Source organism: Amblyraja radiata, chromosome 6 (genome assembly GCF_010909765.2).
Source record: "Amblyraja radiata isolate CabotCenter1 chromosome 6, sAmbRad1.1.pri, whole genome shotgun sequence".
NCBI lineage: Eukaryota > Metazoa > Chordata > Chondrichthyes > Rajiformes > Rajidae > Amblyraja > Amblyraja radiata.
The window spans coordinates 45,878,304-46,166,661 of NC_045961.1; the positions used below are offsets into that span (position 1 = coordinate 45,878,304).

General features: G+C 44.2%; 1 protein-coding gene across 1 annotated transcript; it reads right to left on the reverse strand.

Moving 5' to 3' along the window:
• Positions 1–79,723: 79,723 nt before the first annotated feature.
• Positions 79,724–240,815, reverse strand: gucy1a2 (guanylate cyclase 1 soluble subunit alpha 2). Its single transcript, XM_033022678.1, has 8 exons — positions 240,364–240,815; positions 206,310–206,371; positions 172,324–172,436; positions 162,745–163,463; positions 123,178–123,663; positions 120,068–120,211; positions 88,741–88,895; positions 79,724–80,700 (listed from the first exon to the last, which is right to left on the reverse strand). Exons 1-8 carry the CDS (start codon positions 240,559–240,561, stop codon positions 80,493–80,495), a joined length of 2,085 nt encoding a protein of 694 aa, XP_032878569.1. The 5' UTR covers positions 240,562–240,815; the 3' UTR covers positions 79,724–80,492.
• Between the last annotated feature and the right edge of the window lie 47,543 nt (positions 240,816–288,358).

Below are 288,358 nucleotides of genomic sequence, written 5' to 3' on the forward strand. Positions count from 1 at the left end.
TTAATTATGGAAATTACCTGGTAATTAGTATTACCTTAAAGGACGAGAGGGCATAAGTGTGATAGAAATTTCTATATAGTTGAAAATCTTTAAATACTATAGCTTAAAGATTGCACGGCTAGTGATATAACCCTGGTAGGATTTTTCATTATTATTTATGGGAGGAAATGCGTGCAACCCATAATGTAGAACTTACGAGGGGCGGCACAGTGGCACAGCAAGAGGGCTGCTGCCTTACAGTGCCAGAAATTAAAGCACATTCTGCACATTTGGTAGTCACAGAACAGCTTTAAGATAGAAACAGAAAACACTGGAAATATTCAGCAACTGAAGATGCATCTGTGGAGAGAGAGGGAAGGGTTAACATTTAATCACAATTGCTTTACAATCAGCATTATTTACAAGTTTTGATTTGCCAGACAACATCTCTGAATTTGCAGTGCGTCATCACTGAGATACAATTTAATCAATAATTCTGGTTTATTTGGTGCTTTCCACGTAAAGTACAACTTGTAGAAAAATAACACAGCCCTCTTAACATGGAGACAAGAAATCTAAAGAAGATAAGAGTTAGGATGGCACAGTGGCAGAGTTGCAGTGGTGGAGTTGTTGCCTTACAGCACCACAGACCCAGGGTCAACCCTGACTACAGGTGCTGTCTGTATGGAGTTTATACATTCTCCCCTTGACCAGGTAGGTTTTCTCCAGGAGCTCTGGTTTCCTCCCACACTCCAAAGATGTACATGTTTGTAGATTAATTGGCTTTAATAAAGATTGTACATTGTCCCTAGTGTGTAGGATAGTGTTAGTGTACTGGGATTGTTGATCAGTGGGACTTGGTGGGCCGAAGGGCCCGTTTCCACGCTGTATCTCTTAACTAAACTAAAGAATCCTGATCCGAATTGCTGCCTGGCTATTTCCTCCCCAGATGCTGCCAGACCCACTGAGTTCCTCCAGCACCATGTGTTTTATTCCTGTTAATATTCCACAACTAACCCATCAAATGAAGCAAACCAGTTTGATAAGCTGGTAGTTGAGTTTCACTTGATTGTATTTACTGTTGATTGTGTTTATCTGATCTGTATGAAGAGCATGCAAAGCTTTTCATTATACCTTGGTACATCTGACAATAATAACCCTAGCTGAAGTTGTAATCTAACTCTCCTACTGAAATACGAGTTGATCAGATCAGCAATTCATTTTTTCCCGCAGTAGCGTTGTATTAAAAAACGTTGTTTTAAGAATGAAAGACAGATTCCCGCTGGGTGGCGAGATATTTTGTAAGTCTCAGCAGACAATTTCTCACTTCCTCTGGGTTTTCTTGGAGGAGAAATTTGAAGGCAGCATGGAAACATATTCCACACACGGGCACTGCTGTCAACTCCTATGAACCAGGAATCATCTGATTCCTACTTAACATTTATTGATCCGTGTCAGTGTCATTGACCGTCAGTTGTACAGCTGCAGACATGCCCTGTAGGAGTCAGTGTTCAAACCATGCTTGATGTCTCACTGATAAAATGGTAAGTGACTCCTTCAAGTGCATTGTGATGGGCGCAGTAATAGTAAGAGCCGAATGCACTAACATCGCCTGTCATTGACTATTTCTTATAGGACACAAAATTAATCCCGTATACGAATAAACCATCATATCATAATAGTATTATTTCTGATCATTCACCATTGACTGATACTTAAAATTGAGGGAATGCCGGGTATAAAACCTTTTTGGAGATTCAACGCACACATATTAAATAACGCGCAGGGCTATGAGTATACAAAAGAACAAACAAAAAAATTTTTCGAAATAAATGACACGCCGGGTATTTCTGCACCGCTATTATGGGAAACCTTCAAGGCATATATTCGCGGCGTCATAATCTCTTACCAAAGTTTTCAAAATAAGGAAAATAAAAGAGAACTTCAGCGGATAGAACAGGAAATAAAATTACTAGAACTGGACAATGTAACTGACCCAACCATAGATAAACATAATAAGATAACTTTATTGAAATATAAAATCAATAGAATACTATCGGCAAGAGTAATAAGATTATTCCAAATTATAAAACAAGCACACTTCGAATTTGGGGATAAGCCACATAAATTACTTGCGAGGCAACTGAAGCAACAAGAAAAGGAAAAAACTATCACTAAAATTAAATCGGATAAGGGTGAGTTTCTAACACTGCCAAAGGATATTAATAAGAGGTATGCCCAATTTTATCATAATTTATATACATCTAAAATAAATACAGATGTTAGTAAAATTACAAATTTTTTAGATAATTATAATCTCCCAAAATTGGATAGTTTAGAACAAGAGCAATTAGGAGCACGGATTACTAGTGAAGAAATAAAACAAATAATAAACTCACTGAAAAATGGGAAGACCCCAGGACTAGATGGTTTTAGTAATGAATTTTATAAAAGATTTCAGGAGTCAATTGTACCAAGATTATTCAATTTATACATGCAGGCTTATACCGAAAATAAACTACCAGAAACCCTAGCAGAAGCAACAATAACGCATATACCAAAAAAAGATAAAGATTTAGATGAACCGGGTTCTTATAGAGCTATTTCACTACTAAATACGGATCAGAAAATTTTAGCAAAGATTCTAGTTAGAAGACTAAATAATTATATTAACAATTTAATAAATACGGATCAAACGGGATTTATACCCAAAAGACAATCATTTAATAATTTGAGAAGTCTTTTCAATATAATGTACTCTCACAATAAGGACAATGAAGATATTTCAGTTGTTACGCTGGATGCAGAGAAGGCATTTGATCAGGTAGAATGGCAGTATTTATACAAGGTACTCCAAAAATTTAATACGGGAGAGAATTTTATTAGACGGGTTAAACTACTTTACAATAGACCTACGCCAAGAATATTAACTAACAATATGATATCTCCAAAATGTTACTTATCAAGGGGTAATAGGCAAGGGTGTGCCTCATCACCATTGCTATTTGCCCTTATGATAGAACCGCAGGCCGAAAAGAATAGAAATCACCCAAATATTCACGGATATAACACTAAGGACTCAAAGAATAAAATTTCATTATACGCTGATGATATCCTTTTATATATTACTAATACACAAACGTATACCCACATTATTAACATTAATTGAGGAATTCGGCTCTTTTTCAGGATATAGAATAAATTGGAATAAAAGCGAAATTATGTCTTTAAAACCACAGGATTCGAGACACTTACTAAAATTCCCCTTCAAAATTGCAACAGAAAAATTCAAGTATCTGGGTATTCAAATTACGATAAGACACAAATCATTATTTAGTGCCAATTTTATGCCACTATTAAATACACTGAATGATATGATTAAATTTTGGAAAACGCTCCCGCTCTCATTGATAGGTAGAATTAACGCTATAAAAATGACTTTCTTACCACAATTAATATATTTGTTTCAAGCGATCCCAATATATATTCCAAAATACTTTTTCAAAAAACTAGATTCTACTATCACTAATTTTATATGGGATTATAGAGCACACAGAATTCAACGAAAGCATTTGTGTTAACCTAAATAAGTTGGGGGTTTATCATTACCTAACTTTATGTATTACTACTGGGCAGTGCATATTAAGAACATAATGTACTGGTTGGATAGTTCCACTCAGCAGTTGGAGTGGATAAGAATGGAGAAAGAGGAGTGCTATCCGCACGATATAGGAACGATCTTGCTCTCACCGATAAAATTGAATAGTATAATATATAAGAAGAACCCAATTATTCACAATACAATAAGAATTTGGAAACAAATAAAAGTATCCTTGAAACTAAATAATCTATCAGTACTAACCCCACTATTGAACAACCCCGCATTCAAACCATCTCTCATCGACAAAACATATCAACAATGGGATAGACTGGGGATTAGGAAAGTAGGGGATATGTATGAATTGGGCAAACTGTTATCATTTCAACATTTTAAATTAAAATTTAAACTGAAGGATAATCAATATTTTAAATATATACAGATATGTGACTTTATGAAGAAATATATACATAGATTTCAAACTATATTTTTAGACCCTTTAGAAGAAGCAATGAATATTAAGGCTGATTCACAAAAACTAATATCATACTTTTATAATAATATATTAAATAGAGAATTACCCTCAACAGAAGCACTAAGAGAAGATTGGGAACATGAGCTAATGATAAAGATCTCGGATAGATGGGAAAAGTATCTGATGAACACACAATAGAACACACATAATTGTTCTATTAATGCAATACATAGTTTAATTCAATTCAAATTATTACATAGACTATATTATTCAAAAGCTAATATAACACATTCATTTGTAGGATGTACAAAGTTGAATAAATTTTGGAGCGATATATTTGATATATTTACAAAGCTTTTTAAGTCCACAATAGAACCTAAAACGGAATGGATTATATTTGGAATAATAGTAGAAGATATCAATTTAAATAAAGACCAAAACGTTTTTTTTAATTATGGGTTAATAATTGGAAAGAAATTGATACTTAAATTTTGGAAAAATACAACCATACCAACTGTTAAAATGTGGATTAGGAATATGATGGACAAAGCACTCCTTAAAGAAATGAGACTCCGACTAATAGATAAATATGACCAATTCTTAAGGAGTTGGTCTCCTTTCATCGACTTTTTGGAATCATGTGATGCAGCGGTATCGTAAAGATTGCTGATTTCAGTTCATGCGCGGATAGATCTACATCTCCGAATATAGATTTGAAAATTTCTCTTTTAAGGGGCCTTCTCTCCTATTTCTACTTTCCACTTTTTCTTTTTTTTATATACACACTTCACGTTTTTCTATTCTCTACCATCTATTTTTCCTCTTTTTCCCCTTTCTATTGTTTTCTTTTTCTTGTCTTACTTCCCTTCTCAAAACATAAAAGTAGAGGTTGTACATAGAATGGATCACGGTATGACATAGTTGGCACCTAAAATTAGGTTCCACTGTACTGTTTTGTACTGTATTAACTTCTAATAAAATAAACAAAACGTAAAAAAAAACAAAAAAACATCGCAGAACATATATGCTATTTAGCCCTTGTTCAAAATAATCAAATCGACCATGCACTCGAGCAATCTTATTTTAAGCTCACATCTTTCACCTTCATTACAGCAACACAACAAACTAATATTAATATTTTCTTTGGAGAGAGAGAGAAACAGAACTGCCGATGTTGAAATCTTGCGTAGAACATAAAGTGCTGGAGGAATTAAAAGGTCAGGCCTTTGGAGGACATGGATAGGCAGCATTTCGGGTTGGGACCCTTCATCATTTCACCTTACGTCCTGCCATTATCCACCACCTTTTCCGAAGAAGGAAGAGCTAATTTAATTTTTTCATGGGAATACCACCGCAAATCACAGCATGGTTTGGGAACAGCTCCTTCCAAGACCACAAGAAATTGCAGAAGATGGTGGACCTTCCCAAAAACCAACTTCCCTTTCCTTGACTCCATTCACACTTCACACTGCCTAGGCAAGGCCACCAGCATAATCAAGGACGAGTCTCACCCCGGTCACTCCCTCTTCACTCCTCTCCCATCAGGCAAGAGGTCCAGAAGTGTGAAAACGCACAGCTCCAGATTCAGGGGCAGTTTCTCCCCAGCTATTAACAGGCAACTGAACCGTTTTATCAACAACTAGAGAGCAGTCCTGAACTACTAACTACCTCATTGGAGACCCTCAGACTATCTTTAATCAGATAAAGTAATTTAAAGTTCATTATACCTGAGTACACCTCACAATAATACATTTATTTAGTATTTTTATCTTGCACTTTATCTTGCACTAAACATTATTCCCTTTATCATGTATCTGTACACAGTGGATGGATTGATTGTAATCATGTAATGTCTTTCCGATGACTGGTTAGCATGCAACAAAAGTTTTTCACTGTACCTCAGTACATGTGACAATATACTAAAACTAAAATAAACTAAACAATGATAACTTGAATTGATCATTAATTAATTAATTTTCGACCGCTCCTGAATTTAAAAACCTTCTTTCAAATCCGCCTTATGGATTTTCCCATGGATATGATAAAGGCTATCAATTTAAGTTGTCCATTTTAGTCCTTTTCCACACTACAAATGTTACTGAAAACATTGGTTTTGACAGGAAATTCAGACGTGAGTACATATGACCAAAGCTAACTACTTCATGAGACTCAGTGTCTGATTGATTAAGACAGATTTTCCTGGATTAGCCTACTCAACCTCCTTCTCCTGCCCTTGGCCTGTAACCTTTGATACCCCCCTACCGATCAAGTATGCAAATCATCTATACTAGTTTCAGAATTCCCCATCCAGGGGAACAAAAAGACTGAGCATCCACCATATCTCTACAACCCTTGATTTTATTATATACATCAAAGGTCACACCTCAGCCTTCTTTGCTCCCCAAAAAAAGGGTCAAATTATTAAATTTAGATCAATGATGCATGTGGGTGAAAAGTGTAATCATGCATGTTTTCCCGTAATACTGCACTTTGCAAATTTTTCTTGCTGATTCTAACTCATCAACCTTAGTCAAGAGAGATCTGACATGAAAATACAGCATAAAGGGCATGAATACAGCAGCTGTGGCCCCACTGGGGGCTGCTTACACGTTTGTGTGTCAGCCGAAGTGTCGGAGCATTGACAACTCCATTGACGTGCACCTTCCTGAACCTACAGTGTTTGAAGCTATCCTTTGACATAATGTCGAGGATAAATATATTATAGCCACAAAAAGGGAATACCTGTACAGCATTTCGGAGAAATTTAGTCACACGGGGAATGCAAGACAATGGGATGACTACAATTATGAACAAAGAAATAGATCTCAACGAGCACCTTGCAGGAGGTAAGTGAAGCAAAGAGATGGAGAAATACCCTGGGGCAGTGGGGCAGATAACCCATATTGTCCAGAGTGGAAGCCCGATTTTTCTGCTCACATTTACTTTGCCTTAGAGGCAAGCACAGAAATACAAGATTCAGCAGAGGTTCCATTTGAGCTTTTTGATTATATTAAACGATGCACAACAAAACAAAGGCAGGTGCTATTGCAATGTTTAAGAAACATTTAGACAGGTACATGGATAGGATAGGTTTAGAGGGATATGGGCCACATGCAGGCAGGTGGGGCTAATGTAGATGGAGCACGTTGGTCGGTGTGGGGAAGTTGGGCTGTAGGGACTGTTTCCACGCTGCATGACTATGACTCTATTTGGTGTGAGCTAAATACATTATGCAATCATCATTTGACATAAACTCTTCAATAATGGAGGAAAGTTTTTGCAAAAAAAATGTCTTGGCAAAAATAATTTACCAAGAAACGGTTCTTTTATCTCTTAGCTGACCTGAGTAGTCAGTCCTTCAAGATTGATGAAACCGGAGGGACTTTAATGATTATAATAATAACACAGGGACAAGTTGCCCTTCCATAAGATGTCAGTAACATTTTCTAAAAATGAATGATTCAAGAAAAACAGCATAAGTATTTGCATAAGTGTCCATGTTATTTACGAGATATTAATCGTGTATTAGTAGAAGAAATTTGTTCTTTGCGATTGAAGATTTGGATCCATTCCAAGGACTTTACGAGTGAAGATTCAAATCCAAGGACATTAGCAAATAACTTACATTGGCCGGAGACCAAATTAAAATTTCTGGGCTTTTAGTTTAGTTTAGTTTAGAGACACTGCATGGAAACAGACCCTTCAGCCCATCAAGTCAGTGCTGACCAATGATCACAATGATCACCCATACACTAGACGTATGTTATCCCACGATCGCATCCTACACACTAGGGACAATTTACAAAACTCAAACAACCTACAAAGCTGCACATCTTTAGAATGTGTGGAGGAAACCGGAGCACCCATATAAAAAAAACACAGTCGCAGGGAGAATGTACGAACTCTGAACAGACAGCACCCAGAATCAAGATCAAACCTGGGTCTCTGGCACTATGAGGCAGCAGCTACTGCACTACTGCACTACTGTGCCACCCTAAAGTACATTCTATTGGCACAGCTTTGCCTGCCAGATGGACTTGAAGAATCCCATGGAAGAGGGAGACATCACTGCCAATTTTTATTCTATGATGAGAATGATTAAATTTGATTACCTGGTCACCTTTTTTATTGCTATTTTGGAAACTAGCTGATTTATTTCTCACGTACAACAGTGTCTGAAAAGGACAACATAATTGCAATTGTTTTTTTCCTGTGAAAAAGTGTTTTATCTGAATTAATATATGCTACTGCTATAGTTACTAAGCCAGAGTTGATGGACTATTATCGAGATCCAAAGTACTTGGATAATAATAATCTATCTTCAGTTTTTTTTTATCCCGTATCATGAAGACATTTTAATTAGAATGTTTCTTTGTCTTCAAGGGTCCAGTAGAAAATCAGAATGGACTGGTGTTTGGGATGGATTTCAATTGTGTTCATCAGTTAAAGGTCACATCCCATTCTCTGCCTGTTAAACAAAGCTTGCAATCATCGTGAACTTAATTTACATTTTCCAACAACAACAGGTTTGGACATTCACTGCATATGAATGACCAGGAACTTCAGAGTTTAGTGATAAAAGAATGATGGTGTAATTCTGTATAACTGTATATGGCATGATTTTAAGTGAAAATGCATGGAATAATAATGTCTCTAGTTTAAAATTAATCTCCACCTTATGGTTGCTGCATTGCGGCAGGCAAGCTGTGACATTAACACTGGATCAACAATGGAACCATGTAGAAACAAAGAACTGCAGATGCTGGTTTATACCAAAGACAGGCATAAAGTGCTGGAATAACTTAGTGGGTCAGGCAGCATCTCTGGAGATGCAGGATGGGTGACTTTCGGAGTCTGAAGAAGGGTCTCGACCCGAAATATCACCTATCCTTTTTCTCCAAAGATTCTGCCTGAGCCACAGAATGTACCTTTTTGTGTTTTGTGTTTTGTGTCAATAGACAATAGACAATTTGGCCCTTCGAGCCAGCACCGCCATTCGATGTGATCATGGCTGATCATCCCCAATCAGTACCCCATTCCTGCCTTCTCCCCATATCCCCTGACTCCGCTATCTTTAAGAGCCCTATCTAGCTCTCTCTTGAAAGCATCCAGAGATAGCATCCAGAGATAACAATAGAACCATTCTCCATGAAGATCAGTGTCGATAAAGGCTGTAACACTTCTCGGCCTTGCTTGACGCACTGTTGCATCTGATCTCCAACAGGTATCGTGCAGTAGTGGTAATTCTTGGAATTAATTGGAGGCTGTTCAAATGCAGTAATTGCACTCCATGGCCAAGGTAACCAAGCCTGGGTAGATGAGCTGTAGTAAGCAAATGATAATTGTGTTCACTCAAGTTCAGAGGCCGAGGGCCGAGCCATCCTCGATGCCTTCAACAAAGCATACGAGAGGATGGGTCTTTCACTCAGCATTCACAATGCAAACAATCACGAGCGATCGATGGTCAGCTCTGTAAGCTGAAGGGCCTGTTTCATGCTGTATCTCTAAACTAAACCTTTGCTGCATCAAACATAGACACAAAATACTGGAGTAACAGTGGGTCAGGCAGCAACTCTGAAAAAAAGGAATAGTGACGTTTCAGGTCGAGACCCTTTTTCAGATTGCGAGTCTGGGGAAAGGGAAATTGGAGGTATGAAAAGTTACAAAGAACAAATAAATGAAAGGTATGAAAATTGTTATCTGACAATAAAGGTACAAGCGAAACCCTTGCTACAGTTTGGAATCCATCTCTCAGCAGAGAGAGAGAACATTGTTGAGGTTTACAACCACTTCGATTGAAATGTGTTGGAAAATCAAAACCTCAGACCTATCAAACTATGACCAACTGGGCAGTAGAGAGCGCGGCACTACTCCATGTTTTGACACCAGCACCACCCACAATGGGCACCTTAAGGCGCTGAAATGATACAAAAGTCGTTACAGACTTCATAAAGAAATGTGTGGAGGACTGCATCCCTACAAAAACCTTCCGAGTGTTTCCCAATCAGAAACCTTGGATGAACTTTGAGATCCGCACTCTCCTGAAGTCCAGACACAGGGCATTCGCCTCCAATGATAAAGTGGCATACATGAAGACCAGATACGACCTTGGTAAGGCCATCAAAAAGGCCAAAAGGGACTTCTGCTCCAAACTGGAGGATGAGACAGATGTTCGGCAGCTGTGGCGGGGCCTGAATGCAATCACCTCCTACAAGGCAAAACCAGGAGGCAGCTCAAATGTCGGTGTAACATCACTCCCTGACGAGCTCAATGCGTTTTACGCACGCTTTGACAGGGAGAATACTGATGTGCCTTCCTGATCCCCCATTCGCTGTGATGGCATTTCAGTCTCAGTCACAGAGGCTGATGTCAGGAAATCCTTCAGAGGGGTGAACCCCCGAAAAGCACCTGGTCCTTTCAGGTGATGGTATACCCGGTCGTGTTCTAAAAACCTGTGCGGACCAACTGGCGGGAGTTTTTACGGACATTTTCAACCTCTCACTTCTGAGGTCTGAGGTCCCCACCTGCTTTAAAAGGGCATCAATTATACCGGTGCCCAAGAAGAGTAAGGTGACGTGCCTCAATGACTATCGACCAGTGGCACTAACGCCGGTGGTGATGAAGTGCTTTGAGAGGTTGATCATGGAGCAAATCAACTCCTACCTCGACAAAAACCTGGACCCACTGCAGTTCGTTTACCACCACAACAGATCAACGGTGAATGCGATCTCGCTGGCCCTCCACTCCGCACTGGACCACTTGGACAACAAAAACTCATATGTCAGGCTGTTATTCATTTATTACAGCTCGGCATTTAACACATCATCCCCTCCAAACTGGTTACCAAACTCGCAGAACTGGGTCTCTGCGCATCCCTCTGCAACTGGATCCTCGACTTCCTCATCCACAGACCACAGTCTGTTCTTATTGGTGGAAATGTGTCAGCCTCGATAACAATCAGCACGGGAGCACCTCAAGGCTGCGTGCTCAGCCCCCTGCTGTACTCACTGTATACCCATGACTGCGTAGCGAACCACAGTGCGAACTCCATCATCACTGACGACACCACTATTGTGGGGCGTATCACTGATGGGGATGATTCAGAATACAGAAGAGAGATCGAGCAACTGTCCATATGGTGCCAGCGCAATAACCTGGCTCTCAACACCAGCAAAACCAAGGAACTGATTGTGGACTTTGGAAGGAGTAGGAGGGGGACCCACAGCCCCATTTATATCAACGGGTCGATGGTTGAAAGGGTCAAGAACTTCAAATTCCTGGGCGTGCACAGCTCTCAAGATCTTTCCTGGTCCGAGAACACTAACGCAATTATCAAAAAAGCTCATCAGCGCTTCTACTTCCTGAGAAGATTACGGAGAGTCGGATTGTCAAGGAAGACTCTCTCTACCTTCTACAGGTGCACAGTCGAGAGCATACTGACCGGTTGCATCGTGGCTTGGTTCGGCAATTTGAGCGCCCTGGAGAGGAAAAGATTACAAAAAGTAGTAAACACTGCCCAGTCCATCATCGGCTCTGACCTTCCTTCCATCGAGGGGATTTATCGCAGTTGCTGCCTCAAAAAGGCTGGCAGTATCATCAAAGACCCACACCATCCTGGCCACACACTCATCTCCCTGCTACCTTCAGGTAGAAGGTACAGGAGCCTGAAGACTGCAACAACCAGGTTCAGGAATAGCTACTTCCCCACAGCCATCAGGCTATTAAACCTGGCTCGGACAAAACTCTGATTATTAATAACCACTTTCTGTTATTTGCACTTTACCAGTTTATTTATTCATGTGTGTATATATTTATATCATGGTATATGGACACATTTATCTGTTTTGTAGTAAATGCCTACTATTTTCTGTGTGCTTAAGCATAGCAAGAATTTAATTGTCCTATACAGGGACACATGACAATAAACTCACTTGAACTTGAACACTTGAAATGATGCCATCCTTGCCATATTTTCCAAATTTATAGACAGGTTTGCTTCTCCTTCCAATGTCCTCTCCCACACTTACATTCCCAATATTAAGGTCCGTGTTACACACTTTATCTACATTGGGCAGGTCATGTGCTCCCGATGACCGGCACTAGCTTTCCAGTTCTCAAAGCAGCCACGCCCATTTATGGAAGAGTCTGTAACTCACACTGGCTTCATAAAGCGACCTTAACCCATAAAGTCAGATTGAAAGCAAGCCATTGCTCATCCCATAAACCTGCTTATGAAGAAAGGCTGTGTAGGAAGGAACAGCAGATGCTGGTTTACAACCAAAGATAGACACAACATGCTGGAGTAACTCAGTGGGTCAAGCAGCATCTCTGGAGAAAAAGGATGGGTGAGGTTTCAGGTCGGAGCTGAAGTCTGAAGAAGGGTTTCATTTTTTCTCTCCAGGGATGCTGTCAGACCCGCTGAGTTATTCCAGCACTTTGTGTCTATGACAATAGGCTCACTGACAATTTAAAAAGAGTATCGGAACAAACTGATAAGAAAGATGCTACTTTTTTGTCACACTCCAAAACCAGTCTGAAGAAAGGTCTCGAACCAAAACCTCATCTATCCATGTTCTCCAGAGATGCTGCTTGACCTGCTGAGTTACTCCAGCACTTTGTGTCAGTCTGGTTGCTAGTTGTTGTTGGTCCAAATTGGCGCTGAGGTTTCAAGATTCCATATAGATTTCAACATTCACCTGCAGCATACAATACAAAAAGGGAGTTTCAGTATTAAATGCCACTTTTGTTTGCTCAAATGAATGCAACTCAACCATGCATCGAGAAAGAATGTCAAAGTCTGCAGGTTGTTACAGCATCGAACCACTGAGTGCCGCTGTGGAATAGCTGGCTGCCTTTTAATAAGTTTAAACATAAAAAAGGGGGGAAAAGGGGGGAATTGTAGGGATTTGTTTTTTTATTCTTACTCCCTGTGACTACAGTCTGCCACCGCAACTCCTAATGCTCCTGTCCCCCTTAGGAAACCTGAACAGAAACCTCTGGAGACTTTTTGCCCCACCCAAGGTTTCCGTGCGGTTCCCGGAGGTTGCAGGTGGTTGCTGGAGGTTACAGGTAGTGGAAGCAGGCAGGGAGACTGACAAAAACCTCCGGGAACCTCCGGGAACCGCACGGAAACCTTGGGTGGGGCGCAAAGGCTCCAGAGGTTTCTGTTCAGGTTTCCTAAGTGGGACAGGGGCTTTAAGCAAAGATAGACACAAAAATGTGGAGTAACTCAGCGGGACAGCAGCATCTCTAGAGAGAAGGAATGGGTGATGTTTCAGGTTGAGACCCTTCCTTTGCACTCCTAAAGCAGATGGCTTTGTAACCATGGGCTCAGGTCAAAGTTGAATCATGAAGCATTGGGACTTCACTTTGTAGGAGTCACTTGTGTGCACGCCCTTATCAGTTTCAACAGTGCACAGTGCCAGCTTCCAGTGTAGATCACAATTATCATCTCCCAATAATCAGTGGCACATAACTGTGCCACTGTGATTCATGTGCAGGCAGATGAGATTAGTTTAACTTGGCATCATGTTTGGACTATAGAACCCATTTCTGTGCTGTCCCATGTCCTTTGCCCTACGTGAAGAATGCTCCCGACACAAAATGTCGCCTATCCATTCCCTGCACAGATACTGTCTCACTCGCCGAGTTACTCCAGCACTTTGTGTTCGGCCACTAAGGACGAGTCTCACCCAAGCCACTCCCTCTTCCCCCTCATCCTTCAGGCAAAAGGTGTACACACTTCTAAGAGGACAGAGAATCTAGGGAGACAGTGGAATTGAAAGAACTTTGCATTAGGTGAGAAATAGTATTGGGTAGACTGATGGGACTGAAGGCTGATAAATCCCCAGGACCTGATGGTCTGCATCCCAACATACTCAAGGAGGTAGCTTTAGAAATTGTGGACGCATTGGTGATCATTTTCCAATGTTCTATAAATTCAGGATCAGTTCCTGTGAATTGGAGGGTAGAAAGGAGCGAGAGATAAAACCGGGAATTATAGACCAGTTAGCCTGACATCGGTGGTGGGGAAGATGCAGGATTCAATTATTAAAGACGCGCATTTGGATAGCAGTAAAAGGATTGGTACAGGTCAGCATGGATTTATGAAGAGGAAATCCTGCTTGACTAATCTTCTGGAATTTTTTGAGGATGTGACAAATAAAATGGATGAAGGAGAGCCAGTGGACGTAGTGTATGTGGACTTTCAGAAAGACTTTGATAAGGTCCCACACAGGAGGTTAGTGGGCAACAATAGAGCACATGGTATTGGGGGTAGGGTATTGACATGGATAGAGAATTGGTTGGCAGACAGGAAACAAAGAGTAGGAATAAACGGGTCCCTTTCAGAATGCAGGCAGTGGCGAGTGGAGTGCCGCAAGGCTCGGCGCTCGGGCCGAAACTATTTACAATATATATTAATGATTTAGATGATGGAATTAAAAGTAACACGAGCACATTTGCAGATGACACAAAGCTGGGTGGCAGTGTGAACTACGAAGAGGATGCTAGGAGGTTGCAGGGTGACTTGGACAGGTTGAGTGAGTGGGCAGATGCAGTATAATGTAGATAAATGTGAGGTTATCCACTTTGGTGGCAAGAACAAGGAGGCAGATTATTATCTCAATTATGTCAGATTAGGAAAAAGGGAAGTGCAACGAGACCTGGGTGTCCTTCTACAACAATCATGCAGGTACAGCAGGCAGTGAAGAAAGCTAATGGCATGTTGGCCTTCATAACAAGAGGATTTGAGTATAGGAGTAAAGAGTTCCTTCTGCAGTTGTACAGGGCCCTGGTGAGACCACATCTGGAGTATTGTGTGCAGTTTTGGTCACCTAATTTGAGGAAGGACATCCTTGCTCTTGAGGGAGTGCAGCGTAGGTTCACGAGGTTAATCCCCACCCGGGATGGCGGGACTGTCATATGAGGAATGATTGGAAAGACTGGGCTTGTATTCACTGGAATTTAGAAGGATGAGATGGGATCTTATAGAAACATATAAAATTATAAAAGGACTGATCAAGCTAGATGCAGGAAAAATGTTCCCAATGTTGGGGGAGTCCAGAACCAGGGGCCAAAGTCCAAGAATAAGGGGTAGGCCATTTAAAACTGAGATGAGAAAAAACTTTTTCACCCAGAGAGTTGTGAATTTGTGGAATTCTCTGCCACATAAGGCAGTGGGGGGCAATTCACTGGATGAGTTATGTAAATGAGTGATCAAACACACTTGTACTTTACACTAGACTTTAATGAGAACACAGGGTTAAACACATATCAGCAGGCACTGTCTCCAGTCTGCTACTGTACAGCGCAGAAGGAGAAGAAGGCGTTATTATAATTGGTAACTAAGGCGTGGTTAGTGGTATTGAGGTAGCTATATTATTGGTTGCATGCATAAACCATCTACATCCTTCCCCTTAGAAAACCAAGCATGGCACGGAACCATGGCAACAGAGTTAAACAAAATTAAACAAAATCGCCGTAACGAACAGGCGGCTTAACAACCCGACCCGAGCGCGTACGGACCATGCCTTCCCCCCCTTCACCGGAAAGAACAGAGGAATTAGCGGGAGCTGGAGACGGCGAGGCCGCAGGGGAGACCAAGAACGGTAGGGGGGACCGACATGCAGGAGGTGTTAAAACACCGTCGGCACAGGGCGACCCAGGCGGAGGAGATCGCAGCACGCGAGGGGTCTGGGGCATGCAGGGGTCAGCAACCGGGACGGTTTTTGGTGGCTGGAACAGCAGCAGTGGAGCGTATGGACCCTCAGGCGGCGGTCTCGGCTCGTTCACGGCAAGCAGATGCTGACGGCTTCTGCGATAAACAGTTCCTTCAAAGTCAACCAGGTAGGAGCGGGGAGACTCAGCCACGCCAACCACTGTTGCGAGACGGGAATAGCCGCTGGCAGTCTGCAGCCGAACGACCTGTCCTGGCAGCAAAGTCTTAAGAGGTTTGCACGACCTGTCGTGGGATCGCCGTTGGACGTCATGTCTTTCCTGTATGCGCCTCTGGACGGAGGCAGGCTCCAACACTTGAGGCAGCAGCTTGTGTTGAGCAATCGGGATCGGTGGCCTGGTTGTCCTGGACATCAGGCGCTGGGCAGGTGAACCCATGGTCGGGTCTCTGGAGATATTTCTGAGGTTCAGGAGGTCTAGGTAAAAATCGGAGTTCGTCAGGCGCGATTGCTCCATTAAAAGTTTTGCACTTCAGACCGCCCGCTCCGCAAGACCGTTGCTCTGTAGGTACTCCGGGCTACTGGTGAAATGGTGGAAGTTCCATTTGCTGGCGAATGCCTTGAACTCGTTGCTTGTGAACTGCCTGCCGTTATCGGTCTGCAAATGGACCGGGGAGCCGAAAGTAGAGAAATGTCTTCGCAGCTTGCGGATAACCACCTCGGACGTGAGGGAAGTAAGAAGGTCCACCTCGAACCAGTTCGAGTATGAGTCGGCCAGGACGAGATAATGCTTGCCACGCCATTCGAAGATGTCAGCAGCCAGCGAAGTCCAAGCCATGGCAGGCGCCGGTTGCTGTAAAAGTGGCTGACATTGCTGGTGGGGCACAAGGTTGTTGCAGGTAGAGCAGGACGAGATGCGGTCTCGGATGTACTTGGCCATGCCAGGCCTGTAGAATTGGCACTGAGCGTGGGCAATCGTCGCATCAGCTCCAGGGTGCCCACTGTGGGCCACGTTGAAATACTGGTCATACAGGGAGGAAGGGACCACGACTTTGTAGCCCTTAACTATGATGCCGTCCTGGATCACCAGCTCGTCGCGGACCAGGAAGAAGGGTTAAGCCTCAGCCGGTGCACTGGCGCGCTTGCTTGGCCAGCCACGTTTGATCACGGAAGAAAGTCGCTGCAGAGCGGGATCAACAGCGGTGTGCTCCGCCAGGCACTGGAGCTGCTTAGTGGGGACAAAGTTAACGCCGAGCACAAGTAGATCCTCTTGTTCGTAGGGGTGGCGGTCGCAGGAAGCCCGTGGGGCACGAGAGAGAGTGTCGGCAACGTGCATCTCCGTGCCCTTCTTGTAGACCAGTTTAAAGTCAAAGCGCTGTAGCTGCAACATCATCCGCTGCAGCCTGGCAGGAGCAACATGGATCGGCTTGTTTAAAATGGTCACCAGCAGCTGGTGGTCAGACTCGACCGTAAAACGGCTGCCAAAAAGGAAGTCCTTAAATTTAGAGCAGGCGAACACAACCGCGAGCAGCTCTTTCTCGATCTGAGCATACCGTTGTTCGGTGTCGGTCATGTAGCGGGAGGCGTACGAGACAGGATACAGTGATCCATCATCAGAGGACTGTAGGCAGGCCGCACCGAGCCCGGTCCTGGAGGCGTCGCAGGTGACAGTGATCGGGCGCCGTAGGTCGAAAAACCTTAGTGTCGGGGTGCTGATCAACTTGGACTTCAGACAGTCGAACGCCTGCTGGTGTTGCTGGAACCAGGACCAAACGGTGTCCTTTCTGGTCAGTTGCCGCAGGGACGAGCTCAGCTCGCTGAGATTGGGTATAAACTTCCCTAGGTAGTTCACCATACCCAGGAACCGTTGCAGACCGAGCACGTCGGTGGGGGCCGGTATCTCGGTGATTGCGGCAGCCTTCAATGGGTCGTGCTTTAGTCCTTCCTAAGTGAAGACATGCCTGACGTACGTGACTTCCGAGACCCGGAACCTGCACTTTTTATAGTTCAGCTTCAGGTTGATTTGCCGAGCCCGATCCAGGACGTGGCGGAGGTTCATGTCGTGCTCAGCAACGTCCTTTCCGTAAACCAGGATGTCATCCACGATGATAGCGAACAACTGTTCCATCGCCCTCTGGAACACCTCGCTCGCAGAATTGATGCCGAATGGCATCCGCCGAAACTTAAATCTGCCAAACGGTGTCGAGAACGTCGTCAGGTCGGAGGAGCCCTTGTCCAGTGGTATTTGCCAAAAGGAACTCTTCACGTCGAGGACTGAGAAGACAGTGGCCTGTCTGACTTGGCTGCAACGTCCTCCACGGTCCTCATGGGGTAGAGGGGGCGCCTGATTGCGAGGTTTAAATCCTTCGGGTTGATGCACACCCGTATTTTGTTTCTGTCCTTTTTCAGGGTGGCAACCATGGTGGAGACCCACTCGGTGGGCTCGCTGACCGCCTCCAGCACTCCCATGGCGACCATGTCGTTCAACATCGACTCAACTTTGTCTTTCATGGCGTGGGACACTCTATGCGGTGCGCGGACCATGGCCGCCACCTTCGGGTCAATGGCAATTCTGTAGGTGATGGGCAGCTTGCCCAGCTCATCGTTAAACAGGTCAGGGTATTCCGATATCGGATCCAGCAAAATCAGCACTTTGTGGACCGTTCGGTCGAATGACACCAGTCCCAGGTCCTGGCATGCCTGGTTGCCCAACAGAGTCACACAGTCAGAGTTCAGGACATAAAACGTAAGGGGCCGCGATGTTTTTTTCAGCACGCAATTGAAGGTGGCCTTTCCCATCGGTCTCAGCACCTCGCCCCCGTAAGCGTGCAGAGTGGAGCGGTCTGCAGTTAGGAGCTCATTATTTCTAATCTTCTTGAACAGGCTTGTTGACATTACGTTGACCTTGGCACCCGTGTCGAGCTTAGCATGGAAACTGCAATTGTTGACAGTAACCAGGACAGTCGGATCGGGTAGTCGGCCAGGTGCGTGGAGGAGTGAGAACACACTCGCCTCCCCTTGAGAATTAATTGGATCAGAATCGTGGGCCGTGTCTAGCGAGGACTGGGAACCATACTGGTTATCAATTTGCATCAGCATGTTTAAGTTAGGTCTAGAAGCCTGTGGAACTTTCCCACGTGAGCGGCAAGCTGCAGAGAAATGATTTAACTTCTTACAAAAGTTGCAGGATTTGCCGTAAGCTGGGCACGGCGACTGCTTTTGATGCATGTAGTTGCAATTGGGGCACTTAGTGGGGGGCACCCCGCCGGGACCGTAGCTGGCCCGTGGCACAAATTTTGCATTATCCATCCGAGGACGCGGTCTGTTAAAACCCGGTCAGATTGATCGATTTCGTGTCCGACCCCCGCTGACCGACCTGCGGGTCAACGACCTCAGCCATTCTGCAGGCGCGCATGGCTTCGCTCAAAGTCAGATCTGGTTTCCTGAGGAGCTCCGATCTTAACCTCTGATCGAGCATCCCCGTCACTAAAATGTCCCTGGTAAGCTGGTCTGTCATTGCACTGAAACGGCACCGTTGGGCTAGGTATCGCAGGTCAGCAATGAAACATTCAACAGGTTCCTCCGGCAGCTGCTTTCTGGTGAAAAAACACGCCCTCTCTAAAATACGGTTCGAGGGCAGGTCGCAAATCTCCCTGAACTTGCGCAGCAGGCACACCAGGTCGTCAGCAGTCTCTAGAGGTATCTGTACCTGATCATCGGGACCCAAGACCGGCGGGTCGTAGGTGAAGGTTCTTGCTCTCCTCATGGCATCGGGGCCGGCAAAGTTGAGAAGTAGAGAGGCTTTGACCGCATCGGGCTCGTTCCGATGTGCGATGTTGATGTAGTGGCTGAAGTCCAACACGAAGGTAGCCCAGCGCTCTGCGATGTCAGAATCAAAGATGAGGGGCGCGGGCTTTCGACACGAGGATGCCATGGTCAGTGAAAGCAAAACTCAGAGAAAGAAATAAAACTCAGAAAAAGAAATAAAACCCGGGAAACAGGAGACGCGAGTCTTTTCCGACTGACACCATGTAAATGAGTGATCAAACACACTTGTACTTTACACTAGTCTTTAATGAGAACACAGGGTTAAACACACATCAGCAGTCACTGTCTCCAGTCTGCTACTGTACTGCGCAGAAGGAGAAGAAGGCGTTATTATAATTGGTAACTAAGGCGTGGTTAGTGGTATTGAGGTAGCTATATTATTGGTTGCATGCATAAACCATCTACAAGTTAGATAGAGCTTTTGGGGCTAGCGGAATCAAAGGGTATGGGGAGAAGGCAGGCACGGGTTGCTGATTGTGGATGATCAGCCATGATCACAATGAATGGTGGTGCTGGCTCAAAGGACCAAATGGCCTCCTCCCGCACCTATTTTCTATGTTTCTATGAGAAAACACACACCTCCAGATTCTGGGACAGTTTCTTCCCAGCTGTTATCAGGCAACTGAACCATCCTATCACCAACTGGAGCGCAGTCCTGAGCTACTATCTACCTCATTGGAGACCTTTGGACTATCTTTGAGTCTACTCCACCATTTAATAACGGCTGATCCATCATTCCCTCTCAACCTAATCTCCTCATAACCCTTGACAACCTTACTAATCAAGAATCTGTCAATCTCCACCTTAAAACTACCGAATGACGGCCTCCACAGCCGCCTGTGGCAATAAATTACATAGATTCAACACCCTCTGACTAAAGGAATTCCTCCTCAATTTCCTACCTACATCTTACAGCTACATTTTAACCTTTTACAAATGAAACACAGATCATTCTGCATCTCAGAGCCCTGCATTCATGTCAATTTGGATAATGGGCAATTTCATTCCCCCTCCCTCTTCACATTATATTCCATTTTCCTGCCCTTGATCGCTTCAATCAACCTACGTAGATTCTTATGTAAGCAGCCTCTTACTATCCTCCACACTATTTACTTTCATGCTATCAATTATTTTGGCAACCATGCCAAATTATAAATTATGAAAAAGCTGATGCTTCATCTGCATTCCCCGTGGCAACCACTTATCAACTAGAAAAGGACCCATGCAAATATGTTACCTCAAATATCATTCATTTTTATTTTCTGTAATAAACTTTGATGTGCTACCATTTGCAAAGATTTCCAATAAATTGGTCAAATATGAATTTCTTTTCACAAAACAATGTTTATTTTGTCTGATAAATACAGTTTTTTCCCCCCTTGAGCTCTATCTCATCATTAATATAGGTCCCAACATTTTCATGATGATTTTAAGCAAACCGGCTTTCATCTCCTGCATCCTTCCCTTGTCTCTAGAAAAGTACGTTTAATTCCTTTATTCACGATCTAATCGTACCTCTCACAAGTCTAGGGAACTTTGTTAAATTACAATCAATACATCAGCCATCTGGCCAGCCATTCCTTTTAAGATGCCAGGATAAAGTCCACCAGTGCCCAGAGACTTGTCAACAACATATTGCCTCACAGCATCAGAGACCCTGGTTCAAACCTGACCTCGGATGCTGTTTGTGTGGAGTTTGCACGTTCTCACTGTGACCGCGGGGTTTCTTCCTGGTCACAGAACACAGAAACAGGCCCTTATGCCCAACATGCCCATACCGACCAAGTGCCCCATCTATGCTAGTGCCCCAACTACCTGTGTATGTACCTGTTCAAGCAGCGTTTAATTGTTGTTATACAACCCAACAGTCTGTCTCATCCTTTTCTTTTGTTGTTGTTTTTAGTCTGTTGTTAAATGCATATTTTAGCGGACCTCTAGTTTTGTGTTATGTGGGGGGGGCGGGGGAAACTTTTTTATCTCTTTCCTCGACGGAGATGCGACTTTTCCGTATCGTATCTTCGTCGACCTTGGCCCAACATCGTGGAGCTGGCGGGCCCTTTGCAGCGGATTGACTTCAGGAGCTCCAACCGCGTGAGCCTGCGGACTTAACATTGTGGAGCTCGCGGTCCCTTGGTTAGGGATCAACTTTGGGAGCTCCAACCGCAGGAGCTTCGACCACACCGATTGCGGAAGCTTCGATCGCCCCGACGCGGGAGCTTCGATCGCCGGCTGTGGGAGTTTCGATCGGCCCAACTGCAGATGGTTCGACTGCCCCGACCGCGGGAGAAAAGGAAGAAGATAATACGTGACTGGCTTCCATCACAGTATACGTGACTGGCTTCCATCACAGTGCGCTGGGAGTGGTTGTTTATGTTAATTGTTATCTAGTTGTGTGTCTTGTTGCTTTATTCGGTATGACTGTATGGCAAATCAAATTCTTTGTAATTTTTATATACTTGGCTAATAAATTAATTACAGTACAATTACAATACAATACAATAATAACTACCTTTTTCTGGCAGCTCATTTCATATTGGGAAGATTCAAACAAGGGGACATGACTTGAGAATTAAGGGACAGAAGTTTAGGGGGAACATGAGGGGGAACTTCTTTACTCAGAGAGTGGTGGCTGTGTGGAATGAGCTTCCAGTGAAGGTGGTGGAGGCAGGTTCGTTTTCATCATTTAAAAATAAATTGGATAGTTATATGGACGGGAAAGGAATGGAGGGTTATGGTCTGAGCGCAGGTAAATGGGACTAGGGGAGAATACGTGTTCGGCACGGACTACAAGGGTCGAGATGGCCTGTTTCCGTGCTGTAATTGTTATATGGTTATATGGTTAGATGGTTATATACACACTACCCTCTGTATGAATTCAAAGGGTGTTGAGTATATCAGTCGCAGCACATCTTTGGGTGCTCCAGTTTCCCCCACATCCAAAGATGTGCAGGTTTGTACATTAATTGGCCTCTGTAAATTGCTCCCTGTGTGTAGGGAGTGGGTGGGAAAGTGGGGCAGCACATGAAACTAGTGTTTAATGGGTGATCGATGGTTGGTGTGGAATCAGCGGCCCGAAGGCCCCATTTCCATGCTCTAAAGTAAACGGCTTCAATGATTTACTCACTTCCTAAAGGCAAGTCGTGAGTCATAACACTGACCAGTCAAGATAATGACAACAATGACCAGGAATCAAAGGTGTTCTGAAAAAGTGTAGACTTTTATATGTACTTCCATCCAAGTCCAGATACTGCCAGTCCAGGAGCATCCAATCATCAGATAATTCTGCATTGCGAGGGGCAACTTTGGAATGTTACCCTGGTTCCGACCTATCTTTTGCTGATGGTACAACACAAGTAAAAGTTTAAACAAGTAGGAAGGTAATGGGCGGATGTTGACAAACCCTACATTGTTAATGTTCTGTGTTTGAGGTTTGTGGAGATTACAACTACATCCAGGAGGACACAAAGTGCTGGAGTAACTCAGCAGGTCAGGCAGCATTCTTGGAGAACATGGAAAGGTGATGTTTTTGGTCGGGACCCTTCTTCTTCCTGGGACGTCATGACGTCATCGCATCCAGGCCTTTTCCCATGGTTAGGGATCCTCACCTCCCAGTGACGACCCCTTCTCCTGTCGCTAAGTTTCCTCAAGACTACAACTATGTTGCCCAGGTCAGAGGGTGCCAGGGAGGTCCTTGTAAAGGCATGAGTGCAGTCTAGGACAGTCTGCACCAAGAGCAAGGCTGTAATACAGGTAAATACTATGCCTGCCCTTCCCGGTGGGAAGGAATAGTGAATGAAGTCACCTCTCTGAGTGTGGAGCACAAATGCTATTGTTGCAGCATGAACAGCAATCTGTAGGATACGGTGGAGATAAGTGGCAGCTTGGACTATTCAGTGGGAGAGTGACTTTGACCTTCACAGTCATAGCACTCAAGGTAAGTACTATATTTACGAGCGCACTGGTCTTCAAACAAAGCCTGCACTGTTTGAAGGCCTTTAAGCACAACTTCGAGAGAAATGGGGGGGGAAAACCCAATTACTCTGCACATATTTTCATTTTCAATCATAGAAACATAGACATAGAAACATAGAAAGTAGGTGCGAGAGTAGACCACCAGGTCCGTCGAGCCCGCACCGCCATTCGCTCATGGCTGAACACTAAACAGACACACTTACCCACAAACAGTAGACACAAGACACAGAACACAAGACACTACCCTCCCCTTTATACCGCTATCACCCCTCTCCACCCCAAGAACCTCGTGATCTCCTGGGGGAGGCAAAAAACCGGATAAAAACCCAGGTCCAATTCGGGAAAAAAATCCGGGAAATTCCTCTCCGACCCCAATCCAGGCGATCGACACTTGTCCAGGAGATCACTCAGGTCTTACTATACTAACCATACCTAGGTCCATATCCCTGCCCTCTCCCCGTAGCCCCTTATCCCCTTGGCAGCTAAAAAACCATCTATTTTAGACTTAAATATATTTAACGCTTCTGCTTCCACTGCTCCCTGGGGCAGTGAATTCCATAAATTAACCACCCTCTGGGTGAAGAAGTTCTTCCTCATCTCAGTTTTAAAAGAGCCCCCCCTTATTCTGCAACTATGTCCCCTAGTTCTAGTCTCCCCGATCATTGGGAACATCCTCGGTGCATCCACCCTATCAAGGCCCCTCACGATCTTATATGTTTCAATGAGATCGCCTCTCATTCTTCTAAACTCCAAAGAGTAGAGTTCCAGCCTACTTAACCTTTCCTCATATGTCAATCCCCTCATTGCAGGAATTAATCTTGTAAACCTTCGCTGCACTGCCTCCAGGGCTAGTACATCCTTTCTTAAGTATGGACCCCAGAACTGTACACAGTATTCCAAATGTGGTCTCACTAATACTGTGTACAGCTGCAGCAAGACCTCCGTGTTTTTATACTCAATCCCCCTAGCAATAAAGGCCAAAACTCCATTGGCCTTCCTGATTGCTTGCTGCACCTGCATACTAACTTTTAGTGATTCATGTACTAATACCCCTAGATCCCTTTGCGTTGCATTACAACGCAGCTCCTCCTCATTTAGAAAATAACTTGCCCTATCATTTTTTTTCCCAAAGTGAATGACTTCACATTTATTAGTATTAAATTTCATCTGCCAAGTTGTTGCCCACTCACCTAGCTTATCTATATCCTTTTGCAGACTCTTCCTATCCTCCTCATCCCCTACTTTTCCTCCCATTTTTGTATCGTCCGCAAATTTTGATATATTACACTTGGTTCCCTCCTCCAAATCATTTATATAAATTGTGAACAACTGGGGTCCCAGCACCGACCCTTGCGGAACCCCGCTAGTTACCGGTTGCCATCCCGAGTATGAACCATTTATCCCCACTCTCTGCTTCCTATTTGTTAGCCAATCCTCTACCCATGCTAATATATTACCCCCAATCCCATAATTTTTTATTTTTAGCAATAGTCTCTTATGTGGCACCTTGTCAAAAGCCTTTTGGAAGTCCAAGTATACCACATCCACCGGTTCCCCTTTATCCACCCGGGTTGTTACTTCCTCAAAGAATTCGAGCAGATTCGTTAAACAGGACTTCCCCTTCACAAAACCATGCTGGTTCTGTCCGATGAAGTCATGTTTATCCAAGTGCCCCGTTAGTGTTTCTTTAATAATTGTCTCTAACATTTTACCCACCACCGATGTTAGACTAACCGGTCTATAGTTACCCGCCTTCTGTTTACTTCCTTTTTTAAATATAGGTGTTACATTGGCCATTTTCCAATCCACTGGGACCGTTCCTGCCTCCAGGGAGTTTTGGAAAATTATCACCAATGCATCCACAATCCCCACCGCTATCTCCCTCAAGACCCTTGGATGTAATCCATCAGGCCCAGGGGATTTATCCTCCTTCAGTCTCATTAATTTCCCTAATACCACCTCCTTGGTGATCTTAATAGTATTTAGCTCCTCCATTCCTACCGCCCCCTGTTTATCCAGCGTTGGAATATTTTTTGTGTCTTCTATGGTGAAGACTGATACAAAATACTCGTTTAATGCCTTTGCCATTTCCATGTTCCCCACCAACAACTCTCCAGTCTCACCCTCCAATGGACCAACGTTCACCTTAGCCACCCTTTTTCTTTTTATATAGCTATAAAAACTCTTACTATTAGTTTTTATGTTGTTCGCTAAATTCCTTTCATAGTCTATTTTCCCCGTCTTAATTAATCTCTTAGTTATTTTTTCCTGACCTTTAAATGCTTCCCAATCCTCTACCCTCCCACTATCTCTGGCTACCTTATATGCCCTTGCCTTCAGCCGAATACTATCCTTTATAGTTTTACTGAGCCATGGCTGACTGTTCTTACCCTTACCCCTTTTTTTCTTCATAGGAATAAATTTTTCTTGAAGGTTATACAGTAGATCCTTAAACGTACACCACTGCTCATGTACCGTCTTATTCTTGAGTCTGCTATCCCAGTCAACTTTGATCAGCTCAGTCCTCATACCTTCATAATCCCCCTTATTTAGACTAAGCACCCTAGCCTGAGTTTCAACCTGCTCCCCTTCTATTTGAATATGGAATTCGACCATATTGTGGTCACTTGTTCCCAACGAGTCCCTAACTATGACATTTTTAATTAATCCTGCTTCATTACACAGGACCAGATCCAAGATTGCCTCCCCCCTTGTCGGTTCTGTGACATACTGTTCTAGGAACCCGTCTCTAATACATTCTATAAACTCTTCCTCTAGTCTACCCTGCCCAGTTTGGTTTGCCCAATTAATATGAAAATTGAAGTCCCCCATGATTACAGCAGTTCCCTTTTTACATGCGTCAACTATTTGCAGATTTATGTTCTGACTAACAGCGTCACAGCTATTTGGAGGTCTATAAATTACACCCACTAGTGTTTTTTTCCCCTTGTTATTCTCTATCTGTACCCAAGCTGTTTCACTATCCTGATCCTAATCAATCAATCAATCAACCTTTATTGTCATCTTGCAAGCAACAGTTGTACAGTGCAAAATGAAAAGACGTTTCCCAGGGAATAGCGGAGCATCGCACATGAAATTTAAAACATTTCACACATAATAACACTAAAAACAATCCAGTCCCTGATGGAACAGTATAAATAGTTAAAAGCAGGTAAAACAACAACGTTAAAATACAATAAACCAATCATAAAATGTCCGGGGCAGCTGATTTGAGTGGCCACTGCCAGTTATTAAAGTGTCCGTGCCAAGCCGCAGAATCAAGTGACTGTGAGTACAGAGTACAGAGTACAAACCGGAAACCCTGGATGAACAAAGAGGTTCAGGATCTACTAAGGGCACGCAACAATGCCTTTAAATCCAGGGACACTTCTGCTTACAGTGCGGCCAGGTCGAACCTGAACAGAGGCATAAAAAAGGCCAAAGTCATCCACAGGCAAAGGGTAGAAGACCACTTCAATACCGCGGACACCAGAAGCATGTGGCAGGGTGTCAGGGACATCACTGACTACAAGAGCAGCCCCGCCTGCCCCCACGGTGATATCACACTGGCCAACGAACTAAACACCTTCTTTGCCCGGTTCAATACTGGCAACACCACCAGGGGTGGAATAACCCCGGCCATAGCGGAGGGACAGGCCTTAACACTGAGCACTCAGGAGGTACAGTGCGCTCTGCGTAGGATCAATCCACGCAAGGCTGCAGGCCCGGATGGTGTACAGGGAAGAGTATTAAAGGACTGTGCTGGACAGCTGGCGGAGGTATTCACGAGAATCTTCAATCTATCTCTATCTCTGGCAACGGTCCCCAAGTGCCTGAAAACAGCCACCATAGCGCCGGTGCCGAAAAAGTCCAAAATCACCAACCTCAACGACTACCGGCCGGTTGCCCTGACTCCAATCCCCATGAAGTGCTTCGAAAGGCTGGTCCTCTCCCATATTAAATCCAGCATCCCTGCCTCACTGGACTCCCATCAATTTGCATACAGGGCAAATAGATCGACAGAGGATGCCATCTCTCTGGCCCTTCACACTGTCCTGACTCACCTGGACAGACAGGGCACGTATGTGAGGATGCTCTTCATTGACTATAGCTCTGCATTCAATACGGTCATCCCCACCAAGCTCACCGCCAAACTCCACCAGCTAGGCCTCAGCTCACCGATATGCGCTTGGATCCTGAACTTTCTCACGGAACGACCGCAGGCAGTGAGACTGGGCCCGCACCTGTCCTCCACCATCACCCTGAGCACCGGCACACCACAGGGTTGTGTACTAAGCCCCATGCTCTACTCCCTCTTCACTCACGACTGTGTCCCTGCATTCGACACCAACACCATCGTGAAGTTTGCAGACGACACAACAGTGATTGGGCTGATCACCAACGGTGATGAAACAAACTACAGAGCGGAGGTGCAGAACCTGGCAGACTGGTGCGCCAATAACAACTTGGCACTAAATACCTCCAAGACCAAGGATCTGATTATTGACTTCAGGAGGTCCCATTCTGGAGAATACGCCCCAATCTCCATTTACGGGGAAAGTGTGGAGAGAGTGTCCAGCTTTAAGTTTCTGGGCACTCACATTTCAGAAGACCTCACATGGTCCACAAACACCGCCGCGCTGGTCAAGAAGGCACAGCAACGACTGTTCTTCCTGAGGACATTAAAAAAGACTGGTCTGCCCCAACAGCTGCTGACAACGTTCTACCGCTGCACCACAGAGAGCATACTAACGTATGGCATCTCTGTGTGGTATCTCAGCTGCACGGAGGCGGAGAGGAGAGCTCTTCAGCGCGTCGTCAACAGAGCGCAGTGGATCAACGGGACAGAGCTACCAGCCTTGGAGGGCATCTACCACACGCGGTGCCTCAGGAAGGCCCTCAGCATCCATAAGGACTCATCACACCCCTGCCACGGTCTGTTTCAACTACTTCCCTCCGGCAGACGTTACAAGGCCTTCTACGCCCGAACCTCTAGACTCAGGAACAGTTTTATCCCAAGAGCTATAGCGGCTCTGAACCGGCCCTAATGAGTGCCCCCCCACCCACCCCCTTTGGACAGTCTCCCTCAGATGGTCACGTCAATCAATTCAGCTTGTTTATTTATGTATTGTATTTATTTACCTTTCTTGTACATCAGTGGAGCTGCACACTAAATCTCGTTGCACTGACGTGCAATGACAATAAAAGATATATTATTATTATTATTATATTATTTAGCAGCCTCACAGCCTGTGGTAGGAAGCTGTTTCGCAGTCTTGTAGTCCGGGCTTTGATGCTTCGATATCTCTTGCCTGATGGCAGGAGATCCAGGTGTATGTGGAGGGGGTGCAGTTTGTCCTTAGCAATTCTCTGAGCTTTTTTCAGACAGCGGCTCTGGAACAGTTCTTGTACCGAGGGTAGGGAGGCGCCAATGATCCTCTCTGCTCCCCTCACTACCCTCTGCAGAGCCTTCCTGTCCGAGCAGTTGCAGGTGGAGTACCACGTATTTATGCAGTACGTGAGTATAGACTCCACCGTACCCCTGTGGAAAGTCCTGAGGATGTTGGTGGGGAGTGAGGCCTGTTTTAGTTTCCTCAGGAAGTGCGGTCGCTGATGGGCCCGTTTGACGGTCCCAGTGGTGTTCCTGGACCAGGTGAGGCTGTCTGTAATTTGCACACCGAGGAACTTTATGCTCTCCACTCTCTCCACTGTGGTGCCACTGATGTTGAGGGGTGTATGCTTTGGCTGCGCCCTCCTGAAGTCGACAACCATCTCCTTCGTTTTGTCGACATTTAATTCTAGATTATTTTTGCCGCACCAGTCCACTAGTTGTTTTACTTCCTCCCTGTACATTGATTCGTCATCTCCGCTGATGAGTCCCACCACTGTTGTGTCATCCGCAAATTTTATGATCTTATTCTCCCTGAATCTGGCAGCACAGTCATGTGAGCATGAACAACAGCGGGCTGAGCACACAGCCTTGAGGGGAGCCGGTGCTCAGCGTGATCGAGCCTGAAGTGTTCTTGCCAACACGGACTGACTGCGGTCTCTCTGTCAGAAAGTCCAAGATCCAGTGACACAGCGTGTTTAATTTAGAGATACAGTGTTGAAACAGGCCCTTCAGCCCACTGAATCCACACCTACTAATGATCACATAGTTCTAGTTCTATGTTATCCCAGTTTTGCATCCTACACACTTGGGGCAATTTACAGAGACCAATTAACCTACAAGCCTGCACGTCCTTGTGACGTTAGAGGAAACTGGAGCACCCGGAGAAAACCAATGTGGCCACAGGGAGGACGTACAAACCTTGTACTGACAGCACCCATGGTCAGGATCGAACCCAGGTGTCTGGTGCTGTAAGGCAGCAACTATACCGCTGCGCCTTTACTACCAGGGAGGTGGAAAAAATACTCTTTTTGCTGCCACTCGTGTTCTACTGTGTCAAGGTATCAGCCTCTTTTCACAATCTACAGTAAGACACAGAACAGTCTACATAATTCCCTATGCCAATTCTTAGCTGCACAGCACCATTTTTGGAATGCTGCAAATAAATTTCTAGAAAATAGATACAAAATGCTGGAGTAACTCAGCGGGTCAGGCAGCATCTCTGGAGAAAGCAATAGGTGACGTCTCGGGTCAAGACCCTTCCTGAAAGTCTGAGGAAGGGTCTAGACCCGAAATATCACCCATTCCTTTTCTCCAGAGATGCTGCCTGACCCGCTGAGTTACTCCAGCATTTTGTGTTTATATCTTCGGCGTAAACCAGCGTCTGCAGTTCTTTACTATACAAGGAATTTCGAGAGCAAGGTCCAGAAATGGAAAGAGACATATGGAGGTAAATTAAATGGGAATCACAGTCTTTTCTTTCTTCCACTTGTTTTACGTTGATCTTGTTGAGTCTTAACAGCTGATGTTGTTTTATTAAAATAAAAATGCATGTTACATGCTGCCAAAGAGCAAATCAGAGCAGCAGTAACATCCTTGAATCCAAACTATAGTTAGTCTCATTAGCAGCCTGCAGTTTGGCCTCTATGTTGATGATCATTGGTCAGAATGGATACATCTTTAAATGAAGGAAGGTTTTAAAATTTAGGCCATACAAGTGATGAAAACTATTGTGTTTTGCAAATGCTGCCTCCTAGCCCTTTCTCCCATTAACATTCAAGGTTTTCCACCTTCCCAACTATTAAGCCACCACTTGTTTCAGCCTGCTATCATTATGTAATGAATGTCACTTTCAGTTCAAAGAAGTAAACTAAACAAATGGTGAATAAATATAGTATTGTCGTTATGTTTGTCTTAACCTTAGATTAATATAGAAACTTACAGTGAAATTAATATAAAAGAGTGGTACTGTTAAAAAAAAAAAGAATTGTATATAGGATACTCAAAGTAGAAAATTATGTTATTTCAAGATCTTTCTTGTGGCGGCACGGTGACGCAGCGGTAGAGTTGCTGCCGCGTTCGATCCCGACTACAGATGCTGTCTGTATGGAGTTTGTACATTCTCCCCGTGACTGCATAGGTTTTCTTCAAGATCTTCGGTTTCCTCCCATACTCCAAAGACGTACAGGTTTGTAGGTAAATTGGCTTGGTAAATGTAAAAATTGTCCCTAGTGTGTGGAGGATAGTGTTAATATATAGGGATCGTTGGTTGGCGCAGACCCGGTGGGCCGAAGGGCCTGTTTCCACACTGTGTCTCTAAATCAAACTAAATCTTTCTGATAAATCATTAACAATAAGACAACTATGCTAACTTTAGGTTTGTTCTGCAAATTCCATTTCTTTTACTATTGATAGATACATTCAAAGTGCCCCTGGTTTTGTTAGGTTTTTCCAATGGTTCCATACTGAACAGCCAGCATTTGTCAGCATAGTTACTGTGCAAATCCCCAAACTTATTAGCAGAGCGCTATCAGTAATTGCTTACTACTTGGCCAAACTGTACTTAAATAAGGCTGATTGAATCTCATTTATTACAACACATTTCTGACCTTTTACAAGAAAAAACACATAAGATCAATTGCGAATTTGATCACATAAAGCAGCGAGCCAGTCAAGTTAATGACAAATTAATATTGAATTCAAGCAATGTTACAATTGCTATGCAATTCAGATAATACGTTGAATACTTTTCTTAATTAATATGACCGAAATATATACAGTGGTCCAAATAGTGTTCTACCAATCCCCTATATCGTGGATAAATACATTGAATTTCCCTTCATGTAATTGGAGGCCTACCTTAATTCCACTACTGAGTATGAAGGAACTGCAGATGCTGGTTTAAACCAAAGATAGACACACAATGCTGGAGCAACTCAGCGGGACAGGCAGCATCTCAGGAGAGAAGGAATGGGTGACGTTTGGGCTCCAGACCCTTCTTCCGACTGTCGTCATGGGGGAGGGAGATAGATAAGGAAGTGTGAAGGTGTGAAAACAGGGCAGAGAGAATGGAGATCAAGGAGAAAGTAGAATAGATCATTGTTATCTGGGAGAAGGTCAAAACAAAGCAAACGGAGATAAAATGTAGTCAGAGACAGTAAGACTGGTCGGAGAACTGGGCAGGGGGAGGGATGGAGAGAGAGGGAAAGCAAGGGTTACTTGAAGTTAGAGAAGTCAATATTCATAGTGCTGGGGTGTAAGCTGCCCAAGCAAAATATGAGGGGCTGTTCCTTCAATTAGCACTGGGCCCTACTGTTGGGATTAACAACTCAAAGTTATTCATCTTTGTTTGTAAATCAGTAATGGCTGATATCATCATTCATCTTCTTAAATCTGACATGAGCTACACTATAGCCATTGGTCATTGGTAGCCACACAAATAAAACTGGCAAGTAACGGAGTTAAAACTGGCATGTAACAGAGTTAAAACTGGCATGTAACAAAGGTAATGCCACTGAGGTGATGGGGGATTTCAATATGCAGGTAGACTGGGAAAATCAGGTTGGTTCAGGACCCCAAGAAAGAGAGTTTGTAGAATGCCTCCGAGATGGATTCTTAGAGCAGCTTGTAATGGAGCCGACCAGAGAAAAGGCAATTCTGGATTTAGTGTTGTCCAATGAACCAGATATGATAAGAGAACTCGAAGTAAAGGAACCGCTTGGAGGTAGTGATCATAATATGATTAGTTTTAATCTGCAATTTGAGAAGGAGAACGTTAAATCGGAAGTGTCAGTGATGCAGTTGAACAAAGGGGACTATGAAGGCATGAGAGGGGAGCTGGCCAAGGTAGACTGGAAAGGGATCCTAGCCGGAATTATGGTGGAACAACAATGGCAGGAATTTATCGGCATAATCCGGAAGACGCAGGATCATTTCATTCCAAAAAGGAAGAAAGATTCTAAGGGGAGTAGGAGGCAACCGTGGCTGACAAGAGAAGTTAGGGATAGAATAAAACTAAAAGAAAAGATGTATAACACAGCAAAGAGTAGCCGGAAGCCAGAGGATTGGGAAACTTTCATAGGACAACAGAAGGAAACAAACGGGCAATACGGGCTGAAAAGATGAAGTACGAAGGGAAGCTGGCCAGGAATATAAAGAAGGACAGTAAAAGCCTCTTTAGATATGTTAAGGGAAAAAGAGTAGCAAAGTCAAATGTGGGTCCCTTGAAGGCAGACACGGGTGAAATTATTATGGGCAACAAGGAAATGGCAGAAGAGTTGAATAGGTACTTCGGATCTGTCTTCACTAAGGAAGACACAAACAATCTCCAAGATGTACTGGAGGACAGAGGATCTAAGAGGATAGAGGAACTGAAATAAATTTTCATTAGGCGAGAAATAGTTTTGGGTAGGTTAATGGGACTGAAGGATGATAAATCCCCTGGGCCTGATGGTCTGCATCCCATGGTCCTCAGGGAGGTGGCTCTAGAAATAGTGGACGCATTGGTGATCATTTTCCAATGTTCAATAGATTCAGGATCAGTTCCTGTGGATTGGAGGATAGCTAATGTTATCCCACTTTTCAAGAAAGGAGCGAGAGAGAAAACAGGGAATTAAAGACCAGTTAGCCTGACTTCGGTGGTGGGAAAGATGCTGGAGTCAATTATTAAAGAGGTAATAATGGGGCATTTGGATAGCAGTAAAAGGATTAGTCCAAGTCAACATGGATTTATGAAAGGGAAATCATGCTTGACTTGAATTTTTTGAGGATGTGACAAGTAAAATGGATGAAGGGGTTCCAGTGGATGTAGTGTATCTAGACTTTCAGAAAGCCTTTGATAAGGTCCCGCACGGGAGACTGGTGACTAAAATTAGAGCACATGGTATCGGGGGTAGGATGTTGACATGGATAGAAAATTGGTTGGCAGACCGGAAGCAAAGAGTAGGATTGAACGGGTCCTTTTCAGAATGGCAGGCAGTGGCGAGTGGAGTGCCGCAAGGCTCGGTGTTGGGGCCGCAACTGTCTACCATATATATTAATGATTTGGAAGAGGGAATTACGAGCAACACTAGCAAGTTTGCGGATGACACAAAGCTGGGTGGCAGTGTGAACTGTGAAGAGGATGTTAGGAGGTTGCAGGGTGTCCTGGACAGGTTGAGTGAGTGGGCAGATGCGTGGCAGATGCAGTATAATATAGATAAATGTGAGGTTATCCACTTTGGCGGCAAAAACAACTACTTTCAATTTGAATAAGGGTCTGGCCCTAAATGTCACCCATCCTTTTTCTCCAGAGATGCTGCCTGACCCATTGAGTTACTCCAGCACTTTGTGTCTATCTTCAGTATAAATCAGCATCTACAGTTCCTTTCCACACAAAACTGAACTATTAGTTTTGTTATTCTCTCCACAGTAGCTGACAGTCCCGTTGATCAATTAAGCATTGTTTTTAGGCTTCAGTTTTCATACTATTTTGCTTTCCAAATAATTAAATATATTTCATTGTAGGAAGAGGTTCATTGCTTTTTGTAAAGACATTTGGAGAGGTACATGGATAGGAGAGGATTAGAGGGACATGGGTCAAACACAGGCAGGTAGGACAAGTGTAGATGGAACATCTTGGTCGGCATGGGCAAGTTGGGCCGAATGGCCTGTTTCCGGGCTGTATGACTAAATATGAAAAAAAATGGGATTGATAGAGACATCAGTAACGATAATTATTTTGGAACAGTGGAAGACCAGTGCCTAATGATACATGACTGACACCAGCAACATTAACACATTATGATGTTAAGCAGACCACACTTTCTCAATTCCCCCAGCAAGTTTTGATGAATTTAAATCCTAATCCTTATGGGAGAAAACAAAACTCTATCTAATTGACAGTCACATTTCCGCAGGGATCTGTAAAATAGTTTGCTCTGGTCTTTTAACAGAATTCATTCCTTTTGATTTGTTTCAATTCACAAAATGTCTTTGATAGCCAGAAACGCTTGCTTCCAAAGAAATGATATAAAATATGCTGCTTTTATATGTAGACTAATAGAGCAGTGTCCAACGTAATTAAGACTGAACATTCTTGCCTATAAACTGAACTCTGTGGGTTTTATTCGAGTAAAACGGAGAACCGTTCCCCGATCATGAACATTCAATATCTATGGGGCCTCCGGCCAAGGTGTTTATTTCCCAGAGTTAAAAAAAATCCAGAGAAAAAAAATATTGGAGCGCTATCAGCGTTTCCACTATGACGGAAATTACCCGAAGTTCTGGTTCCGGCCCGCTGGAAGTTTTGCGGAAAAAAATTGCGACCACCTGCACCTGCGCAGTTGGGGGAGCCGGTGACGCAAAATGATGCTGTCTCTCCGCGTGTGTGCAGTGGGCCCGAGGGGGTTCAGATCTCCATTTGCACTCCACACAATCAACTCGATGCCTCGTGTCTACCAAAGATCCTAGGTGTCTACTCCAGGTAAGTAGTGGAATCTTGCGTTGCGGGAGTGCCCGTTTCTCCGGGCCGGGATGGGGGAGGCAGACTGCGGTGTCTGCGGCGCAGAGTCAGAGCCTCGCTGCGTGGGAGGGAGAGAGAGAGGGAGGGAGGGAGGGAGAGGGGGGATGTGAGAGGGGGAAAGGGGGGTTGAGACAGAGGGGGGAGAGAGAGGGAGGGGAGGGGGAGACAGAGAGGAGAGAGAGGGAAGGGGGGAGGGGAGGAGGGGGGAGAGAGAGATGGGGAGAGAGAGATGGAGGGAGAGGGAGGGGGAAGAAGGAGGGAGGAGAGGGAAAGGGAGATTATCTTTCGTGACATTGCAAAATTAAGGTAGGTTTTAGAGCAATTATATTTTCTCCTCCATATGAATAATATCAAACAATTGGAACTGCTTTATTTTCCTTGATAACAATACTGAAAAATATGTATTTCATAATTTGCGACTTTCATTTTGCATCATATTTTTAATGTGCACACACTAACACAGTCGAACAGTAACAGGCAATCAAATCAACACACAAATCATTTTCTAAAAAAAGGTTTTATTTACTGCAAAAACTTACATTATTTTATTTGCAGTGTTTGCATGCTCCTTTATAACATTTTACATAACATTTTACAGTACAACTTGATTATTAAAACAAGGACAGCTTCAATTCTTGATTTTAAATAATGTATACAATAATTATCCCAATCATCCCATTCCAACCACTCATTACTCTTGACACAACCAAAATTATTTCTGAAATATTGGTCTTAAATTTGGTGCAAAAATGCTCCAAAATAAGGCTCAGAATGTACCAGAGAACATCTAAAACCCTAGCTTCCAGGGCCCTTAAGTGGGCCCTGGACACCGGCCGCAAGGGTCTTTGAGCTTCACGCTTGTGATATGCATTGCTTGCACATATTTCACATAAAATTTTTGTAATCATTCCATGCCACCCCACTTTTTGAAAAGCTTCGTACGGGCCTGGTGTATAATATTTTTGGCACTGTCATAGGCCTTTCTTACATATGCTGTCACAATGCACTGTAGTCTCTAAACAACACTTCAGTAATATTCCTTGCCCTCCATTTCAGAATAATAGTGTTTTAAGCCGATAACTCGACACTAGCACTGGCAATAAATAAAAAGCGCAGCTTTCCAGACCTTATCTCATTGGCCACGCTCAGCTGCACATCTGTGTCAATCTGGTAGACTCTTCCATCTTCCTCTCATCGTGGGGGTGGGGGATTGGGAGGGGCCACACAAGTGGGCCCCTCTTTATCTAAATCCGGCCCTGAATGGGCTACTTACAAACTTTTGTTTCTAACTCCCAATGAAAGGAGCAAACTTTGCAGGGAACTGCGGATTATCGGGTGCTGGCCAGGATTGTTGAATGTTGCTCTCTAGTCCTGACTGCCGGTGTTATGTTGAGTTGAGTTTATTGTCACGTGTACCGAGATATAGTGATCATTGGTCGGTGCAGACTCAGTGGGCCGAAGGGCCTGTTTCCACACTATATCTCTAAAGGCTAAAGTAAGTCTACTTTACATCCTCTGAATTTACGGGACACTTTCCTAATGTACACCCTTGATTTCTCATATTTCCAGGCTCAAGTTGACCATGTCATTGGAAAAAAGGTGTATGTTATTTGCAAATGAGCACAGAGGGAGAGGTGAGCGAGGCGCTTAAGATAGATGCTGGAGAAATTCATCGGATCAGGCAGCATCTCTGGAGAAAAGGAATAGGTGACGTTTTGGGTCGAGACTGAGAGGCACTTGTTACATATCAGTGATGACTCACGGATACAAAGCAAATGATGGTGACTGATTGTATCTGTGTGTGTTTATTGATTCTTCGTTGTTCAAAGTCCCAGAGGAAGGAAAGAAAGAAACTTAACTGCTTATCTGAAATGAAAAGCTACGTAATTAAGCAATGTTCAATCACTGGACCTCATTAAACCATCTTAATTACATGTCAGAATATGAAGAGAAATGCAAATAGTAGTTAATTACAGAACAAAATCTCAAGAATTTAAATATAATGAATAGAGCCAGGATTTTGCCATAAATGCCATGTGTCTTTTCATGCCTTTTTTGATGATATCAGGAAGATAATGCCTTTTTCACGATTGAGTGGCTAAATCAGCCTTTTTTGCCATTTTAACGTTACAAGAAAATTTACAGCACCAGGGCAAAGCCCGGCTGTAAATGGGTGTTAATAGACAATAGATAATAGACAATAGGTGCAGGAGTAGGCCATTTGGCCCTTCGAGCCAGCACCGCCATTCAATGTGATCATGGCTGATCATCCCCAATCAGTACCCCATTCCTGCCTTCTCCCCATATCCCCTGACTCCGCTATCATTAAGAGCCCTAGCTAGCTCTGTCTTGAAAGCATCCAGAGAACCTGCCTCCACCATGGAGGCAGAGAATTCCACAGACTCACCACTCTCTGTGAGAAAAAGTGTTTCCTCGTCTCCTCAACTTCTCAGAGTACCTTTCCTTGGCAGCTCTGATTCCTCTTCTCAGCTTGTACTTGGCTTGCCTGTAGAGTTCTGCATCCCCGCTCCTGTAGGATCTACCCCTACAAGCTTCAAAATGCCTAAAGTCAAGTCATCACCTTGTATAAAACGGAACGATTTGGTGAGAGTGTACGGGAGTGATATATTCTCTACAGACAACTGTGGCTGTTTTGCAAAGCATGTGAGAAAGCAGTGAATGATGTGCAAAGCAATAGTTGATGCTGGAATTCCACTGTGGAAATTGGTAAACAAATCTCACAGAGTTTTTTTAGGGAAATACACAAAGGAACCTATACCGAGCGAGTTATCATTACAGAAAAATGATGTTGAGAGCAGCTTCAACATTGTTGTGCAGAAATTTAGAGATAAAGTTGCATTCATCAAAATATGGATCTGAATAGACGAGACAGCCAATGCTGTGGGGAGATATGTTGCCAATGTGATAATTGGTAAACTGGCAGGCCAATCATCAAATAGGTATGTTACAATACTTACCTTCAGCGGCGCTGCAATTCTGCCACTGGCCCTGTGCGCAATTTTGGCACGTTTGACGGGGGGGGGGGGGGGGGGGGCGGGGTTAAACGTGGTTTTTTTCCTACCTGGTCCTGTATTATATTTTGTTGGAGTGCAAGATTTTGCCGAAGAATTGTTCCGACGGGCGTTCTGTGTGGTTTTTTTTTAAATTCGCCCGACAACTTAATCGCTGGAGTGATTTTAAAATCAGCTTCTGAAGCCGTCAATACCGACAACGGGGCCGGATTTTATGTAGGGGACAGGTAAAAGAAAGTAGTTTATTTTTATGTATAAAAGTGTTTCTTAAGATGCATTTAATTCACATTTTAAGTTGTGAAACGGTGATTTAGTCCCCGAATGAACCGGCAGTGTATTTGCTGCAGATATGGGGACTAAAATCACCGCAACCGCAACGTTCCAAATGGTCGCGTTCCATAAAATCCCACTCGCAAGTTGATTTAAATGGCCATTAATTTACAGGTATTAAACATTAAATTCCTTCCATTTGGCCTATAAACCCATGACAATGAGATCTAAAAATTATGTTATATTGTGAATTCTTGTGTGAATGTTATTTGGACACTTAGGCTATTTAAAAATGTTAATCTATTCTTAAGAAATGGATAGATGTTTAGATCTAGTAATTGAATTTTGTAATTAGCTACAATTAGGTAGGTAACTAATTATATGCTTTAATTTCAAGTCATCTAAGTAAGATTGTTTCATATTTGTTTCAGAATGCTTCAACCTATAATAACTGAAAATGTCTTTCAGTTCTCTTAATTTTAAGAAAGTTATGGACTTTTGACTATTCTCGATCACAGCTTTTGTGTTGTCAATGAAAAAGCAATAGGGAACAAGATGCTAATTTCCGAGTATGAAAATGGCCATAACTATTTTAATACTGAAGATATGAAAGTGAATTAGGTGTCAAATTAAACTTCTTTTTATGCTTTATCTGATGGGATAAATTACAGACTTGATTTTTTAAATCTAATAATTTTGTAACATTGCTACATCAAAGGAGTATTTCTTGACATTGGAAGTATTGGAGAAGTCAAAAAGCACAACTATTGCTCAGTTGTTTACATCTTCACTTGCTGTACTCTGTACTTAAAGTTCCTGGCGATTTAGGTAAAGACATACAAGGTAAATGTGAGAAGGGGATTTTAGCTAACAAAGATCTTGAAGAAGTACACAACATAACTAAATTTCTCAAAGGTATTTGTAATGCACAAGATATCAACATGAATGTAGAGTTTGTAGCTTGTTTCAGGTATGTACCAGTGACCTCAGCTGGGGTAGAAAGAAGTTTTTCACAACTGAAGCATATTCTGTCTGACAGACGGCATAGTTTAACACCAGATAATTTGAAACGAATGCTGGTAGTTATGTACAACCAGGCAATAATGTAATATATCTTTATAATAATCATTTTAAATCATATTTTGGTGGCGAAAATACATGCCTTTTTATGCCTTTTTTGTCAATAAATGCTTTTTTCGTGCCTTTTTTGTAATTTTATTTTGCCTTTTTGCCTGCCTATTTCAGAGATTTTTAGCACCTAAACATCCTGGGTCTAATAATGAAGCTCACTTTCTAAATCAATCACGTAACAGTACAACAGGGGACCAGAGTAGGTACACAAGGGGACCAGAGGGGGTAGTACAACAGGGGACCAGGGTGGGTAGTACACAAGGGGACCAGAGGGGGCATAACAACAGGGGACCAGAGGGGGCAGTACAACAGGGGACCAGGGAGGTCAGTACAACAGGGGACCAGAGGGGGCAGTACAACAGGGGACTAGAGGGGGCAGTACAACAGGGGACCAGAGGGGGCAGTACAACAGGGGACTAGAGGGGGTAGTACAACAGGGGACCAGGGGAGTCAGTACAACAGGGGTCCAGAGGGGGCAGTACAACAGGGGACTAGAGGGGGCAGTACAACAGGGGACCAGAAGGGGCAGTACAACAGGGGACTAGAGGGGGCAGTACAACAGGGGACCAGAGGGGACAGTACAACAGGGGACCAGAGGGGGCAGTACAACAGGGGACCAGGGTGGGTAGTACACAAGTGGACCAGAGGGGGCAGTACAACAGGGGACCAGGGTGGGTAGTACACAAGGGAACTGGAGTGATCAATGCAATAGCAAGAGTGAAGAGACAATTTTGGGAGCGAGCATTGACGTGTCATTCAGTGTTGGGAAACAAGTAAGTGAGACTGGCAATTAGTAGGCAGGAAACCCAATGTACCACTGTGCCACCAAACCGATCTTAGGTCTTGTCAGTGTATACGTTGCTCCCCACCACATTATCATTTTAACCAGATGCATCACAGCTTGGTATGGCAACTGTTCTCCCAAGACCAAAGAAATGGTAGTGAGTTGTGAAGGGAGGGCTGGGAGAGCTGGGAGGGGGAGAGGAGAACAAATGATATGTCGGTATGTCAGTGATGGTGGAGACCAGGGTTATTCAGAGGAGCAGTCACTTCCAGTGCAGTTATTAGATGACTGAGGACTGAGGGAAAGAAAAGTTCCCATTCTCGAACTGTGAGGTACATAAAACAGCTGTGGCTGGAAATCTAAAACGAAAGTGAAGACTGGAAATAGGCAGCTTCTGAGGAGAGAGAAAACACAATTAATATGACAAGAAACCTTTTTATCAGAACTGGAGACATAAGGAACTGCAGGTGCTGCTGGACAAAGTGCTGGAGTAACTCAGTGGGTCAGGCAGCATCTCTGGAGAACATGAATAGGTAATGTTTCTGGTCATGATCCAGTCTGAAGATGGCTCCCAACCAGAAACGTCACCTATCCATGTTCTTCAGAGGTGCTGCCTGACCTGTTGAGTTACCCCAGAACTTTGTGCCTTTTGTAACATTCACAATGTTGTGCCATATAGCACCAAGGACCCGGGTTCGATCCTGATTACGGGTGCTGTCTGTACGGAGTTTGTATGTTTTCTCTGTGAGGTGGGTTTTCCCCAAGTTTCCTCCCACATTCAAATGATGTACAAATTTGTACGTTAATTGGCTATGGTTAAAAAAAATGGTCCCTTCTGTGTAGGATAGTGCTATTGTATGGGGATTGCTGGTCAGTATGGACTCAGTGAGCCAAAGGGCATATTTCCATGCTGATAAAGTAAATATGTTTACACATGAACATTCTGGAGGCTGGATCACTGGAGGCATTTAAAGAGAAGGTAGATTATAAATTTAATTGAGTTTAGTTTAGTTTAGTTTAGTTTAGTTTAGTTTAGTTTAGTTTAGTTTAGTTTAGTTTAGTTTAGTTTAGTTTAGTTTAGAGATACAGCGTGGGAACAGGTCGTGCAGCTCACCGGGTCCATGCCGACCACGGTCTTCCATACACTAGTTCCATCCTACACACTGGGGACAATTTACAGAAGCCAATTAACCTACAAACCTGCGCGTCATGGGAACGGTGGAGAAAACCGGAGCACTCTGAGAAAATCCACGCGGTCACAGGGAGAACGAACAAACTCCATACAGATAGCACCCATAGTCAGCGTCAAACCAGGGGCTCTTGCACTGTAAAGCAGCAATTCTACTGCTGCACCACTGTGATGCCCTATTTTTATTGATAGACCAGAGAAATGCAGACATATATCTGGATAAGCAAGTGGGACTATCCCAATATGCCAATTTGGTTTTGCATGGACAAGGTGGGTCGAACGGTCTGTTTTCATGCTGTACAGCTTCATGATTCTCTGACTCTCATTGCGAGCTGTGGGAATCCTGCACCAAAGACAGTTTGAGCCTGGGGCAGATTAGCCATGATCACATTGAATGCTGGAGCAGGCATGAGGAACCACTCCTGCCCCAATTTTCTTGTGTACCTGTGTTTCCTTGGTCAGGCTAGGAAGAACGAGGGTTGGGGGAGCAGTAATCTGGGACACAGCAAACACCTCCAGATTCAGGCAGTTTCTTCCCAGCTGTTATCAGGCAACTGAACCATCCTACCAACAACTAGGGAGCAGTCCTGAAATACTATCTACCTCATTGGAGACCCTTGGACTGTGTTTGATCGGACTTTATCTTGCACTAAACATTATTCAAGTCATTGTCTTAATCATGTATCTGTCTGTGCACTGTGGGCAGTTTGATTGTAATCATGTATCGTCTTTCCACTAACCGGTTAGCATTCAAAAAAAGCTTTTCACTGTATCTTGGTACTCGTGACAATAAACTAAACACAACTCAACTCAACTCAGAGGAGACAAGGTTAAGAGCTTGTCAGACAGAAAGTCTACTTATACACTTGATCTGACAGTAATACTTCTGGCAATATGTTTTGCTGCTAGCCTCAACGTCAGCAGAAAAATGACGAAATGGAGGATGGACAGCATAAAGAAGGCACATTACAGCCTACACTGTCAGTAAAGACAAAGTCACTGTGAGAAACTGCCATTAACATTGCCGTTGTAATAACTGCGATTAGATAATTCCCAAGTCTTGGAGAAGGAGACAGCCTAAGCAATCAGTAATTGTTTGTAACGCTGAGCCTGCATACGTGCATCTGTTTCACCTTGCTTCCAAACGCCACACATGTGCTCCACTATTAAGTCATCTGGTTTGTACAATGGGAGGAATTGTACAGCAGCTGTAATTATTGAACCACTTCAGGAATCAGGTCCAAGAGAAACAGAGAATGTTCCAACCGTCCTTTTATCTTGTCTGGTCGTGCATTTTGCACTTCTAGTCAGCAGTTAGGGAGTGAGAGAGAGAGAGAACGATCCTTCTTTCAACATTTCAAACTGCTACTGATTCAGAATAAAGACGTCAACAGCTGTGGCAGTGGAGTGGAGGCACTCAGCACACTTACAATGCATCTCAGGGGAGTATTGCTCACTGCAAAGGCAAAATAGAGCAGATGCTGTAAATTTAATTTATAGTTTAGTTTAGTTTAGTTTAGAGATACAGTGCGGAAACAGGCCCTTCAGCCTACCTAGTGCACGGCGAGCAGCGATCCCATACATTTACACTATCCGACACACGAGGGCAATTTATAATTTTACCAAGCTAATTAATCTACAAACCTGTATGTCTTTGGTGTTTGGGAAGAAACCAGAGAACCCAAAGAAAATCCACGAAGGTTACAGACAGCACCCGTAGTCAGGATCAAACCTGGGTCTTTGGCGCTGTAACGCAACTACTACTGCTGCACCATCGCCCCTGAAATACAAAGTGAAAACACTGGCAATACTCAGAGAACAAGCAAAGTGGATCTGAACCTGTGGTGATCAATGCCCTGTGAGAGTGGCTCAGACCAGCGAGAGTGGTGGGTTCCTGGGAGGGTATAACTATAGATTGAGAGTGATTGCTGGTCCTGGGGATGTGGTTTGGCCACGGCAGGAGGTGGAGAGACACAAGGAGGTCTTGGCACTGATATCCCTGACTGTCATGGTCAATGAATTCTGGAGTAGGCCAAATAGTGTCATAGAGTGATACTATGTGGAAACAGTGCCCTTCGGCCCAACTTACCCACACCGACCAAGATGTCCCATCTACACTAATCCCACCTGCTGCATTTGGATAGGGTTCTATTCCCTGGAGTGCAGGAGAATGAGGGGTGATCTTATGAAGATGTACAACATTCTGAAGGGAACAGATCGGGTAAATGCATGTTGGGGAATTAAGAACCAGAGGATATAGGTTAAAGTTAAGGGGGAAAAGATTTAATAGAAATCTGAAGGGTAATCTTTTTACACAGTGATGGGTGTATGGAACGAGCTGCCAGGGGAAGTAATTGAAGTAGGTACTATCACAATATTTAAGAAATATTTACACAGGTACATTGATAAGATAGGTTTAGAGGGATATGGGCCAAATGCAGACTAGGTGGGACATGCGGTGTGGGCAAGAATGACTCTATGACCATCTAGTTATCTTACACTCAATGCTCCGACCTACTGTATGAGAGCAAGCATACCATATGCATTATTTACCACTCGATCTACTTGTGTTGCAGGGAACTATGGACTTGGACCCCAAGATCCCCCTGACATCAATGCTATTAAACGTCATGCCATTAATTGTGTATTTCCCCTTATATTCTAAATTACCCCCATGGTACGATTTCTGACAACAGGCGTATAGCATGGTTTGCAGTAACAAATATATTATCAGACTCCAAGAAATTTTTTTTGGATGTAGCTAAAGAAATCTAAGTAAAACAGCCAGCACCATATGGTGCATTATATTAATGTGAAGGAGACAGTTTACAATGATTACCCTACACGTCTTCCACAATGTGCTTGCAATTCATGACAGCATCATCGTCACTGCTTTTAATGAACATTTTAAAGCCAATTATTCGCTGTGAATTATCAGGTACAACATTCAGCCGATGTGCTCCCTCTGACGTTTTAATCATATTTAAAAAAAATGAGTGCTCCTAGGAATCAGTATTATCCTTACAAATATCCTCAGTGTTTTGCATAGAAATAGCCTACAGGGATTCTAAACTATTTCTCTGCTGAATAAATTCTGACTCGTTTGTATCCTCTTCATATAAATAAAATCCCATTGCACATAAGATTTTTTTTTGTGGATATAACTGCGTACATAAGAAGTGGCTATGATGTCTATTCCCTGCTGAGCTTCATATTTTGCCATTTCCCTCAAAGAATATATGCTATCCAAGTACGTGAATGAATTAATACGTTATTGTAACATGTAACAAGTCACAGTGAAATTCTTTGCTTGCACGCCCAAGGTATGCAAATAGTCGCCACATGCGGCACTTACAGTTACAAAGTACCCCAGCGGCAGATCCCCCTTTGTTCTCCCTCCCTCCCCCTCCCTCACGACGGTCCCCTCATGACGGGTCCCGATTGTCCATTGTTCTTCCTCCCCCCCTCCTCCCTCACCCAGTCCCCCCACTTACTTTGTGGGAAGTGGATTATATTAATGTTGGCCCAACACAAGTATATGTGTGTGCATGCACTTGCACACGTGTGCATGTAAATATGCATGTGATCATATTCATGCATGTGAGTGTTAGTGTGTTTCTATATTTGGGGGTATAACAATAATACCTTCTTAATACCTTCAATAATACCTTTAATAACACTTTCAATAATACCTTCATAGGAACAAAAATTGAATCAGACGTGCAATTGGATATCAATGTTCCATTTTACTGGAATAAAGTGGACGAGCTTGAGGCTCAGTTAGAAACTGGCAAGTATGATGTTGTGGGAATTACTGAGACATGGCTGCAAGAGGGCCAGGGCTGGGAACTGAATATTCAAGGGTATACCTCCTATCGAAAAGACAGACAGGTGGGCAGAGGGGATGTGGTTGCCCTGTTGGTGAGGAATGAAATTCAGTCTCTTGCAAGGGGTGACATTGAAACAGGAGATGTGGAGTCAGTATGGATAGAACTAAGGAATTGTAAGGGTAAAAAGACCCTAATGGAACCAATCTACAGGCCCCCAAACAGTAGCCTGGACATAGGGCGCAAGTTGAATCAGGAGTTAAAATTGGCATGTAGTAAAAGTAATGCTGTGGTTGTTATGGGAGATTTCAACATGCAGGTAGACTGGGAAAATCTGGTTGGTACTGGACCCCAAGAAAGGGACTTTGTAGAGTGCCTTTGTGATGGATTCTTTGAACAGCTTGTATTGGAGCCTACCAGGGAGAAGGCAATTCTGGATTTAGTGTTATGTGATGGACCGGATTTGATAAAGGACCTCGAGGTTAATGAGCTATTAGGAGGCAGTGACCATAACATGGTTAGATTTAATTCACAATTGGAGAAGGAGAAGGGTAGATCGGAGGTGTCAGTGTTGCTGTTGAATAAAGGGGACTATGGGGCCATGAGGGAAGAGCTGGCCAAAGTTGACTGGAAAGATACACTAGCAGGGATGACAGTGGAACAAAAATGGCAGGTGTTTCTAGGAATAATACAGAAGGTGCAGGATCAGTTCATTCCTAGAAGGAAGAAAGATTCCAAGGGGAGAAAGGGACGACCATGGCTGACAAGGGACATCAGGGACAGCATAAAAATTAAAGCGAAGAAGTACAACGTAGCAAAGATGAGCGGGAAGCAAGAGGATTGGGTAATGTTTAAAGAACACCAGAAGATAACCAAAAAGACAATATGGGAAGAAAAGATGATATGAAGGTAAGCTAGCCAGGAATATAAAGCAGGATAGTAAAAGCTTCTTGAGATATGTGAAGAGGAAAAAATTAGTTAAGACCAAAGATGGACCCTTGAAGACTGAAAAGGGTGAATTTATTATGGGGAACAAGGAAATGGCAGATGAGTTGAACAGGTACTTTGGATCTGTCTTCACCAAGCAGGACACAAACAATCTTCCTGATATAGTAGTGGCCAGAGGATCTGGGGTGACGGAGGAACTGAAGGAAATCCACATTAGGCAGGAAATGGTGTTAGATAGACTGATGGGACTGAAGGTTGATAAATCCCCAAGGCCTGATGATCTGCATCCCACGGTACTTAAGGAAGTGGCTCTCGAAATCGTGGATGCATTGGTGATAATTTTCCAATGTTCTATAGACGCAGGATCAGTTCCTGTGGATTGGAGGGGAGCTAATGTTATCCCACTTTTTAAGAAAGGCAGGAGGGAGAAAACAGGGAATTATAGACCAGTTAGCCTGACATCGGTGGTGGGGAAGCTGCTGGAGTCAATTATAAAAGATGAGATAGCCGAACATTTGGATAGCAATAACGGGATCGGTCCGAGTCAGCATGGATTTACAAAGGGGAAACCATGCTTGACTAATCTTCTGGAATTTTTTGAAGATGTAACTAGGAAAATGGACAAGGGGGAGCCAGTGGATGTAGTGTACCTGGACTTTCAGAAAGCATTTGATAAGGCCCACATAGTAGATTAGTGGGCAAAATTAGGGCACATGGTATTGGGGGTAGAGTGCTGACATGGATAGAGAAGCGGTTGGCAGACAGGAAACAAAGAGTAGGGATTAACGGGTCCCCTTCAGAATGGCAGGCGGTGACTAGTCGGGTACCGCAAGGCTCGGTGCTGAGACTGCAGCTATTTACACTATACATCAATGATTTGGGTGAAGGGATTCAAAGTAACATTAGCAAATTTGCAGATGACACAAAGCTGGGTGGCAGTGTGAACTGTGAGGAGGATGCTATGAGAATGCAGGGTGGACAGGTTGGGGGAGTGGGCAGATGCATGGCAGATTAAGTTTAATACGGATAAATGTGAGGTTATCCACTTTGGTAGCAAAAACAGGAAGGCAGATTACTATCTAAATGGCGTTAAGTTGGGAAAAGGGGAAGTACAACGGGATCTGGGGGTCCTTGTACATCAGTCTATGAAAGTAAGCATGCAGGTACAGCAGGCAGTGAAGAAAGCGAATGGCATGTTGGCCTTTATAACAAGAGGAATTGAATATAGGAGCAAAGAGGTCCTTCTGCAGTTGTACAGAGCCCTTGTGAGACCACACCTGGAGTATTGTGTGCAGTTTGGTCCCCTAATTTGAGGAAGGACATTCTTGTTATTGAGGGAGTGCAGCATAGGTTTACAAGGTTAATTCCCGGGATGGCAGGACTGTCATATGCTGAGAGAATTGAGCAGCTGGCCTTATACACTTTTAGAAGTGTAGGAGTTTAGAAGGATGAGAGGGTATCTCATTGAAACATATAAGATTGTTAAAGGCTTGGACACACTAGAGGCAGGAAAAATGTTCCCGATGTTGGGGGAGTCCAGAACCAGGGGCCACAGTTTAAGAATAAGGAGTAAGCCATTTAGAACGGAGACGAGGAAACACTTTTTCTCACAGAGAGTGGTGAGTCTGTGGAATTCTATACCTCAGAGGCAGGTTCTCTGGATGCTTTCAAGAGAGAGCTAGATAGAGCACTTAAACAAAGCGGAGTCAGGGGATATGGGGAGAAGGCAGGAACGGGGTACTGATTGGGGATGATCAGCCATGATCACATTGAATGGGGGTGCTGGCTCGAAGGGCCAAATGGCCTACTCCTGCACCTATTGTCTATTGTCTATTGTCTATTGTCTACTTGCATTTTTAAAAACAGCGATGGATTTTTCTGATATTATCCCACACAATCACATTACTGAACAAAATGAATTTCTTTCTGTGAAAAGATCATAGTCTGGAAGGAGATAATCTTAATGCCTCCCTTCTCTCCTTCTTTATCTACCACCGTGGAATCCTAAATGGAAATGTTAATTGTAACAAAGCACATATTCATGCAAAACGAATGTCAAATTTTTATGTGTTCTGTTAATTTGTTTAATTTATTCCAAAAAATAATTCTTCATATTCCACGTGTGTTTTTGAGAAGTGAAGATATGTATTAAATAATTAAAGGATACTTTATATCGGTGCTAATCTGCAGATTAGGGCAACTGATTTTAAAATGGTGAGGTAGTGTTGTGGTTAGGGTTTTGCAGGTTGGTTCAAGAGGATTTAGAAAAAGATTTAGAGGGAAAGGTTTGGATGGATAGGTTTAGAGGGGTGTGGGCCAAGTGCGGGTAAATGGGACTTGCTTAAAGCGGGGCATCTTGGTCGGCATGGACAAGTTGGGCCGAAGGGCCCCTTTCTGTGCTATATGACTATGACTCGAAGAGCTTGACGGCTGATGAAAAGAAGCTGTCCTTAAACCAGAAGGTAGCGGTTCTCAGGCTCAATGGTAGCAGCAAGATCCTGGGTGGCCAGGAAGGTGAGGATCTTTGCATTTTCTCAACTGCCCTGCTTTGCAAAAGGAATAACATTATTAGTTATGCTCCAGTCTTCTGGAACATCGCCTATGATTAAAGATGCAAACATTTGTCAGTGCTCCAGTTGTTTTCTCCTTTGCTTCCCATAGCAACCTGGGATAGATATTACCTGACCCCTGCGATTTATCAACTGTAATGAGTTGTAATAATATGATCCACAGGTTAGCCATATTATTAATTCAAAACACTTCTGATAAATGGAATTCTACATGCCATAAATACAATTGCCTCTAGGATATGCTGGATTATAGAGATATGTGTTTATTTGTTTATCTGAATAGGTATGAACATGATGAATAAATATTACCATTAATATTTTTATGCCAGCCACATTGAAGACATTGCCAAGAAAGTGCACCAATGCCTCGACTTACACAGAAGGCTTAGGAAGTTCAAGATGTCCCCTACAACCCTCACCAACTTCTACAGATGTGCCATAGAAAGTATCTTATTGGGATGCATCATGGCCTGGTTTGGGAACTGCTCCATCCATGACTGCAGGAAATTGCAGAGAATTGTGGACGTAAACAAGATCATCACACAAACATTCCATCTACTCCATCTCTACTTCATGCTGCCTCGACAAGGCTGCCAGCATAATCAAGGACCAGTCTCACCCAGTCACTCCCTCTTCTCTCCTCTCCCATCGGAGAGAATACAGAAGTTTGAAATCAAATATTTCCCAATTCAGGAACAGTTTCTTTCCTGCTATTATCAGCAACTGAATGGTCCTCATCATCTAGAGTGCAGTCCTGGCCTCCTATCTACCTTATTGGAGACCTTTGTACTTTCTTTAATTGGACTTTATTGGGCTTCAGTCTTTGCACTTTATCTTTGTACTGTGGATGGTTCGATTATATTCACTTCCAATAAAATAACTAGTCGTACCATAAATAAAGATTTTTTTTTTTATGGCACTCATAATTTCTAGGCACACTGGAATCAAGTGCTAACTATCTATTACATACAAGAACACATTATACTGTAGCGCCACTGTAGGTTGAAGCCCTATATAATGGGGTAGCTCCTCATTTTCTGGTAATGTGTCGGCCAAAGCAAGAGTTGGAGAAGCACATAAAAAGTGAGCTCTGGAATTGTGCTGCAGAAAATTGCCATAAGGTTGTCTGAGCATTCACTGGAGCTCCCTGGCTTAGATCACAACTGCCACTTAGAAGCCACAATGTAGCTGAGGGAAACAACCTGCCAAAGGTTAGATTTGGGTGTCATTTACTGATCTCAACGTAGAACGCTTGATATTGGCTGCTCCAAAATCCAATGAGGACTGCTCACACAATTCCCAAGATGCTCAAACTATTCTCAAACTGGTCTACATTCACCGGTGGAGAGTTGTGGCGGTCAACTAAATAAAGAACAAAAGAGAGAGAGAGGGAGTAAGAAATGGCATGTTTGTTTGTGTATGTGTGTGCATGTATTTGTGAGTTTGTGTGTGTACACATGCCTATGTTTGTGTGTGTGTGTACGCAGATGTGTTTATATGTGTGTGTGAGTTTGTGTGTGTGTGTGTGTATGTGTGTATATGCATATGCATGTGTGTGTGTACACATGTGTGTGTTTAGTTTAAAGATACGTGCAGAAACAGGCCCTTCTGCCCACCGGTTCCGCGCCAACCAGCGATCCCCGCACATTAACACTATCCTACACCCACTAGGGACAATTTTTTACATTTACCAAGCCAATTAGCCTACAAACCTGTACGTCTTTGGAGTGTGGGAAAACCGCAGATCTCGGAGAAAACCCACACGGATCATGGGGAGGATGTACAAACTCTGTACAGATAGCACCCGTAGTCGGGATGGAACCCGGGTCTCCAGCGTTGCATTCGCTGTAGGGCAGCAACTATACTGCTGCGCCACCGTGACTGTTTGTGTGTATGTGTATGCATGTGTACGTATGTGTTTGTGTGTGTATGCATGTGTGAGTTTGCATGTGTGTGTAAGCACCTGTGTGTGTGTGTGTGTGTGTGTTTGTGTGTGTGTGTGTGTGTGTGTGTGTGTGTGTGTGTGTGTGTGTGTGTGTGTGTGTGTGTGTGTGTGTGTGTGTGTGTGTGTGTGTGTGTGTGTGTGTGTGTGTGTGTGTGTGTGTGTGTGTTAGCACCTATATGTGTGTGTGCATGTGTGTTCGCACTTATGTGTGTGTGTGTGTATTAAAGTGATGTATTTATAAGCCTTAACAGATCACCATGGTAAATCTAATAACGTCATGACATATTTCCAGCATTTCTCGGTTGTAAGTTAGTTCCTCCTGGCATTTGATTCATCCACCAGCAATCCATTGTCTCTGTCAGAGAAGCTCTCCTCCATGGTAGCCACGATGTGTGTTGCTACCGTCTGGTTGGCCCCATAGCAGAAGCGTCCACGTGGCAGGGCTGGAAACTGGAAGTATCCTGAGCTAACTCTGCTACCACCATCATCTATTGCGACAAGTGATGGCTTCCACTGATTGTTGCCGGAAGCTTGCATCCTTTTCAGGACGGACGATGACAGCGAGGTCAACATTTGTGAATGCAGACCATGTCTTCCAAAAGACGTGGTCTGCATTTATCGACTTACTACAAGAATAAGGTGCATCAGTACTTCAAAAAAGAAATGGTCAGGATCTAGTAAGGGGGGGAGGAAAAATACGAAGTTGGTATATCCCTTTTGCGCGGTTTTCATAATAGAGCTTTTGTTTTGTTTTTTTCCTTCTTTCTTTTCTAGGGTTTATAACTTAATTCTCTTCTCGAACTAATGGTTTTTTTTTTAATTGATCACTCTTTTACACTAACACAACTTTCTTTCTCTCACTTTCTCTACTTTCTTTATTTCTATCTTTCCTTAAAGCTTAAAAATTGAAGGGGTACAATAAATGTAATAAAATATATCTGGCTTGTACTACTGTAATTTACTGTACTTCTAATAAATAAAAAAATATATATTTTTAAATAAATAAATAAATAAAGACATTTGTAACAAGATGGACACGAAAAGAGGAAGAGCATCTGGCTGCCATGAGGACTGTGCCTTTAAGAGGTGACATCCTCCTCTAATTGTCGTAGAGCCAAGAGGTGACAGGTGCGTGAGATTGGTTGTGTCCCCATCAGGGTGTGCTCTTCATGATTAAATGCACCCGTTTGTATAGAAACCTTGCTAATGCTGTGTGCAGCCAATTCCACGATCTTGTTGGGGACTCAATTTGCTCCATTCAAACAATGTTGATTTCGCACCAAAAAAAGCGAAGCCCAATTTATGGCCACATTAGTTAGAAAACCCAGGCTGTCTGATGCCAGGTTGCGATTGTTTGCTCATGCAAGTACAGGGACTAAACCAGAAAACACCAACAATATCAACGGAACCCATTACATTTAAAATGTCCTGACCCGAAACTTCACCCATCCTTCTTCTCCAGAGATGCTGCCTGACTCGCTGAGTAACTACAGCACTTTGTGTCTATCTTCGGTAAAAACTGCAGTTCCTTTCTACACATATTTTAGATTCAGTTGAGTGTCGTTGATACCTCTCCTGTTAAATCTGTCTATCGGTCTGCTCCTCCCTGTTCTAGAGTAGGCATGCAAAGTGAGCTACTTTAACCTCCAGATTTTCATAGACTCATACAGCACGGAAATTGGCTCTTCAGCCCACCATGTCCATCCTAAGCAGTGTGGATCCAACCATAATTAATCCCACCTTTGAGCACTAGGTATATTACTTCTATATCTTGGCAATTCAAGTACTCTTCAAGACACTTCTTAATTGTTGTCAGTGACCTTCCTTGAAAGTGGCGTCACAGGTAGATAAGGTGCTCAAAAAGGCTATTGGCTCAGTGGCTCTCATTAGTCAGAGTATTGGGTATAGAGGCTGGGAGGTCATGTTGCAGTTATATAAAACATTTGTGAGGCTGCATATTGAGTATTCGGTTCAGTTCTAGGCACCATGTTTAAGGGAAGATGCTGTCAAGTGGGAAAGCACACAGAGAAAATTATAAGGATGTTGCCAGGACTCGAGAGTCTGAGCTATAGGGAGATGTTGAGCAGGTTATGACTCTTTTCCTTGGAGCCCGGGAGGATGAGGGATGAACAAGAACCAGAGAACATAGGTTTAAGGTGAAGGGGAAAGATTTAATAGGAATCTGAGGGGTAATATTTCCATACAAAGGGTGGTAGGTGTATGGAACAAGCTGCCAGAGGAGCTATTGAGGCAGGGACTATTGCAACATTTAAGAAACAATTAGACAGGTACATAGTTAGGACAGGTTTAGAGGGAAATGGGCCAAACGGAGACAGGAAGTACTAGTGTAGACATGTCGGCCAGTGTGGGCAAGTTAAGCCAAAGGGCTTGTTTCTACGCTGTATGCCTCTATGACTAGGACTTTCACTGTTTCTACCACACTCTCAGGCAATGCATTCCAGATTTTGCCTGGGGATTGAATTGGAATCACCCTCAGTCTTGATACGTTAAGGTGGAAAAAAAAACAGGTAACCCTGTTAAGCGAGAATCATTGCATTAAATTGCCTTGTTAGCCGTGAACTTGTATCATTCAGTGAACTAGACTGGGAGTGAAAACTAACCCGGTAACTGCAGCCACTAATCATTAGCCAGCTTAAACAGTCTATGATCTTTGGTGGAAAGTGATAGTGATCTGGAGTCTTTTGATGCAATTAATAACTAACTATTGAGGTTCAGTTTCAGAGCAGAGGAGGCTGAGGGAGTGGAGTGGTAGGAGGTCATATCTGTTTAACAACTTGCAGAAACTTAAACTAAATCATGTGTTAAGTGAGTTAAGTGGTGACCAGATTTTAATTTAGTCTAGTTTAGAGACACAGTATGGAAACAGGCCCTTCAGCCCACCAAGTCCATGCTGACCAGCGATCCCCGCACATTAGCGCTATCCTACACACACTAGGGACAATTTACACTTAGACCAAGCCAATTAACCTACAAACCTGTACGTCTTTGGAATGTGGGAGGAAACCGAAGATCTCGGAGAAAATCCACGCGGTCATGGGGAGAACGTACAAGACAGCGCCCATAGTCGGGATTGTACCCAGGTCTCTGGCGCTGCAAGCACTGTAAGGCAGCAACTCTACCACTGTGCCACTGTGCCGCCCTTAATTTTGATTTTCTTTTAGGCTGACATTTGGTTTTAAAAATTGATGAAGTGTTTAAATGCCCTTTTGTTTGTAAACAACAACAAAGGACATTTATTATCACATACACCAATTGGTGTAGTGAAATTTGACTTGCCATCGCAGCACACGAATAAAGATAAGACACAACATTAAAGAGTTTAACAATAAACATAAAAACATAAAAACATCCCCCCACAATGGTTCCCACTGTGGGGGAAGGCAGCAAAGTCCAGTCCCATCCCCTGTTCACCCATATTGTCAATGTGAAGAGTTGATTGAATACAATGGGAATAATGTTGTGAATAATATGACTTAATCTGTCAATTAGGGTCTGAGGGCAATGAAGTGATTTGTTGTAGAAAGACACAAAGTACTGGAGTAGCTCAGCGGGCCAGGCAGCATTTCTGGAGAACATGGAAAGATAATGTTTTGTGTCGTGGTTCTTCTTCAGACTGATTGCGGGGGGAGAGTGAAAGAGAGCTGGAAGAGAGAAGGGGCAGGGTAAAGCATGGATGGTAATAGCTGAACACAGGCGAGGGGGTTGTTTGATAGGCAGGTTGTTGGACAAAGGCCAGAGATGAAAAACAGGTGTGAACCAAACAAATTGCGGATTGTGAAGCTGGGAGAACGAATGCGTGGAGGGAAACGAGTGCAGTCATCCAAGGTGCAAGGGAGGGGAGTGAGGTGTGGGAGGAAAAATAGGGAGGGAGTTTTGTGGGAGAAAGGGGAGGGGGAAGAGGGGGTGTCGGTAGAAGTTACCTAAAATGGTGAATTCAATGTTCATGCCATTGGGTTGTAAACTACTCAAGCAGAGATGATTTGTTATATAATGTAAATTAGAATCATATTCATGGTGCAGAGACAATAACCAGAGGCAAACTTTACTAATATTGTTTTATTGCTTTGTACGTGCAACCTGTGTATCCTTGGTGATTGAAGCGTTTACAGTGAAAGGGCCGGGAGTGAATTGAGCCAGGAGAAGAAATTGTAATTCCAAAAATGTTTCAATTATATCTTTTTATGAGACTTGGTAAGCATTCATTATATTAATAGGATTATATATTCACCACAGTTAATTAAAAAACTTATTTATGATACGTTTTGTTACATAAAGAGCAGTTTACACTGCAACATTTATGCATGTGTTTGAATGAAGTGACAGTCATTTGGTCATGCAGCACAGACACAGACCCTACAGCCCACGGAGTCCACCCCGATTATCAAACAGCCATTTTACATGAATCCTACATTAATCTCATTTGTGATTCTCCCATCATTCCCATCAACTTCCACAAGATTGTCCTTAACAGCAAGCGGAAGAACAGTGAAGCCTAAATCTATATCTATACTCCCAAGCCTTTCCTGACGTCCACTGAGCGAGGGCTATATGTATATATGTATGTAGTTTGTTTGTTTATACTATTCTTATAACAAATGTAAAGCACTTTGGCCAACGAGAGTTGTTTTTTAAATGTGCTATATAAATAAATGTGACTTGACTTGACCTAAATGCTTAACACCTTAACACTCCGTCTGAAGATGGGTCTCAACCCGAAATGTCACATATTCCTTTTCTCCAGAGATGCTGTCTGACCCGCTGAGTTACTCCAGCTTTTTCCGTCTATTTTCGGTTTAAACTGACATCTGCAGTTCCTTCCGACATACCTTTATGGCTTTCCGCGCAAATCTTCAAAACTTTCTCTCTCTCTCTCTCTCTCTTTCTCTCTCTCTGCCTCTCTCTCTCTCTCTCTGTGTGTCTCTGTCTCTGTCTCTCTCTTCTCTCTCTCTCTCTCTCTCTCTCTCTCTCTCTCTCTCTCTCTCTCTCTCTCTCTCTCTCTCTCTCTCTCTCTCTCTCTCTCTCTCTCTCTCTCTCTCTCCTCCTTCTCTTTCTCACTTTCTTCTCTCATTCTCATTCACTCTCTCATTCTCTCTCTCTCTCTCTTTACTCGTTTTCTTTCTCACATTTTCTTCTCTCTCTCATTCTCATTCTCTCTCTCATTCTCTCTCATTCTCTCGCTCTCTCTCGCTTTCTCAATCTCTCTCACTCTCTTTCTTCTCTCGTCCTCTCCCTCTGTCACCCAAGAATACTGTACTGCTGTTAATCTTATTGTTTGCAGTAGTTCTCATTCAGACAGTGTTGTCATCAATTGTTGAAAAATAACATAAAATACACATTCCTTCCACAAAATAGATTCCAAATTCCTACATGGATTGCTACCGGTGCTTTTCTAACAGTGTTTCAGAGGCCCTCGATGATTCTGAATAACATTTGATGATGTTGGATGGCAAAATGTCACTTAGTTAGAGCCACCCTATGGACCAACCCATCTCCATTTTGCTATGTCTTGAAATCAGCCAATATTTTTAAAAAGCAGCTCAGAAAGGGGCCCCTTAATGAAACCATCAGAAAGAAAAGCACGAATGCTCAAAAACAGTAAAATAACTTTTTTAAATAACCAGGACAATTCGACTTATCATTGCAAAGCTTGATGCCACAATTTCAACCTTCCAGGAATCCTGCCCACATGCTGATACCACCAGCTAACTATAAAGCCCATCAACCCCCCACCCCAGCCCTGTGTTAGAGAGGAACTGAGAATTCACATTCATCAGAATACAGAACAAAGATAAATGCTACACAATAGAAGTAAAAGTTTAAAATGTCATGAATCTGAGAAGCAAATAAGCATTTAACTGTATGTATTATCTTTAAATCTACATTCTTAAATTCTCTTTCATTTAGTCCAAGACAGCTGGCAGCCGTTGGTAGCTCCATTAAAATCACAACATCAGTCCATGAGAAAGAATTGATGCCATAAAATGCCACTTCATTATTACAAGATCTGCATACAAATATTGTACACTAGCTATAGGATATAGAAACAGCAAAGGTGATGTATTTATTTACATGTATTTATTGTTTTGGGTCCTAAAACCTGTTGGTGCCAATCCAATCAATAGACAATAGACAATAGACAATAGGTGCAGGAGTAGGCCATTTGGCCCTTCGAGCCAGCACCGCCATTCAATGTGATCATGGCTGATTATCCCCAATCAGTACCCCTTTCCTGCCTCCTCCCCATATCCCTTGACTCTGCTATTTTTAAGAGCCCTATCTAACTCACCACTCTCTGTGAGAAAAAGTGTTTCCTCATCTCCGTTCTAAATGGCTCACTCCTTATTCTGAAACTGTGGCCCCTGGTTCTGGTCTCCCCCAACACCGGGAACATGTTTCCTGCCTCTAGTGTGTCCAAACCCTTAATAATCTTAGTGTTCAAGAAGGAACTGCTGATGCTGGAAAATCAAAGGTACACAAAAATGCTGGAGAAACTCAGCGGGTGCAGCAGCATCTATGGAGCGAAGGAAATAGGTAACGTTTCGGGCCGAAACCCTTCTTCAGACTGATAGGGGGTGGCGGGGAGAGGGAAGGAAAAGGGAGGAGGAGGGGCCCAAGGGTTGGGGGATGGGAGGAGACAGCCCGAGGGCTGAGGAAGGGGAGGAGACAGCAAGGGCTAACAAAATTGGGAGAATTCAATGTTCATGCCCGCAGGATGCAGACTCCCCAAGCGGAATATGAAGTGCTGTTCCTCCAATTTCCGGTGTTGCTCACTCTGGCAATGGAGGAGACCCAGGACAGAGAGGTCGGATTGGGAATGGGAGGGGGAGTTGAAGTGCTGAGCCACTGGGAGGTAGGTTCTTGCGGACCGAGCGGAGGTGTTCGGCGAAACGATCGCCCAACCTCTGCTTAGTCTCACCGATGTAGATCAGCTGACATCTAGAGCAGCGGATGCAGTAGATGAGGTTGGAGGAGATACAGGTGAACCTCTGTCGCACCAGGAACGACTGCTTGGGTCCTTGAATGGAGTCGAGGGGGGAACTTATATTCCGCTTGGGGAGTGTATCCTGCGGGCATGAACATTGAATTCTCCCAATTTTGTTAGTCCTTGCTGTTTCCTCCCCTTCCTCAGCCCTCGGGCTGTCTCCTCCCATCCCCCAGCCCTCGGGCTCCTCCTCCTCCTTTTTCCTTCCCTCTCCCCGCCACCCCCTATCAGTCTGAAGAAGGGTTTCGGCCCGAAACGTTACCTATTTCCTTCGCTCCATAGATGCTGCTGCACACGCTGAGTTTCTCCAGCATTTTTGTGTACCTTAATAATCTTATATGTTTCAATGACATTGCCTCTCATTCTTCTAAACTCCAGAGTGTACAAGCCCAGCTGCTCCATTCTCTCAGAATATGACAGTCCCGCCATCCCGGGAATTAACTTTGTAAACCTACGCTGTACTCCCTCAATAGCAAGAATGTCCTTCCTCAAATTAGGGGACCAAAACTGCACACAATACTCCAGGGTACACAAAAAAGCTGTAGAAACTCAGCGGATGCAGCAGCATCTATGGAGCGAAGGAAATAGGCAACGTTTCGGGCCGAAACCCTTCTTCAGAAGAAGCCGCTGAGTTTCTCCACAATACTCCAGGTGTGGTCTCATTAGGGCTCTGTACAACTGCAGAAGGACCTCTTTGCTCCTATATTCGATTAATCTTGTTATAAAGGCCTACATGCCATTCGCTTTCTTCACTGCCTGCTGTACCTGCATGCTTACTTTCATAGACTGATGTACAAGGACCCCCAGATCCTGTTGTACTTCTCCTTTTCCCAACTTGACGCCATTTAGATAATAATCTGCCTTCCTGTTTTTGCTACCAAAGTGGATAACCTCACATTTATCCGCATTAAACTTCATCTGCCATGCATCCGCCCACTCACCCAACCTGTCCAAGTCACCCTGCATTCTCATAGCATCCTCCTCACAGTTCACACTGCCACCCAGCTTTATGTCATCTGCAAATTTACTAATGTTACTTTGAATCCCTTCATCCAAATCATTGATGTATATTGTAAATAGCTGCGGTCCCAGCACCGAGCCTAGTCACCAAAGATTATAGAGCGGAGCAAGATACTCCACTCCGACGTAAATTAACGCACTGTGTAGTACGTAACGGAACGTCACGGCCGCCATTTGTCAATGCAAAACGCGACTTCCGTTAGGCCTCCCGCTGTGCACTCCACTCTATCATCTTTGGTATAATCAGTGTTGCAGGGAACAGTGTTTGATACAGCTCATCTATCACCTCACATATTTTAGTTAATTTTATTGTAAATGTTTTCCCCCTGTTCCCCCATTTCCCTCCCATCTTTCCCCCCCAGCCCCCTCCTTTGTGTAGTTTCCCTTGCATTATATTGTGCAGTTTCCCTTCTATTGCTTTAACACACACTGTGCACAAAATTAAATTTAACTTATATATATATTCATATGAATGTGTGTTTGTGTGTGCCTGTGTGTGTGGCAAGTTGGAGAGAAATACATTTCCATCTCATGAATCAGAAGCAACTTTGATTTAAGGCTTCACTATTACTCTCTATCTTATTTGTCAGATGATGTACATAAACCATAAAGGCAATTATATATATAATTATATACATATAAATATATGCATATATATAAATATATTATATATACACAAATATATTTGAAATTTGACCCAATATGTCAAATTTGACCCAATATTGACCCAATTTGTAATGTAAATTTGTAATGCAGCAATTTGACCCAATATATACACAAAGCAGCACACACAAATATGACATATTGGGTCAACGTTCAAATTCCTTGACAAGCACTTTATTGGGTTCATGACTGACATAGTACAACAACAAATGTCGAAAAGATAGCACATTGATGACAAGTTTCCAAAAATGGCATCAGAATACACAAAATCAGGTTGTCGCGTGGTGACCACCAGTGACCTGCTTGGCACAGTAAGTGCACGTATTTCTTATTCCTTTCTATGTGGATGAATACCACATGGAACAATAAAATTGCAAACACCGTTTCCACTTCATTCACTTGATCAGAATACTAGTAGAATACTGCATCCATCTGAGTGGACACCCCATGTGATCTAAACGGTACATTACCTTGTGGATCTGAGTGACATAGATGGCCGATGAGACAGTGTGTTGCCAAATTGAAGATTGGCTCAGTTTTAGTTTTAATGACCAATTCATGTAAATAAATGTGATATCGATGTATATATACACACACACAAACACATATATATTTTTCTAGTTTCTTTCTTGTGATTTCCTCGAATTTGTTTAGTAACCTTTTTCTTTCAACCTCTGTCTCTCTCTCTCTCTCGCTCTCTCTCTCCCCTCTCTCTCTCTCTCTCTCTCTCTCTCGCTCTCTCTCTCTCTCTCTATCTCTCTCTCTCTCTCTCTCTCTCTCTCTCTCTGTATATGTATATATATCTATCTATATTACTAAAAGTCTGTTCTTGACCGGTTTTGGCCATCTGTGCTGCGATTTCCGAGAGAACGCCGCCACCTACGGCCATCATTTTTGGCCACCTTGCTCAAAGCCCCCCTCCGCCGTATGTGTGCCGAGGAATTTTCCTGTCGATGAAAAATGACAGAGATATTAATTATTTTACAAAATTCCCCATTCTCTCTGCTGCCCCTGCTGGCGGCAGGGGGGAGGGACTATAAAACCAGGAAGTGGTGTGCCTCAATCAGTGTCTGCAAGCTGGAGGAAGGCAGAGGGTCACATTTCTCTGAGCTGTGAATAACACTGAACACATGTCTACTCAAATGTAAGTGTCCTTAGTGGTTCTAAAACGCTTGCAGAATGTGTCTATTGGTTCTAAAATGTTTGCAAAAAGTGTCTCTTTTGGTTCTACAATGCTTGCAGAATGTGTCTTTTTTGGTTCTAAAATGTTTTTTTAGGTTCTCCCCCCCTCTCCCCTCCACTCCTCTCCCCCCCTCTCCTTTCCCCCCTCTCCTCTCCCCCTCTCCTCTCCCCCCTCTCCTCTCTCCCCCTCTCCCCCTCTCCCCCTCTCTCTCTCCCCCTCTCCCCCCCTCTCCTCTCCCCTCTCTCTCCTCTCCCCCCTCCCCCCCCTCTCTCTCCCCTCCCCTCCCCCCCTCTCTCTCCCCTCTTTTCCTCCCCCCCTCCCCTCCCCCACCATTCCTCCCCTAAACCCCCCTCCCCTCCACACACCCCTACCCCCTTCCCTCCACCCTCCCTCCCCCTCCCTGCTCCCCACCTCTCCCCCTCCCCTCTCAGCATACCCTCTCTCTCCCCCTTTCCCCCCTCTCCCCCCTCCTCTCCTCCCCTCTCTCCCCCCCTCCCCCCTCTCTCCCCCTCTCTCCCCCCTGCCCCCTCTCCTCCCCTCTCCTACCCCCCTCCATCCCCTCCCTCCCTTATCTAAACCCCCTCCCCTCCACACCCCCTACCCTCTTCCCTCCACCCTCCCCCCTACCTCCCCCTCCCTGCTCCCCACCTCTCCCCCTCACCCCCCTCTCAGCACCCCCTCTCTCTCCCGCTCACTCTCACCCTCTCTCTCTCCTCCCCTCCTCCCCCACATTCCCCCCCTCACCCACCCTCCCTCTTCTCCTCCTCTCCACCCTCCTCTCCCTCTTGCCCCTCTCTCTGTGTCTCTGTCTCTCTCTCTGTCTCTGCCCCTTCTCTCTCTGCCCTCACTCTCTACCCACGCCCCCCCCCCCTCTAGGTGTGACTGCAAGTTGGGGGCTATGCGTCAGTAGATAGGGTGTTTATGGGGTAAAAGGAGCAAATTAATAATATTAATATAATATCAAGGGGGGTAATTAGCGTGAGTGCGGGGGGGGGGGGATAGTTAGTGTGTGTGATGCTGCATGCCGCCTCCCCAACCTACAACCGCACGTTGGGGGAACAGACCCAACGGGTCTGCACTTGGTCTAGAATATATATAAAATGCTATATATATATAAAATACTATATATAATATATATATATGTGTGTATGTATATACATATCTATACACACACACACACACACACACACACACATATATATATATATCTATATTACTAAAAGTCTGTTCTTGACCGGTTTTGGCCATCTGTGCTGCGATTTCCGAGAGAACGCCGCCACCCACGGCCATTATTTTTGGCCACCTTGCTCAGAGCCCCCCTCCGCCGCATGTGTGCTGAGGATTTTTCCCGTCGATGAAAAATGACAGAGATATTAATGTTTTTACAAAATTCCCCATTCACTCTGCTGCCCCCGCTGGCGGCAGGGGGAGGGACTATAAAACCAGGAAGTGGTGTGCCTCACAGTCTCTTTAAGATGGAGGAAGGCAGAGGGTCACGTTTCTCTGAGCTGTGAATAACACTGAACACATGTCTACTCAAATGTAAGTGCCCTTAGTGGTTCTAAAATGCTTGCAGAATGTGTCTATTGGTTCTAAAGCTTGCAAAAAAAGTGTCTATTGGTTCTAAAGCTTGCAAAAAAATGTCTATTAGTTCTAAAGCTTGCAAAAAATGTCTATTGGTTCTAAAGCTTGCAAAAAAGTGTCTATTGGTTCTAAAGCTTGCAAAAAATGTCTATTGGTTCTAAAGCTTGCAAAAAATGTCTATTGGTTCTAAAATGCTTGCAAAAAAATGTCTGTTGGTTCTAAAATGCTTGCAAAGAAATGTCTATTGGTTCTAAAGCTTGCAAAAAAAATGTATATTGGTTCTAAAATGGTTCATACTAGCGCTCCAGAAAGCCCCCCCCCCTCCACCCTCCCCCCTCCCCCACTGGTCAGCAATATTGGAAGTGGTGCAGAGGTGGAATATTGTGTTGGGGGACCAGCCCTCCCATGTGAAGCTGGGACCCAACGGGTCCCACTTAGTCTAGTATATATATTTATATATATATATATATATACATACACATATATACATACACACACATATATACATATATGAAATCCTAATATTGTGAATAAAATATTCATGAACACAATGTCGAAATATTTTTCCATTCTTTCATTCTATATTAGCGTAATACAATGTAGTGCCTACATACCTACATATTTAAATTCAGTCGATAAGTTGGTCAAATAACATGGGGACCTTCTTGCTTTTTTTTGAGACATGGATTTTTTAAATGTGAATGTCTCATAACGACACATTTGTGGGTCAGCAGTATATTGACCCACAAATGTCAGTACATAATTTACATCCTTTAATGCGCGATACATACAGGGGGTTGCAGGCTTTTGAAAGTGATGTCAAATTCAACATATTTCAGATGATGATAGCCCCATCCCTTGCTTACCCCAAAGGACAAAATTTCCAACTTATATACATTAATAAATAAATCGCCATTTGCACAAATTTGTGTGGGTAACGGGAGGTTCTCATTCTTTCTCTTGAGTAACCTGCGTTGGGAAAACAGACGTTTCAGCGTGTTCGGGATGTCAAATAGCGTTGGAACTGCATTCCAATTTAGCCTGTTATTGGTCTGCCTGTTGGAAAACTGGTCAAGTTCAGTGTTCAGAACAAAGACGGCAGGTGGTTGACAAGTACACCGGAGTTCGGTGGAGGAGACCTTGTCAACGAGTATTCTGGACCCGCTGTCGACATCTGGAATTACAGAAAATCTCATATAGGATTAACTAAGAAGAAAAAAAATGATTATAACTACATATCTGCATAATGGATGATATATCACTTAAGTGCAATTGTTTTCAGTTGTGGGGAGAGACCTGGATATTGAAGATGCATTTTGCCTCTAATATGTCAATTCAATGTAGAAGAGCTTTCTATCCTCTTTTGGACCTAAGACACTAGCAGGGCATCAACTCTCAGGCAGAGAGAGGGGAGGAAGAGAGAGAGAGGCAGATGGAGCAGAGAGAGAGAAAGGGAGAGAGAAAGGGAGAGAGAAAGGGAGAGGGAGGGAGGGAGGGGGAGAGAAGAGAGAGAGAGAGAGAGAGAGGATGGACGCGACGAGAGAGAGACTGAGAGACTGATAGAGAGAAGATGAGAGAGAGAGGGAGAAGAGAGAGAGGAGAGAGAGAGAGAAGAGAGATGAGATGAGAGAGGAGAGGAGAGAGAAGATTGAGAGCTTGAGAGAGAGAGAGAGAGAGAGAGAGAGAAAAAAAGGCAGATAGGGCGGACAGAGAGAGAGAAAGAAAGGCAGATAGGGCAGAGACAGAGAGAGAGGGAGAGAGAGAAAGGCAGATAGGGCAGATACGGAGACAGAGAGATACAGGAAGAGAGGGAGAGAGAGAGAGAGAAGGAGCTGAGAGAGATGGGGAAAGAGATGGCGGCGAGAGAGAGGCTGAGTGGCGCACCTTGCTCCGCTCTATAATCTTTGCTAGTCACTGCCTGCCATTCTGAAAGGGACCCGTTAATCCCTACTCTTTGTTTGCTGTCTGCCAACCACTTCTCTATCCATGTCAGCACTCTACCCCCAATACCATGTGCCCTAATTTTGCCCACTAATCTCCTATGTGGGACCTTATCAAATGCTTTCTGAAAGTCCAGGCACACTACATCCACTGGCTCTCCCTTGTCCATTTGCCGAGTTACATCTGCAAAAAATTCCAGAAGATTAGTCAAGCATGATTTCCCCTTTGTAAATCCATGCTGACTCGGACCGATCCTGTTACTGCTATCCTAATGTGCGGCTATATCATCTTTTATACTTTGACTCCAGCATCTTCCCCACCGACGTCAGGCTAACTGGTCTATAATTCCCCGTTTTCTCTCCCCCGCCTTTCCTAAAATGTGGGATAACATTAGCTACCCTCCAATCCACAGGAACTGATCCTGCGTCTATAGAACATTGGAAAATTATCACCAATGCATCCACGATTTCTAGAGCCACTTCCTTAAGTACCCTGGGATGCAGACCATCAGGCCCTGGGGATTTATCAGCCTTCAGTCCCATCAGTCTACCCAACACCATTTCCTGCCTAATGTGGATTTCCTTCAGTTCCTCCGTCACCCCAGATCCTCTGGCCACTACTATATCAGGAAGATTGTTTGTGTCCTCCTTAGTGAAGACAGATCCAAAGTACCTGTTCAACTCATCTGCCATTTCCTTGTTCCCCAAAATAAATTAACCTTTTTCGGTCTTCAGGGGTCCAACTTTGGTCTTAACTAATCTTTTCCTCTTCACATACCTAAAGAAGCTTTTACTGTCTTGCTTTATATTCTTGGCCAGCTTACCTTCGTACCTTATCTTTTCTCCCCGTATTGTCTTTTTGGTTATCTTCTGGTGTTCCTTAAACATTACCCAATCCTCTTGCTTCCCGCTCATCTTTGCTACGTTGTACTCCTTCGCTTTTATTTTTATACTGTCCCTGATGTCCCTTGTCAGCCATGGTCGTCCCTTTCTCCCCTTGGAATCTTTCTTTCTCCTAGGAATGAACTGATCCTGCACCTTCTGTATTATTCCTAGAAATACCTGCCATTTTTGTTCCACTGTCATCCCTGCCAGTGTATCTTTCCAGTCAACTTTGGCCAGCTCCTCCCTCATGGACCCATAGTCCCCTTTATTCAACTGCAACACTGACACCTCCGATCTATTCTTCTCCCTCTCCAATTGTAGATTAAACCTGACCATGTTATGGTCACTGCCTCCTAATGGCTCATTAACCTCGAGGTCCTTTATCAAATCGGGTTCATTACATAACATTAAATCCAGAATTGCCTTCTCCCTGGTAGGCTCCAATACAAGCTGTTCAAAGAATCCACCACGAAGGCACTCTACAAAGTACCTTTCTTGGGGTCCAGTACCAACCTGATTTTCCCAATCTACCTGCATTTTGAAATCTCCCATAACAACCACAGCATTACTTTTACTACATGCCAATTTTAACTCCTGATTCAACTTGCGCCCTATGTCCAGGCTACTGTTTGGGGGCCTGTAGATTAGTCCCATTCGGGTCTTTTTACCCTTACAATTCCTTAGTTCTATCCATACTGACTCCACATCTCCTGTTTCAATGTCACCCCTTGCAAAGGACTGAATTTCATTCCTCACCAACAGGGCAACCACACCCCCTCTGCCCACCTGTCTGTCTTTTCATTCGGAGGTATACCCTTGAATATTCAGTTCCCAGCCCTGGCCCGCTTGCAGCCATGTCTCAGTAATTCCCACAACATCATACTTGCCAGTTTCTAACTGAGCCTCGAGCTCGTCCACTTTATTCCTTATACTTCGCGCATTCATATACAGCACTTTGACCTCCGTATTCACTTCCCCCCCCTCGCAATTGGCCCTGACCTTACTCTGTTGTCCATTCTCAAGCTTTCCTTCCCATTAATTCGAGAATCTTTTGTAATTTCCCCTGTAGCCACTTCCCCTTCAAATCCATCTTTATACTCCCAATTTGTCAATCCCTCCCCCCCACTATTTAGTTTAAACCCACACGTGTAGCCCTAGCAAACCTGCCTGCCAGAATGTCGGTCCCCCTCCAGTTAAGGTGTAACCCGTCCCTTTTGTACAGGTCACCCCTACCCCAGATGAGATCCCAGTGGTCTATAAATCTAAATCCTTGCTCCCTGCACCAGCCCCTCAGCCACACATTCAGATCCCCCATCTCCCTGTCACAAAAGAGACAGTACACTGTAGAAAATCATGGCTCAAATTAAAAGACACACATTCATGCCAATATTTTACCTACAGTATATTATGCAATTAGCGTGCAATTGAAGAGTGGAAGGTGCAAAACACTGACAATCCTTTATTCACACCTTCATCATCAGCTATTACCTTTCAGAACCAAAAACGTGTTGAAGTGCTTGCAGTTATCAAACTAACAATCAAACCAAAGGGAATAAATGATGTCTGTTAATTAATGATATTTGATTTAAGTATGGCAGTTTCCTGTTTCTTATTTTCAAGCTCCATCTCATCAAGTTGTTACTTGTCTCAGCTGATCAGCTATTTAAAAAAGCAATGACGGAAACATGGGATATGATTCTAGTAAATGTTAATCATTTAAATCAGCACATTTTTGAAACCAAAGTTTATGAGGTTTGTGTCATTTTTCTACAACACTTAAAATCTATTTTTTTCTGCTGAGATTGGAACGTCAATAAATTCTTGATTAAATTTCTACCGAACCTACATTCTGATGCTGCTGAATTCAGTTAGGATCGCCATGGAAACTGGCCTTGAAATACAGCTTTTGTGTATTATATTATTGCTGTTAGCAACATTTAAATTTTCCATTAAGATCCTCGGTGCAAAGTTTTTGGTTGTACAATAAATTGAAAGCTGTTTGGAAGACTGCAATTTGAAAACTTTAACAAAAATAATCACCTCCAATATGTGAACTTACCAAAATTGGTGTCTAAAATGTTCCACAAACATTTGCAGCTTAATGCCCCTGTCCCACTTAGGAAACCTGAACAGAAACCTCTGGAGACTTTGCGCCCCGCCCAAGGTTCCCGTGCGGTTCCCGGAGGTTGCAGGTGGTTGCCGGAGGTTGCAGGTAGCGGAAGCAGGTAGGGAGACTGACAAAAACCTCCGGGAACCGCACGGAAACCTTGGGTGGGGCACAAAGTCTCCAGAGGTTTCCGTTCAGGTTTCCTAAGTGGGACAGGGGCTTTACTCACTGTAAAAGCTGAATATTGCTTTTCTTACAAATGTTCCTTTATTTTCCTAAAGAATTCTTCCAACAGGCTTCTATCCCAAGTCAAAGGACAGACTGCCATCCAAACTTGGATTGTTTTTTTCTGGAATGTCGGAGGCTGAGGGAAGACCTGATAGAATTGTACAAAATTATTAAAGGCATACGCAGAGTGGTCTGTCAGAATCTTTATCCCAGAGTGGGAATGTCAAATATTAGAGAGCATAGCTTTTAACTCAGTAGATGAGCAGGGCAAGTTTTCTACACAAAGTTTGGTAGATGTCTGGAATACACTGCCAGCGTTCCAATGGGAGCAGATACATGAGTGGCGTTTAAAAAACTTTTAGATAGGCACCTGGTGATAAGCAGAATGGAGGGATATGGTTCATATGCAGGCAGAGGAGATCAGTTTAACTTGATGCCGTTAGGCACAGACGTTGTGGATCAAAGGGCCTGTTCTGTCTGTGCTATTCTATATTCTGTGTATTCATTCATGACTGGATACAAAATATATTCCATTAGTTTAATGATGAGTAATTTTAGGATAATTATTCAATGAAATTGCAGAATTATAGCAAGTGTGCGTTAAGTGATGTGATACAGGTACATAGGAAAGAGGGTGGCACAGCAGTAGAGTTACTGCCTCACAGAGCCAGAGACTGTATCAGAGCCAGAGACTATGGGTGCTGTCTGTATGGAGTTTGTACGTTCTCCCCGTGACCTGCGTGGGTTTTCTCCAGGAGCTCCCGTTTCCTCCCACACTCCAAAGAAGAACAGGTAGCCAAAACAGGCTAATTGGCTTGGTAAGTTGTCCCTAGTGTGTGTAGGATAGTGTTAGTTTGCGGGAATCACTGGTCGGCGCTGACTCGGTGGGCCAAAGGGCCTGTTTCCGCGCTGTATCTCTAAACTACAAAAACTAAACTAAGATGTTTCTGACAGAGAAATTGCCTCAGACAATTCTCAGGAACGGAACCCTTATGTATTCCGTTGACTTTCTTTAATCTGAATTGTACCTTCCACCTTCATCCACCTTAAAAAGAAATTGATGTTCTAATCCCATATGAAAGAGTCTTGGGCCTGTCCCACTTTGGCCGTCAGTTACGCGACAGGCCGGTGGCGCGCAAAGATTTAGTGCAGGAAGAAGTCCACACTCCTCCACGCCACTCCACACTCCTCCACGCCACTCCACACTCCTCCACACCACTCCATGCGCCCGTCACGCGCTACCCACACGCTACCCACACGCTAGTAGGTCGCTTAAATGGCGCGCGAATGACAGCCAAGTGGGACAGGCCCTTTACTCGCTATACTGTAACTACATCTGAAAGCTCTGCTGGTTGTTTTCTGTTCTGACGCATTGTAACAGTGTGATTGTAAATTCTCTCCTCCCTATCACAAACTCAACAGCTTAATGACTTGAAGACCACATCTAAGAATTATTCAAAGGGAAGACATGGAAGATTATATACTTTATTCACATTAATAATAATGACATTTTACAGTTTGTAGTAGTTGGAAAGCACTGTTGTTTCATGAACCATTTTCTCATGAAAGCTGACAATTCACCTGAAAAATAAACAAAATTTTACGATTAATTGCAGGAATATATTTCATTATATTTTGGTATTACTGGTTAGGAAGCAATCATTTGTTGATTTTATTCTCTACTAGACCAAGTGCAGACCCGTTGGGTCTGTTCCCCCAACGTGTGGTTGCGGGGGATGGGGGGGGCTGGGGGGGGGGTGGCATGCGGCGTCACACACACTAACTACCCCCCTGCACAAACGCTTACTACCCCCCTTGATATTATATTAATATAATTAATTTGCTCCTTTAACTGCCCTATCCACTGACGCATAGCCCCAAACTCGCAGGCGCGTCTAGAGGTGGGGGGGGGGGGGGGGGGGGTAGAGAGTGAGGGCCATTTACAATGAAAAATAAAAATTCCAAAGTCTGGTCCAAAGGCTGGGAGTGTTGGAATGCCCAGAGAGGAATAGATAGGGTAAATGCACAGAGTCTCTCGCCCAGAGTAGGGGAATCGGGAACCAGAGGACATAGGTTTAAGGTGAGGGGAGGAAAGATTTAATAAGAATATGAGAAGTAACTTTTGTACACAAAGCTGTTTTTTAAACGAGCTGATGGAGGAGGTAGCTGAGGCAGGTACTATAACAACATTTAAGAAACATTTAGACAGGTACATGGATAAGATAGATTTAGAGGGATATGCCCAAATGCAGACAGGTGGGATTTGTATAGATGGTGCACGTTGGTCGGCGTGGGCAAGTTGGGCAAAAAGCCCTGTCTCCATCCCATATGAATCTATGACTTTATGTACAAGGTACATCTGAATGCCAACATTTTTCAATCTTTCACCATTTAAAATACCACGTTGTTCTAGTTTTTCTACCAAAGTAAAATATATCCCACTTTTCCGCATTATATTACATCTGCCATGTCCTTGCACATTTGATTAGACTGGCTATGTCACCCTGAAGTTTTTCTACATTCCCCTCATAGCTCACACTGACAACTTGCTTAATATCATCAGAAAACATCTGCAAGTGTGCAGAACCTTCTAATGAGCTTCTTTAACCTTTGTGAACAGGACAAGCAATTGTGTATCTTCTCAACAAGTCAGAAAAATAATTAAGAATTCTGAACAAGAGTCAGTTGGAATACTGAATTCTTACTCTAAAGCAGGCGTAGAAAATGAATAATGGGCAGCAAAATGCTGAATTAAGAGTGAAAGTGTGATAGATACATCTTCAAGATGCGCTGGGATGCATCATCAGTGATGTGACCTGGGGTCATCAGGTGTTTCGGGCCTCACAACATCAGACACCCTCGCCCAGGCCACCCAGCCGGGGTTGATCAAGCCCCGACTTGCGTCCAGCAGCAACCGCCCACGGATCAGCCCCTGCGGCTTCGCTTGCGGATTGAATGGCGCTCAGGTCCCTATAAAAACTTTCACCCCCTCACCTTAATCAGGGTTAAACGTGTTAAACTAGTCAAACTTCTACATTCAATACTCTGACTGATGAAGGCCAATATGCTTAAAGCCTTTTTGTCCACCCTATCTACCTGTGCAGCCAGCCGATCTGGTTGTGAAAAAATAGAAGAAATTAATTTAGAGGGAAATAGAAGGAAAAACAAAAAGTTACAGACTTCGTGGGTTTGCGTCAAGAGACTTTATTGCATGATATCATGGAGAAATGGCTGCAGAAAACTGCTCACCAGTTCTCTGACTTCACAGCAGAATTAGCTGACAGTAAACAACTTTTGCTTTTTGTGAGATATAACTACATGAAAAAATACTCTCTACTACATGTGTGCCAATTATTTAATTAGTCATAACATACTTTTCGCTTATGTTAATCTTATTCAACAACAGATGGTTAATACGTCAAACACAATACAAGGACATCTTGACATTATTCTATCTCACCTTTTAGGCGGCACACTCCACCATCCCCTCTCCGAGCCAATCATAAGTCTCCCATTTACAGTAACATTTCTATGCATCAAGCGGTAGGGGGCGCGAGTGATCTACTGTAACTTCTCACAGAAGAATAAACAAGCTTCGTTATCTCCCCTACTATTTCACCATCCACCCTTCAACACATTCCCAGACAAGAGGTAATACGTCTAACCTTTCTTTGCCGATTCCCACAAACGTCTTCTGCACGTAGTCAAGCGAGAGCTGCTAATTATCAGATCCAAAACATCCTTTCGTTACCTTGTTCAATTCCAATCAAAATTAAATAGGGAAGGATATTGATTTTTCTTCCACAATTCCTAAAAAGCATTAATTAAATCTTGAAGATTTATGGCTTGTTTAAATTAATTTTCACATCAATAGTAATCGGCAATTATAGTCTTATTTCCACTTACACTGGTTCTAGCTCAGCCATTGATTTTAGTACCCATCTATGAGGTATGGAAAAGAACTTACGGTGAGAGAATGTTAAGGGCCTGTCCTACTTGGGCGTTATTTGCACGTCATTTACGCGACATCATATAGTGTCACGACGCACGATGCAACATCATTTACGCGTCACGCACATGTCGTGACATGTGCATTACGCGTGCATGGCGCGTGGTGAGACGGGGTGGCGTAGGAAGTGACGCGTGGTCGTGCGCGGCGCCCCAGGATTTCGGGATTCTCAAAATCTTCTCGCGCCACTTGTGTGACGCACAAATGACGCCCAATTGGGAGAGGTCCTTTACCTTGTCTTTTTCAATGAAGCAGGCACCTTGGAGAGAAACCTGAATTCTGTATGTGTGCTTACAGCAAACAGCTCATTTTCAAGATAATGGTGAACCATTAATCTGACTGCAAAATTTGACAGTATTATTCCACCATAATTAATTATACCCAGAAAATTGTAGTTGATGGGATTTTTGACAGTTAATTTACAAGATATGGTACAAAATGTAGAATTAATCCATTTAGCTTTTTAATTGTAACTCAACGGGTCAGGCAGCATCTCTGGAGAACATGGATAGGTGATGTTTCAGGTCGGGTCCCTTCTATATTCTAGAGATGCTGCCAGTCCTACGGAGTTACTCCAGCACTTTATGTGATTTTTTTTGTAAACCAGCAACTGCACTGCCTTGTGTCCAGCTTTTTAAGCACTGATGAATGAGATGGTAATGACAATTAATATTGTTCTTTTATATAAAACCCATCACATAAGATCTATGATAAACAAAATTAGAATAAAAATGTAGTACCTTGATTAACAAATCGAGTGATTACAAGAAAATGCAATTATCTCTGCATAAATCTTAAGTACTCTGTTAAAACATTGCAGAGGTCACTAGAATGGATGATAGGTTTAGTTTTAATTTAGTTTAGTTTATTATTGTCCCGTGTGCCGAGATACAGTGAAATACTTCGTGTTTTGCATACAACCCGGTAAAATCATACAGCAGACCTCACCAAGGAAGTACACTAGAGTTGCCATGTGTCTGGCACCGATAAAGTTACCAAGGTTCACCAAACATTCCTATCTTCTGCCTGCCATCGCACGTCAAAGTCAAAGTCAAAGTCAATTTTATTCGTCACAGGCACCTGAAGGTGCAGTGAAATGAATTTGCCAGCTCTGATACACTTAAAAAGAACACACAATACACAATAAGATCTCACACAAACATCCACCACAGCATTCTTCACTGGTGAAAGGCAACAAAGTTCAGCCAGTCCTCCTCCTTTGTTCACCCGCGGTTGGGGCCATGAACCGTCCGTAGTCGCCGCTACGGACGGCCCGATGTACAGGCCCTCTCATCAGGATGATCCAAACTCCGACGTCGAAACGGTCAAACACATTCCGCAGCTTGGAGTGCCCGAATCGGCACTTTCCCACCGGAGAACGCGACTTCAGGATGTTATAGGCTGCGGTCCCGCGGTCCGGCGGGTCGGAGCCCTTCACCGGCGATCCCTGGCAAGTGATCCCAGACTCCAGATGGTAAGTCCACGCAATGGCCGCGGCTAGAAGCTACGTAGACAACAGCCCCATGATGCCAAAGTCACCAGGCCAGCGACCGGAGCACTCCTCTCTGGCGACCCCCAGCAAGGGTTCGCCCGCTCCGCGATGGAAAAGTCCATGCTTTGCCCGCTGCTGTAGCTCTTGTCCCGACTCCGGGAAAGGCTGTTCCAATCCAAGCTGTTAGTCCGCGAGGGAGGCGACATGGAAAAAGTCCTACAACCGAAAAGTCCTGTGACTGAAAGCAGTTCCCCCCCTTTCCCCCCCAATCACCCCCCCACACAAGACACATCATGAGACACCTAAACTAACATTAGACACACCAAAATAAAAACCCCAAAACGTATAAAACCATATGCCTTATAAAACCTCAGCATTACACCCCTGTTTGGGGGGGTGGGGGGGGGGGGGGGGGGGGGGGGCGAGGAGGAAGTGTAGTTTCAGAATAAAGGCCGCTAAATTAAGGTATTGATGAGGAGGACATGTTTCTCTTGGATCTTCCCCAGATAGCACTGGAGATGGAGTCATTAAATACATTCAGGGTGGAGATTGACAGATATTTGAACTACTAGAAGGTCAAGAGATATAGGAGTGTGTGGGGTACAAGGAGTAGAGAGCAACATTGAATCACCTATGATTTTATTGGATGGCCAAGCAGACTCCAGGGACCAACTGGTCTACTCGTGTTTCTGTTTCTTGAAGTGCTTTGTTTTAGATGGTGACTGAGTGAGTGAGTATGGGAAGAGTAGTTCAGTGTGGAGATGTGAGATCATAAACTTCACAAGTAAAAAAGACAAACTGGAGTTTTCCATAATGTCAAGAGAATCAGAGCTATGTCAGAGGGAAGGAACTAAGAGTCTTGTATACAACCATTGTATACAAGCATGCAAAAAGTATTCCAAAAAGTTAATGGAATATTAATCTTTGTCCCAGAGGACTGGACTGGAAGTAAAATAAATTAGCAAAGTGTTGCAGGAGCAGTGAGGAGGCCTTGTTATGTGCCACTGTATGCACACTGCACTGTGGTTTGGACAGAGCTTAATGGCTTTTAGTGGTAAACCATAATACTGTGGTGTATAAAGGCTAAACCTATTAGGATAGGTCCATAAACCTGATTTATATTCCCTAGAGTTTAGAAGCTCAAAGATGTTTCAATTACAGTCTTTAAAACAACAAAGGAATTTAAGAGCGCTGATTTGAAATTGTTTATTCAGAGTAAGGAAATCCAGAGCAATTCTTTTATTGCTCATGACAAAACAAAATTACTCTTCAACCTATCAAGTCGATACCGGTTATCCAAAGCAATATCATTTCCATTCGTAGACAAAAAATTAGCTCATTTCGTCTATTTAAAAATACACTTTTACCCTTCCTTATAAAACCATGTACCTGTTTCTAGTATTAGAGTCTTCGAGCTCCTTTATCTAGCTTGCTCTGTGTGTGATCATTTGGCATAACTATTGTATATGCATGGCCATTAGACTTATGTATTATTGTATTGCATAGTGTAACAAGGTCTTATATTGTATTATGTCACAATATCATGAAATAATATATCATGTAATAATGTTGATAGTATGTATTAACGTACGATGTATGATAGGTGGTATATGGTATTATGCATCAACATTATGCTGTAACACATAACTATTATTATTATTGGATATGTAAAGCCAATTAACAATTGTTATAAACTATAACAAGTGGGGATGGAGGGGTTTTGGGATTGGTGTGTGGGTAGGTGGGTCAATGAGAGCCTCTATGTATGTTATGTCTTGTGCTGTATGTTCTATGTTGGACCCCCTCGAAAACGAGATGACTGTCCATCTCAAGGGGTTATCCATGAATAAACTTGTTTCAAAATGGAGGAATGTTAGGTAAATATTGTTCAAATAAAAATCACCATTGCATTGCAAAACAGGCTTGAGGGGTTGATCTGTATTTAACGGTTTTGTCATGTTCCCATGGCCAAAATTGTAACTTCCTCAGTAGATAAAATACTTCGAAGTAATGTCAGTATTTGAGAAAGGAAGTCAACTAATTACAAGAAAGCCTTTAGCAACCAATCTGTTCCTGGGTTACCATATAAAAATCTTAATAATATATATATTTATAGATACAGCGTGGAAACAGGCCCTTCATAGAAAATAGGTGCAGGAGGAGGCCATTCGGCCCTTCGAGCCAGCACCGCCATTCATTGTGATCATGGCTGATCGTCCCCTATCAATAACCCGTGCCTGCCTTCTCCCCATATCCCTTGACTCCACTAGCCCCTAGAGCTCTATCTAACTCTCTCTTAAATCCATCCAGTGATTTGGCCTCCACTACCCTCTGTGGCAGGGAATTCCATAAATTCACAACTCTCTGGGTGAAAAAGTTTTTTCTCACCTCAGTCTTAAATGACCTCCCCTTTATTCAAAGACTGTGGCCCCTGGTTCTGGACTCGCCCAACATTGGGAACATTATAGAAACATAGAAAATATGTTTCTTCGGTGGACTTCGGCCCACCAAGTCCACACTGACCAGTGATCACCTGTACATAAGGTCTATCCTACAGACGAGGCACCATTTACAGAACCCATTTAACCTACAAACCTACACATCGATTGGGATGTGGGAGGAAACCAGAGCACCCGGAGAAAGCCCATGCGCTCACAGAGAAAATGCACAATCTCCGTACAGACAGCACCCCTTGTTCAGGATCAAACCCAGTTCTCTGGCATTGTCAGACATCGACTCTACCGTTGCGCCACTGTGCTACCCTTGCTGCACCACTGTGCCACCCTTCAAATGTACTGTAAGCTACTAGCAAAACGTAATATCAGAGAAATATAAGAGTTTGCTCTAAACTAACAGTTGGAATATGCTAGATTAGGTAACAGAAATATTTTGAAGTGTATGCTCACCTGGATAAGCCGGGAAGCACTGTGAGAGTCATGCTTTTTTACTTCTCCAGTGATTTAACACCATCCGGCCTGCACAGCTAACTTTCGAAGATGCGGGTGGATGTTCCATTGGTGTCCTGGATCATCAACTACCTGACTGGACGACCACAGGATGTCAGGCAACAGGGCTGTGTCTCGGGCATGGTGGTGAGCAACACAGGGGCCCCACAGGGGACGGTCCTCTCTCCATTCCTGTCTACACCACAGACTTCAGATACAACTCGGACTCCTGCCACCTGCAGAAGTTTTCGGATGACTCTTCAGTACCTGGAGTACCTTCAGCAAGACTGGTTCCACCAAGATGCTGTACAGAATGCCACAGGAGATCGTTTTTTCCTGTGGCTATCAAACTGTACAACTCCTCCCTCTTCTGTCGTGGGGTAGAGTAACTCCCCCCACCTTCCCAACCCCCAAATCTTTGCACCTCCACAATTCTTTCCACTTGTCACTTTAATTTCATGTTTCACGTATCTTGTTATGTTTTATGACTGTTGGCAGGCCAATTTTCCTCCAGAGGTAAATAAAATTATATCGTATATTCTATACTTTTCATAACATTTCAAAGTCAGTTGACTCTAACACAGACTATTGACTTTTAAACTATACTTTTGACTACAGAGATATCGCAAAGAGCCAGGCCCTTTTGCACACCGAGTCCACACAGACCAGTAACCCCATACACAAGCACTTTCCTGGAGTCAATGAAAGAGTGCTCACGTCGCAGCCCTGTTTCCACCAATCTTTCCACCACCACTGTTGGTCGGTGGGGGCGCTGCGAGATGGCTTCCCTGCCAGCAGTGTGTTAGTCAATTCTACTTTTTTTGTTATTTTTAGTATGTCCAAATGTTTGTTTTAATATCTCTCGGTGTGACTTGTGTGGGGGGTGGTGAGGGGGGGGGGGTGGTAAGGGGGGAACGGAGTTTCACAAGTGGGCGCAGCGTGAACTTTTTATCGCGGAGCGGGCGAGCCCTCGCCGGGGATCGCCAGAAGGGAGTGCTCCGATCACTGGCCCGCAGCAGCCTGAAGCCGCGGTCTGCGGAGATTCCAGCTGGCACAGCTTCCAGGGACCCCGGAGGAGAAGAGCTCCGACCTCCTACAACAGCTTGAAGCCGCAGTCTGCTGTGCTTCTAACCGCGGGCGCGGCGGGGACTTACTTACTTACCAACCGGAGCGGGTTCCCTCTCCGGGAATGCCTGGAAAAGAGCTCTGGCCTACGTCATCAAGTCGCAGTCTCAAGTAGGGAAGCACCGATTTGGGACTTACCTTGCCTGTACATCTGGCCGACCGCAGCAGCGACTGCGGAGTTTTATGGTCCTGACCATGGGGAAAAATGGAGAAGGACTGACTGAACTTTGTGCCTTCCTATAAAGCAGCAACTCTACCACTGTGCCATCTTCATTGCACCACTGTGCCACCCTTCAAATGGACTGTAATGTACCCTATTAGTTATTTTCGCGCCCAAGTATTTCACTTCATGCACATTCTCTATTGCTTTTGTGCAACATGTCTAGCTGTGTTGTAGATTCATCTGCTCCAACACAGTCTTTCACAGATGTCAAACCCAAGGAACATTTTAATTTCTACAACCCAAAGATTTTTAGGTCTAACTGCACGACTAATTTCTCCCAATCCAATTTCCCTGTTTAACTATTAAGAGAACAGAACTGTAAAATCCAAGGGTGCAAAATAATTATTTTTATTTAAATCATACCTTCTGCATCGATAAACAATCACATTTTTCCTTTGTGTATCCAGATTGTCATTTTATTTGCATTTCTATATCTATTCTAATTAAAATTCATCGAACTTTAAATTTGCATGCACTACCTGTGATTTGGCATTCAACATACCCGACAATTTGTCATGGATGATCTCCAACCTCTTTCTAATAAACATTGTGAAGATTAATATTATGACCTCACCCCCTGTCATGAGCACTATTTACACCAGCTCTATTTCACACTATATGCACTGATTCTAGCTGAAATGATTTACTATTTCAGCTGGAGAAGCTTTTAACCTGATATTCTTCTCATTACTCAAGCCCTGTCAGGACTTTCTCCAAAGTCTGTGTCTTCTAATTCTATTCTCCTACATACTTTACCTCCTGCCATTGACACACCTACACTACATAGAAAATAGAAACATAGAAAATAGGTGCAGGAGTAGGCCATTCAGCCCTTCGAGCCTTCACCGCCATTCAATATGATCATGGCTGATCATCCAACTCAGTATCCCATCCCTGCCTTCTCTCCATACCCCCTGATCCCGTTAGCCACAAGGGCCACATCTAACTCCCTCTTAAATATAGCCAATGAACTGGCCTCAACTACCTTCTGTGGCAGAGAATTCTACACTAGTTATGCCTTAGTCAGTGAAGTTGGACCCAAGTGAAATAATTTTATAAACATTCATCTCTATTTTCCTATTCTCTGAAAATATAGTTTGACCAGCGTAACATTCTGATCAACAAAAAAATAATATTTTACTTAATGTTTTCAATAACAACATCAAAGGACTTAAAGGCATTTCTTTTCAACGCTATATAAAAGCAAGTTGTTAATATTGTTATTGTATAGAAATTGTACATTGTTGTAAAGAAGGCATATAGTATGCTTTCTTCCATTAGTCGAGAATTGGGTATAAGGGTCAGGAAGTCATGATGTAGCTTTATAGGACCTTGGTCGGGGCACATTTGGAGAATTGTGTGTAATTTTGGTTGTCCTTTTATAGGACTGATGTGGTGGCTTTGGGAAGGGTGCAGAGGAGGCTTAACCAGAATGATGCTTGGATTAGGGGGGTTTTAGCTACAAGGAGAGGTTGAACAGACTGTGATTGTTTTCTCTGGAATTCTGGAGGTTGAGGTAAGACCTTATAGAACTATGTACAATTATGAGAGGCATACATAGACTTTTTCAGAATCTTTTTCTAGGATGGAAATATCAATCATTAGAGAGCATAGCTTTAAGGTGTGAATGGCAACGTTTACAGGAGGTGTGCAGGACAATTCTTTACACACGGACAATGGAAATGATGGAGGTGGATTTGATAGTAGCATTTAATACACTTTTGGATAGGCACATGGATATGCAAGGAACGGAGGGATATGGTTTATGGCACAGACATTGTGAGCGAAAGGGACTGTTTCTGTGCTGTACTATTGGCACAAATGGCAACCCAAATTTCACTACACCAGAAATGGTGTATGTGACAATAAATGTCCTTTGTCCTTTGTTCTATGTTCTACGTTTATTAATGCATGGAAAAAATATTGGATCAGTTTTGATTCCACATAGTTTCAGGCTATTCTGAATGCAGGTTGCTTAGTTTAATTTACTTTTTAGTTTAGTTAGTTTATTGTCACGTGAGCCGAGGTATAGTGAAAAGCTTTTTGTTGCGCGCTAACCAGTCAGCGGAAAGACTATGCATGATTGCAAAAAAGCCATCCACAGTGCACCTCCTCTCCTTATCCTGTCAGAATCCACATAGGAATAAATGAAGAGAATATTTAAAATTTGAATTTTTCAAAACAAAATAAAATACAAGGAACGATGTTTATTTTTGGCAGACATTGCAAAATAGTTTTTACAGATGATAGCAGTGTACATTTATACATAGTTTTATATTATGCATTAATAGAAAGCTCAGAGGACAGAATCACAAAAGTTTACATTGCAGAGGGAAACCACTTTGCCTATCATATCGCCAATGTGTCTTTCTTAGTGAGATATTAAACAGTATATTTGATTATTAACAGTTTTAATGGCATATTCTCAATTTCCAACTGGACATGATTCTGTGGACACCAAGCTGTATACATTTAATAAAAAGATCATCTGGAGGTCTTTACCTATAATACGTATTGTCCGCGATACAACTAACTCACCTTTGCCCCCCATTCTGATAATTTACACTGTAAAATCCGTATCCCATGAACTACAGTGTAAAATCAGTCAGAACTCTCAGTTTGAACCAAAGGCAATGTTACACTTGCATATATTTGTTTCTAATGTAGGAATTATGAATAGATACATTTTGAATGGTTAAAAAATGTGTGCGAATTGTCCAAATAACTGAAAGCAGTTTTGGCATACAAAATTACTTAAAACTGAATGCTACTAACTTTGCCTTCTCTGCCCCACCTTATCAGAAATTAAGACACACCTTCAGTCAATGTGTTGTACATCTATCATCTTTAATTTGATTTCTGCAAATTCAGCTTTGAGGCATGTTGCTATTAAGGATGTTTGTGTCCACTGTTTGGTCCTTTTAGGTATGCAAGGCGTGTTCCAGATCCATTCTCTGTAATGCACTTAATCTCATAAACTGGTCTCACGAAGGAACATAGTCCCAATATTGTATGATTTTCTCCTTGTGCAAGCGGGCATGCTTATCACTGTTAATGCATTCAGAGAAACATTAGCCTCTAGAAAATGACATATTCCATGAATTTCTTTTGGGAAGTTTTCTGGAAGGTCACTTTGTGAGCGTGGAATAAACTTGAAGTTCTCATCTCCCTTCAATATCCTATATTCAAGAAAGAGAGCAAAGAGTTAAATGAAACAATACAGAGGTTCAGTATTTTCCCTATTTGGCAATCATTGTGCTACAAACATTTGAAAAGCACTGATGAACCAATATTAGGAGGATTCGGGGTGGGGGGGGGAGTGGATGTTGCAGAGTGGTGCAGCTAGTAGAGCCACTGCCTCACAGCTCCAGAGACCCGGGTTCGATCCTAACCACGGGCGCTGTCTGTGTGGAGTCTGCATGTTCTCCCTGTAACCACGTGTATACCTTTGATTGCTCCTGTTTCCTCCCACATCCCAAAGACATGCAGGTTTGTAGATTAATTGTCGTCTGTAAATTGCCCCCAGTATTTCAGGAGTGCATGCAAACGTGGGATAACATAGAGCTAGTTTTGAACGGGTGATCGATAGTCCGCTCGGACTCAGTGGGCGGAAGGGCCTGTTTCCATGCTGGATCACGAAACTAAACTAAACATTTAATGCTGTGTGTAATTATAGCAAGTTAAATCGAACCTTAAGTGTACAGCTCTGATCGTCACACTGTAGAAAGGATGTGAATGCATTAGAGAGCGTGCAGAGGAGATTCACCAAGGTGTGGCCTGGTTTGGAACATTACCGTTACAAGGAGAGACAGAGAACGGTGAACTGCAGGTTTAATTTGAAAGGCAATAATGTGTATAATCTGGGCTTGTGATCCTAGTGGCGGCGCTGTGATACGGCTGCGGCTCGCCTGCAGTCTGTCTGTTTTTACTTTTTTGTGTTGTTTTTTTTGTCTAGTTTAGTAATTTTTTTGGTTATTAGGTGGTGTTATGTGTGTGGGGGGGTGAAACAGGGCTTTCTGTCTCTCCCTTCGGGGGAATGTGACTTTTTTGTCGTATCCCCCTTCTCTTCCCCCGTCTGCGCTAAGGCCTAATGGCGGAGCTGGCGGCCTCCAACCTGCGACCGACCTCGAGGGTCCGGAGGTAGAGCCAGCCAGGACTCACCAACGCGAGGCTGGCCGTCTTCGAGCTGTGGCGACGTCCGGGTAGCGGCACGACTCGGCGCTCCGGTGAGGGCGGACGGCGCAGGGCTGAGACACTCCCGTGCGGGCGGCACGGCTACCGGCTGGAAGGCGCTCCCGTGGGGGCAGCCCGGTGCGGGGCTGAGACGCTGCCGTGTGGGTGGCCTGGCTACCGGCTGGAAGGCGCTCCGGTGAGGGCGGACCGGCTCCCGGCTGGAAGGCGCTCCTGTGGGGTCAGCCCGGTGCGGGGCTGAGACGCTGCCGTGTGGGCAGCCCGATGCGGGGCGGAGACGGTGCTCCGGCGGCTGAGGCGGCGGAGACCTGGATCCGGGGCTCGGCCGCGGGCCAGTGGATGACAATGTCGGGAGCTCTCAGGTCACAGGATGGTGCCTGTTTTCCGGAGCACCCGTTGCAACAGCTGCGTCCGCTGGACTGGAGGGCGGCAGCTTCGACCACCCCCGGGCCGCGGAGCTTGAACCGCGGGATTGACTTACCATCGCCCGGTGGGGTATCGCCTCGGCGCAGAGGGAGAAGAGGAGGGAAGAGACAGTAACTCTAAGACTTTTGCCTCCATCACAGTGAGGAGGTGCTTGGTGAACTGACTGTGGTGGATGTTAATTTGTGTTTATTGTGTGTTGTTATTGTTACATGTATGGCTGCAGGCAACAGCATTTCGTTCAGACCGAAAGGTCTGAATGACAAATAAAGAATTCAATACAAAAATTCAATTCAATGAGATCCTCAGAACAGTGTAAATGGCCGAGCACAGAGGTCGGAAAAGACTGGTGGATGAGAGTGACAGGTTAGATCATAAGGTCATAAGGGATAGGAGTAGAATTAGGCCATTCAGCCCATCAAGTCTACTCAGCCATTCAATCACGGCTGATCTATCTCTCCCTCCTAACCCCATTCTCCTGCCTTCTCCCAATAACGTCTGACACCAGTACATGTGGGAGGAAACTGGAGCAACCGAAGGTTATTGGAAAGCCAATCATCACACTGTAGGAGCATTCTGAATGGAGATGTTCCACTGAATAGTCACCTAATCTCCCACTGTAACAACGGCCACACTGTAAGCAGTAAATACTGTGTACTAAAGTAAAAGAAGGATTTGTAAATCACTGCTATGATAATCAAAAAAAAAGTGCAGATGCTGGAAATCTGAAACAAAAACAATATGAGGAAACCCTCAAGTTAGACACAAAACGCTGCAGTAACTCAGCAATTGGGTAGCTCATAGATTGACAATCTCATAGCTTCATGATCATCATTACTGATACTAGCTTTTTATTCCAAATTAATTTAATTATTTGATTTACCCATTTGATGTTTTGAGTTTCAAATTCATGACAGTGAACGAATGGTCAGGACTTCTGCTTATTGATCCACAAGCACTTTATTTACAGCACTTTGAGAATATAACTGCGCAGTTGCACAGGAAGGTGCCTTAGTGACAGGAATGTATTTTGATGGAGATGAAAGAATGAAAAGAAAGAGTCCTTGGGAACAGTCTCTTCACAATGCTGAAAGAAGGGGGGGGGGGTTGCGACAACATCAACATTAAATTGAAAGAAGCAAAATGTGCCGAGTCAGAGGCATGAGAGGATCGTAAAAGTTGGTAGTGATTATTGATGTATGCCAAAGGAATGGGAAGGGAGTGGAAGGGGTGGTGTAGGAGGAGGTGATGAAAGGTTGAGACCATTGTGAGTTTGAAAACAAGGATTAGAATTTGTGCAGTATAAAACAAAAAATGAAAGTACAGGTCCACCACCGATAAACTGACATGCAAGAAGAGTTGTACACAAAGTGCTGGGGTAACTCAACTGGTCAGATGGCATCTCTGGAGAACATGGATAAGTGACGTTTCGGGTCGAGACCGTTCATCAGATTGATAAACTCCTTCAGACTGTTCTCAGGGACAATAACTAGTCTCCTGAGATGTTGCCTGACCCATTGAATTACTCCAGCACTTTTTGTCCTTTTGTGTAAACCAGCATCCGCAGTTCCTTGTTTCCGCTGTTTGGCAAGCAAAGTTGTTGATTTTACAGAGGTGGACATGGGCATTATTGCTGATGGAATCTCAGTTCTTTGTCAAACATGCTAAGTTTCTGAGTCATTTAGCTCAGCTTTTCACTCTATCCTGTAATAGGAATGGTATAGAGGGAACTGGATTTCTGGAAAGGATCGTAGACAATAATAGTCTTTTCTACTTTTAGCTTCCGGAAATTTCTGCTCATCAAGTAAAAACATGGTGAAAATGGAAGAGAGACCATTACAGATGATACTTTGGCAATGATTCAATAACTACGCTGGAGCTATGGATAAGAGGTAGTTAAGGACAGCAGGGTGCCCCCCTCTGTGATTCAGGCTCTGCTTTGTTCAGTACCTTCCCAGACCTCTAGTTTCCCCCTCCCAGACTCTCAGTCTGATGAAGGGTCTCAACCCAAAACATCATCTATTCCTTTTCTTCAGAGATGCTGCATGACCTGCTGAGTTACTCCAGCATTTTGTGTCTATCTTCAGTGTAAACCAGCATCTGTGGTTCCTTCTTACAAAGGGTGGTTAGATGTGTATATTGCTGAAGTCCGGTTAAAAGTAGTGAGGAGTGATAGTTACAGGAAGCAACGACCCTTTTTTGGTGCTAAAGAAATAAATTATTCCAGATGGAAACAGGCAATAAAATATTTTGCTATTTTTCCATGTGTCGGTGAATGATAATAATTTTACCAATGCTTATGCATCAGTGCGAGGAACAGCACGTTAAGAAACATTCTGTCTGAGTGTTTTGCCTCATAAATTCAGATGAGGTCACAAGGATAAGCACAAGGATAGATGATAAGCAACTGATCAGAATTCAGAACACCATCCTGTACCATCTACAGGATGTATTGCAGCAACTCCCAAGACTCCTTAGACAGCATCTTCCAAATTCATGAGGTCAACCAGCGGGAAGGACAAGGGCAGCAAAAGCATGGGAACACCACGGCCTTGGAAGTTGCCCCACCATGACTTGGAATATGTCAAATTACCCTTCCTGAGGTCATCTTTTGCCAGCCCTGTTTTGTTCTGGCCTTCTATATCTTTCGATTTGAACAAATCCAAGAATGAAAAAATCCAAGAATGAATAAATTCATGAACGAATAAATAAAGCATTCAAATTCATGATCTCAAGAGGGGTCACGCCCTCTTCTCCCCTCTCCCATTCGGCAAGAGGTACAGAAATGTGAAAGCGCATACCTCCAGATTCAGGGGCAGTTTCTTCACAGCTGAAGAAACTGAACCATCCTATCACCAACTAGAAAGCGTTCCTGACCTAACATCTACCACATTGGAGACTATCTTTAGTCAGACTGAGAATAAAAGGACCTACCTTTACGAAGTGGATGAGGAGGAATTTCTTTAGCCAGAAGGTGATGAATCTGTGGAATTCATTGACATAGATGGCTATGAAGGCTAAGTCATTGGGTATTTTCAGGGTGGAGATTGCCAGATTCTTGATTGGGAAGGGTGTCAAAGGTTATTGGGAGAAGGCAGGCGAATGGGGTTGAGAGGGAAAGATAGATTAGCCATGATTGAATGGTGGAGTAGACTCAATGGGCTGAATGGCCTGATTCTGTTCCTATGACATTATGAACTTATGAACATTGGGGATTTACACATGTGATTTATAATTCTTCAAGTTGGATGTTGAATATTCTTTCAGGATTTATTTTGATCTCTTTATTTGTATCAAATGAAAGACACACAAGGTTGGACTGAAAAATTAGAAATGGAAGGTAGTTTCAAAGGTGGCTATTGTAAGAATTGTAAAGGTGGCTGCTGATTTAATAAACACTTTAGTTTAGAGTTTCGATATACAGCATGGAAACATGCCCTTTGGCCCACTTAGTCCATGCCAACCATCGATCACCCGTTCACATGCGTTTTATCCCACTTTTTCGCCCCCTACACACTAAGGTCAATTTACAGTGGCCACTTTAACCTACAAACCTTCATGTCTTTGGGATGTGGGAGGAATCTGGAGCACCCAGAGGAAATTTGCAGGGTCACGGAGAACGTACAAACTCCGCACAGACAGCAGTTGAGGTCAGGATCGAAGCCGGGTCTCTGGCACTGTGAGCAGCAGCTCTACCAGCTGTGCCACTGCGCCACAGAGCAGTCTCTCAATCTTTTTGTGTTTAACCTTTGTGAGTTAAAGTCAGCGGCTGAACAGGGACTTGAACCATGGCCACAGAGATTAAAAGTCTGATGCTTTACCGACTGAGCTAATCTTTCTATGTGGTTTATTTTGGCATCTCAACAGTGTTTTCATACTCTTGAACAGCAATCTAATGTGGGCAGCAGGGCACCTCTGGCATGGGATAACTGTACATGTTGCTCACCAAAGTGCCCATCTCAAATCTCCAGAAATTCAATTTCAATACCATCAATTGACAAAGATAAAAAGCAATGTCAAAAAAGGCAGCAATGATTAAAATAACCCAGACGTAGCAGAGATGCCGCTTGATTTGCTGAAAATTGATTTGCAAATGTCAAAGTAATTAGATGCACTGCCTTTTGCTATTCGTAGGGAGGTAGATGTGAGCAGGAAGCAATTAGTCCTGTGATGCTCGAAGAGACTTGTCGTTAGAAGTGTGTTATAAAATATTCAAAATGGATTAACAAAAGTAGTTAGTTGATTTTTGCAGTCCTATGATGTGGGTTACCAGAGGCTGATTTCATTAATGATGTGTTGTAATCTGCATCGGGTATTTAACGGTAGAAGCTTCTATTAGACAAGCAATCGTTGCCTGGAAAATTCAATTAGAATTCAAAGCAGATAGGGTTGGATATCTACCAGATCTTATCTTAGCATTTATTGGCACTCAATGCAAATCAGCTTGGATTGTCCACTGTTTTTTTGCAGTGGACAACGACCAGAGTCACCATCTGCTGTGCTTTTTTGAGGATTAAGATTACTTGCAAAGTAGCTGACAAAGTTTTTTAGGTTCATTACGGTCAAATACCATTTGCCAAAATCTTGCCAAACAAAATAATTTAACTATAAGAAAAAGATAACAAGACTTTCAGAGATGATCACAAGAGTGACAGAGACACAAAGTGCTGGAGTAACTCAGCGGGTCAGGCAGCATCTCTGGAGAACATGGATAGGTGACGTTTTGGGTCGGGACCCTTGTTGTTTCACTACAATATTGCGTTTTAGAGTTTGTGTGTGCAATTAGACAATAGACAATGGACAATAGGTGCAGGAGTAGGCCCTTCGGCCCTTCAAGCCAGCACCACCATTCAATGTGATCATGGCTGATCATCCCCAATCAGTACCCCGTTCCTGCCTTCTCCCCATATCCCCTGACTCCGCTATTTTTAAGAGCCCTATCTAGCTCTCTCTTGAAAGCATCCAGAGAACCCGCCTCCACTGCCCTCTGAGGCAGAGATTTCCACAGACTCACCACTCTCTGTGAGAAAAAATGTTTCCTCGTCTCCGTTCTAAATGGCTTACTCCTTATTCTTAAACTGTGGCCCCTGTTTCTGGACTCCCCTAACATCAGGAACATGTATCCTGCCTCTAGTATGTCCAAGCCCTTAACAATCTTATATGTTTCAATGAGATTTCCTCTCATCCTTCTAAACTCCAGAGTGTACAAGGCCAGCTGCTCCATTCTCTCAGCATATGACAGTCCCACCATCCCGGGAATTAACCTTGTAAACCTACGCAGCACTTCCTCAATAGCAAGAATGTCCTTCCTCAAATTAGGGGACCAAAACTGCACACAATACTCCAGGTGTGGTCTCACTAGGGCTCTGTACAACTGCAGAAGGACCTCTTTGCTCCTATATTCAATTCCTCTTGTTATAAAGGCCAACATGTCATTCGCTTTCTTCACTGCCTGCTGTACCTGCATGCTTACTTTCATTGACTGATGTACAAGGAGCCCCAGATCCCGTTGTACATCCCCTTTTCCCAAAGATGGTAATCTTCCCTCCTGTTTTTGTTACCAAAGTGGATAACCTCACATTTATCCGCATTAAACTTCATCTGCCATGCATCTGCCCATTCCCGCAACCTGTCCAAGTCACCCTGCATTCTCATAGCATCCTCCTCACAGTTCACACTGCCACCCAGCTTTGTGTCATCTGCAAATTTGCTAATGTTACTTTGAATCCCTTCATCCAAATCATTACGGTCATTCATCAGAGCTTCCTGTAGACTAGAACATTAAATTATTGGAATCCACGAGAAAATGGAACATAGGATTGGGTAATACTTTACCGTAATCCTGCCCGGAGTAGCACAGAAAATGAGGAGAGTGATGTTTAGTTTAGTTTAGTTTATTGTCATGTGTACCGAGGTACATGAAAAAGCATTTTGTTGTAAGCTATCCAGTCAGTGAAAAGACAATAATGATTACAATTGAGCTGTCCACAGTGTACAGACACAGGATGAAGTGAATAACGTTTAGTGTAAGATAAAGTCCAGTAGAGATAGTTGAAGGGTCAGCAATGAGGTAAATGGTGGTTCAGGGCCACTCTGTGGTTCTCTAGATATGTTGTGAGATTTCCACGGCTGCATTACCTAGTCCAGTATTACACTCCACCGCCCACCACAGCCACTGGCAGAAGTCAGACCACCTCTCAAGACTCTACAAGCCTAATAATGTGCCTGGGGAAAGTGACAGGAAATCCTGAACAGAGAAGTTGAGTTAAAATAAAAAAAACATCTGGTAAGACACCAAAGATGAAAACTCTCGAGCTTTCAAGTGAAAAGGAGGAAAAGTGAAAAACAAAACTCTTAAGATTAAATGATCTTAGAAAGACTAGAAAATCTTCACATCTAGAATCATTTCATTTGTATTGTTTACTCATGATACAGAGAAACAGTCATTTTATTCTTACTACCAGCTGACAATCATTAATTAGTGGTTAGTATGTTTCCAGATCTAGTTTCATATCATGGGATCTATGTTTGGAAAGACTTATAAAAGAGCCTGACATTGTCTATGATCCCATATATGTTTAGGTCGAGCTGCGTTTTGTACTTACTGGTATGTTGTGGGACTGACATTAATGCGGCATGGTTGACTTCCTGATTCAAACTTGCTGGCCAGGGTCACGTTGTTTCCAAACAAGCAATAACGAGGCATTTTTACACCAACGACTCCTGCTAGTACTGAGCCAGAATGAATCCCAATCCGTAACTGTAAAAAAAAAAGCGTAGTTTTTTCTTACATCAGAGACAATTTGGGCTCATAGATTGTAATAGAGTCATAGTCATACAACATGGAAACAGGCCCTTCACTCAAACTTGCCCACACTGGTCAACATGTCCCATCTACACTAGTCCCACCTGCCTGCGTTTAGCCCATATCCCTCTAAACGTGTCCTATCCATGTACCTGTCTAAATGTTTCTTGAACGTTGCAAAAGTACCTGCCTGAACGACCTCCTCTGGCAGCTCATTCCATACACCCACCACCCTATGTGTGAAAATTCCTAGAGTGTCACAAGACAGTTTTCTTGCTAATGCATCAGCTAATTCCACAGTCTTCAGCAGTTGAAAGGCAAATACAAGTTAAAAGATTATTATGTATAAACTGCAGAAGGAAGAAGAACTCTGAAGAAGCGTCTTGACTCACCTATCCATGTTTACCAAACATTTTGCCTGATCTGCTGAATTATTCCAGCACTTTGAGTAGAGTCAAGGAACTGCAGATGCAGTTTTAGAAAAAAAGACACAGTGCTGGAGTAACTCAGCAGATCCAGCAGCATTATGGCTTTTTTAACAGATGGTATATTTGAACAGGCGTACTTGTGCCAACAGATTTTGTGCTTCCTTGCAAAATCAGAGAATAAGTTTATTGGCCAAGTATGTACACATACAAGGAATTTGCCTTGGTGCTCCGCTCGCAAGTAACAACACGACAAACAGTAACAATTAAGAATGACACGTAAAACACTAAACATTAATAATTAAAAAATTTAGTATAAACATGTGAATGAAATAAAATACTACAGCAAACGGAGGCTACAGACTTTTGGTTATTGAGTAGAGGTACTGCTCGTGGGGGGAAAAAGCTGCTTTTATGTCTGGCTGTGGCAGCTTTGACAGTCCGTAGTTACCTTCTAGAGGGAGGTGCTTCAAAGAGTTTGTGGCCAGGGTGAGAGGGGTCAGAGATGATCTTACTCGCCTGCTTCCTGGCCCTTGCAGTGTACTTGTCAATGGGGGGAAGGTTGCAGCCAACAACCTTCTCAGCTGATCGGACGATTCGCTGCGGCCTCCGGATGTGGTGCTTGGTGGCTGAGCCAAACCAGACCATGATGGAGAAGGTGAGGACAGACTCTACGATGGCCGTATAGAATTGGACTGTGGCAGATTGTGCTTCCTCAGTTGCCACAGGAGGTTTGAAGAAGGGTTTTGACCTGAAATGTTGCCTATTTCCTTCGCTCCATAGATCATAGAATCATAGAATCATAGAAAGTAGGTGCGAGAGTAGACCACCAGGTCCGTCGAGCCCGCACCGCCATTCACTCATGGCTGAACACTAAACAGACACACATACCCACAAACAGTATACACAAGACACAGAACACAAGACACTACCCTCCCCTTTACACCGCTATCACCCCTCTCCACCCCAAGAACCGCGTGATCTCCTGGGGGAGGCAAAAAACCGGATAAAAACCCAGGTCCAATTCGGGAAAAAAATCCGGGAAATTCCTCTCCGACCCCAATCCAGGCGATCGACACTTGTCCAGGAGATCACTCAGGTCTACTATACTAACCATACCTAGGTCCATATCCCTGCCCTCTCCCCGTAGCCCCTTATCCCCTTGGCAGCTAAAAAACCATCTATTTTTGACTTAAATATATTTAACGTTTCTGCTTCCACTGCTCCCTGGGGCAGTGAATTCCACAAACTAACCACCCTCTGGGTGAAGAAGTTCTTCCTCATCTCAGTTTTAAAAGAGCCCCCCCTCACTCTGCAACTATGTCCCCTAGTTCTAGCCTCCCCGATCATTGGGAACATCCTCGGTGCATCCACCCGATCAAGGCCCCTTACGATCTTATACGTTTCAATGAGATCGCCTCTCATTCTTCTAAACTCCAAAGAGTAGAGTCCCAGCTTACTTAACCTTTCCTCATATGTCAATCCCCTCATTGCAGGAATTAATCTTGTAAACCTTCGCTGCACTGCCTCCAGGGCTAGTACATCCTTTCTTAAGTATGGACCCCAGAACTGTACACAGTATTCCAAATGTGGTCTCACTAATACCGTGTACAGCTGCAGCAAGACCTCCGTGTTTTTATACTCAATCCCCTTAGCAATAAAGGCCAAAACTCCATTGGCCTTCCTGATTGCTTGCTGCACCTGCATACTGACTTTTAGTGATTCATGTACTAATACCCCTAGATCCCTTTGCGTTGCATTACAACGCAGCTCCTCCTCATTTAGAAAATAACTTGCCCTATCATTTTTTCCCCCGCTGAGTTTCTCCAGCATTTTTGTTTACCACAGGAGGTACATCCTTTGGTGGGCCTTTTTGACTGTGGAGTCGATAGTGGCCCCCCATTTCATGTCCTTGGAGATGATGGTTCCAAGGAACTTAAAAGACTCCATAGATGTGACTGTGGTGTTGTTGATGGTGAGTTGGGAGAGGGGCGGGGGAGCTCTCCAAAAGTCTACTTTCAATTCCACTGTCTTAAGAGCATTGAGCTCTAGGTTGTTGCGATGGCACCAGGACGCCAGCTGTGCCACTTCCTGTCTGTAGGCAGAATCCTCCCCATCCTGGATCAGTCCAATCAGGGTTGTGTCGTCCGCCAACTTGAGAAACTTCACAGAGGTGTCTGTGGAGGTGCAGTCGTTGGTGTAGAGAGAGTAAAAGAGAGGAGAGAGTACGCAGCCTTGCGGTGCTCCTATGCTGAGGGTCTGCGGGTCCGAGATGTGCTTTCCCAGCCTCACATGCTGCTTCCTGTCTGTCAGGAAGTTGGTGATCCACTGACAGAGGGGTTGAGGCACAGTGATCGTGGAGAGTTTGGAGTGTAGTAGCTCTGGCACAAGGGTGTTGAATGCAGAGCTAAAATCCACAAACAAAATCCTTGCATAGGTCCCCTGGCGGTCTAGGTGCTGGAGGATGAAGTGCAGGCCTAGGTTGACTGCGTCATCCACTGATCTATTGGTCCGGTATGCAAACTGCAGAGGGTCCAGCAGGGGGTTTGTGATATTTTTCAGCTGGGCCAGCACAAGTTCATCATGCCTCCAGAGGCAACTTATGTAGGTGCCCTGGCTGAATGGACAGACTGTTTGCACCACCAGTACCTAAGTACTGACCCTTAAGGGCCTGTCCCACTTACGTGTCCTTGGCACGCAAATTACGCGACCTTGTCGTCACGTTGAGTCGCACGGGTGGCCGCGCAGGGCCGGTCCCACTGAGAAGCGCGGAGGGGTATGTAGTTGTGCGCAACATTGCGCGGGGCTCCGAAATTTTTGTAGCGAACGAAATCTTCGCGCGCCAACGGCCTGTCGCGTAAATGACGGCCAAAGTGGGACAGGCCCAAGACCCTGGTGCGACACAACGTCTAACCTGCAACAGCAGCAGAAGCAGGCAAACGATCGCCGAGCTCGACCTGGGGCTCACGACCATTGCAGTCCAAATCCGCCCCCACTTCTACTCCCACAGCGGGTCCAAGAAAATTGAAGCAATGGGTGACGTTTCGGGTCAAGACCCTTTCAGACTGAAGAAGAGTCTCGACACGAAACGTCACCCATTCCTTCTCTCCATTGAAGCTGCCGGTCCCGCTGAGTTACTCCTGCGTTTTGTGTCCATCTTCAAATGATGTCACACGCTCCAGACGGCTGTGCGGGCGCATGGAATCGCGCGCGACCTTCGCTGGACCGTCGCGCCTCAACGCAACCACGATGTCGCGTAATTAGCGTGCCAAGGACATGTAAGTGGGACAGGGGCTTTAGATACAGTAAGTCTGGGTGTGAGAAACATCAAAACATAGAAAAATAGGTGCAGGAGTAGGCCATTCGGTCAATATGATATAACCATATAACCATATAACAATTACAGCACGGAAACAGGCCATCTCGGCCCTACAAGTCTGTGCCGAACAACTTTTTTCCCTTAGTCCCACCTGCCTGCACTCATACCATAACCCTCCATTCCCTTCTCATCCATATGCCTATCCAATTTATTTTTAAATGATACCAACGAACCTGCCGCCACCACTTCCACTGGAAGCTCATTCCACACCGCTACCACTCTCTGAGTAAAGAAGTTCCCCACATGTTACCCCTAAACTTCTGTCCCTTAATTCTGAAGTCATGTCCTCTTGTTTGAATCTTCCCTATTCTCAAAGGGAAAAGCTTGATCACATCAACTCTGTCTATCCCTCTCATCATTTTAAAGACCTCTATCAAGTCCCCCCTTAACCGTCTGTGCTCCAGAGAATAAAGACCTAACTTATTCAACCTATCTCTGTAACTTAGTTGTTGAAACCCAGGCAACATTCTAGTAAATCTCCTCTGTACTCTCTCTATTTTGTTGACATCCTTCCTATAATTGGGCGACCAAAATTGTACACCATACTCCAGATTTGGTCTCACCAATGCCTTGTACAAATTTAACATTACATCCCAGCTTCTATACTCAATGCTCTGATTTATAAAGGCTAGCATACCAAAAGCTTTCTTTACCACCCTATCTATATGAGATTGCACCTTCAAGGAACTATGCACGGTTATTCCCAGATCCCTCTGTTCAACTGTATTCTTCAATTCCCTACCATTTATCATGTACGTCCTATTTTGATTTGTCCTGCCAAATGATCATGGCTGATCTTCTAAAATCAGTACCCCGTTCCTGCTTTTTCCCCATATCCCTTGATTCCTTTAGCCCAAAGAGCTAAATCTAACTCTCCCTTGAAAACAAGATAGAACAGGAGGGGAATGGGTTCATGAGCTGTAACAAGCTCAAGATAGTGCTGTGGAGCCATCTTGCTTTCCTTCCATGACTTCTGTATTGCTCTTGTTTCCACAATCTACAATAATCTGTATGTTTGTCACAAACCCTTTGACCAAAGATAAACTCACAGTATGTACCACATAATGGCAACCACACTGACACAAACATGACCTTCTAGGCTGAATGCAGCCTTGGGACAGTAGTGTGAAAATTGCCAATCTAATTGAATGATTTTTCTAAATGAAATTATTTCAAACTGGTGTGTTTATTGCATGTGAATCCCTTTTAAAATTCTGGTTCCGTGTGGTGCTATGTGATGAATAAAACTGATTGTATTGTGTATTGTATTGTGCTAGAAAAAAACAAAATTTGTCAGTCATTCACATTTTATTTTTGCCAGATCAAAGCTGCTGCAGCAAAAGTAAATTGAAGCAGAGCTAGTGTTAACATACAGGCACATACATACAAGATGACATATAATCCAATTTAAGACAGTGACCTTGATAAAATGGATCATAATTGAAAGAAACGGTCACATTTGCTGCAATGTGCCACAATTTGAAAAACATTCCCAATAGCAGCAATTGATGATGAACTTACTTCTCCACTAAAAGTCCAGTGAAATGCAGATAATATTAGTCAGCCTGAGCAACCTTTATGTTATCTTAATGGTAATGGTAATTATGGTAACTTAAGATTGACACAAAGTGCTGGAGTAACTCAGTAGGTCATACAGCACCTCTGGAGAAAAGAAATAGATGACGTTTCAGATCAGAATTCTTCTTCAGACTGAAAGTAGAGGTGGATAGTTTGATCCCGAACCTTAGCATTGGTAGCACAGCTCCCGATACATATATTATTAAAACAAAAAGACACAGTGTGCTGGAGTAACTAAGAGGATCAGGCAACATCTCTGGAAAACACGACAGATGATGTTTCAGGTCTGGATCCATCTTCAGACTGCATTGCCTACGCCTGCAAAAGTCTGAAGAAGGGTCCCGACCCGATCTATGTCACCTATCCATGTTCTCCAGAGATACTGCCTGACCCACTGTGTTACTCCAGCACTTTGCGGCTTTTTTTTGGTGTTATATTGAGATTCTCTTGCGACCTTCAGCAGTTTTAGGTGTAAAGTTGTAAAGAGTGCTCCCCTTCTGCTCGTATTCCTTTTGTTATCCAGTCTTCTGGGCCTACTTTGTAGACTCTTGGGCCTGTCCCACTTTGGCCGTCAGTTACGCGGCAGGCCGGTGGCGCGCAAAGATTTTGTGCTGGACGAAGTCCACACTCCTCCATGCCACTCCACACTCCTCCACACCACTCCATGCGCCCGTCCCACGCTACCCACGCGCTACCCACACGCTACCCACACGCTAGCAGGTCGTGTAAATGGCGTGCGAATGATGGCCAAGTGGGACAGGCTCTTCTCTTCAGACATCGTGTAGTGTTTCTACTCATTTAGAGAGCATGAACCACACAGTACCAAAATGCTTCTAGGTAGGGAGTAGTTATCGATACAGGAATTAAACCTGGAGTATTTGTAATATTTTTTTATAAACCAGCATCTGCAGTACCTTGTTTCTACATATATTATTCAATCTGTTTTCTGTCTAGGTAGCAGACTTCTGCAAGCGCTAAGAATCTACAAACCCGTAACCTAGCTGCTGAACAAGAATTTAACTGCATTAACACTGTGAATAAGTCAGATGCTTTAATTTGGTCAACCACGAAGAAAACAGCATTCACAGCATAGGCTCCCATAATTAAATGGTGTTATCAGAAGAGCGTACCATTACCGAGGATATATCTGTGAATTGCGAACAACATTCAAATAAATGACAACTGCATGTTCATTACGATTATAAACTTAGATTAGAATCATAGAGTCACACAGCACGGAAATAGGCCTTTAGGGCCAACTTGTCCACGCCAACCAACCTGCTCCATCTACATTAGTCCCACCGGCTTGCGTTTGGCCCATAATCCCTTTAAACCTATTTTTTACAGGTACCTGTCTAAATGCTTCTTAAACTTTGCAATAGTACATGCCTCAACTACCTCCTCTGGCAGCTTGTTCCATACTCGCACCATCCATTGTGTAAAAATTTACACCTCAGAGAAGGTGTAAATCGTTGCCCCTTCACCTTAAACCTATGTCCTCTGGTTCTCGATTTCCCTACACTGGGCCAAAGACTCAATGTGTTTACCCTATCTATTCCTCTCATGATTTTGAACACCTCTATACGATCACCCTTCATTCTCCTGCACTCCAAGGAATAAAGTCCTAGCTTGTTCAACCTCTCCCAATAAGAATCCTGGCAACACCCACGTAAATCTTCTCTGCACCCTTTCCAGCTTGACAACGTCTTTCCTATAAACTGAAACACAATACTCTAAATGCGGCCTCATCAATGTGCCGGAAACAATACTGTGAATGATAAAGGCCAATGTGCCAAAAGCAAATTCACCTCTATAATTTTTGGAAAGGTACAAATTATATTTAAAATATAGCTTGTATTTTAACTTTTCAAACACTATCTTTATCAGATTGGCACTGCAGTAGAGTTGCTGCCTTACAGCTATTGCCAGCCTTGTATCATTTTAGGTTTTTAGTGAGAATTAGATTAAGTGGGACCCGTTGGGTCCCAGTCACATGGGAGGCCTGGTCCCCCAACACAACCCATTCCCCAAATCATTATTCCACCACTCACTCGTTCCCCCCAACGCAAACCATTCCACCAACGCAATATTCCACCACTCACCCATAGCCCCTAACTGCGCAGGCACGGCTCATTTCCCCTCATCCCCAAGCACTCCCTCCCCTCTTCTTCATGTGTGGGGGGGTGGAGTGAGGGGGTGAGGGGTGTGTGGCGGGGGGGGGGGGATGTGGGGTGGAACGGGAGGAAGGTTGTGGGGTGGGAGGGGAGGAGGGGTGTGGGGTGGGATCAGAGGAGGGGTGTGTGTGGATCGGGAGGTGTAGGATCGGGAGATGGTGGTGTGGGGGGAGGGGTGTGTGGGGGGATGAGTGCCGGGGTTGTGGGGGCGGGTGGGTTGTGGGGGCTGGGGGGGGGGGGTGGGGGGCTCTTGCCGGGAGGGGGGGTGGGGACGAGGGGGTGGTGGGGGTGAGGGGGGTGTGTGGGCGGGGGTGAGTTTTGGGGGGAGAGGGATGTAGGGGGGGAGTTGTGGGGGGAGAGCGGTGTGTGGGCAGGGGGTGTGAGGGGGTAGTGAGCTTGGAGAAAAGACGGGGGAAGAGCCATGGGTGAGAGGGGGGTATCATGGGGGAGGGGGTAGGAGGGGCGAGCGAGGGGGACCAGAGGGGTAGTGGCTGGAATTGGTGGTGCGATGGGGACTCACAGCGGGCGCTGGTTGCTGTTCGTTCACTTCCGCTGGGATCAGAATCTCCGCTTTCTGTTTGGAGACATCGGCGACATCTCTGACTCCAGGCTGGGCTGGGTCTCCGATGCTGGGCTGGATCTCCGATGCTGGGCTGGGTCGGGTCTCCGATGCTTGGCTGGGGCGGGTCTCTGACACTTGGCTGTGTCTCCCACTGCTGGGTCTCCGGGGCTTGGCTGCTTGGGGCTGGGCTGCTTCGGGTCCCTCCGAAAATTGTGTCCGGTTGGAAACCTCCGCCGGCCATTCTCAGCTCCAGTAAAGACGCGATGGCGCAGGAAGGGGTGGACCGTCCCGATGAGTGACGGGGAAGAGACAAATACTCGCGGCGTTGAACGGCAGGAGTAGAGATCGATCTGCGCAAGCGCGGTTTTTAAGATTTATTAAACCTTTGCGATAGCTTGGTGCAATCGCAGCATAGGAGAATGGTGAGTGAACTGGTGAAAATTGTAGCCCTATCGCAAACCGTTTTTGCGCAAATAGAAAGACAGCACAAACTGGAAGATGAAAAGATCAGAGTTTTAGTTTTGTATAGATTAGGAGACATAGCTCCAGGCATATTAGCCACCATTATTACAACAATCATTATGTTATCGTGTTACTTTTACAAAGCTGTGTGTTCTATTGAGTAAAGTATATTTTGTTGAGACTTTATACTTTATAAATACAGCGCGGAAACAGGCCCTTTAGCCCACCGAAGCCGCGCCAACCAGCAATCGCCCCGTACACTAGCATTGTCCTACTCACTGGGGACAATTTAAAATTTACAGATGACAATTAACCCACAAACCCATACGTCTCAGCAGTATGGGTGAAAACCGGAGAAAGGATCGAACCCAGAATATCTGGCGCTGTAAAATAGTAAGATTAAACGAGAACTTACCAGTTTGAAGTTTGATCTTTATTTTATGAGGAGTAACGTTGAGGGAATACGTGAAGAACCCCGCCAGGACGCATGCGTGTCATTCTTCAAAGCAGCGGTGTGAAATCACAGATAACTGTAATGACTAAACATAGTAAGATTAGAGAAGAGATACCAGTTCAGGATATGATCAAGGGTGGGAGCGGAGGGCACGTATTCCCTCAACGTTACTCCTCATAAAATAAAGATCAAACTTCAAACTGGTAAGTTCTCGTTTAATCTTACTATTTTACTTCGGAGTCACGTGAGTGACTACGTGAAGATTTTAAAGCTCTGTGATTTCATGCCGTGGAACGAGTCCATGCATCACATCTGCCTTGATTTTGGGGAGAATAGAGTTAACATCATTAGACATCAATACGATATTGAAACCCAACGGTAAAAATATTAACACCAATTATTGCCCCTATTTATGGGGTAAATTATATTACAGAACTTAAATTTGTTTCTGCAAGTGTTCCAGGTTCAATGACTGGATTGTTATAAAGTCGTTGGAAAGTTTCCTCCGTTGACCATCCTGCTGTCTTGAGGATTTGGTCCATAGGAACGTCCAACTTCATAGCTGCCGATGTAGCTGCAGCCCTGGTGGAGTGAGATTTAAAAATGCTAGTGTCTACTCCAGCCTTTATTAGGACCTGTTTTAGCCATCTAGAGATGGTCTGGACTGTCACTGTTTTGAGTGGCTGTTTGTAGCTGATTAAAGTGACATTTCTTTCCCTCTGATGATCTTAGTATACTCCATATATAATAGTAAGTGTGTTACAATACAGAGACGACCATCTGTCGGGTAGGCCCTGAAGTCTGTTTTTAGGCCTGCTGACCCCTGTCTGTTCTGTTTGACTATTTCATTGATGTGAAAAGTTAAATTTCCAGATGAAATAATCATGTTGTCCAACCTTTGTTTCTGTAGTGACTGGACCCTTTGTGCCGTAACCAAGGCCATCAGCATGACTGTTTTCATAGTCAGTTTCTGTAGGGACAGAGCTGTAGCTGGAGACCAGTTTCTTAACATGGTCAGTACAATGCTCACATCCCATATTTGGGAGTACCTGGTTCTTGGGGAATTAATATTAAAATGCCCCTCATGAGTTTGGTTACCAGGGTGTGTCCCAACAGAATGCCGCTCTGTTCCTTGCGCCAGGTATGTTGACAGAGCACTTCTGGCGCAGTTGATGGCACTATGACTGAGCCTCTCTTCGTAATGGAGGCTTGCCAGGAATTCCAGAACAGACGGGATGTTCATAGATCTGTGGGTGATGTTTATTTTTGTGACAGTACTTCCCATTTCTTGATGACACCAAGTACTGATTTTTTGGTGGACTGTCTGTGGCCCGCTGAAATAATATCCACTGTTCGGTCCGTCAGTCCCAGGTGTAGTAGAGGTGCTTTCAACTCTATAAATTAATAGGTTTATATAATTATGACATGGGTAACTCCCCTTGTTGCGGGAAGAACCAGTAAATTAGGTTTATGATGGATGGTGATGCATGGTTCTAAAACCATGTCGATATCACCGGGACCGATGGTTGAGTAGGCCAATCCGGTACTATCAAAATACCAGACGCGGAGTCTTCTGTTGATTCCTAAATACCCGAATGATGAGGCAGAAGGAGGGAATGCATAAATAATCCCCCAATGCAGCGAAAATGCATCTGTAGCCACTGCCCCAGGTTCTGGTTCCCAAGAACCTAATTTAATAACTGGTGAGAGCATGGATGTGAATAGGTCGTTATCTGGTGTTCCATACCGTGCTGTAATTCCAGCAATACATATTTTATCCAACATCCATACAGTGTTTTCATAGACTTAGCGTGACCTGTTGTCTGACACTAAATTCCGTTTACCTAGTAAGTTGGTAGCTGATATCCTAATATCTTTCTGGATACACTATTGCCAAATTGTGTTGGCCAGATAGTCACATGATGTCGATATGTTTCCACCCATATGGTTGACATATGCTACCACGGTGGTGTAGTCAATTAGTAGTCTAACATACTGGTGATATAACCCAGAACAATAGGACTTAAAGCCATGAAATGCACTCAACTTCCCCAGGTATTTATGCCCAGCGTATGTAATGATGCCTCCTGTGCATTCCATCTCCCCCACAGCTGGAGATGGAATTGGTAGCATCCCATCCAAGTGCCCATCAATATGTAGTTCCATAGACGGGTAGCTGTTAATGTTTGGATAGGAACAATGCCTAATGTTATGTTTCCACCATTTTTAGTACCATTGTGGCCTCTGTTGGTAGCTTCTTTGGTCTGTCAGAATGACCCTCTTTTTGAGTGCACGCATGTTTGCGCTCAGTAATTTGATAATGTAAAGGTCCGATTTATGTGGCTGGAACACAGCCACTATAATGCCAATTATTCTACTACCAGTCTGATGGATGGTTTAGTTTACTGCAAGCCTCCATTAAGGCTGTAACCTTTTCTTACAGCAAAGTCACTGACATGTGAGCTGAGTTAAGAGTGAAACCGCAGATGATCCATTGTGTTAAATACATCTGTGGTCACCTCTAATGGGTACTGTATAGTAAGCATTTTTTTTAATACGATGCTTGCCATGTAGTAACCTTGATCAATACCTTTGCAGTAACAAAGGTTCCCATCTAGTAATGAATATAAAGTACGAAAGTATTCAAATTAGTCAAATCTATGATGACGTGGCAAACACCATCTATTTTATGATAAAGATTTTTGGACACGAATTCCTGTGATTCGTGTTGGATGTCCTCCATTACTCCTTTTTTATTTGGGCACTGTAGTTCAGTATGCGCTTTTGATTATTTCTTTGCCTGTAAGCATGAACATTCAGTTCGGTACATGCTGAACTGGAGGATTATGTTTTGAATAATTCTATGGTATAACCCTATACTTCTTCCTCCATGGTTACTATTAGTAGATTTGTTACTTTTTCGGCATCCTCCGTGGACGTTGAGGTGCCGGTGTCTGGATCTGTAGTTGGGTCTGTGTTGAGGGTTAGCGCATTCCCCAGGAAGTAGTTTTTAGACGTTGCTTTAATGAGCCCCAGGGTTTCCCTCTATGTCAAGGTCTTTACCTGTTTAGATAAGTTGCCTCCAAATTTTAATATTGGTGGTATGGAGGTTCCAGGTTTGCATAGGCCTGCAAATTAGGGTCTAAAGCCGTTTGGATGGTACTTCTTCCTAATGCTGTTTACTCGTATTGGTAGTTAGCAAAATAAGGCCAGTGCATCCTGGTGATCTAGTGTCATGTCTTTTTTGTTTATTGTGCGGGCGAAACCCGTAATACCCGCTGTTAGGACTTTTGGAACTTTCTTTCGTTTCAAGTCCCTGCCCTGCCATGTTTTCAAATACACTGGTTGATACTGGGAACATTCAGTGTTTTGCAGTTCCCTGATGGTAAGTGTCTTCCAATAGGTTTTCTGCACACTAGGAACCTGCACCCCTGTTCAGGTTCAGCCCAGAATTGACCCCCTATACTCCCCTCTTTTGAGGGAGAACACTGTGCAGCCCTACAAGAGGTACTGCTGTGGGGCTTACTACCTGCCCACTGTGGCTAGCCTTCATCTCCCGGTGCCTGTCACTTTGGGGTATTTCCTCCAGCAGCCATTCCAACTGGCTCTTATGCTCTCGGGCATAGGCCACTCCCGGCTGCTGTTGATCCATCCTGCAGCCGCTCCAACCGGCCCCCATGCGCACGGGCACTGGTCGCATCGCGGCTAGCTTTGTTCCCCACTCCCAGCCGCTCCAACCGGCTCCTGTGCGCACGGGCACTGGCCGCTCGCGGCTGCTCCTAAAGCCGCTCCAACCGACCCCCATGAGCACGGGCACTGGCCGCTCGCGGCTATTCAGAGTCGGACTCCTCGGAGTCAACGACCCTGTTAGTTGCTTACCTCTCCCGACCGGCCGGGGCCGGCGCGGGAGCGAAGTCGGGAGCGAAGTCGGGCACAGCTGTTCCCATTACGGGAGATTAGCGTGCCTTTGGCTGCTGCTGCCGGCTGCCCGCAACTCCGCGGTTCTCCTCCGCCAGCTTTCCCGCAGCCTTCGTGGATCCGGTCCATGTCTCCACCTAAAAGGTAAGTGGAAGGAACGCAGAGTCTTCTTACCTGCTGTTCCCGACTTTCAAATTCTGGAACGCAGAGTTGCCTTACCTGCTGTTCCCGGCTTTCAAATTCTGGAACGCAGAGTCGCCTTACCTGCTGTTCCCGGCTTTCAAATTTTGCCGCTAAGGGAACGTCGTTCCCCCTGCTGTGACTCGTTGCAATGCGTGTAGCGATATGACACGCATGCGTCCTGGCGGGGTTCTTCACGTAGTCACTCACGTGACTCCGAAGTAAAACAGCGATTCTACCACTGTGCCACTGTGTCACAGTTACAGTTAACTCTAATTAATAAGTTCCTTCGTCTTCGTAACCTTCAGAAACTTCCAAAATAATATTTAACACCAAAGAGCAACTGGCGGCACAGTGGCGAATCGGTAGAGTTGCTGCTTCACAGGGCTGTAGATCCGGGTTCAATCATGGCAATGGTGCTGTCTGTGTCGAGTTTCAAATTCTCCCTGTGACCGTGTGGGATTTCTCCGGGAACTCTGGTTTCCTCCCACACTCCAAAGACGTGCAAGTTTGTAGATCGAATGGCTTCTGTAAATTGTAAATTGTCCCTAGTGTGTAGGGTAATATGAGTGTATGCGTGAGAAAGTGGGGTAACATTGGAACTAATGTGCCCAGAATAGGTGATCGATGGTCGGCACAGATTCGGTGGACCGGAAGGCCTGTTTTCATGCTGTATCTCTAAACTAAACCAACACAGTAATAACAGGCGAAAACAGGCATGCAAGGGGAGGTCTTCAAATTTCAATGGTGAGCATATGACATTTCGGGTATTGCAGGTCTGATTAAGCACCAGCAGGTCTAATGCTTAGAAATCCTTAGTAGATTCAAATTTAATAAGGTAGACATTTGTGTTTGGTCATGCTGCAAAGTACTGCAGCTGCCTTACATAGCTCAGTCCAATATTTAGGTGTCCCGAAAACTGAAGACAAATAGATTTTTATATAACTAGCCAGAGATTTCAACTGGATTGTTCTAATGGATTTGCACCGCACATTCGTTGAGTGTCAATGATTGTTTGTGATCGTTTATCTGCACAAAACCCTTTCTCATAAAGAACTGTTGAGTTGCAGTTCTCCCAAAACACTGCAGCACCACTGTTACCTTGGCAACATTTCCAATATTAGCCAGGAAAGCTGAAATAGTTTGTAGTTCCAATTATTTTAACCTCTGTGGATAGAAACACATTATTTTTCTACTTGAAAGAGCAAAACCGAGTCCTTGTAAACGGAGACGTGGATAATACTGAACAAGTGGGATAAAAGGAGCTGGCTAATTCAAGTACATTAGAAAGGTTAGCATATGGTATTTTATCTGTACTGAGTACCCTCACGGATGTATCAATCAGATGGTCTTCCCATCACTTCAGATGGAGAGAGTCCCCATTCAAAGGGGCGAGTAGGGCTGAAGCCACAGGCAGGGGATATTGGAACCAGCGATCGGGTAAATGACCAGGAGGAGTTGGAGGTTAAAGGGAGATCCCAGGGCTTTGTTGGGTTGATTACATTGTCATGAAGTAGATTGTTCGGTGCGGGATAATTAGAGGGCTGTTGGGCCTCCAAATGGAGAATCGGGACCTTAACACATCAAAGGGTAAGTGGGGGGTTTTTGTAGGTGAAGGTGGTCAGAGACCTTTAGGGAATATGGCACTTGAATTAATGGACGAGAATGAGTTGATTGGAGGATATTGGGGGAAATTGAGATTAGAAATTGGGAGTGGCAAAATAGGCCAAAAGACCAAATGCTAAGTAAATAACATCATATTAGGGTCCCAATTCCAGACCGGTGTTACTGGAGGAGGTAGTTGAGGCAGGTACTATTGTAACATTAAAAAAAACATTTGGACAGGTACATGGATAGGACAGGTTTAGAGGGATATGGGCCAAACACAGGTGGATGGGACTAGTGTGGATGCGGCATGTTTTTTAAAGTGAGGGGGGGAAAGATTTAGTGTGAACCTGAAGGTTACTTTTTTTACGTAGAGGGTGATGGTTGGAATGAGCTGCTGGGGGCGTAGTTGAAGCAGATACTATTGTAAAGTTTAAGAGACATTTGGACAGGTGCATGGATAGGATAGGTTTCGAGGGTTATGGGCCAAGCAGTGGGCAGGTGTGACTAATGTAGCTGGGGCATGTTGGTCGACGTGGGAAAGTTGGGCTGAAGGGCATGTTTCCACGCTGTATGATTCTATGACTCTAGTGGTGCAGGTGTGACACGCAACATGAAATAGGTAGTTAAAATCCCAGAGTGGCACAAAACAAATCAGAAATAGACATTACTGCATTTCACTCCACTTGTACCTACATTTTCAATCATGATATGCTGAGGGAACTGTGTCATGAAGTCTCATTTCTAAGCAGCAGCATATTCATTTTAATAAAGCTCTCTTAAATAATTCATACAACAATAGTCATTGTGTTCATTTGGCAGAAAATTAATTACTTGTAGTGGCATATATGAATTCAAGACATTTTTTTCAACCTTGAATCAATGTAGATAGAAACACTCAAAATATGGCCGTCAATTAGCACCAGAAAAATGTAGATTATGAAGGAAGCTCATTGTGCTCAGACCAATGAAAGGAAAAGGCATGGAGGCACAGGGGGAGAGTTGCTGCCTTACAGCACCAGAGACCTGGGTTCAAACCTGACTACGTGTGCTGTCTGAATGAAGTTTGCACGTGTGACAGCATGGGCTTTCTCCCACATTCCAAAAAAGTGCGGGTTTGTACATTAATTGGCTTCTGTAAATTGTCCCTAGTGTGTAGGATGGAACTAGTGTGCAGGTGATCATTGCTTGGCATGGACTCAGTGGGTTGCAGGGCCTGTTTCCATGCTGTATCTCTAAACTAAACTAAAATTGATAACCACAATTGGTCAAGACCCTTCAAACAAGTCCTCACTCATTTTTCTAAATGTTTAGATGCTACAAACCCACCTATTCTAGGTAACAGCCATCTCTGAACACCTTCCATCATTTAAAATCCATTCTTAAATATGTAGATCTATACTGTACAGAGCAGCGCACACTTGATGTCACCAATGCCTTGTGTAACTGTTTGCCTAACCTCCCTTGTTCTGCATTCAACTTGCTTGGCAACATGGACTCAGTGGGCAAAAGGACTCGTTTTTGAGCTGTATCTCTCTGTGACTCTAATATAAGTCGTAACGTCAGTAGCTTTTTTGGAAATAAAAATTATCATTAGTACACCTTACGATGGCAATGACTTTTGGACAGCGTTGAGAAAATTGTGACAATTAGTCTAAATCACTGCAGAATTAAGTCAGCAAAAATATTTTATCCCACACCTGCTAAATGCTCTCTTTCATTAATTCAGCTCATTGCAAGGTTATTAAAATTAATGCACGTTATATTTATTTGGAAAGAAATACAAGCAGATAATGATTTACTCATTGCAGTCAGCTGCTTCATTCCAAAGTGGGTAAACACATTTGCTGGACCTTAATTACCAGTTTAGTAAAAAACTGAATCGCAGGCAACATCTTCCTCTTCTCTAATGAGGCAATATTCATTAGGAGTTACTACAGCTAAAAATTAGCACATTATTTAGGGACTCAGCAAAAAGGCTATTTTCTTTATTCTTGAGAGATGCTTTATGAAGGTAGAAGTGAATATCGCCAATTCATGTAAAAACTACTTTTTACCTTAATCATTTTATATTTTCAAAACCAGTGTGTGATGTTCACCCATGTATTAGCTATTTGTCATTTCTATTTTCATATCATGATGACTCAGATTCAAAAGCTGTCTGCTTATCTGAAGATTCTCTTTAAGACTGTAAAACTTCAATGTGACACTATGAAGGATCAAAGGCGTCCATTTCTGCAGTACATTATTACGGCACAACTCAGGTAATTCAGGGTTGATTCATTTTGAATTCCCAATCCAGCCAACATTCCAGACCCTACCAGTCTCACTAGAAAGGTGAAAATACGTTATGACCTTGCAATCGTATAAGAGTTTAGGGTAGCACAGTGGCACAGGAGAGGAGCTGCTGCCACACAGAATCAGAGACCCAAGTTCAATCCTGACCTCGGAACCACACACAGTTACAGGGTGCTGTCTGGGCAGAGTTTGTATATTCTCCCTTTGACCGCGTGGGTTTCTTCTGGGTGCTCCGGTTTCCTCCCACATCCTCACACAAAGATGAGAATATGTAGAATTGGGGATACTTTAGGACTAAGGTTTAAGTATTCTGAGCTAAGTTTCAATTTCTTTATTTTGACATCATTTAGTTAAGTTTAATGTGTGATGTTTACGTGATGTTTAATGCTCTTGTAATTGGCTAAGATGTATTATGCTGTGTATGATTGTTATTGGGTAGAAAGATTGTCCCCACCTATATAACCATGTGATGCTGTAGTTATTGGCCTAGAATCACCATCCTTTGTATGTGTGTTTCTCCGTGATCCACTGGGAGAGCTTTCCAGGGCAGTACAGAGAAACCTAGTGGTGAAATAAAGGATGATTTAGAGTATTCTAGTCGGTGTTTTAACTGAACGGACTACGGGATATAAATACCGGAATTATCAGACCCTACCAGGGCAGCACCACGTCGGGATGAGTGAGGCGGGGCCAGATGCGGCACTCCAACCCAACAGACCCCTCGACCCGAGTAGCAGGCAAATATAGGACAAGGGCGGTCCCGTATGGGACAAACCAATTTAGCCCAATATACAGGATGTCCCGGCTAATACGGGATAGTTGGCAACCCTAGTCTCGACCCGAAACGTCACCCATACCTTCTCTCCAGTGATGCTGCCTGTCCCGCTGAATTACTCCAGCTTTTTGTGTCTATCAAGATCATGATATTCGTTGAAGTCTGTATATTTTGTGGCTGTGCATTGACTCGTCTGGTAACTTTGCCTACTGTTGAGTTTGACATTTAGTTTAATTCGGACATAAAGCAGTACAGCACAAGACCAGGTCCTTCAACCCATCATGTTGTGCTGACCATGCCAGCCTCATTAATCCCATGTTTCTGCACATGGTCTGCACCCTGCTGTTCCCTGCCTCTTCATGTGTCTGCCCAAATGGCTCTGAAATGTTGCTGTCGTACATGCTTCTGCCACCTCCCCAAGTCACATATAAAAACCATCGATTCAATGGATGTCCATGTAATCTGTGTATCTATTTCATCCCAAATGTAACTCCCCATAAAATCAAAATCATCCAGTTACTCCAGCAATATTCTGTGCCTCATATAAATAGAAACAACAATTTGCATTTATATTCGCCACCTTTAATCTTGCAAAGACGTCAAGAGCACTTCAAAGGTTTATTAACAAAGTCTGTCGTTGAGTCATGCAAGCCAATAACAAGATGATTTAGTGTTAGGTCAATTGTATTATGCAAAGATTTTGAAATGTTTGCTTGGGTGAAGGAGGCAAAAATAGTGGAAGCAGAGGCAGTGGCTGAAGAAATTCAAACCACCCATCCCTGGACCCAATCTTGCTTGCAGACCCCACTTCCAGATCTGATTTTGCCTGCAGTGCCCTCCCTCCTTTTTTTTCCCCACATCCCCAGACCTGGCTTGAACATGAACGCAGTGCCACAAAAAGTTAAATGACCACTCACTTATGGTAAAGGTAGATTAAATCCCATCATCTCTGGTGATACCTTCTGCAGCACAGCCTCACTCCCTGTCCCAAGCAATCCCACCATCACTCACTTCCATTACCAGCACCTGACAGGCAATTTACAGCAGCCAATTACCCTACAAACCCGCACGTGTTAGGAGAGAACTGGAGCACCCTGAAGAAACCAATATAGTGACAGAAAAAATGTGCAAACTCCACACAGAGAGCAGCTGAGGTCAGAATCGGACCCAGGCCTCTGGCGCTGTGAGGCAGCAGCTCTACCAGCTGTGCCACTGTGTTTAGGTATGTTGCAAAGCCTACCTGAAGCGTCGCTGAAAATCTGTCGCTGCGGGTGTGCGCGATTTTGGCGCCGTTTAGAGGGGGGCGGGTTTAAAACGCGATTTTCTCTAGGCTGTTCAAATCGAAGATGTTCAGCCTATTTAATTATTAACGGGAAATCGCTGAAAGACCCCGTCGCAAAAGCTATTATTAGTTTTAAAGGCCTCGTATAATAGTTATAGTAGTTTAAAAATCAATCTCTAAACCCGCGACCACCAGCAACCGCAGGGTCTCATAAAGCAAATAATAGAAGGTAGGCTGTATATTTTTACATTAAAAAGGGCTTCTAAAGATCCCTTTATACAAAGTTTAATATTGCGAGTAGCTCATTTTGGGCCCATTATATCCCGCAGTATTTTTCTCGGCATTTGAGGGCACAAATCTACCGCAATGTGAACGTTCTAAACCAGCGCGTTCACAGGAACCCACTGGAAAGCTGATTTAAATGGGCATTTATTTACAGCAATTGAACACTAAATTCCTTCCATTTGGTCTATAAATTAATGTAAATGAGATTTAAAAATCAAGTTTTATTGTGAATTATTTGTGAATATTATTTGGACATTTAGGCTATTTAAAAATGTTAATCATTTATTAAGAAATGGATAGATGTTTAGATCTAGTAATTGAAGTCTGAAATTAGCTACAATTAGGTAACTAACTAATTATATGCTTTAATTTCAGGTCATCCAAGTAAGATTATTTTATATTTGTTTCAGAATGCTTCAATCTATGATAACTGAAAATTTCATTCAGTTCTCTTAATTTTTAAGAAAGTTATGGGCTTTTGACTGTTCACGATCACAGCTTTTTTGTTATGTCCATAGAAAATCAATAGGGAACAAGATGCTAATTTCCCAGTATGAAACTGGCTATAACGTTTTAAATACTTGAGATATGAAAGTGAATTAGGTGTCAAATTAAACATTTTTATGCTTTATCTGATGGGATAAATTGCAGACTTGATTTTTAAAATCTCAAAATTTTGTAACATTGCTACTGTGTTGAGTCAGAATTACCTCTATGTCTGCACTCAGAGTGTTCCCATTAATTGCATTCCTCACTTAACTCCCAAACCCTGTATTCTCTTACATGCCCATCAACCTGTTCCTAATATTCCTACCACCCACCTCCAATAGAGGCAATTTACAGTAACTAATCAACATAAACCCGAGAAGCCTCCAGAGGAGAACCACACAATCTGGGCGGTATAGTGCCACATAGCTGGTAGAGCCACTGCCTTTCAGTGCCAGAGACCCGAGTTTGAGCCTGACCTCGGGTGCTGCCTGTGCGGAGTTTGCATGTTTTCCCTGTGCGTTTCCTCCGGGTGCTCCAGTTTCCTCCCACGTCCCAAAGACATGCGGGTTAATTGGCCCTCTGTAAATTGCCCCTAGTGTGTAGTGGATGAAAGGGAGTGGATGAAAGAATGGGATAACATAGAAGTAGTGTGAATGGGTGATCGATGATCGGCATGGACTTGGTGGGCTGAAAGGCCTGTTTCCATGCTCCAAAGATGTACAGGCTTGTAGGTTAATTGGCTTTGGTGAACATTGTCCCCTGTGTGTTGGATAGTTGCTAGTGTACGGGGATCATTGGTCGGCACGAGTTGGTGGGCTGAAGGGCCTGTTTCCATACTGTATCTCTAAACTAAACTAAACTGAACAATAACCTCTGCACCACTAAGATTGACTGTAGGCAATTGCAAAGAAACATGGATGTTGTCTATAGAGCGCAGAAACTTGAAGGTTAACATTTAAAGCTGTGCGGCTTTACTTTGCTGCTGCCCTTTATTATGAGACCAATTGGATCAGCGGCAGTCCTCGATGGAAATGATGGTCCAATGCCCCATACTAATGACTGGTTATGGACAGATCTCCGTGGCTGACCAAAATTATCCAACTACATAAAAATTAGCACATAGACCCAATAACTACAGATGCTGGAATCTTGAACAAATCACAATGTTGGAGGAAATCAGCAGGTCAGGACAGACGGTGTTTTGGGTTGAATCCCTCTCCAGAGTCTGAAGAAGTGTCCTAATCCGAAATGTCATCCGTCCACACCCTATCCACAGCCCCTTTGGCCTGCTGAGTCCATCCACAGATGCTGCCTGACCCACTGAATAGCATAAAAATGAACTTTGTTCATGATCACCATTGTCACAGGCAAACTCGAATGGGCAAATGATTCGGCCCACAACTTTTTAACAACTCAGATTAGCTTACCTTTTAGAAGCAGAAGCACTTTGAACCTATTATTAAAAATCATTTTTTCCGATAAAATATAATTAAGCTGATATGCATCTGTTATGATACTGCCTTATCTACTAAGGATCTACAGCATTTTTTCCACCGTTTATTACAGATGAGCAGAGCAGTGGTCTTTCTTCCAACTTTCAGGCATTTTGCTGCAGAATCTGCTGCAGTTTATTGGACTTCATCTTGCACTAAATGTTGCACATAGAAACATAGAAAATAGGTGCAGGAGGAGGCCATTCGGCCCTTCGAGCCAGCACCGCCATTCATTCGAATCCCGCTTGGAGTGCATACTGTCGTTGTGTCCTTGGGCAAGACACTTCACCCACCTTTGCCTGTGTGTGAATGTGTGTGAGTGATTGGTGGTGGTCGGAGGGGCCGTAGGCGCAGATTGGCAGCCACGCTTCCGTCAGTCTGCCCCAGGGCAGCTGTGGCTACAGAAGTAGCTTACCACCACCGAGTGTGACTGAGGAGTGAATGAATAATGCGATGTAAAGCGCCTTGAGTATTAGAAAGGCGCTCTATAAATCCCATCCATTATTATTATTATTGTGATCATGGCTGATCGTCCCCTATCAATAACCTGTGCCTGCCTTCTCCCCATATCCCTTGACTCCACTAGCCCCTAGAGCTCTATCTAACTCTCTCTTAAATCCATCCAGTGATTTGGCCTCCACTGCCCTATGTGGCAGGGAATTCCATAAATTCACAACTCACTGGGTGAAAAAGTTTTTTCTCACTTTTTATCACCATTTATCTGCACCATTTATCTTACATTAAATCTTGCACCCTTTATCCTTCATCTGGGCACTATGCACAGCTTGATTGTATTCATATGTAGTCTCTTCTTTGACTGGATAGCACGCAACAGAAGGTTTTCACTGCACCTCGGTACACGTGACAATAATAATAACTAAACTAAACTAAACTAGCATAAATTCAGTCAGGTGCCAGCATATATATGTGGTGGGACCAATGACTGAGCCTGACTTCAACAATGGCAAATCTCAGCCTCACCAATAGAATCAAGACGATAGGAAGTAAAATGATACATCGTTCCAACATGGAGGGTGGAAGAAGATGATATACTGTATGTGATATGTACCTCCATGCTCTATCTGCACTAACAGCAAGAAAACTCATAGTATCCAGTCACATGGTGGATCTAGATAGATGGATCTAGTTACAAATATAGACTCACAGTGCTGAAGCAACTCAGCAGGTCAGGCAGCATCCCCAGATGAATAGGTGACGTTTCGGGTTGGGACCCTTCATCAAACTGATTATAGGGGGGTTGGGGTGGGTAGAAAGTTGGAAGAGAGGAGGGGCTAGACAAAGCACGACAGGTAATGGAGGAACACAGGCGAGAGGGGGAATTTAATAGGCAGATGGTTGGACAAAGGCCAGAAATCAAAAAAAGGAGCAAGCAAAAGGATTGAAGAGGTGCAAATTGTGAAGCCAGAGTAAGGAAGTGTGGGGGAGGATAAATAGATACAAATCCTGGTGGAATACCAGGGGGGGGGGGGGGGGGGGGGGGGGAGAGGAGAAGAAAGGAGGGTGTGGATTAGAAAGGGGAGGGGAAGCTGGGTTGTTAGAGGTTACCTAAAATTGGAGAATTCAATGTATGGATTACATATTAGGTTATTAATGTAGCTCCTTTCCACCTCAAAAAAAATATCCCAAAAGATTTCAGCAAGAGTATATTGTATTTGGAAGATACACACAAAGTGCTGGAGTATCTCAGCGGATCAGGCAGCATCTCTGGAGAAAAAGGATGGGTGAAGTTTCGGGTCGGAACCCTTCCTAAGACTAGGCTTCGGAAATCAGCAAAGAGAGCTGTATGCTGAAAAAAATGCTTTCTGAAGAAAGGTTCCGACCCAAAATGTCACCCATCCTTTTTCTCCAGAGATGCTGCCTGACCCACCAAGTTACTTCAGCACTTTGTATCTTCCTCGGTATAAACAAGCATTTGCAGTTCCTTCTTACATATATTGTATTTGGCGTTCTCATGAGAAAAATAATACGTCACCAGGCACATTCAATATCTTCCATCAAGCATATTGTTGGATATTCTCTATTAATTGACCTTGAATATTTTGGCTCAGTATGGGTGCTGGAAATTCCACCGTGGAACCTCATTAATCACTTCAGAGTGCAGTCAACATCACAAATTTAGAACAAATGTGACATGCAATTACTTTCACTTCTGCAGGCTATTCTTCAGTTTGATGTTATTTGGTGGCAGACAGTTTAATTAGAACTTTTCCAAAACCACACAGCATTCACCAACAGGAACAAAATTGCCCACTGTTGCATCTCTTCCGTCAGGAACCTGTGTGTCATTCATCACATACATCTCGAAAGGCACGATCAAAACGGCAACAGCAATAAACAGTCCACTTACAGTTCCATTGGCAAAATGAGGGAAAATAACAAGGTCAACACAGTTTACAGGGAATGAAAATTGAATCAGTTTCCCCGATCTCATTGCCCATTCCAGCTGTGTTGTGTACACTGGGGAACATTGAATGGTGTTGAATCATGTATTAATTATTGCAAGCAATGGTTAGTGTAAAAGGAAACCATTCATCCCCATCATTAAGAAAAATCGTTTCTGTAGCTTCCATTACTAAATAACATCGATCTTAAAGTAATAGGAAACAAAATGTAAAAATTAAGCTCACTAGTGGGGAAAAATAGAAAATGCTGGAGTTTTCAAGCACCTTCATTGTCTGCACATCAAAAAGGAACAATAAAAGCAAATATAAAAACACTCCAAATGCTGGAAGTCCAAATAAAAACTGGAAAATGTGAGAAATATTGGGCAGCTCAGAATCTAAATTGTGTTAAAAAGGCCATTGATCTGGAATGTTAACTCTTTCTCATATTTGACCTGCTGTGTATTTGCAGCACTTGTTTTTTAATAATATACTAGACCAGGTGGGACCCGTTGGATCCCGTCCCCTCAATATGCGGTTGCGGGGGCGAGTGGCGGCCTGTGGCATCACACACACACACTAACCACCCCACACACACGCATACTAATCCCCCCTCCCTTGATATTATATTAATATTATTAATTTGCTCCTTTTCCCCCATCCCCCACCCTATCCACTCACGCATAACCCCCAACTTGCGCAGCAGAGGGAGAGGGAGAGGTTAGAGAGGGGAGGGGTAGAGCGGGAGAGGATGAGGGGGTTAGAGAGGGAGGGGAGGGGGAGGGGGTAGAAATTGAGGGGTGGGGGGGGCGCGGCTTCACTAGGAAGGCTGGTCCCCTAATGCAATACTCTACCAATCACGCATAGGTCCCAATCAAAGATCGTTGCTCTAGTATCTTTGGTCCCAATACTCATCACTCCCGAGAGAGGGAGGGAGGGGTAAAGAGGGAGGGGGGCAGAGAGGGATGGGTGCAGAGAGGGAAGGGGGACAGAGAGGGAGGAGGGGACAGAGAGGGAGGAGGAGGGCAGAGAGGGAGGTGGGGGGCAGAGTAGGAGGAGGGGGCAGAGTGGGAGGAGGGGGACAGAGTGAGAGGAGGGGGACAGACTGGGGAAGAGAGGGAGGGGGTAGAGCAGGAGGGGGCTAGAGGGGGAGTGGGTAGAACAGGAGGGGTAGAGAGGGAGGGGGTAGAGAGGGATGAGGAAGGGGTAGAGAGGGATGGGAAGGGGGTAGAGAGGTAGGGGTGTAGAGAGGGAGGGGGATGGATAGGTAGGGGGGTAGATGGGAAAAGGGGGTAGAGAGGTAGGACAGCTTGTTCTATTTGATCTTATTTGATTGTGCACGCAAGGTTGATTGCATTTGTGGAAACATGTGAAGGTTGCAATCTCCCACCCCTGTCCCATTGTGATGTCATATGTAAATGAGATCCATTGTGATTGGATCTGTGACATCATCAACGGAAAGTGTTGCAAGACTCCCACTGAAAAGCAGTTAATTTTTTGAAATAAACGATTCAAACTTAAAAAACTTTGGAAATATAGGTTGGAATGCGACGGGAAGACATTTATCCCATCGAGGGAAAAAATGTGAGTAGCATGTGTGAAAATGGGACGGCTGTGGCCAAGCATTTTGGAAGAAGATACAAATTCAGGAGATTAAAAGAAAGCCTACACTACCCTGCGTACACACAGAAATTTCGAATGTTGAGAACAAAGGGAAGGGTTTTAGTATAATACTAGACCAAGGGGACCCGTTGGATCCCGTCCCCTCAATGCGCGGTTGCGGAGGAGGGCAGCCTGCGGTGTCACACACACTAACCACCCCCAATAACCACCCCCCACACACACACACTAACCACCCCACACACACACACACTAACCCCCCTGATATATTAATATTAAACATTTGCTCCTTATACCCCATCCCCCGCCTTATCCACTCACGCATAGCCTCCACCTGCATAGCCTCCACCTCCACCTGCACAGAGGGAGAGGGAGGGGGTAGAGAGAGAGGGCAGAGAGAGAGAGGGCATAGAGAGAGAGAGCGCAGAGAGAGAGAGCGCAGAGAGAGAGAGAGGGCAGAGAGAGAGAGAGGGCAGAGAGAGATAGAGGGCAGAGAGAGAGAGAGAGGGCAGATAGAGAGGGCAGAGAGGTGGATACAGATGAGTGGTACAGTGGTGCAGACAGTAGAGCAGCTGCCTTGCAGCGCCAGAGATCCAGGTTCGATCCTGACCTCGGGTACTGTACGGGTGGAGTTTGCACATTCTCCCTTTGACCACGTGGGCTTCTACCAGGTGCTCCGGTTTGCTCCCACATCCCAAAAACATGTAGGATTGTAGGTTAATTGGCCTCTGTAAATTGCCATAAATGTGTATGGAGTATGCACAGTGGGATAACGTGGAACTAGTGTGAATAAGTGATCGATAGTCACCTTGGACCGGTAGACCGAAGGGCCTGTTTCTATGCTGTATCTCTAAACCAATAATTGAGGGCAGCAGAGTAACGCAGCGGTAGAGTTGCTGCCGTACATCGCCAAAGACCAGATAGGTGGGACTAGTATAGATGGGACATCTTGATCGGCATGGGCAAGTTGAACCAAAGGGCCTGTTTCCTTGGTGTATGACTCTATGACTAAGTACTTTCCAGAATTATATTTCTGATTATTGCAAGTTATTAAATACATAAGAAATCTTTTTAAATGACTTTCATTAATATTTCATGATGTCAATATTTCCCCATGCACAATGTAACTAGTGAAACACTGTAGTAAGTTAGAGCAAGAGTGGGTCATGTGGCGTATGGCGCTCCCGCCTCCATTTCCTGTCATCCTGATCAAACCTCCATATTCACTTTATTTTCTATCCTATCTTCAGATCTATTGATTCCCCTAAAAATCTCATTTACAGTCCTCTGAGGTTGAGAATTCTGAATGTTCACTGTGTCCCAAGCGAAGTACCTTCTTATCTCAGTTCTCGTTGTTTGACTCTTTATCAATCCCAATCAATCAATCAATCAATCAACCTTTATTGTCATCTTGCAAGCAACAGTTGTACAGTGCAAAATGAAAAGACGTTTCCCAGGGAATACCGGAGCATCGCACATGAAATTTAAAACATTTCACACATAATAACACTAAAAACAATCCAGTCCCTGATGGAACAGTATAAATAGTTAAAAGCAGGTAAAACAACAACGTTAAAATACAGTAAAACCAATCATAAAAATGTCCGGGGCAGCTGATTTGAGTGGCCAGTGCCAGTTATTAAAGTGGCCAGTGCCAGTTATTAAAGTGTCCGTGCCAAGCCGCAGAATCAGGTGACTGTGAGTACAGAGTGACTGTTTAGCAGCCTCACAGCCTGTGGCAGGAAGCTGTTTAGCTGTTTATCCTGAAGCAATGACCTGGACCATGTTAACTATTCAGATGGTTTTACATGTGTTGATGATGCTTGTCAATTTTCTAAACTCCACTTCATATAGACCAGTTCTCTCATCGCAGAATCAATCTAGTGAACAACTTTTGTGCTCCCTCCAAAGCAAATGTGTCCTGCCTCAAAGGGACACCAAAGGCAGACATTGAAGTCCAGATATGGCCTGTCCAAAGCCATCTGACATGGAATGGAATGTCACTCTTCCCCTCTGTTATCAGTCTTCTGAACAATCCTTCCATCAGCTGGAGTACTATCCGATTCACCTCTACCCCCTTGCGGATGTTGTCTATGGAAACTGGTGCGCTACATTGAGAACTATGTTTGGCACTCTGAATCTTCCCCTTTGCACTACCTCGGCCTTTGCTTTTGGCACTTTGGCCTTCGTCAGTCAGAGTATTGAGTATAGTAGTTAGGAAGTCATGTTGCAGTTATATAAAATGTTGGTGTGGCCACATTTAGAGTATCATGTTCAGTTTTGGGCACTATGTTATAGGAAAGATGTTGTCAAGCTGGAAAGGGTGCAGAGAAGATTTAAAAGGATGGTACACAAAAATGCTGGAGAAACTCAGCAGGTGCAACAGCATCTATGGAGCGAAGGAAATAGGCGACGTTTCGGGCCGAAACATTGCCTATTTCCTTCGCTCCATAGATGCTGTTGCACCCGCTGAGTTTCTCCAGCATTTTTGTGTACCTTCGATTTTCCAGCATCTGCAGTTCCTTCTTGAAGATTTAAAAGGATGTTGCCAGGACTCAAGGGCCTGAGATACAGGAAGAGATTGAGCAGGCTATACCTTGAAGTGCACGAGGATGAGGGGTGATCTTACAGAGGTGTACAATATCATGAGAAGAATAGATTGGGTAAACGCAGAGTCTCTTGCCCAGAGTAGGAGAATCAAGAACCAGAGGATATGGGTTTAAAGTGAGGAGGGATCATTTTAATCTGAACCTGAGGGGTGACGTGGTGTTATTCTACTTTAAATAGTTTTCTTCTGATCTTTCCATGACATTCCCAACATAACTCACTCACTGTAAACAAATGCAGCTATTATCTGTCACCATCTGATTGATACTCTAAAGTTTATCTTGTAGCTGGGTTTCCAGTACAAATATATGCCGATATGACACAGATTACCTGCCATGATTTGTCTTGCCCTCCTCTCTTCCAGCGTTCATCCCCCCCATCCTGGCTACAATCAGTCTGAAGAATGGTCCCAAACCAAAACGTCACCATGTTCTCGAGAGATATTGTCTGACCTGCTGAGTTACTCCAGCACTTTGTTTCTTTACTTGTAAACCAGCATTTGCAGTTCCTTGTTTCTGTTGATGTCGCTTCTTCCCTGAGTTACCCTACAGGGTTACCAGTTGTCCAATTGTAACCATTCAACCATTTTCTCCATATTGACCTTTTACTGATATTTCTTCTCTTCAAAAAGAAACCATTCCATTTCAATCCAAATATTACCCTTTTACTTCAGCTTTGATGCATTTTCTGATTTTTTTTTAACTTGTCATTTCTCCAAACTTGACGGCAGTGTGAAATCTCCTGAGTGCAGTAAGGTCAATATAAAAGGTGAAAAACCAGCTTTGTAAAGATTCCAAGAAAATTTTGTTTTAATCTCACAGTGGGGCAAACAGCAACTCATTCTACTGAAGCACTAGCCGTATGTTTCTCATCTCTTGTTGCTGGAAAATTGAGATTAATAACAATAGATATCTCTTGTGCAGAATTCTACCTTTGCAGAACTCTGATATATCACGACCTTTGACATTAAACTTATTTTATTGACCATTGGAAACATTTCTAAAAGAGTCACACCTTCTGCATTTTTCACTTGATATAGTTCCAAGTATATAACTCCCTGAAAATGGCAACACAAGTAGATATTGTGGTAAAGAAGGCATATGATATTCTTGCCTTTATTGGTCGGGACAATGAGTATAAGAGTCAGGACGTCATGATGCAGCTTTATATGACATTGGTTAGGCTGCATTTGAGGTATTGTATGCAATTCTGGTCACCTCATTACAGGAAGGGTGTGGAGATTTTGGAAAGGGTGCAGAGGAGGTTTACTGGAATGATGCCTGGATTAGGGGGTATTAGCTACAAAGAGAGTTTGGACAGACTTCGATTGTTCTCTCTGAAATGCCAGAGGTTGAGGGGAGACCTAATGGAGGTATATTCAATTATGAGGGGCATATATAGGATAGACAGTCAGATCTTATTTCCAAGGATGGAAATATCAACTACTGGAAGATATAGCTTTAAGGTGAGAGGGCAGTTTAAAAGGAGATGCGCGAAGAACGTTTTTTTTACACAGAGGATGGTGAGTTCTTGGAACATGCGGCTGCGGGTGGTGGTGGAGACGGATGTCATAGTAGTGTTTAAGAGATTTTTGGATAGGCGTATAGTTATGCAGGATATGGAGGGATATGGATTATGTGCAGGCAGATAACAGTTGTTCTTGCCATCATGTTCGGCACAGTCATTGTAGGCCAAAGGGCTGTGCTGTGCTGTTCTATGTTTCTATGTTCGATGTTATATATACTTCTGTTAAATGGCAGGCAACTCTGTGCCACAAATATTATGTACATCTTATCAGCTTATATCTGAGTGTTACAGCATGAAAACAGGCCCTTCGGCCCACCGGGTTTATACCGACCTGTTCACACTAGCTATTCCACTACATATGAGGAGCAACTTACAGAGGCCAGTTAACCTACAAACTTGCACATCTTTGGGATATGGGAGGTGACCGGACACAGGGAGAACATGCAAACTCCACAGAGACAGCACCCGAGGTGAGGATTGGCGTTTTGAGGCAGCAGTTGTTGCGCTGAGCCACTGGGTTGTTATTGCTGCTTACAGAGAGTTGAGGAGTTGTGAATGAACTGAACATTGTGGCATCACTTCCAATGATCCCCATTATTGACACAATGCGAGGGTAATGATGAAGATGATCAGTGTCCTGGACACTGCCTTAAAGAACTGCAAAGATGCGTTGGAGTTGGGATGATCGATTTTCAAAAACCATAACCTTCATTTCTTGTGGAAAGTATGAGTTCAATTATTGGAATATTTTTTTCTTTGGGTGTTCCCTTATTTAGTTTTACCAAGTAGCATTGATGCCTACGTTAAATGCCGCTTTGATGTCCAGGACAATCTCTCTCACCCCGCCCTAAGATTAACTTCTTTTAACGCAAATTGTGCCAAGGGTACCTTATTCTTATAACCACCTTATTTTATTCAGTGTTCCCTTAAAAACTATTAAATACTTTCATAGAATGGAGAAAAAGCTATAGTGTATAGACCCTTTTAGTTTAGTTTAGAGATACAGCGTAGAAACAGTCCCTTCAGCCCACCAAATCTGCGCCGACCAATGATCACCCATACACCAGTTCTATCCAACACACAAGGGACAAATCATAGAAGCCAATTAACCTACAAACCTGCACTTCTTTGGAATGTAGGAAAAAACCGGAGCACCTGGAGAAAACCTATGGGAGAATGTACAAACTGGGAGAATGTACAAACCCCACACCGCCATTGGTTCAATGGTGCTGTATTTGTCACAAATGCTACTACAGAGTAAAATTCTTTAGCATATATTACACATGCTGGCGTTGCCATTTCTTGCGCCATTATACAAAGTCCAGCCGGCGCGCACACCCGATATACTGGAGCAGTTCCCACGAACCGACAGCAACAGGATCAAACCCAGGTCTCTGGAGCTGTAGGGCAGCAATTCAACTGCTGCACCACTGTGCCACCCCTAAAAATAGTTCTCATAGAAATGTTAAACAAAGCACAGATATACCACCAATGTTGATTGAGCTCAGTTATTTATGCCATTTCTCAAATAAGTCTGTGAACCACTTTGAGCCAAAATAATTAACAGTTCATCTCAGGGAGTTTAGGAATTATCTCCAGAACCATTACTCACCTGAATGGGCTTTCCATTGGGTGTCTGTACTTCCTCCGACAGTTCTATCATCTTTAATGCCATCAGGGCGATGAGTTTAGCATGATTGCTGCTTTTTCTATGTAATCCTCCAGCCACACAATATGCATCACCTATTGTTTCAACCTGCCGAAATTCAAATAGGAAAAGGCAATGAGATGTTGCTATGTTTACCCAGTGCTTTTTCTGACATGATCCTCTGCACATCTCATTCAACCAAGACCAATCTCCCGGTCTGAAGTAAATGATAGAATTACAAATGTGCCAGACCATCAAGTCGTCAAGTCAGATTTATTCGTCACATACACATACGAGATGTGCAGTGAAATGAAAAGTGGCAATGCTTGTGGATTGTGCAAAAAAACTACAAAACAGAATGGACCAGAATCACATATTCACATATTACATATTTGTGGGAGGAAAAAATAAAGTAAAAACGTCAATTTTAAAAAGACATCACAGAACAGTAGATTGGTACAGTAAAGTTAGTCCCTGGTGAGATAGGAGTTTACAGTCCTAATGGCCTCTGGGAAGAAACTCCTTCTCATCCTCTCTGTTTTCACAGCATGGCAATGGAGGCGTTTGCCTGACCGTAGCAGCTGGAACAGTCCGTTGCTGGGGAGGAAGGGGTCTCCCATAATCTTGTTGGCTCTGGAGTTGCACCTTCTGATGTATAGTTCCTGCAGGGGGGGCGAGTATAGTTCCCATAGTGCGTTCGAATGCACTACTCTCTGCAGAGCCTTCTTGCCTGGGCAGAGCAATTCCCAAACCAGATTATGATGTTTCCGGACAAGATGCTTTCCACAGCCGCTGAGTAGACGCACTGGAGGATCCTCAGAGACATTCTGAATTTCCTCAATTGCCTGAGGTGGTAAAGGCGCTGCCTTGCCTTACTCATGAGTGCTGCAGCGTGTGATGTCCATGTCAGATCTTCTGAGATGTGGACTCCCAGGCATTTACCCTAGCTCACCCTATCCACAGTATCCCCATTTATCTTAAATGGTGTGTACGTCCTCGGATGATGTGCCCTCCTAAAGTCCACGATTAGCTCCTTAGTTTTTTTGATATTCAAGAGGCTGTTGTCCTGACACCAGAGTGCCAGATCAGCCACCTCCTCCCAGTAGGCCTTACTCATCGTTATCGGAGATCAGGCCCACCACCACAGTGTCATCAGCAAACTTGATTATGGAGTTGGAGCTGAACCTAGCCGCACAGTCATGTGTGTACAGGGAGTACAGACAAGTCATCGTCTGATATATTGTGCTGGAAATCAATTCTGCTGTTGCCTCCAGCATCACATGGGTAGCATTTTTGCACATGAAATTATAGAATCATAAAATCATTTCAGCTGGAAAGGATGACATTTAGCACATCCTGTCTATGGCATAGGAAACCAGTCAGTCTAGTACCTCCGATCATTCCCAATTTCCCATCATGTTATTCTCCCAAGCTACTATTAAATTCCCTGTTGCCATCACTCCTTCAGGCAGTGAATTCTTGATCATGACGACTTGCAGTATGAGTACCTTTATTCCCCTTAAAGAAGGGTCTCAACCCACAACGTCGCCTATCCATGTTCTTCAGAGATGCTGCTGAGTTACTTCAGCACTTAGTGTATTAACCAGCATCCGCAATTCTTTGTTTCTGAAGCACGAAAATGGTTTTCCTCACATCACTTCTGATCTTTTGCCAGTCAGCTTAGATTGTGACAATTGGTCCTCGATAGGACACAAAGTGCAAGAGTAATCTATCCATGTTCTCCGGAGATGCTGCCTGATCCATTGAGTTATTCCAGCACTTTGTGTCCCTTGTGTAAACCAGCATGGGCAGTTCCTTGTTTCTACATTAGATTCTCGACCCTTTCCTCAGTATAAGTTGTTACCTTTATTCACCTTATCTCAACCTCTGATGTATTTAAACATTCCTTTCCAATCGCATAGCCTTTTTTTCTTTCTCCTCCCCCCCCCCCCTCCCTCCTCTCTCTCTCTACCTCTCCCTCTCTCTCTCTCTTTCCCTCTCCCTCTCTACCTCAATTTTCTCTACACCCACACCAATCCCCTGACTGTATTGTGCTGCCAAAATTGTCAGTGGAACAGGACATACCTGGGGATGTGGGGGAGTGTGAGATGTCAGGTGAAAGTTTCAATTCCATGGGCTGGTACACAACTATTCTGTGGTACAGTTTACCAGTTTTTAGCATGCGTTTAAATTTTTTTGTTCACAACATTGAGGCTTAATGAATTGGGCATCTTATTCCAGGGACAAGTTAATTTAACTGTTCTCTATTGTTTTTTGTTTTACTATTGTCCCTATTGGAGGCTGATAGAATTGAATAGTTTGCTAGGTTATTTTTGATAGACAGACACAAAATGCTGGAGAGATCCAGAGATGCTGCCTGTCCCGCTGAGTTACTCCAGCACATTGTGTGTATCTTTGGTGTAAACCAGCATCTGCTGTTCCTTCAAGGTTTATTTTTTCGGCCCACTACAACCTTCCATAATCCATTCACACTAGTTCTAGTCTGAAGAAGGGTTTCGGCCCGAAACGTCGCCTATTTCCTTCGCTCCATAGATGCTGCTGCACCCGCTGAGTTTCTCCAGCATTTTTGTGTACCTTCGATCTTCCAGCATCTGCAGTTCCTTCTTGAACACACTAGTTCTATGTTATCTCCCTTCCGTATCCACTCCCTACAGACCTGGGGCAATTTACAGATGCCAATTAACCTCCAAAATTCACACGTCTTTGGGATGTGGGAAGAAACCGGAGCACCCGGAAGGAACCCACGCAATCACAACGAGAACGTACAAACTGAGGTCAGTATTGAGCGTATGGGGTGATTATGGGAGACCCCTTCCTCCCCAGCAACGGACTGTTCCAGCTGTTACGGTCAGGCAAACGCCTCCATTGCCATGCTGTGAAAACGGAGAGGATGAGAAGGAGCCTGTATCTCTAAAGACTAAACCTCTTTTAAACTATGCCCCTCTCACCTTAAAGCTGTGCTCTCTAGTATTTGATTGTTCCAACCCGGGAAAAAGATTCTGCCCGATCTATGCCTTTAGTTTCACAACAATGACATTGTCCTATACAATTACCTTGTACACATCCAGGATTCCACATTGGTAGTCAAATCTGGTGTATAGTTCGTTCAGCATACTGATCACTTGCATCGGGGTGCATTGTTCACAAATAGCTGTGAAGCCAACAATGTCCGAGAAAAGCATGGTGACGTCGTCAAACTTTCTTGCCTGCACGGATTTTGCTTGCCATAGCTGTTGAGCAATGTCACCTGGGAAAATCGAATACAGCAAGTCCACCGTCTTCTTTTTCTCTTCTTCTAAGGCTTGATGTGCATTTTCAAGAGTTGCTTTCAACTTGTCCATGCATTTCTTCAGGCCATCCTGGGCTTTAGCTTGCTCACCCAGCAAGATAACATCTCGGGTAGCATCATGGATGGGTATGTCCGAGAGATGCAAGCCTCGTCCCATTAACTCCTCTAGTTTGTCAACACATGGTGAGCCCAGGAACAGGATAGAGTTTGATTCAGGCACATAAATCATTTGTCCCTTTATCTCCATCACCTATGAAGAACAAGAAAGGCTTTTGTCAACTGTTCCCACCATAATCCAAACATCATTACAAATTACTTAAACATGAAATCAACAATAAAAGGAGAAAAATTGGCACAACGTCAAGGAATCTTGATTGGGATATTGTCCTTAGATTATGTTGAGGGCCAGCACAGAATAATGTAGACATTCGTGCATGAAAGAGAAATAGATAAGGATAGATGCACAGAGTCTATTTCCCAGTGTAGGGGAATCAGGAACCAGAGGTTACAGGTTTAAGCTGAGAGGGAAACAATTCAATGGGAACCGGAGGGGGCCACCTTTTCATACAGAGGGTGGTGGGTATATGAAATAAGCTGCTAAAGAAGGTAATTGAGGTAGGCTCTACCAACATTTAAGAGACATTTTGACAGGTACATGGATAGGAAATGGTTAGGTGAATCTGGGCCAAACGTGGCAGGTGGGCAGTGTGGCTGGGGCATCTTTGTCGGCATGACCAAATAGGATCAAAGGGCCTGATTCCTTGCTCTCTGACTATGATATAGTTTTTTTTTAGCCCTATCTGCCACTTCCTTTATCCCCCATTTACTTACTTAGCTTCCTGTGATCTTTCAGCTCAATTATTCTGTAATATTGCATTCTGATACTTTCTGGCTAAAGATATTTTGCCTGAATTCTTGTGTTTATCAGTAATTATATTTATGGCATCTGTTTTTGGATTTATAGATGTAGTGAGTCCATAGAGCAACATAACATGGTAAAAGGCCCTTCGGCCCAACAGATCCATGTTGACCAATTTGCACAGATGGGTAATCTGAGAGTTGGTGCAGACCTTAAGGACTTCATAAATTGGTGGACTGGTGATGAGTCTGCACATTCACGAATGAACTCGTGACTCTCAATCTAAATGTTCCTAATTCAGTGATAGTCCCTCTAATTTACCAATAGTCTCTCTAATTCAGTGATACTCAGAACATTGTCATTGAGATGCAACTTAATGCTCTTCCGCTATTCCACAGTTCGCATAGCTGCACCCCTTCGTTATCGCCTCTTCCCCAGCCAACAATAGGCCATTATGGGCTCCATTCGTCCTTGACCATCTAATGCTGGCCCTGATTCATTCTGGCCTTTTCCTGCATCCAGTTCCACCCTCCCAGCCCCCCCCCCAACCTGGACTGGCAGTCTGAAGAAGGGTTCCGATCCAAAACGTCTCCCATTCTTTATCTGCAGAGATGCTGCCTGACCAGTTGGGTTAGCCCAACACTTTGTGTCTATCATTTGCAGCTCTTCGAGTTCTCTGTATCAGAACAACATTTCCTTTCCGAACAGAGTAAAATAAATCATACATTTCCCGTTGAAATCTGTTAACACCGGGACACTCGTTAAAAATCAATTTGAATTAATTTAAGAGCCCAATCCTCTCATGGATGTTCGTACCCCTGGTGTTGCTGCGCAACCCAGCAGAGCAACAAAGATAGTAGAATTATGAGGATGAAAACAAATCTTCATCTTTAGAGAGGAATGGGATTTTTATTCTTTGTGCCCAGTGGTAGAGATAAACACTTCTCTGCAATCATTAAAATTAATGCGATTTAAAAAAAATCAAAGACTAAAGGCAAAATCAGCTTACTCTCCAACACACATAACAGTCTCTTTGAATTGCTGATCAACCATAGCACTCAACGTCACAGAACTTGCATGTGGGGAGGAGTCTTACATTAACGGAGACCAGGTGATAAAATACATGCAATAAATAAAGACACAAAGTGCTGGAGTAACTCAATGCGTCAGGCAGCATCTCTGGAAAACATGGATAGGTGATATTTCGGGTCAGGATCCTTCTTCAGACCTGAAACAGCACCAATCCATGTTCTCCAGAGATAGACACACAGTGCTGGAGTAACTCAGCGAGCCAGGCAGCATCTCTGGAGAAAAAGGATGGATGTTCTGAGGATCACCCATCTAAGGACTGGAGATGCTGCCTGACATGCTGTGTTACTCCAGCACTTTGTGTCTTCTTTTGCAAACCAGCATTTGCAGTTCCTTGTATCTCGTTTTTACATGCAATAAATACGTTGGCTAAACTTAGTTTTTTTTAACACTTAAGATTTATTTGGTTGCATTTTCAGAGGATTTGGGTTTAATTATAATTATGTTATTCAGATCACTGTATGCGCTTGCTTGGCAGAATGGTGCGGTGAAGAAAGAGCAGTATTAACATCACATAACTGTACTGCTGCTCACTTTCATCTGAAGAACCTGAAAGACAATAATTGAATGTAGCTGTGAAGCCCAAGCTGATTCTCAGACCCATGTAATAGAGTCATAGAGCCAAACAGCACGGAAACAGGCTCTTCGATCCACTTGCCCATGCTGACCCAGATGCCCCATCTATACTAGTGTCACCTGCCTGTGTTTGACCCATATCCCTCTAAACCTTTTCTATCCCTGTTCCTGTCTAAATGTCTTTTCCAGCCAAACATGATCCATTATAAGCTCCACCCTGAGGTCATCTGTTGCCGGCCCTGATTTGTTCTGGCCATTTCTCATCTCCAACTCCTGCCCCCCAGCCCCACTCCCTCCCCCCCCCCCCCCCCCCTCCCCCACCCCCCCCTCCCTTCCCCCCCCCCCTCCCTTCCCCCCCCCCCCCCCCGCCTATGACAATGTTCCCAGTAGCTTCATTTATAGAAAGCACCACCGTGCAAAACTGCAATACTGTCATTACAGGTTGTTTAGTTTAGTTTAGAGATACAGCGGGGAATCAGGCCCTTCGGCCCATCGAGTCGGTGCCGACCAACGATCCCCATACACTAGTTCAATCCTACACACCAGGGACAATTTACAGAAGCCAATTACCCTACAAACCTGCACGCCCATGGAATGTGGGAGGAAAGCAGAGCACCCGGAGAAAACTCACACGGTCATAGGGAGAAGGTGTAAACTCCGTGCAGACAGCACCCTAGTCAGGGTAGAACCCAGGTCTCTGGCACTCTAATGCGGCAACTCTACGGTGCACCACTGTGTCGCCGTCTTGGAAAAGAGTCCCTGATCCTGCCCCCTAAATCTCACACACTGACCACCAGGGGCACCAGATGGCTGCCCTGCCGGCAGTCTGTTCGTTTTTTCACCCTCTTTGTTATTTTTTAGTTTGTTAAAAGTTTTTGCTTTAATGTTCTTCGGCTTGTTTTATGTGTAGGGAGCAGGGAGGGGATTGGGGGAAACTTTTTGTTCAGGTTCTTACCTTCCCGGAGATGTGATCAATTTTTGGATTACATTATCCGGGCTCTGCGGCCTACCATCGCTGGAGCTGGAGGCCCCCTCGGACTGTCGTGAGCCCCACCGCGGAGCGTGGACTTAACATCGGAGCTGATCCCTTGTCTGGGATCGCTCCCACCATGACCACCGCGGAATCAACACCAAGGGCTCGCAGTCTCGAGTGAGGCCCCGACGCGAGGTTCGATCGTCCAGGGTGGGGGAGCTGACGATTCCCCCGAAGCGGGAGCTTGATTGCCTCGACGCGGAGGGCCTGAACGCCTCCGGCTACGGGAGTTAAGAACATCCCATCAACGGGGGCTTGAGGCCCATGACCGAGGAAGAACTAAGGGAAGGACTTGAACTTTATTTCGCCTTCCATCACAGTGAGGAATGTGTAGGAGTCACTGTGGTGGATGTTCATGTTAAAATGTGTTTTTGAATGATCTGTTACTTTTAATTGTATAACTGACCTGGCCAATGAAATTCCTCGTATGTTGCAAAACATACTTGGCGAATAAAGTGTGATTCTGATTCTGATTCTGATAATGCGGCTTTTAAGCTTCAAGTCTCACACACTAATCGGCCATAATGTGGCTTTTAAGCTTCAAATTCAAAAGCTTCAAATGGTGCCTTTTTGAAATTCAGTAAAAATATTTGTAAAACCAGTTATGTAAGTGAATGAAAACATTTATTTTATTCTGAGATAAAAGAGGTGCTCATGACAGTACAGTGTACCAGCACCTCTAAACATTAAAGCATTATTTTATCTTCCAGCCACAAGACACATATCTTTATCAATTGTGCATATTGGCACCTTATTGTCGACCAAAACAGCACTGCATCAAAGGATGCCAAGGATGCAGTCTTTCAATTTAGCAAGCAACAATTCAAAAAGTTTTTGTGTTATATTGTACATTTCCCCAAATACAAATCGGTTCCCTTTTCATGTTCTGCACACTCTGTTAATGTTTGATTACACCAGTATCTGAGTAAGGTCCAATTTTAAATTGTCTTCTTGATCTCAGTGGTACCCTGAAGTAATCTACCCCAATACTCATTAACAAATTCCAAAGAAAATGATCCTAATCTAACATTAATTTCATTTTCAGTAGATTTGATATGAATGCAAATATAATCTTTATTTTATACAGAGGTTTTGAAGGTGAGATAAAGAGCATAATGTAATTTATTCTGATTCCATGTTAATAAGAAGCATGCTCATTGCCAGGGGTGGTGGTGGAGGCAGATACAATGTTGGCATTTGAGAAGCTTTTGGATGGGCACATGGACATGCAGGGAATGAAGGGATAAGGACAAAGGAGATTAGTTTAATTTGGCATCATGTTCAGCACGAACATCCTGTGCAGTGTTCTTCAATGTTCTTTGTACTCATGCAGTATACCACTCCTCTCTAACTTACTTATTTTGCCTAGATATGTTCCATCTACTCTTTACATGGCCGCAGCATAGCCACCAGCATATCAAGACCAGTCGCACACCGGTCACTCTCTCTTCTACCCTCTCCCAACAGGCAAACGTTACAGAAGTGTGAAAACGCATACCTCCAGATTCACGGACAGTTTCTTACCAGCTGTTATCTGGCAACTGAACTGTCCTCTCACTAGCTAGAGTGCAGTCTTGACCTCCCAGCTACCTCACTGGAGAGCTTTGAACTATCTCTTGCATTAAATGTTGTACCCTTTATCCTTTATCTGTGCTGTGGATGGCTTGACTGTATATCATGTATATATCATCTGACTGAATAGTACACAACAAAAGGTTTTTCACTGTACTTCAGTACACATGACAATATAAAACTAAATCAAACTAAATATGCATGGACTAGGTAGAGTTGTGATCTCATTTGACTTCTGCTGAACAGATGAACATAGAAGGAGTAGACCACTCTATCCCTCGAGACTGGGATTCAACATGATCATGGCTAAATTGTCACTGGCCCTGTCTCCACTTCTGTGCTGTGCCTTGAAGCCCCAATTTTTTTTAAATGTAGTTACTTGCTCCATAAATCCTCCAACGATCTAGTCTCCAAAATTCTCTATGGCAAAGAATTCCAGAGACTCGCCATTATTGAGAAGTTCCTATGCACCTATGTTTTAAATGGCACCCTCACCCAATCTAGGTCCCCTGATTCGAGATTCTCCCATAAGTGAAAACATCTCAGCATTTACACCTCAGGAACATATTGGTCTGAAATACGACAGGTGGTGCAGCAGTAGAATTGCTGCCTTACAGCACCAGAGACCCGGGTTCGATCCTGACCATGGGGTGCTCTTTCTATGGACTTAGTACATTCTCCCTGTGAAGGGGTGAGTTTTCTCCAGTTGCTCCAGTTCCCTCCCACACTACAAAGACGGAAAAGTTTGTAGGATAATTGGCTTTGGTAAGTTGTAAAATTATCCCTAGTGTGTAGGATAGTGTTAGTGTACGGGTTGATCGATGTTCGGACTCAGTGGGCCAAAGGCCCTGTTTCTGCACTGTATCTCTAAAGTCTAAAGAATAAGGTCACCTCTCATTCTGTCTATGAACTAGAGACAAATGACATCCGCAGTGAGAAATCTATGCTTGAGTTTTGGTGCCAGGACATGTTCTGTATGAGCCCACTGCCCGTTTCAAAGAGTTCCACTCAGTCCCCCATAGCTGAGCTTACACCGCATGCTGTCATGTTAGGAGCAAAGAGGTCCTTCTGTAGTTGTATAGGGCCCTAGTGAGACCACACTTGGAGTATTGTGTGCAGTTTTGGTCCCCTAATTTAAGGAAGGACATTCTTGCTATTGAGGGAGTGCAGTGTAGGTTCACAAGGTTAATTCCCGGGATGGCAGGACTGTCATATGCTGAGAGAATAGAGCGGCTGGGTTTGTATACTCTGGAATTTAGAAGGATGAGAGGGTATCTTATTGAATCATATAAGATTATTAAGGGTTTGGACATGCTAGAGGCAGGAAACATGTTCCCGATGTTGGGGGAGTCCAGAACCAGGCGCCACAGTTTAAGAATAAGGGGTAAGCCATTTAGAACGGAGATGAGGAAGCACTTTTTCTCACAGAGAATTGTGAGTCTGTGGAATTGTCTGCCTCAGAGGGCGGTGGAGGCCAGTTCTCTGGATACTTTCAAGAGAGAGCTAGATAGGGCTCTTGAAAATAACAGAGTCAGGGGATATAGGGAAAAGGCAGGAATGGGGTACTGATTGTGGATGATCAGCCATGATCACATTGAATGGCGGTGCTGGCTCGAAGGGCCGAATGGCCTACGCCTGCACCTATTGCCTATTGTCTATTGATCACCTTTGTCATTAACACTTCTTTACTTTAGACTTTACTATAGAGATACAGTATGGAAACAGGCCCCTCGGCTCACAGAGCAACACCAACCAGCGATCACTCCGTACACCAGCTCTATCCCACTGGGAGGAAACCGGAGCACCCAGAGAAAACCCATGCGATCACAGGGAGAACATACAAACTCCATACAGACAGCACCTAAGATCAGAATTGAACCCGGGTTGCAGGTGCTGTGTCAGTGGAAAGAGAAATGAGAGATATAGCTAGTGATATGGAGAGATAGAGAAAAAATGAATGAAAGATATGCAAAAAAGTAACGATGATCAAGGAAATGGTCCACTACAAAGGACAAAGGACAAAGGACATTTATTATCACACTAACTACACTAATACCCTACACTAATTTCATTTTATTATCCTCGGATTACAATTAACTTCCCCAGACACTAATGCTCCCCTGCGAGAGAAAATTCATATTGGCCGATCAAACTACCAAACTGCATATCTTTGGGAGAACTTGGAGGAAACAGGAGCAGTTACTGGGGTAACATGCAAACTCTGCACATAGATCAATGGAGGTTAGGACTGAACACTGGGTCACTGGAGGTGTGAAGCAATAGATCAACTATTTGCACCACCGTGCCATTACTCTTTCTTCTAAATTATGTATATATACATTATCAAAGGCCTTAGTGTATTTATTATCCTGAGGAAAGTTTCAAAAAAGTTGCATCTTCAAAATCTCCAAAGAAATCTCCAAATATATAATCTTGCATCCCATTCGATTATCCAGGCAGCTTTTTCACTGAGAAGGTGGTGGGTATATGAAATGAGCTGCCAGAGGAGGTAGTTGAGGTAGGTATCTTAACAGCATTTAAAAGACACTTGGGCAGGTACATGGATGGGGAAGATCTAGAAATGCAGGCAAATTGAACTAGCTTTGAAGGGGCACCTTGCTTGGCATGGACAAATTGGGCTGAGTGTCCTGGTTCTGTTTTTTTATGATTCTACGAGTCTATCCACTTTGGATCAGTCGTCCATTTCACAGACATTTCTGTGTAGCAGCTTTAAAACCATCTTATTGTTCAGAACATCCAACTATCTAATTCAATTTTTACTGATAACCCTCTCTCACATTCTTAGCTAATTATCCATTCAGCTTTATTTTAATCAATACAACCTTGACTTGCAATTTAGGAAGCAATTGCTCCTCTAAGAGGATTGTGGCCTTTAATAGAACAGGACTCGTTAATAAACAGTTCACACAGACTTTTTAATTTCCTGTTAAGACATTGCACAAATTATAGTAATTAATTCTGCTGCAGTACTAAGTTGCTTATCCTTGTTTTCCTGCAACACATACTCAATCAGCAAAACAAAGGAAAGTAGTATCAAGAAGAGGGCATAACATTAATCTGACAGGAGCAAAATTTAAAGGAGACTAAGTTGGACCCGTTGGGTTCCTGTCACACAGGAGGCCTGGTCCCCCAACGCAACCTGTTCCCCAACGCAATATTCCACCATTCACCCATAGCCCCAACTGCGCAGGTGCGGCTCATTTCCCCTCAAACCCCAGCACTACCTCCCCCTCCTCTTCATCCCCCCTCTTCTTCCCCTCTGCTCCCCAATCCCTCCCTCACCTCTCCCTCCTTCTCCTTTCCCCTACCCTCAGTCACTCACTCCCTCCCTCCATAACTCCCCTCCCCTCCCTACCCCCATCCTATCCCTCTATCCTCCACCTCCCCCACTCCTCACCTCCCCCTACCCCCCCCCCACTATCCCTCCTGCCCTCCCCCACTGCCCTTCTCTCCCTCTATTCCACACTCCCTACTTCCCCACTCCTCCCCCTCTATTCCCCCTCCTCGCCCACTCCCTCCTCACCTCCCCCACTTCCTCCCCCTCTTCCTCGCTACCCCTCCTCTCCGTCAATCCCCCCACTCTCCCTCCTCACCTCCCCAGGATCTCGAGACTGCCAGCTTGAGTTGGGGCTGTCGGGGGGGGGGAAGCATCCTGCAGCCAGGTGAGGGGGACGACTTGGGGCGGGGGCTGTCAGGGGGGGGGGGAGGCGAGCGTCCTGCAGCCAGAGAGGGGGACAGCTTGAGTCAGGGGCTGTTGGGGGGTTTTGGGGGGTGAGCGTCCTGCAGCCGGGGGATGGGGACGACTTGAGGCGGGGGCTTTCGGGGGGGAGTGACCGTCCTGCAGCCGGGGAGGGGGACGGCTTGAGTCAGGGGCTGTCGGGGGCTGTTCGTCCTGCAGCCGGGGGAGGTGGATGGCTCAAGTCGGGGAACCCCAACCCAGGGCCCGGGGTGGCAGAAATTAAAATAGAAGGAAACTTACCCGTGGAGACTTCGCTTCGCCGTTGTGATGAGGGGGGGAAAAGATGGTATTCTTCGAAAATTATATTCTGGAAAGGCCGTTGGGTGCCCTTTGCGACGCTAGTAAAGACGCGCACGGGAACTCTCCCCGACTGCGCATGCATGGTTTTTAGGGTTTTCAAACCTTAATAACTTTTAAAATAAACCATCGATTTGAACAAAACTTTTCACTTACAGCACAGGACAATGGTGAGTAAGGTGGGGCAAAAATCATGGCGCTATCGTAAACCATTTTTGCAAAATAGAAAAACAACGCTAACCTGCAGATAACAAGATGAGAGTTTTAGTTATATACTAGACTAAGTGGGACCCATTGGGTACCATGTTCACACCGGAGGGCTGGTCCCCCAACGCAATATTCCACCTCTCCACCAATTTCAATATTGGTGGCCAGTGGGGGGGGGGGGGGACATTCTGGAGCGCTAGTATGGGTGTTGTGGGCTGAAGGGACTGGTTTCCAGAGGGCTAGTATGGACATTGTGGGCAAATGGATTCTTGGGGTGGCAGCAGTCACGTCTGTTGTGCTGGCAGCTCACTCACTCTCAGCTGGTGGGCTGGCAGTTGAAATTCCACTTCAAGCAGGGTGCAAGGCCACCAAATTCAAGTGCAGTTTCATGCCATTTCAAGCAGGGTGCAAGGCCACCAAATTCAAGTGCAGTTCCATGCCATTTCACGCAGGGTGCAAGGCCTCACAGTTCAGTAGACATTCAGTGTGTTCAGTTGATTCACAGTTCCGACAGAGTCGTGGCCTCTCCCTCCCCCATCTTGCAGAGACTGAGCCACACCCACACGTCCGGGTTTTATAATCCCTCCCCCTCCCACCGGAAGGGGCGTGGCCTTCATGGCGTGATCGACAGGAGAGTTTTTTAAACACTAATAAAATATTTATTTTCATTGATGGGAAGAATCCTCTGCACCTGATGAGCGGAGGTGGACTGAGTAAGATGGCCAAAAATCACAGCCGTAAGTGGTAGCGTTTTATCTAAAATCAATATACAGTGCAAACAGGAAGTTGTCAAGTTTAGACTTTTAATCATTTGCCATTTCAAACAAACCACCACCAAACATTTGCTGTGCTTTATTTCAAACCAACCACCACCAACCGTTTGCTGTGCTTTATTTCAAACCAACCACCACCAACCATTTGCTGTGCTTTATTTCAAACCAACCACATTTTCGTTTTCAAACCACATTAAGGGCACTCAAGGTCAGTAAAACCACACTCACAGTTTAGTCTACATGTGTTCCATGTTATTCACAGCTCAGACTGAGAGACGTGACCCTCTCGCTCCCCCATCTTGCAGAGACTGACTGAGGTACTCAACACTTCCGTATTTTATAGTCCCTCTGGAAGGGGCATGACTTTCAGGAGAGAGAATCTCAACATTTTTTAAACACTAATCGATGGGAAACATCCTCTTGTCCTGCTCAGCAGAGGGGGACTGAGTAAGATGGACAAAAATCACAGCCGTAAGTGGCAGCGATTTTTCTAAAATCAATATACAGAACAACAGGAAGTGGCCAAGATCAGACTTTTAGTAATATAGATACTAGACCAAGTGCAGACCTGTTGGGTCTGCTCTCCCAACGCACCCTTTCCCTACCCGTAGCCCCCATGGGAGGCGTGGTCCTCCAACTCAAGCCGTTCCCGAACGTAAGATTCCAGCACTCCCCTGCCTCCCTGAGCAGTGGGCTTTAAAACAAATTCCAATTGCACTTCCCCTGCGTGTTGCAATAGCAATTTGCCCTCCCCCTCCTGTGAGGTGAAAAGTTCAGAGTGTTCCTGTCGTCACTGCTAGCTGAGCCATTGTGACGTCATCAGTTGAAGCTGGTCGTTTTGAAATTCAAAGTATTTTGGTTTTGTTTTTACTTTAATCAGTAATGTCGAGAAATAAAGCATAAAATGGTTAGTGAAAGTGATCTCTGCCTAGAGGGAAAAAATGTGAATCAGAATATGTAAAGACCTTGTGAAAGTTGGCATTTTTAAAGCTTTAATCGTGAATAAAGTGTCAAATACAGGATGAAAGCTTCAGTGAGGCTGATCACTGCTGTTCGAGCCATTGTGACGTCATCAGTGAAAGCTGGTCATATTAAAATTAAAATCTTTTGATGTTTTTATACTTCTTACTTTTAGTCAGTAATAAGTCGAGAAATAAAGCATAAAATGTTCAGTGAGGGTGATCCCGGCCTCGAGGGGAAATATGTCAATCGGAATATGTAAAAATGGAATAATTACCGCGTAGTGTTTTTACGAAGATGTAAAGACAACCACATATACACACACATATACACACACATATACACACAAGTACAAGATCAGATGTTGAGTCTGCTCCCCCAACCCACCCGTTCTCTACCCGTAGCCCCCACGAGAGGCGTGGTCCTCCAACTCAAGTCGTTCCCGAACGTAAGATTCCAGCACTCCCCTTGCCTCCCTCAGCAGTGCTCTTTAAAAATAATCCCATTGCACTTGCCCTGCGTGTTGCAATAGCAATTTGCCCTCCCTCTGCTGGTCGAGCCATTGTGACATCATCAGTTGAAGCTGGTGGTTTTAATTACAAAGTCTTTTGCCTTTTTTAGACTTTTAATTAGTAATGAGTCGATAATAAGTCGAGAAATAAAGCATAAAATGTTCAGATAAGGTCATTCCGGCATCGAGGGGAAATATGTCAACGGAATATGAAAAAATGTTATCGGCACCGCGTAGTACTTTGCATTTGTTTTCAAGGAGAAGGACATGAAGGACAGTAAGATTAGTGTGGAGAATACTAGTATGCAAGGTCAGTTTGAGATTATGAAGGAGGAGGTTTGGTGTTCTTGAAGAGCTTTAAGGTGGATAAATCCCCAGGACCTGATAGGATCTATTCTAGGTTATTAAGAGAGGCAAGAGCGGAGACTGCAGGAGCCTTGACAAAGATTTTCATCTTTTCCAGCTACAGGAGAGGTTCCGGAGGACTGGAGAATAACTAATTTTGTTGCTTTATTTAAGAAGGGAAGTAGAGAGAATCTGGGGAGACTCGCGTCAGTGGTAGGGGAGCTATTGGAGAGGATTCTTTGGGATAGGATTTACTCCTATTTGGAAAAGAATGGGTTAATTAGGAACAGTAAGCATGGCTTTGTGCATGGCAGGTTGTGTCTTATTAACTTGATCAAGTTTTTTGAGCAAGTGATCAATGAAGTGATCAACGTTTCCCATCAATGGTACTATTTCATTGGTTGCCATTATTAATAACCAGTTTATTTTCCCAAGTTTTCTTTTTAGCTTCTCAAAATCCAATTTATCCACCTGCCTTACTCAATAATGAATTTAAAATGTATATTATGGTCATGATAATTTGAATATTCCCCTATCTTTATACTTTATTTTCTCCATTTTCTCCAGATTTAATAACCTTTGATTTTATATCACTTCATTGAGAGGTCCCTTCCTTTCCCTGCAAATTCCTCCAGCCCTAAGACTTTGCAGGTATCTGCAAACTCTGAGCCAATGCCATTGCCAGGACTACGGGCCTTTATGGCCAAGCTAAGAATTTAAATTTATTTTACAATCGGACTTGAAGGGTACGCGATGGTGCCTAAAACATGACGACTCTTGCATAAGGGCCCAATGTGGTCCACTATCTTACACTCACATACTTAGTATGATTGTGCCTAATGTATAGCTGCAATTTCGTTGAACTGTATGCAAAAAAATAATTTCACTGTACTTAGAAACACATGATAATAAAGTACCATTGAACCATTGATTTATTTCTGACATATTCCTCAGTTTTGAATTGATTGATTCCAGCATTAGTCAAGGTGTAATAGCTAATAAGCCCTCAAGCTCCAGAATTAGCTCCTTAAACCTTCCTATCCATCTACTTACAACTTTTAAATTGCAGGAGTGTGAAAAAACGTAAAGAAAATATCTGGAAATGTTTGGACATGAAACCATATTGATGAAAGAATATAAGAAAATGTCCAGAAATGGATTTGGACATGAGACATTGAAAATGAAAGCATAAAAACATAGAAAATAGGTGCAGGAGTAGGCCATTCGGCCCTTCAAGCCTGCACCGCCATTCAATATGATCATGGCTGATCATCCAACTCAGTATCCTGTACCTGCCTTCTCTCCATACCCCCTGATACATTTAGCCACAAGGGCCACATCTAACTCTAAAACATCTAACTCTAACATCTAAAACACTGGGGTAAGTCAGAAAAGCATGAAAGCATAAAAGTAAATAAAATACTATAAAAACATAGAGGATGATTAGCTATTTTTAATTTAATTTAAAGGTACAATGCACAAACGGGCCTTTCATCCCACCAGGTCCACGCCGACCAGCGATCCGCGTACACCAACACTATCCAGCACACTAGGGACAATTTATCATTTTTAGCAAAGCCAATTAATCTACACATTTGTATGTTTTCGGAATGTGGGAGGAAGTGGAAGCACCCGGAGAAAACCCATGCGGTCACAGAGAAAACATACAAACTCTGTGCAGACAGCACCCGTTGTCAGGATCGAAACCGGAATTCGGGTGCTGTATGGCGACAACTCTACCACTGTCCCACCCTCAAATTTGATATTGCTAAAAAAAGACACAGAGTGTCAGGATCGAGTTGTGTATCAGGGTCCCTGGCATCGTAAGGCAGCAACTATACCGCTGCGTCACCATGCCTCCTCTTTTGTGTGTAATCTCACTGCAGGAAGGATCTGAAAATCATTGAAAAGACAGTGGAAAGTATCACTACAATTACAGTGTAAAAGGTATTAGCAGTTATGAAGAAAGTTTTCTGAACAAATAAGTTTGAAACAGGAGGAATGGATTTTCTAAAGTTTTGAAAGATCTTCGGGAGATGTATAGAACGTGGTTATTTTCACTTATTGGTCTGTAGGAAGAAGGGGATATGGTCTGGATCACCTCACAGCAGTTAAGTTGGTTAAGAAGGCTTTCGGCACATTATAACCATATAACAACAACCATATAACAATTACAGCACGGAAACAGGCCATCTCGGCCCTTCTAGTCCGTGCCGAACACTTACACTCACCTAGTCCCAACTACCTACACTCAGGCCATAACTCTCCATTCCTTTTCCATCCATATACCTATCCAATTTATTTTTAAATGATAAAATCGAACCTGCCTCCACCACTTCCACTGGAAGCTCATTCCACACAGTTACCACTCTCTGAGTAAAGAAGTTCCCCCTCATGTTACCCCTAAACTTTTGTCCCTTAATTCTCAAATCATGTCCTCTTGTTTGAATCTCTCCTACTCTCAATGGAAAAAGCTTATCCACGTCAACTCTGTCTATCCCTCTCATAATTTTAAAGACCTCTATCGTCCCCCCTTAAGCTTCTGCACTCCAAAGAATAAAGGCCTAACTTGTACAACCTTTCTCTGTAACTTAATGCTGAAACCCAGGCAACATTCTAGTAAATCTCCTCTGTACTCTCTCTATTTTGTTGACATCGTTCCTATAATTTGGTGACCAAAATTGTAAACCATACTCCAGAATTGGCCTCACCAATGCCTTGTACAATGCCTTTAACATTACATCTCAACTTCTAGACTCAATGCTCTGATTTATAAAGGTCAGCACACCAAAAGCTTTCTTTACCACCCTACCTGCATGAGATTCCACCTTCTGGGAACTATGCACAGTTATTCCTAGATCCCTCTGTTCAACTGTATTCCTCAATTCGCTACCATTTACCATGTATGTCCTATTTTGATTTGTCCTGCCAAGATGTAGCACCTCACACTTATCAGCATTAAACTCCATCTGCCATCTTTCAGCCCACTCTTCCAAATGGCCTAAATCTCTCTGTAGACTTTGAAAATCTACTTCATTATCCACAACACCACCTATCTTAATATCATCTGCATACTTACTAATCCAATTTACCACACCATCATCCAGATCATTGATGTATATGACAAACAACAGTGGACCCAACACAGATCCCTGAGGCACCCCACTAGTCACTGGCCTCCAACCTGACAAACAGTTATCCACCATTACTCTCTGGTATCTCCCATTCAGCCACTGTTGAATCCATCTTGCTACTCCACTATAAATACCCAACAATTGAACCTTCTTAACCAACCTTCCATGTGGAACCTTGTCAAAGGCCTTACTGAAGTCCATATAGACAACATCCACCACTTTACCCTCATCAATTTCCCTAGTAACCTCTTCAAAAAATTCAAGAAGATGAGTCAAACATGACCATCCAGGCACAAATCTATGTTGACTGTTCCTAATCAGACCCTGTTTATCCAGATGATTATATATATTGTCTCTAAGTATCCTTTCCATTAATTTGCCCACCACTGACGTCAAACTAACAGGTCTATAATTGCTAGGTTTACTCTTAGAACCCTTTTTAAACAATGGAACAACATGCGCGGTACGCCAATCCTCCGGCACCATTCCCGTTTCTAGTGACATTTGAAATATTTCTGTCATAGCCCATGCTATTTCTACACTAACTTACCTCAATGTCCTTGGGAATATCCTGTCAGGACCTGGAGACTTATCCACTTTTATATTTTTCAAAAGTGTCATTACTTCCTCTTCTTTGATCCTCATAGTTTCCATAGCTACTCTACTCGTTTCCCTTACCTCACATAGTTCAATATCCTTCTCCTTGGTAAATACCGACAAAAATAAATTGTTCAATACCTTCCCCATCTCTTTTGGCTCTGCAGATAACTGTCCAGTCTGACTCTCTAATGGACCTATTTTATCCCTCGTTATCATTTTGCTATTAATATAGCTGTAGAAACCCTTTGGATTTCCTTTCACCTTACTTGCCAAAGCAACCTCTTATCTTCTTTTAGCATTTCTAATTTCTTTCTTAAGATTCTTTTTACATTCTTTATACTCCTCAAGCACCTCCTTTCATGCTGCCTATAATTATTGTAGATCTCTCTCTTTTTCTGAACCAAGTATCCAATTTCCCTTGAAAACCATGGCTCCTTCCAATTATTACTCTTTCCTTTCTACCGAATAGGGCAATAAAGATTTTGTACTCTTAAAATGTCACCTTTAAATGTCTTCCATTTCTCTTCTACATCCTTCCCATAAAACAAAATGTCCTAATTCACTCCTTTTAAATCCTTTTGCATCTCCTCAAAGTTAGCCTTTCTCCAATCAAAAATCTCAACCCTTGGTTCAGTTCTGACCTTCTCCATAGTTATATTGAAACAAAAGGTATTGTGATCACAGGACCCGAAGTGCTCCCCAACACATACCTCCATCACCTGACCTGTCTTATTTCCTAACAGGAGGTCCAGCACTGCCCCTTCTCTAGTAGGTACCTCTATGTATTGGTCTTCATCAGTCAGAGTATTGAGTACAGAAGTCGGGAGGTCATGTTACAGGTGTTAAAGACTTTGGTGAAATACATTTAGAGTATTGTGCTCAGTTGTGGTCACCATGTGAAAGGAAACATGTTGTCAAGCTGGAGAGAGTGCAGAGAAGATTTACGATGATGTTGCCAGGCTCTGGAAAGATTTAAAAGGAAACTGAGGGGTAACTTTTTTACACAAAGGGTGGTGGGTGTATGGAACAAGGAGGCAGTTGAGGTAGGTACTATCACAATGTTTAAGAAACATTTTGACAGGTACATGGATAGGATAGGTTTAGAAGGATATGGGAAAAACACAGGCAGGTGGGACTAATGTGGATAGGGCACGTTGGTCAACATGGGCAAGTTGAGCAAATTTCTATGCTGTCAGACTCTATGACATCAAAGAATGAAGGATGACATTAGAACTCAGACACACAGAGATAGAAGCACAGACACGTAACACATAAACATTAGGATATATTCCTTCACTGCACAGCAGTGACTCAAGACCTATAGCATTGTTAAAAAATGATTTGGACAAAGCTTTGAAAAAGAAGCTGAAAGAAAAAAAGTAAATAAACTTTTGGATGGGGGCACTAGACAAACAGTACAGTCTGAAGAAGGGTTTCGACTCAAAACGTCACTTATTGATTTTCTCCAGAGAAGTTGCCTGACTCGCTGAATTTCTCCAGCATTTTGTGCCTACCTTCGGCATAAACCAACATCTACAGTTCCTTCCTACTGTTACGATGAGCGGAATAACCTCTTGTTGTTGTTGTGCTGTCTTGCAAATGATTCTGAAAGCGTGCATGTAAATTTGCTCAGATTCTCAAACGCTGCAAAATTTGAAATACATCAAAATGCACACTAATTATATGCTGAATGCTTTGAATTGCTCCCACTCTGAGCAAATTATGAATTGGTAATCACCTCTTGTGCACAAATGTAACTGAGCACTTGCCCCTGGGAAAAGGCATAATTTCACTGATACCTGCGTTCTCATCCACCTCACCCAGCACTATCATTATGTTTTGTTCACAAATGACATTTTCTGGTGAGAGCTTTTAATTACACTGTTTATGGATCAATATTTGCATACTTAAATTCAAAGTTAAAATCCTTCAGGGTTGTTTAATTTAACTGGCATTTGACACTGATAAACTTAACCCTGACAATGCTACACATAGGTCAATAATACAAACAGAAAATGCTGGGGAAAACACAGGAGCATCTGTGGAAAGGGAAACAGTGAATGTTTCAGAGAAATGGAGGCACATGGGACAGCTGATGCCTGTGTACAAAAAACGTGCCGGAGTAACTCAGCCGGTCAGACAACATCTATGGAGATTTTGGATAGGCAACGTTTCAGGTCGGGACTCTTCTTCAGTGATAGTCTGAAGAAGGGTCCTGACCCAAAACATCATATTTAAACTTTAGAGATAAGAGAGCGGAAGCAGGCCCTTCGGCCCACTGTGTCTGTGCCCACGATCATCCTGTACAGTAGCACTGTCCTACACACTAGGGACAATTCTTTACCAGCCAATTAACCTACAAACCTCTAGTAGAGAAGATTCACCAGGCTCTTTGAGGAAAAATTTATATGCAACTAAGATTTAAACCATCCCACCCTTATCTTGTAACTCTGTCCCATCATTTGAGATTTTTCCCATTTGTGGAAACTTCTCAACCTTATCAGACCCATGACATGATGAAATTGAGAGTTTGCAATCTCTACCCGCTTCCAAATAGGGTCCAAAAGCAAAAGCAGCAATTTCTCCAAAGCTTCCTTCATGATCACTCTTTCAGTCACACCCTCCTGTCACCAAGCACTGATCAAATTCAAGGTGAATAATCTATTGATTGCAACTGGCTCCTAGAACATCAGGGTAACTCTACCCTCTCCCTGAATTGAGTCTAAAGTCTAACTCAATTCCAAGCCAAAATTCCTCAAGCAGCTAACATATGCTGCAGTTATCATTACTGTGAACTACAATGTTGCATGTCACATATGTTGCTCCTGCAACACATTATATGGCCAGCTATCTCTGGTTGCTTCAATTAGTTTGAATGTAATTGTTTAATAATCTACTCGTTAGTTGTAACGTAATTGTTTAATAATTACTCTTTAGTTGTACTAATATCTCCCACTTTAAGTCTCTTGCCTATTAAGAAGAGAATCGTAAGAAAGGCATGCCTACTTTGAAGACCACTGCAAAATCTCCTCAAGGTATGCTTACTTTGAAGAACTTCTCCTCAAATACTTTGTGAGTATTAACCAGCATCTGCAGTTCCTTGCTCCTACATTTTGATTGCTCCACCACAGCATCTCTTCAAGGCATTCTTACTTTGAGGAAGTTCTCCTCTAAATGAGTCAGAAGAAGGGTCTCGACCCAAAATGTCACCTATACACCGTGGAGCTGGATTCCGTGCTGCAGGCTATTTACTTCCTGGCTCAGGGAGATCACATAACGGGGGGAGAGAGAGAGAGAGAGAGCAAGAGAGAGCCCGGGACGGAGAAGCCAGCCTTTCGTTCGTTCAACCACCACCTCCACTGGTTGCGCCTGTGCCGAAGGACACCGTGGCTGGCTGGCAGGCGGGCTGGCATCGCTGTCTGTGGGTGCTTCCAGTCGGCTGAACTGACGGTGCGCGCTGGTGTTCTGCCGCTCCGCTGCTCCGCTGTTCTGGCTAGCTCAGGAGCGAGACAGAGTTCGGCCAAAAAGTTGTTGCAGCCGCAGGAACCGAAGTCCAGAAGTTCCTGTCGGCTGTACGAAAGGAACACAAGATTGCTCCGTGTGAGCAGACTTGAAGCAGGTAGGTGAATTGTCGCTGGTTCGCAGATTCTCGGGAGACACGGGGCGTCGCGATGTGCTAGGTCCTGTTTTCACGCTGTGTCTTTAAACTAAACTAAACACCATCTAACTATTCAAAAATATTTCCACACAAGAGATTTCCATACCACAAAGTTTTGCAGGCTCAGGTTTCCAGCAGTTTTTGGCTTGTTTTAGATATCCAGAATATAAATAATTGTAATTAAAGATGTTCACCTTCAAATTACATACATTTCAAACCCCTCGCAAGATGATTTATAAATTCTCATTTTCAAAATTTCCATTGTTGTCGGACCAAATTAACAGGTTGCAGCTGCTGGAAGGAGAACTGTGCTCGCAACTAAATGGTAATTATAATCCAATTTTAATCATACCTCAGCTGCCATCCTACTGCAATGAAAGTAAGTGAATAGAAAGATTTATCAAGATGCCCCATTAATATTATATGTTCTGCACTTTTATTCTTAAGCTGAGAAAAATTGCACTGAAGACTACATTGGAGAACCTCAGGTAAATTGTAACATAAAGCCTCTGTATTAGTCTTATTTCAATAATAACATCAGACAGTAATGTCCACAAGTCAACTGGTAAACAGAGACGATCACACAATTTTTGGGACGTAGGATAAATCAGAACCTCCCAAAGGTTACAGGGCGAACATGCAAACTCCACACAGACAGCACCCGAGGTCAGGATTGAACCCAGGTCTCTGGCAGCGTGACGCTACTAGCCGTGTCACTGTGCTACCCTGGATTAAAATTCTTTAGACTTTAGGCTTTAGAGATACAGTGTGTAAACAGGCCCTTCGGTCCACTTCGCCCCCCCCCCCCCATACTCAAGCACTATCCTACCTACTAAGAACAATTTACAATTTTTACCGAAGCCAATTAACCTATAACCCTGTACGTCTTTGAAGTGTGGGAAGAAATCAGAGCACCCTGAGAAAACCCAAGTGGTCACAGGGAGAGCGTGCAAACTCTGTACAGGAATGTAGTACAAATGTAGTCAGGAACCTCCCCGGGTGCCTGGCTCTGTAAGGTAGTAACTCTACCGCTGCGCCATTGTGCTGCCCTTTCCTTTGACACTTTTATGCCGAACTGACCAGATCAGCTATATCATCCTCCATTCTAAAAGATTTTCTCCTTCCCATCAATGATATTCCCAACTTCTGTATCATCTGTAAATTCATTTCACATCCCCAACAATTAAGTCTAAATCGTTAGCATATGAAGCAAATGGAAAGGTGCTCCTTCTGAGCCACATGGAAACCCTATTGGAAACAGCCTCCCAGCCACAAAAATAACAATCCGTCACCATCATCTTTTGCTTTAATTGCCCTTATATCTAATGCATTCAATAGAACATAGAACAGTACAGCACAGGAATGGGCCTTTCATCCCCCAGTATTTCTGCTGAATATGATGCCGTTAAACTGATCTCATCTGCCTGTAAATGATCCATATCACCCCATTCCCTAAATATCCAAGTGCCTATCGAAAAGCCTCTTAAGTGCTACTATTGTATCTGCCTCCACCACCAACCCTGGCAATGCATTCCAGGCCCCCACTGTAGACTAGTGCATGTTCCTTTAACACAGTGACCTCACCACTACTAACCACTCCCCATATCACCAGTATAATTGTAACCTCCCCACCTCCAGATCGCTCTCTAGCTCCGGTGACAGACCACGGACAGCTAGGACAGGAATGTGTATGAATAGTAATGTGTGTGATTAGTAATAAAACAGTAGTGAAGACTTAGTGTGTTTCCAAGTATCTTTACATGGTGTCATAGTAGTACCTTGCGCCTCCTGTTTGTCGGGTTTTATTTACTTTTCGCCCAGTTCCCTACCCTTCATTGTTTCTCCACCGTGTCTTTACCATGGCCAACTCTTGTCGCAAGCCTGATATGTTAGTTTTCGACTCCGACATTGCCCATCGGTGGGCTGTCTTCCGACGCGACTTTGAGCACTACATTGCGATTGCCCATCCTGATGCCACCCCCGCGATACAGTCACACCTGCTCCTCAACTTGGCTGGCCCGGAAGCCCTGGAGCGATCGGAGTCGTTTGAATACGGTGCTGGTGAGGATGCTCAGGACCCGGTATGTCTTTTGGCTAAATTCAACGGTCTGTGCGACATTCCCACCAACTGCAGTCTAGAGCGGTTTAAATTTTTCAGTCGGTGTCAGGCACCCGGTGAGCACATTGACACCTACATTGCCGCGCTACGGCATCTAGCACGGCGTTGCCGCCTGGGCGCGCTGACCCCCGATCATATGACCCGGGATGTCTTGGTGTTTGGTCTACAGGACGAGAAACTGCGGGCTGAACTTCTAAGGAAGCCAGATCTGACTTTGAACGAGGCTCTGCACGCCTCTCGCATGGCGGCGGCTGTCGCCTCCGTGCAGCCTGCAGCTCAGAACGTTAATGTTGCCATTGTTTCTGGACGCTGGCGGGTAGATGGCCCGCAGTGCCAGCGTGGTTCCCCCGCCCCCTCGGGTGGCAGCCCGTGTCGTTGCCCCAACTGCAACTTTGCATCACATCAGTTTAATGTTTGCCCCGCGCTGGGGAAGACTTGTAATTTCTGCAAAAAGCTAAATAATTTCTCTGCCGCTTGCCGCTCCCGTGGGAAACCTGTTCCTGCTCCCAGGAGAATGCTAAACAATCTTGGGGAGGCTGATAGCGCGCTCGGTTCACGGTACCAGTCGGACGAACTCCCTGATTCTGATACCAGTTCTTCCCATGATGATTCAAGCATTTTTTCACTGTTGTGTGCACCTGCGCTGATACTGTGAATGGGTTGACCTTCCCAGCAAAGGTCGACACGGGGGCGGTGGCCAATGTTATGTCAGTGAGCCTCTTCAAACAGATAAGGTCTGGGGAGAAGGTCACTCCCAGCAACTCCCGTCTACATGCCTACGGGGGAGGCGTGCTCGTACCAGTCGGGAAGGCAACTCTTATCTGCAAGGTTTTGAAGGCCGCTCGGCCCCTCACTTTTTATCTGCTGGACACTGAGAACATCACGCTGTTGGGCGCCCGTGCGTGCCAGGACCTCGGTTTGGTCTCCTTTCACCGCGATATCCACCAGGTGCGGACCCTCCTGGACCCCCTGTGTGAGTACCCTGATCGTTTCGACGACGAGCTGGGCAGGCTGCCCTGCAGTTACAAGATCGTTGTCGACCCGGGTGTCGAGCCTGTGGTCCGCCCTCCACACCGCGTCTCCTTTGCCATGAAGGACAAGATGGAGTCGACTCTGCGCCACATGGTGGCCGTGGGCATCCTCAAGGAGGTGAGTGATCCCACCCGGTGGGTCTCCACCATGGTTGTTGCTGCAAAGAAGGATAAGAGTGAGTTTCGCATTTGTATAAACCCCAAGGACCTGAACCTTGCCATTAAGCGCCCGCACTACCCCATGCGGCCGGTGGAGGACATCGCTGCACAGATTGGCCCGGCCACTGTCTTCTCAGTCCTCGATGTCAAAAGCTCTTTCTGGCAGATACCGCTGGATGAACGTTCCTCATACCTGACCACCTTCAGCACACCCTTCGGCAGGTTCCGTTTCCTTCGCATGCCATTCGGGATAAATTCTGCCAGCGAAGTCTTCCAGCGCACCATGGAACAGCTGTTTGCCGGTCTGCCGTGTGCTATCATAGTCGATGACATCCTGGTCTACGGGAAGGACGTCGCTGAGCACGGCCTCCACCTCCGCCAAGTCCTGGACAGGGCTCGTGAGATCAACCTTAAGCTCAACCCTAAGAAGTGCCGTTTCCGCGTCCCAGAGGTCACGTACGTGGGCCACGTCTTCACTGCTGAGGGGCTGAAGCCCGACCTGCAGAAGACGGCTGCGGTCTCTGGGATGTCTGCACCCGCCGACGTGCCCAGCCTGCAGCGCTTTCTGGGCATGGTGAACTACCTGGGGAAGTTCATTCCCTACCTCAGCGAGCTGAGTGCACCCCTGCGGGAGCTGATCAAAAAGGATACTGCCTGGGCTTGGTTCCCGAAGCACCAGAATGCGTTTGACATCCTGAAGTCCAGACTGGTTAGTGCCCCCACTCTCAAGTTCTTCGACTTGCAGTGACCAATTGTCCTCACCTGCGATGCCTCGAAGTTCGGTCTTGGTGCCGCCTGCCTGCAGCTTTACGATGGCCTGCAGCTGCCTGTCTCCTACGCTTCTCGCACCATGACCCCCGCTGAGCAGCGTTATGCTCAGATCGAGAAAGATCTCCTCGCCGTGGTGTTTGCCTGCTCGAAGTTTAAGGATTACATCCTGGGCAACACCTTCACTGTCGAAACCGATCACCAGCCGCTGGTCACGATCCTGAATAAACCGATCCACGTCGCCTCATCCCACTTGCAGCGAATGATGCTGCAGCTCCAGCGGTTCACGTTTCGGGTCGTGTACCGCAAGGGCAAGGACATGTTCGTGGCCGACACGCTGTCCCGCGCACCGCTGACGTCCACTGCCCGACACCCGTACGAACGAATCGTCTGACCTGATGGTGTTAAACATTAATATTGTGCCTTCACAGCAGATGCAGTCCCTGGTCCAGCACACTGCCAAAGATCCTGCCCTGCAACAGCTTGCCGACATCATCCGGCGTGGTTGGCCTGACCGTCCCTCATCCTTGCCGGCCGGTGCCGTGCCCTACTTCCTGGTCCGGGATGAGCTTGTGCTGCACGACGGAGTGGTGGTGAAGGGCCACAAGGTTGTGGTGCCTGCTGCGCAGCGGGACCACTACTTTCAAGCCGCCCACAGCGGCCATCCCGGGGCCGAGGCCACTCTGTCCCAGGCCCAGAGCCAGTTCTATTGGCCCGGCATAGCCCCGGACATCCGGGAGAGGGTCTCCGCCCGCTCCACCTGCAATAGCCTCTCTCCCCATCAGCAACGGCAGCCGCTTCTGCAACAGCCTGCCCCCGATCTGCCATGGATGGCGGTCGCCACTGACATCTTCGAGTGGCGTGGCAAGCACTTCCTGGTCCTTGTGGACTCCTACTCCAGCTGGTTCGAGGTGGACCAGCTGCCCTCCCTCACATCTGCTGCTGTCATTGGCAAGCTGCGCCGCCACTTCGCAACCTTTGGCTCCCCTGCGAGTTTGCAGTCGGACAACGGTGGCCAGTTTTCCAGTGTGGAGTTCCGTGATTTCGCTGCCACCTGGAACTTTCGTCACTTCACCAGCAGCCCCGAGTACCCGCAGAGCAACGGCCTTGCTGAGCACGCCGTCCGCAGTGCCAAGGAGCTGCTGGAGCACTGCAGACTTTCCCGGTCGGACTTTTACCTGGCCCTCCTCAACCTCCGCAACATCTCCCGTGACCCTGCCCTGTGTTCGCCTGCTCAGCGGCTCATGTCCCGCACCACGCGCCCTCCGATTCCTGTGTCCCAACGGTCCCTGGTGCCTTCTGTCCTCCGCCCTGATGCCGTCCAGGAGCGCATTGCCCAAAAGCAAGATATACAAAAACGCTCCCACGACAAGTCCTGCCGCCCCCTTCCACGTCTGTTCTCTGGTCAGGTCGTCCGGATGCAGTCCCCCTCCGGCCACTACCCTCTGGCGGTTGTCGTCGGCTCTGCCGGCTCACCGCGGTCTTACCTCGTCGACCACGAGGGTACCATCTACCGCCGGTCCCGCCAGCATTTGCAGCTGGTCAATGAGCCCGCTCCGCCTCCTGCTGCCCCTTTCGCCCCCCCGATTTCTTCCTCTCTGCCTGCCGCTCCTCGCATTCCCCGAACTCTGCCCTCTCAGCTCTATGTGCCCCGCTCCCCTGCTGCCAGCCCGCCCTCGCCTGTTCGCGTGCCCGGCCCTGTGCCAGCTTCCCCTCCCCGGTCTCCGCACCATCCCTCTCCTGCCCGTTCTCCGGCTCGTTCGCCCGCTCCTGCTCCTGCTCCTGCTCCTGCTGTTCCTGTGGAGAAGGGGGAGGGCGGGTTGCGTACCCGCTCCGGGCGGTTGGTCAAGCCGCCTGTACGTTACGGGGAATTTGTTTAACTGTTGCCTGACTGTGTTTGTGTTTAACTGCTTGTAGCGTATGAGTCGTGGTCGCCCTGTCACTGCTGTACTGCTTTGTTTCCAAGGGGAAGGATGTAGACTAGTGCATGTTCCTTTAACACAGTGACCTCACCACTACTAACCACTCCCCATATCACCAGTATAATTGTAACCTCCCCACCTCCAGATCGCTCTCTAGCTCCGGTGACAGACCACGGACAGCTAGGGCAGGAATGTGTATGAATAGTAATGTGTGTGATTAGTAATAAAACAGTAGTGAAGACTTAGTGTGTTTCCACTCGTCTTTACACCCACTACTCTCAGTGTCAAAAGCTTGCAACGCGCATCTCCATGAAACTTTCCCAACCTCTCACTTTATAGCTATGCCCTCTAGTACAGGGTATTTTCACCTTGGGGGGGAAAGATAAGAGCTATTGATTTTATAAGTTGGGACATCATGATATAGTCATAGAAGTTGTGGATGAGATCACACTTGGAATAATGTGCGCAGTTCTGGTCGGCCAGCTCTAGGAAGGATGTCATTAAGTTGGAAAGGATGCTGAAGAGATTCACCAGGACGTTAGCAAGATTTGTGGCTTAAGTAAAAAGGGAGAGACTGGATAGGCTGTGACTTTTTCCTGTGTAGGAGGCTGAGGAATGCATTTAAAGGGGATCGAGAGAAAGTTTATTTTTCAACAAAGAGTGGTTTATATTTGGAACGCACTGCCAGAGGAGATGATGGAATTGGATAAAATTACTATGTTTAAGAGGGACACTTATCTTTTGATCCATTACATGACCATTGCTCATTCTCAGATATTCCTTTGTTCTTTTTGTAATTATGACGCATTTGTTGCATTTTCTTTGATTTTTATCTGGCAGCAGTTTATTCTGCTTGCTTTCTTATTTCACTTTTAATTTCAACACTACACTTGCTAAATGCTTCTAGCCTTTCAATGGTATTACGTTCTTGATATCTGACACTCACTGCCTTGTTTTGCCAGGTTTACATTACACCACAAATGTAGCCGGGACAGAAAATGTATCAACTCCAATGAATAGAACAGAATTTATAAACACTAAGAGAACATCAAGACCAAGCTCTTTTCACTTGCTGATTCTCTCCAAGTGCTTCTAAATACAATCAGGGTAAATTTGCATGTGTCTTTAATTGTTTAGCTACACATTTTGACAATCAGTTTAACTGAAAGAACAGCATGGAAATAACTTTAAAGGACACAAAGTGCTGGAGTAACTCAGCGGGTCAGGCAGCAACTCTGGAGAACATGGATACGTAACGTTTCAGGTCAGGACTCAATAAAGGCTAAGTCAATGGATATTTTTAAGAGATTCTTGATTAACATAGAAACATAGAAAAAAGGTGCAGGAAAAGGCCATTCAGCCCTTCGAGCCAGCGCTGCTATTCAATATGATCATAGCTGATCATCCAAAATCAGTACCCCATTCCTGCTTTCTCCCCATATCCCTTGATTCTGTCAGCACTAAACGCTACATCTAACTCTATATGAATATATCCAGTGAATTGGCCTCCCCTGCCTTCTCTGGCAGAGAATTCCACAGATTCCCAACTCTCTGGGAATTTTCCTCATCTCAGTCCTAAATGGTCTACCCCTTATTCTTAAACTGTGACCGCTGGTTCTGGATTCCCCTAAGATTGGGAACATATTTCCTGCATTAGTATGGTGTCAGGGATTATGGGAAGAAGGCAGGAGAATTGGGTTGTGAGAGAAATATAGATCAGCCATGATGGAATGGCAGAGTAGACTTGATGGACAGATGACACCTGACAACTTTTCGAAAGTAAATTTACCCCCACCCTGCTTTGTTCAGTAATTTGAGTTCACACTTCTACCATAATAAAGCAACCAACAAAGGGGACATTTTAAAATACTGAATCCAGAATCAACAAATTTACCCCCTGGGTAGGCAAAATTCACCCCCTGGGGGTAAATTTACCTCAGGTTGGGAACTCTTGCCATATGAACATGAACACAATCGGTCGAAATGTCACCTATTATCCATGTTCTCCAGAGAAGCTGCCTGACCTGTTGAGTTACTCCAGTACTTTGCATGCTTTTGTGTAAACTAGCATCTGTAATTCCTTGATTCTACATGGAAATCACTTTTGGGGAATAGTTAGATAACCATGGTATAATTTAAAGCAGCCAAAACACATACTAACCTGCCCATCTTAGACATAAGGGCAGTGATTTGGGCTCAGTCACCTATTAAGCTGATACAATTGGAAAATAATGTTTGAACAAAGATTTGCAATTGCATGTTGTTATTTTAGTTTAGTTGAGTTTAGTTTAGTGACACAGCGTGGAAACAGGCCCTTCGGCCCTCCAAGTCCGCACCGACCAGCAGCCACCCATGCACTAGTTCTATTCTACACACTAGGGACTATTTACAGAAGCCAATTAACCTACAAACCTGCAAGAAATTGGAAAGTGCGATGGAACAGGAGCACCCGGTGAGAACCATATGGTCACAGGAAGAACACGCCAACTCTGTACAGACAGCACCCAAAGTCAGGATTGAACCCAGGTCTCTGGCACTGTGAAGCAGCGACTCTGATGGATGGGATTTATATAGCTCTAAGGCTGCGCTGCCCTTGTCTTTCTAGTCCTTTGTCCAGGGAATTAAACTTACAATTTCACAGATTTTGGAAGAACAGACAAAACCCATCCTTAATTTTATACGATGAATGCCAGTCCATGTCCCCTCCTTACCCCTCTTGTTGTTGGGAGCAGCGATAGAGCCCCTACTTGCCACACTCCAATCTTTCTTCCAAACAATATTATCATTACAAGGTCAACATTGAGAAGACATTTATTCACGCTAGATTTGCCGTTGCCATGTGCGAGTTTAGACTGAGTGACAATTCATTATACATTCATGGCTATTGAATTTTTGTACACAAAAGGAGTCAAGTGAAATGAAGATAGAGTGAGAAAGCTGAAAAAAGAAAGAATTTGTGATGAAATTGAATGGTGAGGTTGGACTCCTTATACCCTTCTCTGACTTCAATTCCTTGCTTCCTTCATTCACTATGGAGGCTTTGCTGAGAGGTTTTACCTACCTTAGTCTATATTCCCATATGTGCACCATGCCATTAGAGTCACTGTTGTACAGGTCCACCACTGATTTTCCAGCACCCTTGGTTCCAGAGCCTTGCCTTTTTACCCATTTTGCCAGACCAACAGATGTTGCGGCCTCCGACAATACCAGAATGGTCCATCAGGGCCAACAGGGGGCTGAGATAGCCTGCAAAGTCAGCCTCGGAAGTTGGCAACAGGAATGGATCGGCTGTCTCTGACCATGCCAGAGTTCCAGAGCCCGGCCACAGGGGGTCAATTTTACAGAAGCCAATTAAGCTACAAATCTGTACGCCTTTGGAATGTGGGAGAAAATCGGAGCACCCAGAGAAAATGCACACGGTGACAGGTAGAACGTACAAACTCCATGCAGACAGCTCCCGTAGTCATGATCGAACCTGGGTCTCTGGCTCTGTGGGGCAACTATACCGCTGCACCAGTGTGCGCCTAAGATGAAGGAAGGTTGAATTGTAACTTTCCAGCCCTATGACCAGGATTGGTGGTGGACAGTTAAATCACAAATGGACAAACTATGCTTCAGAAATATTCCCATCCTCAGTGATGGTGTGAAGGCTTGAGGCAAGACTGAAACATTGACAACATGTTCTGAAAAGATTGTCCATCTTAGCTTCCTCCTGATATCCCCACCATCACAGAAGACAGTGTTCTGTCAATTAAAAACCCTCCAATCCCACTTCCCCTCTTTTTGTTTAATGACTTTTTGCATGACCCTAATGGAAAGCCTTCTTAAAAATCCAAATACACTACATCCATTTGTTGTCCCTTGTATATTCACTCATTGCAACCTCAAAACACTTTTCATAGATTTGTCCTTTCAGAAATCCATGGTAACTATGCCTAATTCTATTCTTATTTCCTAGATGCTCCGGTAGCACTTGCTTAGCTAACAAATCTCCCATTTACTTATTTTATTTTCTTTGCCCGTTTTCTTTGTAAGCATGTTTCTGTTATGGTTACACACAGTCAGAAGAACGGTCCCGAACTGAAACATCGCTTGTCCATTCCCTCCACAGATGCTGCCTGATCCCGTGTTTAATTTAGTTTAGTTTAGTTTAGCTCCCTAGTGGCGGCGCGGCTCTGGCTGCAGCAGCTCTCCGGCAGTCCTATTTGTTTTGTGTTTTTTGTGTTGTTTATTTTCGTTGTGGTTAGTCTAGTTTTGGTTTTTAGTTTCTGTTTGGGGGGGGGGGGGTTGAAACGGGGCTTGCTGTCTCTCCCTGCGGGGGAATGCGACTTTTTGTCGTATTCCCCTTCTCTGCCTCCATCTGCGCTGAGGCCTAATGGCGGAGCTGGCGACCTCGAGGCTCAGGAGGCAGAGCCCGCCAGGACTCGCCCTGAGCTCGCTCTCGTGAGGGCGGCCCGGCTCGGGGCTGGAACAGGGCTTCCGTGAGGGGCTGTGACGATCCCGTGAGGACGGCCGGCCCGAGGAAGGAACGGTGCTCCCGTCGGAGTGGCCGAGCTCGGGGAGGTACGGCGCTCCTAGCCCGAGGGAGGAGCGGCGCCCAGTCGGGGCGGCCCAGCCCGAGGGAGGAGCGGCGCCCAGTCGGGGCGGCCCAGCCCGAGGGAGGAGCGGCGCCCGGTCGGGGCGGCCCAGCCCGAGGGAGGAGCGGAGCCCGGTCGGGGCGGCCCAGCCCGAGGGAGGAGCGGCGCCCAGTCGGGGCGGCCCAGCCCGAGGGAGGAACGGCGCCCGGTCGGGGCGGCCCAGCCCGAGGGAGGAGCGGCGCCCGGTCGGGGCGGCCCAGCCCGAGGGAGGAGCGGCGCCCAGTCGGGGCGGCCTGGCGCGAGGCTGAGGACGGTGGCAGTACTCACGTGAGGGCGATCCGGCTCGGGGCTGGAACGGTTCTCCGGTGGCTTGGACGGTGTTCTGGCGGTGGTGGCCTGAGTCTGGGGTTCGGCCGCGGGCCAGCGGCTGCATCAGCAGGACTGGTGGGCGGCAGCTTCGACCACCCCGGGCCGCGGTGTTTGAGCCGCGGGACAGGTTTTAACATCGCCCGGGGGGTATCGCCTCAGCGCAGAGGGAGAAGAGGAGGGAAGAGACTGCAGACCTAAGACTTTTGCCTCCATCACAGTGAGGAGATGTTGGGTGGACTCACTGAGGTGGATGTTAATATGTGTTTATTGTTGTTTTTTATTGTATTGTATTGTATGTATGACTGCTTCAATTTCGTTCAGACTTCGGTCTGAATGACATTAAAGGTTATCTTATCTTATCTTATCTTATCTTATCTTTAGAGACACAACGTGGAAACAGGCACTGCTAACCATACACGCATACACCACCCATACACTTGTTTTATCCTACACACTAGGGAGAATTTACAGAAGCCAATTAACCCACAAGCCTGCATGTTTTTAAAATGTGGGAGGAAACCGGAGCAACTGAAAAAAACCCTTGCGGTGACAGAGAGAATGTACAAACCTGTTGACTACGGGTGCTCACTACAGACAGCACCCGTAGTCAGGATGCAACTTGGGTCTCTGGCGCTGTGAGGCAGCTACTCTACCACTGCGCAGCTGTCTCTCCAACAGTTTTGCTCTTTGTTATGGTTATTAGAACAGAAAAATTATTTCCATTTATACTATGTTTATTTATCTTGCTATAAATCTGTTTTCATTGAAATCAAGACCCCTCCATTTAGTTAGAAAATCATTCTTTCCTGCGTTTCCTGCGTGGTCCGAGAGGTATAAAAGTCTCTTGGAACAAGACGGCCCAGTAACCTTCCCGCTCACTGATGTACCACTGTGTCCAAATCCCAGATTCCAACTTTAGTTTTTAGTTTAGTTTAGTTTAACTAAACAGTCACTCCACCTGATTCTGCTGCTTTGCACTGACTATTTAATAACTCTGGCACTGGCCACTCAAATCAGCTGCCCTGGACATTTTAATGACTGTTTTTACTGTATTTTAATGTTGCTGTTTTACCTGCTTATAATTATTTATACTGTTTCATCAGGGACTGGATTGTTTTTACTGTTATTATGTGTGAAATGTTTAAGTTTTATGTGCGATGCTCCGGTATTCCCTGGGAAACGTCTTCTCATTTTGCATTGTACAATTGATGCTTTGCAAGATGACAATAAAGGTTGATTGATTGATTGTACACAAAATTGCTGGGGAAACTCAGCGGGTGCAGCAGCATCTATGGAGCGAAGGAAATAGGCGACGTTTCGGGCCGAAACCCTTCTTCAGACTGATGGGGGGTGGGGGTTGATTGATTGATTGATTGATTGATTGATTGATTGATTGATTGATTAGAGATACAGCATGGAAACAAGCCCTTCAGCAATCTCTCAACATTGTACACACTGGGGATACTGCAGCAGAGCTATGGATGTCCATGGGCAGAGATCCATTAACGGGGAGCACAGTGACAATGCAGTAGAGTTGCTACCTCACAGCGCCAGACACAGAGATTTGATCCTGACTACTGGTGCTGCCTGTACTGAGTTTGTATGTTCTCCCTGTGACCACATGGGGTTTCTCCAGTTTCCTCACACATTCCATAGACATGCGCGTTTGTAGCTTAATTGGCTTCTGTAAATTGTCCCTACTGTGTAGGATGGAACTAATGTATGGTTGATTGTTGGTCGGTATGGACTCAGTAGGCCGAAGGGCATGTTTCCACGCTGTATCTCAAAAGTCTAAAGATCCTTCGACAAACTGCAAGAACACGGCATACAAGGTGGCTTTCCTCAGCAACAGCACCATGCTCCACAAGCAAAAAGCACTTTGAGTTTCTTCTCAAGATTAATAAAGGGTTTAACCAAAAATGTTGGCTTGTTTCTCTGCCATTGAAGATTGCTGCTCCAGATCCTACAGGAATTATATGGGTCATCGTCACCCTCAGTACATCCAAGAAAGTGTCAAAACAGAAACATAATAAAGTGGAGGCAGACAATAATCACGACACACTTTGAATTCTATTCAACAGTTTGGCTACAAAGCTGTGAGTCAGAAGGAATTTGTTTGACAAAGGAGTGTGTGTGTGTGTTTTAATGGATTTCTAGTTTTCTCAAAGCTGCAGGGGGAGAAAATTGAAGGTAATCAGAAGCTATCCAGCATTGCTCAGCACACCTGCATTTAGTCATTAAGGTTTTTCTATCTGGATGAAGTAAGATGGACTGAATGTTTTTTCTCTGCAATAATTCACATAGATAAGCAGCAACTTTGATACAGTTTACCTGGCAGCAAGCAGCCTTGGCACACCTGCCGAGTACGTGTGGAGGAGCCTTACTTTATAATGTACCATCTTCTCAAGACAATGGTGCCGTATTGCACCGGTACTGTTGACAGGACTGAATTTAGCTGCCATCTGGAGTCATAGAGTCATACAGCGTGGAACCCGTCCCAACCTGCCTGTGCTGACCAACATGCCCCATCTACACTAGTCCCCGACTGCATTTGCCCCATATCCCTATCCCTAACCTATCCTACCCACTTGTCCAAATGTTTGTTAAATGGTGCGATAGCACCTGCCTCAACTACTTCTTCTGGCAGCTTGTTCCATATACCCACCACCCTTTGTGTGAAAAAAGCTGCCCCTCAGGTTCCTATGAAATCTTTCCCCCTGACAGAAATCATGCCCTGTAACCTTCTGGGCAAATTCATGAGAGAAACCTTCAAACTGGGCAAATTTCCTCACATCAACCTTCATCATAACCATGCTTGACAGGGATCCATATCCTGCTACTAAATCACTTGCCTGTAGGTGCCTTACCTCCATTCACATTGTTTTTTTGTCCTTTCACTCTCACTTCAGCTTTCTTCTCTCTCTCCTTTCAAAATTCCCTCTCAAAAACACAACATTTTTACTCTACTACCATTTTCCACCATTTGCCACTGAATGGCCTGATTTGTTTAACCTTAAACTACATGCACTGATGTTCTCAAGAAGACTATTTGTCTCACTCCTTTGCAGGTTCAACGTAAATTCCAATAATTTGGCAGCCTCAGGACCTTAGTGGTGGAAGACTGGTAGATTTTTCAGTCTATGGACTGCTGTTAATACCAAAGATCATAGAACGGAGCAAGATAGTCCACTCAGTGAAAAAGCCGTGGCAGGTCATGGGTAATCTTCAGCGCCATTTCCGTAACCGGTTTCCATCTCCGCTCTATGATCTTTAGTCATGGCGTCCACATCTACAAGCGTAGCGTACTGCTCTGCTATAAATTGCTCGAATCGCCAATGTAGGCGATCCGACCTGTCTTTCTTCAGGTTCCCCATTAAACTCACTCAGTAGCTCGGGTGGCTGCGAGCAGCCTCCGGGACCGGACAGCGGAACTGCAACTAGACCAGGGGCTCGCAGGCGACCTGGGAACCAACGATGATCTTTGCTGGGATCTGCAGCTAGTCCTGGAGAGTCCTGGGTCCTATACAAAAAAGGTTGCCAACCCCTGGACTAAACCAAACCCTTGATCCTGTCCCGCTAGCCTTTGTGGTAATTGATATTTGATTCACAATATTAGGATTTCATAGAGGGAGAGAGAGAGAGAGAGAGAGAGAGAGAGAGAGAGAGAGAGAGAGAGAGGTTGAATGAATGAAAGAAAGGAAGAAAAAGGTTGCTCAACAAATAATTAGAGATCACAAGAAGAAACATGAGAAATATATATGTGTGTGTGTTATATATTTATGTACATATATGTCACATTTATATATGTGTGTATCACATGTGTATATATATTGAATATATATGTGTATATATATTGAATATATATGTGTTTATATATATAAATATAATTTATATATAATTTCCTTTATGGCATATACATCATGAGAAATAAGATAACAAGAAAAAGAGCAATACAAGGGAATGTGCAGAAAAAGAGGGGGTGGGGAGGAAGGATGGGAGGGAAATGGGCAGAAACAGATGGAGGAAAACATTTTAAAATAAAATGAACAAAATTATGAATTTGGTAGATGAACTATATCACACACATACTGTTCCCCCACAATGCTGATTACACTGCGAGAGGCATAATGGAAGTCGGGTCGGGTTTCCTAAAATGGCAGATGTTCCGCTCCGTTGCGTACTACACGTCAATCCATTGGATTTTGCAGGAGTGGATCATCTTGCTCCGCTCTATGATCTGTGGTTAATACTCCGACACCATTTCAACTCATCCTTTTTTAGATATTACACAGTAGTATAACAAATTTCCCAGTGTATAGATAGACCGAAAAATGCTGGAGTAACTTAATGGGTCAGGCAGCATCTCTGGAGAAAATGGGCAGTGACAATTTGGGTTGTGACCCTTTTTAAGACTGATTGTAGTCGGGAGAGTGGGGGGGGGGGGGGGGGGGGGGGAGGGGAGGGGGAGCTCTCCTAAAGTCTACTCTCAATTCCACTGTCTTAAGAGCATTGAGCTCCAGGTTGTTGCGATGGCACCAGCTGTGTCACTTCCTGTCTGTAGGAAGATTCCTCCCCATCCTGGATCAGTCCAATCAGGGTGGTGTCGTCTGCAAACTTGAGAAGCTTGACAGAGGAGTCAGTGGAGGTGCAGAGAGAGTAAAGGAGAGGAGAGAGTACGCAGCCTTGCGGTGCTCGTACGCTGAGGGTCTGCAGATCCAAGATGTGCTTTCCCAGCCTCACATGCTGCTTCCTGTCTGTCAGGAAGTTGGTGATCCACTGACAGAGGGGTTCAGACAAAGTCAACTTTGAGAGTTTGGAGCGTAGTAGCTCTGGCACAATGGTTTTGAATGCAGAGCTAAAATGAACAAACAATATCCTTGCATTGGTCCCCTGGCTGGAGGATGAAGTGCAGGCCAACGTTAATTGCGTCATCCACTGATCTATTAGAAACATAGAAAATTGGTGCAGGAGGAGGCCATTCAGCCCTTCGAGCCAGCACCGCCATTCATTGTGATCATGGCTGATCGTCCCCTATCAATAACCCGTGCCTGCCTTCTCCCCATATCCCTTGACTCCACTAGCCCCTAGAGCTCTATCTAACTCTTTCTTAAATCCATCCAGTGACTTGGACTCCACTGCCCTCTGTGGCAGAGAATTCCATAAATTCACGACTCTCTGGGTGAAAAAGTTTTTTCTCACCTCAGTCTTAAATGACCTCCCCTTTATTCTAAGACTGTGGCCCCTGATTCTGGACTCGCCCAACATCGGGAACATTTTTCCTGCATCTAGCTTGTCCAGTCCTTTTATAATTTATATGTTTCTATAAGATCCCCCTCATCCTTCTAAACTCCAGTGAATACAAGCCTAGTCTTTTCAATCTTTCCTCATATGACAGTCCCGCCATCCCAGGGATCAATCTCGTGAACCTACGCTGCACTGCCTCAATCACAAGGATGTCCTTCCTCAAATTAGGAGACCAAAACTGTACACAATACTCCAGATGTGGTTTCACCAGAGCCCTATACAACTGCAGAAGAACCTCTTTACTCCTATACTGAAATCCTCTTGTTATGAAGGCCAACACTCCATCAGTTTTCTTCACTGCCTGCTGTACCTGTAAGCCAACTTTCAGCGACGCCCAGGTCTCGCTTCACCTCCCCTTTACCTATACTAACCCCATTGAGATATTGGCCTGGTATGCAAACTGCAGAGGGTCCAGCAGAGGGTTTGTGATATTTTTCAGCTTGGCCAGCACGTCTTTCAAGGGTCTTCATGACTACAGAGGTCAGTGCGACAGGCCTGTAGTCATTAAGGGACAATAGTGGAGACTTTGAAGCAGGAAGGGACAGTGCAGGTTTGCAGGAACTGGTTGAAAATGTCTGTGTAGCCAGTCGTTGGGCATAGAGCTTGAGGGTAGAGGGGGAAACATTGTCCGGTCCTGGAGATTTCCGGCTTTTCAGTCTTCCGAATACCCTCTCCACCTCTTCAATTTCTATTGTTGGTGATGGAGAAGTGGCCAAACTGATGTTGGGCAGCAAGGAGGGGGTGGGTAGTGGAAGAGGGCCCAGTCTTTGCAGACTGGAGTCAGGCTGTAAGTGGGTGTTAAGTGGTGATTGGAGGGGGCTGGAGTCAGTAAGCTTGTAAGCTTCCCAAGTGGAATATGAGGTGCTGTTCCTCCAGTTTGCGTCTAACCTCACTCTGGCTATGGAGAAGGTCCAGTGTACCATGTTGGGTTAAAAGGAGTGGAGGTAAATAAGACTGCAAGGCCTGTGAGTTTAAAGAAACAAGGAAAACAGAACCAAACCATTTGCTGAAATACCGCATTTTCAAAAAAATCTGATAATTAATTTTACTGTATATGACATTAATGTTTATGAGTCAGCGACCCACAATAATTGATAAAGACCGCTCATTGTTCTGCCAATTTACAACATATACACATTATAGAAATGTTTTCTGAAGGAGTGTGTCGACCCAAAACGTGACCCATTCCTTCTCTCCAGAGATGCTGCCTGTCCCTCTGGGTTACTCCAGCATTTTGTGTCTACCTTCAATTTAAACCAGAATCTGCAGTTCTTTCCTACACATAGAAATGTTTTCATTGGGATCACTGAATCAGCAACATGTTGAAATGCATGAACAAAAGGAAGGACGCAGGGATCCTTTAATGCTCCTGGAAATTCATACCTATCGCCTCAATGAGGGCGTTCGTCTGTGTAATTACAACTATGTATTTACATGATACAGACAGACAGGGGGCGCCGTCCTGTACGGGTATGGCTGCCCAGCCTGCAGATGTCCGTTTTTTTCATCTCTTTTTTTAATTTTTAGTTAGTTGAGTTTTTGTTTTCGGAGTTCTATGTGGGGGGTGGGGGGGGAAGGGGGAAACTGCTTTACAGGATCCCTACCTGGGTGGAGAGGCGGCTTTTCTCCAGGCTGCACCGTCGACCAGTCCTCGCGGCCTACCAGTGGGCCTGGAGCGGCGTTTTCCTGAAGGCTCCGCCCAGAACCTCGGCTTCGGTGGCAGCGCAGCGCTGGAGCGCTATCGCGGAGCGGAGCGGGCGGTGCCTTGCCCGGGTCCGGAATGCTGAGACCGCAGGTGAAGATCGCGGAGCTGCGGGCGACGGCGCTGACTTTAACATCGGGAGCCTGGGATCTTTCACCGAGATCGCCAGTGAGGTAGCTCCGTCCAGCGCGGCCTGTTGGCTTCGGAAGTCATGGTCTCCGATAAGGAGGCTGCCGTTCCAGGTGTCCCAAGCCGCTGAGAGGATTCTCCCGACGGCGGAGTAACATCAGCCCCGTAGCGGCGACTGTGGAGGCCTCAATAGGCCCGACTATGGGTGGACATGGGGAGGGGGACTGGACTGTGCCTTCCCTCACAGTGGGAACCATTGTGGGGGGATGTTTTTATGTTTATTGTTAAATTCTTTAGTTGTGTCTTATCTTTATCTGTGTGCTGCATGACAAGTCAATTTTTACTACAACAATTGGTGTATGTGATAATAAATGTCCTTTGTATCCTTTGTTTGTACACATGAGTAAAACTCCAGATAGTTTAAAAAATGGAACACTACATCATATAAGTGTGAAGAGTGTAAAAGCTGAAGATATGGATAACATAACCTGATACAGACACCTTCTTTACTTTAGAGTTTCTGAGATACAGCGTGGAAACCGGCCCTTCGGTCCATCAAGTCAACGCCGACCACAATCACTCCGTACACTAACTCTATCCTACACACTCAGGACAATTTACAGTTTACAGAAGGCAATCAGCCTGCAAACTTGCATATCTGCGGGAGGAAACAAGGGCAGTCACGGTGGCGCAGCGGTAGAGTTGCTGCCTTACAGCGAATGCAGTGCCGGAGACCCAGGTCCGATCCCGACTACGGGTGCTGTCTGTACGGAGGTTGTATGTTCTCCCCGTAACCTGCGTGGGTTTTCTCTGAGATCTTCGGTTTCCTCCCACACTCCAAAGTAGGTTAATCGGTTTGGTAAAAGTGTTAATGTGCAGGAATCGCTGGTCGGCGCGGACCCAGTCAGCCGAAAGGCCTGTTTCCGCACTGTATGTCTAAACTAAACTGAAATGAAACCAGAGCACCCAGAGAGAACCCACACAGTCACAGGGAGATCATACAAAGTCTGTACAGACAGCACCCCTTGTCAAGGTTGGACCTGGGTCTCTGGCACTGTAAGGCAGCAACTCTACCACTGTGCCACTGTGCCTTCTGCCCAGATAAAGGCTCGATGGCAAATAATTTCAGTAACTAATTCTCCACAGCAAGGGATGTAAGGGAACAAAGCTGGTGTCCTTCCAAAAACTCTATTTTGAAAGAAAAATAAACTAGCTGAAGAGATAATACGACTCTGTTGTAGCTCTGTAATGAGCTGCATAATTAATGAGTTTAAAAGACTGAGACTGCCAAGAGATTAATCTTGAAAGCTAGGCTATGTTCCAACTGTTGGTCCAGCCAAAACCTGTGCTTATGTGAAGGATAGACATAAAAAGCTGAAGCATCTCTGGAGAAAAAGAATAGGTGACGTTTCGGGTCAGGACCTTTCTTCAGACTGAGAGCCAGGGGAAAGGGAGATGGTGATGAAGAGAGAAATAGGACAAATAAGCTGGGGAACAGGAGTTCGCCGGCTCATTTGTTCTCTATGATTCCTGCAACATCTTCTCTCGCTGCACCCCCTCAGTGATTCCTCCTGCTCTTTGGCTCATTTGTTCTATAGCTCTCTACATCACCATCTATATCTCTCATTTCCCTTTACCCTGACTCTCAGTCTGAAGAAGGATCTCGACCCGAAATGTCTTCCAGAGATACTGCCTGACTCACTGAGTTACTCCAGCATTTTTGTATCTATCTTCGATTTCAACCAGCATCTGCAGTTCCATCCTACACACCTATGTGAAAGATATTACTTCAGAATTGCCAGCTTGTTTATCATTTCCAAATTCAATCACTGTTCGCAATTGGCATTCTTGATTGAAAAACAAGGGCATGCACTTACTTTGTCGTGATGTTCGAATCCAGTACCTTCTGGCTTGGCACGAATGACAAATGGTGTGGCCAGCTTTGATAGAATCCATTGGAAAGTACAGCAAATCTTTGGGGAAGCTATCTCGAAGCAGTCCTGAAACCTCAGAATCGTATGAGTGTCATATTTCAGTTGTTTCCTGAGCCCTTCTCCAAGCTGAAGGATCAACATACTTGGGTCAAACATGAAATGAAATGGGAAAGCTCTGCTGAAAGTGTTGATGCTTATCCTTAGATCGGACGGGGAATGCGTTAGTCCCTGTGGAAGCAAGTTCACATTTGTTGCTTCATTATATACTTTGATAATGAAGGTGAGGCAATTGCTCCGGTTTATGCCAGCTGAGGTCAGTTTCTCATCAATATTGTGCACCTGCTCTACGTCTACTTCCATCTGATAAATCTTCTGCGCCGCTGCTTTTATCAATCCGGGCATTGCAAATCCAACTATTTTCTGTGGATAAAAGTAATGAAGTTTCAAAGTACCATTGGGTAGTTCCTTGCATAGGAAAGAAGGGGATTCAAACTCATCCTGTTTACTTCTAGATGTTCTTGCGTGCTCCAGCAAAGCATCAAAACCCCCAAAGAATTCCTGCAATGTGCTGCCGACTGCCCGTAGGACTCGTTCATTCTCTTCAAAACAGATGCAGAACAGCTCTTCACCAAATTTTGCTTGCAATTCTTCAAACTTCAAACCTGAAAAGAACAAAGAGTTAAATATTATTTTTCTTTTGGCTTTAGGCTTTGAGAGATACAGTGTGCAAACAGGCCCGTCGGCCCACCGAGTCCGCGCAGATCAGCGATCACCCCATACACTAGCACTATCCGACACACTAGGAACAATTTACAATTTTACCCACGCAGACGAAAGAAGAATAGCACAAGAATGTAGGCAAGGAAGGAAATTACAGCATTATTTTCGGAGAGCAAGTGTGGAGGTACACTCTATTTCTACGATTGTTATTTTTTAAGTTTATACTCAGTAAAAGTCTCCAAAGTACACCTGTTTGAATGTTTCTACTTCTCCAATCAATATCCCATTGAGCTCCTCCAATGGGAGTAGAGATTAAACTATTTGTGCCTCCATATTTCCTCCATCCAAAATCCTTTTGTATAATTGTGACCAAAGACAGAAATCTTGGTTCAATCATTTGGATCTGAATTCAATGACAAGTCCATAATAGGAGAGGCCATTCATCCACTGCAGCAACCAACATCCTGTTTAAAACAGAATATGTTGGATATATTCAGCAGGTCAGGCAGCATCTGTGGAGAGAGAATAAATTAACATTTCAGGTGTCCTTCAAGTGAAAGGACAACCTTCCAATGAAAGATCACCAGCCTGAATCGGTAGGCCACAAAATGCTTGAGTAAATGCTCAGTGGATCAGGCAGCATCCCTGGAGAAGATGGATAGGTGGCATTTCCTGTCAGGACTCTTCTCTGTCTGATGACGGGTCCCAACCCAAAACGTCACCTATCCGTGTTCTCGAAGGATGCTGCCTGACCTGCTGAGTTACTCCAGCATTTTGTGTTCTTTCTTGGTAAACGAGCATCTGCAGTTTCTTGTTCTACAACTTGAAGCGGTAACTGTTTCTCGCTCCATGGACGTCAGCAGATCTGCTGAGTATTTCCAGGGTTTCCTGCTTTATCTCAGAGTTGCAGAATCTGCAGAATTTTCCATTTGATTCTGCAACTATTTGCTTTCTGTGCAAATAAGCCTTGTGTATATTTGTCTCTCCTCTCTTGGAATGCCCTCTACAGAATTTGCCATTAGGAGTTAAAACATTGTAATAGGTGACATAATTATGTTTCTTCCAGACCATCAGAGTTCATTTTGAACAAGATATCTAAAAACTGCAGAATGATAAGTTAAATAAACAACTAAATGAAAGAACAATTACAGACAGATAGATATAAATAACATATCTTCGGGACAAGTGGCCAGCATAAATATATCAAAATTGTCTTGGATGTTATGGAATTTATTTTTAGATTTAGTTCACCCTGTCTTAGCACTGCCAGCCCACAGTTAACAAAATACATTGATTATTTGACCATGGGGCCAAAAATACTGCACAAAGAGGAAATAAAATTTGTTCTGTAGACTGCCTTTAATCCAACCACACCTTGAGGTGATGTCACCAATACATGCATGCACACACTCACAATCTCACACAAACAGAATGGCGAGGCTTAATAAAGCACTGGTCAGACCGCATTTAGAGTATTATGACCAGTTTTGAGCCCCGACTCTGAGGAGGGATGTGCTGGTGTTGGAGAGGATATTTACAAAAATGGTACCGAGGGTACTGTGTTTTTTTAGAGATACAGCGTTGAAACAGGCCCTTCAGACCACAGTCCCTGCCGAACAGCGATCACCCCATCCCCTAGGGCTATCCTACACACTTGGAACAATTTACAGTTTTTTTAATGAAACCAATTAGCCTACGTCTTTGGGGTGTGCGAAGAAATTGGAGCACCTGGGGAAACCCTATGTGGTCACAGGGAGAACAAACAATCTTCATACAGACAGCACCCATAGTCAGGATGGAACCCGGGTCTCTTACACTGAAAGGCAGCAATTCTACCGCTGCGCCACTGTGTCACCCTGAGTTGCGGAGGCCAAGCTATTGGGTATTTTTAAGGATTGACAGATTCTTGATTAGCAAGGTTGTCAACAATTATGGGGAGAAGGCAGGAGCATGGGGTTGAGAGGGAAAGATAGATCAACCATGATTGAATGGTGGAGTAGACTCGATGGGCTGAATGACCTAATTTTGCTCCTATCACTAATGAACATGAACAATCATGCATATGAACTCACTTACATGTGAATACGTATAGACGCAGAATATGTTTGTAAATGCGTACAAGAACGGTTGATATTTCAGTGCTGGAGACAGTTCAGAAACAGATTTCATGTGCTTTCGATTTTTAATTTCTCTCCAGAGAAAATAGATTCTCTATGGTTGTGCTACAATTTCCTTTGAAAATTTTATGACGTCAAACAGATCAGCTTTTAGTCTTCGGCACTGAATGCAACACAGGTTTAGCTGAGTTCATATAAAGAGAGTGCAAGAGTGAAAAGATAAATTTATGGAAAGCAATTCTCAGAGCAATCTGTGGGGTTTTGCTCTTTCCATTATTGAAATCACAATAAACCCATAAAGAGCAATGAACCAAGATTGACCAGAACATATTAAACATGACAATGTGTTTCCATAATGGGCAAAAGGGATTTCAATATTGGTATTGATTGTGGAGGAACTGGGAAACTAAGATGTGCAGCAATTTAATTTAAAATTTAAAATTCTGAAGAATTTTAATAGATCGAATAGAGAAAATGTTTATCATGCGTTTTCTTTGAATGCAGAATAAGGGTTATTAACTTAAACTTACCATTAAAGAGTGAACAAGATGTTATGATAATATTTTTATATTGAAAATGCTGCTGGAATATGGAGATCCTTCTGCAGAATGTAGTCATATCAGAAATTATTCCATATTTTTAAAACATAGAGAAAAAAAATTGTTAACGAAGACACAGAAATATGAGAGAAAAGGATATTTGCATGCGTAATGACTCAAGCACAGTGACAATGGTTCACTCCATTATAGGAATGATGTGGTGGCTTTGGAGAGGGTGCAGAAGAGGTTTACCAGAATGCTGCCTAGATTAGATAGTATTATAAATAAGGGGAGATGGGACAAACTTGGATAATTTTCTCTGAAATATTGGAGGTTGAGAGGAAACCTGATAGAAGTATAAAATGTTATTAGTGGCATACTGTAGATAGGGTATACAATCAGAATCTAATTCTTAGGCTGGATATGTCAAGGACTAGAGGGTATGGCCTTAAGGTGGGAGGGGCAAAGTATATAGGAGATGTGTGGGCCAATTTGTTTTACACAGAGTGGTGGATGCCTGTAACGCGTTACTATGGATGGTAGTTGAGGCAGATACGATAATGCCATTTAAGAGGCACATGGATATGAGGTGTAACATTAGATGTAACATTCTATATTTTATGTAATAATTTCAACGTCAAAAGCCCCATTCCAGAGACATGAGCTCAGGCTTACAATGCAGTACAGATGCAGTGCTGCCTTCTCAGAGCTGATGTCTTTTAGATCAGATGTCAAACTGAAGCTCATATGTCTTCCCTGTCCAATATGTGTAAAGATTCCATGGCATAATTACAAAGAAAATCAAGGGAATTTTTCACCGGTGCTCAAGCCAATATTTATCTTTGAGGCAGTATTACCAAAATAGATTATCCAATTATTTAGTGATGCTTGTCACTAAATAATGAGATAATCTATTTTAGTAATACTGATTCACATCGGCTGCTATGTTCCCCATATTACAATTGCCACCACACTTCAAACGTATTGCTTTGCTGGACAATATCTGGGGATATGAAATGGTGCTATAAAATGCAAAGTCCTGCTTTGTTGGATCAGCCATGACTTTGCACGTTTGAGTGACAATTTGGCCTACTCCTGTAGAAACAAGGAACTGCAGATGCTGGTTTACAAAAAAAGACACAATGTGCTGGAGTAATTCAATGGGTCAGGCATCATCCCTGGAGAACATGGATAGGTGGCGTCATGTTCTCCAGGGATGCTCGTACGTTCATAAGTCATAGAAGCAAAATTAGGCCATTCGGCTAATCGAGTCTACTTCGCCATTCAATCGTGGCTGATCTAACTTTCCCTCTCAACCCCATTCTCCTGCTTTCTCCCCATAACTTTTGAAATCCTTACTAATCAAGAATCTGTCAATCTCTATTAAAAAAATACCCAATGATTTGCCCTCCACAGCCATCTGTGGCAATGAATTCACCACCCTCTGACCAATTAAATTCTTCCTCATCTCCTTTCTAAATGTACAGTGCATTCAAAAAGTATTCAGACCCCTTTACCTTTTCCACATTTTGTTACGTTACAGTCTTATTCTAAAATGGATTAAAAAAAATTTTTTATCATCAATCTACACACAATACCCCATAATAAAAAAGCGAAAGCAGGTGTTTAGAAATTTTTGCAAAGTAATTAAAAAGAAATAACTGAAATATCACATTTACATAAGTATTCAGACCCTTTACTCAGTACTTTGTTGAGGCACCTTTGGCAGCGATTACAGCCTCAAATCTTCTTGGGTATGACGCTACAAGCTTGGCACACCTGTATTTGGGTAATTTCTCCCACTCTTCTCTGCAGATCCTCTCAAGCTCTGTCAGGATGGGGAGCGTCGATGCACAACTATTTTCAGGTCCCTCCAGAGATGTTCGATCGGGTTCAAGTCCGGGCTCTGTCTGGGCTACTCAAGGACATTCACAGACTCCTGTGTTGACTTTCGCTGTGTGCTTAGGGTCGTTGTCCTGTTGGAAAGTGAACCTCTGCCCCAGTCTCAGGTCCAGAACGATCTGGAGTAGGTTTTCACCAAGGATCTCTCTGTACTTTGCTCCGCTCATCTTTCCCTTGATCGTGACTGGTCTCCTTGTTCCTGCCGCTGAAAAACATCCCCACAGCATGATGCTGCCACCACCATGCTTCACCGTAGGTATAGTATTGGCCAGGTGATGAGCAGTGCCTGGTTTCCTCCAGACGTGACACTTGGAATTCAGGCCAAAGAGTTCAATCTTGGTTCCATCAGACCAGAGAATCTTGTTTGCCTTTTGGCAAACTCCAAGCGGGCTGTCATGTGCCTTTTACTGAGGAGTGGCTTCCGTCTGGCCACTCTACCATAAAGGCCTGATTGGTGGAGTGCTACAGATATAGTTGGCCTTCTGGAAGGTTCTCCCATCTACACAGAGGAACTCTGACAGAATGACCATGGGGTTCTTGGTTACCTCCCTGACCAAGGCCCTTCTCCCCCGATTGCTCAGTTTAGACGGGCGGCCAGCTCTATGAAGAGTCCTGGTGGTTCCAAGTTCTTCCATTTAAGAATGACGGAGGCCCCTGTGCTCTTCGGGACCTGCAATGCTGCAGAAATTCTTTTATACCCTTCCCCAGATATGTGTCTCGACACAATCCTGTCTCAGAGGTCTACGGAAAATTCCTTCGTCTTCATGGCTTGGTTTTTGCTCTGACCTGCACTGTCAACTGTGGGACCTTATAGACAGGTGTGTGCCTTTCCAAATCATGTCCAAACAATTTATTTTACCACTGGTGGGCTCCAATCAAGTTGAGGAAACATCTCAAGGATAATCAATGGAAACAGGATGAACCTAAGCTCAATTTTGAGTGTCATAGCAAAGGGTCTGAATACTTATGTAAATGTGATATTTCAGTTATTTATTTTTAATTACGCTGCAAAAATTTCTAAACACCTGTTTTCACTTCTTCATTCTGGGGTATTGTGTGTAGATTGATGATTTAAAAAAATGAATCTAATCCATTTTAAAATAAGGGTGTAACATAACAAAATGTGGAAAAAGTGAACGGGTCTGAATACTTTCTGAATGCACTGTACGTCCTTTTATTCTGAGGCTGTGCCCTCTGGTCCTAGACCTTCCCACTAGTAGATGCTGCCTGACCCGCTGAGTTATTCCAGCACTTTGTGTATTTTTTGGCCTACTCCTGTACTTGTTTCTTATAGTCTCTAAATTTTTATATTCGGGAGTTCATTTGCTTTTGTAGAGATTTACTGCAAAACACAGACATCTCCCTAGATACTTAAACCCAATGACACTATTATATATTTCATTTCTCTTTTAAACATACATTTATTAAATCCCTTTACTGTTTCTGTGTGTTTCTGTCATTATTAAGGTAAGTTTTTGCTCATTTTTGAGGTTTCCCCATTTGATTTACTTCTTATTCTAAGGTCACTTTGAGGTCTCACAAGTTTAGTCTGATCATAAAAGGCTTTCCCTATATCCCTTTTTGCGGCGTTTTTTATAATAGAGCGATTGTTTCTCTTTCTTTCTTTCTTTCTTTTCTAGGGTCTATTTCTTAACTTTCTTCTCTAACTCTCTTCCTAATGGGCTTTCTTTTCCCAACACTTTCCTGCACTTTCACAATTCTTTCTCACTTTCCTTACTTCTTTTATTTCTATCTTTTTTAAAGCTCAAAAAATGAAGGGGTACAACAAATGTAATAAGATATATGTGATGTGTATTACTGTAACTTATTGTACTTCTAATAAAAATATTTTATTTTTTTTCAGTGCATTTGCCAGCTTCCCTTAAAGGCCTGTCCCACTTGGGAGACCTCCACCGCGACCTCTGGCGACCTTAAGCGACTAAACAAAATCAAGGTTGCGGTGACCTACAACCTCCTACTAACTTCCTCGACTATGTGTACGACCTCCTACGACTTTGTTGAAGACCTCCCTTGACTATGAAGAAGACCTCCTTCGACTATGTTGAAGACTGGCTTCGACCATATACATTTTACTCGAGGATGGTCTCTGGCAAATTGGTCCGTGAATGAGCACGACCCCCTTCCGTCTCAGAGGACCACACCGAAAACCAACAACGACCAACAATGACGAGTGTCTACAGCTCAAATGATCACCTGATAAAATGATGTCATGTCTGCATTTTTTCTCACTAAAAAATGCCTCCCAGGTTTTTTTTTAACTCATTCTGAACCATGCAAGCAAGGAAAGAACTAGTTTGGAGGATGTTAGTAAAAATACAACTACTGCTGTTTGCAGTAGCCCTTTTGCTTCAGCAGCCTTTTAAGAAACGCAGAAGGGGAAGAGCAAAGGTGAAGAGGAAGCACAAGAAGAGGTATCAATGGGTGAATGGAGATGATGTGATGGACTGTCCCAGTACACCAGATGACTGGAAGAGAGTGGCGCTGGGCTTTGACAAAAGATGGAACTTTAAGCGCATGTGGGGCAGTGGATGGCAAGCATGCCATTCTTGTTCCTGTCCCTGTACCCCTCATTTTCCTTTTCGTACAGGATGGCATTCTGCTGGAACCATTCCTCAAAGTCCCCCTCCTGCTGCCTGGTGAAGGTGAGGGGCATAACCTTCCTCCAGCCCTCCCTCATCACCAACATTACAATTCGTCAGTATAAAAATTCTCATCCTATCACTGATGCTCACAATTTCACACTGCTTCACTTAAAAAAACAGGGAAAAACACATAATTGTTAAACAGGTAACGCAATTGAAAGGGAGTATATTCAGATCTACAATGAGATTCTTTAGGAATCTAGTCCTTTGATCCTGTCTCAATGGGGCATCTGCCTCTGATGCTGTGTCAGACACAAGAGAAAGGGCTGCTTTGCTGCCTTCAAATGAGGCAGTGAAGGATGGGGTGGTGGTGAGGACATATACTACCACCCTGGTCCGCTCCTCCTCCAGGGGTCTCTCATGCAGGGCTACCTCCTCCTGCACTAACACCTCATGTGGTATCACATCCTAGGGTTGTGCATTCTCCCTGCGCTGCTGCCTTTTTGGTGCCATCTCTAAAACACGTCTCCTCTCCAAAACAACTCTCCAGCTATGAATGAACATGCCCTGGAGTGACAGAGATCACGTGCTGCTGTTTAAATTACCTTTTTTTCCTACTGGCCTTTTGTTCACCTTCGACCACCTTCGGCTACCTACGACTAGCATCACGACCTACTACGACCGGCTTCGACTAGACCTACGACTAGCATCACAACCTACTACGACCGGTTTCGACTAGGCCTACGGCTAAAAAAATATTGATTGTTTCCACAGCGACCTATTTTTAGTCGCGGTCAATTTTTAACATCTTGAAAAATACGCCGAGACCTCGCTGAAGCCTCGACTACGCGGAGGCAACTCTCGGGCATGAAGGAGAGTGACAAAGACCTCCTACGACCTCCTAGCGACCGTGCCGCGACTATGGGTTGCGGGCAAACTCGCCAGAGGTCGTGGTGGAGGTCTCCCAAGTGGGACAGGCCCTTTAATAGTGAACATGCACTAATCTGAGTCATATTCTGGGGAATAAGATGTTTAACTGTATCAAGGATCAACAAGAAACAAATTACACACTGAATGAGTAACCTCTTCAGGGTCCATCCTATAAAATGGTGATTCAAATCAACATTAACCACATTAGAAGAATATTCCTCAATGGTTTGTATTGAGGGTGGCACAGTGGCACAGTGACGCAGCCGTAGAGTTGCTGCCTTACAGCGCCAGAGACCCTGGTTCGATCCTGACTACGGGTGATGTCTGTACGGAGTTGTACGTTCTTCCTGTGACCGTGAGTGTTTTCTCCAGGTGCTTCGGTTTCCTCCCACACTCAAAAGACTTGTAGGTTAATAGGTTAATTGGCTTCGATAGAGATTGTAACCTGTTCCTAGTGTGTAAGATAGTGCTAGTGTACGGTGATCACTAGTCGGCGTGGACTCAATTGGCTGAAAGGCCTGTTTCCGCACTGTATCTCTAAACTAAACTAAACTAAGATCAAAATAGTTTCTACTGGAAATCAAACCATGGCCTCGGCCAGCAAGGTGGACAGAATCAAAATGACATTCAAGCAACTTCTGACTAACAAAATTATTTTGCAAGAGAAAACAACACTCTTGAGGGACATAGAATATAAAAAAACAATTCTACCAAGGACATTTGCTGAACACTGCAGTATTCCTGAGACATCTTCCAGCTCCTCACTGACAGAATGATCTGTGTCCTGGTATCTGTTTGATGGCCGCAGGTCTCTTTCTAATTCTCTGCAATTGAAGCAAAATAACAGTTTATAACTCTTGGTGGAACAGACATGCATACAGACAGGAGAACATCCTTAGTATCACAAGACTGCCTTTCACTATCGTATGGTGCTGACATTAAAGATTAATTTGTGACAAGGTTTCTCACATCTTGTTTTAAATTACATGGTAAGAATGCTAATCCTGCAAAAAACGCAATGTGTAGCTACGCATAAAATCAGGAAAGACATGTTTGACACCTGAAGGTGCTGTTCAGTGACCTGTTACACTGAGATCTTGCACATTCATCTGAGCAAAATCCATTAGGCATCAGAAAATATCTGCCAGAGCAACTTGGCCAGAAAGCTAGATTATCAAATTCAAGCTTTTGTAAGCTTCAAGCTCTTACCTTGCAATACTAAACCATTCGTCAGTGGACATAAGATTATTCGTGATGAACCAGCAGCCACCAGCGATTGTTAATATCTGCTTTGAGCACCATTAATATTTCAAAATCTACAGTCACGCATCAACATAGCAGGTCCCTTCTTTGCTATGGAAGAACACAGTTTCTAAAGGACTGATTTTACTGTTCAAGATAGTACCGGGTGAAGAATTTTAAAATGACCAGAGAACTACCTGAGCTCACCAGCTTCATGTCATCGGGACTATGCAGTGTGATTCAACAGATTTCAGGCTCCCAGCTGATTTACAAGGCACAGTGAGGGCCTTCCCTACCACTGGGAGATATCTCCAACACTGAATTTCACTGTCATTTCACCCAAGCCGGAGGAGAAGGGTATGGAGGGAGCCTGAAAAGAGTAAGAGAGAGGCTGTATGTTGGGAGGCTGAGGTACCAATAGCCATCTGAGAATGTCCATTCCAACAGATTCCAAAGAGAAAAACTGTAAGTTCGAGCAGTTCTAGCAGCAATTGTTGGCAAGCCTGCAAAAGATTTGATTTATTGTTCCAAGGTGAGTTGTAGGTAAGTCAATTAATTTTATTTTAATCTGTGTCAACACATAGAACACCATACAACTTATAAAATCTAACACTGTGATTCACATTTCTACAAGGAACGGCAGATGCTGGTTCACAGAAAAATGCATAATGTGCTTGAATTACACATAGTTCTTGAGTACCTCAGCGGACCAGGCAGCATCCCTAGAGAACATGGATAGATGATGTTTCAGGTCAGGACCCTTCTTCAGGAAGATTACTCCCGATGTTGGGGAAGTCCAGGACAAGGGGTCACAGCTTAAGGATAAGGGGGAAATCCGTTAAAACCGAGATGAGAAGAACTTTTTTCACACAGAGAGTGGTGAATCTCTGGAACTCTCTGCCACAGAGGGTAGTCGAGGCCAGTTCATTGGCTATATTTAAGAGGGAGTTAGATGTGGCCCTTGTGGCTAAGGGGATCAGAGGGTATGGAGAGAAGGCAGGTACGGGATACTGAGTTGGATGATCAGCCATGATCATATTGAATGGCGGTGCAGGCTCGAAGGGCCGAATGGCCTACTCCTGCACCTAATTTCTATGTTTCTATGTTTCTATGTTTCAGACTCAATGTGGTGGAGTAATGCCCCTGTCCCACTTAGGAAACCTGAATGGAAACCTCTGGAGACTTTGCGCCCCACCTAAGGTTTCCGTGTGGTTCCCGGAGGTTCTCGGAGGTTTTTGTCAGTCTCCCTACTTGCTTCCACTACCTGCAACCTCCGGCAACCATCTGTAACCTCCGGGAACCGCACGGAAACCTTTGGTGGGGCGGCAAGTCTCCAGAGGTTTCCGTTCAAGTTTCCCAAGTGGGACAGGGGCATAACTCAACAGGTCAGGCAACATACAAAAAAAGGACATAAAATGTTGGACAAACTCAGCAGATACAAAATAAAATGTGCTAGAGTAAAATAAAAAAAGCTGCCTGACCCATTAAGTTACTCCAGCACGTTATGTCTTTTACTGTGATATACATTTTCAGTTTATACTGTACTATGCATGGTTGCCTCCTCTCTGACCTCCTCTCTGACCCAAGCTCTCTTGAAGCACGGTTTCCAAATCGGGAGCCTGGAATTAGCCCCACGGTCTAAAATAGGTTCCTTTTTAGGAATTATTTAATGACATATTCCTGTACGTTCTGAACCCTTTCTTCCTTGTGCTTGCTCATCTTGTTCCAACCAGCCTGAACTGGAGATGATGGGCAGAAGACCTCTACACAGTTGTGTTGTATAGATCCACAGCAGGATGTGCCAGACACCAGACAGCTCTGACCCTACCTTCAATTCTCAGCATTAAACTCTGGTTATTTTCTTTGTCATAATTTTGGCATTAATTGCCAGAGCGCACATATTTTACTAAGTAAAGTTTTATTTTTAATATTAAAGTAGTTTTATATTTAAACAGATTTTTCCATCCATTTAATCTTGTCTCAGTTTAGTGGGAGTCAGATTTTCCCATCTGTTTGGGCATGTTTTAACTCATGCACAAAAAATGCGATTAGACAGTGCAAACTAAAATATTTTTCACAATAATATTACCTTCACACTGAGCAAACGATGTGCACATACAAAATTTCCTCCAACCCATTATTATTGCAAGTAATTCACATGAACACTCCCAGAATTTGTAGTTTAGTTTAGAGATATAGTGGATACAGAGATACAGCATGGAAACAGGCTCTTCGGTCCACCTGGTCCACAATTTACATAGGCCAATTACCCTACAAATGTGCACATCTTTGGGATGTGAGAGGAAACCCGAGCACCCAGAGGAACTGATGCGGTCAGAGGGAGAACATGCAAACTCCACACAGACAGCACCCGAATCAGATTGAACCTGAATCTGTAAATAAACTCGATATCCCTGCTGCATTACTTCCAAATTCATTGATATTTTTGGTCACACAAAAATTGACTAAACTCATTAAAAAAAACAACTGATATAGAATTTGTGGCCATCTGTGGGACTTCCAAACTCCTACAACTCTTTACATGTAACAGCCCTCCTGTGCTACCAGTCCTACTCAAAAACACTGAATACTCTCTCTGCATCCACTTCATTGGTTTCCCACAACTTCCATCTAATCACCACTTCTATATTACAAAAAATACATTCATTATTTCTGTAATTTCTCCTTAAATGTAATCGTTAGAGCCTCGATAAGTCTGTGATGGAGTCTTCAAATCCCAAAATATCCTTTATTAAGTGGTGGAGCGTGAGAGCTAAGCCCAGTGATACTTCACTGAGGAGAGTACAGAGAGAGGGAGAGAAGGATCATAGCTAGGAGAATTGCGTGTCCATGAGTCTTTCAGGACCAATCCATCTCTTCCTGAATCCAGAGGCCAATACTTTCGAAGGCCACGGTTGACAGTATTCTGCCACCTTCAACAGCCGTAGTTACATACGAGTGCCGATGGAATTATGGTACTGCCATGCTGAATTTATTGGCCTCTGGATCATTTCAAGCCAAGGATGGTGATTTATGTCATGTTTTGCAACCTACTGCTGCCCAAGATTACGCAGAAGAAATCCACTCAAGGAAAAGAATATTCATGTCTATCTCCTTGATGAAAGAACATCGGGAAGTGTAGAAGCATTTGCACAGATTGTATGCTTCATTAGTACAATGATAAAGCCACGTACAAGTATGCCCTCATCTTGGTGCTGACTTCCTTGTTCAAAACCAACAGCCTTCAACAAACTCCAATGGTTCACGATGGTATTGCGATTGCAACTTTGTCAGTATCTTTCAGTTAGAACATAAAAATGAACAGTGCAGGAACAGGCCATTGTCGTACAATGTCTGTGCCAAATATAATACAAAGAAAAACTAACTTCATCTGCCTACATATGATCCATACCCCTCCATTTCCCATATATCCATCTGCCATGTAACTGCAACTTAAACGCCACTATCATATCTGCCTTCAACACTAACCCCAGCAGCATGTTCCAGGCACCCACCAGCTTGTGTGTAAAATGGATGGATAACATTTCGGGTTCCTAACCCAAAACATCACCCATCCTTTTTCTCTAGAGGTGCTGCCTGACCCACTGAATAACTCCAACACTTTTTGTCTATCTTCCCTCTAGTCCAGTATTTGACGTTATTATTATGTTTTGACAGGACAAACACATTTTTTATAGTTTCAAAGAGCTCAGATGAAAGACTGCCCTTTTCAGTCTTAAACACCACCTGGTCTGGATGATTACAAAATGCCATAATGCAAAAGAAAACTATTCGATCATGTACTCAACAAGTCATTTTGTTATAGTTCTTGTTACCAATTATTGCTGTGCACACACCCATCTTGGAAAGGCAGTCCAAACCCAGATTGCTTTGCCCCCTAGGCCTCAAAATATTTTTTTTCTACCAAAAACTATCTCCGTTAATTGGAAATGCGACCATTTCCCCTTGACATACAACTCTATTACCGTTGCCTAATTTCCATAAGAAAAAAGGCATAGTGCTGGAGTAACTCTGCGAGTCATGCAGCATCTCTGGAGAACATGGATAGGTGACGTTTCAGGTCGGAACTCTTCTTCAGACTTTGAAGAAGGATCCCAACCCAAAACATCACGTATCCATGTTCTCCAGGGAAGCTGCCTGACCCACTGAGTTACTCCAGCACTTTGTGTCTTATTTTGTAAACCAGCATCTGCAGTTCCTCGTGTGCCCAAAAGAAATACCTTCATTACTAGACCTCAACTAGCCATTTAATTACCAAAGCTCCAAGAGCACATCAGAGAGGGGATATGCCGCATAAGGAGACTCCACAAGTTAATTCACAAAACACTTCCACCATCTGCAAGGTACAACAGGAATAAAGACCATGGATGTTTTCCTATGCACCATTTTAGCAATCCCTTCAAAAAGGTAATTGATGTTCATGAGGAATGACTTAAGCTTTACAAGTGAATTCCGAAGAATTCAGCAGAAATGTTTTATGGAATGACTGATTATCTTCAAAAAAGAAGAATTGAGCAATTACCTGCTGAAGAATGTGAGGCAAACTGGTGTCTGGATTCCCCTGCTCACTTTCATAAAAAGTGGCGCAACAGAAGCAATTTTCCAATCTAAAGAAATGGATCCTAAATCAAGTTACCCTCACAAGATTATAGGCAGGAATCTGCAATAATCTCATTGCCTTCTTTTAAAACCTGCAATAGAACACTGATCTGGGGATTTGTCATTCTTTAATATCAATAACAAATGCTGGGGGTTTTCCTGAGAGGATATTGAGTCAGATGACCTTACAGTCTCTGGAGTTTAGAGATGATCTCATTGAAATATAGAAAATGATGAGATAGTTTAATAAAACTTTTTTTTAAAAACCTTAATGATCATCTTGTCCAAGTTGTTTTCTTCATCATTTCTATTTTGCCAACATTAATTTTGATGAGTCTCAATGGATGATTCAAGGTTTTCCGGGGAATACCTGTCATGCTATGCTCTTCTTTCATTGGAAATAATGTTTCAAGATAATAGTTCTCACTCTTTTCTTCTTTTCACTTACAAGATAACAGGCTTCAAAGGATCTGTGAGGCTATTGTTTTGTTTGCTCTGTTTTCTTTCCATCATCCCTGTTAGTATTTCTTAATAATTGTTTGGTTTCTCAACATTTACGCCCATCTGCATCTTTCCCATCAGTTGCCAGGGTCTGATTTGGTTTTACCCTCTTTTGAATGCTTCTTCTTTTTTGTTTTATGTAAAACCTTACCTCATCCATCATTGTGTAGGAAGGAACTGCAGGTGCTGGTTTACATCAAAGATAGACGCAAAATGCTGGTCATTCATTGGGTCAGGCCGTGTTTCTGGAGAAAAGGAATAGGTGACGTTTTGGGTCAAGACCCTTCTTTAGACTGAAGAAGAAGTCAGACCTTCTTCAGTCTGAAGAAGGGTCTCTACACGAAACATCACCTATTCCTTTTCTCCAGAGATGCTGCCTGACCTGCTGAGCCACTCCAGCATTTTGTGTCTATCCTCATCCATCATTGTGTGTTTTTAGGTGTGGTCTTCAGTTTGTTCAGAGTATTAAGACTTTAAACTAGAACGGTTGGGGGGAGGGACTCAAATATAGAAAGCTAGTAGACAGTGTGTGAGGCAGGAGGCAGAGAAGGGAAGCACTCAGACCCAATATGTAGGGGAGAAAGAAGAAAAAGATAATAAACAGAGAATAAAAGGCGGTGGGTTTCTTAAATGTATATATTTTAATGCTAGGAGCATTGTAAGAAAGGTGGACGAGCTTAGAGCCTGGATTGACACCTGGAAGTATGATGTTGTGGCGATTAGTGACACATGGTTGCAGGATGGCTGTGATTGGAAACTAAATATTCCAGGATTTCGTTGCTTCAGGTATAATAGAATTGGAGGGGCAAGAGGTGGAGGTGTTGCATTGCTTGTCAGCGAAGATATTACAGCAGTGCTTTGGCAGGAGAGATTAGAGGGCTCGTCTAGGGAGGCTATTTGGGTGGAACTGAGAAATGAGAAAGGTGTAGCAACACTTATAGGGGTATATTATAGACCGCCTAATGGGGAGCGAGAATTGGAAGAGCAAATATGTAAGGAGATAGCAGATATTAGTAGTAAGCACAAGGTAGTGATTGTGGGAGATTTCAATTTTCCACACATAGACTGGGAAACACATTTTGTAAAAGGGCTGGATGGTTTGGAGTTTGTAAAATGTGTGCAGGATAGTTTTTTGCAGCAATACATAGAGGTACCTACTAGAGAAGGGGCAGTGCTGGACCTCCTGTTAGGAAATGAGACAGGTCAGGTGGCGGAGGTATGTGTTGGGGAGCACTTCGGGCCCAGTGATCACAATACCATTAGTTTCAATATAATTATGGAGAAGGTCAGAACTGGACCAAGAGTTGAGATTTTTGATTGGAGAAAGGCTAACTTTGAGGAGATGCGAAAGGATTTAAAAGGAGTGAATTGGGACATTTTGTTTTATGGGAAGGATGTAGAAGAGAAATGGAGGACATTTAAAGGTGAAATTTTAAGAGTACAGCATCTTTATGTCCCTGTTCTGTTGAAAGGAAAGAGTAATAATTGGAAAGATCCATGGTTTTCAAGGGAAATTGGACATTTGGTTCGGAAAAAGAGAGAGATCTACAATAATCATAGGCAGCATGGAGTAAATGAGGTGCTTGAGGAGTAAAAAGAATGTAAAAAGAATCTTAAGAAAGAAATAGAAAAGCTAAAAGATATGAGGTTGCTTTGGCAAGTAAGGTGAAAGTAAATCCAAGGGTTTCTACAGCTATATTAATAGCAAGAGGATAATGAGGGATAAAATTGGTTCATTAGAGTGTCAGAGTGGACAGCTATCTGCAGAGCCAAAAGAGATGGGGGAGATATTGAACAATTTCTTTTTGTCGGTATTCACCAAGGAGAAGGATATTGAATTATGTGAGGTAAGGGAAACAAGTAGCTATGGAAACTATGAGGATCAAAGACGAGGAAGTACTGACACTTTTGAAAAATATAAAAGTGGATAAGTCTCCAGGTCCTGACAGGATATTCCATAGGACATTGAGGGAAGTTAGTGTAGAAATAGCAGGGGCTATGACAGAAATATTTCAAATGTCATTAGAAACGGGAATGGTGCCGGAGGATTGGCGTACTGCGCATGTTGTTCCATTGTTTAAAAAGATTGCTAAGAGTAAACCTAGCAATTATAGACCTGTTAGTTTGACGTCAGTGGTGGGCAAATTAATGGAAAAGATACTTAGAGATAATATATATAATCAACTGGATAAACAGGGTCTGATTAGGAACAGTCAACATGGATTTGTGCCTGGAAGGTATTGTTTGACTAATCTTCTTGAATTTTTTGAAGAGGTCACTAGGGAAATTGATGAGGGTAAAGCAGTGGATGTTGTCTATATGGACTTCAGTAAGGCCTTTGACAAGGTTCCACATGGAAGGTTGGTTAAGAAGGTTCAATTGTTGGGTATTAATAGTGCAGTAACCAGATGGATTCAACAATGGCTGAAGGGGAGATACCAGAGAGTAATGGTGGATCACTGTTTGTCAGGTTAGAGGCCGGTGACTAGTGGGGTGCCTCAGGGATCTGTGTTGGGTCCACTGTTGTTTGTCATATACAGCAATGATCTAAATGATGGTGTGGTAAATTGGATTAGTAAGTACGCAGATGATACTAAGATAGGTGGTGTTGTGGATAATGAAGTAGATTTTCAAAGTCTACAGAGAGATTTAGGCCATTTGGACGAGTGGCTGAAAGATGGCAGATGGAGTTTAATGCTGATAAGTGTGAGGTGCTACATCTTGGCAGGACAAATCAAAATAAGACATACATGGTAAATGGTAGCGAATTGAGGAATGCAGTTGAACAGAGGGATCTAGGAATAATTGTGCATAGTTCCCTGAAGGTTGGAATCTCATGTAGATAGGGTGGTAAAGAAAGCTTTTGGTGTGCTGGCCTTTATAAATCAGAGCATTGAGTATAGAAGTTGGGATGTAATGTTAAAATTGTACAAGGCATTGGTGAGGCTAATTCTGGAGTATGGTGTACAATTTTGGTCGTCAAATTATAGGAAAGATGTCAACAAAATAGAGAGAGTACAGAGGAGATTTACTAGAATGTTGCCTGGGTTTCAGCACCTAAGTTACAGAGAAAGGTTGAACAAGTTAGGTCTTTATTCTTTGGAGCGCAGAAGGTTAAGGGGGGACTTGATATAGGTCTTTAAAATTATTAGAGGGATGGACAGAGTTGACGTGGATAAGCTTTTTCCATTGCGAGTAGGGAAGATTCAAATGATCAGAGGCCATGATTTGAGAATTAAGGGACAAAAGTTTAGGGGTAACATAAGGGGAAACTTATTTACTCAGAGAGTGGTAGCTGTGTGGAATGTGCTTCCAGTGGAAGTGGTGGTGGCAAGTTCAATTTTATCATTTAAAAATAATTTGGATAGGTATATGGACGGGAAAGGAATGCAGGGTTATGGTCTGAGTGCAGGTAGATGGGACTAGGTTTGGGTAAGTGTTCGGCGCAGACTAGAAGGGCCGAGATGGCCTGTTTCCGCGCTGTAATTGTTATATGGTTATATTAAATAAAAGATTTCACCAAAAAAATAAGTTAAAAAAAATGTGCAAGAAGTGAGATATATTTGGGATAACTAATGCAAATTTTGAACACTTAAATATCCCCATTACACATTGAGTAGTTTGCCAGTAAGATCTCCATCCTCAGAAAGCAGTTTCTATATCGGGCGGCACGGTGGCGCAGTGGTAGAGTTGCTGCCTTACAGCGCCATAGACCCCGGTTCGATCCTGACTACGGATGCTGTCTGTACGGAATTTGTACGTTCTCCTCGTGACCGCGTGGGTTTTCTCCAAGATCTTCCGTTTCCTCCTACATTCCAAAGTCGGAGACGTTTGGAGGTTAATTGGCTTGGTTAAGATGTAAAAAAAAAGTGTGTGTCGGGTCGTGTTAATGTCCCTGGTCGGTGTGGACTCGGTGGGCCGAAGTCCTGTTTCCGCGCTGTGTCTCTAAACTAAACGATAGTAACAAAATATTTAATTTTTACCATCTCCTTTTCGAGCTACTGTGTAACCTCTACGTGAGCTTGGCAATTTAGTGCCACTTTATCCATGCCCACAGGGACGTGGATTGAGATTGTCACAGCTGCATTGCACACATAATCCAATCATTAGCAGATGAAAATTCACCTTTTCAGATTGGATTGAATTTGAACCCAGGTCCCAATACGAGTGCCCCAAAATGCAGCCTTCTCATCGGCTACTTGTTTTCCGAACTGCTAATGCACATGCTTATGGAGCAGTTCATTCTTCATATGGTAACTAAAGCTCATAAAGAAGTTATGATCAATCTATTCAATGCTGTTTTATTTTCACACGTGCAAATGCAGAGTGAAACATAGAAACATAGAAAATAGGTGCAGGAGTAGGCCATTCGGCTCTTCGAGCCTGCACCGTCATTCAATATGATCATGGCTGATCATCCAACTCAGTATCCTGTACCTGCCTTCTCTCCATACCCCCTGATCCCTTTAGCCACAAGGGCCACATCTAACTCCCTCTTAAATATAGCCAATGAACTGGCCTCAACTACATTCTGTGGCAGAGAATTCCAGAGATTCACCACTCTCTGTGTAAAGGCAGGGCTGCCAACTCTCACGCTTTGAGCATGAGACTCACGCCCTCAAGCAAACTCTCACGCCCTCACGCTCATCAGAAATTTCTCACGCTCAATGGTGAGAAATTTTGTGATCAACGAAAATGTCAAAACTCGGATAAACTGCATGGTCCGCGGGTGTTGGAGAGCCGGGGCTGTGAGAGGGATGGGAGCAGAACCAGCGGCGGGAACAGATGCGGGGAGCCGGGACTTGCGAGTGTTTGCGGCGCTGCGGAACCGTCAGAAGCGCGCTGCAGCTCTGGCCATGGGGCACTCCGGACAGTGCGAGTGTCCCGGGCCGCGGAACCGTCAGAAGCGCCGCTGCTGCTGCCGCGAGTCTCTGTGCCGAAGGGACAGACTCTCAAAGGGAGGTGGAGAGAGAGAGACGGGAAGGAGACAGGGCGACAGTGGGGGCAGAGAGAAGGGGGTGAGAGGTGAGAGAGAGAGGAGAGACGGAGGGGGCGTGAATGGACAGAGAGAAGAGGGAGAGGGGGGAGAGAGAGGTAGGGGAGAGAGAGGGGGGAGAGTGAGATGGGAGAGGGGGGGAAGAGAGAGAGGGAAGAGAGAGAGGGGTGAGAGGGAAGAAAGAGGGAAGAGAGAGGGGGTGGAGAGGGAGGAGAGGGTAGGAGAGAATGGGAGAGAGAGGGGGAAGAGAGAGGGGTGGTAAAAGAGAGAGGGAGAGAGGGGGAAAGAGAGAGAGAGGGGGGGGCAAAGGGAAAGAGGAGATAGAGACAGAGGAGAAAGAGAGAGGGGAGAGAGAGCCAGGGGGAGAGTGAGAAATGGGGGAGAGAGAGATGAGAGAGAGGGGGGCAAGAGAGAGAGGTGAGAGGAGAGACAGAGAGAGGGGAGAGTGTGTAGAGAGGGAGAGAGAGGGAGAGATAGAGAGGGAGGGAGAAAGAGAGAGAGGGGGGGAGAGAGGGGGGAAGAGAGGGTGAGAGAGAGAAGAGGGGGAGAGAGGGAAGAAAGAGAGGGGGAGAGAGAGGGGGGGGGAGAGTTAGGGGAAAGAGAGGGGAGAGAGAGTTAGGGGAAAGAGAGGGGAGAGAGAGTTAGGGGAAAGAGAAGGGAGAGGGGGGAGCGGGGAGAGAGAGGAGAGAGGGGGAAGTGAGAGGGGGAGAGAGAGGGGAGAGAGAGGGGAAGAGAGGAGAGAGAGAGGGGGGGAGAGAGAGAGGGGGGGATAGAGAGTTAGGGGAAAGAGAGGGGAGAGAGAGTTAGGGGAAAGAGAGGGGAGAGGGGGGGAGAGAGGGGAGAGAGGGGACGAGAGAGGGGGAAAGTGAGGTGGGAGAGAGGGGGAAGAGAGAGAGAGGGAGAGAGAGAGGGGGGAGAGAGAGGGGGAGAGAGAGGGGGCGAGAGAGAGAGCGGGAGAGAGGAGAGAGGGAAGAGGAGAGAGTGAGAGGGGTGAGACAGGGGAGAGAGGAGAGAGAGAGGGGTAGGGGAGAGAGAGGGGGAGGAGAGAGGGGGAGAGAGAGGGGGGTTGAGAGAAGAGAGCGGAAGAGAGAGGGGGGGAGAGAGAGGGATGAGAGTGAGGTGGGAGGGAGAGAGAGAGGGGAGAGAAAGAGAGGTGGAGAGAGAGGGGAGAGAGAGAGGAGAGAGAGGGGGTGAGAGAGAGAGGGGGGAGAGGGAGAGGGGGATAGAGAGGCAGTGCTGCCAACTCCCATTCATTGAGCGTGAGAATCACGCATTTCACCAAATTCTCACTGATCACAAATTTCTCTCGCTCTGTCGTGAGAAATTCTGTGATCAACGAAAATTTCAAAACTCATATCAACTGCATGGGCTGCGGGTGTTGGAAGTGGAAGCAGCGGCGGGGACAGATGCGGACGGGGAGCGGGGCTGGAGAGTGTTTTTCGGGCTGGCGAGTCGCTCACTGCAGCTCCGGCCATGGAGCAGCCTCAGTGCAAGAGTCCCGGGCCGTCGGAGGTGTCGAAGCGTTGCGCCGCTGCCGTGAGTCTCTGTGCCGAATTCGCCCAGGTGACCGGCATGGATCAGGCTGCGGCTCGGTGCATCCTGGAGGACAACCAGTGGCTGCTGGAAGTAAATACCAAGCACTGGGTAGATACGGTGGAAGATAGTGGACTTCAAATGGGGGTGGTTGGTGAAAGCATCCTGCTTGCCTGCTAGATTTTCACTTACTGTAACTGCAGGAAAAATGTTCCTGATGTTGGGGGCGCTCAGAACCATGGGTCACAGTTTAAGAATAAAGGGGGGGCCAGTTAGGACTGAGATGAGAACAAACTTTCTTCACGCAGAGAGTTGTGAATCTGTGGAATTCTCTGCCACAGAAGGCAGTGCAGGCCAATTCACTGGATGTTTTCAAGAGAGAGTTACATTTTGTTCTTGGGGCTAACGGCATCAAGGGATATGGGGAAAAAACAGGAAAGAGGTACTGATTTTAGATGAATAGCCATGATCATATTGAATGGCAGTGCTGGCCCGAAGGGCCGATGGCCTATTCCTGCATCTATTTTCTATGTTTCTATGCTTGAGTACATGGCAATAAAACTCGATCACTTGATTTTGAAGCATTCATGCATGGTGGAGGTATAATGTAGTCATAGAGTGATACAGTGTGAAAACAGGCCCTTCGGTGCAACTTTCCCACACCCGCCAACACGTCCCAGCTATGCCAGCTGCTTTTGGTCCATACCTCCAAACCTGTCCTATTCATGTATCAGTCTAACTTTTTCTTAAATGTTGGGATGGTTCCTGCCTCAACTACCTCCTCTGGCAGCTTGTTCCTTACACCCATCACCCTTTGTGTGGATAAAGTTACCCCTTAAAAAGTTACCTCTTAAAAATACTTCATACAAAAAACATTGAAATCATACTTCTACAGTGCACTAAAACATGATTTTAATACATCAAATTTCAAAACGTTCCTACCCTGGGAGGGGGGACACCCTTCTTCCGCACCCTTTCCCCACTCGGTTGCTCCACTCCCTCACCGGGTACCCCCAAGGCCAGTGATCAGTGATCGCACAGCCTCCCTCCTTTCAAAAACGCTCCAATCCAATTTAAAGCATATATATTGCATTCAAGTGTAAGTTAAAAGACGCTATACTCCCTCGGGCTTGGTCTCTCGCAATTTCTCACTCCCAACTCTCACCCAATGTTGGCAGCCCTGGTAAAGGGGAAATCATCTCTTATAAAAAGTGCAGTAGAATATTCCCATAAAAGATCGACACAAAATGCTGGAGTAAGTCAGCGGGTCAGGCAGTATCTCTGGTGAAAAGGAATTAGCAAAGTGTACAGAAATAGTCCACTGGAAAGAGGCACCATGTTTTGGGGCCATTTTCAAAGTCCAGTCTGCACTCTGGTTGTTATGAGCGCTGTCCATTCCAGGCAAGCCATGGGCTGCTGCAGGCATCCAGCCATCGCCTTCCATGTGGATCATCCAGCGAACCAACATCCCGCTCCTCGCCTGTCCGTCTTTGTGCCGCGGGAGTGCATCCCGCAGCCGACCTTGAAGGCACCGTAGGACAGACCCCGGTTCCCTCTCATACTTCCTCTTCTCCCGCCTTGTCCGCCGTCATTGTTGACTCCATCCTCTGGTTTTCGGGGAAAAGCAGGGCCTGTCCTGTAGCTTCCCCCCTTAACGTCTGTGGCCCACCGGCGAAGACAAGCAGGGGCCGGCTTGGCGGCTTCCCGCCAACAGGCCACAACACAGCCCACTGGGAGCTTCTGCCGCATGGCTCACTGGCACCTTCTGTTTATGTACATATTGTTTAATCAATATATGCATGCTGATTATAAAGTGGTGCTGTAAATATTTTTTTTCATTCTAAAGTGTTATCTGCTGTACTCACACTTGTTTTACCAATCACAGTGGCACCTTAATGACATGAATATTAGCATGTGAGCAGCTAATGCTCGTTGGAAATGTTCAGGGAAGGTTGAATGAGCAAAGCTGATTTGACATCACCAAGTCATTTTGATGCTCATATTCCAGATATTCCTCTTTTAAGCTTCCTCAATTGAGCATAAATTCTGCAGCAGGCCAGAAACCATCAACAGCTGACACCTATTTAACAACTTACAGGTTGGTAGCTGGTTATTTCTTCACTAGCTGTTGTTATAGAGTTATACAGCATGAATCAGGCCCTTCAGCCCAACTCGTCCATGCCAACCAAGATGCTTCATCTAAGCTAGTTTGCCCGCAATCGGTCAATATTCCTCTAAACCTTTCCCTATCTTTGTATTGTCCAGGTGTCTTTTAAATGTTGTTGTTATATCTGCCTCAGTTACTTCTCTGGCAGCTCATTCCATAAACCCAACATACTCTGAGTAAAAAGGTTCCCCCTCAGTTCCTATTAAATGTTTCCCTCTTTCACCTTAATCCTATGTCCTCTGATTTTGATTACCCAGCTCTGGGTAAAAGAGTATGTGCATACATTCTATCTTTTCCCTTTGTGTGCCACTTTGTAGAATGGGCCCCAGCTATGCCTGCCTCTTTGTAGAATGGGTCCCAGCTATGCCTGCCTCTTTGTAGAATGGGTCCCAGCTATGCCTGCCTCATTGTAGAATGGGTCCCAGCTATGCCTGCCTCTTTGTAGAATGGGTCCCAGCTATGCCTGCCTCTTGTGTGGGTCCACATGCGTTGGATGGGTCCAAGCTATGCCTGCCTCTTTGAATGGGTCCCGCTATGTGCCTATGTAGAAGACCAGCATGACTGCTCTTGTATGGGTCCATATGCTGCCTCTTGCAATCCAAATCCAAGGCGTAGCTATGGGCACTCGCATGGGCTCCAGCTATTCCTGCATCTTTGTAGGGTACGTCGAACAATCACTGTTCCAGGCATACACTGGCTCTATCCCTGAACTCTAGCTCCGCTACATTGACGACTGCATCGGTGCTACCTCCTGCACCCATGCAGAACTCACTGACTTCATCAACTTCACGACTAATTTCCATCCTGCACTCAAATTCACTTGGAACTTCTCCGATATCTCCCTACTGTCTCTGAACTCACTGTCTCCAGCACAGGAGACAGTGACTATTGACTGACATCTATTCCAAACTCACTGACTCCCATAGCTATCTAAACTACACTTCTTCCCACCCTGCTTCCTGTAAAGACTCTATCCCCTACTCCAGTTCTTCCGTCTCCACCACATCAGCGACCAGGACGAGGTTTTCCGTACCAGGTCATCGGAGATGTCCTCATTCTTTAGTGAACGGGGGTTCCCCTCTTCCATTATAGATGAGGCTCTCACCAGGGTCTCCTCGATATCCTGCATCTCCGCTCCTGCTTCCCCTCCCCCCATTCGTAACTAGTCCTCACCTTCCACCCCATCAGCCGCCGCATACAGCATATAATCCTCCAACACTTTCATCACCTCCAACGGGATCCCACCACTGGCCACATCTTCCCATCTCCATCCCTTTCTGCTTTCCGCAGAGACCGTTCCTTCCGCAACTCCCTGGTCAACCTGTCCCTTCCCACCCAAACCACCCCCTCCCCAGATACTTTCCCCTGCAACCACAGGAGATGCAACACCTGTCCCGTTACTTCCTCCCTCAACTCCATCCAAGGACCCAAACAGTCTTTTCAGATGAGGCAGAGGATAACTTGCACCTCCTCCAACCTTATCTACTGTATCTAACTGTTCCAGGTGTCAATGCCTGTATGTCGGCGAGACCAAGTGCAGGCTCAGCGATCGTTTCACCGAACACCTCCGCTCAGTCCGCCTTAACCTACCTGATCTCCTGGTTGATCAGCACTTTAACTCCCCCTCCCATTCCAAATCTAACCTTTCTGAGCTGGGCCTCCTCCATCATCAGAGTGAGGCCTAACGCAAATTGGAGGAACAGCACCACATATTTTGCTTGGGTAGCTTAGAACCCAGCGGTATGAACATTGACTTCTCTAACTTCAAATAGCCCTTGCCTTCCCTCTCTTGAACAGGTATTTTGGATCCGTCTTCCCTAAGGAAGACACAGAGAATCGCCCTGATGTACCAAGAGGATCTAGGGTGACGGAGGAACTGAAGTAAATTCACATTAGGCTGGAAATGGTGTTGCCTTGAATGATGGGATGAAGGTTGATAAATCCCCAGGGCCTGATGGTCTGCATCCCAGGGTACTAAACGAAGTGGCTCCAGAAATCGTGGACACATTTTCAAATGCTCTATAGATTCAGGATCACTTCCTGTGGATTGAAGGGTAGCTAATGTTATCCCACTTTTTAAGTAAGGCGGGAGAGAGAAAACAGGGAATTATAGACCAGTTAGCCTGACATCGGTGGTGGGGAAGATGCTGGAGTCAATCATAAAAAATGAAATAGCAGCACACTTGGATAGCAGTAGGAGGATCGGTCCGAGTCCGCATGGATTTACGAAGGGGAAACCATGCTTCACTAAACTTCTGGAATTTTTTGGGGATTTAACTAGGAAAATGGACAAGGGAGAGCCAGTGGATATAGTGTACCTGGACATTCAGAAAGCATTTGATAAGGTCCCACATAAGAGATTAGTGGGCAAAATTAGAGCACATGGTATTGGGGGTAGAGTGCTGACATGATAGAAAATTTGTTGGCAGACAGGAAACACAGAGTATGGATTAACGGGTCCCTTTCCGAATGGCAGGCAGTGACTAGTGGGGTACCGCAAGGCTTGGTGCTGGGACCACAGCTATTTACAATATACATTAATGATTTACATGAAGGAATTAAAAGTAACATTAGCAAATTTGCAGATGACACAAAGCTGGGTGGCAGTGTGAACTGTGAGGAGGATGCTATGAGGACGCAGGGTGACTTGGACAGATTGGGTGAGTGGGCAGATGCATGGAAGATGCAGTTTAATGCGGATGAATGAGAGGTTATCCACTTTGGTAGCAAAAACAGGAAGTCAGATTAGTATCTGAATGGTGTCAAGTTGGGAAAAGGGGAAGTACAACAAGATCTGGGGGTCCTTGTTCATCAGTCACTGAAAATAAGCATGCAGGTACAGCAGGCAGTGAAGAAAGCTAATGGCATGTTGGCCTTCATAACAAGAGGAGTTGAGTATAGGAGCAAAGAGCTCCTTCTGCAGTTGTACAGGGCCTTTGTGAGACTCCACCTGGAGTATTGTGTGCAGTTTTGGTCTCCAAATCTGAGGAAGGACATTCTTGCTATTGAGGGAGTGCAGCATAGATTAACGAGGTTAATTCCCGGGATGACGGAACTGTCATATGTTGATAGAAAGGAACGGCTGGGCTTGTATACTCTGGAGTTTAGAAGGGGGTGGAAGATTGCAACCTTCACATGGTCCGCCTTGTTTTGACTAATGCAATTAACTCGACGTGCACAAACAGAAGATCAAATAGAACAAGTTGTCCTACAACTTAGGCTGTGCACGCCACACGAAAGAAGAAGAAGAAGAGTTTAGAAGGATGAGAGGTGATCTTATTGAAACATATGATTATTAAGGGTCTGGGCGTGTTGTCCGCAGAAAACATGTTCCCGATGTTGGGGGAGTCCAGAACCAGAGTTTAAGAATAAGGGGTAAGCCATTTGGAATGGAGATGCGGAAAAACCTTTTCACACAAAGTGTTGTGAATCTGTGGAATTCTCTGCCTCAGAAGGCAGTGGAGGCCAATTCTCTGGATGCTTTCAAGAGAGAGTTGGAGAGAGTTCTTAAAGATAGCAGAGTCAGGGGATATGGGGAAAAGGCAGGAACGGGGTACTGATTGTGGATGATCAGCCATGATCACAGTGAATGGCGGTGCAGGCTCGAAGGGCCGAATGACCTACTCCTGCACCTATAATAATAATAATAATAATACATTTTATTTATGGGCGCCTTTCAAGAGTCTCAAGGACACCTTACAAACATTTAGCAGATAGAGGAAAAACACGTAAGGGGAATGAAATAAATAGTAGAGACATGACTAGTACACAAATTAAAGACATAATTCAATTCAAAACACAATATGAGGCAATTCATGCACAGATGAAAAGGGAGGGGGACGTGGGGCTAAGGATAGGCAGAGGTGAAGAGATGGGTCTTGAGGCGGGACTGGAAGATGGTGAGGGACACGGAATTGCGGATCAGTTGGGGGAGGGAGTTCCAGAGACTGGGAGCTGCCCTGGAGAAGGCTCTGTCCCCAAAACTGTGGAGGTTGGACTTGTGGATGGAGAGGAGACCGGCTGATGTGGATCTGAGGGACCGTAAGGGTTGGTAGGGGGAGAGGAGGTCAGTGAGATATGGGGGGGCCAAATGGACCTATTGTCTATTGTCTCTCCATCCCCTCTCCCTTCCCAGTTCTCCCACCAGTCTTACTCTCTCCGACTACATATCTATCTGTCCCGCCCACTCCCGACATCAGTCTGAAGGGTCTCGACCCGAAACGTCACCCGTTCCTTCTCTCCAGAGATGCTGCCTGTTCCGCTGAGTTGCTCCAGCATTTTGTCTACCTTCGATTTAAACCAGCATCTGCAGTTATTTCCTACACACACTATCTATTCCCTTCATGACTTTATACACCTCTATAAGATCACCTCTTAGCCTCCTGCGCTCAAAGTAAAGTCCTAGCCTGGCCAACCTCTCCCTATAGCTCAGACCCTTGGGTCCTGACAACATCCTCATAATGTACATTCTTTCCCATTTAATAACATCCTTCCTCTGCTGGTTGTGCAGGTCCGTTAGCTGGCATTTGAAGAGTCATTTATTGACCATCAACCACAGATATCTGTGTTTGAGGTCAATGAATGGATGTGGCAATGCACACAGATCTTCAGAGTTTTAAGCCTGACATCAGCCACCACGGTCATCTCCTCACACTGCCTTCTGAGTAGTCTTCTAGATAAATAACACCAGTGTTCTTCTTCTTCTCTGCAAAGACCTGCATGTAAACATCACACTCTCAGAGCTAGCTTTCTCCCATATGGTTCCATTTTACAATGCATCCCAGCACAGCAGTAGAGTTGCTGCTTTGCAGCACCAGAGATCTGGGTTCGATCCTGACTACCGGTGCAGTCTGTACTGCAATTGTACGTTGTCCCCGTAACTGCGTGGGTTTTCCCCGGGTACTACGGGTTCCTCCCACATTCCAAAGACGTGCAGGTTTGTAGGTTAATTGGCTTCTGCAAATTGTCCCTAATGTGTAGGATAGAACTAGGGTATGGGTGATCATTAGTCGGCACGAAGACGGTGGGCCGAAGTGCCTGTTTCCACCCTATCTCTAAACTAAACTAGACTAAACTATCCATCCTCATGAGCACTACAAACCCTCCCATGAACATGACAAACTCTGTTTTTAACTTCACACCCCAGACCCTGCACACCCCATCGCCTATTTCAGTAAATATTCCACCACAGAAAAAAAGTATAAGAATGTGTTGACAATGAAAGCAGCATCTCAATTATATGCACTTGTGTCCCACCACCTAACACCCTTAATTAATGCTGAGATGCATTTCTTTCCTTCTGGACGATTAATTTATTTGTTTTCCTCCACAAAGAGCCAAGTGGTTATTTCACAGGAAAGTCTGACGATATACTTACTAAACACCCACATATATTTGCACACACATATCAACTGGGGTCAATAGACAATGATTGGAAGATGAATATCCTCCTGATTTCAGGACCGTCTACTTACCCAACTAACAACAGCTGGCTTGCCACAAGTCATCATTTTGAAGATTCCATTTTAATTATTATATAAAGAGAGATTTATGTAAACATTGTCATATAATTTATTTGAATGTCAATTACTATAGAATGAATTTTCGCTGGCATGGTTGCTAAATTGTGATGTACATATATTGTAAGGGAATGAATGGGTTGCAAGGCTGAAGGAGGTTACAAAGCTTGTGAGAACTCAGGTCATGACAGAAGTTGAAAAGAGTGTTTTTAAATCAAGATGTGGTAAAATATTGTGAAATATAAATATTTGTCTTTATTTTATAACATACAAAACAAGTTACAATAATAATTGCTAATTCAATCTGAAAAAATGAATGCGTTCCATAATAATTTAGTGATATAGAAGTAAAAATGGATGATTCAAATAACTGTTAATTCAGTAAAATATATCAGAAAGATTCAAATGTATCTGAATATGAAAAGATTTAAGAAATATAACCCAGGACATGATGCTACTGTTTTTTGGTCCCCATTTCACACAGACAGGCAACTCTCTATTCTTTAATTTGATTCTAAGATGAAGATATCTTCCTGGCCATACCCACACTCCCGTTTCAGACATGACATGTGCGAACACCATGCACTCCAAATTATGGTTAATCTTTAAATAAATAATAATGTCAATCTGTAAAGAAAAAGAAACTGCAGATGCTGATTCATACCAAAGATAGACACAAATTGTTGGAATAACTCAGCGGGTCAGGAGGCATCTCTGTAGAAAATGGATAGGTGACGTTTTGGGTCAGGATCCTTTTTCAGACTGAAGTATGAAGAAGGGTCCCAACCCACAACACAAATGGACACCAAGTGATGGAGTAACTCAGCGGATCATACAATATCTCTGGAGAACATGAATAGGTGATGATTCAGTTCAGGCCCTTTATTTATGTTAGTTTCTCATTTCTCCAATCTATTCACCACAGTGCACAGTAGGGATGGTTTGAATTAAAGCACATTATACTTGTTCTTCCTACTCCTGAAGGATCCTATTATTCAAATACCACTGAGGTACAACATCCAGCTAGGGTTGAGGAGACCTTGGACAATGCTGCATCTTCTGACACCAGTGAGCAAGTTGTTTCCACGTTCTATGATTCTATGTGTACTATTTGTGTCTCCACCCTCTGTTCTTACTCATTTGTGATCAATGAGTCACCATGTAGAAATGAAACCATCGCACTTACCAAACCCACCAAGGTTTAACTATCTCTTCTGGTAGATGGTATACAAGAGTTATGTGGCTGTGTGCCCCGAGTGTGAATGTTTACTTCCTCCAAGGAGAAAGAGTCTCTGTCAGCCTTCAGTTTCACCCCTTGATAGATGGTATAGGGCTGTCGAATTGAAAACACAAGTTAGAATTATTGAGGTAAGAAGAATGATGGTTTATCATATGCAAGTGATCAGCTTTCACTTACAACAGACATCCAGTCGAGAGGCAGCACGGTGGTGCAGCGGTAGTTGCCACCTCACAACGCCAGATTCCCGGTTTGATCCTGGCTACAGGTGCTGTCTGTACGGAGTTTGTATATTCTCACTGTGACTGCTTGGGTTTCGACTTATGTAAATTCTGACTTACCTGGTGATTCACAGAACATAGATAGCCCTTATGTAAGGCAGGGAGTGCCTGTATGTACTGCAACATATCACAAGAGTCAAATGTGTTTTAATGCCATATGACCTGAAACAGAATTTGTCAGTGGATGCTGTTGGATGCACCAGTGTGGTATTTCTAGCGACTATGCAGTCAGATATACTGGCTATCTACATGGTCGTCTCTTCAGCAGACATCGCCTACTGACAACTAGAAGGATGATTTCAGTTCTGTCTCTTCTGGGTGTCCTGATGTAGTTCCTCCTGCAAGAAGGAGAAAAAAAATGAGTGAGCGCGAGTAAAGGAATATGTTGAATGGATGGATAGGTGAAGAACATTTATTAGTGGTAACTATGAAGGAAAAGCATGATGTTACAAATGACAAGGTTAAATTTCAGTGGTGGCAAGGCAAATGGGGATGATAGCAGTTATATAGACAGGGTGTGCTGGAGTAGACAAAGGGCAGAGTGAGAGGGGTGAATTACTATGCACGTAAGTAAGCGCCACTGTGCCCACCTTTCCTGAATTGTCATTAAAGTCCATGAGGCACTGAATCCTGGGGTGGGGATCATTCGCCTGTTGCTGACTCCTGCAAGGGCATTCTTCCTTCCATCTGCAGAGAACTTAATCTCACCAGCATGACATCCAGCGAGTCATCAATATATTTGGGGTCATCTGTCAATCGGAGGTAGCTTTGGGCAGTCCACTGATGTTTGCAAATGCGCCCGTAATTATCCAAGCTGAGAATCGACTTGTATGCCTCATTATGCATCCTCTGTCCATTTAATTGAGAAAATAGATTGCCGGGGCTGCACAGTGGTGCGACCTAGAGTAGCTGCCTTAAAGCGCCAGAGACCTGGTTTGATCCTGACTACGGGTGATGTCTGTACAAAGTTTGTACGTTCTCTCAGTGACCATGTTGGTTTTCTCCGGGTGCTCCGGTTTCCAGCCACGCTCCAAAGACATACAGCTTGATGAGCTAATGGGACTGATTCCACACAGTCTCTAAAACCAAAACTAACAACATTTCTTTCAATATTTTTTCATTAGCTGTTACATCAATGTGCTCATTTACTAAAACCAACTAACACTTACACACTGGCTTTAGGATAAAATAGCTTCATGGTCCCTCACAGTGATACTCAATATATTTCTGAAAATTCTCATGATGAGCTGCAAGAAACTTTAACTAGATCAGACCATAAAGGGCCTGTCCCACGAGCATGCGACTCCATGCGGCAAGCGCGAACCTAACGTGGTCGCTTGAACCGTACGGCTCGCGGGGCCGGTCCCACTTCGATCGCCGGAGCCATATGGAGTTGTGCGGAGCTGGTCCCGATATCGCGCGGGGCTCCGAAAAACTGACTGTGTTGAAAAATTCCGCGCGGCAATGGCCTGCCGGCCCGCAGCCACCTCGACGCCATACGTCACGCGCGAACTTCCCGCGGACTTCGCTCGAACTTCATGCCTCTCACTCGACCTCCGCGCGACCCCAGCTTCTGGTTTGGTCGTGCTTGCCGCATGCAGTCGCATGCTCGTGGGACAGGCCCTTTTAGGTCGCGCTTGCCGCAAGGAGTCGCATGCTCGTGGGAAAGGCCCTTAAGGAAGTGAGGTTGGAAGCATAGAATGATGTGGTTATTGAGAGTTGTTTGGGCTTGGTGACATTTATTTTCGCTTGGCATTTGATCGACATAGCGAACCGATCAGAAGATTCCATGGAATCCATAGGAAAGTGGCAAATTGGATTAAAGACTGGTTCAGTGGAAGAAAACAGTAATTGTCAACAGATGTTTAATGCCTCCATGGCTGAATGCACTGGGGCTTTGCAAAGCTCAGAACTCAGATCCCCGATTCGGAATGAAATTTTGAGGCCTTGATTAAAAGTCTAACAAGCCCAAAACTGTCAGAATGGCTGACTGTGAGGAAGAAAGTATAAGCTGCATTAATTTACTTGTGGACTTGTTAGGTGAGCACAAAAGTGGCAAATAGAATTCAATTGGAAGTGTGAGGTGCAAGTCCACCGCCAATTTTCTGGTTTCAGACCCTTTCTGGATTATCCGTTTTGCCAGACCAACAGAGTCGTCGATCGGTACTGGAACAGTCCGCCTAGGCAGCATAGAAGCTAAAATATCGACCCGCAGATTGGCCTCGGAGGTCGGCTATGGGAAATTCAACTCGATGATTGGCTGCAGAGGTTTGTTATAGGAACAGATCTGACTGCTTCAGCAGGGTTGGAATTCCAGAACCCCGGCTGCAGGGGGCAAATTCTACCTGCCGATCGGCGAGAAAATCCTGATGAGGTCACTCAGTCTAGGTCTCTACTATCTACCTGGCATGTAGGGCAACAACAAAGGTCCTCCACTCAGTAGTGTTGATTCCTTCAGTTGCTGTTTCCATAACATATTTGTTTTACGAGACAGGGTTGTTAGCCCTGTGCTCAACCTCCAACCTGGAGGACCAGTGGATCACTCTTCGTCTCGCCTCTACCCTTCGACCTGTCCAGCATGGGAGACCCTAACAGGAGACGAATCTCCCACTGGTATAGTTCTAGGGGTCACTGAGACACACGAGCTCCCCGACCACGACAAGGTTGCAATCCAACAGGGAGTCAGTCTAGGTGGGGGGGGGGGACTTAAATGGGGGATTTCAAGTGCTCTCTCGTAATTTTGTCTGGATTAAAGGAGGTGCCGGACCACCAGTTGCCGGAAAAAAGGTGGTGAACCTGTATTATATTTGGGAAGAGCAAACAAGGCAAGGGTATACATGATAAATGGAGATTACTACAAGTATAAAGAATAAAGAATATAACTTGCAATGCATGTCAATGGATCCCTGAAGGCAACAGGACAGGAGCAGAAGATAGATGTATGCGACTAGGGAAATACTGTAGTGCTAGAATCGTATATAACAATAGAAGTGTCACAGTAGACTCTTGTGTGTTATTTTGGTCACCACAGGAAAAATGCTTAGCACTCAAAAGGTGCAGTGGAATCTATTAAGTTGTTGCCAGGGCTAAAGGATTATAACAAGGAGAAGATTTTGGCTTGAATAGGATTATTTTCTTTGGAACGAAGGAGACAGAGAAATTTATGAGAAACCTAGATAGGGTGAACAGGATTAACATATGTTCCTTGGCAGAGAAATCAATGATTAAGGAGTGTAGGTTTTAAGTTAATTGGTAGAAGAATCAGAGAGAAGTTGAAGAAAACTTCCCAAACATGGAGAGTAATGAGGTTCTAGCACTAAGCGCCCCCAAAAAGAAGAGATGGAAATCATTAACCCATTTATAAAATATGTTGATGAACACTTGAAGATTTGTGACCTGCAAGATTACAGACCAAGGGCTAGAAAGGGTGAGTAACCTGAATGCTTTTTTGATGGCATGAATATATTTATGAATTTGTGCTGCTAGGTTTTTCTTATGATTGATTCCATAATAATGATCATGCATGCACTGATGTTCTGGAAGATAATGAGGTTAAGATGCAGCTCGATAAGTTGTTGGTTAGGCCTTATTTGGAGTATTACGTGCCTCATTGGTCACCCCATTACAGGAAAGATGTTTATCGGAATGCCTGAAGTTGAGGATTTTAACAATTAAAGTTGGATAGACTTGGGTACACAAAATTGCTGGAGGAACTCAGCGGGTGCAGCAGCATCTATGGAGCGAAGGAAATAGGCGACGTTTCGGGCCGAAACCCTTCTTCAGACTTGGATTGTTTTCTCTGGAACGTCAGAAGTTCAGGGAAGACTTTATAGTATATAAAATAATGAGAGGCATAGATACAGTAGACATTCAGAACCTTTTTCCCCCAGGGTGGAAATGTCCAACACTAGAGGCCATAGCTATAAGGTGAGATGGGCAAAGTTTAGTGGACATGTGTGAGGTAATTTTATTTTTACACAGATTGTGGTGGGGGCCTGCAACGCACTGCCAGGGGTGGTGGTGGAGGCAGATATTATAATGCTGTTTAAGAGGCTTTTGGACAGGCACATGGAAGTGCAGGGAATAGAGGGATATGGATCATGTATAGGCAGATGAGATCAGTTTAACTTGGTAATATGTTTGGCACAAACATTGCGAGCTGAAGGGCCCATTCCTGCGCTGTGCTGTTCATATCCTTATAACTATAAAACTCTGATCTTGGATGTGTATTTAATTATTTGTTTGTGTATGATCACATCTTCTCGAAAAAACGACGTGGTAACGGTAACATTTTTACATAAAGAGATTTAACCCGTGGAGTCCAAAATTGCCTTATCTGAAAAATTCATGCATTATTTCTCGTTATTAAACAAAATGTTCAAAAATCTGAAATAACTTAGAAAATAAATGAGATAGTCTCGCTGATGACATCACAATGGCTCTGCTCCGCGCCGCCTGCTGTGCTCTGTTCAACGCGCTGCGAGTGACGTTCCCCGACTCGTAGTCCTTTGGTCGCTGCCCGTCCGCCCAGCCCGCTCAGCGTCCGCCCCGCTCTCCGAGTTCAAGTCTGCCCCCTCCATACTCTCTGCCCCCTCCTCCTCTCCCTCCCCTCTCCTCCTCCTCCCCCCCTCCTTTCTCCACCCCCCTCCCTCCCCCCTCTTTCCCCCACCACCCTCTTCCCTCTCTCCCCCCTCTTTCCCCCCCACCTCTCCCCCTCCCTCTCTCTCTGTCTCTGCCTCTCTCTCTGCTCCTCTCTTTCTGTCCCTGCCCCTCTCTCTCTCTCTCTCTCTCTCTCCCTCTCTCTGTCTGCCCCCTCTCTCTCTCTCTCTCTCTCTCTCTCTGTCTGCCCCCTCTCTCTCTGTGTCTGCCCCTCTCTGTGTGTCTCTGCCACTCTCTCTCTGTCTGCCCCCTCTCTGCCCTCTCTCTCTACCCCCCCCCCCTCCCTCTCCCTCTCTAGACGCGCCTGCGAGTTGGGGGCTATGCGTGAGTGGATAGGGCGGGAATGAGGTAAAAGGAGCAAATTAATAATATTAATATAATATCAAGGGGGGTGGTTAGTGTGTGTGTGGGGGGGGGGGAGGGTGGTAGTGTGTGTGTGGGGGATGGTTAGTGTGTGTGGGGGGGGGGTGGTTAGTGTGTATGTGACGCCGCAGGCCCCCCCCACAAACGGAGGGTTTAGGGGACGGGACCCAACGGGTCCCACTTGGTCTAGTAACTATTAAAAGTCTGATCTCGAATGTGTATTTGTGTATTATCACATCTTCTCGAAAAAATGACGCGGTAACAGTAAAATTGTTACATATTCTGATAGAGATTTATCGTGTGGAGTCCACAATTGCCTTATCTGAAAAATTCATCTGTTATTTCTTGAGTTATTAATCAAAATATTCAAAAATCTTAAATAACTTAGAAAATAAAACCGGCTGGCTTTGGCTGATGACGTGATGATGTCACAATGGGTCTCACACTGTGTTCCACGCGCTGCGAGTGATGTCATCTGGCCGCCCGCTGCCCGGAGTCCGCCCGCTTCCCGGAGGCCGCCCGCTTCGCTCCCCTCCTCTCCCCGCCCCTCCTCCTTTCCCCTCATCCTCCTCTTCCCCCCTCCTCCTCCTCCTCCTCTCTCCCCCCCTCTCTCCCCGCTCTGTCTCTGCCCCTCTCTCTGTGTCTCTGCCCCTCCCTCTCTCTGTCTCTGCCCCTCTCTCTCTCTCTGTATCTGCCCCCTCTCTACCCCCCCCCCCCATCCCTTTCCAGGCACACCTGCGAGTTGGGAACTATGCGTGAGTGGAAAGGGCGGGAATGGAGTAAAAGGAGCGAATGAAAAATATTAATATAATACCAAGGGGGGTTGGTTAGTGTGTGTGTCTTGGGGGGGGGGGGTTGGTTAGTGTGTGTGTGTGTGTGTGTGTGTGTGTGTGTGTGTGTGTGTGTGTGTGTGTGTGTGTGTGTGTGTGTGTGTGTGTGTGCGATGCCGCAGGCTGCCCCCCACACCGCAACTGCACGTTGAGGGGACGGGACCCAACGGGTCCCCCTTGGTCTAGTGTTCTATAAGATGATACCAGGAATATTGGTAGAAGAGTTTGTACAAAGAGTAAAATATTACCTCAGCAACTGGAGGGCACTAAAAACAGAAAAGATGACATAGGGAACTGAGATTGAGTCTAAAATGAAGATGAGGAATCACTTTATGCACATTCTGAAGGAATAAAGGTGAGGGATTATTTCAGTGTAACACTCAGGTTGGGATATCGGAGATGGATGGGTAGTGGTTAATAATTATTTTAAAGGACCATTGGAGAAGAACAGGATAAAATGCTCTGAGAATAAATACCTGAGGAGGAGGAGGAAAGGAGAACAAAATAACATTTATGGCAAAGGTAACATGTGTAAAGTTTTCTAATATTTTGAGTCATAGTGTGGAAACAGGCCCTTCGGCCCAATTTTCCCACGATGACCAACATGCCCCATTTCTACTAATCCCACCTGTCTGCACTTGGTTCATATCCTATCCATGTACCTGTCTATTGTTTCTAAAAGGTTGCAATAGTATCTGCCTCAACTACCTCCTCCGGCAGCTTGTTCCATGTACCACCTTTTGTGTAAATAAGTTGCCCCTCGGTTTCCTATTAAATAGTAAGATTAAACGAGAACTTACCAGTTTGAAGTTTGATCGTTATTTTATGAGGAGTAACGTTGAGGGATTACGTGAAGAACCCCGCCAGGACGCATGCGTGTCATTCTTCAAAGCAGCGGTGTGAAATCACAGATAACTGTAATGACTAAACATAGTAAGATTAGAGAAGAGATACCAGTTAAGTATATGATCAAGGGTGGGAGCGGAGGGCACGTAATCCCTCAACGTTACTCCTCATAAAATAACGATCAAACTTCAAACTGGTAAGTTCTCGTTTAATCTTACTATTTTACTTCGGAGTCACGTGAGTGACTACGTGAAGATTTTAAAGCTCTGTGATTTCATGCCGTGGAAACGAGTCCATGCATCACATCTGCCTTGATGCCTGTAGGAGGAATTGTGTCAACATATTTTAGACATGAATCCGACATTGAAATCCATGAATTTATTAACACAAATTATAACCCCTATTTATGGGGTAATTAAATTACAGAACTTAAAATGTTTCTGCAAATGTTCCAGGTTTAATGACTGGTTTATGATAAAATAGTTGGAATGTTTTTTCCCCTGACCATCCTGCTGCCTTGAGGGTTTGGTCCATTGGTACATCCAACTGCATAGCTGCCGATGTAGCTGCAGCCCTGGTGGAATGAGATTTAAAATATTAGTATCCACCCCAGCCTGTGTTAGAACCTGTTTCAGCCATCTTGAGATGGTCTGGACCGACACTTTTTTGTGTGGTTGCTTATGGCTGACTAAAAGTGCCTTCTCATTGCCTCTGATGATTTTTGTTTTCTCCATATATAACGATAAATGTTTTACTATACAGAGACGATCATCTGTTAGGTAAGACCTAAATTCGATATTGAGACCCGCTGATCCCTGTCTGTTCTGTTTCACTAATTCATAAATATGAAACGTAACGTTTTTAGATGAAGAAGTCATGTTGTCCAGTCTTAATTTATGTAATGACTGTACCCTTTGTGCCGTGACCAATGCCATTAGCATGACTGTTTTTAATGTCAGTCTATGTAGGGACAGAGCTGTTGCTGGAGACCAATTCCTGAGCATCTTCAGGACAATACTCACATCCCATATTTGGGAGTACCTGGTTCTTGGGGGATTGGTATTAAAAATTCCCCTCATAAGTTTTGTTACCAGTGGGTGAGTTCCAACAGAGTGACGCTCTGTTCCTTGCCATAGATAAGTCGATAAGGCACTTCTGGCGCAGTTGATGGCACTATAACTGAGCCCCTCATCATAATGGAGGCCTGCCAGGTATTCCAGAACAGACGGGATGTTCATATCTCTGTAGTTGATGCTGTTTTTGTTACAATACATCTCCCACTTCCTGATATAGACCAGATACTGTTTTTTTTTTGTTTTTTTGGTGGACTGTCTTTGGGCCGCCGAAATCATGTTCACTGTTCGGTCCGTCAGTCCCAGCTGTAGTAGAGGTATTTTTAAACTCTACAAATTAATAAATTCAAATAGTTATGGCATGGGTGGCTAACCCTTGTTACGGGATGAACCAACAAGTCTGGTCTATTCGGGATGGTGATACATGGTTCTAATACCATGTTCATTATCACTGGGAACCATGGTTGAGTAGGCCAATCGGGTACTACCAAAATACCAGACGCAGAGTCCTGCTGTATTTTCCTTAATACCCGACTGATGAGGCAGAAAGGAATGCATAAATAAACAATTTCCCCCCCAATGCAGCGAAAATGCATCTGTCGCCGCTGCCCCAGGGTCTGGTTCCCATGAAACATAATTTGATAACTGGTGATTAAGCCTGGATGCGAATAGATCGATATCTGGTGTTCCATATCATGCTGTAATATCAGCAAATACTTTTTATTCAACATCCATTCGGTGTTTTCATTAAATTTGCGTGACCTGGTGGCTGCCACTAAATTTAGTTTACCTGGTAGGCAAGTAGCTGATATCCAAATATCTCTCTGGATACACCACTGCCAAATTGTATTAGCCAGATTGTCACATGATGTCGATTTGTTTCCACCCATGTGGTTGATATATGCTACCACGGTGGTATTGTCAATCTGTAGTCTAACATGCTGGTGATATGACCCAGTACAATATGACTTTAGGCCATAGAATGTACCCAACATTTCCAGGTAGTTTATGCCCAGTGTTAGTAATAATTATGCCTCCTGAGCAGTCCATCCACCTCCACAGCTGGAGATGGAATTGGTGGCACCCCAACCAAGTGCACTGGCATCAGTTTGTAGCACCATATAAGGGTTACTGACAATGACTGGATTGAAACAAAGCCAAATGTTATCTATCCACCATTTTGGTTCCATTATAGCTTTGATTGGTAGCTGCATTGGTCTGTCAAAATGACCAGCATTGATTTTGAGTGCTTGTATTTTTGCTCTCTGTAAATTTTGGTAATGTAAAGGTCCAAATTGTGTGGCTGGAAAAGCAGCCACCATTTTGTCAATTACTTTTGCTACCAATCTGATGGGCGGTTACTGATGTCAATGAGGTTATTGCAAGCCTCTATTAAGTCTATAGCCTTTCCCTTTGGCAAAGTCACCGACATGTGAACTGAGTCAGTTGTGAACCCCAAATAGTCCATAGTAGTGGAAGGCGTTAATTTAGATTTAACTGGATGGATAATAAACCCCAGTTTCAAATAACTGTTTTGTGGCTGTTACAGTTTGTTTGGCCAATTCCAAAGTTTTGCCCACAATAAGTATGTCATCTAGATATGCCATGACCATGTGTTTTTGTTTCCGTAGAAACGCTAGGGCTGGTTCCAAAATTTTTGTGAACAGCCTGGGGCTGATGATAAACCATTTGGTAGTGCTGTATACTGCCAGAGCTGTCCCATCCAGTTGAATTTTAAGTAACATCTGTGGTCACGTCGTATAGGCACTGAATAGTAAGCATCTTTTAAATCGATGCTGGCCATGAAGTAACCTTTGGAAATTAATTGTTTAGCAGTAACAAAGGTTTCCATTTTGAAATGAATATATTGTACAAATGTATTCAATTTGGTCAGATCTATGATGATGTGACAACCACCATCTTTTTGTTTTTGGTAAATATATTGGACACGAATTCTAATGGTTCGTGTTGGATTTTTTCCAATTACACCTCCTTTGCTCCATGCATTCAGAAAGGAGTGTATTCTCTCCCCCAACCTCCATGCTCCCTGTATTTTGTAGGGAACCAGACCCACCTACCTCCATAGTTACCAGTGGCAGGTTTACTTATTTTTGTAAGTTCTTCGCTGATGTTGATGCGCTGGTGTCTGGATTTGTGGTTTGGTTGACGTTGGAGGTCCGCATATTTTCCAGGAAGGCCGGCCTGGGCCATGGCCTAAAAAAGACTCATGTTTTGTGTGCCGGGCCTTCGAGCTTTCACCAGTCGATCTTGCTCTACTGGTGGGTGCGTAGGGGTGCTGTCTATGGCTGTAGTGGGTTTTCGATGGAGTCCCTTTTATTAGTCCCAGGGTTTTTGCTTCCTCATCGAGCTCCTTGACTTGCTTCGATAGGTTGCCTCCAAATAGTAGTATCGGTGTCTTGATGTGGTGTCCAGTACAGCCTGTTCTTGTAGCTGGTTTAGAGACATATAGTCTATACCGGCAGCTAGCTTTTGCTCCAGGTTTTGGCCAGTCTGGTCTGGCTGTATGACATTGGACACCATGTCCAGTAGGTGTTCTTGTTCCTGCACCCCCTGCACACTTGACTTTTCTTCTGCGAACCCCTCTTCCAGATCAGCCCAGAACTGACCTGCAGTGCTCCCCTCTGATGAGGTAGAAGCACTGTGCAGCCCTTCAAGAGGTACTGCTGTGGGTTTGCCATAGAGCCCACTGTGACCCGACTCCATCTCCCGGAGCCTGTCACGTTGGAGCAAATGCTCCACACACCGCTCCATCCGGCTCCAGCGCTCACGGTCGCTGGCCGCCCGCGGCTGCTCAAAGCCGGACTCCTCTGAGTCCACGACTTTGATGGTTTTTTGTCTTGCCTTACCGCCCGGCCGCGGAGTGGATCTGGCCGGTGCGGAGGCGACATCGGGCACAGCTGATCCCATTATAGGTGATTGAAGTGCCGCTGGCCGCTGCTAGCCCACCAGCTTTGTCGCAGCCCGTTGGTTTCTCCACCTGTAATCAGCATGGGAAAACACAAAAAGACCGCAGCTCTTACCTGCAGGTCCTGGGTTTAAATTGTCGCTACGGGGGAACGTCGTTCCACCCCGCCTCCTGTCGTTTTCGACTTGTCAAAAGTCGACGGCCCCATTCTGAATAGTCTCCCGCCCGGCCGTGGTGTTCTGGCCGGCGCGGGACCAAAAGTCGGCACAGCTGATCCCTTACGGGGCTTGTGCCTTCAGCTGCTGCTGGCTCCCGCAACTTCGCGGTCCTCCCCAGCCAGCTTCACTCGCAGCACTTGTTCCCCCCCTGTGTAAAAACTACGCGGGGACAAAAACTACCGCAGAGTAAATCACTTACCTGCAGGTCACGGTTTCAAACTTACCGCTGCGGGGGAACGCTCCACCCTTCCTGTCGTTTCGCAAGCGTGAAAGCGATATGACACGCATGCGTCCTGGCGGGGTTCTTCACGTAGTCACTCACGTGACTCCGAAGTAAACTCTTTCTCCCCTCACCGTAAACCTCTGGTTTTCAATTCCCCTATTCTAGGTAAAAGACTGTGCATTTACCCTATCTATTCCAAATTCAATCTGCATTGAATTTCTGAATCTAGGTTTCACATAAATGAGAAACATAATTGAACCAACCTTGGGCCCTGGTTACAATGCTTAACAATTCTGTCCACTTTGAAATAACTCCTTTAGTAAGTTGCCACTTTTTTTCCTACTGTCAACATCTTATTCTACCTTATTCTTGGATTCACTCTAAATAGCAAATCAATTGAGATATGCTTGTGGAGTACTCTGTTGAATGCATCTTGAAAGTTGTGGAGTTCATTCAACTGTTAAGCTTTCTACAATGCCCAAATGATCAGTGTTCAGCAAGCAGAATATTTCTATTTAAAATCCATGGCATCTGCTATTTACAGACAACTACTGTCCTCAAATTTGCTACCATTAATCAAGGCCTATTATACACAAAATTCAATAAGACATGAATAACAACATTTATAGTTATCCGATTCTATTTCATCCCTTTTGTGAAAACTGACTAATTGTTGGCATGTTTCCACTCATTTGTTACATCCACTGTGCTAATTCATTCTCTCTTAATCCCATTTCATAACAACTCTTATATTGCTATTCTGCATTTCATAGCAATTCTACATTTATTTGTTTCGACCTTCCTCCTTTATCCGGGCTTTCACCAAGTTCATTAACAGTCAAATAATTTGAAGGCCCAAATATCTTAAACTTGGAATAAGTAATCATTCAGATCAGGATTTGTAAATATATCTGCAAGCACCAATATTAATTCCCAGTCAGTCCGTACATACTTTTATTTGCTGGATTTTATAAGGTTGCACTTTCTTCCTGTAGTGTTTCTGTTTAATTCATCGATACAAGATTACACTTATAAATGCACCTCGTGTTTTTTATTCCAGATTTATAATTCCCCAATGTTTTATCATTTTTGGTGCTATTATATTACATTTGTGCAATTTAAATTCAGCTTTAAAAAAATGGTTAGCATTCTTTGCCTGTACCCATTGAGAGTTGTCACGTTCTACAAGACAGACAAAACAGTTGAATGACATTTGAACTTTCAAGTTAGTTGCACGAGAATTAATTTGACTAGGTCAGCCAATTCATTTTTGATCAACTAAAATATATCTAAAATAAATTGAGATATGTGCAAATTATTTATGAACAAAACTTAAGACTACTTATTCAGTACAATGGATTGAATACACACCAAGTTCAAATTCTAAACTTAGAAATATATTTCATTTAATTGTAAGACCTCATAAGCTACATTAGTATTGCCATGTTTTCATTGATTCTTACCTGATTTCATGCTGTTCAAAATAACGCAAGGTCCTCTGTAGAGCCCACTGTAATGTCTGTGGCTGCATTAAAAAGATATAAAAGTAATTGGTATCAAATGGCTATACCTTAAACAATGTAACTAAGGCAAATACTACATTCTTAATTACATTACTATTTTGAAGGGAGAATGGCCAATTAAAATAAATTTGTGTTAACAGACATAATGAAATGCATTGACAATCAAAGGATGTGGAATATGTGGATTTACAATACTTTCTTAATTATTGGATTCCAGAAGTACTTTCTTAATTATTGCTTCCAGAACTATTGTGTGACAAATTTTTTCCCGCTGTGTGCAGTCAGAGCCATTCACCACAGCAAATTCTTACCTGGTGTCTAAAGAGACTAGTTTTGGCCTACAATCCATTTCAGTGAGCCATCTCATGAGAGTGCCTACTGGTTGGAAGTTTTTCCTTTCATTCTTCAGGTCAATATTGTTTGTGCTGCAGATTGATAGAAGTGCAAGCTATAAACACTGTGTGCATTTGGGACCTTTGTGAAAGACTGGAACAACAACATATATCCTCAGCCAAGGAGATGGAAGGCTTTGCAAATGAAAATGAAACAAGGGGGGGGGGGGGAAATAGGTTGAATACGAGTTAAATTTAATACAGAGTGGAAAACAAGGAAAGAGAATGATTATAGTAAGTGATAGAAAAGAGACTGAAAAATATATTAATAGAATTTTACATTTCTTATATTCCAGCTACCACCATCTTATAAAGGTGTATAAAATCATGAGGGGAATTGATAGGATGAATATACAGAGTCTTATACCCAGAGTAGGGGAATCAAGAACCAGGGGATCTAGGTTTCAGGTGAGAGAGGAAAGATTTAATAGGAATCTGAGGAGGCATCTTTTTCTCTCAGAGGGTGATGCATGTGGAATGAGGTGCCAGAGGAGGTAGTTGAGGCAGATGCAATACCAACATTTAAAAGACACTTGAACAGGTTTGTGAATAGGGAAGGTTTAGAGGGATATGGGCCCCATGTTGGTAAATGGGATTGGCTCAGATGGGGCATCTTGATCAGCGTGGGCAAGTTGGGCCAAAGGGCCTGTTTCTGTGCTATATACAGTGCATTCAGAAAGTATTCAGACCCCTTCACTTTTTCCACATTTTGTTATGTTACAGCCTTATTCTAAAATGGATTAAATTCATTTTTTTTATCAGCAATCTACACACAATAGCCCACGATAAAAAAGCGAAAACAGGTGTTTAGAAATGTTTGCAAAATAATTAAAAATAAATAACTGAAATATCACATTTACATAAGTATTCAGACCCTTTACTCAGTACTTTATTGAGGCACCTTTGGCAGTGATTACAACCTCAAGTCTTCTTGGGTATCATGCTACAGGTTTGGCACACCTGTATTTAGATAATTTCCCCCATTCTTCTCTGCAGATCCTCTCAAGCTCTGTCAGGTTGGATGGGGAGTGTTGATGCACAGCTATTTTCAGGTCCAGAGATATTCGATCGTGTTCAAGTCCGGGCTCTGGCCTGGCCACTTACGGACATTCACAGACTTGTCACAAAGCCAATCCTGCGTTGTCTTGGACGTAAGCTTTAGGTCGTTGTCCTATTGGAAGGTGAACCTCTGCCTCAGTCTGAGGTCCTGAACACTCTGGAGCAGGTTTTCATCAAGGATCTCTCTGTACTTTGCTCCGTTCATCTTTCCCTCGATCCTGACTAGTCTCCCAGTTCCTGCCGCTGAAAAACATTCCCACAGCATGATGCTGCCACCATCATGCTTCACCGTAGGTATGGTATTGGCCAGGTGTTGAGCGGTGCCTGGTTTCCTCTAGACGTGACACTTGGCATTCAGGCCAAAGAGTTCAATCTTGGTTTCATCAGGCCAGGGAATCTTGTTTAGGTGCCTTTTGGCAAACTCCAAGTGGGCTGTCATGTGCCTTTAACTGAGGAATGGCTTCTGTCTGGCCACTCTACAATAAAGGCCTGATTGGTGGAGTGCTGCAAATATAGTTGTCCTTCTGGAAGTTTCTCCCATCTCCACAGAGGAACTCTGGAGCACTATCAGAGTGACCATCGGGTTCTTGGTCACCTCCCTGACCAAGGTCCTTCTCCCCCAATTGCTCAGTTTGCCAAGGGGCCAGCTCTATAAAGAGTCCTGGTGGTTTCAAAGTTCTATTTAAGAATGACGGAGGCCACTGTGCTCATCGGGACCTGCAATGCTCCAAAAAATGTTTTATACCCTTCCCCAGATCTGCGTCTCAACACAATCCTGTATCGGAGGTCTACGGACAATTCCTTCATCTTTATGGCTTGGTTTTTGCTCTGACATGCACTGTCAACTGTGGGACCTTATATAGACAGGTGTGTGCCTTACAATCAATTTAATTTACCACTTGTGGACTCCAATCAAGTTGTAGAAGCATCTCAAGGATAATCAATGGAAACAGGATGCACCGAAACTCAATTGTGAGAGTCACAGCAAAGGGTCTGAATACTTACGTAAATGTGATATTTCAGTTATTTCTTTTTAATTATTTTGCAAAAATTACTAAACACCTGTTTTCGCTTTTATATTATGAGGTGTTGTGTGTAGATTGATGATAAAAAAAATGAATATAATCCATTTTAGAATAAGGCTGTAATGTAATAAAATGTGGAAAATAATTCTTTCCACATATTCCTTTTTATTAGGCAGTCCTCTCTTAGACTGCCTAATAAAAAAGAATATGTGGAAAGAATATGGGAATGTATGGAAATCAAATTCTCTTCCAGGTTGCCAGTAAGAGAAAACAAATTATGTCTCATTCAGCAACTGCCTTACAATAATATCTTTTAAATCAGTGTCAAGAAGAATCCCGACCCAAAATGTCACGTATCCATGTGTTCCGGGGATGCTACCTGACCCACTGAGTTACTCCAGCACTTTGTGTCCTTCTTTGTAAACTAGCATCTGCAGTTCCTTTCTAATATTTTTTATAAGCTCATTTGATTTAAAAGCACTCTATTTTGAAAAACAATCTATTTTCAGAATATAAATTTATAAAATAATTTTTAAAGAACAGTATTTTCATGACTGATGGTAGAACAGTATAGATCATTCAGTAGTTTGTCAGAATTTGAAGCATGCTATCAGAACTTGCTTGGGAACTTGTTCCTATTTGCTTGGCAACGGAACCATCCTATCAACAACTAGAGAGCTGTCCCGAGTTATTATCTACCTCATTGGAGATCCTCAGACTACCTTTAATTATACTTTACTGAACTTTATCTTGCACTAAATGTTATTCTCTTTATCATGTATCTGTACACCATGGATGGCTCAATTGTAAGCATGTTTAGTCTTTCCGCTGACTGGTTAGCATGCAACAAAAGCTTTTCACTGTACCTCGGTACACGTGACAATAAACTGAACTAAACTACATGTCTCTGAATGATTGGCCATCTGTAGATGAATCAGATGAGTGAAGTACATCTGATTCAGATACAGTGACTGAGCAATGATACCAGGCAGCGGGCCACTCCAGCCTGATCTAATCTATGAATTAACAGTAATCAATTATCTCCTCAACGAAGATGGCTGAAAAACCATGGGTTTGTGCAAGCACAAGGAGGTTTTAATTGCTTAATAAATAAAGATTACTGCTTTGGCCTAAAAAATGAATTTTGTGGTCTCTTTCCCTCAAAATAATTTATTATAGTGAATTACTCAAAAAGTTAAATTAACACAAATCTCTTTATTTTTTAAACCGTTTTTCTCCTTTATCCCTCTCAACTAACCACATGTTCCGCAATAATTATTTTACTTCCATGTTTAATCTGGGAAAGTGCAAGGTCAAATGTGACTTTGGGAGGTCAAATGTGAGGAGAAGATATACTGTTAATGGAAAGCCCCTTATCAACATTGACGTACAGTGTGATTTTGGAGTCCAAATCCATTACATCCTGAAAGAAGAAACATGTGTAGATAGAGTGGTAATGAAGGCATATGGTATGCTTACATTTATCATCATTGCATTGAGTATAAGTGTCAGGAAGTCATGTTGCAGTTTTACCAAACTTTACAAGTTAGTAGTTGGCAAATCATACAACTTCATATCATTATTCTTCATTGTCCACCATTAACTGTAAAACTTATAATGATCAATAATCTAGTTTGAAGAATGTTCCTCAAAAGTGGCACATTGTGTAATGATCAATTGTTTCACTGTTCACAGTTTCATTTCAAATTAATAATATACTATCCTATGCATAAACAATGCTAGTCCCATATATTTTGCAGTACTTGCAGTGATAAAGCCCCAGATACACTATCAAATAAATTGTAGTGTTATAAATTAGTTATATGTACTACAAGAAAAAGCTTGGACCAAAACCTGAAAGCTGAGAATGCAGTCATGCAAACATTACAGCCCATTTCAAGTGTGAGAACAGACCACCTCAAAATTAAGCATTGTTTTCAATACCCCATGTTTGAATCTGATGGTAAATTGTGTTTTTTAATTTTAGAGCCACTGCTATCTCAAAAAAAAGTCTTGGCACATTTATATTTATTATATACATTTTGTGCATTTCAATTAAATAATATTTCAGGCCACAGATAATGAAAATAAATGTCAAGCTTCATTCATTGAGCTGGCAACATCATCTAAGCCTCTTAAATGATGTCATCACTTAAATGAGACCATATTTAAGCCAGTTTGTAGGCTGTTCCTTTTAGCTGAAGGGCCCAGATCTAAACAGCATAGTATCACAGTAAGATATTAGCCGCTTATGGCAGAAGCCGAGGGGAAATGTATTTTTATAATAGTCAACGCAAACTCCACACTAACAGCATCTGTAGTCAGGATCGGGCCCACGTCTCTGACATTATGAGCCAGCAACTGTACCGCTGTGCTTCTGTGCCACCTTTTCATGCAGAAAAAAGGATTTACCAGATAAAGGGATGGTTGCGAGTGTAGACTTGGGCCAAAATAGCTCAGGTGGTTGCCAGACTAAACTTTTATAGCGCTTTCCGATAGTCAGTCAGAATAGAATACGTTAAATCTTTACAAATTAATATTCTAATCCAGGACTAATGGTTAGCACTTAAAAAAATCAACATAACCATTCCAAAGAACTGGAAAGGTTTGATTAGTATTTTACAGCAAATATATATCGATTAATCAACATTACTAAAAGAATGAAGCTCCACTCCAGGCTACGCTCTCCAGGTTACACAGTCCCATCCAAAACTAAACGATAGAGATTAGAAAGCTTCCAGGTTTCATATGGAAAGAGACAAGGTGGATATCAAGTAATCAGAGAAGATGACTGATGTGCTCTGTGTACTTTATGAATAAAGAATCTTTTTGGGGAAGGTAAAAAGGTATTAATGTGGCAAAGGTTAGGCTTTCCTGAAATGAGAAGAAAAATATTAAAATCAAATTATTGTAAATAAATAAATTTCCAACGATTTATTAATTGGGGACAGTAAAAACATCCCAAATATATCAACAAAAATCATTATGTATTAAGATGCCACAAACAATTAATTATTTCATAGAGTCGTAGAGTCATACAGCATGGGAACAGGCCCTTCGGCCCAATTTGCCAAGACTGCCCCATCTACACTCGTCCCACCTGCCTACGTTTGGCCCATATACCTCTAAACCTATCCTATCCACATACCTGTCTAAATATTTCTTAAGTATTGCAATGATGCAATTTGACAAACAAAATTGAGGACATTCAGAAACAATTCAACAGCTTCTTGTACTTTGCCTTCAATGTAAATATTATTTAAATTGAAAAACTTCTGTTTCATTAACATCCTGTGGTAGAGAAAACTATCAAGCAAACTCAAATATACCCCTTTAATGATGCCATCCATTTGCAGGAAAGTAGTTCTTCAACACAATTTCTGTGCTCCATTTGAAAGGAAGTTCATAAAGATATGCAGATACATATTAATCAGAGAGAAACTAGCATGTTTGAAAATCGACAAACTATCCCCTCCTCTTTAACATCACCTTAAGGGCCTGCCCCACCAGCATGCGATAGCATGCGTCTAGTGCGACCAAACGTGGTCGCTTGAGGCGTACGGCCTCACGGGGCTGGTCCCACTTCGATCGGCGGAGGCGTATGGAGTTGTGCGGGGCTGGTCCCGACATCGCGCGGGGCTCCAAAAATCTTGCACTGTCCAAATTCCCGCGCGACAATGGCCTGTCGGCCCGCAGCCGCATTGAGGCCGTACGCAGCGTCTCGACGTCGTATGCAGCATCTTGACAGCGTACGCCTAGCGCGTGGCGTTGCCCGATGTCACCGCCCGGCGTGCCGTTGCGTGATGACGTCACCGCCCGACGCCGTGTGACGTCCAAATTCAGTCAGCCCGCCTCCCAGCTGATTGGTGAGTATGATGTCGGGACCAGCCCCGCACAACTCCATACGCCTCCGCGGTTGGAATTGGGGCCGGCCCCTTGAGGCCGTATGCCTCAAGCCACCACGTTTGGTCGCGCTAGACGCATGCAATCGCATGCTGGTGGGACAGGCCCTTTAGTCTCTGGGTTGTATGCCCCTGTGCTGGTGGCCACTACATATACGGCAGTGATTGTCACTATTAAAGTGCTGTGTGCCAATAACACTTATCGCATCCCAACCCCTCGCCCACTCCCTCCTTCCCCCCTACATAAATATAAGGGAATTCTGAGTATATAAGTATATTTGACCATTTGGTATTAAGGAAAAGATATACATTCTACAACGTGAAACACCCTAAATGTAATGTGTGGTTACTGTTATAAAGTAGGAATGGCAGCTGTCAATTTGCAGACAACAAGATAGAAATGAGGTAAGAAAAGAAAGACTTGCATTAAAATTGCAACAATCATGACCTCAAGGAGTCTCAATGGTTTACAGTCAAAGAGGAGTTTCTGCAGTGCAGTAATTTTTGTTATGTGTGAACTGCAGCATCCACATTTTACACCGCAAGATGCCAAAAACACTGATCAGATAAACAGGTGGATCAGTTATTTTAGTGAAATACAGTTAAATATGGCCAGAACACTGGTAGAGTGCAGAAACAAAGAACTGCAGATGCTAGTTAATACACAAAAGGACACAAGAGTGCTGGAGTAACTTAGCGGGTCAGGCGGCAGCTCTGGAGAACATGGATAGGTGATGTTTCAGGTCGGGATCCTTCTTCAGACTAGACGATTGCACCCATTCTTCAAAACAGACAAATCATCCGTTTGGAATCTCGCCTCAAGTACTGCATTTACAACAGTGCAGTACTGATTTAATGCACTGAAGCGCCAGCCTGAGTTATGTGTTCTGAGCTCTTGTTGACATCTTACAATTATTATCAAAGCTATCAGTGTGTAAGGATCTACATATGGTTGAGATGATCCATCTTCTGTCAGCTGCGCTCCTACACAGACAAACTCCCACACTCTGCTATTTCATGCAATATGACATCTCTTGATGAAACATCGGAATATGTTATCAGCTTTAGTATATTACAACAATTTTCAGAAAACATTTTAGTTGGATTAAAAATAAGTAATGACTATGCCTCTTCCTACAAGCCCACAAAGCGTACACTGCTCTAACATAATTCATACTCCTTCACAAAACACCTACAAACTTTTGACAAAAATTCAAGCACGGATTAAGATTGATGAAAGAGTCTTTTCAAGAAGCGCCATTGGGAGTGTGACATTCTCAGCCCATTAACCTTTGCACAGTCAAGATGTTGCTCAAAAAGGATTTTCCATGGGGACTGCATTGTCTTAATAAAATGCACCATTTCCCTATTAATTTCTCTCTGCCATGGCTCACGCTAGCATTCTTGCCTCCGAGTCAAAAGGGTGCAAGTTCAAGAACTGCACTAAAGCCTTGAGCACAAAATCTTGACTGGCACTTGAGTGCAGTGCTGGACAAGTGCTATATATGTTTAACAAGGCCAGTTGGAGGTGGCTTCTATTAGATGTGATGTTAAACCAAGATAGAGAAGAATTTTTCAGATTGCCATTAAATATTCCACAGAACTATTCTAAAGAACTGAAAAACATCAATCTGCATTTTCTGCCAACATTTATTGCTTAACCACCATCACTAAAATAAATGGACTTAACATGATAGCATAATTTTTCTGGTACATTTTCTTGTGCAATTTGGCTGCCTTGTTACATGCATAACAATGATAAATACACTTCAAAAGTACTGATGTAAATCAAAAATCTACAGCTGGTGGAAATCTGAAATGACTCAGAAAATTTTGGAAACACTCAACAGATCAAGCGGTAAGAAAAACAGGGTTAGTGTGTTAGGTCAAAAACCCTTCATCAGAAATGGGAAAGGGTGAAGAACAAAATTGCAGAGAAAATGGAGGTGGGATGGATAGGACTGGGAATATCTCTGATAGGATAAGGTGGGTGTTGTTGTGGTGATAGGTTGTAGAAGTCATCTAGTAGGTCGATGGGTTAATGGGATAATATGGGCAGTAAGAGAAATTTTAAAAAGAAGCAAAAGTCATGAGAATTGTTAAAGGGTGAAAATACAAAGGAATGCAAGAAGATGGGAAACACAGGTCTAAATATCATGTCTAGTAGGTCAGGCTGTGCTAATGTAAAGAGATAAACTGGTAATGAAACTGGTGAAAGACGATGTCTTAGATGTGAAGGCTCGAGGGGTGGAAGACAAAGACCAGGGAAACTCTACCCAGGAAAGGCAGAGGAGCAAGAAATATAACAGATCTGGTGAAGGGCTCAGTCAATGGTAGGTAAGCGCCATTGTTCAAGAAGGAGAGAAAAATATCTCTAGGGCATACCAGTGGAAATTTAGTTTAGTTTAGAGATACAGCATGAAAACAGGGTCCACGCCGAGTCCACAATGACCATTGATCACCCATTCACACTAGTTTTATGTTACCCTACTTTCTCAACCGCTTTAACCTACAAGTCTGCACATCTTTGGGAGGTGGGAAGACACCAGAGCACCTGGAGGAAATCCATGTGGTCACAGGGAGAACATTCAAACTCTGCACTGGCAGCACCCGAGTTCGGGAACCAACTCGGGTTTCTGGCGCTCTTGCCATTATAACAAATATGATGACGGTAGAAATGACTGGGAGACTAAAATGATATCCCTACTGGAGACAGGATTGGAGGAAGTACAGTGAAGATAGCTGTGGGAATTCTTCAGTGGCATGTGAAGATTATTTGTACCGAGAGTGATATCTATTCCAAATACGATGCAATTCAACGGCATTGCCTTAAATCACCAGTTACAGTCTAGTCTTACATTTACAAAAGAAGAACTTTAATCACCAATGGCCAAGATATCAAAACATTTAATTTACCAAAATATAAGAAATATAAACAAAAATGATGGCTCTCCCGTCGGCTTTTACTAATATTTAAATGCAAAATCTATGATTTAGATGAAGGGATTCAAAGTAGCATTAGCAAATTTGCAGATGACACAAAGCTGGGTGGCAGTGCGAACTGTGAGGAGGATGCTATGAGAAGGCAGGGTGACTTGGACAGGTTGGGTGAGTGGGCAGATGCATGGCAGATGTAGTTTAATGTGGATAAATGTGAGGTTACCCACTTTGGTAGCAAAAACAGGAAGGCAGATTATTATCTAAATGGTGTCAAGTTGGGAAAAGGGGAAGTACAACGAGATCTGGAAGTGGAAGTACAACTGGAAGTGGCGGCGCTGTGATACGGCTGAGGCTCGCCTGCAGTCTGTCTGTTTTTACTTTTTTGTGTTGTTTTTTTTGTCTAGTTTAGTAAATTTTTTGGTTATTAGGTGGTGTTATGTGTGTGGGGGGGTGAAACAGGGCTTTCTGTCTCTCCCTTCGGGGGAATGCGACTTTTTTGTCGTATCCCCCTTCTCTTCCCCCGTCTGCGCTGAGGCCTAATGGCGGAGCTGGCGGCCTCCAACCTGCGACCGACCTCGAGGGTCCGGAGGTAGAGCCAGCCAGGACTCACCAACGCGAGGCTGGCCGTCTTCGAGCTGTGGCGACGTCCGGGCAGCGGCACGACTCGGCGCTCCGGTGAGGGCGGACGGCGCGGGGCTGAGACACTCCCGTGCGGGCGGCACGGCTACCGGCTGGAAGGCGCTCCCGTGTGAGCGGCCTGGGTCCCAGCAGGAAGGCGCTTCCGTGGGGGCAGCCCGGTGCGGGGCTGAGACGCTGCCGTGTGGGTGGCCTGGCTACCGGCTGGAAGGCGCTCCGGTGAGGGCGGACCGGCTCCCGGCTGGAAGGCGCTCCCGTGGGGGCAGCCCGGTGCGGGGCTGAGACGCTGCCGTGTGGGCGGCCCGGTGCGGGGCGGAGACGGTGCTCCGGCGGCTGAGGCGGCGTTCTGGTGGCGGCGACCTGGATCCGGGTCTCGGCCGCAGGCCAGTGGATGACAATGTCGGGAGCTCCCAGGGCACAGTCGGGAGCCTGTTTTCCGGAGCTCCCGTTGCAACAGCTGCGTCCGCTGGAATGGAGGGCGGCAGCTTCGACCACCCCCGGGCCACGGAGCTTGAACCGCGGGACTGATACCATCGCCCGGTGGGGTATCGCCTCGGCGCAGAGGGAGAAGTGGAGGGAAGAGACAGTAACTCTAAGACTTTTGCCTCCATCACAGTGAGGAGGTGTTTGGTGAACTCACTGTGGTGGATGTTAATTTGTGTGTTGTTATTATTACATGTATGGCTGCAGGCAACAGCATTTCGTTCAGACCGAAAGGTTTGAATGACAATAAAGGAAATCTAATCTAATCTGGGGGTCCTTGTACATCAGTCAATGAAAGTAAGCATGCAGGTACAGCAGGCAGTGAAGAAAGCAAATGGCATATTGGCGTTAATCAATCACTCAATCAATCAGTTTTATTAGTCACTTGCACATAAAGTGCAAGTGAAATGAATTTGCCGGCAGCGGTATAATGAAAAAGAACACTCAAAAACACAATAAAAATTGAACACAAACATCCACCACAGCATTCATCACTGTGGTGGAAAGCACAAAAATTGTCCAGTCCTCCTCCATTTTCCCCCGTGGTCGGGATCTCAACCCTCCGCAGCCGCCGCTGTGAGCGTCCAGATGAGTAGACAAGGTAAAAAATCCAGGTAAGTCCATCATAACAAGAGGAGTTGAGTATAGGAGCAAAGAGGTCCTAGCAGTTGTACAGGGTCCCAGTGAGACCACACCTGGAGTATTGTGTGCAGTTTTGGTCTCCAAATTTGAGGAAGGACATTCTTGCTATTGAGGAAGTGCAGCGTAGGTTCACAAGGTTAATTCCCAGGATGGCGGGACTGTCATATGCTGAGAGAATGGAGCAGCTGGGCTTGTATACTCTGAAATTTAGAAGGATGAGAGGGTATCTTATTGAAACATATAAGATTGTTGAGGGTTTGGACACACTAGGGGCAGGAAACATTTTCCCGATGTTGGGGGAGTCCAGAACCAGGGGCCACAGTTTAAGAATAAGGGGTAAGCCATCTAGAACGGAGATGAGGAAACACTTTTTCCACACAGAGAGTTGTGAGTCTGTGGAATTCACTGCCTCAGAGGGCAGTGGAGGCCGGTTCTCTGGATACATTCAAGAGAGAGCTAGATAGGGTTCTTAAAGATAGCGGAGTTAGGGGATATGGGGAGAAGACAGGAGCAGGGTACTGATTGTGGATGATCAGCCATGATCACATTGAATGGCGGTGCTGGCTCGAAGGGCCAAATGGCATACTCCTGCATCTATTGTCTAGGATGCTACCTGATAACTCTGTAGTTTTAAAGCCTTATGAAGCCTGTCCCACTTAGGCGCCTTTTTTAGACAACTGCAGGAGATTATGCAGTCACCACATTTTCCCAGGTGGTTGCCGGGGAGTCGCCTTCATGGTCGTGTGAAGTTCCCGCATTCTGGGAACTAGTCGCGACCTCATTATGGTCGCCACGAATTTTTCAACATTAGCGGCGACTAGAATGAAGCCGCCATGGAGAATAGCGAGAATTCTCGTGACGTAGGTGGGTCGCCAGGAGGTCCTAGTGGGTTGCCAGGAGGTCAAAGGTTCTCGTAGGTTGTAGCCAGTACTGACCGGTGAATTTGATTGGCTCATTGGGAAGAAAAAAAAGTAAGCAGTAGTTTTCAGAAGCAAGGATAACCGACTGGTAATGTTATTGTCCACCGTGCTTCACAGCCGTATACCTCTAGCTTCTTAAAAGTTGTCTCCACTCCTTCTCCCCCCTCTCCTCCCCCCCCCTTCTTTTAAAGGACTTACCGTACACTGTGGTTTCGCTGTCTTAATTACAGCGCCAACCTTCCTGTTCATCGCGATATCACCTTGGCTTTGCACCGTGTGAATTTCACTCAGACATTGCTGCCCCCGCTCGCCCTGTCCCCCACCTGCATAACGGGCTAGTGAAGGAAGTCGCCTGAAAAATCGCCTAAGTGGGACTGGCCCATAACTCTGCTGTACTTGATGTGAACCTGGGTTGACACAGCAGCGCAATGGTAGAGTTGCTACCTTACAGCGCCCAAGACCCGGGTTCAATACTGACTACGAGTGCTGAGTTTGTACAGCTGCAATTTTCCAACACATTCATCCAAATGGGGAGTAGCACTTTGCATAAACATTTTTTACATTCTTAGGTAGACATAAAATGCTGGGATAACTCAGCGGGAGAGGTAGTATCTCTGGAGAGAAAGAATGGGTGACGTTTCGGGTCGAGACCCTTGTTCAGACTGGTTCTTACATTCTTAGGATTGCCTCATAACCAAAAGTTGAAACTAAAATTATGTATTTTAAATTCATGTAAAGTTAAACTCCATTTACAGTGACATAGTATTGTGGTGCAGTTGGTTATGTAAATATTCCTCAACTCTCCATTTACATTTTTCCTGTTTCTTTCAATATTGAGACAAAGTAACTATGAAATGAATCATGTTAGTCACCGAATCTGTAGAATATCTACACACAGAATACAGAAAGAGTAAAAAAAAAAACAGGTAATTCCAAACAAAATATAAATCAGAGTGAATATTAAAATCAATGACCTGGACTTTGCAGTGAAGCTTTCAACATGGATAGTTATAACCGGGTAAATCTCTCAGTCCTATTCAATCATACATGTGCATTTAAACATGGAAATCTGGAAACTGTTGGCAATTCAGCATTCCTTGCCAATAAACTTAGTATTAAATCACTGTAATAGAGTGAATCAGGGTCTACACCCAACATAGGTTCACACTATTGACAGATAGTTATGGTTCAGCTATAAACAAATCTTTAAAGTGGTATTTGCAAAAATTACAACTGAACAACCTGAAAATTAAGGTAGTTAGTTTATTATTGTCACGTGTACCAAGGTACAGTGACAATCTTTTGTTTACATGCTATCCACTCAAAGAAAAGACTATCTACAAATACAGCAAGCTATCCACGCGCACTGATAAAGAATAGAACATTTAGTGCGAAGATGTAACATTGAAGTCCGATAAAGTCCAATTAAAGAAAGTTCAAAGGTCTCCAATGAGGTAGATGGGAGGTCAGGACTACACTAACTTATGAGAGTATTTTTTTCATTTGCCTGACAACAGCTGGGACGAACTGGAGTGTAGACTAGGGCGTGTGTACAACTTTGCTTCCTGTAGTCAAAAACTATCTCCTTTGTCTTGCTGACATTGAGGGAGAGGTTGTAGTCTTGGCACCAAGTCACAATCTTCTCAATCATCTTTCCGTACTCCGTCTTGTCATTATTCGATAACCACTCACTACACTGGTGTTGTCTGCAAACTTGTAGATTAAGTTGGATTGGTATTTGGCAGTTGGGAGTGTACAAGGAGTATAAAAGGGGGCTGAGAATGCTTCCTTGCGGGGCACCAGTGTTGAGAATTATTGTGGAAGATGATTTGTCGTCTATCCTCACTGATTGTGGTCAGTGGATCAAGATGGCAAGGATCCAGTTGCAAAGGGGAGTGTTGACTCTAAATTCCACGAGTTTGGAAATGAGCTTGTTTGGGATAATTACAATTAAGCAGAGCTATAGTGGTGAATAAGAGTCTGATGTAGGTGTCCTTATCCAGGTGTTCCAGGGATGAATGTAGGCCCAGCGAGATGGCATCAGCCAAGAACCAGTTAAAACAGTAACAGTAGGACAAGGCTGCTTGGTAGGCTGTAGTTAATATGCTCCATAACTAGCGATTCAAAGCACTTCATGGTGGTGAATGTCAAGGCCACTGGACGGTAGTCATGAAGGCAGGAGATCTTGTTTTTCCTTGGCACCGGGATGATAGTGATTTTATTGAAGCAGGTGGGTACCTCAGAATGGAGTAGGGAGAGGTTAAAGATGGTTGTAAATACTCCTACTAATTGGTCTGCGTAGGTCCCAAGGATGTGGTCTGGGACTCCATCCGGGCCAGCTGCTTTTCATGGGGTCAGCATCAGGAAGGTCGATCTTACTTCTACAGTGAACGTGGGAACAGACACACTCGAGTCTGTCAGGGTGGATGTCGTAGCAAGCATAGAATGCATTAAGTTCATCAGGGAGGGACACACTATCGCCAGCAATGCTGCCTGACTTCGCTTTATAACCAGTTTTAGTAATCAAGCCTTGCCACAGCCGACAGGTGTTCAAGCTATGGTGGGATTTAACCTTGTCCCGGTATTGCCTTTTGGCATTCCTGATGGCTTTGCGAAGATCGAGGCAAGATGGTGATGAAGCCGAATTTTAGTTAAAATATAAGAAGATATTAAATTGGCTTCTGGGCTATCTTACAGCTTATATTTATTGTCAAATTAGGCTTGCCTCAGGTTGCGGTGTGTGAGATAATAAATCCTATAACATTGTCTCCCAAGTGACAAGCAGAGAGGAGAAGCTAGAGAGATCTCTTTGAAGTAAGATGCCGTAAACCAAATGGCCAATGTTATGGGGGAAGAGGTGACAGAGAAAGGAAGAGAGAAAACAGCTAGAGTCATCTCTTCAGAGTAAGATGGCATAAACCAAATGGCCAATGTTTATGAAGGACGAAGTGACGAGAGAGGAACCAGGGAAGTAGAAAGATAAAATGTCGTAAACCAAATGGCCAATGTTATTTTGTGCTATGTAAACAAAATGCCTTTAATGTGATGCATTCTGTGGAAACCTTTTCCTGTACCTCTGACCATGACTAATGTCTGTGGAATGTGCTAAGGGGACAAAAAAACCCTATTTAATGCAATGTAATTCTGTTGTTCAAAGAAGTGGACTGAGGACAGTCAAGTGTCTACATTGGTCACTTAGCTGGAATTCTCGCTCCCTTCCATCGGCCGATAATAAGTAAAGTTTTGAACTGGTCTACCAAACAGTTTGTGTGGTGTCTGTTTATTAAGAAGCGAACCTGGTTTAGTAGTTAAGAAAAGTAGCTTTTTCAATGGCTCTGGACCATCTGTGAAAAGGCCATCAAGTAGAGAGGCTTTTCAAATCAACTAGATTAAAGTGCACCCATTGAGAAACATGGACTGAAGGAAGGAAGAAATGCAAGTTATTTTTAAATTGTGAGCAATGTTCAGATTGAGGAGAGAGATGAAAGGGAAATGCAGAAACTGTTTACTGATCTATTTAAAAAAATAAACATACACACTTCACTGTTTTGCTTTTCCCTTTTATCTCTCCTCAATCTGAACATTGCTCACAATTTAAAAATAACGTATTACATCCTTCCTTCTTTCAATCTATGTTTCTCAATGAGTACACTTTAATCTGAAAAGCCTCCCTACTTGATGGCCTCTTCACAGATGGTACAGAGGTGGCACAGAGAGTGCCAAATTAAAACAGAAGTCGGAATTAGCAGTGATCTTCGTTGATGATCCTGCAAAATGTCCGAGGCAAATATACATACACAGGACAAATGCCTTCTCCCCATATCCCCTAACTCCGCTATTTTTAAGAGCCCTATCTAGCTCTCTTGAAAGCATCCAGAGAACCTGCCTCCACCGCCCTCTGAGGCAGAGAATTCCACAGACTTTTTTGAAAAAGAAGAATCTGCTGCCGACAGGATCGTCAGTGAAATCATACAGAAAATGTCCTTCCACGGCGATCTTGTGTTTATTGCTTCCAATTTTAAAACTTCCCACAAGCTAACACGTCCCTTGAGAAATGTGGCGAAACATTAGTGAATAATTTGCAGGTTTTCAACAAAGTAACTGACAATATTTGTCAGATGTAGGTAAAGACATACACGGAAAAATGTGAGAGAGTGATTTTAGCTAACAAAGATCTTGAAGAAATACAAAATATAGCTAAAGTTCTCAAAGGTAGTTGTAATACACAAGATATCAACATGAATATAGAGTCTGTAGCTTGTCTCGAGTATGCACCAGTGACCTCAGCTGGGGTAGAAAGAAGTTTTTCACAAGTGAAGCATACTCTGTCTGACAGATAGTTTAACACCAGATAATTTGGGGAAAAAAATGCTAATAAATTTGTGCAATCAGGCAACTTTGGTCATTTAAGTATACCTTTATATTATTATTTTTAACCATATTTTGGTGGTGGATATAAATGCCTTTTCATGCCTTTTTTTTTGTCAAAAATGCATTTTCGTGCCTTTAAAAAAAAAGTTATTATGCCTTTTTGCCTGACTATTTCAGAGTTTTTTAGTGCCTAAATATCCTGCCTCTAGTCATAAGATAAAAAGCACATATTATTGGAAAAATACATAGTCTAAAATATTGATATTCTTAACCATTGGTTTAATAGTACAGGGTAGTAGTTTCTTCCTTTAAATGCTCATAGTCTTATCACAAGAGAGGATAATTATTACCAGGTCTCAGGAGACTACAAACAGATCGATCCATATATCCAGTCACAATGTCAATCAGCAATGTCTCGCCAACTTTATATTTACACACTAAAGCTTGCATACTGAGAAACAGGCCCTTCAGCCCACCGAGTCCGTGCTGACCAACTATCCGCATACACTGCAAACGGGACAATTTACAATTTTACTGAAGCCAAATTAACCTACAAAACTGTACATCTTTGGAATGTGGGAGGAAACCTGTGCACCGGTAGAAAACCCACACAGTTACCGAGCGAACGTTCCAACTCTATACAGACATCACCAGTCAGGAACAAACCCAGCTCTCTGGCATGGTAAAGCAGCAACTCTACCGCTGCGCCACCGTGCCACCCATACTACAAAAGTACAACAAAATAATAAAGAATAGAAAAGGTTTTGAAATCCTTACACTTTGTGCACAGAGAAAATCCTCTCCTTTAAACTGCAATGGAAATTTTAATTCAAATTCTTATTTGGTAATGATTTCTTATTGTCACATTAACAATATACAATGCAAAACTTTGTTTTGCATTTTATCCAGTCAAGTCATGATTACATTAGGAAGTACAGAAGAGAAAATAAACAGAGCGCGTAATAGTGTAACAGCTACAAAAAGAGTACAGAGATAAAAATGCAAAGGCCACAATGAGGTAGATTGGAATATCAGGAAATATATCCCTATTAAATGAGTGATCCTTTCAAAAGTCTAATAACTGCAGGAAAGAAGTTCTACTTAAATTTGGCGGTGCATGCTTTCATGTTTTTGTATCGTGCCCGATGGGAGATGGGAGCAGAGAAAATGTTAGCGGTGTGAGTGGTCATTGATTATGTTGGCTGCTTTCTCAAAAATTAAACATGTTGGGTAACTCTTGCATATAGACCCCGTGCACTGTTTCTATGTATTATGTAGTAATTGTACTTAGGTATGGCAGTATTCATACTGATCAATATGCAAAAAAAAAATTTCACTGTACCTTGGTGCACGTGATAATAAAGGAAGCATTAAACCATTGGGCATCCTTGATTATTTTTGCTATTTTGGTTTGATAGCCATACAACTTTGTAAAGTATCCAGGAATCTTTTATCTACAACAGTGGTGCTATCTAAGCTCTAATTACTTTTGTAGTAAAAGTGTTCTTTTCATCATTTTAAACGAACAAAGAAATATACCAATTCTATTAGAAAACAAGGATCTGGGGGTCCTTGTTCATCAATCTCTGAAAGTAAGCATGCAGGTACAGCAGGCAGTGAAGAAAGCGAATGGCATGTTGGCCTTTATAACAAGAAGAGTCGAGTATAGGAGCAAACAGGTCCTTCTGCAGTTGTACAGGGCCCTAGTGAGACCACACCTGGAGTATTGTGTGCAGTTTTAGTCCCCTAGTTTGAGGAAGGACATTCTTGCTATTGAGGGAGTGCAGCGTAGGTTTACAAGGTTAATTCCCGGGATGGCGGGACTGTCATATGCTGAGAGAATGGAGCGGCTGGGCTTGTACACTCTGGAGTTTAGAAGAATGAGAGGGGATCTTATTGAAACATATAAGATTGTTAAGGGTTTGGACACGCTTGAGGCAGGAAACATGTTCCGATCTTGGGGGAGTCCAGAACCAGGGGCCACAGTTTAAGAATAAGGGGTAAGCCATTTAGTACGGAGACGAGGAAACACCTTTTCTCACAGAGAGTTGCGAGTCAGTGGAATTCTCTGCCTCAGAGGGCAGTGGAGGCCCGTTCTCTGGATACTTTCAAGAGAGAGCTAGATAGGGCTCTTAAAGATAGCGGAGTTAGGGGATATGGGGAGAAGGCAGGAATGGGGTACTGATTGGGGATGATCAGCCATGATCACATTGAATGACGGTGCTGGCTCGAAGTGCCGAATGGCCTACTTCTGCACCTATCGTCTATAAAAGCATCAGAACAAATATTAAAAATTAGTTAAACAATCATCACAAAGGTAAATAGCAATACAGTTCAACAGAGATGTCCAAATTACTCAAGAACACGGTAGAATCAATAATGATATCACGGAAGAATTTTGTCTCAAAGCCTTCAGTGTCGGGTTCATACAATGTGGATATAGCCTTTCAGCCCACCAAGACTGCACTGAACATCATGCACCAATTTACACTAATCCTCTATTATACTCCACACATTCCTATCAATCCCCACAGATTATACCTGTCACCCCCATACTTCGTGCACAGGTTGATTTATAATGACCAAGCAACCTGTACACATCTTTGAAATGTGGGGATAAAATAGAATACCCAGGGGAAACCTACTTGAACACCTGGAGAACATGCAAACTGCACACAGTCAGTATCAGAAGTCAGGGGAGGCAGCAGTTTCATTGGCCGAAGTATTGTGCTGACTGCTCAAATTAAAACCTGCCGGGTTTTTTTTCACTAGATCAAGAACATGTGAAATGTTTAATAATTGTGCCCTTAGTTCCATTTACGGTTGCTCAGAATTCTCATACATATCCTACATTTGATGAAATACACTCTGGAGGAGACACTGTATGGAGAAGATTTATTAGATTCTGGCATCAGCAATCTCCACGATTGCTAATTTTCTTCATAAATCAGCCCTTCACACATTTTTTAAAAGAACCACATTTTTCAGAAGCAATGCTGAAAAACAAAGAATTAATAGGGTTTCTCTTTGCTATCATGGGTTCATACTTTAGCACCATCAGTTCAAGGTAACCGGTGCGCAGACATTTTAGTAGAATATTCTCCAATAGATAATGGCTACTTCTGCTTTACTACAATGTTTAATAGTTTGTGCAGCAACTGCTCAACATCACCATTCAAGACAGATGACAAACTTAATGATGCTGCAACAAGGGAACATTTATGTAAAATATTAACTCACATTCTTTTATCATTAGGACTGGAACAGAAAACACAAAAGATGAAAAACACAAACATCAGTATTTCCCTTAATGATATCTCGGATACAGCTAGTAGAGATGACTACAGTAGTGTCATTATGTACTGAGTGTGTAAACAGAATGTGGTTTCAACCAAATGTTTGATGAGTGTGTATGGACTGTAAAATTCATACCTGCAGTTTTCATTAAATAGAAACTAAGGAAAATATCAACCAGCGAGCATTGCCATGGTACTAAATTAGGCAAAATAGATATTTGTGCACTAATATCAACCCAAATTTACTTTCCAGACTGCACAACCACTGATAATTTTTGTCAGTAGTAATAATAAAGTAATATAGTTACACTGGTCACGATCAAATCTTTATGAATTACTTTATTTTCATTAAAGTCCTTCAAATATGGGTAGCACATTGGTGCAGCCAGTAGAGTTGTTACCTTTGAGCGCCAGAGGCCTGGGTTCAATCCTGACAACAAGTGCTGTCTGTGTGGAGTTGGCGCGTTCTCCCCGTGCCTCAAATTCACTTGGACCATCTCCGACATCCCTACCGTTTCTATATCTCACCGTTTCCATCACAGGAAACAGACTATTAACCAACATCTACTACACACCCACTGACTCCCATAGCTATCTTGACTACACTTCTTCCCACCCTGCTTCCTGTAAAGACTCTATCCCCTATTCCCAATTCCTCCATCTTTGCCGCATCTGCGCCCAGGATGAGCGGTTCCATACCAGGGCATTGGAGATGTTATCATTCTTTAGGTAACGGGGGTTCCTCTCTTCCGTTATAGATGAGGCTCTCACTAGGGTCTCTCCGATATCTCGCAGCTCCACTCTTCCACCCCCTCCCCCCATTCGTAACAAGGACAGAGTCCTCCTTGTCCTCACCTTCCACCCCATCAGCCGTTGCATACAGCATTTAATCCTCCAACATTTTCACCACCTCCAACGGAATCCCACTACTGGCCACATCTTCCCATCTCCGCCCCTTTCTGCTTCCGACAGAGACCATGCCCTCCGAACCTCCATGGTCAACTCGGCCCTTCCCACCCAAACCCCAGGTACTTTCCCCTGCAACCGCAGGAGATGCAACACCTGTCCCTTTACCTCCCCCCTCGACACCATCCAAGGACCCAAACAGTCTTTCCAGGTGAGGCAGAGGTTCACCTGCACCTCCGCCAACCTCATCTACTGTATACGCAGTTCCAGGTGTCAACTTCTCTACTTCGGCCAGACCAAGCGCAGGCTCGGTGATCGTTTCACTGAACACCTCCGCTCAGTCCGTCTTAACCTAGCTGATCTCCCGGTGGCTCAGCACTTCAACTCCCCCTCCCATTCCCAATCTGACCTTTCTTTCCTCAGCCTCCTCCATTGTCAGAGGCCCAGCGCAAATTGGAGGAGCAGCACCTCATATTTTGCTTGGGTCGTTTACACCCCAGCGGTATGAACATTGACTTCTCTAACTTCAGATAGCCCTTGCTTTCCCTCTCCATCCCCTTCCCCGTTCTCCCACTAGTCTTCCTATCTCCGACTACATTCTATCTTTGTTCTGCCCCCTCCCCTGACATCTGAGGAAGGGTCTCGACCCGAAACGTCGCCCATTCCTTCTCTCCGGAGATGCTGCCCCACCCACTGAGTTACTCCAGCATTTTGTGTCTGCCTCCCTGTGACTGTGTGGGTTTCCTCCGGGTGCTTCGGTTTTCTCCCACATCCCAAAGACATGCAGGTTTGTAGATTAATTAGCCTCTGTAAATTGCCCCTAGTGAAGCAGTGGATGAGAATGTGGAATAACATAGAACTAGCATTAACTGGTGATCGATGGTCAGCATTGACTCCATGGGCCGAAGGGCCTGTACCTTTCAATCAACCAATCAAAAACCTGCTAGAAGAATATGCAAGTAAAGATCAGAATATTTTTCTGGGCCAATTTCCACTTTCAGAGCCCCTATTACACTCATCTCACTCCAGGACTGCTTTGAGTGCACGGACTGGGACATGTTCAGGACAGCAGCCACTCATAACGAAAACATCAATGTGGATGAGTATGCCATGTCAGTGTCGGGCTACATACAGAAGTGCATGGAGGACGTCACTGTCATCAGGAACATCACAACCCGGGCCAACCACAAACCTTGGATTACTGCAGAGGTGCGTGCCATGCTGAAAGCACGAAATGCGGCTTTTAAATCTGGTGATTTGGGAGCTCTGAGAACAGCGAGAGCCAACCTCAACCGCGAAATTAAGAAAGCAAAGCGCGCCCACGGACAGAAAATTCAGGGTTTCTTCCAGGATGATACCAACACCAGGAACATGTGGGAAGGCATCCGGGCCATAACAAACTACAAGGCCCCTCAGATGTCTTGTAAGGATGACACAGACTTTCTAAATGAACTAAATAATCATTTCGGCAGGTTTGAGGCACTGAACACCACTACAATGTGGAAATTAGAGCCTCAACCAGGAGAACAGACACTGTCTTTTGAAACTGCTGAAGTCCGCAAAATCCTGGAGGGTATTGACCAGCGAAAGGCAGCCGGACCGGATAACATACCGGGGCGTCTGCTTAGGGGATGTGCCGACCAGCTGGCTCTGGTTCTGACAGACATTTTTAACATCTCCCTGAACCAGGCCATTGTTCCATCATGTTTCAAGACAGCCACCATCATACCAGTTCCCAAAAAGTCTACAATAACCTGCCTGAATGATTACCGCCCCGTAGCACTCACACCAATAATAATGAAGTGCTTTGAGAGGCTTATTAAGCAGCACATGGTCTCTAAACTCCCCTCCAGTTTTGACCCGTTCCAGTTTGCTTATCGCCCGAACCGCTCCACAGAGGATGCTATTTCCTCTGTAGTCCACCTGAGCCTACAACACCTGGAGGAGAGGAACACCCACGTGCGGATGCTGTTTGTTGATTTCAGCTCAGCATTTAACACGATAATCCCCCAGCATCTGGTGAGCAAACTGGCACCCCTAGGTTTCAATACCATACTATGCAACTGGATCCTGGATTTCCTTTCTGAAGGACCCCAGTCTGTGCGGGTGGGGAAGAACACCTCCTCGGTCATCACACTGAGCACCGGATCCCCTCAGGGCTGTGTCCTGAGTCCGCTGCTCTTCACATTGATGACACATGACTGTGTCGCCAGGTCCACTACTAACCATATCATCAAATACGCGGATGACACAACAGTAGTGGGCCTCATCCGCAATAACGACGACCAGGCGTATAGAGAGGAGGTGGAACAGCTCGTGAGCTGGTGCAGCAGGAACAACCTTCTCCTAAATGTGAACAAAACCAAGGAGATTGTCGTTGATTTCAGAAGGAAAATTCAGCCCAGTCACACTCCACTTTGCATCAACAACTCAGCAGTGGAGCAGGTGAAAAAGATCAAGTTCCTGGGGGTGCATATAACGGACACCTTAAACTGGTCCACAAACATTACATCTCTGGCAAAACGGGCACAGCAGCGGCTGTACTTCCTCCGCAGGTTGAGAAGTTTACACCTCCACCCTCCCATCCTCGCCACTTTCTACAGAAGCACAATTGAGTCGGTCATGACCAGCTGCATCTCTACGTGGTGCGGCAGCTGTACAGCTGCGGACTGGAAGTGCCTTCAGAGAGTGGTGAGGACAGCGGAAAAAATCATTGGGACTTCTCTTCCTTCAATCATGGACATGGGGTACAAGCGCTGTCTGATTAGAGCTAAGGGCATTACCAGAGCCCCCACACACCCACAATTCGGACTGTTTATACTGCTTAACTCTGGGAGGAGGTACCGCAGCATGAAGAGCGGGACAACCAGGTTCTGCAACAGCTTCATCCCCCAGGCCATAAGATTACTGAACAATCAACAAAACCGAGGCTAGAACTTTTTAAATATCGACACTTTTTAAAAAACTTTTTATATATATTTATTTTACAGAACCATGCACATGAGGCATTTTTATGGACGCACCTAGCACTTTTACTTTTACTATTTACCTGATTGGAGAGTCAAATGCAACGAAATTTCGTTCAAGGTGCACTGTGTCTAGGTGTATATCTGAATGACAATAAAGTTTTCATTCATTCATTCATTCATTCATTCATTGAACAGGTAATATTGTTTTCATGCTAAATGACATATTCCCAAACAACCACTTAATTCTCTCTACATCATCATCTATATCTCGTTTCCCTAGTCCCTAACCAGACTGAAGAAGGGTCTCAAACTAAAACGTCACCCATTTCTTCTCTCCAGAGATGCTGCCTGTCCCACTGAGTTACTCCAGCTTTTTGTGTCTATCTTCCACTTAATTCAATGCTCTATCATGTGAATAGATTCCCTGGTGGATAAAGGAAAAGGTTCAAAGATGTGCTCAGAGCTACCTTAAAAAAAAACGGTAACGTTCTGACTGTGTCCTGCGAATCTTTGGCATATAAACTCTTATCCCGCATTGGGAGCATTCGGGATAGTATAGAGAACCTCTGGTCCTTGCACAGAGGGTCTGAATAAATAGTGAAAGGAGCACCTCACCTTACAATCTATCCACCCCCTGCCAAACGGGCATCGCTTGCCTCATTTTGAGATGTTTGCGGTTCCCACATTGGACTTATCAGTTGCCCATTAAACTGGAATGGGAGCAGTCACCAATGAACTGGAGGATGTTTTCTTTGAAATGTATAATTTCTTTCATTTGAGTTACTTCAATTCTATACTCTTTGATTTAGGTCCTGCACCTTCTAATTATGTTATCATTAACAGCCTGAAATGGCACCCACGCCTTTATAGTTTTTGCTTTAAATGTTCTTCTAGTGTTGACCAGGGATCAAGCAATGGAACGTTATGCTTTGATAAATCATGATGTATCATGTAAGATTTAGCACCAGTCATGACATTTTATGCTGCCTAGACTGTACTATCAAGAAAAATGAAGTTGCTACTGTGACACTTTGAATTGTTTATGTTCAGTATTTCAAAAGATATATTATACATTGATTCTGGAAGCCACCTTTTCATCTAAAACACTTGGTTTATATTAATTAATTTTGAATTAATAAATTTTACAGATGGAGGATCTGTATGGACGCTAGCAATTCTCAACTTTGTGTTTTGTACACAGAAACATAGAAAATAGGTGCAGGAGGAGGCCATTCGGCCCTTCGAGCCAGCCAGCCATTCATTGCCATCATGGCTGATCCACAACCAGCAACCCGTGCCTGCCTTCTCCCCATACCCCTTGATTCCGCTGGCCCCAAGAGCTCTATCTCACTCTTTTAAATTGATCCAGTGAATTGGCCTCTACTGCCTTTTGTGGCAGAACATTCCACAAATTCATAACTCTCTGGGTGAAAAAGTTTTTTCTCATCTCAGTTTTAAACTGACCAAAAGGTGCCAGCACAATAACCTGGCCCTCAACGCCAGCAAAACCAAGGAACTGATTGTGGACTTTGGAAGGGGAAGGTTGGGACCCACAGTCCCGTTTATATCAACGGGTCGATGGTGGAAAGGGTCAAGAGCTTCAAATTCCTGGGCGTGCATATCTCTGAAGATCTTTCCTGGTCCAATCATAAAGAAAGCACATCAGCGCCTCTACTTCCTGAGAAGATTACAGAGAGTTGGTATGTCAAGGAGGACTCTCCAACTTCTACAGGTGCACAGTAGAGAGCATGCTGACCGGTTGCATCGTGGCTTGGTTCGGAAACTTGAGCGCCCTGGAGCGGAAAAGACTACAAAAAGTAGTAAACACTGCCCAGTCCATCATCGGCTCTGACCTCCCGTCCATCGAGGGGATCTATCACAGTCGCTGCCTCAAAAGGCTGGCAGCATCATCAAGGACCCACAGCATCTGGGCCATACACTCATCTCCCCACTACCTTCAGGTAGAAGGTACAGGAGTCTGAAGACTGCAACGACCAGGTTCAGGAACAGCTACTTCCCCACAGCCATCAGGCTATTAAACTTTGCTCGGACAAACTCTGAACAATAATAGCCCATAATCTGTTTATTTGCACTTTATCAGTTTATTTATTCATGTGTGTATATATTTATACAATGGTATATGGACTCACTGATCTGTTCTGTATTTGTGCCTACTATGTTCTGGTGTGATAAAGCAAAGCAAGAATGTCATTGTCCTATCAGGGACACATGACAATAAACTCTCTTGATCATGAAATGGCATCCCATTTATTCTTAGACTGTGGCCCCTGGTTCTAGACTCCCCAAATATTGGGAACATTTTTCTTGCATCTAGCTTGTCCAGTCCTTTTATAAGTTTCTATAAGATCCCCCTCATCCTTCTAAATTCAAATGAATACAAGCCAAATCTTTCCAATCTTTCCTCATATGACAGACATGCCATCCCGGGGATTAACCTCGTAAACCTATGTTGCACTCCCTCAATAGCAAGGATGTCCTTCCTCAAATTAGGAGACCAAAACTGCACACAATACTACAGATGTGGTCTCACCTGGGCCATGTACATCTGCAGAAGGACGTTTTAATCCTATACTCAAATCCTCTTGTTATGAAGGCCAACATGCCATTAGCTTTCTTCACTGCCTGCTGTAACTACATGTTTACTTCCAGTGACTGGTGTACAAGAACACCCAGGTCACGTTGCACTTCTCTTTTTCCTAATTGGACACCATTGAGATAATAATCTGCCTCCTTGTTCTTGCCGCCAAAGTGAATAACCTCACATTTATCTACATTTTACTGCATCTGCCATGCATCTGCCCACTCACTCAACCTGTCCAAGTAACCCTGCAACCTCCTAGCATCCTCTTCACAGTTCACACTGCCACCCAGCTTTGTGTCATCTGCAAATTTGCGAGTGTTACTTTTAATTCCATCATCCAAATCATTAATATATATTGTAAATAGTTGCGGCCCCAGCACCGAGCCTTGCAGCATTCCACTCGCCACTGCCTGCCATTCTGAAAGGGATCCGTTTATTCCTACTCTTTGGTTCCTGTCAGCCAACCAATTCTCTATTCATGTCAATACTCTACCCCCAATACCATGTGCTCTAATTTTGCCCACTGATCTCCATGTGGGACCTTATCAAAGGCTTTCTAAAAGTTCAGATACACTACATCCACTGGCTCCCCTTCATCAATTTTACTTGTCACATGCTCAAAAAATTCCAAAAAAATTGTCAAGCAGGATTTCCCCTTCATAAATCCATGCTGACTTGGATCAATCCTTTTACTGCTACCCAAATGCACCATGAATACCTCTTTAATAATTGACTCCAGCATTTCTCCCACCACCGATGTCAGGCTTACTGGTCTATAATTCCCCCTTTTTCTCGCTCACTCCATTCTTGAAAAGTGGGATAATATTAGGTACCCTTAAATCCACAGGAACTGATCCTGAATCCATACAACATTGGAAAATGATCACCAATGCTTCAACGATTTCTAGAGCCACCTCCTTGAGTACCCTGTGATGCAGACCATCAGGCTCTGGGGATTTGTCAGCCTTCAGTCCCATCAGTCTACCCAATAATATTTCTCGCCTAATGCAAATTTCTTTCAGTTCCTCTGTCTCCCTAGATCCTCTGCCATCTAGTACATCTGCGAGATTATTTGTGTCTTCCTTAGTGAAGACAGAACCAAAGTACCTGTTCAACTCTTCTGCCATTTCCTTGTTCCCCATAATAATTTCACCTGTTTCTGCCTTCAAGGGATCCACATTTGTCTTTACTAACATTTTTCTCTTAACATACCTAAAGAAGCTTTTACTATCCTTTATATTATTGGCGAGCTTACCTTCATACTTCATCTTTTCCTCCCATATTGCCCTTTTTGTTACCTTCTGATGTCCTTTGAAGGTTTCCCAATCCTCTGGCTTCCCGCTTCTCTTTGCTATGTTATACACCTTTTCTTTTAGTTTTATACCATCCCTAACTTCCCTTGTCAGCCACAGTTGCCTCTTACTCCCCTTATAATCTTTCTTCCTCTTTGGAATGAAATGATCCTGCATCCTCTGGATTATGCCCAGAAATTCCTGCCATTGCTGTTCCACCATCAATCTGCTAGAATGCTTTTTCAGTTGACCTTGGCCAGCTCCTCTCTCATGCCTTCATAGTCCCCTTTGTTCAACTGCAACACTGACACTGCTGATTTAACCTTCTCCCTCTCAAATTGCAGATTAAAACTTATCAAATTATGGTCACTACCTCCTAGCAGTTCCTTTACCTTGAGTTCCCTTATTAAATCTGGTTCATTAGACAACACTAAATCCAGCATTGACCTCTCTGGTAGGCTCCAGTACAATCTGCTCTAAGAATCCATCTCGGAGGCACTCTACAAACTCCCTTTCTTGGGGTCGAGAACAAACCTGATTTTCCCAGTCTACCTGCATATTGAAATCTCCCATAACCACAGTGGCATTACCTTTGTTACATGCCAATTTTAACTCCTGCTACAACTTGCACCCTATATCTAGGCTACTGTTTGGGGGCCTGTAGATAACTCCCATTAGTGTCTTGTTACCTTTACAATTCCATCCACAGCGACTCTACATCGTCAGTCCCTATGTCACCCCTCGCAAAGGACTGAATTTCATCCCTCACCAACAGAGCTACCCCACCTCCTCTGCCCACCCGACTGACCTTTCTATAGGACTGAATATTCAGTTCCCAGTCCCGATTCTCCTGCAGCCATGTCTCTGTAATGAGACAATGTCATATCTACCAATCTCTAACTGAGCCTCAAGCTCATCCACTTTACTTCTTATACTTCGCGCATTCATATATAATACTTTTAATCCATTACTCACCTCACCTTTCACATCGATTCCAATTTCACTTGGCTATGCTCTCATGTCCCTTAGTGAGCTTTCTGTCCCATTAATTCTGGTGTCTTTCTTAACTTTTCCTATACTCCCTTTCCCTTTAACTCCATCCTTGTATTTCCAATTTTCCACGGGTGTGTGGCCCTATTAGCCTCCTTCCTTGGCGGAAGGGATGATCAGATTCCTAGGCAACTGGCCTGCAGGATGTTTCCAATCAACGCGCACACAGAGGGCTGAGATACTCTGCTCATGGGACTGCAACTTTAGACGGTCAAAAATCAAAGATGCACGTCTACTAATAAAGCTAAGCTACGACTGCTTAAATCTAGGCAACACTTTTTTGAATCTGGGGATAAAGCTGGGAAGCTTTTGGCCCATCAGGCCAGAACCGAGGCGACTTCACGGCTAATTCCAGCCATTAGATCCAGCTTAGGGGAGATTCATACTGATCCTCTTGCTACGCTGAACTATACGTTTCCGATTGTCCTCCCACTGCAGGTGACATGCTCAGTAGTATGACGTTTCCCCGAATTGACGATGAAGCCACGAGAGACTTGGGTGGTCCCATAACTGTAGCTGAGGTCCAAGCAGCCATCACATCGCTGCAAAGCGGAAAGTCACCCGGCCCTGACGACTTCACTGTAGAATATTACAAAGCTTTCTCTGCTCTCCTCGCACCAGTCCTGAGAGATATGTACAATGAGGCGTTTTTACATCGTCACCTACCGCCCACCTTGTCGTGGGCTACTATCTCCCTAATTCTTAAAAAGGAGAAAGATCCCCTGCTTTGTAGTAGCTATAGACCAATTTCACTCCTGAATGTGAACCTCAAAATCCTCTCTAAAGCCCTTGCGCTCCGTCTTCAACGAGTGATGCCCTCTATTATCTCGTTAGACCAAACAGGGTTCATACCAGGCCGACAGTCTTCCCACAATACTAGGCGTCTCCTTAACATCATCCATTCACCGAGTAGTGAGACCCCGGAGATAGTGGTCTCCCTCGACGCCGAAAAAGCTTTCAACAGGGTCGAGTGGAGGTACCTATATGAGGCGATGGACAGGTTTGGCCTCGGTAACAGTTTTATTCTTTGGGTCAGTCTATTATACTCGTCCCCGGTGGCCTCAGTACAAACAAACGGCACACTGTCGCCCCACTTCCCCTTCAGAGAGGTACCAGACAGGGTTGCCCGTTATCACCACTTCTGTTTGCTGTCGCGATAGAACCCTTGGCGGTCTGGTTACGCTCAGAGAAGGGCTTTAAAGGTATTACACGGTTCGACACAACTCATAAAGTCTCATTGTATGCGGATGACCTGCTCCTGTACATCTCGAACCCAGTCAGCTCTCTCCCTGTGATTACGAATATTTTAGAACGGTTTGGCGCGTATTCTGGTTATAAACGTAACTACCAAAAGAGTGAGCTATTACCGATTAACTCATTGGCTAAGCAGCTCCCTCGCTCTTTAACCTCATTCAAATGGGCAGAGGACTGGTTTCGCTACCTCGGCGTCTTTATCACAACACCCTTATCTGATATGTTCCGCACAAACTTTCTGCCTCTGGTTGAGAAAGCTGAAAGAGATTTTGACCGCTGGTCAGTTTTACCGCTATCCCTCGTGGACCGCATAAATCTGGTCAAGATGGTCGTCCTACCCAAATTCCTGTATCTTTTCCAGCACGTCCCTATACTTATCACTAAATCTTTTTTTGATAAATTAGAAAGGACAATATCTAAATTTTTATGGGGTAGCAAACCGGCTAGAATCCGAAAGGCGATACTGCAGTCTCCTAAGAGTGACGGCGGTTTGGCACTTCCTGACTTTAGGCGATACTATTGGGCAGCTAACTTGCAAAAACTCCTGTATTGGATGAATGATGATTGCGACCACCTACCGACCTGGGTACACATGGAAAAGGCGAGTTCACATCTCCCGTTGCGGTCTGTCCTATGCTCCCAACTCCCCCTTCCTATAACATCTGTGGGTGCAGGCCCAATTGCGTCCCTCTCGCTCAAGATATGGAGTCAACTCAGGAAAAACTTCGGTTTACAAGGCCCTTCCATCTTGACCCCACTGCTTAAAAACCACATCTTTAAACCTTCAAGTACAGACCACGCATTCAAAACCTGGCATAGCAACGGTATCAGTAGTATCAAAAACCTATACAAGGATGGCATCTTTTCGTCTTTTGCGGAGCTCTCGTCCAACTATAGCCTCCCAAACTCCAACCTTTTTCGTTTTTTCCAGATTAGGGATTTTGTGAAGAAGACATTCCCCCATTTCCCAAATCGCCCCCCTGAAACCCTGACCGATACCATCTTAGCTCTAGATCACAACCGGAAGAAATGCATCTCTGTTTTGTATAACTTGTTATAGTCGGTTATATTGAAACCTCATACCTCATTAAAAGCTGCGTGGGAGGGTGAGCTGAATACGAAACTAACAGACCAGCAATGGGACTCTGCCTTGGACTTGACCCATTCTTCCTCCATATGTGCCCGTCATGGCCTAATCCAATGCAAAGTCCTTCACAAAGTCCACTACACAAATGCAAGATTATCTAGAATTTACCCCGCTGTTAGGGACACCTGCAACAGATGTAATCAATCTCCTGCCAACCATAGCCATATGTTTTGGTCTTGCCCTAAGCTAGCAGCCTTTTGGAGGAGTGCTTTCGACTTGATAAGCAGAGCCTACGGCCAGACTATTCCTCCAAACCTAGTGTCAGCCATTTTCGGTACCTCTCCCAACACCAACCTCTCTGTTGCGGTGAAACGGGTTCTAGCTTTTACAACCTTGTTAGCCCGGAGACTGATCTTGCTTAACTGGAGGCTCACCTGTCCCCCGACACACACCCGCTGGATTAAGGAGGTGCTTTACAATTTAAAGCTTGAAAAACTTAGGTTCTCTCTCAAAGGACATTCCTAGATACATGGAACCCTTTCTTGGAACTTGTTAACTCTCTCAACTTGTCCCCGGACTCGGAAGAGGACTGAGTGCTCTCCACCATTGTTCTGCTCTACTGCAGCTGCTCTCCCCTTAACCCCCCCCCCCCCACCTCCCCCAACTTGTTTTTTTAATTACTTACTTATTTACTGTTATTAGTGACCCCCCTTTTTTTTTTTTTTTTTTTTTTTTTTTTACTTTTTTTTTCGTTTATCTTCCCATATTTGTGTGGATGTGTATGTATGTGAGTGTTGTTTGTCCCCGTTTGGTTCCGACCTGATTCGGGTGGGTAAGGGTAAGGGCTTTGAGGGTCGCTTACATACGGTTGCACAATTATGCCTTGACTGTCACTGTCTGTTATCATTGTATGTATGAAAATTGCTGTGAAATTCAAATAAAAAGATTTAAATCAAAAATCAAAGATGCTGCATGGAATAAGCAAAACTCGGCTCCGTTTGCAGAAACAAGGAACAGCAGATGCTGGTTTACAAAACAAAGACCACAAAGTGCTGGAGTAACTCCGCGGGTATGACAGTATCTTTGGACAACGTGGACAGGTGACGACTTGTCCACCACTTGTATCATTAATAACCCAGCTATTTCAGCAGTTGGTTTGGTGAATATGTATCCATTAAATCTGAGCCAAACAATGTAAGAATACAAGTTCAACCCCTCCTAATCAGCAATGCTAGATGATCTCCCGCCAGGGCACACTGGTGCCAGCATTTGGTTTTGCATTTTGGGACCGCATGACGCATGCTCGAAACGAAGTGTGAAAAGACGCAAATCGTACAAGACTGGGTGCAACGTTAATTCAGATTTCCAATGTCAGTAGCAGTAATACATCAGGTTGTTAGTCCATTAATCCATATATCATTGTTAGTTCCTGCCTCATCTCGTCTGTTTCCAACTGTGAATTATTTCAGAGTTTATCTTCATAAAGATAAACGCTGAAATTAGACTCTGAAATAATCCACACACAATGTGATGAATGAACTATTTAATCAGAATCTAACTTTATTTTACTCGAACACATTCTAAAAGCTGTATTTGTTGCATATCACACAAAATAGCCGAGGAGCTTAAATAAAATGTAGAGAATAAAGTAATACGATAGGCACTGGTTTACACCAAAGATAGACATTTAAAAAAGCTGGAGTAATTCAGCGGGTCAGGCAGCATCTCTGGAGAAAAGGAACGGGTGATGTTTCGGGTCGAGACCCTTGTTCAAACTGGTCTGAAGAAAGTTCTCGACCCGAAACATCTCCTGATTCGGCCCATGGGTCTGCTCCACCATTTGATCAATGATCTGATCCACAGGTGCATTTATTGCATTTCCAACTAATTCCGTTTCAGTTTTGAGCTAGGAGCGGAATAGCATAAACGAGTGAACCCCATTCGTTTGGGTTAATGGTACAGCAGGTGCAGGTTATTATTGATAAATTAAGGAGAGTTATGGAGATAATTGATTTAAAGACGAGGCTTCATTTGATAATGCCCTGCAATAGCAGCGCAGCGCTTAGATAAATGACGACGTTCTCTCTAAATTGATTAGAGTCTTAGACGGTCAAAAATCAAAGATGCTGCCTGGAATTAGCACCAAAGATTACATTGCCAATCAGAGTTGAGTTGGGGGTGATACTAAATAAAAGTTATTCTGAAGCATTAGTTATGTCAGTGCACTTAAATGGAAAAGGCGAACTATACTCCGGACACTGAAAACGTCAAGGTGATCAACGTGAGATTGCACAGAACTGGATGTTAAATACAGCTAAACACACAAAGTGCTGGAGGGACTCTGCAGCATCTATGTGTGTGTGGGAGGGGGATTGGACGGGCGACGTTTTGGGTCGCGACCCTTCTTCAGATCCCATCTAATATCAGTATCGTTAATCATGTGCGTGAATTTGATGACTAGGCGAAGCCTGAAAGCTTCTTAAAAGATCGCGGGTTATCGCTATTTCTAAAAAATACCAAATCTCACATCGAGTTTAACTAGAAAAGACTTGCCTCTATAACTTGACGGATTCGGGTCTCAAATGGTCAACAATAAAGATATCTCAGACTTTCCCCCGTACGAAATAGAGGCACTGAGTCATATACTACGGAAACAGTCCAACTGGCCCATGCCTACCAAGATGCCCCCTTTATCCTAAAGGCCACATTTGCCCTAGGCTTGCAGAAGGGTACATTCTCTCCAGAGATGCTGCCTGACTCGCTGAGTTGCTCCAGCACGTTGTGTCCTATTTTTTTGTAAACCGGCATTTGCAACTCCTTGCTTCTACATTTCCCCAGTTGGTCCATTTCCTCTAAACCTTCCCAGTCCATGTACCTGTCCAAGTATATTTTAAATGTCGTTATAGTGCCTACCCCAACTACCCCCTGTGGCAGTTAGTTGCAGATAGCCACCGATTAACAAAAGACAGACACTAACAGGCGGCCACTCGTCTTGCCCAAAGTGAGCCTGAAACATTAGAGGTTGTCAGGCACCCGAGAGGTGGAATCGTTTGCACAGAATAAATACACCTCTGGGAACATTCAGAACATAACAGCGGAAAGAGGGGTTGCCTGGCATGTAAAGTGAGAAAGATGAGGCAGTGGTGGAATATGTATCGTGTTCTTTACCGTGGGAAGGACAAGTTTCCGGATGCTCGCTCCTAGACAGTCCAGGTTAACGCGCCGCCGGGCTGCCGATCTGCTCCCCGAAACCGAGCTCTTCCCATTCAACAGCCGCGAAAAGGGACAGCCGGCGTCCTCGGGGCTCTCGGGGTAATCCGAACTGGTGGAGCTGAACGATTCGGACGAGATCTTCCTGCCAGACATCCTGGTCAATGGTGCACATCGGCGTGTCAAGGCGTCGAACCCGAAGCTGCGCCGTGCACCGCTGGTGTCGCCGGTTCATCGCCCGAGCTTCAGAGTGGCCAGCGCCGATCCGAGCGAGCTCCCCGCTCTCCAAATCCCCTTCCTCTCCTGCTTTACTCTCCCAGAACAAACATTTTTAAAGCTCACGGTCGCTGCGATCACGTGTTTTCAGACGTCGTTAATGCCGCCCCAAATTGCCCTTAAAAGCCGCGGTGACAAGGCTTAAGGGACAGCGGCCGAGCCTTGCCTTGTAAATATTCCCCACATCACATGGAGGGCCCCTCTCGGCACTGGCCCGCACACACACACACACGGGCATCGGCGGACCATGCCAGGCTCTCACCGTGTCGCCCAATACCAACACATTACTTTCCTCCCACGTAGGCAGGGGATTGTTTGATGTGCCATTAATAACAACACCATAAAACAGAGATGCGGCACACAGCGGCGATGCTTTAGAGGAAGATTGGCGAGCAGTCAAAATGTAGAAACAAGGAACTGCAGATGTTGGTTAAACACAAAAGGAGTACACAAAGTGCTGGAGTAACTCAAGCTTTGATGTTGATTTTAACGTCAGTGTTTACATAGTAGGCGGGAGAGGACACTGGATATAAATTGAAGATAGATACAAAAAGCCGGAGTAACTCAGCGGGTCAGGCAGCATCTCTGGAGAAAAGGAATAGGTGACATTTCGGGTCTCTTTTCTCCAGAGATGCCGCCTGACCCGCTGAGTTACTCCGGGTTTTGGTATCCATCTTCGGTGTAAACCAGCATCTTCAGTTCCTTCCTACACACTGGATATAAATTGTTATACAATGACAATGGCTCGTCTTTAGGAGGTAGTTACATAGAAAGGATGACTAATGCCTGATGGGTGCGAGAATTCTTGTGCAAATCGCTTCGCTGCACGGCCCTGAGATCGGCCCTCATATCTTTGGCGGGATGCCTTTGATGAAGTGGACACATGCCTCACATGGAAGAGTTTGGGGAAATGTTTCACTAAATTATTCTCTCTGGCGTGGAGCCACTTCTGGAGTCGTGTTGCTCCGATGGATATTTTAAACTCGCCGAGCTAGAGTTAAATCGGTTAGATTTAATTTGCTTCATTCCTTAAATATTATTATGAAACCGAGTGCGGACAAGGTTAAACAGATTGAGGTGCTATGAGGGTAAAGAATTCCTAAAACATGGCTACAAATGAGAAATTCCTTAAATAGGAAAGAAGCGGTGTTGGATATACAAGAAATAGCAGGTGCTGGTTTACAGACAAATAAAGTGCTAGAGTAACTCAGCAGGTCAGACAGTATCTCTGGAGGACACGGATAGACTACGATTTTGGGTCGGGAAATCGTAGAAAAAGAGAAGACTATCAAAGAAGTGGAGGCCCAATTAACAAAAATAGTACAGATTTGATCATTGCAATGTAAACACATATTTTCTAACATTGTTCACAAGGGAATGAGATGGAGTAGAGATTTAGGTACGATAATATCAAATAAACATATGTAAATGATTTGGCTTCAATGAAAGGTAACAGTGCACTCAGTCATCATAGGTTGCTGAGAAAAGCTAGGATAGAGATAGAATATGACTAATCCTCCTCAATGCAGAAGTGATGCCAAAGAACTTGATGAATGCTGATTAAAATCATGGTGAGAGATAAATATAACTAAATGCTGATCAAATGAGTCAGGAATGGTAAAAATGAATAGAAATCATTGTCATGAACAAAATCAATTCTCACTTTGAGAAGCATGAGTTAATATGGATACCAAGGTTGAGAGAATTCATTTATGTGAAGTGTTGGAGAAATTGAGATTGCCCTCTGCAGAAAAGTGTTTAGGAAACCTGATGTTTGAAATTATGGCTAATAGAGCATGCAGGGAAAAAACTATTTCCTCTGGCAAGTAGGTTAGTAACTAGATTTAAAATAAAGTAGGGAAAAGAGTAAAAAGTAACTTCACACAAAGAATGAATACTACTTTAAAGAGTAATTGGATCTGATTCCATAAGAACTGTCAAAAGGCAATTTATCATGTGCAGTACTTGAAAATAACTAATTTGCAGGGCAATGGGGAAAACCTGAAGTGTAAGCCGAACAGGTTGTTCAAAGAAGGACTTGTACAGGCAGAATACACTGAACAGCCTCCTTTTTTCCCCATTGGATTCTTAACGAGGAAAAGCAAATAGACAATAGACAATAGGTGCATGAGTAGGCCATTCGGCCCTTCGAGCCAGCACCGCCACTCAATGTGATCATGCCTGATCATCCCCAATCAGTACCCTGTTCTTGCCTTCTTCCCATATCCCCTGACTCCGCTATCTTTAAGAGCCCTATCTAGCTTTCTCTTGAAAGTATCCAGAGAACTGGCCTCCACCGCCCTCTGAGGCAAAGAATTCCACACACTCACAATTCTCTGTGAGAAAAAGTGCTTCCTCATCTCCGTTCTAAATGGCTTACCCCTTATTCTTAAACTGTGGCGCCTGGTTCTGGACTCCCCCAACATCGGGACCATGTTTCCTGCCTCTAGCGTGTCCAAACCCTTAATAATCTTAATAATCCTTAATAAACCGGGTGTTCACCATCCCCCCCGACCTCCCCCTCTCCCACACCGAACGGTCTGTCCTCAGCAGAGGTCTTACCTTTGTCCCCCTCCGTCCCCATCTCAATGAGTTCCGCGCCCACCATGATTTGGAGCGCTTCTACCGTCGCCTCCGCCTCACAGCGCACTTCCATGGGAAGGAGTCCTCGCCCCCCAATGATGACCCTTTTCCCCATCTCCAACGCACCCCCTCCTCGTGGAACCCCTCTCGTAAAGCCCCGGCTCTGGAACTCTTTATCCAGAACTGCCGCCGCGACGTCAACCGCCTCAACTTCTCCACTCCCCTGTCTCACTCCAATCTCTCCCCACCTGAACGCACTGCCATTGAATCACTCCGCAAAAACCCAGATTGGGTTATCAAACCAGCCGACAAGGGAGGTGCCGTGGTAGTCTGGCGCGTCGATCTCTACAAAGCTGAGGCCACGCGCCAACTCTCGGACACCTCCTCCTACTTACCCTTGGTCCATGACCCCACTGACGAGCACCAGACCACCATAACTAGCACCATCACCGACTTCATCAATTCCCACGCCCTGCCCGACCAAGCTTCCAACCTCATCGTTCCCCAGCCCCGCACGGCCCGTTTTTACCTTCTCCCCAAAATCCACAAACCCGACTCTCCCGGCAGACCCATTGTCTCTGCCTGTTCGTGCCCCACCGAACTCATCTCCACATACCTTGACTCCATACAATCCCCCTTGGTCAATTCCCTTCCCACCTATGTTCTAGACACCTCAGACACTCTCCGCCGCCTTCGCGCATTCCACTCTCTAGGCCCTCACCCCCTCATCTTCACCATGGATGTCCAGTCACTCTACACCTCCATCCCCCACCGGGATGGCCTCAAAGGCCTCCGGTTCTTCCTCAACCAGAGGAGCAACCTATACCCAGCCACTGACACCCTCCTCCGCCTAGCGGAGTTGGTCCTCACCCTCAACAACTTTACGTTTGACTCCTCCCATTTCCTCCAAACACAAGGCACACGCATGGGCCCCAGCTACGCCTGCCTCTTTGTCGGGTACGTTGAACAATCCTTGTTCAATACGTACCAGGGCCCCATCCCCGACCTCTACCTCCGTTACATTGACGACTGCTTTGGGGCCACCTCCTGCACCCACACACAACTGACTGACTTCATCCACTTCACCACCAACTTCCATCCGGCACTCCAATACACCTGGACCATTTCCGACACTTCCCTACCATTCCTTGACCTCACCATCTCCATCGCAGGGGACAGACTTCTGACCGACATACACTACAAACCAACTGACTCACATGGCTATCTGGACTACACGTCTTCCCACCCTGCCCCCTGTAAAGACTCCATCCCCTACTCCCAATTCCTCCGCCTACGCCGCATCTGCTCCCAGGATGAGACGTTCCACACCAGGGCATCGGAAATGTCCTCGTTCTTCAGGGAATGGGGATTCCCCTCCGCCACCATAGATGAGGCTCGCACCAGGGTCTCATCCGTACCCCGCAACACTGCTCTCTCTCCCCATCCCCGCACTCGCAACAAGGGCAGAGTCCCCCTGGTCCTCACCTTTCACCCCACCAGCCGGCAAATACAACAAATAATCCTCCGCCATTTCCGCCACCTCCAACGTGACCCCACCACTCGCCACATCTTCCCATCTCCCCCTATGTCTGCCTTCTGCAAAGACCGCTCCCTCCGCAACTCCCTTGTCAATTCTTCCCTTCCCTCCCGTACCACCCCCTCCCCGGGCACTTTCCGTTGCAACCGCAAGAAATGCAACACCTGTCCCTTCACCTCCCCCCTCGACTCCATTCAAGGACCCAAGCAGTCGTTCCAGGTGCGACAAAGGTTCACCTGTATCTCCTCCAACCTCATCTACTGCATCCGTTGCTCTAGATGTCAGCTGATTTACATCGGGGAGACTAAGCGGAGGTTAGCACTTCAACTCAGCACTTCAACTCCCCCTCCCATTCCCAATCCGACCTCTCTGTCCTGGGTCTCCTCCATTGCCAGAGTGAGCAACACCGGAAATTGGAGGAACAGCACCTCATATTCCACCTGGGTTGCTTGCGTCCGGATGGCATGAACGTTGAATTCTCCCAGTTTTGCTAGCCCTTGCTGTCTCCTCCCCTTCCTTAACCCTCGAGCTGTCTCCTCCCATCCCCCCGCCCTCGGGCTCCTCCTCCTCCCTTTTTCCTTCCTTCTCCCCCCCACCCCCCATCAGTCTGAAGAAGGGTTTCGGCCCGAAACGTCGCCTATTTCCTTCGCTCCATAGATGCTGCTGCACCCGCTGAGTTTCTCCAGCATTTTTGTGTACCTTAATAATCTTATATGTTTCAATAAGATCACCTCTCATCCTTCTAAACTCCAGAGTATACAAGCCCAGCCACTCCATTCTCTCAGCATATGACATCCCTGGAATTAATCTTGTAAACCTACGCTGCACTCTCTCAATAGCAAGAATGTCCTTCCCCAAAACTGCACACAATACTCCAAGTGAGGTCTCACTAGGGCCCTATACACCTCCTCTTGTTATAAAGGCCAACATGCCATTCGCTTTCTTCACTGCCTGCTGTACCTGCATGCTTACTTTCATTGACTGATGAACAAGGACCCCCAGATCCCATTGTACTTCCCCTTTTCCCAACTTGACACCATTTAGATAGTAATCTGCCTTCCTGTTTTTGCTACCAAAGTGGATAACCTCACATTTATCCGCATTAAACTTCATTTGCCATGCATCTGCCCACTCACCCAGCCTGTCCAAGTCACTCTGCATTCTTATAGCATCCTCCTCACAGTTCACGCTGCCACCCAGTTTTGTGTCATCTGCAAATTTGCTAATGTTACTTTGAATCGCTTCATCTAAATCATTGATGTATATTGTAAATAGCTGCGGTCCCAGCACCGAGCCTGTGTTGTAGAGAGTTGATTTTTTTTTTCAAAATCAAACTGCAGTTCCTTTGAAATTGTTATCAGCAAGGAATAAATTGTACACTTTGAAATAATACATTAGTATGCCATGCAAGTATTATTAATGTAATCCGTGTTTGCAAGAAATCTGTACTCATATGTTTGCAAGGACTTGGTATCTTCCTAATGATCAGGAAGGTGTAAAAAATGAAGACGAATTTCAGTGTTACCAAGTTATTTAGCTTCAAATTCCTACCAGAAAGGCACACTCATCTACTTTCTCGGAAGCCTAAGAAAACTTCAGCATGTCTGCAATGGCTATTACCAATTTCTACAGATGCACCATAGAAAACATCCTATCCACATGCATCACAGTTTGGCATGGCAACTGTTCTGCCCAAGACCACCGGAAGTGGCAGAGAATTGTGAACAGTCCATCTCACAAACCAGCCACCGCTGATCGACATTGCCTTGGGAAAGCAGTTGACAAAATTATGGACCACGAATGCTCCATTCATTCTCTCTTCCCTCCTCTGCTATCAGACAGAAGATACAAATGCTTAAAAACATGGACAAGATTCAAGAACAGCTTCTTCCCCACTGTTATCAGACTCTTGAACAGACCTCTCATTCGCTAAGGATGAATGCCCGGCCCATGCATCTTCCTTTTATCTGCACTTTTTCTGTACCTATAACATTATATTCTGCACGCTTTATTTTCTCTTTTGCATTATTTGATGTACACTTGTGTGTTACAACTTGCCTGGATACACAAGGCAAAGCTTTTAATTGTATTTCAGTACATTGGACAACAGTAAACCAATCAATCAATCAAGTACTTGGCCAAAGCAATTAGTTACATCCTAGACATATGTGAATAAGATTGAATGAAATGAAAATAAATGTGAAAAGGCATTGATTTCATTTCATCAAATATTTGCCATGCACATGTAATTTGTATGTGTGCTGATTCAAATGTATTATATCAGTAATTAACATTGTGTCAGTGTTGTTATCCACAAAGTATGATTTTGCTGACGTTGTAGCCATGACTGAAACCTGGTTAAGGGAGGGGCAGGACTGGCAGCTCAATGTTGCGGGGTACAGGAGCTTCAGGAGAGACAGGGGTGAGGAAAAAAGAGGAGGGGGGAGTTGCATTGTTGGTTAAGGAGGATGTCATGGCTGTGTTCAGAGGTGACATTAAGGACAGCTTGTCTAGTGAGGCTATATGGGTGGAGCTGAGGAACAAGAAAGGGATGATCACCTTGTTGGGGGTGTACTACAGACCCCCGAATAGTCAACGGGAGTTAGAAGACCAAATGTGTCGGGAGATTGCAGACAGCTGCAGGTCAAATAAGGTTGTTGTAGTAGGGGATTTCAACTTTCTCAATATAGACAGGGAAAATCATAGCGTGAGGGGTTTCTCAAAAATGTTCAGGAGAGTTTTCTTAATCAGTATGTGGAGGCCCCCACGTGAGAGAGCAATGCTGGATCTAGTATTGGGAAATTTGGAAGGGCAAGTTAATGAAGTATGTGTGGAGGAGCCTTTTGGGGCAAGTGACCACAGTTCGATTAGGTTTAAGATAGTTATGGATCGAGATGGAGAGGGACCAACTGGGGTAAGGCCAACTTACCTCAGGTATGCTAGATGGTCTCGCTCAAGTTGACTGGAGCAGGTTATTTGAGGGGAAAGGGACATCGTCCAAGTGAGATGTTTTTGAAAGTGTTCTTAAGAGCTCAGGATGTGTACGTCTCCGTTAGAGTAAAAGTTAAAGCAGGCAAATGTAAGGAAGCTTGATTGACGAGGGATATAAAGGCATAAATGGGAAGTGGTGGCGCTGCCTTAGCAGCTGAGGCTCGCCTGCAGTCCGTCTGTTTTTTCTTTTTTGTTGTTGTCTTCTTTTGTCCTGTTTTAGTTTATTAGGTTGAGTATGTGGGGGGGGGGGGGGGGGGGTGGTGGGAGACACATGTTTTTGGTCTCTTCCTTCGAGGGGATGGGACTTTTTCTTGTCATATCCCCCGTCTCCGTCTCAGTCTGCGCTGGGCCTAATGGCGGAGCTGGCGGTCTCGGGGTTGTGGCGGCGTTCAGGTGGCGGACCCGACTTCGGCGCTGTGGCGGCGTTCCGGCGGCGGCGGCCCGACTTCGGAGCTGTGGCAGCGTTCCGGCGGCGGCCCGACTTCGGAGCTGTGGCGGCATCTGGCGGCGGCAGCGACCCGACTTCGGAGCTGTGGCGGCGTTCCGGCGTCCTCGGGGTTGTGGCGGCGTTCAGGCGGCGGATCCGACTTCGGGGCTGTAGCGGCGTTCCGGCGGCAGCGACCCGACTTCGGGGGTGTGGCGGCGGCCCGACTTCGGGGCTGTGTCGGCATTCCAGCGGGGGCGATCCGACTTCGGAGGCTCGGCCGCGGGCCCAGTGGACGACATCATCGGGAGCTCGCAGGTCACAGGTTGGTGACCTGTTTTTCCGGAGCTCCCGCAACAACAGCTTCATCCGCTGGACTGGAGGGCGGCATCTTCGGCAGCTTCGACCACCCCGGGCCGCGGAGTTTGAACTGGCCGGTTCGCGGAGCTCGGATTCAGCAACTGACTTACTTACCATCACCCGGCGGGGTGACATCGGAAGCTTGGATCGCCTCAGCGCAGAGGGAGAACAAGGAGGGAAGAGACAAAGACTTTAAGACTTTCGCCTTCCATCACAGTCTGGTGAACTCACTGTGGTGGATGTTAAATTTGTGTTTATTGTGTGTTTTTGTTATTTTTATTATATGTATGACTGCAAGGCACGAAATTTCGTTCAGACCAAAAGGTCTGAATGACAATAAAGGATATATTGACTTTTGATTGGTTAAGAATAAAAAGGACGCAAGAGACAGGTGTAGACAGCTGGGATCAACTGCACCCTGGAGGAGTTTCGGGAACAAAGGTGCAAACTAAAAAAGGAGATCAGAAGGGCAAATAGGGGCCAAGAGATAGCTCTGGCTGGTAGCATAAAAGACTATCCCAAAAGATTTTATAAATTCATTAGGGGGGAAAGGGTAACTAGAGAGAGAGTGGGATCTCTCAGGAATAAAAGCAGTCACCTCTGTGTGGAGCCACAGGAGATGGGCAAGGTCTTCAATTAGTATTTCTCCTTGGTAATTACCGAGGAGCCAGTACCTTCATCAGCCATACATGTCCAGGCCATAACACCCTCATCACTGAGTTTCATAGATGAGGTGGTATGCTTTGGATCTTGGGCAGTTCCTTCCCTCCTCCATACTTTGCTCTTGCCATCACTCTGATATAAGTTAATCTTCGTTTCACCTGTCCACAAGACCTGTTTCCAGAACTGTGGTTGCTCTTTTAAGTACTTCTTGGCAAACTGTAACCTGGCCATCCTATTTTTGCGGCTAACCAGTGGTTTGCATCTTGCAGTGTAGCCTTTATATTTCTGTTCATGATGTTTTCTGCAGACAGTGGTCATTGACAAATCCACACCTGACTCCTGAAGAGTGTTTCTGATCTGTCAGACAGGTGTTTGGGGAATTTTCTTTATTAAAGAGGGAGTTCTTTTGTCATCAGCTGTGAGGGTCTTCCTTGGCCTGCCAGTCCCTTTGCGATTAGTAAGCTTACCAGTTCTCTCTTTCTTCTGAATGATGTTCCAAACGGTTGATTTTGGTAAGCCTAAGGTTTGGCTAATGTCTCTAAGTTTTATTCTTGCTTCTCAGTCTCATAATAGCTTCTTTGATTTTCATTGGCACCACTTTGGTCCTCATGTTGATAAACAGCAATAAAGGTTTCCAAAGGTGATGGAAAGACTGGAGGAAAAACTAGGTGCTAAGCGCTCTCTTATACCTGGATTAAGGAGGCATTTAAACACACCTGAGCAATTACAAAAACCTGTGAAGCCATGTGTCCCAAACATTATGGTGCCCTGAAGTGGGGGGACTATGTATAAACACAGCTGTAATTTCTACGTGGTGAAACCAAAATGTATAAAAATACCCATCAATAAAATTTGACAATGTGTACTTTAACCACATGTGATTTTTTTCTGTTACAAATCTCAAGTTGTGGAGTACAGAGGCAAATAAATAAATTATGGGTCTTTGTCCCAAATATTCCAAATAAGCTGCAACTAGAATAAGAATAAGTAGTTTTGGAAGATGTGCTAACTGTTTAAAGAAATGAGGTGCAATCTAACTTTCTGTAAAACATGGACCCATACTTTAATTTCACATTTATGAGCACGTCCATATGATCATTACCTACGCACGATTGTGAGCTGTATTCCTAAACAATTCATTTTTCTCTACCATATAATAGAAAATAAATAACCATGAACTCATCATTCATTATCAATATATTTGATATAATTACATTTTCTTGCCTTTTGCTCTTTCTTTCATATTTACCATCACCATTTCCCTCCTAAAATGAAATACTTGGGCCCTTCTTGGTCCCAAATAAAACAGGCCATGCTGGAAATACTCAGCAGGTCAGGCAGCATTTCAGGGCAGAGAATTGGAGCCAACATTTCAGGTTACTGACTTATCAATATAGCTAAGACTTAGGATATACAATATGGTTTGTTGTCGACTGAAGAGAAATGAATACCAAAAAGACTATTGGCAGCATTTTTGTGTACCACCAAAAAGACTATGTTGCCTGCTGAGGGAGGGTGGCAACGGTTTGGCTAAGGCAAATTATTTGCCCTGAGGAGATGCAAATTGAAGGAGATGAATTAAAACAGAAGAGAGAGAAAAAAAAGAAATAATAATTGAACTGTGAAAGATAGCAGAGAAGCAAAACACTGCAGATGTTAAAAATCTAACAAGGAATTCTGGAGTTACACAGTATGTCAGGGAGCATCTCAGGAGAGAGAACAGAGTCAAAATTACAGGCTGATAATTAACTGAGTTAATGTTTCAGATTCATGACATTTCATCAGAACTGGCCAGTTCTTATGGAAGGGCTTGTTAACTGAAATTGTTGAATTCAATGTTAAGTCCTGTAGGCTCTAATGTGCCTCATGAGAAGATAAAATGCTGCTCCTCAAGCTTATAATAGACATCGTGAAATAATGTCAGAGCTAGAAAAGAGAGAAGAAGAGAGGATTGGAAAATTATAGGGACAGACATGCTCATGGTCACTTTTTTAAGATTAAGCACATGTATCGGCAAGATAATTAATTTCACAATACAAAGTACCAAATGCAGTACCAAAGTGGAAGATGTATACTTCCATCTCTCTACATGTCAACTTTCTTTGGAGACTTATTTGGTTCAGGTTAAATTTCAGACCCACATCCATATCATTATTAGGACCATTTTTTCTCCATATCAGTATTGTTTCCTAACTCTATTTGTAACTTGTTTCCCCCAACTCTATGCATAACAGTTCAATAGTTATAGGTTCCCTTGATTATGCCTGTTCACTGCTACACTCAACGATTCCAATATATTTCTAGCTGAGGTCATCCGAAGGTTGCTAACCATCTTGTCTGGCTCCGTTCCATATCCTTGTATCTGCCGACCGACTGAGACTCCCAACTTAGCAATGCCCCAACTTTAAAATTCTTAAATGGTGTGACCATTTTATACCTTTATAATCTCCTCCAACCCTGTAACCCTCCAAGATTCCAGATCTCTTCTACTTCTGCTTTGTTATTCCAGAATGTAATCACTCAGGGTGGCACAGTGGTGCAGCTGGTGGAGCTGTTATACTTAGGCCACAATTCAGTTTCAGATTCCTAACTTTACTTCCAAGGCCCTAACGTGAAATTCTTCACTAAACATTTCTGCCTTTCATCCCCGTTAACATCTCCATTAAAATCTACCTCTTTAATCAAGTTTTTGGTCATTTACTCTAAATCCTTTTGAGTAACCGCACAAATTATGTTTAATAGGGCTCATTTGAATCCCCATGGAACATTTTTATTGTGCGAAATGAAATTATATAATTGAAAGTTCTTATTGTTGTTGCTGTTAGTGGCTGTAATCCTTTTTTCCCAAGAGATGGATTCTGCTCAATTTGTTGCTTCGCAGACTTTACTTTACTTCCATGAGTATCACTGTAAAGCAGGTCTGATTGCTTGGGTCAATGTGGTATTAGAGAGAGAAATGTCGAGGAACCATCAATAAGCAAGGAACCTACTTATTCTGCAGGCTACACAGCAGAAGGACCGTCGGGCCGCGCAGCCATACCCCGGCAGCAGGGCTGGTCCGTCCACCACAGACCAGGAAACTGGAGGGAGACGCCGAGCCCAGCCCTCGCTCGTCTCTGTGGACTGGATAACCGGAGAGGAGGTGGGAGGGACTTGGCGACTGCGGGTGCAGGAGCAAAAGGGCCGTTAAGAGGAACTGGGGCCTATCTTCTGCACATTCAAGGTCAGCTGTGAGAGGCACCCCTGGGACATAAAGGTGAATGTTGGCCAGGCAAGGAGAGGGACAAACAGTTCGCTGGATGATCTAGATTGAGGCGATGGCTGCAACGGGCCTTTATGGTCAGCTGCAGCTTAAACTTTGAGTTAAGTTGAGTTTAGTTTATTGTCACGTGTATCGAGGTACAGTGAAAAGCTTTTGTTGCATGCTAGCGGATAGACAATACATAATTACAATTGACCCATGGACAGTGTACAGATACATGATAAAGGGAATAACGTGAATAACGTTTAATGCAAGATAAAGCCAGTAAAGTCCAATTAAAGATAGTCCGAGGGTCTCCAATGAGGTAGATAGTAGTTCAGGACTGCTCTCCAGTTGTCAGTAGGATGGTTCAGTTGCCTGATATCAGCTGGGAAGAAATTGTCCGTCAATCTGGAGGTGTGCGTTTTACACTTATTTACCTTTTACCTGATGGGAGAGGGGAGAAGAGAGATTTACCAGGGCGCAACGTCCTTGATTATGCTGGTGGACTTGCCTAGGCAGCGTGAAGTACAAATGGAGTCAATAGAAAAAAGGTTGGTTTGTGTGATGGTCTGGGCTGCATGCACAATTCGCTGCAATTTCTTGCGGTCTTGGATGGACCTGTTCCCAAACCATGCTGCGATTCATCACAATAAAATGTTTTCTGCGATGCATCTGGAGAAATCGGTGAGAGTTGTTGGGGACATGCCGAACTTCCTAAGTCGTCCAAGGAATTAGAGGCATTGGTGTGCTTTCTTGGCCATTGCTTCAATATGGCTGGTCCAAGAGGAATTGTTGGTGATATTTACTTCTAGAAACTTGGAGCTTTCAACCATCTCTACTTCGGAGCCGTCAATGCAAACTGGGCTTTATGTACCGCTTCGCTTCCTCGTCGATCACCATCTCCTTCGTCTTGCTAACATTGAGAGAAAAGTTGTCTCCACAGGTCTCAAGGTTCTCAATCTCCTTCCTGTACACATACCCTCATCTTCAGTCCATCTACATTCATTTTGATGATTGTGCCAAAATCTGGTGACTCATGTATGTGGGCTATTTCTATATGCTTTGTACTTAATCTGGGATTGTCTTTATGTATAGTAATAAACATGGGATACAGTACATGGGATATGAACCATTGAACATACGTGTATATAGCACCAACTAAGTTGTATACCGAAGCATTTGATGAAATATTAACAAAGATAGCTAGTGACTTGGTCAAAGTGATGAATTTTAAAGAGTATCACAGAAAAAAGTGAGATGCCAATGACAATGTAATTCTGAAGAAGGGTCCCGTTCAGAAACGTGACCTATCCTTTATGTCCAGTGATGTTTATATCTCCGGCATTTTGTGTCTATCTTTAGTTTGTCTAGTTTGCTGAACGTGTGACAGGAACAAGGTCACTGTGGCCGGAAGAGACGTTGATAAAACTTAAAATGCTGGAGTAACTCAACGAGCCCGGCAGCATCTGTGGAGGGAATGGACAGGCGAGATGTCGGGTCCGAATCCTTCTTCAGACTCGGTCCCGACCCTAATCGCTGCATGTCCATTCATTCCACACACGATGCTTGACCCTCTAAGTTACTCTAACACTGTTTTGTACAATCACACTTATCCCGTGGATATTTACCTTTCCGATCAGACGTGTAAAGCACTTTCTGGCTGCCGGTTAATACCAGGAGAAACCAGCATCTGCAGTTCCTTCCTACCGTAAAGGTGGGTCCACTCCGCGCCACTTCACAGCCAGGCCTGGAGGTGCGTAAAGTTGTCCCTCACCCCATACCCCCGTTGAAAATAAACGCACCCGAGTCACTCGTGAAGTTATGCAGCCTTTGTAAAACTAGAGCGGGTTATTACTTTTCCCAAAGCAGCCACGGACGACAGGACGATGCGCGAGTCCACGTCAAGAATAGCTGGTCAATGAATGTGACATTAATGGCACATAACTAAAGATGCGTGGTTATATATATGCCCCGCGGCGTGTAACATCGCACATCGCATCCTCCATCCCAACTGCTGTCATGCGTCGACACCGTCCATTTAAAGCGCCCCTATACACTGCAAGGCATATATTAGTAATTACTACCATTAAACAAAGAGGTCAAATGTCTGGCGTAACACGATAATGGTTGGTTTTACTGAGATTAAACTGCTTTAGTACTGTACGTTGTTCAGTGCCGATCTTAATTTACGATTGTAACCGTGTTGCTTTGTAATATGCATCTGCAGTTCCTTCTTAAACAAATGGCTTTGTAATATGCCCGTTATTATCCCGGGAGGGCAGAGAAATAGCATCGCCCTTACATTTCCAAATGAAACCTGTGGAATTAATAGAAGACCGGCAAGCAACCGGGGATCAATAGCAAAACAATGAAGATGCTCTCCGTTACAAAACAAAAGATGGATACTTCACAACATTAATGTCCCAACTCGATAAGGAAGGACTTGGCTCTTATCAAGGCTTGGATTCATGTGCAGGACATCTAATATGGCCATAGAGAACATCCAGGAGTAATTTGGGTAATCCCGCGCTGATCCTGTCCGGTACCTTGTTGAAAACTCCAGTCGACGCATTTTTTGTCTACTGGGGCGACTCGGCGTCTAGGCAGAGGGGGGGAGCGAGGGGGAGGGAGATAGAGAGAGGGGAGAGAGAGAGAGGGGGGGGGGGAGAGAGAGGGGGGGGGGGGGGGGGAGAGAGAGGGCGAGTTAGAGAGGAGGGGGGGAGATAGAGAGGAGGGGGGGAGATAGAGAGGAGGGGGGGAGATAGAGAGGAGGGGGGGGGAGATAGAGAGGAGGGGGGAGAGAGGAGGAGGAGGGGAGCTAGGATGAGGAGGGGGGAGAGGAGGAGGGGGAGAAAGAGGGGGGAGAGAGAGAGGGGGGAGAGAGAGGGGGGGGGGGAGAGAGGGGGGTGGAAGAGAGCCGGGGGGGAGCCCCGGGGGGCGGGGGGGAAGAGAGCGGGGGGGGGGGGGGGGGGAAGACTTGCTTGTTCTTTACTCGCAGCGCCTGCCGCAGGGCTAGCAGGTCTCAGAGTACTTGGACAGCAACAATGTTGCAAGCACGGCTACAATCCCATTGTGACTTCACAACTGTAAGCAGGGAGAATTAGCAGGGGTTTTTTTTGCAAATTTCTTCAGATAGTTTAACATTTTGAGTAATCTCAAGAAAGAATGCATGAATTATTCAAATAAGGCAATTTTTGACTTGACGGGATAAAACTCTACAGGAATATGTAAACATTTTACCATCAGAGCGTCGTTTATTCGAGCAGTATGATTATACACACCCACATCCAAGATCAGCCTCTTAATAGTTACTAGACCAAGTGGGACCCGTGGGTCCCATCCCCTCAACGCGCGGTTGCGGGGGTGGGTGGGGTGGCCTACAGCGTCACACACACACTAACCACCCCCACACACACACTAACCACCCCCACACACACACTAACCACCCCCCTTGATTTTATATTAATACTAGACTAAGTGAGACACGTTGGGTACCAGCATCACACTAGAGCGCTGATTCCCCCAATGCAATATTCCACCTCTCCACCAATTCCAATATTGGTGGCCGGTGGAGGGGGGGGGGTGGCTTTCTGGAGCGCTAGTATGGGTGTTGTGGGCTGAAGGGACTGGTTTCCAGAGGGCTAGTATGGATAATGTAGGCTGAATGGATTATTGGGCTGGCAGCTCAGTCATTCAAGCCTGTTGTGCTGGCAGCTCACTCAATCACGGCTGGTGGGCTGGCAGTTGACTCACGGCTATTCCTTGAAATTCCATTTCAAGCAGGATGCAATGCCACCAAATTCAAGTGCAGTTTCTTACCACTTCAAGCAGGGTGCAAGGCCACCAAATTCAAGTGGTTTCATACCATTTCAAGCAGGGTGCAAGGCCACTAAAGACAACAAGTTGTGACCTCTCCCTCCTCCATCTTGCAGAGATTGAGCCACGCCCACACCTGGGTTTATAGTCCCCACCCCCTCCCTCCAGAAGGGGCATGGCTGTCATGGCGTGATTGACAGAAGAGAGCATCTCAACATTTTTTAAACACTAATAACTCTTTTATTTTCATCGATGGGGAAAATCCTCGGCACCTGATGAGCGGAGGGGGACTGAGTAAGATGGCCAAAAATCACAGCCGTACGTGGTAGCATTTTTTCTAAAATCAATATAAAGCGCAAACAGGAAGTGGTCAAGATTCAAAACTCTTTAGATTCTGGAGTAGTTCCTGAGGATTGGCGGGTAGCAAACGTAACCCCACTTTTTAAGAAGGGAGGGAGAGAGAAAACGGGGAATTACAGACCAGTTAGTCTAACATCGGTAGTGGGGAAACTGCTAGAGTCAGTTATTAAAGATGGGATAGCAGCACATTTGGAAAGTGGTGAAATCATTGGACAAAGTCAGCATGGATTTACAAAAGGTAAATCATGTCTGACGAATCTTATAGAATTTTTCGAGGATGTAACTAGTAGCGTGGATAGGGGAGAACCAGTGGATGTGGTGTATCTGGACTTCCAGAAGGCTTTCAACAAGGTCCCACATAAGAGATTAGTTTACAAACTTAAAGCACACGGCATTGGGGGTTCAGTATTGATGTGGATAGAGAACTGGCTGGCAAACAGGAAGCAAAGAGTAGGAGTAAACGGGTCCTTTTCACAATGGCAGGCAGTGACTAGTGGGGTACCGCAAGGCTCAGTGCTGGGACCCCAGCTATTTACAATATATATTAATGATCTGGATGAGGGAATTGAAGGCAATTCTCCAAGTTTGCGGATGACACTAAGCTGGGGGACAGTGTTAGCTGTGAGGAGGATGCTAGGAGACTGCAAGGTGACTTGGATAGGCTGGGTGAGTGGGCAAATGTTTGGCAGATGCAGTATAATGTGGATAAATGTGAGGTTATCCATTTTGGTGGCAAAAACAGGAAAGCAGACTATTATCTAAATGGTGGCCGACTAGGAAAAGGGGAGATGCAGCGAGACCTGGGTGTCATGGTACACCAGTCATTGAAAGTAGGCATGCAGGTGCAGCAGGCAGTGAAGAAAGCGAATGGTATGTTAGCTTTCATAGCAAAAGGATTTGAGTATAGGAGCAGGGAGGTTCTACTGCAGTTATACAGGGTCTTGGTGAGACCACACCTGGAGTATTGCGTACATTTTGGTCTCCAAATCTGAGGAAGGACATTATTGCCATAGAGGGAGTGCAGAGAAGGTTCACCAGACTGATTCCTGGGATGTCAGGACTGTCTTATGAAGAAAGACTGGATAGACTTGGTTTATACTCTCTAGAATTTAGGAGATTGAGAGGGGATCTTATAGAAACTTATAAAATCCTTAAGGGGTTGGACAAGCTAGATGCAGGAAGATTGCTCCCGATGTTGGGGAAGTCCAGGACAAGGGGTCACAGCTTAAGGATAAGGGGGAAATCCTTTAAAACCGAGATGAGAAGAACTTTTTTCACACAGAGAGAGGTGAATCTCTGGAACTCTCTGCCACAGAGGGTAGTCGAGGCCAGTTCATTGGCTATATTTAAGAGGGAGTTAGATGTGGCCCTAGTGGCTAAGGGGATCAGAGGGTATGGAGAGAAGGCAGGTACGGGATACTGATTTGGATGATCAGCCATGATCATATTGAATGGCGGTGCAGGCTCGAAGGGCCGAATGGCCTACTCCTGCACCTAATTTCTATGTTTCTATGTTTCTATTAGACTATTAATTATATAGAAGGCAAGGCAACTTTAATTAGGCAAGGCAACTTTAATTAGGCAACACAGCTTTAGCATTTCCAAACCATAGGCAACACAGCTTTAGCATTTCCAAACCAAAGGCAACACAGCGTTAGCATTTCCAAACTAAAGGCAACACAGCTTTAGCATTTCCAAACCAAAGGCAACACAGCTTTAGCATTTCCAAATATATTTTCAAACCACATTAAGGGCACTCACAGTTTAGTAGACATGTGTTCAGTGTTATTCACAGCTCAGACTGAGAGACGGTGACCCTCTCGCTCCCCCAACTTGCAGAGACTGACTGAGGCACTCAACACTTCCGAGTTTTATAGTACCTCCGGAAGGGGCGTGGCCTTCAGGAGAGAGACTCAACATTTTTTAAACACTAATAATCGATGGGAAAAATCCTTTTGTCCTGCGCAGCGGAGGGGGATTCTGAGTAAGATGGCCAAAAATCACAGCCGTAAGTGACAGCGTTTTATCTAAAATTAATATACAGAACAACAGGAAGTGGTCAAGATCAGACTTTTAGTAATATAGATTATTCATTCGCTCCTTTTACCCCATCCCTGCCCTATCCACTCATGCATAGCCCCCAACTCACAGGCGCGTCTAGAGAGTGCGAGGGAGGGAGGCTTGAGAGAGAGGGGGCAGACACAAAGAGAGGGGCAGAGACACAGAGAGAGACAGGGAGACAGAGAGACAGAGAGACAGGGAGACAGGGAGACAGGGAGACAGGGAGACAGGGAGACAGAGAGACAGAGAGACAGAGAGACAGAGAGACAGAGACACAGAGACACAGAGACACAGAGACACAGAGACACAGAGACACAGAGACACAGAGACACAGAGACAGAGAGACAGAGAGACAGAGAGAGAGAGAGAGAGAGAGAGAGAGAGAGAGAGAGAGAGAGAGAGAGAGTGAGAGTGGGAGTGAGAGTGAGAGTGAGAGTGAGAGAGAGAGAGAGAGAGAGCGAGAGAGAGAGAGAGACGCAGAGAGGGTCACAGAGAGTGGCACAGAGAGGGGCACAGGGAAGGACACAGAGAAGGACACAGAGGCACAGAGAAGGACACAGAGAGGTACACAGAAGGACACAGAGAGGGACACGGGCACAGAGAGGGACACAGAGGCACAGAGAGCGAGGGGGAGGGGGAGGGTGGGGGGCAGAGAGGGAGGGGGTAGAGCTTGAGGGGTTTGGGGGGGTGGAGGGCGTCGTCAGAGGGGAGGGCTGGTTCCCGAACCTCGCTCCCGGCTTCAGGCTGCAGTCAGGGCCCGAGAACGGGTTGTCGGGGGGGGGTGACGTCACTCGCAGCACGAGCAAGAAGACATTTTTTCAAAGGTCTTGAGAGCGGCGCGGCCGGGCGACGTGACTCGCAGCACGTGAACACAACATGCAGCCATTGTGACGTCATCACGTCACCAGCCAAAGCCAGCGGTTTCATTTTCTAAGTTATTTGAAACATTTTGATTAATAACACGAGAAATAGTGCATGAATTTTTCATATGAGGCAATTTCAGAATCCACGGGATAAAACTCTACAGGAATATGTAAAAATGGTACCGTTAGAGCGGCGTTTTTTTCGAGCAGATGTGATTATACACACACACATCCAAGATCAGAGTTTTAAGTATTTGGATATGATAGATAGATAAATGTCCCAAAAGTACAATAAAATACAATACAATAATACAATACAATTTATTGTCATTTGAACCTCAAAAGAAGTTCAAACAAAATTTGGTTTCTGCAGTCATACAACAAGAAAAGAGCCAAACCACACAGCCAACACAGTTTACACAAAGATCCATCACATTGAATCTCCTTCTCACTGTGATGGAAGGCAAAGTCTTGTCTCTCCCCTGTGTTCCATTTCTTCTCCCGATGTTAAAGCCCCTGGCGGGCGATGGCAATTCCCGTGGCCGTTAAAGCGGGAGAAGTTGCCGTTGCGGGAGCTCCGAACGCGGTCTCCCACCAGGGACCTGCGAGCTCCTGATGTCACCGTCCACCGGACCTGCAGCTGAAGCCTCCGAGCTCCGGAGTCGGGTCACAGCCACTCGCCACCACAGCTCTCCACGCTCCGAAGCCAGCCAGCCCCACGATGGTAAGTCCGCAGCTCCGCAGGCCCCAGGTCATTCCTGTTGGAGGCCACTCCACGGTGCTAGGCCCCAACAACAACGGAGACCCAACAGGGAAAAGGTCGGGCCACCCGTACAGAGATTAAAAATTCCAACCCCCCCCCCCCCTCGCTCCCCACATATACGCAGCTAAAAACAATACAAAAACCACAACAAAACTATACATTCAACGGGACAAATATTAAAAAAAGACAGACAGACTGCAGAGGCCGCTGCAACGTCGGTCGCGCCACCTAGACAATTACATTCTTATTTCCAGCAGCACAATAGGTATGTAAACATATTACTATGTAAAACTCAATAAACAACAAAAATAGTTCAATATATATAAAAAACAACACAGACAAATAAATGGATGATAGTAGCACAAAGTCAAAAATAATGTACTCAAATCTATATACTGTAGTTGTGAAACTATTTGGAGGTTGCAGTGTTTACTAGCCTAATGGTTATAGAGAAGAAACTGCTTCGGAATCTGGACATTACAGTTTTTTTACCTTTACCTTCTTTACAGTTTTTAACTTTACCTTCTTTACAGCTTTCAGACTCTACCTTCTTCCCGATGGCATGAATGAAATGATGGCAGGAGTGAAATGAGAGCGTGGTCGGGGTGATGTGGGTCTCTGATAATGCTGGCTGCCTTTTTTGAGGCGCGATTCCTGTCGACCGCTTCGATAGTAGGAGGTCAGTACCCATGATGGACTGGGCCGTGCTCACAACATGCCGAACTAAACCGTGATGCAACCAGTCAGTATGCTTTCTACTGTACTCCTGTAGAAATTCAAGAGAGTATACGTTGACATACCGAATTTCCTCAATCTTCTAAGGAAGTATATGCAATTTCAACAATGCCTCACTGCTAATATTTTGTTAATTAGTTTGTACCCTGTTTTTCTTTCTCTTCTTTTATAAATAGTGTGGTTACTTCTGCCATCCTCCAGCCTTAGTTTTAGAGATACGGCATGGAAACAGATCCTTCGGCCCAACAATTCCACGGCAGCCATTAATCACCTATTCGCACTAGTTCAATGGTATTCCACTTTCTCATTCACTTCCTACACACTAGAGGCAAATTATAGAACCCAATGAACTTACAAACCCACACATCAGTAGGAATTGTTGTGTGAGAATTTTAGATCAGGATAAACAAGGGAGGTACATCTGGATTTTCAAAAGGTTTTTGAAGAAGTTCCACATCAGAGGTAAGTGTGCTTAATTAACTAGCATGGATTGAGGAATGGTTCGTTTTCATTGTAATATTATTTGAGTATAAAAACAAGGATGCCTTGGTGGACCACATCTGGAGTATAATCCACCGTTTCATTCTCCTTATTCAAGGTAGGATGTTCTTGCCATGGAGGGAGTGTAACAAAAGTTACTAGACCTGTCCTTGAGATGGCAGTACTTACACGAGGAAAAATCATAGCTGTTAGGTCTACATTCACTGGAATGTAGAACAAGAAGGATCTCACAGAAACCTATAATATTTAACAGAATTAGGCAGATTAGATGCAAGAGTGGTGCTTCCACAGGCTGGTGAGTTGAGCACCATGGTACTGTCTTAGATTGTGGGGTATGCCACTTAGAACCCGTCAGAAAGAATTCCTTCACCCAAAGGAGAGGAACCTATGGTTTCCAAATCACAGAAGATAGCAGAAGCAAATTCATTAAATATCTTCAAGAAACCTCCATAAAATTCTTGCCTCTAACAATAAACTGTGATTGCAAATTCCACTCGATAGACCTTGCACACATTTAATTATATAAAACAAAATAGTAGTTAAATAACAATTTAAGATATGATATTTAAAGCAATAATGATTGCATTGAATTTGGTGCAATGTCAAACACAGCACAGTCCACAATCTGTCAGGTTTTGTGTACCAGATGTCAAAATATAATGCTACGCATCAGGTTTACTCAAGAACACGTGATGATCAGCCATGATCACATTGGTTATGAGTTATGCATGGCTTGTCAGTGTGTGCCAAATCCTTTATTTTCATTTATTTTCCCTTTTTTGCTACAAATCCACCTCATTGTTCATTCTATGTATATCTATAGAGCTTTAGTAAATTACCCTTTAGACTTTGTCTTACAGCTAAATGCAGCGCCGGAGAACCGGGTTCGATCCAGACTATAGGCGCTGTCTGTACGGAGTTTGTACTTTCTCCCTGTGATCTGCGTGGGTTTTCTCCGAGATCTTTAGTTTCCTTTCACATTCCAAAGACATACAGGTTTGTAGGTTAATTGGCTTGATTAGTTGGCTTGATAAATGTAAAAATTGTCCAGTATAAAATTGTCCAACTTCTAGTATAGTCCCTGGTGGACTCTTCGGAAGGTACAAGGTACAAGGTACTTCCATTTAGTACAATGCTGATTTTTAATATATATAACTTTCATCGCATTTGGTAGATCCTTTGTCCAGTGATCATGAGAATTAGAAGTTAAAAATACAGTACTACTGTTCATTTAATCTGATAATATTCTGTATTCAGACGCTCCTCGATTTACGTTAAAGGCGACTTACGTAAACTTACGAAAGCAATTCTTTAAGCTCACTGTGCCCACGTGGTCCCCACGTCGGAGATCCCCCCTGGTCTCCGCGACAGAGCTTCCCCGTGGTCTCTGCGTCAGACCTTCCATGTGGTTTCCGAGTCACAGCTCTCCAATGGTCCCTACATCAGAGCTCCCCCGTAGTCCTTACGGACGAGCTCCCCCCTGGTCTCCGCGTAGGAGCTCCCACGTGGTCTCCGTGTCAAATAGTAATTTATGCGTGCGCAATAGCACTTCCATTTCAGGATTACTTAACATCATACCTATGCAAAGTGTCCGCGGGTTGTAACCCTTATACAAGTAGGTATATCAGTCCTTGCAGCATTTTTATTGCAGCATAGATAATGAATGACAAAGGCATTTCCTGCAAATAAATATTGGGATGACTTAAAATAGTAAGATTAAACGAGAACTTGCCAGTTTGAAGTTCGATCTGTATTTTGTGAGGAGTTACGATGAGGGATTATGTGAAGAACCCGTTCAGCACGCATGCGCGACATACTTCAAAGCAGCGGTGTGGAATCACAGACAGACACAGTTATTGAAATAAACATAGTAAAGAATAGGAGACCTCAGTTATCAGTTTGACCCATATTATTGAGGGTGGGAGCGGAGGGCACGTAATCCCTCATCGTAACTCCTCACAAAATACAGATCAAACTTCAAACTGGCAAGTTCTCGTTTAATCTTACTATTTTACTTCGGAGTCACGTGAGTGACTACGTGAAGATTTTAAAGCTCTGCGATTTCAAACCGTGTAACAGTTCGCACTTCACTCACTGCCGAAGTCCTTGAGGGAGGAAGTGTGTTATCGTAATCAACCAATGAATCTGTTCGTAAAAACAATAATGGTATTTATTAACAATAACAACAAAATAAATTAAATTGCTCCCCTGAGCTTAAATTAAATATTTGCAGACTGTAACATTTTTTCTGCAAATAAAGCAGGTTTTGCCAGCGGCTTATTATAGAAAGTTCGGAACATTCTTTCCCCCGACCACCCTGCTGTAGCCAGGATGTGGTCTATTGGCACGTCCATTCTTTTGGCCGCCGACGTGGATGCTGCCCTGGTGGAGTGAGATTTGTACATGTTAGTGTTCATACCAGCAGCTTTCAGCACCTGCTTGAGCCATCTAGAAATGGTTTGGCTCGTCACCCGACCATAAGGTTTTTTGTGACTGACCCATAAGGCTTTTTCACTCCCTCGATGTATTTTGGTTGTGTCTATGTAGGACAGTAGGTGGGTCATGGCACATAACCGTGGTTCTGGCGGGTAAGCCCGGAATTCCATGACTGGGTTAGGTGTTCCTGGTCTGCTCTGTTTGACCAGTCCCTGGATAACGAAAGAGACCTGGTCTGGAGCTATGATCATGTTGTCCAGTCGTAGAAGGTGTAATGACTGGACCCTTTGAGCTGATACAAGTGCCATCAGCATGATAGTCTTGAGCGTAGATTGTTCCAGGGTGAGGGACCTGGCTGGTGGCCATCCCCTGAGGTATGTCAGGACCACACTGACATCCCAAATTTGGGTTTGCCTGGTTCTGGGGGGGTTAGAGTTGTAAATTCCCTTCATGAGTTTGACCACCAGCGGGTGGGACCCCATGGCCTGTTGTCCTGGTGCCTGTGTTAAATAGGCAGACAGAGCACTTCTAGCTGTGTTGATGGCACTGTAGCTGAGTCCTTCATCGTGGTGAAGGGCTGCCAGGAACTCCAGTACATTGGTAACTGTTGAGGTTAAATAGGTGGTTCCTGTATCCAAGCAGTACTTCTCCCACTTTTTGATGCTGGACAAGTACTGTTTTCTTGTGGATACTCGGTGGGATGCTGTCATGGTGTTGATGGTGTTTTCTGACAATCCCAGTCCCAGTAATGGTCTTTTCAAAATCTGCAACCCAGGAGTTTGATTTTATCATGGCATGGGTGGCTTATGCCAGATACTGGGTGGGTTAATAATTCTGGGTTACTGGGAAATATCATAGGGGTTTCAACGACCATGTCGTAATGGGAACCATGGCTGTGTAGGCCAGTCGGGTACTATCAAAATACCTGAAGCAGAGTCCATTTGTATTTTGCGTAGTACCCGACTGATGAGGCAGAAGGGAGGAAATGCATAGAAGAAGAAATTTCCCCAATCCAGCGCGAACGCATCTACCGCTGCTGCCTCAGGGACTGGTTCCCAAGCGACATACATAGGTACCTGGTGATTTAGCCTTGATGCAAATAGGTCGATATCTGGCGTGCCATATTGCTTGATAATTTTAGCAAACACTTTGGGGTTTAACATCCATTCGGTGTTGTCATTAAATTTACGTGACCTGTTGTCTGCCACTGTATTTAGCTTACCTGGCAGGTAAGTTGCTGATAGCCAAATATGTCTTTCGACGCACCATTGCCAGATTGTGTTGACCAATTTGTCGCATGATATCGATTTTATGCCGCCCATATGGTTAATATAGGCCACCACCGTAGTATTGTCTATTTGTAACCGAACATGCAAGTGATGCATATTTGATGCATATGCTTTTAAACCATAAAAGGCACCCAACATCTCTAGATAATTAATGCCCAGTGTAAGTAGTAACGATGACTCTGGGTTAGTCCATCTACCACCTGTGCTGGATATGGAGTTAGTTGCTCCCCAGCCTTGAGCACTGGCATCTGTTTGGATAACTAAAGTAGGGTTAACGACGATGATAGGGCTGGAACTATGCCAAATGTTTTCTGCCCACCACTGTAGCTCTGATATTGCTTCAGTGGGTAATTTCATGATACGGTCATAATGACCTGCATGTCGTTTTAGTGCCTGCACCTTTGCTCTTTGTAAGTTTTGATAGTGCAAAGGTCCAAATTGTGTAGCCGGAAATGCTGCTACCATTTTCCCAATTATCCTTGCCACTTGTCGAATAGTTGGTCGCTCGTTGACCATTAAATTGTTACATGATTGTGCCAATTCAGTTGTTTTATCTTTTGGCAAAGTTACAGACATGTGGACTGAGTTAATTGTGAAGCCCAAGTAGTCCATGGTTGTGGATGGCTTCAACTTAGATTTATCTGGATGTAAGACAAATCCCAAGGTTTCAAACAATTGTTTGGTAGCTGACACAGCTGATATAGCCAATTCCATGGTTTTGCCTACTATTAAGATATCATCAAGATATGCCATGACAATATGTTTTTGTCTTCTTAATATTGCCAGGGCTGGTTTTAGTATCTTGGTGAATAATCTTGGGGCTGATGTTAACGTGTTGGGTAATGCTTTAAACTGCCATAGTTATGAAGATATGAGGTTGCTTTGGCAAGTAAGGTAAAAGTAAATCCGAAGGGTTTCTACCGCTATATTAATAGCAAAAGGATAACGAGGGATAAAATTGGTCCATTAGAGAGTCAGAGTGGCCAACTATCTGCAGAGCCAAAAGAGATGGGGGAGATATTGAACAGTTTCTTTTCTTCGGTATTCACCAAGGAGAAGGATATTGAATTATGTGAGGTAAGGGAAACAAGTAGAGTAGCTATGGAAACTATGAGGATCAAAGAAGAGGAAGTACTGACACTTTTGAGAAATATAAAAGTGGATAAGTCTCCAGGTCCGGACAGGATATTCCCTAGGACATTGAGGGAAGTTAGTGTAGAAATAGTAGGGGCTATGGCAGAAATATTTCAAATGTCATTAGAAACGGGAATAGTGCCGGAGGATTGGCGTACTGCGCATGTTGTTCCATTGTTTAAAAAGGGGTCTAAGAGTAAACCTAGCAATTATAGACCTATTAGTTTGACGTCAGTGGTGGGCAAATTAATGGAAAGAATACTTAGAGATAATATATATAAGCATCTGGATAAACAGGGTCTGATTAGGAACAGTCAACATGGATTTGTGCCTGGAAGGTCATGTTTAACTAATCTTCTTGAATTTTTTGAAGATGTTACTCGGGAAATTGATGAGGGTAAAGCAGTGGATGTTGTGTATATGGACTTCAGTAAGGCCTTTGACAAGGTTCCTCATGGAAGGTTGGTTAAGAAGGTTCAATGGTTGGGTATTAATGGTGGAGTAGCAAGATGGATTCAACAGTGGCTGAATGGGAGATGCCAGAGAGTAATGGTGGATGGTTGTTTGTCAGGTTGGAGGCCAGTGACGAGTGGGGTGCCACAGGGATCTGTGTTGGGTCCACTGTTGTTTGTCATGTACATCAATGATCTGGACGATGGTGTGGTAAATTGGATTAGTAAGTATGCAGATGATACTAAGATAGGTGGGGTTGCGGGTAATGAAGAAGAGTTTCAAAGTCTACAGAGAGATTTATGCCAGTTGGAAGAGTGGGCTGAAAGATGGCAGATGGAGTTTAATGCTGATAAGTGTGAGGTGCTACATCTTGGCAGGACAAATCAAAATAGGACGTACATGGTAAATGGTAGGGAATTGAAGAATGTAGGTGAACAGAGGGATCTGGGAATAACTGTGCACAGTTCCATGAAAGTGGAATCTCATGTAGATAGGGTGGTAAAGAAAGCTTTTGGTGTGCTGGCCTTTATAAATCAGAGCATTGAGTATAGAAGTTGGGATGTAATGTTAAAATTGTACAGGGCATTGGTGAGGCCAATTCTGGAGTATGGTGTACAATTTTGGTCGCCTAATTATAGGAAGGATGTCAACAAAATAGAGAGAGTACAGAGGAGATTTACTAGAATGTTGCCTGGGTTTCAGCAACTAAGTTACAGAGAAAGGTTGAACAAGTTAGGGCTTTATTCTTTGGAGCGCAGAAGGTTAAGGGGGGACTTGATAGAGGTTTTTAAAATGATGAGAGGGATAGACAGAGTTGACGTGGAAAAGCTTTTCCCACTGAGAGTAGGGAAGATTCAAACAAGGGGACATGACTTGAGAATTAAGGGACTGAAGTTTAGGGGTAACATGAGGGGGAACTTCTTTACTCAGAGAGTGGTAGCTGTGTGGAATGAGCTTCCAGTGAAGGTGGTGGAGGCAGGTTCGTTTTTTATCATTTAAAAATAAATTGGATAGTTATATGGATGGGAAAGGAATGGAGGGTTATGGTCTGAGCGCAGGTATATGGGACTAGGGGAGATTATGTGTTCGGCACGGACTAGAGGGGTCGAGATGGCCTGTTTCCGTGCTGTAATTGTTATATGGTTATATGGTTATATAGTTGCCCCATCCAGGTAAATTTCAGGTATCTGCGATGATCCTTATGAATGGGTACTGAATAGTAAGCATCTTTGAGGTCAATGCTTGCCATGAAGTATCCTTTGGAAATCAGTTGTTTGGCAGTTACAAACGTTTCCATTTTGAAATGTACATACTTAACAAACATATTTAGTGAAGTTAAGTCAACGATGATGCGACATCCACCATCTTTTTTAGTTTTAGTGAATATATTAGACACAAATTCCAAGGGTTCATGTTTAGTTTTTTCAATGATACCCTTAGTGATTAGTCTCACCAGTTCAGCTTGTCCCTCTCGTTTTTCTTTAACTGAGAGGGAAAAGACCCTTTGGGGTGAATGCTGAACTGGTGGCAATTTTTCTAGTGTAAATTGTATTTTGTATCCACAAATGCTATTGAGTATATACTTGTCACTCGTGATAGACTCCCATGCTTGCTTAAACAGGTGTAATCTCCCACCTGTTAGTATAGCGCCCCTACTTTCTATATGATGGCAGGAACCAGACCCACCTACCTCCATGATTATTGGTGTTTATTTTGCTTCTTCGTCGGATGATGAGCCTTGTGTGTTGTCTGACGTGTTGCTGTTGTTTGGGGGTGGCGCATTTTCCATGGGGTCTGCTCTGGGCCTTGGCCTAAAAAAGGCTTCCGGTGGTGATATGCGGGCCCCGAGCTTTCACCAGTCCCATAGAGTAGACGTCGACTGGTGGACGCGATGGGGTACTGCCGCTTGGGTTTAGTGGTTTTGGTTTTGCTCGTCCCGGGGCCTGCCCTCATGAGGCCGAAAGTTTTGGAAGCCTCCTCCATGTCTTTGACTTTTTTGGTGAGGTCCTTGCCAAAGAGCAGTGTATCTGGCTCTATCGTTGGAGTTTTGCACAACCCCGCGAATTTCAGGTTGAGGGCAGGTCTTATAATCTCCTTGCGGAGGTTATTTATTTCAAATTGAGTGTTACACAGCAGTGCGAGGGTGTCCTGCTGGTTTGTGGTCATTTCTGTTCCATCCACGGAACGAGCAATCGAGGTGATGGCTGACGTCAGGAGCCTGAGGATCCGCTGAAGTTTTAGTTCCTGATTACGTATGTTTGACCCAAACGTGCCCCCAGATTTGGCTGTTGACAGCCGGCACTTTGAGCGATTCGCAATTTTCAGGAGCCGAATATTGCTCTAAGACCTCATTAACCACCTGTTCCTGTAGGGGCCTGTTGGATAGGTGGTTAATGCTGGCCGCTAGTTTTGGCTCTAATGGCCGTCCTTCACGTGGGGTTGCCACGTAGCAGTCTACCACACCCAGCAGCTCTTCCTGTTCCTGTACCCCTGGCATACTCCCGACTTCTTCAGCCATTGACCCCTCTTCTTGACCAGCCCAGCCCTGGTCGCCAAGGCTGCCCTCGGATGAGGGGGAGCGATGGCCAGTGCACGAGGCACTGTGGAGGGAGTGCCTGAACTCCCTCTGCGAAACTGCTCCTCACGAAGCAAGTCTCACTGGAGCATACGCTCCACGAGCCGCTCCATGCGGCTCAGGCGGCTGTCTCTGCCCCGAGCGAGCGGTGAGACGTCCCCGTCCGACGAATCGGAAACCACCGGCCGGATGGTCTACCGTGTGGCTTTACATCCAGTCCGCTGCTCAGGCGCTAGCGGGACAGGGCTCGGCTCGGTGTCGGGGATGGCGGATCGCTGTGTTAGCGGTCCTACCGCCTCCTGCCCCCCACTGATGGAACGCTCCTCCGTTGGAGTCGAACGAGGGGCAGGCTTCTTGGAGAGCCTTGTTCTGTTCATTTTTTCTCTGTTGGAACAAAGCAAAACTCTTCTTTTTGCCAGGAAAAAACGACCTCAGAGTAGACTTACCTGACGGTCCGTCTTTTTTTAAACTGTAGCGGGAGCGCCTGACTCCCGCTGCGTCGCTGTTGCACTGCGTGAAAGCAATGTCGCGCATGCGTGCTGAACGGGTTCCTCACGTAGTCACTCACGTGACTCCGAAGTAAAACTACTGTCTTCAATCCCCACCATATGATTGAAACCTATCTATTCCTTTCTCTGGCAACAGAAACTAAACCACTGTTCATAATCTTAGTGCTGTACAGTACTTGAACGGGAATTGAGATTTCTACCATATATCAACAATGTTAGTAAAGGTCCTGTCTCACTGTACAAGGTAATTCAAGAGTTCTCCCGGGTTTTCCCCTGATTCGAACTCGGAGAATGTCCGTAGCGGGTCCGTAGGAGTTTGTGGATGTCTCGTAGTGGTTCGTATAAGTAACAGTAGGTGCTCGGGAAATCCGGTAAACTCGTGACGTTTTTTTCAACACTGTGAAACATGTCCACAAGTAAAAAAATACACGTGATGAAAAAAATTGTTACTTTTTACCAGTACGAACCGCTACAATGGGACATGCCCTTTAGTTTGTCATTATCTCAACTACGTTAACATTGCCCTCATCCTCTCCCACCTGATAATCAATTCCTTGGACTTCTTTGGTCTAAGACTATACAACAATAGACAATAGATAATAGGTGCAAGAGCAGGCCATTTGGCCCTTCGAGCCAGCACCGCCATTCATTGGGACGACAGATGGCACAATGGGCTAAGTGTTCGGCTGGCAACCGGAAGGTAGCCGGTTCGAATCCCGCTTGGAGTGCATACTGTCGTTGTGTCCTTGGGCAAGACACTTCACCCACCTTTGCCTGTGTGTGAATGTGTGTGAGTGATTGGTGGTGGTCGGAGGGGCCGTAGGCGCAGATTGGCAGCCACGCTTCCGTCAGTCTGCCCCAGGGCAGCTGTGGCTACAGAAGTAGCTTACCACCACCGAGTGTGACTGAGGAGTGAATGAATAATGCGATGTAAAGCGCCTTGAGTATTAGAAAGGCGCTATATAAATCCCATCCATTATTATTATTATTATTGTGATCATGGCTGATCATCCACAATCAATACCCAGTTCCTGCCTTCTACCCATATCCCTTGACTCCACTAACTTTAAGAGCTCTGACTAGCTCTCTCTTGAAAGCATCCAGAGAGCCAGCCTCCACCGCCCTCTGATGCAGAAAATTCCACAGACTCACAACTCTCTGTGTAAAAAAGTTTTTCCTCATCTCCGTTCTAAATGGCTTACCCCTTATTCTTAAACTGTGGCCCCTGGTTCTGGACTCCCCCAACATCGGGAACATGTTTCTTGCCTCTAGCGTGTCCAAACCCTTAACAATCTTATATGTTTCAATAAGATCTCCTCTCATGCTTCTAAATTCCAGAGTACACAAGCCCAGCCGCTCCATTCTATCAACATATGACAGTCCCGCCATCACAGGAACTAACCTGGTGAACCAACGTTGTACTCCCTCAATAGCAAGAATGTCCTTCCTCAAATTGGGAGACCAAAACGGCACACAATACTCCAGGTGTGGTCTCACTAGGGCCCCGTACAACTGCAGAAGGTCCACTTTGCTCCTATACTCAACGGTTCTCATTATGAAGGCCAACATGCCATTCGTTTTCTTCACATCTGCTATACCTGCATGCTTACTTTCATTGACTGATGAACAAGGACCCCCAGTTCCCATTGTACTTCCCTTTTTCCCAATTTGACTCCATTTAAATAATAATCTGCCTTGTTGTTTTTGCCACCAAAGTGGATAACCTCACACTTATCCATATTAAACTGCATGTGCCATGCATCTGCCCACTCACCCAACCCGTCCAAGTCACCCTGCATCCTCATAGCATCCTCTTCACAGTTCACACTGCCATCCAGCTTTGTGACATTTGCAAATTTGCTAATGTTACTTTTAATCCCTTCATCTAAAGCATTAATGTATATTGTAAATAGCTGCGGCCCCAGCAATTATAACTGGTCTATAATTCCGTTTTTAATCTCCCACCTTTCTTAAAAAGTGGGATAGCATTAGCTACCCTCCAATCCACAGGAACTGATCCTGAATCTATAAAACATTGGAAAATGATCACCAATGCGTCTACAATTTCTAGAGCCACTTCCTTAAGTACCCTGGGATGCAGACCATCAGGCCCTGGGGATTTATCTGCCTTCAGTCCCATCAATCTACCCAACACCATTTCCTGTCTAATGTGAATTTCCTTCAGTTCCTCCATCATCCTCAGGCCACTAGAACATCAGGGAGATTGTTTGTGTCCTCCTTAGTGAAGGCGGATCCAAAGTACCTGTTTAACTCGTCTGCCATTTCCTAATTCCCCATAATAAATTCACCTTTTTCAGTCTTCAAGGGTTCAACTTTGGTCTTAACTAATTTTTTCCTCTTCACATACCTAAAGAAGCTTTTACTATCCTCATTTATGTTCTTGGCTAGCTTACCTTCGTACCTCATCTTTTCTCCATGTTTTGCCTTTTTAGTTATCTTCTGTTGCTCTTTAAAAGTTGCCCAACCCTCTGGCTTCCTGCTCATCTTTGCTATGTTATACTTCTTCTCCTTTATTTCCTTTACTTCCCTTGTCAGCCACGGTCACACATTACTCCCCTTGGAATCTTTCTTCCTCTTTGGAATGAACGGATCCTGCACCTTCTGTATTGTTCCCAGAAATACCTACCATTATTGCTCCACTGTCATCCCTGCTAGGGTGTCTTTCCAGTCAACATTGGCCAGCTCCTCCCTCATGGCTCCATAGTCCCCTTTGTTCAACTGTAATACTACTGACACCTCTAATTTACCCTTCTCCCTCTCAAATTGTAGATTAAAACTTATGGTCATATTATAATCATATTATGGTCACAACCTCCTAATGGCTCCTTTACCTCGAGTTCCCTTATCAAATCCGGTTCTTTACACAACACTAAATCCAGAATTGCCTTCTCCCTGGTAGGCTCCAGTACAAGCTGCTCTAAGAATCCATCACAGAGGCACTCCACAAACTCCCTTTCTTGGGGTCCAGTACCAACCTGATTTTCCCAGTCTACCTGTATGTTGAAATCTCCCATAACAATCATAGCTTTACCTTTACGACATGCCAATTTTAACTCTTAATTCAACTTGCACCCTATATCCAGGCTACTGTATGGGTGCCTGTAGATTAGTCCCATTAGGGTATTTTTACCGTTACAATTTCTTAGTTCTATCCATGCTGACTCCACATCTCCTTTTTTAATGTCACCCCTTGCAAGGGACTGAATTTCATTCCTCACCAACAGAGCTACCCCACCCTCTCTGCCCACTTTCTGTCTTTTTGATAGGACGTATACCCTTGAATATTCAGTTCCCAGCCCTGGCCTTCTTGCAGCCATGTCTCTGTAATTCCCACAACATCAGACTTGCCAATTTCTAACTGAGTCTCAAGCTCGTCCACTTTATTTCTTATACATTGCGCATTCATATACAACACCTCGACTTTGGTATTCACCCCCCCCCCCCCCCCCCCCTCACACCGATCTCTATTGGCCCTGACCTTATTCACTTAATATCCCTTCTCGAACTTTCTTTCCCATTAATTCTGGAGACTTTTGTAACTTTTCCTGTGCTCACTTCCCCTTTAACTCCATCTTTATACTCCCAATTTTTCAATCCTACCCCCCCCCCCCGCTATTTAGTTTAAACCTACACGTGTAACAGGTGGTGTTTCTCAACCTTATAGTTGATAGATAAAGGCCATTTTTATACCTTTTGGTTTCATCATGTAGAAATTACAACAGTGTTTATAACCCCCCCCCCCCCCCCCCCCCCCCCCCATAATGTTTGGGACACAGCAATGTCATGTAAATGAAATTAGTCATGTTTAGTATTTTGTTGCATATCCTTTGCATGCAATGACTGCTTGAAGTCTGCGATTCATGGACATCACCAGTTGCTGGGTGTCTTCTCTGGTGATGCTCTGCCAGGCCTGTGTTGCAGCCATCTTTAGCTTATGCTTGTTTTGGGGGCTAGTCCCCTTCAGTTTTCTTTTATAAAAGGCATGCTCAATTGGGTTCAGAATGGGTGATTGACTTGGCCACTCAAGAATTGACAATTTTTTAGCTTTGAAAAACTCCTTTGTTGCTTTAGCAGTATGTTTGGGATCATTGTCTTGCTGTAGAATGAACCGCCGGCCAATGAGTTTTGAGGTATTTGTTTGAACTTGAGCAGATAGGATGTGTCTATACACTTCAGAATTCATTATTCTAGTACCATCAGCAGTTGTATCATCAATGAAGATAAGTGAGCCAGTTCTTTCAGCAGCCATACATGCCCAGGCCATAACACCCCCACCACCGTGTTTCACAGATGAAGTGGTATGCTTTGGATCTTGGGCATTTCCTTCTCTCCTCCATACTTTTCTCTTGACATCACTCTGATATGTTAATCTTCGTCTCATCTGTCCACAAGACCTTTTTTGAGAAATGTGGCTGCTCTTTTAAATACTTCTTGGCAAACTGTAACCTGGCCATCCTATTTTTGCAGCTTACCGGCGGTTTGCATCTTGCAGTGTAGCCACTGTATTTCTGTTCATGAAGTTTTCTGTGGACAGTGGTCATTGACAACTCCACACCTGACTCCTGAAGAGTGTTTCTGATCTGTCGGACAGGTGTTTGGGGATTTTTCTTTATTATAGAGAGAATTCTTCTGTCATCAGCTGTGGAGGTCTTCCATGGCCTGCCAGTCCCTTTGCGATCAGTAAGCTCACCAGTACTCTCTTTCTCCTTAATGATGCTCCAAACAGTTTATTTTGGTAAGCCTGTTTGGTTGATGTCTCTAACAGTTTTATTTTCACAATGGCTTATTTGACTTTCATTGGCACAACTTTGGTCCTCATGTTTATAAACAGCAATAAACATTTCCAAAGGTGATGGAAAGACTAGGTGCTGAGAGCTCTCTTATACCTGCATGAAAGAAGCAATTAAACACTCCTGAGCAATTACAAAAACCTGTGAAGTCATGCGTCCCAAACATTATGGTGCCCTGAAATGGGGGGACTATGGATAAACACAGCTGTAATTTCTACATGGTGAAACCAAACTGGCCTTTATTAAAATTTGACAATGAGCACTTTATATGATGTCTCTTTGTCCCAAACATTATGGAGAGCACTGTAGAATCTTGATTAGTACAGGTGTCAGGTTATGTGGAAAATATAGGAGAATGCGGTTAGGTGGGAGAGATAGATCAGCCACAATTGAATGGCGGAGTAGACTTGATGGGCTAAATAGGCTAATTCTATTCCTATTCCTTATGTCCTTCTGAATCTTATATTGGACCATATCAAAACCTCGCAGGAGGTTATGGACATATAGATCAGAACCAAGTGTGATAATGATTTAAAGTGGGAGTGAGAGTGTTTCTCAATTTGTCATACCTGTAATTGCTTCTGAAGGTTAAAACAGGCCCCACGGTGTGATACATCCCGATACGTCACGTGTTCTTTTGTAAAGGCACTGTTAAGTGAGAACATTTATTTTAGTTTGGTCTACAGTATACAAAATGAAAATAATTGGATCTGATTTGCTTGGTTCTGTAGTACAAGCTCAGTTCTATCCAGTACACAGTTGGAGATAAACATCACCATTTACGTGTCAGTAATAAAAGCCAAAAATAACATACCAGAGTTGAGAAAGACATTGTGGAGGTTAGAGCTTTTAGTAAAACAGTAAATCAAACCTAAGCTTTTGAGTGATATTACATATTGAGTGGTGAAGCGTATTTTAATATAAATATTATTATTATTGAACCCTACCTTGAAATCGAGATGATTATAAAATTTCAAAACAAGCAAATTTATTGTATCAGAAGGAAAAAGATTACATGGACATGTAGGAGTAGAGTATACAAGTAGGCAGTATTATATTGGAGAAGGGAACTTAACCCAACTCATTAATATACAGAATGCAAATTTAAAATCTTTATGAGTCCTAACATTTTTCTGTACATGTGAAAGAGTTTAAAAAGTGTGCCACGACTCACTGTAAACATATATACCATCCTAATAAGATGCAATCTGGTTGAAATCTGATTATGGACAGCCCAGGTAACTGTCAATTTGCAGTGTGCACTCTCTTCAATCAGGCTTGTCAATGTATGAAGAAAGATCCCAACCCGAAACGTCACCTATCCATGTCCTTCAGAGATGCTGCCCTACCCACTGAGTTACTCCAACACTTCTACGAATCGATCCAAAGAAAGCTATCAGGTGATCTACAGAATTCTGGAGTACCCTACAGTTCATCCTTGCAACGCCACAGGTTGAGGTGAGATGGGTTGGAAGTATATAAAATTCTGAGAGGTTTGGGTAGGATAGACAATCAGAACCTTTTTTCCCCAAGATGAAAATATCAAAGACTAGAGGACATAGCTTTACGGTGAGAGGGTCAAAGATAAGACGAGATACGCAGAGAAAGCACTGTGGTGGAGGAGACTGATATGATGGTGACGTTTAAGAGGCTTTTAGATAGGCACATGGATATGCAGGAAATTGAGGGATTGGATAATGTGTAGGCAAATGAGAGTAGTTTATAATATATATTAATGATTTAGATGTAGGGATTACAGGTAACTAGCAAATTTGCAGATGACACAAAGCTGGGTGGCAGTTTGAACTGTGAGGAGGATGCTATGAGAATGCAGGGTGATTTGGACAGGTTGGGTGAGTGAGCAGCTGCATGACAGATGCAGTTTAATGTAGATACATGTGAGGTTATCCACTTTGGTAGCAAAAACAGGAAGGAAGATTATTATTTAAATGGTGTCAAGTTGGGAAAAGGGGAAGTACAACAGGATCTGGGGGTCCTTGTTCATCAGTCAATGAAAGTAGGCATGCAGGTACAGCAGGCAGTGAAGAAAGCGAATGGCATGTTGGCCTTCATAACAAGAGGAGTTGAGTATAGGAGCAAACAGGTTCTTCTGCAGTTGTACAGGGCCCTAGTGAGACCACACCTGGAGTATTCTGTGCAGTTTTGGTCTCCAAATTTGAGGAAGGACATTCTTGCTATTGACGGAGTGCAGCGTTAGTTCACCAAGTTAATTCCCAGGATGGCTGGACTGTCATATACTGAGAGAATGGAGCGGCTGGGCTTGTATACTCTGGAATTTAGAAGGATGAGAGGATATCTTATTGAATCATGTAAGATTATTAAGGGTTTCGACATGTTCCCGATGTTGGGGGAGTCCAGAACCAGGTGCCACAGTTTAAGAATAAGCAGTAAGCCATTTAGAACGGAGATGAGGAAACACTTTTTCACACAGAGAGTTGTGAGTCTGTAGAATTCTCTGCCTCAGAGGGCAGTGGAGCTATAAAAATTATTTTTTTACCGCAACTGCTGTACCTACTTCAATTAATTCCGATATATATCCCAAAAACTTTTTTCAAAAAAGTCGATTCCATTGTTACAAGTTTTGTCTGGGATTATAAGAATCATAGAATAAGTAAAAAACATTTATGTAAATCAAAGATAAATGGAGGTCTGGCTTTGCCAAATGTCTTATTTTATTTTTGGGCAGTCCATAATAAAAACATGAATTTCTGGCTGGAAGAAATGGATCAACAACCAGATTGGCTAATGATGGAAAAGGAAGACTGTCTACCTTTTGAAATTGGACCGATCATATTTGCCCCCACAAAACTGCACAAAAAAACCTATAAAGAAAACCCCATAATACATAGTGGAATACGAATTTGGAAACAAATAAAAAAAGATTTAAAATTGAATAATATACCACTCTGCCTTCCCATTGTAAATAATCCTTTATTCAAATCATCCTTTATGGACAAAGGTTTCACACAATGGAAACATTATGGAATCAAAAATATAGGACATCTTTATGGGAAAGGTACTTTTCTTTCATTTCAAGAGTTACAACAGAATTATGGACTGCACTCAAATAATTTCTTCAGATATCTACAAATTAGAGATTATGTTAAATCTAATACACAAGTTTACAGGAATAGGGAATCAGAAATTCTTGATGAATGTCTGAACAAGCATCCTAATACTGAAAAACTAATAGCTTATATTTATAACACCCTACTAAATAACGAGGTACCACTGACCGAACCATATAGATACAAATGGGAAAATGAAATAGGTCATCCTATCACGAAAGATATGTGGGACGAACGTTTACAACAAATACATCAATGTTCATTAAATGCCAGACATACTTTAATACAATTCAAGGTCTTACATAGACTACACTTCTCTAAAATAAAACTAAATAGAATCTTCCCACAAATCTCTCCTATTTGTGATAAATGTCTACATTTAGAGGCTAATTTAACACATACGTTTGCAAACTGTATAAAACTTAAACATTTCTGGACTGATATTTTTGAAATAACTTCAGAAGTTATTAATACAAAACTGGACCCAGACACAAAATTAATAATACTTGGAATATCAGAACAAAGCTTAACACTCACAACAAACCAAAGAAACTTCCTCAATTACAGTATAATAACCGGAAAAAAATTAATATTAAAATTTTGGAAAGGCCCTACAACCCCCACAATTAAAATGTGGATTACGGAAATGTCGGAGATTACTTAGAAAGAATCAGACTTGTCTTAATGGACAAACAAGATCTTTTCCATAAAATTTGGGCTCCATTCATTAACTATCTGAAGGGATAGATTGGCACAGCACGAGGACCCAGCTGAAACTTGAACTCAGGAATAGATGAAAAGCTATACTTTATAACCTACGAACCTATCTCCATTGATGTATTACAGGTAACCCATTCCACCTCCCTTGTTTTTCTGTTGTGTTTTTTTTTTTGCTTTCTTTTTTATTTGTAACTTTCTACCCTCTCTTTTTCCCTCTTTCTATAAAAAAATAAAAACACTAGAAGCAGAAGTAATTGATAATGGAAAATTTTAATAATGTATGACTGATGTATATGAAAAGTTTTTTTTACTATAATATGTAACTACATTTTATAATATGTCTACTTCTAATAAATAAATTTAAAAAAAAAAAAAAAAAAAGAGGGCAGTGGAGGCCGGTTCTCTGGATACTTTCAAGAGAGAGCTAGATAGGGCTCTTGAAGATAGGGGAGACAGGGGATATAGGGAGAAGGCAGGAACGGGGTAATGATTGTGGATGATCAGCCATGATCATATTGAATGGCGGTGCTGGCTTGAAGGGCCGAATGGCACCTATTGTCTATTGTCGATTTATATTGGCATAATATTCAGCATGGACATTGTAGACTGATGGGCCTGTTCCTGTGCGGTACTGTTCTATGTTCTATATTATATATATTCTATCTTGGTTGGTGAGGTCTGTACATACTCAATTAACAAAGGTGCCAGTCTATTTTACTTATTCATCACTTTTTATTAGAGCAATCTTAGGAGTCATTCAAAATTTATATATTTTGGAAAGTAGACCCTTACATGATTTAAAGCGACTGAGCAATGAGAGATCTTAAAATTCAGGCAAATATCTGAGAACTATAACAACTTGAATAAAAATAGAAAATATTATTAGGCATCGTAGGTTGAGGGACATGCAGTTAATATTTCAACAAATGTTCTTTCATTGACAGAAGATGTTTTTCTCTCTCTGTAAACACTCTTGAATTTGCTGAATACCCTACTGAATCCCAAAGGAACAATGGAGGAAGCCACAGACAGGCAAGCCAGAGTGGGAATGAAGTAGAGAATGAAAGAATCAAGCCACGGAAATGTAGTTTCACCCCTGTGGAGTGAACGGATGTGTTCTACAAAGTGGCCACCCATCTGCATTTGATTTCTCCAGTATAGAGGCGACCACATCATGAACATTGAATACAGTACATTAGATTGGAAGAAACGCATGTGAATTGCTTTTCAATCCGGAAGAACTATTTTCCTGGGTGGTGGGAAAGGATGAAGTAAAGAGCAGGAATTATATCTCATGGTTGTCCAAGAAAGTGTTATGAGAAGTGGTTAGCGGAGATTGAATTCTGAAAGGGGATGGGAGGGAATGATGTTTCTTGTAGTAGAAGCCTGTTGGACTTGTGAGAAATTGTGAAGTATGATCCATTGAATGTTGGTGGGGTGGAAGGTGAGGATCAGAAGATCCGTTTCCTTGCATGGTCAGGATAAAAGAGAATGAGAACAGTGGAGTGAGATCAACGTAGTGAAGCCTCAGTTAAGGAAAACAGATGACATGTGTTTTGTTGTACTTGTTGTAAAGTTTTATCACCAGAACAGAAATGATGGAGGTAGAAGGGGAGGAACTGGGACTATGGAATGGACTCCCTTGAGAAAATAGAGTAGGAGGAAATATTGTCACAATAGCTGTGTAAATCTGTGAGCTTGTAATGCGTACTGGTTGCTAATCTACCACATTAGATGGAGAAATTTAGGAAGGGAAGAATCAGAGATAGATCATATGAAATTGAGAGCATAGTGCAAGTTGGCAGCAAAATCATTTAAGTGGTTGAGTTGTACATGAGTGCAAAATAACACAAATACAATGATCAATGCACTGTGAAGAGTTCAGGGAGATGGGTAGAGTAGGTTAAGCTTGGCCTCATGTGAGCTTTCATGACCAGACATTTGATTTGGAGAAAACTAGAGGAGATGTTCAATGTGAGAATGGGTTCAAGCAGGATGGAGGTGTAGAGAGACTCCATGTATGAAGTGGAGTTGGTTGGGGCTAGGAAACTAGAAATTATTGAGCTGGTGGAGGGCATTAGGAGTATTATGGTGAGTAAGTAGACAAGAAAGGCAACGTAAAAAAACAAAACATTTAGTGCGACAAGAGCAAGGACAGTCCTATATGTACATTCTAGGGAGGAGATAGAAGCAGTCTGTGCCAGTTTGAGGGTGGTAAAGTTGGAAACTATGGACAGCTCAGGAAATGAGGTCATTGGCTGCCTAGGTAAATAAAACTTGGTATTCAATGGTGAGTACCAAAACGAGGCATCTGCAAGCTGAAATGTAGCTTTTTATGAAATAGGGGCTAGTTTGCCAAATCACAACAGTATCACACTTGTAAGTGGGTTTGACGACAATATTAGGATTGGCCCTTGGTGAACAAAGTGCTGCAAGTCCTGAAAGGGATAGATTAGGACTGTAACTGCTTATAAGACTGGTGCTGTCAGAAGGGTCGGAAGGGTCCTGACCCAAAACATTACCCATCTATGATCTCCAGAGATGCCACCTCACCCACTGAGGTACACCAGCACTTTTATTTTGTAAACCAGCATCTGCAATTCATTGTTTCTACATTGTAACTGCTTATGCTTTGTAAATGTTTGTTAATTTATTGTTTTATACTGTGGAAGATACATAGAAACATAGAAAATAGGTGCAGGAGTAGGCCATTTGGCCCTTCGACCCAGCACCGCCATTCAATATGATCATGGCTGATCCTAAATCAGTACTCCTTTCCTGCTTTCTCCCCATATCCCTTGATTCCATTAACCCTACGAGCTATATCTAATTCTCTTGAAAACATCACAGTATTTTTAAAAATTGAAGGACATGCTACAGCTATCCACGACAACTTACTTTGAAGCCAACTTCTGGAGAATAGTGAATCATCTCCAGAATTGTTTTGGCATAATTGAGGTGTTTTAGGTGTTCGTGAGGATACATGACAATAAGTGAGGATACATGACAATATCTCCTTCACAATAACATTCAACATCAATGCCCCGCAAGGTTGTGTTCTCAATCCCATACCATACTCCCTTTAGACTCACGTCTCTGGGGCCAAATTCGGCTCTAATTCCATCTACAAGTTTGCAGATGACACCACTGTGGTGAACCAAATCACAAACAACGATGAGACGGAGTACAGGAAGGAGATAGAGATTTTAGCGACATGGTGTCACAACCATAACCTCTCCCTCAATGTGAGCAAGAAGGAGCCAGTTATTGACTTCAGGAAGCATGGTGAGTACATTCCCCAATCAGCAACAAAGGTATGGATGTGGAATTGGTTGAGAGCTTTATGGTCCTTAGCAATAACATTACTGATTATCTGTCAAGACCGACCATATTTATGTGACAGCCAAGAAGGCACACCAACACCTCTACTTCCTGAGGAGACTGAGGAAATTCAGTATCTCTCCAATGACTTATAAACTTCTACAGATGCTTGAAAGAAAGCATACACAGCTTGGTTTGGAAATAGCTCTGCCGAAGAGCACAAAAAATTGCAGAAAGTTGTGGATGCAGCTGAGTCCATCACACAGACCAGACTTCCCACCATTGACCTCATCTACATTTCATGATGCCTCGGAAAAGAAGCTAAGGAACTGTTTGATTCACCTCTACCCCATTGTAGACATTGGACTTTGTCTAAGAAACGGATGCATTACAAAGCTTAGAATCATATTCAGCACTTGTTTATTCCTCTTTGCTCTATCTATTACAGGTGCACAACCTTTTATCCGAAAGCCTTGGGACCAAACACTTTTCGTAATTCGGAATTTGTCGGTCTTCGGAATGGAAATTTTTTTGCGTAGATTTTAATGGCTGGCTCAGTGGTAGAGTGCTCGGCTCATATCCGCAAGATCGCGAGTTTGCGCCTTGATCCCGGCAGTTCCTCGGTCGCGAGTTTGAGTCTTCAATTTAGTTTTTTCTTGCAGAATAAATGTCTGTATGAAATGCAGTGTGTTGAATGAATTCCTGAATTTGTAAATGTGACCGCAGCATTGAATCACCTCTCGCACTCATGTCACCCTAGCGGGGCTACATGCCCTTAGGCGGCCTAAGGCGACATTTTCACACTCTTATATCCGTGTGCAGCAGAGGCGACGTGCGTTTGGCGCCAAACGTGAGCTTTGGTGTGCAGACGACATCCTGGAAAAAATGTCCGGTTTCTTCCAGGTAGGCGATATACCCTCCCGGGCAATATACCCTCCACTTCTCTTTTATGAAGGGGATTTAGTTCCCCTTTCTTCCAGGACCGACCGGAGGTTCCGCTGTCACCTCTGCGGGCCGCCCTCGGTGAACGTCCTGTCTCCCTGTCCCTGGGATAGCAGGGGGCGATCAAACAGCACAATACCCCCCTCCCCCTCCAACTCCAGAGGAATCCGCTTCCCGATGGGCCGCTACGGCGACAAGTGGCAGTTCGCCCACAGCCCGAGCTGCGCCACCCCAAGAACAAGACGTACCTTGCACACCATCAGCTTCTGCCCATACGGGGAGCGTGTTCCTCTGGAGTTGGAGCGGGGCTGGGCTGGAGTTGCTGATCTGGGATCTCCGTGCTTGCAATGGGCCTGGGGGTCGGTGTCCCGATGAGGGGGCTGTGGGCGAACTGCCACTTGTCGCCGTAGCGGCCCATCGGGGAACGGCTTCTGGTGGTCCTGATGTCTCCGGCCAGTTTGCAGTGTTCCTCTGGAGTTGGAGCGGGGCGGGGCTGGGCTGCTGTTGGCTGTGGGTCTCTGGGATCTCCGTGCTTGCAGTGGGCCTGGGGGTCGGTGTCCCGTTGGTCCTGACGTCTCCGGTGACTGGCACTGACCTGCTAGTATCGCCGACATGAAGACAGTGCAAAGCCCCCGCGGCGGTGCAATGGGCGGGGAGCTGGAGAGGGGAGGGAAGGGGTCACACACATGGCCGGGAAGCAGAGGGGTGTAGGTGGGGTGAAACTGAAGGCAGCGACAATCTGCTGCTGCTGCCTGCCCGCTGAGTTAAAAAGTTCCCACGCAAGACTCACGATACACTGTGTATCGTGCTACCGTGGGAACTTTTTAACTCAGCGGGCAGGCAGCAGCATATTGTCAATTATTAACCCTCCCGCGCAATATACCCTCACCTTCTCTTTTATGAATGGGGACTTAGTTCCCCTTTCTTCGAGGACCGACCGGAGGTTCCGCTGTCACCTCTGCGGGCCGCCCTCGGTGAACGTTTTCAAGGACCTTTCTTCAAGGACCGAAAAAATGTCCGCTATTCGGAGGTTTTCGTTATTTGGATCATCGGATAAAAGGTTGTGCACCTGTATATATATATATGTTTGAACTGATTGTACAGGTATCTATGTAGTCCAGTCAATCTAGCAAATTTAAGGGGGTTACCCACCACTAATTGCAAAATAATTTATTCTATTGCAGAACATTCCAGTATGGTCCTCTAAACACCATGCTAAAAGTCCTGAAAAATCCTAGCATGGGAAATTAGAGTAGTATGCAAATTAGCTTCCACCATTAGAGAAAATTCATATTTCATTATTTATTTTATAAATTCAGGAATATGGCAACTTGTTTAACTGGTAGCAGTGGTGCTCCACAGTTCAGTCGAGAAATAGTCTTCATTAGCATTCAAACAACATTCAATAGCCTTCGAATGCATTCTAACTATCTTCACTATAATTATAGCCTTCAAGAAATTGTCATCAAATCTTATTAAAATATTTCAGCTCTCGAGAAGACTACTAGAGGGTTATACAGCATTTGAAGGCTTTTTGAAGGCTGGTATGCCTGCATAACCTGTCATAGTAATTTCAATAGTAGTAAGCATTCAAATGCATTAAAGTACTCTGCTTTGTAGGTGTCTGAAGGGAATCTGAATATTGTGTATTTAAGAAAGGGTAATTACCCGATTGAACCCTAACCTAACCCTAACCTTAACTTATGAGAATTGCCTCTATTTTCAAATGAACAACAGACATCCATGGCTGAGTGTGTTTTCTGCAAGAAGAGTTTAGAAGATGGCCAGGATACAGTAAAACTACGAGAAAAAGGCAGCGAGAGTCTCAACAATGCCAGTGAGCAGCAAAGAAGTAGTATAAGAATTCATAAAGGTCAGCGAGTGCACACAGAATGCAGACAGGTTTTCACTCATCCACAGACGATTGCAAAGGCACAGGAAAAAGTAACTGACGAAGATCAGCCCTCACCATGTGTCCTTCAATCAGAAACTCCAACATTCCGTTTCTGCTTATTTTGTGGTGAACCAGCTACTTACAATTAGAAAAGCGTGATGGCATGGATGTCTATCCAGTAAGAACTACATCATTCCAAAATACTGCCTTAGATTCATGTGAAGAAAGGAAAGATGAATGGTCTACGTTAGTTGCAGGCAGAATTGCATATGCTCAGGATCTGATCACAATTGATGCAGTGTATCATCAAAGATGTAATGTAAACTTCAGGACTGGAAAACAAATTCCTCAGCAACATTCTTCTAAACTAGGTAATGTTGCAAAGAAACAAAGGCTTGGGAGACTGAAAGGAGTAGAAAGACATGAAGCATTCCTGTTGGTTGCAAAGTACCTGGAGGAAAATGATGATGAACAAATTACAATAACAGAATTGATTTTGAAAATAGAGACCTGTCTTAAAGGTTCAGAGGTTGCAGTTTATGGCTTCACACATATGAAAAGTAAACTGGTGGAACATTTCATAATCACTGAGCTGAATGGGAGCCACCTTAAATATTCCAGGTATTACTTCTTGCTGCTTTATCCAATTTTTCATGCTTGCTTATGACTTTATGTTTAGATGCCATTTTTTGTATCAGACACATGGATGCAAAGATATCAGACAATTTTTATTTTTTCTGATTGAAAAAGCTAAATCATGCAAGTTAAACATAATATGAACCTGTGAATATGTTCATTATTTTCACAGATCATGAAAACATGGCTTTTGATACTTGAATTTTGCTTATATTACAAATGACACTGGAAATTATACATTTTCGCTAATGGCGGAAGCTAATTTGCATTTTAGGCAAATTACGCCACTTTCCCATGCTAGGATTTTTTGGGATCTTTAGTATGGTGTTTAGGGGGACCGTACTGTAATTCACTGCATTAAAATAAATTATTTTGCAATTAGTGATGGGAGAAGGCACTACTTTCACGGGACTAATGCATGATATATCTGACCTGTTTGAATGGCATGAAAAACAATGATTTTCACTGGACTTCGGTACATATGACAATAATAAACCTAAACCTATCTGTGACCACCTCCCTACCTATTGGCTCCACTACCGTGTGGCGAACAGACAATTTATCCTAACCACAATATATTTATCAGTTGAGAGAGAGGAAGTCTTCTAGAACAATGTGAGGTATGGTGTGGTTGGGTATAAAAGCACCCGTATTTAATGAGGATGAATAGTTGGTTGTGTTCCTATTTGCTGTCTGTTGTTGACCTTATGAATGGTTGAGAACATTGACTTTGGAGGAGATGTCAAAGAAGCGTCAATTTATTCTTAACTACATGTTGTACATCTTTACTACATGTTTAACTACATGTTGTAGTTAGCACACATTGCAGCTGCAGTGCATCAGTGGCAGAAAAAAAAATAACTTTTAGGATGGAGGATTAGATACCAATCAAGTGAGGTACTTTTTCATGGATAGTTTCATTTTAGTTTACATGGTATTGGGGGTAGAGTGCTGACATGGATAGAAAATTGGTTGGCAGACAGGAAACAAAGAGTAGGGATTAACGGTTCCCTTTCAGAATGGCAGGCAGTGACTAGTGGGGTACCGCAAGACTCGGTGCAGGGAACGCAGCTATTTACAATATATGTTAATGATTTAGATGAAGGGATTACAAGAAACATTAGCAAATTTGCAGATGACACAAAGCTGGGTGGCAGTGTGAACTGTGAGGAGGATGCTATGAGAATGCAGGGTGACTTGGACAGGTTGGGTGAGTGGGCAGATGCATGGCAGATGCAGTTTAATGTAGATAAATGTGAGGTTATCCACGTTGGTAGCAAAAACAGGAAGGCAGATTATTATCTAAATGGTGTCAAGTTGGGAAAAGGGTAAGTACAAAGGGATCAGGGGGTCCTTGTTCATCAGTCAATGAAAGTAAGCATGCAGGTACAGCAGGCAGTGAAGAAAGCGAATGGCATCTTGGCCTTCATAAGAGGAGTTGAGTATAGGAGCAAACAGGTCCTTCTGCAGTCGTACAGGGCCGTAGTGAGACCACACCTGGAGTATTGTGTGCCGTTTGGTTTCCAAATTTGAGGAAGGACATTCTTGCTATTGGGGGAGTGGAGCATAGGTTCACAAGGTTAATTCTCAGGATGGCAGGACTGTAATATGCTGAGAGAATGGAGCGGCTGGGCTTGTACACTCTGGCATTTTGAAGGATGAGAGAGGATCTTATTGAAACATATAAGATCATTAAGGGTTTGGACACACTAGAGACAGGAAACATGTTCCCAGTGTTGGGGAAGTCCAGAACTGTAATTATGCTCCTAGAGCTTACCCCCCCTTAGTCTAGTTTAGTAAAACACTGAGTCAAGCACTGGACCACTAAATTTTATTCTTTCAAACAATAACGAACTCCCTATACAATACTTAACCACCACGTCAGCGCGTGTCCGCTTCACGCTGGAAGTCGATGCCGATCTTTAAAGTGCCTTTCCAATTTGGACCCTCAGCAATGACACAGTGCTTCACCTCTTACCCCCCTTAGTCTAGCTCAGTAAAACACTGAGTCAAGCACTGGACCACTAAACTTTATTTTTCAAACAATAACAAACTCCCTATACAATACCTAATCACCGCGGGTCCGATCCTTGCCTCTGCTCGTTCAAGCCCTTCAGCCTCATGCAAGCAGACACCTCCAAAAGGTTACGCAGTCCCAAGTGCCCCTCCAGAAGATCGACGACGATCCTTGTGGGGATCACTTTTTATAGGTCATCTGACCCTGGTGCGCGAAACTAGATGGGGGTGACAGCCCCTACAAACCAATCACGAATATCAATTACATTATATGGCTATTGACAGTTCACTAACCCAATTACAAAGTACCCCATTACAATGTTTCTACAGAAGCTTCTGGAAGGAAGTCAGTTAACTAAGTAATGCAACATTTTCCCAGGTTGTATAAACAAGTCAAACATGAATTCACACTTCAGCCAATCATCAAACAGCAGTACAAACACCCTGCAACATTATTAACAGCACATTACAACTCCCCTTTAGTTGGCCAATCCTGATCATGTATTTGCAATACCTCTGAGCTCCTTTGCAAAGCCCTCATACATTTTAACAATGGAGAGGACATCTGGATCTTACCTTATTCTGCATATCAATCTGGGGTTCAGACTATCTGCTCACAGCTTGCAACTTTTCACAGACAGAGGCCAAGCAGGCCTTGCAAATGCAAAGATCCTCCATTTTATAATACCTCTAATTTGGCCAATAATAACAGAACCAGGGGCCACAGTTTAAGAATAAGGGGTAAGCCATTTAGAACGGAGATGAGGAAACAATTTTTCACACAGAGAGTTGTGAGTCTGTGGAATTCTCTGCCTCAGTTGGACCCCGGTTCTCTGGATACTTTCAAGAGAGAGCTAGATAGGGCTCTTAAAGATAGCGGAGTCAGGGGATATGGGGAGAAGGCAGGAACGGAGTAGTTTGTGGATGATCAGCCATGATCACATTGATGGC

Excerpts from the sequence above, each read along its gene's own strand:
- gucy1a2 (XM_033022678.1), bottom strand. The coding sequence starts at position 240,561 with ATGTCTGGCAGGAAGATCTCGTCCGAATCGTTCAGCTCCACCAGTTCG. Across the intron at positions 123,664-162,744 it reads GATTCGAACATCACGACAAA|GTGATGGAGATAAAGGGACA; the intron begins GTAAGTGCATGC and ends TGTTCTTCATAG. Across the intron at positions 80,701-88,740 it reads GTCAGTCCCACAACATACCA|GATATTGAAGGGAGATGAGA; the intron begins GTAAGTACAAAA and ends TCTTGAATATAG.